We start from the raw sequence: 288,358 nt of genomic DNA on the forward strand, positions 1-288,358 counted from the left end.
ATGGTAGAGGAATGCAAAATTTTAAAATAAGATTTTAGTTTTGTTTTGTCTGTCATTTCCAGAAATTAAAAGCATAGCCACGATGTCTCAAATCAGTTCCCTAACTTTCTACCTTAAGAAACTATAAAAAGAAAGCAAACTAAATGAAAGTGAGCACAGTAATAAATATTAAACTAGGAATTAGTGGAAAACAGAGAAAAATTAACGATGCAGTTCATTGAACAAAAACGACAAAATGGAAAAACTTTTAGCTAACCTAAGGGGAAAAAAAAGATTTGAATTTCTAAAAATAGCGATGGCAGAGGGGGCATTACTGCCAATCTTAAAGAATCAAAAGGAAATACCACAAAAACCTTATGTCAACAAATTACTTTGATGAAGTGAACAATTACTAAAACTGATTCAAGAACAAATAGAAAACCTGCATAGACCAAGAATAAGTAGAGAGAGAATTAGAAAACAAAAAACTTCCCCCAAAAGAATAAGCCCAAGCCCAGATTGCTTAAGCATCTGTGAATTCTATCATTTGTTCAAAGAGTGAACATCAATTCTTCACAAATTCTTTCAAAAAATAGAGGAGGGGATACTTCCCAACTAATTCCACAGATGAAACACTTCTGCCTTAGGGCAATCATTGCCTATCTCTAAGCTGCAGAAATGGATGTTAATAGTTCAGACTGTTTGTCCATGAAAAATAGATTCAGACTGGTCAGGCACCCTAGGGCATTGGGTGCTACTTTAACTCCCCCCCCCCCATCTTTGGTTACTTTAAGGCCTACCTACCTGAGGAGCTTTTAAAAATCCAAGTATCCATACTGTATCTGGATTTATTATATCAGCAGACATAGTAGTACATGCCTATAATTCCAGCAACACAGGAGGCTGAGGCAGGAGCAAGGTAGAGGCCAACCTAGGCGACTCAATGAAACCCTGTCTTGAACAAAAAAAAATAATGAGGACTGGAGAGGAAAACTAAAAAATATGGGTGATAGAAGTAGAAGTGCCACACTTTCACATATCATTCCAGTGTACTGCCCCACTTCTACTAAACTCAGGGCTGACAAATTAAAACCCGAGACTATCTGCACTCAATTCTGCTCTCTAATGATTAACAGGTAACAGCCAGGTGCAGTGATGCCTACTTGCAATTCCAGCATCTGAGGAGGCTGAAGCAGGAGGATTGCAAGTAGAATAGCCTCAGCAGCTTAGCAAGACCTGCTCTTAAAATAAAAATTTTTTAAAAGGGCTGGGAGTGGGGCTCAGTTGAAGAGACCCTCTGGGTTCAATCCCTAGTACCAAAGGGTGGCAGGTACCAAAAGCCAATAAAATGAAGATTTCTAGGTAGAATGATTGCTCCCTTTAAGACTAATGTAGTATAGCTGGAAAATCAAATATCAACCAATATATGGGTACTATGATTTGAATGTCTTCCCTTGAAATTCAGGTAGAAATCTAGTTTGTCATTTTAACAGTACTAAGGGTGGGACCTTTAAAGGTTTATTAAGCCACCAGAGCTTTGCCTTCATGAATGAATTAAATCTGTTATGATGGGAGTGGTTTGGTAGTTTGCCCTTCTGTTTACTCTCTCTCTCATGCTCTTGCCATGTAATGCTTTCCTCCATGTTATGATGCAGCAAGAAGGCCCTCACCAGATCCACTCCCTGGATCTTGGAATTCCTAGCCTCTGGAACTGTGAATCAAACTTCTATTGTTTATAATTTTATCCAGTCTGTGGTATCTTGTTACAGCAGAAAACAGATTAAGACAATGGGACTTGGCTAATATAAGCATGACAAGGAATAAAGGAGGAATGTTTTCTAAGAGTGAACCCTAAGACAATGAGCTTAATTTGGCTGTTATAGTGTGGGGGATTTAAATGAACAAGCCCAGAATTGAAAATAAGAAATCAAGGTTAGTTAGTGACAGTTATAGTTGAAATCTAGGTGAGAATTCTCAAAGAGTATTTAAGATTGATATTCTTTTCTGTCAAAGTTAAACCTAAAGTCTGAGTTTCCTAATATGTAACAAAAATGTGTTGGCAGTAATCTAAAACGTGATTGAAATGTAGCCATTTTGAGCCCTGCCATCAAATTTCCCTTTGTCCTTTGTCTTCAGATTACAATGCCTATAGTATAGTAGGTGATCCAATCATAACTATAGCCTTTCCCCTTCCCCTCCCCAATTAAAAATTAGTCAATCATGTAGATTATAACCCCAACCTCCTATCAGATCAAGAGGCAGTGCTGCATTAGGGATAATAACCTAGGCAGACTTCTTGCCTACTGTGCTTGCTTGTCAGAAATTTTGGTAGCACACCTTCTGCAGAAGTAAAATTTACCTTGCTAACTAATTTTTGGGTACATGTCTGATTTCTTTGGCACCCCGACATTCTTAACAAGTATAGATTGGAATTATAATGGAAGAAATATTTAAGGGGCTGAGAAAGAGAAGTCCATTGAAGAGAATAAGTGTCCAGAGGAGAACTCAGAGAAGCCAAGAAAGATCTCAAGAAAGTAATAATGAATATTGTAATGTTTGCTCCCAGTGGAGACTTCTTAAGAGTGTGAGATCAGTGGGAGTAGGAGAGTTACATAAAAGTTTTGTCCCTACCTATATCTAACAGTGAACTTTTGAAGAGAGGTACTGACTGGTTTTAGTATTACTTGAGCTGGCATAGAGATTTCTATAGAACTAGTGTTCAATAAATGTTTATTAGTTTGATCTACAGACATGTAAAAGATTGGTACACATAGCACTGTGTACCCAGTCATACTAGAGGGGAAATGCTGTTGGTGAGAGGTTGAGTGAGGAAGGATTGTTAAAGACCTAAAATCAGGCAGGATTTGGACTTGCCATAGCACTCCAGGCACCCTGTAAGAAAAGAATGAAGCCCCCACTTTTTTTTAATTATTAATAATCCCTCATATGAGAATATAGCACACTGCAGTTAACAGAGTAGTTATGACCATTATCTCAATTAAGCACAATTTTACTAATAAGGAAATAGAAATTTACAGAAGTCAAGTATAGCAGATAGTATACCCACGGCCATTGCTCTTATCTCTGTACCACAATGCTATTGATTAAATTTGGTTTCTGTAGTGGAGCCCTTAGGCTGAAGTGATATTGAAATTATATCCGTTTGAAAAATATTTATTGAGTATAAATAAATGTCCTATACATTAAATATCAAGAAATATTCATTATTGATTACAAGTCAGGCTGTAATACTGAGGGAACGACAAAGTAAAAATATCCACTTGTGATACTGTAGCGACAATTCCATTCCAACACTGGACACATGATTTGCTCACAAGACACAAAAAAACCTATCAAAAGAGCCATTACTTTGAGCCACCTATATGCCACAATAGAAATGGTTTTGAATCATAATATGAACAGTCTCAATAATCTCATCTTCACTTCATCAATTTATCAGGTCATATTGAGACTGTAGAGTTACACTGTCACAAAATTTAAGATTTCATATCGTTGGTTTTATTTCAAATTGTTATTAATGAGTGAAAATGAGTCATACAAAAGCCAAAGATACTTTTAAGTTAATCTTTCATAAGAGAAAAAGAATCAAATTTTAGTATAAGAAAGCTTCCCCAAGCAATGAATTTCTTAACGGAAAAAAAATAAAAGCAGTGTAATTAACCTTTCCTTCAAAGAAGGGAAAGGAACTTAAATCTGTTATGGAAAATCTGGATATATTTCCTAGTCCCACAATATGTGTTTATTTTACATGTGTACTTGAATGATGAAAGTCTATGAAGCAGGTATCTGTGGCAATCCAAATTCATCCACCAGGACTCCATCCTGTGAAAAAGAATCAAGGTTTAGTGCCACTATTTTTCACTTGATAAAAATGATTATAAACACTAAGTAGTCAAAACTCATTTCTAAGCATTTAATCAATCAAAACCAAAATCCCACTTAGAAGCCAATAATGAAGCTTTTTATGAGGTTTTAAGGCAGGGATCGGGAGGGCATGATGAACTAGGTAAAGTTTTTTGTTTTTGTTTTTGTTTTTCAGGGGATTGAACCCAGGGACACTTAACCATTGAGCCACATCCCAGCCCTTTTTTATATTTTTATTTAGAGACAGGGTCTCGCTGAGTTGCTGAGGCTAGTTTTGAACTCACAATCCTCCTGCCTCCGCCTCCTAAGCTGCTGAGATTGCAGGCGTGCGCCACTGGATGGGCTCCAGGAAAAGAATTAGAAAGGATCTAAAGGGATAATCCTTTATAAGGTATAAGAATCATGAAAGAGGAAGAAAGGTAAACATAAGAATAAATCTAAAAATAGAAAAAGGGGCTAGGTCCAGTGGTTTGCACTTGTAGTTGCAGTTACTCCAAAGGCTTAGGCAAGACAATTTGAGCTCACAAGTTCTAGACTAGCTTGGGCAACAAAGCAAGACCCCATTCAAAAAACAAAACAAAACAAAAAATATCAAAACAGGAGAAAGTGGGGTTGGAAATGTCAGGAGGAAAGGCTGAGGAGTCAGTCCTTGTCTCTAGATTTGAATTTTCACTCTGATCTCTAAAGTGGATCAATACTTTTGGCCTCCCATATTCTTGAATGGGCAATGCCCTTACACAGACAAGCAGTCACTTCCATACCATACTTTATTACAAAATCACAGGCAGAGATACCCTATCATCTAAGAAACCCTACCCCACAGCACATTTAACTTCAGAATCTGACCTTCTAAAAGTGGAAATAACATAGATGACTTGTAACTACTGAATTAAAAAGGTGGGCTATGGTAGCATTCACAAAGATTATTTCAGGCAGGGGTACAGCTCAGTGGTAGGAGTGCCTGCCTAGCACGTATGAGGTCCTGGGTTTGATGCCTATACAACAACAACAAACTATTTTAGGAATGCTAAAAAAAAGCAACCTATGCACCTGGAACCTTAGAGTGGCCAAAGAGGTTGGTGTGGGTTAGGGCTGAATGGAGAAAGGAGGAGTACAACTGGGAAAGATGGACAGTCACAGAAACCATCTATAAGGGACATAGGAAATTACCTGCTCCCCACCCTTTGCTCCCCACTATTACAAGTGGAAAACATGATGAGGTTCCTAGAGAAGACATGAATTTCTAATTTGCTTAAAATCACACAGAGAATAAAGGCAGACCTAGGACTGGCTGCTATTCAAATATTTTATCAATTACTTGTGTATTCAATGTGTGTATTGGGGGATCAAATACGAGAGTTATAAATGTCCAGTGGCAACAAAAATTATAACACATAATATTAGAAACTAAGATGGAATATATAAGATTTCATAAGCAGTAAAATAATATGATAATGCCAACCATGTAGATTTAGACAGGGCTTTAAGTTTGCAAAATCCTTTATATACAATATTTAAATTTTTCTGCACAATAATTTTGTGAAATGTTTGCAATTATCTTCATCTTACACATGCAAGAAACAGATAAGCTCAAGACAGCTAAAAGATCTGTCATTCTTCCAGATAGCCTGATTTTTTCCACCTTGTTGAATTAGAATCTTTCAGCATTATTCTTTTGAATTATTCCTGCTATGCTGCTCAGACTGGCCCTTGAACTCACAATCCTGCCTCAGCTTCCTGAATAGTTAGCTGGGTTATAGGTATGCACTGCCACATTCAGCTTACACTAAGTTTTATACTTAAAATTATTACCTCTTGTTTAAAAATTCCACTCAATAACTAACCAGTGTTTCTGGAGAGAGGGACTTTCTTTTACACTGCTGCCTAGCAAGGCTCATGCAAGTGCTGCTGCTAAGTTATCAGGAAAAGTCTAGAATCTGGGTTGGAGATGGGAGTGTAGCTCAGTGACAGGGCACTTGCTTAGCGCATCAACAAGGCCCTGGGTTTGATCTCCAGAACCACAAAACTAAAAAACAACCTGAGTTGGGCATGTAGCTCAGTAGTAGAGAGAGCATTTACCTAGCATGGGCAAGGCTCTGGGTTCAGTCCCCAGCACCACACACAAACAAAAAAGTCTAGAATCTATAAATGGTACCCAGTGCTAGCTCACAACAAGAGTGATTATGTGCATTATAGAAATTGTCTCTGGGGCTGGGGTTGTGGTTCAGTGGTAGCGTGCTTGCCTAGCACATGTGAGGCACTGGGTTCGATCCTCAGCACCACATAAAAAATATCTACAGCTAAAAAATAAATATTAAAAAAAAGAAAAAGAAATTGTCTCTGTATAGAGACACTTCTGGTCTCACTGGCACTATTTTGCAGCCTGTATGTTGTCTTAAGTAGGAAAATTGAGCTTTCAAGGGTTCCCAAAATAATGACCAGGACTTTCTTTTCTTGTTCTAACTTAAGACTACCTTTCGTATTCCCAGACTGGTGGGCATAAAACCTTTTCTATGTTGTATAGAAATATAAGCAGAAAAGGGTTTCACCTTGTTTTTTGTGTCAGTGGGAACACCCTCTGGAATTGCAGGTGCAGATGCTGCTTCATCCAAGTAAGAACTATCTTCATCAGCCAGAAGCTCATCACCCAGTGCATCCAACTCTGAAATTAAAATAGTCAACATTTCAAAAAAAAAAAAAAGAAAAAAGTAAGAAAATTGACAGCTGTTTAAAATTTAGTGAAATGATTTGCAATAACATGAAAATTTAAATACAAAGAGAAAAGGATTACTCCTCGCCCCCGAAAATCCTAAAATTCAAGAATATAAAATAAAAGATGAAGATTACAAGAAACTTTCAGGGAAACTAATATGGTAAAATCTATGAAAAGCAAAAAGGAAAAAATAAAACAACCATTTCTCCACAAACTTGTAGGGTTTCCCTTTTTTAGGGGAGGGGGTACTGGAGATTGAACCCAGACGCACTTTACCATTGAGCTACATACCCAGTACCCACCTCACCCCACTTTTTGCGGGTGTACCAGGGATTGAACTCAGGGGCATTCAACTACTGAGCCAGATCCCCAGCCCTATATTGTATTTTATTTAGAGATAGGGTCTCACCGAGTTGTTCAGTGCCTCACTTTTGCTGAAACTGACTTTGAACTTGTGATCCTCTTGCCTCATCCTCCCGAGCCACTGGGATTACAGGTGTGCACCACTGTGCCTGGCCCCCAGCCTTTTTATTTACTTTTTAAAAATTTCTCTCTCATTAATTGTTGGACTTGAAAGTAGTGAAAGGAGGCATAAGATTGTTGTATATTGTGTGACCATTATATGAAATCAGGATCTAGAACTGTCTATGGTGAAAGAATTGGAAATAGTCAGGAGATTTTTTTTGGGAAACTAGGGACTGAACCTGGGGGTGCTTAACCACTGAGCCCATCCCCAGACCTTTATATTTTTTAAAATTTAAGACAGGGTCTCACTAATTGCTTTAATGCCTCACTAAGCTGCTTAGAATGGCTTTAAACTTGAGATCCTCATGAGTTGCAGGGATTACAGGTATGCACCTCCATGCCTGGCTAGCCAGAAAGAATGACAATAGTAGGCAGAGACTCATCAGCGGAAAAACAAGAGGTGGGGGCGGGGGGGGGCAGGGATGAATGCAAGAAAGAAAAAGGATCTAGGCAAAAATAGAATATGGAGAGAGAGAGAGAAAAAAAAAAAACAGTAACATGACAGGGAAATCATGCCATAGAAAATCTAGTATATAGTGGTTCTTTAATCTACCTAGTTTCATCTTTCACACAATTATAAGGATAGCTTCTAAACTTTTCCCCCTAAAGGCACTCAACATTCTTCTCATTTTTTAAGTCCCATGCCTGTCCCTAACTAGTAAGCATGCTACATGCTCCCACAGTATCTCCTTCTTCCTAATAGTGTGTACCCTTATAACTAATTGATTACTTGAAACAGGCAGTTTATATTTCTCCCAGTGTTAGTGGAGAAGCTTCATGAATGGAGAGATCATATTTGTTTTCTTTAATACTGAATCCCTAGCACCTAGCCCAGTGCCTGACACATGGTAGATGCTCACTAAGTATTTGCCAACTATTAGTTCTTAATTTACTTTGCTATTCCGAGAGAGTCGATTCCAAGTAGGAAAATAGGGAGAACAAAATTAAAATGAAAATAGCAAGGAAAGGTTAAGTTGAGGACACTGATAGTTGTACCATGTCGGCTTTTGCTGAACTTTCCTTCAGTCTCACCAGTGTTGCTGGTGGAGTATGCAAGTCTAATGTAGGTGCCTCATAAGTTCTTTGCCCAGAGACTAACTCTTAGAGAATCCAGATAGAAATTTTTACTAGTATTTGGAGAGAGATTCCAGGATGTTGTTCCTTTCAGATTCTAAAGCTATATATACATTGCTTGTCTTATAACTTACCTGCTTCCAGGTCATCTTCATCTAATTCTGGGGTGCCGTAGCTACGACTTAGTGCTTCTTGAATTTCATTTGCATCTTCCATCATATCCTCTAGCTGGTCTTGTAAATCCTACAGAAATATATATGATGGGGTTTTTATTCACTTTTCATTATGTTCCTCTAAGTATTCTCTTTTCTTGCATTCTTCTTTGAATCTTAGAATTAAGTAATTTTTGAAAAGACAATGTACATAAAAATGCCAAGTAACATAAATAGTTCTTAACAATTGTTAGTTCACCTCCCTAAACCCACCCTTGACTAGTAACTGCTTTTTTTTAGATAATAACCAAGTAGAGACTCTAAAGGACAGGTTTGACTAAATTCTGAATGCCTCCTCTTACTTTTTTTTAGTGCTGATGTATTGAACCTAATGCCTAGTACATACTAAACATACCCACTACCACAGAGCTATAGCCAAGGCTCCTGAATGTCCCTTCTAATTAAAAGTATGAGAAAGAATGCATAAAGAGAATTATTTAAAAATCAGAAGCCCAGCCAGGTGTGGTGGTGCACGCCTGTAATCCCAGCAGCTTGGGAGGCTGTGATAGGAGGATCATGAGTTCAAAGCCAGCTTCAGCAACAGTGAGGCACTAAACAACTCAGTGAGACCCTGTCTCTAAATAAAACACAAAAGGGCTCAGGATGTGGCTCAGTGGCTGAGTGCTCCTGAGTTCAGTCCCTGTTACCACATCCCTTGCAAAAAAATCAGAAGCCCAAAGATTTCCCCTAATAATGTCTGCAACCATCACTAACCTTATAATCCTCTTTCTATTTTTGGTGGTAAAATATGATCTTAGAAATAAAGAATTAAATTTGTGGGGGGCTGGAGTTGTACCTCAGTAGTAGAGCACTTGCTTAGTTTACAGGAGGCACTAGGTTTGGTTCGCAGCAGTGAATATAAATAAATAAAATAAAGGCCCATCAACAACTAAAAAAATATTGAAAAAAAAAAAGAATCAAATTTGTGATCTTGCATTAATTTTTTCAGGGGGCTCATAGAAAATTTGTGATCTTGCATTAGCTTTTACAGGGGGCTCAAAAAAAGCAGTTACTAGTCAAGGGCAGGTTTAGGGAGGTGAACTAACAATTGTTAAGAACTATTTATGTTACTTGGCATTTTTATGTACATTGTCTTTTCAAAAATTACTTAATTCTAAGATTCAAAGAAGAATGCAAGAAAAGAGAATATTTAGAGGAAAATAAAACATGAAAACATGTTCATCAGCTCCTTTCTATTATATAAAGTTTTACTTGAAACATTAAATCAAGAAACATCTAATGTACCAACACTTTTTTTTGAGTCAGCCAAAACCAGACTGCACTGGTAGGGAAAGGAGGCAATAACAAAAACGAATGGTGCAAAAAGTTGTACTGGGCCACCTTGCATAGGAAAACAGAGGTGGAATCGGATAGGCTTGATATCTGACATTAGGCTGGTGAAGAAAATTGACTAAGGGCATAAATCATCTGTGAATGATCTACTAATACTTAACTAGGAGACTACTATAACGCCAGAAATAGTGTGAAATCAATCTGAGAAGTAGCATGGCATATGAAAGTCAGTTTAGATAAAATGGCTAGAAGCATAGACCCTAGAGTCAGAAATACCCAAATTCAAATTCATTATTACTTAATGAAAAGCAATGTCTTTAAAATTTTATTTCCTCTTTCATAATGGGATTATTTTTTTAAAACATATTTATTTTTTTAGGTGTAGATGGACACAACACAATACCTTTATTTTTATGTGGTGCTGAGGATTGAACCCAGGCCCTGCCTGTGCTAGGCGAGCACTCTATTGCTGAGCCACAATCCCAGCCCCCAAAAAGGGATTATTAAGAGTCATATCTCACAGGGCTACTGTAGGGATTCATTGCAATAATACTTGGGAAACATCTAATATATTTTTTCTTTTATGTTCAGGATGTGCAGAATAACAATATGTTCTTCTTTTCTTTTTGGGGCGGGTGGAGGGCAGGGTATACCTGGGGTTGAACTCAGGGGCACTCAACCACCAAACCACATCCCCAGCCCTATTTTGTATTTTATGTACAGACAGGGTCTCACTGAGTTGTTTAGAGCCTCACTTTTGCTAAGGCTGGCTTTGAACTCATGATTCTCCTGTCTCAGCCTCCCAAGGTGCTGGGATTATAGGTGTGTGCCACTGCAGTATGCTCTTCTTAAACTGCATTCCACAGAGAGGGGAACAGACTAGTGTTGATAATGCCAAAGGTCCAAATCAACACCATTTATTCTTCAGAATTTCTAGAGCAATGCAACACACTTGAAAATTTCTTCTTGGCTTTCTGGTTTGTTTTTCCATATAAAAATGAAAGTAAAAATAGAGAAAAAAATTTTTAAAGAAAAAGCTTTGCTTTTCTCCATTTCCAAGCTCCAAATACAACACTGTGCTATACTTAGTAAAACATTCTTCTACATAGAGAAGCAGTGACTGAAACAATAATTAAAAGAAAGCAAAGCCAGGTATGATAGTGCATGCCTGTCATCTCAGCAATTTAGTGAAACCCTGTCTCAAATAAAAAGTAAATAAATAAAAAGGACTGAGGATGTAGTTCAATGGCAAAGTTCCCCTGTGTTAAATTCCCAGTACCAAAAAATAAATAGGAATGAAAATACTATCAGAATAAACTAATCAAATCATGTTTTAACATTATACATGTCAAGACAAGTCCCCCCAAAGAATTTATGAGATGATTTTTAGCAATAGACTCTAGGATAGACATGGGGAAAAAACACATCACACAGCCAGATATGGTGGTGCACTCCCAGTGGCTTGGGAGGCTGAGGCAGGAAGATCACAGAAGTTCAAAGCCAGCCTCAGCAACTTAGCATGGCCCTCAGTACCTTAAAAAGAACTTGTCTCAAAATAAAAAAAATTAAAAAGGGGTGGAGATGTGACTCAGTGGTTAAATGCTTCTGGGTTCAATCCCTGGTACAAATTTAAAAAAAAAAAAATGATAGCACTAAACTATAAAGAACTTTGATGCACTGATGTACAGAAACTAAAATGTGAAAGGGATTAAAAAAAACAACTCCTTCCTCCACAAGGCAAAATAAAAAATGAGAGCAACTGAACAATGAAAATGTTTTACAAGTAAAATATTTGGAAAAATAAATCAAAGAAATTCAAAATATATAGCCTTGTCAAAAGACACATATACATATACTCCCAAGCTAAGTTCATTACTAGTCATGCTGGCAACCTATAAGGGGACAGAAAAAGGATAATTAGGTGAGGGAGACAGATAGACAACCACAGATGAAAGATGGAGAGATACAGAAAAAACTTAGACTGACCAAAGTTTCTCTTTTGTTCCTATTAAATAGTTATTTATTTATTTTAACCCAGGGGTGCACTTTACCACTGAGTTACATCTTTTATTTTTTATTTCTTTAATTTTGAGACAGAGTCTTGCTAAGTTGCTTAGGCTCTCACTAAGTTACTGGGGCTGGCCTTGAATTGCAATCCTCCTGCCTTAGCCTCCCAAGTTGCTGGAATTACAGGTGTGCACCACCATGCATCATCATGCCTGGCCATATTAAATAGTTCTAATTAAAACAAGAAGCCCTAAAAGTAGAAAATAAAATAGCATTTTATATTCTGTTACCAAATGGTATTATACAAATAAGACAAGTATTTACAGAATATTTTCTCAGTGAATTTCTAGAAAAATATCATGAAGCCGAACTTCATGTAAGTAGAAACTTGTCGACCATTTGAAATGGTTAAGGGCAGTCTAAAGGGTACTGGAAAGAAGTAAGACAGAGGAGAAATGCTTTCACTCTGAAAGACTGGAACTGCCAGAGAATACCTATGTGGAGGCAGGAAAATGCCTAGGACGTAGTAACTGCTCACTCAAACACGTTAGAATGGGGCAGTAATGCTGCTTCTCCTTTAACAGACTCCTATTCCTCCACTCATCTACCATCAAATACTTTCTGGGCTCCAACTATGGCCAAACATTGTTCTAGACACTGTAGATACAATATTGAACAAAATCAAGTCCCTGCCAGAAGGGGAAAAGACATTCTGGTCAAAAGGTAAAGGTAAAGAACACTATTACACATGCAGAAAAAAAGCCTCTTTCTTCCCTTAAGTCACCACTCCCTCCCTCTGCTATCTATCTTGCCATCTGGGCTGTTCACTTGACAGTTGAGTGCAGCCAGGCTTGAGGGCACAAAACCTAATCCCCAAAAGAAATGTTCACATTAAGGAACTAATGACTTATTAAAATGTGAAGAGACTTACTGCAAAGGAAACCAAATCTATTCCAGAAATTGTATTCAGCACTTTATACACATATATTCATTTAACCTTTATGACAATACTGGGACATAGGCAGTAATGTTGCAACTTCACAACTGAAGAAACAAACTAAAACTATTTTGAGTTGTAAGTAACTACTGGATGCTTATTATGTACCAGGCATTGTGTGAGTAGATAGACTTTCTCAATTATTTCACCTGCATAGTAACTGTATGTAGTATTAGAATATTTATAATAATAAGGAAACTAAAAACTTGGTATCTTTTCCTTAAGTTATTCTATTAGGAAATGGCAGACCTAAGATTACAATCCATTTCAATCCCTTTTCTGTCCTATGCCCATCACATAAGCATTCAATTGGATCCTTTCAAAAACTAATACACATTCTTGCAGAAACTAGTATATATCTCACCTCAATCTGGTCAATTTTCACTTCCTTGTATGCCTTCTTCATTTCCTTTACTCCCAGTTTCATAGCGTCAACCTAAAAAAAAAAAAAGTAGAAGATAGTTAAGTGTCTTAACTATCTTTAAAAAACTATGAGAAATGAAACAAAACAAAACATAAACAGGGAAAAGAGCTTAAGAGTAAAACAATAAAATCACACAAAAAAAGGTGATTTGGGATTACCGTAGTTTTGGTATCCTTCAGTGACTGGATGGTGTAATTGGCTTGTTCCATGTTAAAGGACTGTTGGGCAAGGTTGTCCCGCTGTTGCTCATACCTTTTTTTAGAGTCAATTGAGAAACATAAAAAATGAGTCAGATAGAAATTCTCAGGAAGAAAGTATTCCTAACCCTATGATCTTAAAAGAAAAGATTTGGTGGGATCAAAATGATTAAAAATTGATCTCTAAGATATACGGGGCACAAATGGTTATTCATAATGCCCTATTTCTAAGCTGTTTGATGTATGTGCACATGTTTATTTAATTTTCTATGTAATAGATATTTTGTATATGCCAGAGATATGCCCTTAACATTTTAAGAGAGAGAATTTATATTATTATTGTAAATTAATGGTTTGATGTGCTGGTAATGTTTTTACCTAATTTATAATACATATTGAAAAAAAATAGGACTATTAAAAAAATGGATCCCTCCAGTCATTTCTTTTTGCATGCATTTTAATTATAACACTATTTTCTATTTAACATGATAGCATTTGCTTTATCCAGTGATACTATATATCTTAAAATGTGTGTTCATAATTATTTCCTATGAGTTGGGTGTGGTCATTCCAATGACTTGGGAAGGGTGAGGCAGGAAGATTGCAAGTTCAAAGCCAGCTTCAGCAACTTAGTAAGGTTCTAGGCAACTGAACAAGACCTTGTCTTAAAACAATAAAAGGATTGGGGATGTGACTCAGTGGTCTAGCCTGGATTCAACCCCTGGCACCAAAAAATTTTTTCCTATGATAAATTCTCAGTAGATCTCTTAGAGCAAAGGGCAAGCCTATTTTTGAGGTTCTTCATACATGTAGCTAAATGTTTTTCCAATAGACTAAATTCCTTGAGGATATTTTATTAATCTTGTACCCATAATTAGGTTGTCCAACTAACTTAATATCTGATGTTTAAGATATTTCATTAAAATAAAGTTTTATATCAAACTGATACCACCTCAAAGACTTATGTCACTATGGTCTTTATACAGTATTTGTAACTATCCAATCAGAAGGAAATTTGTTAATTCATGGGGCAGGCAAAAGGAAGAAGAGTATGACTCTATTATTAAGTTTCATCCCCTGAGCATGGTGGTGCACACCCATAATTCAAGCAACTGAGGAGCTAAGGCAGGAGGATTAAGTTTGAGGCCAGCCTCAGCAACTTAGTAAGACCCTTTAAAAAAAGGACAAGGGAAGAAATGGTCAAAATGTCCCTGAATTCAATTTCCAGGATGGGGAAAAAAAAATACATAGACACACACACGCGCGTATATAAAGTTTAAAAGGACAGGGAAATGCCTGAAATATAATATTAAGTAGAAAAGGATGACTTATATAATCCCATGTAGTTTCAGTTTTACTCTAAAAAATTATATGCACACATGCCACGTATACACAAAGAGAGACTAAAGACATTATCAGCATTCTATTATTTTCATTAATAGAAATCTAAGTAAATATTCTTTCTTCTGCTCATGTTATGTATTTTCCAAGTTTCTAAATGAACACATATTCCTTTTATAATAAAAAACAAAACTTGCATTATAGTTTTCCTTTCAAATGTAATCTAAAAGGAAGAAGATGGCATCTAACATGTGATATGTCACTTTAAAATTGCAGGCATGGTGGCTCATGCCTGGAATCCCAGTGATTTCGGAGGCTGAAGCAAGAGGATCCCAAGTTGGAGGCCAACCTTAGCAATTTAGTGAGACCCTGTCTTAAAATGCCCCTGAGTTCAAGTCCCAGTACCAAACAAACAAAAATTGGAATAAAAGATATCAAAAAAATTTTCTGGTTCCCTGTTAGCTGATTATGTCTGATATCTACAACTCTGCAAACAATTTCATCAGATGAACAGTCCACAGTAAAAAACCAAAGATACTACTTGGGTTCTGCTCAAATTCTGTGATACAGTCACTTAAAACAAAAAAATAAAGACTTTTCAATCTATTTTGGTGAGAGGAAACAAATAGTCAGCATTCCTATCTTTATAAACAAACAAAACCAAAAAAAGGCATCCTAACTAAATAATGGTAGAACTTAAAAACTACAGGTCTGGTCAGTCCAAATTAATAGTCATTAGCCACATACAGCTACTTAAAGTATTAAAATTAAATAAAATTAAAACTTCAGTTCCTGAGTCATACTAGCCTAGTCATATTTCAAGTGCCCACAGCCACACAAGACTAATAATTACTGAACTGGACACAGAGATATGGAACTTCTCTATCATAACAAAAAGTTTTATTTAGACCACGTTACAACAGATGTTGCTGAATAAGTAAAGGGGAAACCCAAGCTAACCATATTTAATTATATGTCAATAAAGCTTATAATTAAATTAAGAATGCCTTGAAAAATGGTATGAAACCTGAAGGAATAGAAAACCACTTTGATTAAACCTGCTAAAGAGTAGGAGATTATGTACATAACTTACATCCGCTTTTGCTTTAAAACCCGCAAGGCTTTCTGCTTGACCATATTCTAAGGAGAAAAACAGATTTAATAAAAACAAAGTGGAAAACATACACATGGCAAAAAAAAAAAAAAAATCTCCAAGAATTGGAGGTGTATCTCAGTGATGGACTGCTTGCCTAGCTTGCTTGAGGTCCTGGGTTGATCTCTAGCACCAAAACATACCGGCTCCTAAATTTTGTACTTCTCCCAAGCACTGATATTGTTCATTCTCCAAGTCTTTGCATTCCACATCTCTATATCCCGAACTACTTTCTCTTTCCCTAATTTATATTAACTCAACCTCCAATTTGAACAGCATCCTTTTTTATTGGGTTGCGGGGGGCAGTACTAGGGATTGAACCCAGGGCCTGGTGCATGCTAGGCAAAAGCTCTACCACTGAGCTACATTATCAGCCCCATTCTGTATATCCAGTTGCCTTAGGGAGATTCCCCACTTGAATATCCTGCTATCAAATTAAATGGAACATGCCCAAACTCCTCAATCTTATGTTGGAAATAACTAACAGCAGTACATGCCTGTGATCCTAGGCACAGTGGTACATGCCTGTGATCCCAGCAACTTGGGAGGCTAAGGCAGGAGGATGGCAAGTTTGAGGCCAACCTCAGCAATTTAGCAAGGCCATAAGCAACTCTGCCAGAGCCTATCTCAAAATAAAAAATAAAAAGGGTTAGGGATGTAGCTCAGAGGTAAAGCTCCTGGGTTCAGTCTACAGTACCAAAAAAAAAAAAAAAAAGAAAGAAAAAGAGAGCCACCAACCTCTCTCTTCTCGAGATTGAGAAACTTTAATCAACCTTATCTTTCCTCTCTCTGTTGTCTCCTCAGAGAGTCATCAGTGTTACTGATTTTCAGACTCACTCTCAAACTGACTCATTTTACATTATTCTCATGACTACCTAACCTGGTTTGGGCTTTCACCTCCTGAAGTGTAGAAGAGCTTTCCTACTTCTATTTTTCAGTCTACACCATTATCTAAGGTGACTGGGAAAAGCCTTCCCTTTCTGTGCTGTTCCATGTTATCAATTTATTTGTCTCCTCCAATGAGGAAGGAAAAACAGATATTACCTCATGGAAGATAATAACTAACATTTATTAAGTGCTACTAAGTTCTAGATATAGTGCTGTACAGGTCTTATGAATCATCTCATTTAATTCTCATACAATAAAGTATCATTATCCCCATTTACAATAGCAAAACTGAGGTTCAGTGATACCCTGGTTTACCTAATTAATAAGTTATAGAACTAGAAAACCCAGATAGTTCTTTATCCATAGTGTATTCTTTCAAACACAATATTCTATGTTCCTACTAACACAAGAAAACAAGTGACTTTATCAAGGTCACAGTAGGTAGTAATAGTGATAGTATTAGAACATTGGTCCCACATGCCAAGTTCTGTCTTCTTTTTCCCAGCATGCCACTCCTTAACCAGATTATTATTCCTACTTACCCTGACCAACCTGGCAACTCACTGATCCTCAGCATAGATCAGTGGAATATGTGAATTCCTACTTACATGTTTCTGGACATATAATCAACAACTCTCCTCTAGATCAAATGCTAGCTTCCCTCTCGTACCTATCCACAAAATCTCCCTGAAGAACATACTTTCACATGTGTTTTCTATTTACCAGACTCTGAGCATCTCTTTGTATCCTTCACCAGCCCCTACAACCAGATGCTATTTCTACAGGTGCTCAAATTAGGCTGTCACAGTATCTTATGTGGCAGTTGCCAACTACCTTACCTTTGCAGGACCCTCTCTCATCTTTTTTATTTGATCCTTATACTTCACTAGCTCAGCATCCAATCGGGAAATCTTCTTGTCAATGGATTCTGCTCTGCTGTCCACCTTGGAGGAATAGATAAAATGAAGTGGTAGTTATTGCAGTATACTTACACAGGAAGGGGCAGGAGGAGGAAAGTGGAGGAAGAAAAACAAAGGGAAGCATATGGTGAGGGGTGGAAAACAGTAGTACACTGGGCAGGGTATGATTCCCAGTTGGAAACCCTGTGGGGGCACTTTTATAAGATACTCCAATCCCCTCTATTCTGATATACCAGGTCCCCCCCCTGAAGTGTGTTGGGGTAGAAAAACAATTTGAGAATCACTGGGATGAATTGGGATTTCCCTGGAATCATAGACTATCAGGCTGGGGGTTCAACAAGGAGGTGCATGAAATAAGCCAATGCCCATCAGATACCAGCTAAGACTAATCTAATGCCACCCACTAGGTCAGAAATGATGGCCTAATCTGAGGAATCAGGGTTCTGAGTTTTTGTATTACTGAGGTCCAGCTATCCTAATTTATCAACAGAGAAAAGACCCCTGTCATGAGAAGGGATGGAAAAGGGGTAAAATATCGGTCTGGACGAGGTGAAAAGGGTGTATGGGCCGAAGGCAGATTGGGGTGAAGGAACCAAGGGGAGATAAAGTGGACCGGGCAATGGCATCAGGATGGGTTGAGAGCAGGAAGAGCGAGACAGTGATGGGATTACAGAGTTCCTGGTTTGTGGAGTGAGAGGAAAGACTTGGGAAAAAAGGATGAAAGGACGATGAAGGTATGGAGAGGGCCAGCTTCGGTAATGGGGTGGAGTAGGAGCCAGGAGCAGAGATGGGAGGGGTAGGGAATGTCAAAGGTCCTAAGACTACTTTTACATGATCAGATGCCCACCGTGCCAATGCAGTCGGTCAGGCTGGGCGGCGGAGCCTTGGGTTTCGCTTTCCCGAAGAATCGATTCATCTTGGGCGGCCGCGAAGAACCCAAACACTAGAAGAAAATCAAAAACGGAAGCGAAGTCAGCCCCGCTTCGACTTCCGGTTCTTCCATGCGCAAGCGCAGTGTTCCTGACCCTTTTTCCGAGTTTTCAGCTCCGCCTTCCCCGAGAGGAATTCAGAGCTTTGGAAGGGGTGGGGAGGAAACTTCAGGAGGAGGGGCCTCAGTGGAGGAAGTGGGCGGGACTTCAGATGACTGAGGCGGGGCCTTGGCTGAGTGGGTGGGGCCTAGAGGAGGCTTTAATACATAGGGTGGGGCAGGAGCGGGGCGTGGCCAGGAAGTAACCGGGTAAGGTTGCAAGACGCGGCGTTTAGCTCCCGCCGCTGGGCGGTCAACTAGCGCGGGCCTGGCGGAACGGGGCGGCGCACGGAGACCGCGAGGCGACCGGGAGCGGCTGGGCCCCCGGCGGCGCGCCCCTCGGCCGGGCGGGGAGCCGCGCCAGTCGGAGTCCCAGGCCGCGCGCGGCCTGCCTCGCTCTCAGCGTCCATCTGTCCGGAGTGCAGCCAGCGGACATGACCGATCCACCAGGGGCGCCGCCGCCGCCGGCGCTCGCAGGCCGCGGGTGAAGAAGGTTCGTCCCCGCTCGACGCGGAGCGAGAAGGTGACCCAGGCCGAGGAAGCGCCCCGGGCCAAGGAGGAGACCCGGGCGGAAGAGGTGGCACCGACTGGAGAGGTGACCCAAGCCCAGGAAATGGCGGTAGCCGAGCTCTGCGTGACCATCACCCACAGTAAGTGACTGGCGGCTGGATGGGCTCAGTGCAGGACTCGGAAGGCCCCACGGGGTCTGTGGATTTGGCCATGTGTCTCCGGAAGTGTATGTCCTTAGGTTTGTCCGGCGTCCGGAAGTGTGGGTTCTTCGCTGTGTCCATGGGCTGGCTTTTGTGTGGGTCTTGTGTCATCACACCTTCCTTGTGACAGGTGTATTTTTTCTCTAACTATTTGTTGAATCGTGGATGTTGGAACGTGTTCGCACATCTTGGGCTTAGTTGTTTGCTTGCGCAGTTATTGTGGGTTTTTTTGTAAGACTTGTGTTGAGCCACATTATGTCTGACTGTTGTGCGTCTGGACACCTACGTGTGTGATGACTATGAACTTCGTGCGTGGTGAGCTGTTCATTATTTATTGAGTGCCTTCTCTGTGTTGGATGCTGCGTGCCCGCTGTTTAAGTGGGCCATGGGTCCAGGCATTAACTTTGGGCACTCGTTGAAGTTGACTAAACAATGTCTGTGCACTGGAGAGCTGAGTAGATGAGGTTTTTTTCAGAACCAGCTAGGGGAGATCCTAGTCTTCAGACCTGGAAGCCAGGATTCTAGATCCTGCAATTTTGAGTGACACTGAAATAGATGTCTCTTTTTAAGGCATCTGTTTTTTTCTCTGTAGCATTGGTAATCCCTGCCCCTGGTCACTAATCTCATTTTATGGAGCTGTTGGGAGAGTTCAAGTCTTGGCATAAGATGAATGTGAGGAATCAGATGGATCTGAGGCCAGTTCAAGGCACTGGACACAGGCTACCTGCTGTCTCTCCACTTACCTAGAGAAGAATTGGCATCCATATTTTGTTTTGTTTTAGGTACCAGGGATTGATCTCGGGGCACTTAATCACTGAGCCACATCCCCAGCCCTATTTTGTATTTAGAGACAGGGTCTCACTGAGTTGCTTAGTGCTTCGCTTTTGCTGAGGCTGGCTTTGAACTCAAGATCCTCCTGCTTGCCCCACCAGGCCCGGCTTGTTTTTGTTTTATTTTTTTAAATCTCTTCTGTTTGACTATATTCATTCATTCGTCTTTACTGAGCACCAATTATGGTGTACCTAAGTGTGCCCATTGAGAGAGACTTGGAGAAAAACAGTCCCTAGCCCATTATAGCAAGAGAGACAAGACTACAGAGTTCAGGGCAGTCAGATGATGGGAGGCAGATAGCTTCTGAAGAGAAGTGTGAACTTCGGAATCAGATAGATCTGAGGCCAAATTCTGACACCCCTTCCCCTATTCGGTCTCCATAAGAAAGTTTCCTGTGTGTGTGTATGTGTGTGTGTGTGTGTGTGTGTGTGTGTGTGTTGAGGCTATTGATTGAACCCAAGGCCTCAGGGCCTTGCACATGCTAGACAAGAGCTCTCCTACTAGCTAAATTCCTTCATAGAGAAGTCTTTTTTTTTGGTACTGGGGATTGAACTGAGGGGTGCTTTACTGCTTAATGACATCCCCAGTCTCTTTTAATTTTTTATTTTCAGACAAAGTCTCACTAAGTTGCTTAGGGTCTCACTAAATTGCTGAGACTGGCCTTGAATTTATGATCCTCCTGCCTCAGTCTCCCAAGTCTCTAGGATCACAGGCGTGTTCCACCATGCCAACTCATAGGATTCTTAATTAATTAGGACTGAGGTCAATTTGTTTATCTATTAAATAGGGAATGATAGTACCTACTTCATGGGATCGTTCTGAGGGTTAAATAAGATAATAAATGAAATAAGTCTAGTACAGTTCTACTCTTTGTGTGTGTGTGTGTGTGTGTGTGTGTATGTATTTAGTTGTAGATGGACACATACTTTTATTTATTTTTATGTGGTGCCTGAGGCTCAAACCCATATGCTCTACCGCTGAGCCACAACCCCCGCCCCCAGCCTCTACTCTTTTTTTTTAAATATTTATCTTTGTAGTTATAGTTGGACACAATACCTTTATTCCATTCATTTATTTTTATGTGGTGCTGAGGATCGAACCCAGGGCCCCATGCATACTAGGCAAGTGCTCTATCTCTGAGCCACAATCCCAGCCCAGCTTCTACTATTAAGTGCTTAAAATGTTAGGTCTCAGGCTGGGGTCATGCCTCCATTGGTAGAGTGCTTGCCTAGCATGTGTGAGGCACTGGTTTGATTCTCAGCACCCATATATAAGTAAATAAATAAAGGTCAATCAACAACTAAAAAAATTTATAAAAAAAATGTTAGGTCTCATTACAATTATTCATTCTTATGGTGGAGGAAACAAAAATCCTTGAGCAGGTCACTAGAGGAAAGCTGGGCAGATGTCAGCAGGCACTTTGAAGTGGATAGAATTTGAGAATAGCCCTTGAATGCTGGGTAAAAATAAATGTAAAAGTCTCATCCTTTATTGTTTTCTGTGAAACAGTTATTTTCATCAAATGCTTTTTTTTCTCTCTAGACAATGAGAAGTATGACCTTCATGTTACCCCACAGCAAGGCAGCAATGAACCAATTGTCCAAGACCTGGCCCAGGTTGTGGAAGAAGCCACAGGGGTTCCACTGGCTTTTCAGAAACTCATATTTAAGGGTAGGTGTTTCTCTTCTTGCTTTGAGCCTTTATGGCTAAAGGACAGACTTAAAACAGGTTAACCTTACCTAACAGTAACTTTCAGTTTTCAAACTGGGGCAATTTTTGTTTATTTGTTTGTTTACTCATTCCTTTAAAAATATTGAGGACCTGCTATATATACTGGAACTTTTCAAACATCTGAATAGGTATCAGGTTTGAAGTAACATTACAGAAATCTTACCTTTTTTTTTTTTTTGGCATTAGAGTTCGAACCCAAGGGCACTTAACCACTGAGCCATATCCCCAGACCTTTTTATATTTTATTTAGAGACAAGGTCTCACTGAATTGCTTAGGGCTTCGCTAAGTTACTGAGGCTGGCTTTGAACTCACAATCTTCCTGTCTTAGCCTCCGGAGCCACTGGGATTACAGGCATGCACCACTACACCTGGCAAAAATCTTACCAATTTTGATAAAGCATGAGCAGTCTTTTCTGGCTAGGCTAGATCCTTTTTCTAAGTGTGTTCACCTGTTATCCCCTACCACTTCAATAATTTATATTGAAATTACTATTAAATGATTTTTTTTTCTTAATTGTTTAAAATCTGATTTCTTTTGTTAAGATTACAAACTCCATGAGGTCAGAGATACTGCTACATTTTAGTGCTTGGCATTGTTCAGACTATGTAGGTTTTGAACTTGGATGTGACAGGTCATTGGATGGTGCTGATTTCCACTAGGACTCACCCCATCCCCACTCCTGTCCCTGCCTTCCTGCTCCCATAAGAACCCATTATTCTGGTATTTAATAGGGATAGGTAGATCTCATTGGGTGTCCATATGAATTTAATAATAGGAATAATTTATTTATTTGCTTATTTATTTGCAGTACCAGGGATTTAATGCAGGAGTATTCTACCAGTTTGCCACAAACCCAGCCCTTTTCATTTTTTTTAAATTTGAGATAGGGTCTCCCTAAGTAGACGAGGCTGGCCCCAAACTTTCAATCCTGCCTTAGCCTCCCAAGTAGCTGGGATTAAGGCATGTGCCACCAATGTCCAATTTCTATGTATATTTCATAGTGCAACTCCTTGTCTTTTTAAAAGCATTTTATCTCTGAATTATAAAGACAACAGAAATTTGTATTTTAAAACAGAAGAAAGCACAAAAAAGAAAATGCTCCTCTGGACAAGGACTGTTTTCTTCTTCTTTTTCACGCTGGGGATCAGATTCAGCACTCTACCACTGACTTACATCTCTAGCCCCCTACATTTTATAATTTTTTTTCTTATAACATTAGATCATCAACATTCATTGTGGCAGTAAGTTTCCTGAAAAATGGACTTTAATGACTACTACTTTTCTTCTTCACTTCTTTCTTTTTCTCTCTTTCTTTTTTTTTTTTTTTTTTGGTGTGGTAAGTACTAAAGAACCCAGCCAGGGGCACTGAGTATAATCTCCAGTTGTTTTTATTTTATTTTGATATAGGGTCTTGCTGAGTTGCTGAAGCTGGCCTCACACTTGGTGATCCTCTTGCTTCAGCCTCCAGAGTTGCTAGGATTACAGGCATGTGCCACTACACACAGCTCAAAGTCTTCTATTGTACAGATATATAGTTAATTATTTTCCTATTCCTGAATATTTGGCTCTTTGTAGTTTCTGACTATTGTAAGATTGTTCTGAATATTATTGTTTAAGAGTTATTGTGTAGTATTATGTGTGTTCAGTTATATCTAGAAGTGAAATTACTGGATTGACACTTTCAAAAAAGGTTATATCAGTTTCACTCTTCTTATTAGTGAACACACTTGTTTTTTTTTTTATTTTTTTTTAGAGAGAGTGAGAGAGGAGAGAGAGAGAGAGAGAGAGAGAGAATTTTTTAATATTTATTTTTAAGTTATCGGCGGACACAACATCTTTGTTTGTACGTGGTGCTGAGAATCGAACCCGGGCCGGATGCATGCCAGGCGAGCGCGCTACCACTTGAGCCACATCCCCAGCCCCATAGTGAACACACTTGTATATTTTCTATACCTTTGCTGAAATCTATTTCAGTGTTGTACATTTGTTACAACCTGGCATACCTTTCTTCTCTTTTCAGGAAAATCTTTGAAGGAAATGGAGACACCATTGTCAGCACTTGGAATACAAAATGGCTGCCGGGTCATGTTAATTGGAGAAAAGGTAAATTTTTTTTCCACCAGAAGTCCTCAGAATCAAAAGTCTTTATACGTGTCTGTCTGGATGGCCAAATTTGGGATCCAGATTCTGCATTGGCGCCTCTTTAACAAATTCTTTGATGGGATTACCAGTTTCCCCCAGTTTGTATCTTCCTGCTTGTTGATGAGGGTTTTTGCTTTAGGAATTAGGAACTGTTATGTTGCCTCAAATAACATGGCCTTTGTTTTGGTGGTGGAATCTCACTTTGATTAAAATGGTGCCTAGACAGGCCTTATTAGAATTGGAATTTGCAAGAGAGCTTCATGTTGAGTCTGCAGATGTTAAAGTACTGCACACCAGCTTTAAGAGCCTATTTCTCTTTAACCATCCATTGTACTAAAAAGTCTCCTACAAGAGGAAAACCTTCTTTGACCAAAAGAAAGTTTCAGATTAAAGAACTAAAGGGGAAAAGAGTCAGTTTGTGACAGGTGAAGGCAGTGGTCCCTGAGGTGATGAGAGAACACTGTGGCCATCCCTGCATTGTGACACAGTGGAATTGTTGGGCATATGAAGTTTCCTTACTTTGAGTGGCGTGGCTAAGTAGAGGAGGGCCAGAGATTAACAAAGTGGAGTCAAAAATCTAATCCAGACTTGGAACTATCAATAGACACAGACTCAGGATTTGGCCACAAAGAGAAATGGATAATTTAAGATAGTATAACAAAGCAGGAAGCTGCTTGTCCTGGGTACCAAGTGTTTAGGTGAAAGAATGGAAAAGACTCTAAATTTTTTGCTGAAGCATCAAGGAGAATGGCGATGAGCACCAGGCAAAATCCATGGGTTCTGTTTGAAGAAGTGATGGGCCCTCTAGGTACTGTCACAGAGTGTGTAAAGCCAAAGCTGAATTCCATTCTGCTCCATCTTATCTGAGCTGTATGACCTTAGGTTACTAAGTTAGCCTCGGTTTCATCATCTATAAAATAGTACCTCCCGTCTAAGGTTGTGGTAAGGCTTAAAAAACAATACAAGTAACATGCTTAGGATAGTGCCTACTATGTAGGGAGTGTTCAGTATAAGTATTCAGCATTGTCATCATCTTATTGAATATGAAAACTCAACTCAAGGGTGACATTTAGGAATTCCATTTAAAAGGAGTTTTCAAATTCCACCTGTCTTGCCATTTGTACTCCTTAGAGGTATTTGCATTAATTTGTTTGCCCTCCATCTGTTGATCAGCCCAAGGTTGAGGCTGAATCTGTCGTTTGGATTGGCTCCATTCTCTTAGCTCTAGGTGCCAGGACACTCACCAAAATGTTGACTTAACATCTTCCTTTTCTTTGAACGGGAGTCTTTGTAGATAGAAAACCTTGACATATAACACTTTTATTTGCTTTTAAAGAAGCAGCAGAGTTACGGCCTTTCAAGGTGAGCATTTTAGCCCAGTTGTGGCCAGATTTTCTTATGATAGAGGCTACTAATCCTGGTGATTATTATTGTTTTTGTTTTGTTTTGTTTTTGTATTTTGCAGTGCCAGGGATCAAACCCAGTACTGCCTATGCTATGCATGTAGCACTAAGCTATACTCCAGCCCTGATCTTGGTGATTAGTGACTTCGTTTTATTCATCATTTTAGAACAGTCCAGAGGAAGAGGCTGAATTAAAGAAGTTGAAAGATTTGGAGAAGTCAGTGGAGAAGATAGCTGACCACCTGGAAGATCTGAATAAAGAACTTACTGGAATCCAGCAGGTAACTTCCCTTGTAAACTTTTCCACCTTTTGTAAGAACTTTGTGGATATCATGTGTGGTAACAAGGGTAGGCTCTGCATTCAGACACCCTGTGATCAGATTCTTGCCTTGCCCCGCCCTGCCCTTCCCTGCCTCTCCCCCTCTCTCTCCTCTTCCCCTCTTCTCCCTGTCCAACAAACATTCTACTTCACAACATCCCTAGCCCTGTATCTTTTCTCTTAGTTCAGACAAGCTTTTCTCAACTTCCTCATCTCTAAAAAGGAATAATGGTGGTATTTTCCTCTTAGGGTTATTGTATTAAATACTATAGGCTGAGACTGACACATACTGAATGCTTTCTAAGTATTTAATTGTTATGTCAAACCCCAGTTAACATCCATTTGTGCCTACAAGAGAGGACATGTGTGCTTACAATCACAGTGACTTGGGAGGCTGAGGCAGGAGGATTGCAAGTTCAAGACTGGCTTCAGCAACTTAACCAAACCTTCAGCAACTTAATAAGACCATGTCTCAAAATTTAAAAAAAAAAAAAAAAAAAAAAAAAAAGTTTTTTAGGGGCTGGGGATGTGGCTCAAGCGGTAGCACGCTCGCCTGGCATGCGTGCGGCCCGGGTTCGATCCTCAGCACCACATACAAACAAAGATGTTGTGTCCGCCGAAAACTAGAAAATAAATGTTGAAATTTTCTCTCTCTCTCTCTCTCTCTCTCTCTCTGTCACTCACTCACTCTGTCTTAAAAAAAAAAAAATGTTTTTTAAAAAGGGATTGGGGATATAGCTAAGTGGTAAAGTGCCTCTGGGTTCAATCCCCAGTAACAAGAGAAAGGGCTGGGGATGTGGCTCAAGCGGTAGCGCGCTCGCCTGGCATGCATGCGGCCCAGGTTCGATTCTCAGCACCTCGTTCAAACAAAGATGTAGTGTCCTCCAAATACTAAAAAATAAATATTAAAATTCTCTCTCTTTCTCCCTCTCTCTCTCTCTCACTGTCTTAAAAAAAAAAAAAAAAGAAAAAAAAAAAACAAGAGAAAGAAAGGGAGAGCACTTGCCACAGGAGGATCATATTATTGTCTGAAATTGCTCCTCACTGTCCAGGGTGTTTCTATGTATTTAGCAAGGCAAGGAATATTTGGTTAAGTCACAGAAGCTCCAAATTCAGCTTGATCTTAGTGGAGTAGTGATGGGGTGGGGCATCCTATTCAAAACCTCATGTTAGAAATGGGATACAGACACCCAATAAAGATTAGGAGTAACCCAAGTCCACCTACTTCTTTTTCCCCTCATTTTATAACATAATTGGTGTGTGTTTGTGTATTAATTATATAAGTGATATGATAGCTGTATAATAAAAGTTTTACATACACACATAATTCCTACACACGTAGGTAGTAATATAGGAAATAAAAATTAGCTGTAAGGCACAAACTAGTAAATGGCAGTCAGGATTTGAGCCCAGGCCTGTCAGATCCTAAACCTGTGCTCTTAGAATCTGCCTCTTGTGTGCACGTATGTACCTGTGATTTAGAGATAACCAATCAAAGCCTGAAATGTGTTTTCTTTAAAATTTTGATATAATATCATATATACTTTGTAAAAAAAATTCTCTTATTAAACTGAACATTTTCTTACATCATTAAAAATGGTCATACTAGGGCTGGGGTTTTTGTTCAGTGACAGAGCACTTACTTGCCAGCATGTGTGAGAACTTGTGTTTGATCCCCAGCAGTAGGAAAAAAGGGTCTAAAAATGGTAATGTTTTTTCAAAGATTACATATCTCATCATGTTTGAATGTATCATAGTTTACCTAACCTAGTCTCTTTGTGTTCACCACCTAACATTATTTTTACCATTATATATAATGCTTCTTTGAATGTCCTTGGACATGAATCTTTTTTTTGGTTATTTCTAGGTTTTGTTTGTAGAATGCATTATTTGAGTTGGAATTGCTGGTTAATATTTTAAGTTCTTGCTCATGTTGTCAAATAGGCATCTAGTTCTTGGCTTTGGTAAACATTCTCAGAGACTTCTGCTTTTTAGCTCATATGACTGACTAATTGGTCATGAGGCCAGGCAATATGAATAAACAGCAAGACAATCTAATGAAAATAATGGCTACTGCCATTTGTTAGCGTAAGTCTTTCCCATGAGTTATGTTAAGCAACTACATATATATACCCTCTTTTCCTCATAGTAACCTTCTGGAATATGGGTACCATAATCTGTTTTTAAAATGAGGACACTAAGGAGTTAAGTAACTTGCTCAAGATGATGAGAATCCTGGGCAGTCAGGATCTGAGCCCAGGTCTATCAGACCCTAAAGCTGATACGTTCTCTTTGTCTCTTTGCTGGGGATTGAACCCAGGACCTGGTATTTGCTAAGCAAGCTCTGCACCACTGAGTACATCCCATCACCCAAACATATGCCCTTAAAGTCTGCCTCTTTATATGAAGGTATATGCTTATGACTGGGGACTTCACTAGAGCCAGGCCTAATGGCATTTGAAGCCCCAGTGACCTATGTGAGATAGAGCAGCCTGTAGCCTGATAAAACTCTTGGATAGGCCAAGGCCAGCCTTTCTGTTTTCTTCCAGGAGATGAAGTTGTGGGCCTGGCTGGTGACAGTGAACACAGGGCATGGTCACTTCATTGGTATTGTGGCACAGTTTTTCATCAGCCTTATGGAACCCTTGCAATAATACATTATTCCTCCACAGGGTTTTCTGGCTAAGGATTTGCAAGCTGAAGCTCTCGGCAAACTTGATAGGCGAGTAAAAGCCACAATTGAGCAGTTTATGAAGATCTTAGAGGAGATTGACACAATGGTATGTAAATATTAAGCTCAAAATAACTAGTTTTCTTTGACAATATATCATTTAGTTTCACTTTTTTAATAATGAACTCCTAATGTCTGAGCAAACTCATCACTTGAGGATTATTGAGCATCTGCTACTATGTGCCAGACACCACGCTAGTTCCTGGGTGAATACACAGACCCATATGACAGTTGCTGATTTCTAAATACCCAGCTCACCAACAAAGGTCTTTGTTTTTTTGTATTTGTTTTTGTTTTAGATGTTGATGGACCTTTATTTTATTCATTTATTTATATGTGATGCTGAGAATCGAATCCAGTGCCTCACACATGCTAGGCAAGTGCTCTTCCACTGAGCCACAACCCCAGCCCCTGTATAATAAAGTATCTCAACTTTTTTTTGGTGGTGCTGGGGATTGAACCCAGGGCTTTGTGCATGTGAGGCAAGCACTCTACCAACTGAGTTATATCCCCAGCCCAGGGCTTTTGTCATATACATATATGTAAATAAAATTAGCATCCATAACTCATGAAACTTGGACCCAAGTAGTCTGTAATCTCATGACCGAAGAAACAGGGCTTTGTATCTCTAGCTTGATGCTTCATTCTTTTTCTTTTCTTTTTTTTTAAGTTGTAGATGGACACAATACCTTTGTTTATTTTTATGTGGTGCCGGGATCGAACCCAGTGCCTCACGTATGCTAGGCAAGCACTCTATCACTGAGCCACAATCCCAGCCTTATGATGCTTCATTCTTGAGTGTGAACTGCTCTGGGCTTGGGACACTTATGTTGTAAAAGAAAATATTATCAGAAGGTACTTTTCCTGGCATACTGAGATCATGGTCTGACAAGGACATAGTATCTATGCATAGGAAACAGTGAAAGAACAAAGTCTATGTTACAGATCAGTTTTTATGGTTCAGACATTGAGACCAAAGATGCTTTTAGGAATGAGAGCCGTGGAAAGGACTTTGTAAAGTACAGACCTGGAGAAATGATCCCTTAAAATTCACATCTCATTTGCATTAGTGACCTATGATCTGTTTGGTGTGTTGTTTTCTTTTTTATGTATCTCATGTAATTGTCACTGAAGATTGTGTCAACTTTTCTTCCATAGATCCTACCAGAAAATTTCAAAGACAGTAGGCTAAAAAGGAAGGGTTTGGTGAAAAAAGTTCAGGTGAGTTGTGTGATAGTACATGACAAACTGTTATGTGTTGGGGTTTGTTTATCCGCTTGAAATTTTCCAGTAGTGCAGAAATGTAGTGTTTGGCATGAGTTTTTATTTTTTGTTGTTGTTGTTGTCGTTGTTTTGTTTTTTCAGCATGAAGCCAGAGCATCAGAGAAGAGCCCCCTTGTGTCTCTTTAGTTTTATTTGAATTTAAACTATTTAGGGAGAAAGTTCACAGAAGAGCAGATAGGCTGACCCCTTACACAATCCCAGGAGGCACCATTTGTGTGTACAGTACCTCCTTCAGTTGTGTTGATGCAATGTCCGTGGCCCCAAGGAAAGACTCTCTGTCCATTACTGCCTCTGGGGGAGTTGTTGAGCTAGAGTGTGGTCAGAAACCCTGACCCTATATTTTCCTCTCCCTCCCTCCTTTACCCTGGAGCCCAGGATGGTACCCATCTCCATCCTTGCACAGTCTGTTTAGAGTCTCACTCACAGGTTCCCCAGAGTGGCTGAGTAAAGAGCTTTGTGTGGGCGGTAGTTGGCCAGCTCTGGAAGAGCCCTCACTGCCATGTATCTATCTTTTAGGCATTCCTAGCTGAGTGTGACACAGTGGAGCAGAACATCTGCCAGGAGACTGAGCGACTGCAGTCTACAAACTTGGCCCTTGTTGAGTGAGGTGCAGTGGAGAACCGTGCTGACTGAAGAACAGCTCTGTCCTCTCTGGAACAGAAATTGCCTGTTTCTCCATAGCTGTTAAAGGCAACTGGCCAATTATCAATTTTCCTACTCCTACACCACTTCTCAATGAAAAAGTACTATCTTTGCAACCTTAAGTAGAGCTCCTGTCTGTTTTCTTATTCTATTTCTATGTGGCTATACAATCCAGCAGGTGCCTTTTCCCAGCTCTTTTGACCAACTTTCCTCAAGCTAAAGAATATTTTGGTTTGGTTTGGTTTGATGAGCCTTAAGAAGGTAAAGCCTTTTGTAGCTATAGTCAGAATTTATTTTTAAAAAGTTGAGAATGGCTCTGCGTGTTCACTTTTTTGAGATTACAAAAGGAACAAGGTAAGGACTTTGGTCTTTATCCTAAGAGATGTGGGCCTTGCCTTTTAAAACTGGTCAACAGGGGCTGGGGCTGGGCTGGGACTCGGTGATGGAATGCTTGCCTAGCACATGCGAGGCGCTGGATTCAATCCTCAGCACCACATAAAAATAAATACATTAAAACAAAACAAAATGGTGATTCCTCATAAAATTAAAAAATAAATAAATAAATAAAACTGGTCAACAGCCAAAAAAGCTTGCTGGTGCACACCTGTAATCCCAGTGGCTCAGGAGGCTGAGGCAGGAGGATCATGTGTTCAAAGCCACCCTTAGCAGTTTAGTGAGGCTTTAAGCAACTTGGTGAGACCCTGTCTAAAAATAAAATATAAAAAAGGCCGAGGATGTAGGTCGTTGTTAAGTGCCCCTGAGTTCAAACCCCTGTACTCACAGGGAGAAAAAACATTATGAGCTGCTGTCATCTCATTCTTTATCATAGTGCTCAGGAGATAGGCTCCCTATAGGCTACCCAAGGCCCACTTCATTTGACAGAGAGGGATTCACTGAAGTCCCAGCAGTTTAGGACTGGGTGGGTAAGACCTCAGACCAGGTGGTGGTAGAGATAGTCAAGTGAACAAGGCTCAGGGGCAGCCCAGCCTACCATATTCCCAACTTTAACCTAGTAGTTCACTATCTGTTTTCATAGGGTAGCTGTGTGGCCTTGGGCTACAATATTTAGTAAGAAATTACTATGTGGGGAAAAACATATCTGAAAAAAAAGAAATAAAGGAAAAAGAAATTGTCATGTGACAGACACTATTATAAGTTCTTATAAATCATTTAATCTTTACACAATAAAAGAGGTAGAAGAGTCAAGAGCTATGTAATGTTTTGAACAACTAATAATAAAAAAAAAGAAAGGTAAAGAAAATCTTCAGAGGAATATCTGTAATAAAAAGGATATTAAAAGATTAAAAAAAAAAAGAGGTAGAAGAAAATGAGAAAACTTGGGTAGTTTATTCAAGGTAATAAATAAAGTGGTAAGTGGTAAAGCCACAACACAGAGCTAAGCAGTTTGATGTCAGAGCCTGTGCTTTCCTTTTGTTTGTTTGTTTGTTTGTTTATCAATGCTGGGGATGGAACCCAGGGCCTTGCCTTGCATGTGCTAGGCAGGTCCTCTATCACTGAGCTATACCCCCAGCCCTGAGCCCGTGCTTTTAATATCTATTGTTCTGCCTCCCCAGTGACTTGGGGTTATATACATTCATTCACTTCTTATGTCTTTTCCTCTATTTAGCTACCATTTCGGTCTCTCTTGCTCTCTCCAGTTCATTTTCCACAGAGCAGCCTCAGTTCATAAGTCATGTACATAAATACATAAGTTCCTTGTTTGGAAACCTCCAGTGGCTCCCCACATCTCTTAAGTTAAAGACCAAAGTCCTTACCTTGTTCCTTCTGTAATCTCAAAATAGTGAACATGGTTGCAGTCTTCACATATCTTACTACCTTAGTTTCCTTGTTTTCAATTTGAAAATTCCCAGGCAAGAATCTTTTAGCCAGTCAACAATGGCCAGGGTAACAGAGTCACATATCCTTTTAGGGCTCACTCTTGACTTTTGGAGTGGTCCACATCTATAAATAGGGGTTAGGAATTTCTTCTAGTAGGGTGTCTGCCACAATGTTCAGGTTTAATCTTTGATTTCTTAGCATATGAGTGGAATCCTAGAAAGAAAGCATCACTGAGATGTTTGATCTGTGCCACTTAAGTTTAAAGAGCCTTCCCGCTTTGGAGGGAGACTTTCAGATGTCACTAATAATCCACTTTCTCCTCCTACAATAAGTGAACTTCCCTCATTTCTTAGATTAACACAGGTAAAGATGATATTTCTCAGTCTTCCTGCTTCCAAATGGCCAAGGGCCATTTTAGCCAATTGAACTGAATTTATACATCTTATGGGAAGTGTCTTCAATAGTAGGTGGTGCCCTTTCCTCCTTTCTGTAACTTGGAATGCAGTCATGCTGGATGGGATTGGAAGAGCTCTCTTGAACTTTAAGATGGAAACTGTTGAGGATGACAGAGAAACAATATAGGAGCAAGGAATTGTCAAATTAATTTCTATCTGCTTAAGCTTCTATTATTTTTGATTTTCTGTCTGTGCCAAACTGAATCTTACATCATTTGTTTGCAGATGGGAAACAAGTTTATCAATAGTAGTAGAAGGGCCTATAGAAGATCATCTTCCAGATCCTACCACTTGGAATCTATCAGCAACAATTTCTGCCTTTCCTGCTCTGCTTTCTTCTCAATGACATATGGTTTCTTGGAGCATTTCCTGCTCTTTCTAGCCACCTAGAACAGAAATCTGAATCCATGTGAAACAACTGCTCCTGCCTGGTCAGGCCTTTCTCCACACTCCTTTCCCCTGACACCATTATCAAGAGGCAAAAAGGCCAAAAGGGACGGGGAGTATTTGGCATGTACCACAAGTTGGGGTCTCTGGTGGGATTTCTAGTGCTTTGTGTCTCTGTGGTCCATGGTGTGGATATACATGTGCTGTGTGTGCCTGGAGTTGTGTCTAATGTCATCTAGTCAGCAGATGTTGACCTAAAGAGCAGAAAAGGATCTGGAAGTCATCCTGTTTTTCCAGGTGTTAATTGGACACTGGGATATCCAAGAGGTTTTCAGGTGACAGTCTAGGTGGCCAAGGTTTAGGGAAGCATTCAGAGGGTTTGGAACAGAAGACCTAGTTCACTGTTCTGTGTAAACTTCCTGAATATAAGCTGTGTTTGTATCAAATTTGTGTATGTGTCTACATGCCTCAGAGTGCTGAACAACCCAAGAGAAAGTCACGCAGGGTGTGGTTCCGTGAAGGGGGTGAATAAAACTGAACCACACATCTCAATAGTGGCAAAGGATATTGATCTCAGCCAGGTTCCAGGCACTGTCCTGGGGTCAGAGGCTACCTCTCAAGTGGGCAGAAGACAACTGAAACCTCAAAGGAGACATGAGATAGGGTTGAACACCAGAGGGACAGAAAGGAGTTGGACATCGGATTTATAACAGAAAGAATAGTGCAAGATCCACCCTCCCAGCCCTCACCATAATCACGTCCCCCAGAGTCCCCAAAGACACTGGTTCACTTCGCTGGGTAGGGCTGGAGCTTTTATTTTATGTCACATCTCCCTGCCCATCACTGTTCTCCAACTTGAAGCTTCCTGGCTTGAGGCGCTCCTTCAGGGTCAGCATTTGCCATCCTTTATGATCTGGATATCCTTTTTGGTTTCTCTGGGATTACAGGAGACAAGAATGAGGATACTTCTGGGAACTATAACATACCCTTCAAGGACCAGGCCCTAACTGTGCAGATACCCTACTGAACCCACTCCCATATCCTACAGTGTAGGAATATAGGGCAGATCCCAGGGATCTGTGAGTATTTCTATAACCTTTCCTTCTTACATCTTGCCCCTGGGAGATTTCAGCTTCCTGGGATTTCCACCACCTGTGCATGCTGATGACTGCCAAGTCTGTCTCCTACCCAGACCTCTGTCCTTCCTGACTATGCAGTTGTCCATTGCACATCTCTGGTATATACCAGAGGTTCAATTGTTCACAAACATTGTATCCTACAACTACTACCTGCACCCTCATAGTTCACATCTTGGCAATTAACACCACCAGCCACCCAAGCCCACGGGTTAGAAGAGCAGCGTGTTGTTCTTGCCTTCTGTGTCCCCTCACCTTTCATGTCCATTTACACACCAAGCCTGCAATTCTACCATCAATATATCTTTTTGGGGGGTGTACTGGGGATTGAACTCAGGGGCACTCAACCACTGAGCCACATCCCCATTCCTATAGTATTTTATTTAGAGACAAGGTCTCACTGAGTTGCTTAGCACCTTGCCATTGCTGAGGCTGGCTTTGAACTCACAATCCTCCTGCCTCAGCCTCCTGAGCCCCTGGGATTATAGGCATGTGCTACTGCACCCAGCTCAATGTATCTCTTAACTATGAGTCTAATTTTGTTCTTTTTCTAAACTGGACAGTGTTCTGCTGCTTCTTACAGTTCCTCCAATACAAATTTTCACTTCTGTCTAGAGCTTTGTGGTTTCCAGCCACAAAGAAACTTTCTTTTCTTTCATGAACTCATTTAGCTCTCAAGCTGACTCAGGATTTTATTGGTGAAGAAATGAGACCAAGTAGGTGATCGGTTTTACCAAAGTCATGTTCTAGCCACTTCCTCACCTCTCTGAATTAATTTTTTGCCCCTCCCCCATTCTCCCTTCACACTCCAATTTGTCCACTTTATTCAAATACACTCTTTCCCTTCCAGGCCTTCCCCAACTCCCTCTCTTCTATCTGGAATTATCTTCCCTACCTCTTCCTTTCTAGCTTATTTCCACTTATCCCACAGGGCTGAGCTCAAGTATTACCTTCTCCAGGCAGTCTTCCCTGCCTCTGCCCATTCCTTGTTACCATGGTGCCCTGTCCATATGAGCCTTGGGCATTCTGTGGTGCAGTTAGCTGACCATCAACCTGGCTTCCCCCTTAGATTGACTGGATGCTCTAGGAGGCCAGCAGTGCTGTCTAACTTACTGTGCTCTGTTCTGTCCTGTGCCTACCACATAGTAAGTATTCAATATAATTATTGACTATAGAATGAAAGAACATTCTATAGAATGAGGTGACCTAGCAGTCAAGGGCAGAATAAGAAAAAACCCAGGGTTTCTGGCCCCTCTCCTCCACCCCCACCAGCTTCTAGATTTCTGCTTGGAATCATGCCCCCTCTCTCAATTATATTTTGGCTCATTCTGTTAAGAGTAAATGTCACTACTCCTCAGGCCAAGCATATGTGAAGGAAGAAGGAGGCCAATTCTTTTCTCTTTTCAGATTTGTGTGCAGCCAAGATGGGGCCTACCCAAGCAAGCTGAGTTGGGAAGTCTTACATTCGGGTCAAGCAGAGATGACATTCACTGTTGTATGTGACCCCATCAGTACCACAGACGAGGTTAGGTGTCTGGGAACAATTTGGAGGCTCTGTCATGTGCTCACAGATGGGCTGTGGAGGAGACAGAGGAGACTCAGAATCAGAGACAATAGGGAGGGATATAGGAGCTCTGCTTGGAGCCTGAGAGGCCCCAGGATGGAGCCAAATTCAAGACAGACTGTGTGTAGGTCTAGTGAACATAAAACCAGCCCCTCAGGATCCTGTGGTATATTTGTGTGTGTGTACATGACCAGGTGCCTGTGGTTGGATGCATACTGAGTATGTTGCTATGTCTATTGAGGTGTGGGTATCCCAAGTGTACTGTGTATTTGTGTGGAGTGAGTTTGTGCCCTCAAGTTCTTGGGGACTGGTTCCATTACTCTTCAGAGGATCCAACTAGAACCTCTCTGTTGGTCTGATTGAGGACCCCAGGAGACCGAACCCATCATCCTAGGGGGCCCTCTTCCCAGGAGCCCCTGAGCTCACTGTAGCCTATCAAGTCCTTGGAAGGAAGGTACACAGTGTGGGAAGATTGGAGAAATGAGGCAGGACTTGGAGCTTAATTGAGGCTCAATTTGAAAGAGATTCAGACTATACCTGACAGAACCGGGTCAAGATTGGGCCCTGGCACAGGGAGAAGGGAGAATGAGGCAGTGTGGTACAGCAGTGAAAGCTCGGGCTAAAGCCCTGTTTTCTGCTGGACTAGCTGTGTAAACTTGGATGAGCTATTTCCATTGTTGGAGTATTAGTTTCCTCATGTGTAAAAATCAGGAATGTTCCTTGCATAGGACTAATTGAAATTATGTTAAATATTTGGCTTTTTATCTGGCACCAAGTATGTGGAGCTGGGTTCGTTCTGATGGACTGACAGGAAGATGCTAAGACTGTTGGATGGGAAGGTGGCTTTGAACTTACTCATTCATGTATTTGAAAGGATTGATTGATGTTCCCAAGGATGCCCTCACCACTGCCTTAGGATCACAGGGGATGTCAGACCCAGAAGCAAGGTGGAATAGGCTTCAGGGGCAACTTGATGTTTGTCTACTCAGAGTGAAGGGATGAATGATGACACCCAGTGGGGAATACTGGCACTCCATGGGGCCATTCAGTGTGCTAGGGTCACCTCTTTGGCCTGAATCATATGGTCTGTCTGTATTACACAAAGCAGAGAAGATGCTCTGTGCTGCTAAACCTTGGTGGGAGAATCTCACTGAGGGAAGGGGCCTTGGAGACCAGGTTGAGACAGATCCCAAGGGCTTTGATGAAGGGGATAGACTTGCTTAGCCTAGAGGGAATAATCTGGGGATCGTGCAGGCTCAGGAGTCCACCCTGACCTCCTTGGGAGTCATTGAAGGTATCTAAGCAAGAGTGGAGAATAATTCTGGTGTTCCAGCATGGATGAAAGGACTTCTCTCTGCAGAGGGAAGGCCACAATATCAAGCATCTGCCTTACCATTCTTGAGAAAATGTGCTTTCCTGCTGACACTGGCACCTCTGAAAAACAAATCAGTAAGAATAAGGTAACGTAGGTCCCAGATCCTGGGATCTGAGGACTGTTTCTCCTTCTCTGGGAGTCCTGACCCCAACACTACCAATCTGGAATTTCTCAAACAAACCCAGAGGATAGGGTTTCCAGAAAGCTGATGTGATCTTGTGTTACATACATAGTGACAGAAAGTCTTGAATCAGGAAGGTAGTCACCAGCATGTTCCTCATTCAGAGTCCACTGAAATTATGGTATCCCACGTAATAATATCAACAACTCAGTAGTTACTCTGTGCCAGGCATTGAGAATACATGATTTTAACCACTGTTCAGACCTCTCTTGCTGCTCTGAAGAAAGGAGGGAAGAAAGGAGGCAGTGGTAGATGCTGTGGCCTGCTTCCCTGAGCCCACCCATAGGACTGAGGCTCCTGACCTTGGGCTCACTATCTAATATGACCTTGCATGTCCCTAAGTCCAGCTTTTCTTCTGCTCACTGTTCCTGTAACAGGCTCTGTTTTGGTTCACACAAAGCCCCTCTCCCTGAAATGTTGCCTACCTGCTTTCTCCTATTGAATCATACCATCCTTTCAAGGCTCAGAAGACTTCCCTGTTGTCCCCCATTGTTTCCTGAGCATACCTGGACTTGGACTTTGCCACAAAATCACATGCTACCCCACTCACTGGGTCACCCTGCCTCCCTGTGAACCTGAGCTTCTTGGGTTCTTTGACTCTGTGGCACCCTGGTCAATTCCCACACATTCAGTATTCAGAAATTGACCATTAAAGTGTGCCGGGGGAAGGGAGAGTCCAGAGTTTCTTCCTGGGAAATGTGGGGAAACTTTGCATTCACACCCCAGCCTCCTTTGACCTTGATCCAAAGTGCCCCCTTCTCACTCAGTCCATGCGGGATCTGAAATGTGTACAAGGATCCTCTTCAAACACTTTACTGAAACCCTCAGAAAACTGGTGCCAGGCTAGGAGTAAGCATTCTGTGTGTGACCAGAGCCCCTGGACCCATTTCTCATTGCCACAGTGTGTCCTCATTTGGAGAAGTGGATGAGGAAGTGGCCATGAGTCAATGGCCCTGAGGACCTGCCAGGGCCTGCTTTAAAACATTATGACTTCTGTCCAGATGGATCCCAACTAGTCTCTCCACCCACCCCCATTTACTTTATTCTCAGTATAACAACTAGAGCAATTCTTTAAAAATACAACTCTGCCTCAAAACCCTTCAGTGCCTCCCAGTTCACTTAGAGGAAAAGCCAAGTTTTCACATTGGCCCAGGAGGCCTTACCCAGTTTAGTTCCTAGTTTGCCTCTTGTCTCTGTGTACCCTGCACTTCACTGCCCTCCAGCCACACTGGCATCCTCACAGTACCTTAAACTCTCCAGGCATGCTTCTACCTCAGGGCCTTTGCATTGGCTATTCCCTCTGTCTGGAACCCCCCAAATAGCCACATGGCTCACTCATCTCCTTTTTTTCTCGGAGAGATCTCCCCTGATTTAAAATTGCAGTCACCTCCTAATCCCTATTACTCAGCTTGATATTTTTTCCTTTAGCTTTACCACATTTTATCCTACTGTTTAACACACATTTTACCTATGTTGTTTATTGTCTGTTTCCCTTCTCTACCCCATTGGTCTTAAGGTCCATTAGGAGTGCTTTGTCTGTTTTTGGTAACTGATGTGTTAAAGGGGTCACAGTGCCTTAGCTGTGAAAGTGCTGATGTATTCCAGCCCCAAGGAAGCTCCACTCCAGATATATGTGTCTAGCCCCGCACAAGGTTTCCCAGGGAAAGGCTCCCAAATGCTCACATGGCTGTTCATAGACTCAAAGCACAGCATGTCATGGCAGAACAGGAGTCAGAATGTCTCTCAGCATCCACCAGCCCTCAGTGAGCATAGTTGCCTATTGGCCCTGAGGGCTAACACCCACCTACTCCTACTGCCTCCTCAACCTCTAGACCAGTAATTGCCCAGTGCAACTATGAACTGGACAACCTCCTACTGTATAGCTGGAGAAATTGAGGCCCCAAATGGAAGGGGACTTTGGCAATTCTAGGCCAAATTTAGAATCTGAACTCAAGTTTGTTTTCTCCTACTCAGGGGTTTGCCCACCACAGTAGAGGGTGTATATGTAGAAGGAAGGCATATGCAGAGAGCCGAGTCCTCACGGTGTGTTCCAGGCCTTTCCTCTACCCACACTCCCAAGCTCTCTACCAGTACCACCTTGCCCAAAGTCCAGGTTCTACCCACTCACCTGTGTCCACAGCGAGGAGGGCAACCAAGGCCAGGGTGACCACCCATAGACGGACGGCCATGCTGATCCTGAGCTGGTGTGGCCCAAGCTAACTGGGGCCTGGGTGGCAAGGAAGGATGGAAACCTGTTTATAGTGCTGATCCCCACCCTTATCTTATCTGGGGCCATTTGGAAACAAGAGCGTCACCTCAAGTTAATCCCTGCATCCTGGAACCAGGAAAGGGCTTGTTCAAGACAAATATTCTGAGTTTCTGGTGACATGGAGCTGTGGCTATGAGACTGGCAGATTTCTGGAGGGAGCAAATGTTTGGATAACTTGCAAAGTAGACTGGAGCAAGGAAAGGGTAGTTGAAGTAAAAAGAAAAGGGAAGAGAAAGAACAGGAAAAACGGCAAGTAGGAGGAGGCAGAGAAAGGGGGCTGGAGTCATGGCTACCTTTGTCAGTACCTCCCCCACCAACTCTGTGAGTCAGGAAAGCCATTTTCCTTAACTGGGCCTCAGTTTATCTGTGTACAAAACAGAGATGATAATTCTAACTCAGCCTCTCTCCCAGAACAGCTGTGAAACTGGATTGGTGAGAGCAGATGGGAAACATTTGTTAAGTATGCAGTGAGAGAAATATAAACAAAACTGATTCTTTTTACTTATTTCTTGGTGCCATGAAGTGGGCATAGCCAGCAGATAAAATAAAGGCAAAATAAGACTTTTTAAATAGCATGTTTCTCATGCTGCATGTCCTAGCCCCCTGCTCCTGACCCAGAATAAAACATTAGAAGAAAGATATTTTCATGTTTTTTAGGTACTATATGCTCATTTCCATTTTAATAGGTTAAACACAGGATTCTTTTCAAGAAAAAGCAGTATCTAAAACTCCCCCATATCTCTGTAATACATATGAATGAGTAATTTGATTGTCTGCCTTCAAAGAATTTCTGACTTATAAAATGAATACAATGAAGCTGGACATGGTGGTGCTGCGTGCCTGTAATCCCAGTGGCTCGGGAGGCTGAGGCAGGAGGATCATGAGTTCACAGCCAGCTCAGCAAAAGCAAGGCACTTAGCAACTCAGTGAGACCCTATCTCTAAATAATTACAAAATAGGGCTGGGGATGTGGCTCAGTGGTCAAGTGATTGAACTCAGGGTCACTTGACCACTGAGCCACATCCCCACTACCCTCCCCCAATACCCAAAAAAAGAATAAAATATCTGATTTTCTCTAATTCATTTAGGTCAAGGATTTTGAACTCTATCTGAAGATTTTTATTTACCTTTGGAGAATTTAAAAATACAGTTTTACTATGAAATATTTAAATCAGTATTTCAGTATTGGACTAGGGATAGCTTGGTGATAGAACACTTGCCTAGAATAGGTGTTTTTTGTTTGTTTATTTGTGAGGTTTTTGGGGTTTTGTTTTGTTTTGTTTTGTTTTGGTGCTACATTGAACCCAGGTCTCTGCACATGCTAGGCAAGTGCTCTGTAATTGAGCTACATCCCTAGTCCAAACATCAGTGATTTTTTTCCCCCAGAGAGATTTATTTTGAAAGGTTCCAAGCCTACAGAGAAGTTCTAAGACTAGAACAATGAGTTAGTGGGGGGTGGGATTCTTATTTAAGAACAACCCCTTTGGGGGCTCCAGGCAGCCCAAGTTTCATAGCCTCTACAGATTCATAGAGGCTCCAGATCTATGCCCAGTCTACGATGAAGTCCCCAGTAGTCCTTGATTCAGCTTCAGAATCCTCCTACCCTTTCTTAAGAACCTATACAGGTACATGGGTGTCTCTGAGGCAGGTGGCAGCTACACTTCATTGCTTAACCAGGCAGAGCAAATATTTAATGATGATTTCCTGTCCTAAAACAATATCATAAAGGGAGAAGAAGTTTAAAGGTTATCTAAATTCTGCTGCTGTGAGACTCCTTGAGGGTGGGGGGGTCCCAGGAGCTTTATGTCTGGCCTCCTGCACCTGCATGAACGCCAGATGAGGACCTTTAGGGCAAACAAATCCAGCCCTTTGTCTTGACTCTATCATCTCCTAATTCATTTTAGTTCTCCCCTGCCTTTGGTACTGGGGATTCAACCCAAAAGGTTTTCCAATTAGCTACATCCCCAGCCATTTTTATATTTTGAGACAGGGCCTCAGTAAGTTGCTAGGGCTTTGCTAACTTGCTGAGGCTGATCTCCTCCAGCCTCAGCCTCCCAGGTTGCTAGGATTATAGGCCTGCACCACTTCACCTAACCCCTAGTTCATTTTCTTGATTCTCTACCAACCACTCCCAACTACTCTGCACACAGCAACCATGGAAAACTTCTTAAAGAGCAAACTTGACCAAATCCTCCTGCCCCAAATGCTGTATTGGTGTCCACAGCCAACTGGACTCAGCCCACTCTCCTAAGCCTGGTGATCAAGGCCCTTACAGTCTCTTTAGTTTTACTTCTGCCCCATCCCACTCTAGACCTGCACTTCTTCCATTCAACTGAACCCTCTGATTCACTTTCTCATCTGGTAATGCCCTTCTCTATGTCTGTACCCTGGTCCTCTAAGAACCAGCTCAAACATCCCCTCTTCTGGAACCTTCCCTAACTACCCTTTACCAACCTAGGCACAGCCATCATTGACTACCACAAGTGCTGCACTCCCACACTGCTCCTCTGCTCCTCTGTTAGAATCTCTCCCCTGTGCTCTGGTGTGTTTGCTTATCTGCCTTGCTGACTAAGCTGTGAGCTCTTTGGCAGTGAGGACAATGATTCATTTATCTCTATCTTCCTTGTGCCCAGTCCTGAGCCTGACACACAGTAGGCGTATAAATGTTGAGTGACAGATCCAAAAGGAGGCAGATGACAATGGTCCCAAGGATAGAGGTGATGCAGTTCCGGGGAAAAGGCTCTGAAGGGGAAGCATTTGCTGTCCCCAGTGATCCCCTCTTGCTCTGGGGAAGCCATGAGAACTCAAGAGAGCCCTCTGACACACCTAGACCTCACGGTGCATGGCCTGGGTCAGTGTTTGGTATGTTTCTAGCTAAGGAACAAGAGTGTTTTCTTCCAGTCTGAGCCAACCCCCCAGCCCTTTCTATGCTCTCCCCATCCTCTAACTTCTCTGGGATGCAGAGAAGTACAGGGTAAAAGTTCTGGACCAGGAGTGAGGCATTCTGGGTTTAATCATTTGTTCAACAAATATTTATTATCTATATCATGTTCTACACACTGTTTTAGTTATTGGAGATTCAGCTATAAATAAGACACATTCTAGAAGGCTGGCAGACAACAATGAACTACCAAAACACACAATGTGTTATGTAGAAGTCAAGTGCCATTAAGGGGGAGAGTGACAAAGGAAGGAGTCTGTTCTTTTAGATAGTAATGTGTAAGCAGAGACAGAAAGAGTCCTGCAGAGATCTGGAAGAAGAACCTGCCAAGCAGAGAAACTGCAAGTGCAAAGTCCCTGAGATGGAACAGGTTTGGCTTGCTCAAGAAGGAAATACTAAGGAGACCATTATGGCTAGAGTGAAATAAACAAGGAAGTGAGTGGCAAGAGGTGAGAAGAAGCCAGGCATGATGGTGCACACCTGTAATCCCAGTGGTTGGGGAGGCTGAGGCAGAAGAATCACAAGTTCAAACCCCACCTTAACAACTTAGCGAGGGCCTAAGCAACATAGCAAGTCCCTGTCTCAAAAAATAAAAAGGGCTGCAGATGTGGCTCAGTGGTTAAGTGGACTCAATACCTGATACAAAAAAAAAAAAAAAAAAAAGTGAGTGGTAGGTCATACTTAGTTTCCAGCCCCACCTCCAACTTCTTGGATGAACTTGCGTGCTTTCCATCCCTGATTTTGGCCTATGCATGTTCTCCCATCTGAGAAATAGGCTTGCCAACACATCCCACCACCAGCCTAACTTCCAGGGAAGATGTGAAGGCCTTGGAGAGATGAATGTGAGATGAATTATGTGCAGCCACTATGATACCAAGGAGGGGGCTTGTGTGGCAATTCCTGGAAGCAGAACAGAGGCCAAGGCTTATGGAGATGCCAGAATCAACACACAATTAAGACAGATGCCCTGAAAGAGGGCTCCAGCAGAGAGTCTGAGTTATTCTCTCTCTACCTCTGATCAGAGTAAAGACCAGGCACAGGTACTTTAGCTAGGCCAACATTCCCAGCTTCACCCAGAAGCTTTCATGCCATCTGCTCAGATTTGGACTGGGCCCACCTCCTCCAGGAGTACTGCCACTCCTTGATGACGGCAAAACTGGATCCATTAGCTGAGTCACAAATCCTGGGGATAGGTGGAGGGTACAACAACTGTGTTTGGCGTAAGGTAGATGAACTAAACTCAAGCACAAGTCAGGCCTGCCAGATGTCATGATCAACATGGCCAGCTTGCCCCTGAACCACCTTCCCTGGTCCCCAGCCCACTTCCTACTCCACCCTTCCTCCAGCCTGAAGTGTCCTCACCTGCCCATCTCCCTGCTTTGAGCAGTCGAGGTGTGGGAATTCACTTTAAGAAGGCCTGATCTAGGGGCTGGAGATGTGGCTCAAGCGGTAGCGCGCTCGCCTGGCATGTGTGTGGCCTGGTTTGATCCTCAGCACCACATACAAACAAAGATGTTGTGTCCGCCAAAAAATAAAAAAATAAATATTAAAAAATATTCTCTCTCTCTCAAAAAAAAAAAAAAAAAAAAAAAAAAGGCCTGTTCTAGACCCGGCCAGCTCCACAGCCTATCCTGTCCTGGATTCCTCAGGTACCCAACTTCAAGTCCCAGGTCTGGAACCCACACTACCCATTCTGCTTTATATAGAGTTTCAGGCCCTCTCTCCTTAGGGGCAGCAGGAGGAAAGGGTACTCCTCCAGCCCTTGTAAACAGAGATTTCATCTAATTGTTTGAGCTCTGACTTTAAGGAGGACTTGATGATAGTGACTGAAGTCATCCCTCTGTGGACACACCTACCCTGCCATACAACAGACATTTATTGAGCATCTGTTGTGGAGTACCAATCACTATGCCGGCTCCAAAGACATATTTTTTCACCCTGGTATTCTATGGATACCTTGCTCAATATGTCCAATAGTCAATTTACTATCTCCTTTCTACCCAGAGCTGCTCTACCTCCCAGTTCTCCCATCTCATCCTAGTTCTCCCATCTCAATAGACAGATAGTTATTTCCTCTTCTCTACACTAAAGGAATCAGGTCTTACTGATTTTACCTCCTCATTTTCTCTCATATTCATCACCTTCTCTATATTTTTTCTAGTTTGGCCTTGGTGACCTGTCACCTCCATTACTCATACTGTCTCCTTACCTCCAGTCTTACATCTTCCAGTTCATCCTTTAATCTGCTTCCAGAGTGATCTTTATGAAATGTAAAAAGACTGTGTCATCCCTCTTCTTAATATTGTTTCATTATGATTAATTAATTCAATTAAAATAGTCAATCACTATCAACTCAAAGATGAAAACCAAACTCCTTGGAATGACATACATGTTCCTCCATGAATGAGCCTTTGTTAGCCTAACTTCAACTCTGGACCCTTAATCCTTCACTCCATCAAACATACCACCTGTAGGTGGTCTTTTCTCGTGCTTATTTCTCTGCCTGCTGTTCCCTGGATTTCAACTCTCTTGGGTTCTCTTCCCAGGCTTTTAGCCCACTCCAGTCTGGGCCCCATATCTGCACAAACATCTAACCCTGCAGCACTTGTCATGTTCTATGATCCTGTCTAGCTTATGTGCATATCTCCCACACTTCTTAGGAGGGGCAGGGGGACACCTGATTCACTCATATCCTCAATGCTCCACACAGACCTGGAATGTCCATGTTGACTATATGAATACATCTGGCATTGAATGAAACCTCAGATAAGCAAAGAACTAAGCCCCAGATTCTTGATATACTGATCCAGGGCTTCAGATTACTCTGGGGCTGGCTAGGCTCCAGTAATCATCCTATGTTGTATACCTATAAGTGGGAGGACAGGTGGTACTTTATTCCAAGGACTATATTTTCTGTTATTTCTTGGTCAACCTGGTTGAGAACCCAAGGAACCAGACTTCAAAGACATAGGTATGGTGCTTTCTCTCCAAAAACTTCTTCTAGATTATCTGCCAGGTGCATGGTGGGAGCTTTAGTATCTATATTCTTTCCTAGTACATGAAGTCCTGCCTTGATAACCACCAAGTGGGAGGAACTATCATACCAGTCTTCACCCCAGGAGTGGAACTGCATAAGAGACCTGGTAGTGTGGGCCATATACCATCTGAACAGTTCCATTCAAAGGCATAGGTAGTGGCCCAAATCCTCTGAGCATATATACAGAAGAACTTGGAACAAAGACTTATCAGATCCTCTTTCTTCCCTTCCAGAATTTTGATGATCTTTTGAAAGATAAGAGGTTTAACACAGCAGCCAGCTGCAACGTAACCCAATTCCAGACTAATATTAATTTTGGTAGACTTTTTGAGTTATAAGCAACAGAAGCAGATTTTTTCAAACTTAAGCAGAATAAGAATTCTCCAGAAGGGTTTGGGGTTGTCACCCCAGGAATAGAACCTAAAAAAAAAATATTAGATTTCAAGTCATTTTGGGCAGAAGGTAATTCCAGAAAGCACTGTTAGGAGAGTGAAGATAAGCAAAGCAGGAAAAAGAAGGAAATCAATAAAGTGTGCATTATTAAGATCCCCATTGGAGTAAAGTAGACTTTGATCCCAATAGGTACATTGGGAGACTAAATGGAACACATCTCATGTTATCCACTGAGGGGTGAGAGACTTGGGGTATACATCCACCAACTTCTCTCCAAATGTATCAAAAAAAAAAAACCTGATACATTTCACTTTTCACTAATTTTCTTATGGTATAGGTGAGCAGAGAAACTCAGATTCTCACTGAGTCACTGATCAAAGACTCCTAGAAAAGAGACCCCTTAACTTCCTGGCACTATTGGCCTGTCCCTTTCATGTCTCTGAGCATCCAGAGTCAACTTCTAGGCAAAGGACTGAAGGGGCTGTGGATGGAAGCTATAGTTATGCTCAGAAATAGTGGTAAGTGTTTATGGATAGGACACTACAGTCCCTGCTACACACACACACACACACACACACACACACACACACCTACACAAATTAGATGAAAATGTGATGAACCAGCCCCCCAAAAGAATAAGATACAAAAACCTTAGAATCATATGTCTGCTTTCTGACTAGGGAATGTGAGACTTTTTAATGGACAGTCTCATAAAGATTGTATCCATTGAGGGAGAGTAGGTCTCCAAAGCTAACTTGGGATTCTATTGCCAGAAGGAGAATGTTGCTTGTCTGACAAAAGCCACAGATGTCACTAAACCTTCCTTTTTCATTACTGATCCCTCATTTATAGGATGAATTTACTCACAGGAATCCAGAGTTTCATGACTAGACCAACAAGGGCCCCCAATGTGTCCAGGACACAGAGGTGCTACCCAGAGTATAATGGCTCCCAGACTCATGGAGGTCAGGTGAAGTGATGAGTGCCACCTCCTTTCTGGCCTATGCAATGCCTTAGGAGTGAGCCACAAGATGGTGGTGTATCAGAACCTGGGCTCTGAAGTCTTTAGACCTTGTCTATATAACTTTGGACAGGTCATTTTACCTCTGAGTCTTAGTTTCTCATCTGTAATCAGGGCTCCCACATGTGGTCATGTGGAATGTGTTCTGTCCATCTCCAGGGGATGCCATTGACGTCATATTCCAAGGGCACCACAGTTTGCATTAAACTGGGTTGATGGCAGGTTGGGTATCCAGTGGGAACCTCCGCAGACCATGCAACATGCCGAAGGATCCTGAGATGTGCTGGAGAGCACCAGAACTTTGTTTCCAATCTTCTACTCACAGTCTTCTCTTTAGGGGCTGTAATTAGGATCGCTTGCTTTATAGACAGGCTTACTCCTCACTGTTAAGGAAGAAGAAATATGACTTCAGTATTTAAATGCCAAATTTGTGAACTAAAAAATCATATGGGCTGGAGGTCTAGCTCATTGGTAGAACACTTCCCTAGAATGTGCAAAGTTTCAGGTTCAATCCCCAGCACCACAAAAACAAAACAATACATATACACACACAAATTTTGTGACTAGGTATGGTGTACACATCTGTAATCCCAGCTACCTGTGAGATTGAGACTAAAGGACTGTAAATTCAAGGCCATTCAGGTAATTTAACAAGATCCTGTTTTAAAAGTAAATAAATAAAATAGGGCTAGGGAGATAGCTCAGTGATAGAGCACTCCTGGGTTCAATCCCCAGTAGTGCAAACAAAACAACCAACCCAGACAGGACTTCTCAGTCTCCTTTAGTGTGTAAACACCTAAGAGAAGACTGATTAGACTGGGTAAGTCATGTGCTCTTCTCTTAGACTAATCCACATGACCAAGGAATTGAGCTTTTCTGATTGACCAGGCTGAGGTCACACACATCCTATTGTTGCTAAAGAAGCAGGATAAATGATTAGCAATTTTGTGTCCTAGAAAAAGACACAATTCAAAACCCCCAAAAGTTGAAGTCCTCAGTCAGTCCTGGGTGTCCTGGAATTTTTTCCTACTTGTGACCCTTCCTTTTTATTTTCAGTGTGCTCCCTGGCTGGTACACAACCTCTCAAGGCAGCATATTTACTTCTATTTACAACTGCACGTGATCTTAGCAGTTGGTGGGCGTAGATCCAGAGACAGGTGAGGGAAGGGCCAGTTCCCATGTTCCAAGGCGCTCAATAAATATTTACAATGTGTTGACAGGTGAGGCATTAGGGCTTATTGGCCTCTCCCTAGTGATTATCCAGCCCAGCCTGAAAGTCACCCAGAGACCCCTGCTGCCCTCTATCTGTGGCAGATTGTGACCCAGGTATTATTTCCTGCCCATCCCTTCTTTCCTTGCCTGCAGGAAAGATCCTGTATCCTTAGCAGATGCTCCTCTTAACCTGTCCAGCAGCTGCTATTTTCTTCCTCTGGAGTTCCAAGACCCAGGGACTGAGGAGGAAAATGGCAAGATGAAAAGAGCCAGGACCAACCCTTGTCTCAGATGGCTTTGATACTGACCTGCTGTGTGACCCTGAGTAAATTCCTCAGTCTCTTGAGTGCCGGTTTTCTGGTTTTCTTGTTTATAATAGAGAATATCAACAGCAACTGACCAGGATTAAGAGAATAATTTTTAAGTGCTGTAACCAAGCTTCTGGCCCACTAAGAGTACTTCTTCATGGTGGCCATGGCATTAACCATGCTTGTGAACCTGGTTGAGGGAAGGGAGAATATCTTTTTTTTTTTTTTGGGTACCAGATTGAACCCAGGGCACTTAACCACTGAGCCACATTTCCAGCCCTGAAAAACATTTTTCTTAAATTTTTTTGAGACACGGTCTTGCTAAAATGCTTAGGTCCTAGCTAAGTTGCTGAGACTGCCTTGAATTTGGCAATTCTCCTGCCTCAGCCTCCCAAACTGCTGGCATTATAGACATATGCCACTGAGCCTGTCAAAGGAGAGTATCTTTTCTTTTTGGGGGGAGGGGTTACTGGAACTCAGGGGCACTTGACCACTGAACAACATCCCCAGCCCTATTTTGTCTTTATTTATTTAGAGATAGGGTCTCACTGAGTTGCTTAGCACCTTGTATTGGCTGAGGCTGGCTTTGAACTCACAATCCTCTTGTCTCAGCCTTCTGAGCCGCTGGGATTATAGGCGTGTGCCACTGCATCCGGCAGGAGAGTATCTTCTTTTTTGTATCAGAGATTGAACTCAGGGCCACGCAACCATGATCACATCCCCAGTCCTTTTGTATTTTATTTAGAGACAGGGTCTCATCGAGTTGCTTAGTGCCTCACTTTTGCTGAAGCTGATTTTGAACTCGCAATCCTCCAACTTTAGCCTCCCCAGCCACTGGGTTTACAGGCCTGCACCACCGCACCCAGCCTGGCAAAACAGTATCTTTAAGGCAACAGATTTCTCCTTTGAGCCCCTCAAATCAGCCACAAATCTACTCTAATTCCTTGCAGCACCACTTCTAGCCAAACCAGAGAAATATCCTCAAGTCAAAGGAAGCCTCAAGATTTCTACCATCCCAAGAGGCCAAACCCAAGGACAACCAGATACATATGTAGGTCCTTGGGATCTCTGGGTTCATTCAACTCTGTTCCCTGATTGTCCTTCCTTGCCGACTTGCTAACAAGTCTCTTAGATCTAGGACTAACACATCTATCCATTGCATCTGGCCTCCTTGACCAAGCCTGTCATTATGCAGCAGATACTTCTCACCTCCCAAAGGGCCTTACTATGTCTGGAGAGCTGGGACAGATGAGTCTGAAGCCTTGTCATTCTGTGTCTTTGGAATTATACAGGAAGGCCATGCAATTTGATTACTTAGGTAGATTAGAAGAAATGATCATTATATATTGGGAGTTAATTAAAATATGCTCTAAGCCCTGTGCCAAAAGCTTTACATGTATTGCACAATGCTTGCAAAAATCCTCTGAGTTAGGTCCTGTAATTATATTCATTTTACAGATGAGAAAATGAAGGTTTAGAAGTATTAAATGGCAGGTCCAAAGTCTCCAGGACTGTAAGCAGCAGAGTTGGCATTCAAACCAATTCCTGTCTGACTTTAAATATCAGACCCTTACCAGATTCCTCCACCTACCAGAGATTCTGGTCTCATATGTACACACCCAGCAGCCCATCTTTGGCCTAGTAATTAAAATGGTAGAGGCAGAAGGTGCTACACAATTTGAAGCAAATGTTCTGGAAAATTTCTGTGGTAGGAAATATGCTTGGTAGGAAGTTGCCAAAATAGTCAAGTGTGGAAAGAAACCTCCTAGCAGTTGGGCCCAGCTGAGGTCTAGTAGTCCCTGAAAATAGGGCCTCTGTAGAAGACAGTCAATCCAGGGGCCCAGGTGAAAGGTGGGAAGAATTTTCAAACATGCTCTGCAACAATGGTAGGTCAAGCATGCATGGTTCATGCAGCCCCAACTTGACATTATCCCAGACACAACCACCTGCAGCACCTCGAGACAGGCTAAGTTTAGACACTGAGGTCCCAAAAGACTGCCCCCATTCAGCCACCTGCACCCTCCCCACCAATATCTATATAGCACTTATGTTGTCCCAGATATTGTTCTAAGCCTTTCCCACAAGTGAACGTTTAATTCTTATGAAAAACCTATGAAATAGGTACAATTATCCCCACTTTACAGATGAGGCAATTAAGGCACTGGGTGAGGAATCTTTTTTTTTCCTGAAGAGATTAATTATAATTGAAGAGGAGAAATATTTAATGCATCAGAACAAAATCAAACATATAGAAAGGATCAAAAACTACAAATAACTCATGAGAAAACATGTTTTTGCTCAGTTGCTACATAAACTTCTCACATGATAAAATCCTTTGATTGAAAACATTCCAGGAAAGCATATCTTTCACTCAGAGTATTTGGAATATTTTTCTTTTCATAACTCTATTTCATGACAGAGAGCTTGGCCATAATATTCAAAATGAGTACTCTGCATTATTTCTTCCTGATTTCTCAGATAATTAAGATAAATTAAAAAGTCATAACACATTAAGAATGAATTTTGCATTAGTCTAAGAAATCTAGTATCATCCAGGGAGGAATCTTGATTGTAGCCCCACAGCTGAGGTTGGAGGCAGGTATCCTGTCTCCACAGGGCAAGGAGCTTTAGCAGCTCTTTGATGTTTGCCCAAGCAGAGGTAGAGAGAAGAGTGAGCTGTGTCTTGGTGTGTGAGATCTCAAAATTGTCTTATCCCTTCCCTCCCACTCCCCAGTGATTTCTCCTCTGGGCCCTGAAGTGACCTCTCTCACTGCTGCCTTCCCTCTCTGGAGAATGTGGTATGACGGTGGAGTCTCCTGCCCTCCTCTTCCTTCCCAGGCTGGGAGAGGATCCTTGCACATGCGTCAAGAGCTGCTCCCTGTGTATTCAGCTTTAGGGTCTTTCATATCTGTTTCTCTCTGGGAATCTGAGGACCCAGAGCTGCTCCAAGGAGAGGTAGAATTGAAGGAAGGGGCAGGGTAATTTAGAGAGGGATCACAGATTTATGAATATGTCAGCACTGGATTTGAAGCTTTGCTTGGCCACTCACTGTCATAGATGGAGTAGTGCTAACTTCTCCCAAAGATTTTTTTTTTTTTTTTGTGTGTGTGTGTGTGTGTGTGTGGTGCTAGGGATTGAACCCAGGCCCTGTGCATGTGAGGCAACCACTCTGCCAACTGAGCTATATCCCCAGCCATCCCCCAAAGATATTTACATCCTTGTCCTTAAAACCTGTGATTATGTTACCTCACATGGTCAAATGGCCTTTGCAGCTGTTATTAAGTTTAGGATCCCGAAATGGAAAAATTATCTCAGATTATCCAAGTGGGCTTCAGCCACAGAGGTCCTCACATAAAGAAGGCAGGAGAGTCAAAGGACAGGTGACACTAGATGCAAAAGTCAGAATGACATGGACCCAGGAGCCAACGGATGTAAACAGACCCTAGATGTGGAAAAAAGTAAGGAACAGATCTCTGCTACAGGCTCTAGAAGGAACACAGTCCTACTGACCCATTTTAGACTTCTGGGCTCCAGAATATAAGATAATACATTTGTATCAATTGAAACCCTCAGGGTGTAGTACTTTGTTATAGCAACAGTAAGAAACTAGTTTACTAGCCATATGACTTTGAACAAATTCCTTAACATTAAATTCCCTCATGTGTGAAATAATAACACCTTGAAGTGTTGTATTAGAGAAAATATTATATCAAAAATCTGGTTTATGACAAAACTTTATAAATAATGTGTTTATGAGAAAGAGGAAGAAAAGCCAGGCATGGTGGTACACCCCTGTAGTCTCAGCTACTCAGGAGGCTGAGGCAGGAGGATCACAAGTTCAAGGCCAGTATTGGCAACTTAGTGAGACCCTGTCTCAAAATAAAAAGGGCTAGGGGTGTAGCTCATGGGTATCACACTAACCCAGCATGCATGAGGCCCTGGGTTCAATCCCTAACACACACACACACACAGAAAGAGAGAGAGAGAGAGAGAGAGAGAGAGAGAGAGAGAGAGAGAATGTATAGAAAAGAATGGAGAAGCAGGAAGAGAAAAAGAGAAGTCATGTAGTAAAACTACAGTTGACTCCACATTATGGCCAGTCCCTGGTGGACATGGGTTTTATGAAAACGAAGTCTACCATAGACCCATCATCTGGCATTAATTCGTTTTTTACTTCAGGACACTTTTTTTTTTTTTTTTTAATACTGGGGATCGAACCCAGGGCTGCTTTACCGTTGAGCTACAACCCCAGTGCTTTTTATTTTTTTAAGTTTTGAGGTCTCAAAAGCTAAGTTGCTTAGGATCTTGCTAAATTGCCAAAGCTGACCTTAAATCTGTAATCCTCCTGCCTCAGACTCCCAAATTGCTGGGATTACCACCATCCCTGGAAGACTTGAGGACTCTCTTATCTCCCTTAGGCGGGTCAGGGGCAACCTCTGAAAGCGTTGCCTCATGAATGAAAAACGGGTAAAGAACAAGTATAAGGACCTCCCCAACATATGACTCTGGCACCCACAATTGATGGAATAGATCAGATTTGACTTCTGACCTTCCAATATTCCTGATTTGACTAACATCCCCTCTGAGGGGATGTTCAAATTGCAAATCCCACATGAATCCTTCTTTGTATAGAAATTGAGCAATTGGTCTGAGTCAACTCTTGTCATTCAGAGAGCCATCTGCCTCTGGTTTCTCCACATCTTCAGCATTTTTCATTCTTTCTCCTCCCCCTCTTTTTTTTTAATTTTCTTCCTTTTATCTTGTGTGTGTATGTGGTGCTGAGGATTGAATTAAGGGCTTTGCATATGCTAGGCATGTGGTCTACCACTGAATGACACCCTCAGCCCCCTTTTAACAGTCTAGGTAGTATAAAATGATACACAAAATGCAAGTGGATTTAACTTGCATTTTCCTAAAGAATAATAATTTTTTTTGGAATTTTTTCATGTTGTACTTTTTGGCTATTTGCACATCTTCCTTTGCTCACTTATATAAATAAAGTTAGTCATCTTATTATTGAGTAAATTTATTGCTGGTTGATATATAAAAGGTTACAACTAATCTGGAAAACTCTTCTGGCAGTTTCTTTAAAAAATGACATATATATCTGTCCTATGACCCAGCATGGAATCATTCATGATAAATTAAAAAATATTGTCCACACAAAGGCTCATATTTAAACATTGATAGTAGTTTTATCTGTAATAGTCAAAAAGTGGAAACAGTCAAAAAGTGGTGCATGGATAAACTGTGGTACACCACTTCAGTGGAATACTATTCAGCAATATCATAAATTAATTATTGATATGAATTACAACATGATTGAGTGTCAAAAATGTGATTTCCAGGGACTGGGGTTGTAGCTCAGTGGTAGATCATTTGCCTTGCATGAATGAGGCACTGGGTTCGAAACTCAGCACAACATAAAAAATAAATAAAGATATTGTATCCATCTACAACTAAAATTTTTTAAAATGTAATTCCCAGAAGAAAAAAAACACAAGAGTATACACTGTATAATTCCATGCTTATGAAGTTCTACAAAATACAGTGTCAGAAACAGATATGTTGTTGCTTTCAGGGTAGAGCATGGGAGGATTTAGTAGAAATGACAGGATGGAACTTTCTGGGGGGAAGGAAATGCTTTATGTATTCTTAGCATGGTGATTACATAAGTGTATATACTTGTAAATACATCAAATTAAGCCAGGCATCATGGCACACACCTGTAATCCCAGCAGCTCACAGCTCAGGAGGCTGAGGCAGAAGGAGAAGAGAGTTCAAAGCCAGCCTTAGCAATTTAGTGAGGTCCTAAGCAGCTTAGCAGGATCCTATCTCAAAATAAAAAGAAAACGGGCTGGGGTTGTGGCTCAGTGGCTAAGCACCCCTGGGCTAATCCCTGGTACAAAAAAATAAAATAAAATAAAATAGAATCAATCAAATTAAATATGGTTGTTTTCTGTATAATATTTCATTCAACAACAGGCAGCACATTCAATGATGGTTCCATAGATTATAATGGAGCTGAAAAATTTCTTTCACCTAGTGATGTTCTAGCGTTGTATCATCATGGTGCATTACTCAAGTGTTTATAGGAATACTGGTGTTAACAAACCTACTGCACTGTTAGTTACATACAAGTATAGCAATTATGTGTTGTACAAGATATTTTAAAATGACAATAAACAACAATGTTACTAGCTTGTGTATTTACCATACTATGATTTTTGTTATTTTAGTGTGTACTCCTACTTGAGAAAAAAAAAAGCTTACTGTAAAACAATATGCTGTGTGATACCTCCACCAACCACATACATCTCGTGTTTACTGCACCACTTGATTTCATCAAAAGGCAACGTGCCATGATTGACCTATACCATCTAGATCAGCGTAAGTATATCCTATGATGTTCACACAACAAAATTGCCTAATGACACATTTCTCAGAACACATCCTGGTCATTAAGTGACGCATGACTGAATTTTAAATATGTTTATTTCATTGTATGTAAATTATATCTTGTTTTATTAAAAACTGCTATGTTGTACACATACAAATATGTAACAATGAATCCACTATTAAGTATATTATGCACCAATAAAAACTATATGGGAAAACAAAACAAAACAAATAAGAAAAAATCTTGAATGATACCTCAATTTGAACTGCTACCACCAGGTGGCAATGATGTCTAAATCCCAAGATTTCAACTGTTCAATTTGTGCAATGGCTAAGATCATTCTACTTGTGAGTATTCTTGAAAGCATTTGGTATCATCTTGTGGGCATGCATTTTACATTTCAATCAATAGTATTGTGTTGGAGTTCTCTTTCTGTTCCTTACTTCTTTTTCTCCCAATTCAGCATCATGTTTTGAAGATGTCTTTATGTTGCTGCATGTATATCTAGTTCATTGCTCCTTACTGTGGTAGATTATAAAATGTACATACATCACATTTTTACTTATATTAATGATAATTTCAATTAACAATCATTTACCCATTGTCTTTAATCACCACAAATATTTTACCGTCAAAAATACCTTCTTACATGTCTCATAATAGACCTGTGTGAGAATTTCTCTAATTATGTTACCAGGATTGGGATTCCCCTTCTCTATTCATGTTTATCTGTTGGTACCCTTATCACCTTCTTTGTGGCAAGTTAGCCCACAAATGCCTTCAGTTTTGTGGTTGTTGTTTTGGTGCTAAACCCAGTTAAATTTAAACAATGTCCTAAACTTTTGAATTAAAGGAAATATTTGCTGATTCTGTCTATTTCTATATCTCCTTGTAAAACATGTAGTATTGTTTGGGTCATGGCTTAAATTGAAAAAATAATATCATTGACTAGGATTTGGATCTTCATATTGATAATCATGAATTTCTTCTGCTGAATAAATTTCTCCCATTTTTTGGTGGAAAAATAGCTGAATTTAAGCAACATTCTAAATTTAAATTAATGATAATTTCAATTAACAATCACTTATTAATGATGATGGTTTAGAACAACTTTGAGGCAAGGTTTCTCTTTCATGCTAGGTAAGTACTCTACCACCGATTTCCATCTCCAACCTAAGGCAAGATTTCTCAACAGTGGCACTATTGGCATTTGGAGCCTGATAATTCTTTGTTATATGTGGGTGGGTATCCTGTGCATCATAGGGTGTTCCACATCCCTGTTACCCACTAGATGCCAGTAGCACACCCTTCCTCAGAGAGATAAACAAAAATGTCTTCAAATATTGTTAAATATCCAATGGGAGGGGTGGGGTGTTGGCCAAATCATCTCCAGTTGAGAACAACTGTTTTAAGGTAAATGATATCTTGGATTCATTTGGGGGCATTTTCTAGACTTTTTCTTTCCTTTAGTTTATTTCAAGCTTAATCTCAGCTATAGAGTTGTATAATATGGTCTCCTGCTTTCTAGCTGGAATAAAGCTCTTCCTGGAGGTACTGGCAGGAGTCTTTAGTCTTGTAGTGCCCTAAGCATCAAGTGGTCCTCCAGGTTTTCTTCTCTAAGTTTTCCAGCCTCCTTTTCCTGGCTACTTCAGGGAGTTAGAGGGAAAAGAAGGAATCAGAAGTGTCCTATTGCTCTCCCTGAGGAATTCAGAAGAGTAGGGAGAGTCCCACTGTGTCCTGTCCATAAGGGGTACACCTCACTCTCTTTATTTCTCATAGTTAGCTATTTTCTCTCTAGACCTCCTTTGGAACCCTTAATTTGAATCTACAATATTTCAGTGAACACTAGAGTGATGATTTTCCCCTTCTTCCCCAGCACACTAGCCCATGAAAGCCTCTCAAGGGATATTCTCTGTGGTGAAGGAAGCGAGGGCAGTGCATAGTGGATCTCTCTTGGACACTGGCAACAACCATTTTATTCAAGTCTTTAAGAAACCCTTCAGATGCCTCTTTTTCATCCAGCATTTCCTAGGTTATGTGATTACAGAACTTTTCCAATCCTCTGTCCTGCATTTAACGAGGATCTATTAATAACTCTCAGAATTGTTGTCCTAAGGAGCAGTTTAGGAAATGTTGCCTAACAATCTATGCCTTTTATAAATGGTCTTCACTTGGATATCCACAATGCGAGGAATTAGGTTCTTTTCTGTATGTGTGTGGTACTGGGGATTGAACCCAGGGACACTTAAGCAGTCTGCCACAACCCAGCCCTTTTTTATATTTTATTAGAAACAGGGTCTCACCAAGTTGCTTAGGGCTTCACTAAGTTGCTGAGGCTGGCTTTGAATTTATGACCCTCCTGCCTCAGCCTCCTGAGCTGCTTGGATTACAGGTGTGCGCTACTGTGCCCAGCTATGCTAGAGATTAGGGTTAAAGAGATTACTTATCTGGAAGGCAGAAGCGGGAGGGTCACAAGTTTGAGGTTAACCTGGGCAACTTAGTGAGATTCTGTCTCAAAATAAAATAAAATAAAATATAAAGGGCTGGGGATATAACTCAGAGGTAGATGCCCCTGGGTTTAATCCCTAATACTGCACGTGCATGTGTATGCGTGCCTGCGTGCTTGCGCGTGTGCGCTTTCACAGAACAGGCCATACCTCTACCTCCTCAGAGTTTTGAATACAAATCACTGAAGTATCAGGAACTTATTAGAAATGCAGACTCTCAGGCTCTACCCTAGAACCACCAAATTAGAACCTGGAACTTTAACAAGATCCCCACATCACCCTGCACATTCATTTTTGAGAGGTACTGCCCTGCGCGGTGGTGTGGTGATGCTTGCCTGTAATCTCAGGTACTTGGGAAGCTGAGGCAGGAGGATCCTAAATTCAAGACCAGCCTGGCACCCTAGAAGACCCTCAAAAAAGATAAAAATGGTAAAAAGGGATGAGGATGTAGCTCAGTGGTAGAGCACCCCTGGGTTTAATCTCTAGTACCACCAGAGAGAGAGAGAGAGAGAGAGAGGTACTACCTTAAATTATTCCACTTTCTGACAGGAATGTAAATAGAACCATAATGTATCCTGTGTGGCTTCTTAGTCAAAGATTAACCTAGTGGCCTCCATGCCAGGCTAGGCAGGCAGAACAGGAAGGAAAAGACAAGAGAAGACTGGTAGTCGCAGCAAATGTCTTCTCCTCCTTTCTAGCCCCCACTTAGAAATTACTGTGATTCAACAGGTTAAGCTACAGGTGTGCAGGGATGCAGGCAGCAGGGTCAGGTCATGCAGCTATTGCTCCTTTCTGCTTAGATACCTGCCATGATTGGGAGGAAGAGAATGAGCAGAGTTCATAAGGGAAAGGGATACTTTCCATTACCCTCCTCTAGAGACACTATTTCTGGTTTGGACCAGGTAAGTGACCAGACACAGAACTTGGGCTCCATATAAAAAATCTTTTAGTTCTTGATCTACAACACTGGACATTGGAGGAAGTGCAGAAGGGTTCAGGGCAGCCTAACCCATGAGAATCAGAGATGTTCAGGGTGGGTTCACCTAGAGGCTAAGCAGCAGTGGGGGTTGTGAATTCTCTTCCCTTCCCAACAGGCCACACCCCTGTCCCTCCTGGACCTTAACACTGCTGGGTTGAGCTCTTGGCTATACTGAGACCACAGGCTGGATGGGTCTCAGATTGGGGCCTGGAAAAACCCAGGAGAATGTTCTTTTCACGTATTTGGGCTTGTATAGGTAGAGGGTGACCAGCCCAGACAGGGTAGCTAAAGAGAAAGGAAATGAAAGCCACAATATCAATAACCACAACAAAATGAAACAAGATATATAGAAACACCAGCACCCTCCTTCCAGCATTTTCCCTGCCCCTGCCTTGTGTGTGAGGTTTCTTCCAGCAGGGGCACCTCCAGAGAGCCAGAGCAGATAAGGTGACAGACTCCCAGTGCTCATAACCCACCAGGATATAGACTTCTTGTTATTCTACCTAACTACTCAGAAGGAAAGTTAAGCAGGAATCTAACAGATAGAGATAAGATGGGGAGATGACATTTCAGGTAGAGGGAAGGGCTCAAGTAAAAGCCCAAAGGTAGGACTATATTCACCCAGAGAGGAAGAGGAACATCAACTTCCATGTCTCTATCCAGTCTTTCAGAAAGCTGGCCCTACTGTGTTTTCTACTCTGAGGACACCAGTCATACCCTGTGCATATCACTGGTGACAGAATGCCCTATTTGCTCCTTGAGGACTGGGTAGTTATGGCTCATCTTGTCTCCCAGCACAACCCCTCCCTTCCAGGGTGGTTGCACCTGACATGGACTGGCCGAGTAAGCCCTCCCTGGCTTCTATAGTAGATTCTTGGGACAGTTAAATTGGATCTACAATCTTGCAGGAAGATCCCAATTGATGATCCTACAAGCAGCTTTCATCAGAAGGGTCCCTGCCTACTCCTTTCCAGAGAAAGAATTAACCCTGAAGAGTTTGCTAAATATCCTGCCACTAATCAGGCCAAGAATCTGGAGGCAGATTCTTTGTTTTGGACTTACCAAGGCCAGTCCAATTTGTTCCTTATAATGTAAGCAAAGCATAATGTGTGTTCCCTTAAAAAACAAAAACCTCTGGCTACAAAAATAATTCATGCTTATTATAGAAAACTTATTCATGCTTATAAAAAAACTTGCTTCCACACTCACCACTTAAAAGCAACATCTGTACATTTTGGTGAATTTCTTGCAAGTTTTTTCCTGTGCACATTTGTTCATATTTAACATAGTTGAGATCATAATGACCATACATTTCATTTCCTACTTCTTCACTTAGCAGTATATTATAAACTCTCACTTGTTAAAATTTGCGGTAATCATAATTAACATTCTATCTCTTGATTCTCTCAGTTAATTAGCCACATCCCTATAGAGGTTACAATTTATATCATACTTTGGGAATATGCAGAGAAACTATGATTGCTAAATTCTTTCATTGATGCAGGGTCCTTCACAATGTCCTACCTTCTGGTTAGTAGAAAAAATTAACAAAGACCCTAACTACAGAGTAATCTGAAGCAATAATTCAAAGAGCCTGCTTTTAAAGGCTTTTGTCTTTCTACATGATCCTGTTTTGCCTTAGAAACTTCAGCCTTGGGGCTGGGGTTATGGCTCAGAGGTAGAGCGCTCTGCCTAGCATGTGTGAGGCACTGAGTTCGATCCACATAAAAATAAAATAGAGATATTGTGTCCACCTATAACTAAAAAATAAATATTTTTTTTTAAAAAAGAAACCTCATCCTTTCTCTGTGTTTCTTCTGTAATGGATTCTAATCCCTGCCTCCTCTCCTCCTTTTAGATGTTTTATCAACTGGGGTATCAGCAGAAAACAGAAGGCTTTCTCAACATGATCACCAAAGAGTTTAATGAAGGACTGCTATTTCTGTAGGTGTGGCAAGGTTAAGGTAACAAATGAGAAATGGCAAAGGACTCAAGGACCAGCATCCTGGGAGTGTATCACTACCCTGAGGCTGAAGGAGCAACAGTAAAACTGAGGTTGTGGGAAAGAGGCTTCCTGGCAGGAATATCTGTGGAGGAACACACACCCAGTGGTCTGGCAGGGAGGGAGCTGGGGCAATAAACACCCTGACACCTCTCTCCTCCTGATCTCCCGTCTCTCTCCAGTTCTTCTATTAGCATAACTGATCTGGAGGAAGAGAGCTAACTATTCTTCTCTGGTCAACCCTCCAGTGTACAAAGCAGGGTATAAAACAGTAGATGGTGGATCTGAAGCACAAATGGAAAAAAAGAACCATTCCAAAAGATCTGCACTGCCAAGAGACAAATCTACAATATTTTTAGTTATAGATTAAATTGCCTCATTATTTGTGATTCATGAGTTGGAATAGCCTCCATTCCACAAAACAGAATGAGAGCTCTCACTGGGCAATAGAAGAATACTGGGTTTTACAAAGTGGAGACAAGGAAACAGAACAAACTGGTTGGTTAACATCAGGTTACATCTTTGGAAGGGTTAAAGCAAAAGGGACTTCTTTACTATGCTGACTCACATAGAGTGGGATCTCTGGTTTTTAAGAAAAACTTATCTGTTTGAGATCTGTCTGCTTCTTTAAAGTTTGTTTGATTATATGACATTTAGCATGAGTGACTTCATTTTGGTTTGGTCTGGTCTGTTGAGGCCTAGTGCAGGATATCGGTCCAAAACAATGAACTTCTATAATTTTTAAGAGTGCTAAAGATGACAGGGAAAAGATGAATGAAACACATTAATAACTTAATGTGTTAATTAAGCACATTAAAAACTTCCAAAATGCTATACTATTCTCATTACTTATCTATTATTGGACTTTTTAATTGTTTCTCATTTTCACTTTAATAAATAATATTGTCTTGAAATGCTCAAACTCTAAATGCTCTAATTAAATGAATAAATGAGAAGGAGGTACAGTGTTTCTCAGAGTCAGATTGTATTAGTTCAGGTTTTTTTTTTTTTTTTTTTTTGGTTGTAAATTATAGGAACACACTAGAGTTAACTTAACCTGGGGTAAAAGGGTAGGAAGACATTTGATATTTTGATTATTAACATATTGGGGGTTTCACAGGGCCCAGTGGCTTTCAAGAACACACTGGTGTCGTGGGCTCAAATGTCATCAGGTTTCTGTCTTCATCACTTGTTTCTGCACCCTGTGCACTTAGTCTCTTTTGCTTCATAGAGCAGTATTTTCTACAGTTTCAGTCCATATAGCAGAAAAGGTGGCCAAGTGGTATTCCCAAATTTACCATTGTATAATTTAGTCACCCAGAGAAAGAGAATAAATCTTACATCCTAGTTCCTCATCAATCAGGGTCCAATTAGGAGAGAGAAACACGACAGTAATTTGAATAGGGAAAGTTTAACATAAAGAATTATTAACTGTAATAAGGTGATATCAGTGTAAGAAGGAATTGGTAGATAAGAGGTGAAGATAACTCTAATGAACATGGGAATAGCAGCTTAATGGAGCAGCTACTACTCCTAGTTGAAAATAGGGATAGTAGTAGAACTGAAATAGAGCATCCAAGGCAGAACCCCCATGGCTGAGATCCAGACCTTATTGGAGAAGGTGTGGCTCTATCCACCACCACCACATAGTAGAGAAGTTACCATGGGGATGTATTGTCAGAACTTGCTGGAAATCCATCTTCTAGGATGCTTGAGAGGTGTCTTCCTGAGTCTATAAAACCAGGCAGGGAGGCTACCAAGGGAATCTGCTCACTTTTGTATGATGCTGGCCACCGTGTAGTCTAGGAATTAATGCTGGAGAAGCCATCTGTCCTGCAGGAACCTGATATTGAAGAAGTTGCTTTATTGCAGGAGCTGGAAGCTGAAGAAATTGTCTATGGTATAGGAGTTGAGTGCTGTAGGCTGCAGGGGAATGTGGAGCAGAGCACATGAGGAGAAAGAAGGAAGAAAGGAAAGAAAGAAGAAAAGAAGGAGGGTCTCTCCCTTCCACAATGTCTTTCCAGAACAGACAGTGAAGGTTGACTTTGGAGCTGAAAGGCAATAGTTTGATAACTAACATAACCCTGAATCTATATGCCAAAGAAAGGGACTATGATTTATCTAGCTGATGCCACCCACCCCTGGATGGCTCAGTCGCCTGTGCTGAGAATGGAACTGCATTAACAAAAAGAAAATCCGTGAGCATGGAAAAGCAGGTACAGAAAAGCAAACTGGTCACCAAGTTTTTTCTCAAGGAGGGAAAAGCACAGGGTCAAGAGAAAGAAGATTATAAACCAGACACAGTGGTGCACACCTATAATCCCAGCTACTCAGGAGGGTAAGGCAGTAGGATCACAGTTTGAAGCATTTGTAGAGCATCCTAAGTTCAATCTCCAGTACCCAGAAAAGATGGGGAGGGGAAGCTTGTCAGTCATCAGAGAACTTGTTATCACATAATAGATCAAGGGCATATAATGGTTTGAAAAACTATCCCTCAAAACCATTCATTTCCTTTTATTCAGACATGCTGCTCAGCAAGCAACCTTCTGATTTTTATTCCTATCAACCCCAATACCAGCTGGAGGACAGGCCTTGGACAGTAGATATATGTATTCTGTTGTTTGGAAAGGAATGTCATTCATCATGAATTCACAAATTTGCCTTCACTGCCTATTTCAGTGAAATAAGTCAGTCCCCCAGCTAGAAACTGTTTTTTCTTGTGCTCTAGGAAAAAAATACAGTTTGTAGCCAGATGCCATGACACAGGCCTATAACCCCAGCTATTCTGGAAGCCAAAGCAGGAGGGTCATAAGTTCAAGGCCAATGGGCAAGTTAGTGAGAATCTGCCTCAAAATTTTAAAAAAATAATAAAATAAAAGAGCTGCAGATGTAGCTCAGTGGTAGAGCACCCTTGGGTTCAGTCTCCAATACCAAAAAATAAATAAACCCAAACAAAAAGCCAATTTCTGATCCCGAGAAGCTGAGAACCAGGATTTGGACTCAAGGGACTCAATCAAGGTGTTCTCCTGAAGGATCTGGAAGCTGTACCCTGGACAACATCAATGCTAGCAAATTCCCCAAGGAAGAGCCCCACAGAACACCTAATTGGGCTTATATAAAAAGTATTCTATAAATATCTAACCAGCAGCCATCATCTACAATCAGGTGATGGTTGCTGGTCTTTTGGGTTGTTTCTAGTTGTTCACTATTACCTACCACACAGGGATCACTATTTTTGTGGTTATTCTCTGCTGTTGTTTTGTTTTTGTATTTCCAGGGATTTCCTTAGGGTAGGTTATTAGAATTAGGAACAAATTGGTGTCAAATCCCAGTCTCTTCTTTTCTTGGGGAAAAGTATGAACATTTCATAGATCCATGAGACCTACTGCCCAATAATTTCAGAAGAGTTGTACCAATTCAGACTTACTAGAGACCATCTCAGGACATCTTATCTCACACAGAGAATTAGAGTTTCAAGTGTGTGTATGTGTGTGTGTGTATGTGTGTGTGTGTACATACATGAAGACATAGGCAATCTTTATGCATTTCATTATTTTCTATTGGGGTTAGATAATTATGCCCACATTTGTTAATTTCTTGCCCTATTTTGAAATTGTCTGTTCACAATTAAGAAGCATTTTATTTCAATCTCTGGGGAATTTCATATCCCAGATTCTTTATTTTGCTTCATTTGGATAGAGAAGGGCTCTATGCTCACTTCCATATTCTTTGGAAATTTCCTTCTGAATTCAAGTTCCTTTGGAGGACTGGGCTTATGTGGCTAAGAGCTTGAGTAAGGCTGGAAATAAGTGCATGGGAGGGCTGGGGATGTGGCTCAAGCGGTAGCGTGCTCGCCTGGCATGTGTGCGGCCCAGGTTCGATCCTCAGAACCACATACAAAGATGTTGTGTCCGCCGAAAACTAAAAAATAAATTTAAAAAATTCTTTCTCTCTCACTCTCTCTTTAAAAAGAAAAATAAGTGCATGGGAGTCTGAAGCATGTGAAGCCAATTGAGCTTTCATCCTCGGGTAGATTCTTTCAAGGGAGGGTGAGGCAGAAGCATACGGTTAAACTTTAAGTTGGTGGCACATAAGGAAAAGAACTGCATGCTCTCTATCCTTAAGATAAATAACAGGAAATCCTCCCCAACTACGTTTATTGTTTAAGACAAACAAGATCTGACCACAACTGCTTGCTAAATTTTATGTTAAAAAATACATTGGCAGGCGGGGTGGGTAACAATTCTAGGCACATTTTGAAGGTGTGTAAATTGGCCCGGGTGCAATGTAGTTTATGGATATGTTAATATTTGATTCTAAATGTGTATATGTACTATTCAACTCTTGATTTCCTTGCTGCTCTGCCTACGGGATAGCCACTTTGCCATGTGACTCAATACAATAAATAATTATTTCTAACTCTTTCTTTGTTAGCTGTGTTTGATTTCTGTCCTGCATGGGCTAAAGACCCACAGAGCTAGTGGCACACAGTTGGTTAGTAGACGGCAAGCATTTGAAACAGTTAATGTGTTGAAATAATTGTCTTGTGGCATCCATAGTAGTATAGAGGTGACAGAAATTCATGTGTTCAGTGGGTAATCAAGTTTAGCAATGGCAATCAAGGGGGCTTTGGGAAGGTGAGGCTATTGGTAGTCACCTTACATAATGGACAGAATTTGGAAATATAGTACAGGAGCCATCTAAGTTTCTATTAGTTTCCACTTTTGTTTCACTGTTACCACTAGGAACCTTGTGTTGCTTCTGGAGAAAGTAAAGTATTCCTTCTATCTGTCTATCCATCCATCCATCCATCCATCCATCTACTCACCCATGCATTCATCTGATAATTCATTTATCCATATGTTCATTTATTCCTCCATGATCGCTCCTCTTTTCCATCCATTCTTTTGCTATATACCAAGGCCCTACCCTGTAGCATGCTGAAGACACAAGTATTAATAAGACAAGATTTTAGCGTTCAAGGAGCACACAGCCTAATGGTTATTAGACAACTTAAAAATAAACATAAAATGGTACAGTGCTTATTTAGCACACATGAGACCCTAAATTCAACCCCCAACACCATGAAAAATAAAATTAAGCTAATCAGCTTAGTTGGTAGAGTGCTTGCTTTGGACAAGGCCCTGGGTTCAATCCCCAGCACTACAAAATAAATAGATAGATAGACAGATAGATAAAATTTAAAAGTATTAATACAGTGCAATAAGTGCCCACTATAGCAGTTTTTTTCAAGAATGCCTCTGGAAGCTGGGCGTGATATATTTGCCCATAGTCCCAGCTACTTAGGAGGCTGAGGCAGGAGGATCACTTGTGCTCATGAGCTCAAGGCCAGCCTGGACAGCATAATGAGATACTTTCTGAAGGGAAAAAATTACATATATATGTATATACATATATGTAATGTCTAGGTATATATATGTGTGTGTATATTATATATATAATATATAACTGTTCCTTTCCCCAGGACCCAGAAAGCCTTACTTGACCAACAAATCTGAAATATATTTTGTTATTCTTTCTTACAATAATCTTTTTTTAAATAAATTTTTTTAGCTGTAGTGGACACAGTACTTTTGATTAATTTATTTATTTATAATTTATAAAGGATTGAACCCAGGGCCTCACAAGTGCTAGGCGAACGCTCTACCACTGAGCCACAATCCCAGACCCTCTTATAATAATCTTTTCATTTCATTTTAGTGCATTTATCACAATTTGCTAATGGTGTGTTTTACTTGCTTAATATGTCTTCTCCAGTTTGGAGAAGATTGGCAGCTCCACGGGGGTAAATTCTAAGTCTGCTTTGCTCATTATTGAATACTCAACACCTGGTCCATGTTTAGCACATGATAAGCCCTCAGTAGATGCTCATTGAATTAATTGAACACAAACACTGACCATACACAGACAGGAATGATAATTTGTTGAACCTAATCAGTGGTTCTCAAAGTGTGATGCTTGGATCAGCATGATTCACAACAACTGGGAACTTTTTAGAAATGAAAATTTTTGGTCCCACTCCAGACTAGAATCAGAATCAGAACTCTGGAGATGGGTGCCAGCAACCTGTGTTTTAACCCAGAAGGTGATACTGATGCACACTAAAGTTTGAGAACACTGTAGTAAATTAATGGCCATTTTATTCTACATTAGACACCTATAGATTTTAACACAAAGCTAAGAATAATTTTGTTTGGGTGTTGTGGTGCATGCCTGAAATCCCAGTGACTCAAAAGGCTGAAGCAGGGGTATTGCAAGTTTGAGGCCAACATGTCTCAGTATAAATAATAATAATATCATCATCTAAAAGGTACAGCACTCCAGTACCACACACACACACATTTTAACAGAGAAAATTAAAAGTACTGGGGGTGTAGTTTACTGGTAGGGTGTCCCTGGGTTCAAAACTAGGGAAAAAAGAAAAGCAAAAAAAAAAAAAAAAAACCAAAAAAAAAAAAACACAAAACACCATAATTTAGACAGAATTGGGAACTACTTCACAAAGAAGTAATGTTTTCCAGGAAACCTCCAGTTTGGATAAACCATGGAAAATCAAACCAGGCAGAGACCTATATAGCCAAAGGCACACAGACATGAATTAGCTTGGCCTTAGAAGGCATCTCTAGCTGTGTGCGGTGGCACCACCTGTAATTCCAGTGGCTCAGGAGGCTAAGACAGGAGGATCACAGGTTCAAAGCCAGCCACAGCAAAGACAAAATGCTGAGCAACTCAGTGAGTCCCTGACTCTAAATAAAATACAAAATTGGGTTGGGGATATGGCTCAGTGCTTGAGTGCCCCTGAGTTCAATCCCTAAGTTCAATCCCCCCAAAAGAAGGCATCTCTGTATAAGTAGTTCTGTGGAATCTCAAGCATAGCAGAGAATGGCCTGAGACGAGATGGAAATGGCGATGTAGACAGGGGCCTTGAATGCCAGGAGTGAAGCAGGAAGGGTACAAGCATCCCACTCCTCCTCCCTGAGTCAGGCTTCCTGGGCTTGCTCCATGACCTTTGCTTTCCCTCTCTCCCTCCTTACCCTCTTTCTGCTCTCTTCTCTCTTTCTCTGAGAATGAGGCAGTCTGCTTCTTGGGTCAGCCCTACTCCTCCCCTACTGATGTCAGCTCTGCCCGGGCATGTCTGGATTGTAGTTTTCGAGCCTAGCTTGGCCACCCAGACTTTAGGGAAAAGACCTGGAAGCTGGGTCTCAGAGGAGCCTTGCAGGTACACCTATAGAGAGCTCATCTGGGGCTTCCAGAAAGACAGTTCTTTTCCATGGAGAGTTTCAGCCCTGAGAGAGGGGGCCAGAGGTGTCAGATCCCAGGTTTCTAGGGACCCCTCACACAGTGCTCCCTACCCCCAGTCAGGGGAACTGGCTCTAGGCTGTGCCTTCTCCACTTGGGTTGCTCATAGCTGAACAGGCCTTCAGGGTCTTCAACCTATTTTTTTTTTTTAATACTGAGATGTAACCCAAGCCATGTTACCACTGAACTACATACTCAGCCCTTTTAAAATTTATTTTGAGAAAGTGTCTTGCTAAGTTGTGGACTCTGGCCTCAAACTTGAACTTAATTCTTCTTTTTTTTTTTTTTTTGGTACCAAGGATTGAACCCAGGAATACTTAACCACTGAACACTTCCCCAAGTCTATTTATTTTATTATTTATTTATTTATTTAGAGACAGGGTCTCACTAAGTTGCTTAGGGCCCCGCTCAGTTTCTGAGGCTGGCTTTGAACTTGTGATCTCCTGCCTCAGCCTGCTGAGTTGCTAGGATTATAGGTGTGTACCACCATGCCCAGCAAACTTGAACTTGAGATGTCTCAGGTTCACACATGCTCCACTGCACAATGTTCTTAACTAACTGAAGGGTGCCTGGAAATGAGGAAGAGTGATAATAGCCTAAATAACAATAGGTACTATTTATTGAGCACTTAGAGTGCTGGCACTATGAATCACCTACACCTGCAGTTCTTAACGTTATGCAACCCAGTGTCCCTTTCTTATAATAAATATCTCATAATGCCGCCTTAAAATTAATAGATAACATAACTAACCTACATCTTGGCTTCATAAAATTAAATCATAAAGTGTCACAATTAACATAAATGGGAAATAAAATTAATTTATAACACAAGGATATATATTTCAATGTGTAAATAATAGAAGATATAATGAATAGTCTTAGACTTGCACCTTAGAATCCCTGTGAGTGTGCAACATTTATAAATGCAGACAGATACAGGTGTGGCATATAATTGGCTCAAATGCTGTCACGGGAGGTGGCCTGAGATGGTTCTGGAGCCGGGTACCATAACTCAGGATGATGGGGTCCTTAACCACTGTAGAAAAGAATTTCTAGATATGTCAGACATTAAGGCACAGAGATTTATTTAGGAAAACAAGGAGAGAGAGACTTTCAGGGTTCTCTGCCTGTTCTTTTAGAAGAAACTTGATGAGGGATGGGCATGGAAAGGTATGTAGGGAGGACATCAGTCTGGAGATCACAAGATAGCTTATGATGATCTGGAATTTCTCAGGATTCTTAGGTTGACATCTTCTCAATTATCTGAGAACAAAATGTTGGAAAATAGAAAATAGATAATGTTGGTAAAGAACCATATGCTATATGTTTCATAACTATCTTTGCTAAATATATTCTAAAAATGTGTTAATTAGTGAGCTAACAGTGCACAGGGCAATTTTCATAAGTAGGTGAATTTTCAGTGACTTTAAGATTGTGAGTGAAGATTTGTGGATTTTCCAGAAATTTAGGAGTGACAGGCTTGGGAGACAGAACTTGCTTGGTATGGAAAGGTATGAGGAACTGCAGCACAAGACTTTTAGGTTAAAGTTATAGACTCTTTGTCCTTCCTTTTGTCTTTTTTCTACCTTTTTTCCCTACTTCAGTACCACCAATACTATTGCCACATGATTATCATTTCTACTGTCCTGCTAAAATTCCAAGTAAAATACTACAATCTTTCCTTGATTTGCATGGTGTGCTGCTATCTTTTGTTTGTCCCTCCAGATGCATGCTCCTGCACTTCTCCATTCTGCTGTTAGCCTTGGGGGCCTGATCTGCCAATCATGCACATGCCCTCAGGTTGCCTTTTGGGTTTGACCAATGGGAGCCCCAACAGTATGGAAGGAAAGACAGGTTGGGGCACTTATTTCTCTGGCTATCTACTTGGCTATATTCTTCAACCTAAGGTTAATGCTGCCCTCAAGGTGGCTGTGGTACATTGAATGGGGGCCCCCAAAATATATATCCACATCTAATTCTGGAACTTGTGAACATGATCTTACTGTGAATGTTACTTTTGCAGATATAATTAAGGATCTCAAAAATGAGATGTAATGACAAGAGTTTTTATCAGAGATAGAAAACACAGAAAAGAGATGGAGGCAGAGATTAGGTGTACATAGCCACAAACCAAGGAACCCTGATCAGAAGCTAGAAGAGATGAGGAAGCCCTGGTGCCTTTGGAAGGACTGTGAAAATTTACAATATTTTGGATTGTGGCCAGATGTAGCAAGCATCTCTTCTTCCATTGACTGAACTCAGTCATATGCCATACCTAGATGAAAAAGAGGCTGGGAAACAGACTGCTTGGTGAACATAGCATATTCTCTGCAGAAGAAGTTTTAAGCTCATCTACTCCCAATATTACACGAAAGTGGGGAGCTGAAACTCCAAATCTGGGTTCTTGTGTTTCAACGAAAGAAAATTTAAAGTCAGACACAAAAAGCCATGCTTATAATAAAGTTCTCTTTATTATAAGTGAAAGTAAAGTAAAAGCAAAATGAGGCTTAGCTTAAGCAGAGAGCACTCTCTGGAGAGAGTGGGCCATCTTCAAGCAGAGAACAACAAAAGAGACAGTGCTCTCTCCAAATTTATTACTGTTTGATGTTTACCAGGAGAACTGGGGTAATCAGTCAGGAATCTTCACCAATCAGCCCCCTCCTCCTTCACATGAGCAGTAGAGTTTTTGATCTTAGTTGGTCCTCTCTGGAACTGTCATGGTGGCCATCTCATTTAGGGAGGCTTTATTTACAAGTCAATCCCATGTTAGCATGGGCACTGGGGTCAGTAGCTGGTCAGAAGTTACCTGAGCTACTAAAGGAATCTTCCTTCCTAGACAAATGGAGACACTTATAATTTCTAACTTTACATCCATCTCAATAGATCCTGTCAAGAGTTACTCCCATTAATCCTTTTCTTTTGATGTATTTTCCAATTAACTCCTTTGTTTCTGTTTATTTTCTACAGATTAATTGCCAGCCTTTGTTTTCTCATCCAATTTTTTTTTAATTTTTAATATGTATCTTTCAGTTTTCAGTGGACACAACATCTTTGTTTGTATGTGGTGCTGAGGATCGAACCTGGGCTGCACGCATGCCAGGCGAGCACGCTACTGCTTGAGCCACATCCCCAGCCCTTTTTCTCATCCACTTTGAAAGTAGTTTAAGAACCTAAAGCAATTTAAGGGATGCTTGTGACTATGCCATGCATTTCACTGTTCATTTCTAGCTACTACCTAACACCTATAGCTGGAGCATAAAGAAAGAAGACCTAAGTACAAGTGTTTTCTTTGCTATTGATCTATTGGGTGACCATTTTCATGTCTGTCTACTTTTAGTCTCCTCATTTTTTCAGATGATATGGAAGTCCTCATAGCTGTATGATGGCCAGATGTAAAAGGAACAGAGTACTGGTGGGGGAAAATAATGGAGAGAGCTGCCTTTACCTGAGGCCTATCCTTGTCCAGCAGCTCCTCTGACTCTTCTGTCACTTTCTGCAGCCAGAAAAACCTAGCAGGATCTCCTGATTGTTGAGGAGGCCAGGTTGTAAAGTCTAAGCACACATGCTATCTCTTAACATTGACATTGTTGGTGAAAAGGGTCAGGGAAATGAATAAAGAATTGGGAGTCAGCTACTGGGGGACTCTGGCAAGGGCTCTGCAGAAACCCAGTGGAGACTCCAGGGATCCAGGAGTCAATCCAAAGAAATGCCAGAGCTATGTTCAAAGAACCAGAGCTGGGACTAGGGAGTGGGGATTGATGCTCATGCCAAAAAGACACCCATTGTTTAATCTTTCCAAAACCTTTTTTCAAGGAATCAACTCTCCCACACCAAAACCACAAGGTTGTAGTGGGATCATATTTCTACAATATGATCCTGACTCCCTGATCACTTGATTAGGCCAGGGTCAGGTTCCTAACTCATGCTAGATGGAGCAATAGTTTTTCTCCTTGGAAATTGTTATGGTTTAAATATGAGATGTCCCCCCAAAAGCTCATGGATAAGACAATGCAAGAAAATTTAGACATGAGCCGGGCACGATGGCACATGCTTGTAATCCCAGCAACTCGGAAGGCGGAGGCAGGAGGATTCCAAGTTCAAAGCCAGCCTCAGCAAAATTGAGGCACTAAGCAATTCAGTGAGACCCTGTCTCTAAATAAAATACAAAATGGGCTGAGGATGTGGCTCAGTGGTTGAGTGCCCCTGAGTTCAATCCCTGCTACCCACCCCCCCCCAAAAAAAAGGAAAGAAAATTTAGAGGTGAAATGATTAGGGCATGAGAATCTTAACCTAATCAGTGCATTGATCTACTTGATTGGATTAACTGATAAGTACAGGCAGAGAGGGTGTGGCTGGAGGAGGTAGATCATTGGGGGCATGCCTTTGGAGTATATATTTTGTCCCTGGTGATCAGAGCGTATTTTCTGCATCCTGGTGATTATAGCCTGAATTACTTTCTTTCTTCCTTTCTTTTTTTTTAATATTTATTTTCAGCTGTAGTTGGACACAATACCTCCACCCCATTTATTTTTTCTATGTGGTGCTGAGGATCAAACCCAGGGCCTCCACGTGCTAGGCAAGCACCCCAATCTGAGTCACAATCCCAGCCCTGAATTACTTTCCTCTTCCTTCTTGATGTTCAGCCTCACCTTGGGCCCAGAACAATGGAATTGGGCAGTTCTGAGGCCTCAGAATTCATGCACCCCAGTAAACTTTTTCTCCTCTATGGTGTCTTTGTCAGGTCTTTTGGTCACAGCTGTGAAAAAGCTGACTTAAACAGGAATATTGAAGAGAGAAAGAACAGAGCTAGATTGAGGTCGATTGATCCAATGACACATAACACTTACGTGCTCTTTGGCAGCCATATTTTTCTCACTATGTAGAAGTAATAAGAAAAAGAAGCTGGTCTGATGAGAGAGAATAAAAAATGAAGAGACTTACAGTAACATTTGAGTTTCTAGTTTTACTCCATTCCTGAAGCCAGGCTGTAGCCAGTCTTTTGTCTTTATGAAATGTCCCAGAATCATTATAATTCTATTTCTTGCTTAAGCTAGTTTAGATAAATTCTTATGTGAATTTCCTTATCAGATGTATTTATTATGTGAATTTCCTTATCAGATGTATTTATTCATTCAATAAATATTTGTGGAGCAGCTGCTATGTCCTGGGTACAGTAAAGAGCTGAAAAAGATAGATCCAGTATCCACCCTTATGGGCCTTGGAGGTGGGATAAAAGACCAGGGCAGGAACAGACCTAAAACAACTGCTCTCAGGTAAACAGATAAAGTCCAGGTTTATAAGAACATATACAAAGTGATGAGAACATATAGGTTGTAAGTTGAAGGACCAAACAGGAGTTGAGTAGAGAGAATTAAGATGTAGAAGTGGGAGAGCATCCTGGGGAGGACGAAGAGCATGAACAAGAACTCATTATGATGCCAGCACCCTTCAAGAGAGAGCAACATGTCAGCTAAAATGGGCCAGCAAAGGGTCCTTGTTTCTTACCTCATTCGACTTCAGGCCCTCAACAAATAACATTGGTAAAAAAAATTCTTCCCTTTTCCACTGAAACAGTTCAGCAGGAGCCACTCTGTCCTGTTCAGAACTCTTCTATTCCTTGTGGAGAATAGAGAAATGTAAAACAATTCCAAGAAGGCCTTGGCACACTGAATATTATTTGTATATCATTCCTTCCCTTTCATGAATACCTTTTCTAGCAGAGTACTAGCTTTCTTCCTAATAACCACTTCTTCACACATTTACCTTTCTTACTCCTATACTGGGGGCAGCATTGTGCCTAGCTAATAAGCTTGCATTTTCTGGCCTTCCTTGTGGACAGGGATGGCTAATGATGTCGATGGAAGTTACTGGGTAAAGTTTTGAGAAAGCTATTTAAAAGGGGCTAACCTACCCAACAGCTCAGGAGGCTAGGCAGGAGGATTGCAAGTTCAAAGCCAGTCTCAGAAACTTAGTGAGGCCTTAAGCAACTTAGCGAGACTTTGTCTCTAAATAAAATACAAAAAGGCCCTGGGATATGGCTCAGTGATTAAATGCCCCTGGGTTCAATCCCCAGTACAATAAAAAGGGAGGTGTAACCTAACTAGCAAGCACCCCCTTCCCTTTCCCTCTATTCTTTCTTCAACCATGGACTTGATAGGTGGAGCCCCAGCAGTCATCTTTCATCCACGAAGTGACATTTAAAGGGTAAAAGTCAATGGCAGAGAACTGATATCACCAGAATGGGGCGGAGGAGATAACTTCATTGAAACCAGCGGCGACAGGTGTGTAACACCCTAGCCTTCCCTCTCCACACAGCGGGGAAACCTTAAGGGCCCCTCCCAGCTCTCCCGTGAGCGCGATAGCCAGACCCAGGGAATCAGGAGTGGAATCAGGAGTGGCATGGAACCCGCGGCGCGGAACTCCCGGCTACCGCTCCCACCAATGCTGACAACTGAGGTCTCTTGCACCAGCTACCGGGGGCGTGGCTACCGGAGGGCAAGCAAATTTCGCTGAGCGTTCTCAGCCCCAAGCTCTACAAACTTAGGGTCTAAGGGAATGGCAAACAGGGAGAGTGTGCCCAGTCGTTCATGAAAACAGGGCTTCCGGAAATAGAAGACCTGGCGTGTAGCCAGTATTGTGGTGAGCGTCACCGGTGAGCCGGGCCTGGCTTGAGGAAAAGTGGGGAAGTGACTAGACACAAGAGAAGGCCCTAGGCACTCAGGATTGGAGACCCACCCAGTCTGGGAGGAGGAGCTGCTGCACAATGATTGGTTCCCGCGGATCCAGAGGAGAAGCTTGGCCCAGTGGGCACAGCTCCACCTCCTGGAAGAGAAGTTAATCAAACTCTAAGAATGCATTTATTAATTTTTTTTTAATTTGGGTTTTTTTCATTTTCATTTTCATTTTTTTGTTGTTTTTAGGTTCCCGCGGATCCAGAGGAGAAGCTTGGCCCAGTGGGCACAGCTCCACCTCCTGGAAGAGAAGTTAATCAAACTCTAAGAATGCATTTATTAATTTTTTTTTAATTTGGGTTTTTTTCATTTTCATTTTCATTTTTTTGTTGTTTTTAAATTTTCTTTTTTAAATTTTTTTAATTTAAATTTTTATTTTTATTATTTTTTAAAATTTTTTTTTCTTTTTTCTTTTCTATTTTTTTCTTTTGTCTTTTCATTTCTTTTCAATTTTCTTATTCCCCCTTCCTTGAATTCTTCCTGCTTACTCTCATTCTCTCTAGTGACTTCTTCCCGTTCCTTCTAATACCTTTCCTCCCAAGCATCAAATAAATTTACAGGAGTAAACAGTAACTCAGCACTCAAACAGAACAAGAAGTAACATGAGAAGCATGAAAAACCAAGGAACAAAAGGAGTACAAACAATGCAGGACAGCCTAAATATTCAGGAGGAACTAGAGTCATCAGAAAAATGGTCATATAAAGAACTCAAGGAATACCTTAGACAGATGGAATGGAACCTTAAAGAGGATATGAGACAGAAAATTCAAACAGTGAAAGAACACATTGAAATTGAATTACATAAACAGATAAAAGAAGAAGTTAAGCATCTTTATCAGGAGATAGAGATTATAAAAAAAATCAAACAATAATTCTAGAAATGAAGAAAACTATAAACCAAATTAAAAACTCAAATGAGAGTATCACTAACAGAGTGGAGCAAGTAGAAGCCAGAACGTCAGATAATGAAGACAAAATATATCATCTTGAAAAGAGTCTAGCCAACTCAGAAAGGCTGGTAAAAAATCACAAGAAAAACATTCAAGAGATATGGGATAACATAAAAAAACCAAACTTAAGAGTCATCGGGATAGAGGAAGGTATAGAGATTCAAACCAAGGAAATGAGTAACCTGCTGAATGAAATAATTACAGAAAACTTTCCAGAAATAAAAAAGGAAACAGATATACAAATTGTAGATGCATACAGGACACCGAGCATACAAAATCACCGAGCATACAACGCCAAGACACATTGCTATGAAGATATCCAATATACAGAACAAAGAGAAAATATTAAAAGCTACAAGAGAAAGGAGGCAGATTACATTCAGGGGTAAACCAATACAGTTAACAACGGATTTTTCATCACAGACGCTGAAAGCGAGAAGATCCTGGAACAACATATTTCAAACACTGAAAGACAATGGATGCCAACCAAGAATTCTGTATCCAGCAAAATTAAGCTTCAGGTATGACAACGAAATAAAAATCTTTCATGATAAACAAAAGTTAAAAGAATTTGCAGCCAGAAAACCAGCATTGCAAAGCATCTTGAGCAAAACACTACATGAGGAAGAAATGAAAAACAATAACCAAAACCATCAGTGGGAAGTGCCTCAGTAAAGGCAGAGGGCGGGGGGAAAGCTAATCATGGAGAAACAAACTAAATTAAAAAAAAAAAGATAAATAATAAAACATGGCTGGAAGTACAAACCATATATCAATAGTAACTCTAAACGTTAATGGCTTAAACTCTCCAATAAAGCGACATAGGCTGGTAACATGGATTAAAAAAACAAATCCAACAATATGCTGCCTCCAGGAGACACATCTGATTGGAAAAGACATACACAGGCTGAAGGTGAAAGGTTGGGAAAAAATATACCACGCACACGGTCCTCATAAGCAAGCAGGGGTGGCCATCCTCATATTGAATAAAATCGACTTCAAGACTAAGTTAATCAAAAGGGATAAGGAAGGACATTATATACTGTTAAAAGGAACCATTCACCAACAAGACACAACAATTATCAATATTTATGCACCAAATAATGGTGCTGTGATGTTCATAAAACAAATTCTCCTCAAGTTCAAGAATGAAATAGACCACAACACAATAATTATGGGTGACTTCAACACACCTCTCTCACCATTGGTCAGATCCTCCAAACAAAAGTTGAATAAAGAAATTATAGAACTCAATATCACAATCAATAACCTAGACTTAACTGACATATATAAAATATATCAACCATCATCAAGTAGATATACTTTTTTCTCAGCAGCACATGGATCCTTCTCAAAAACAGACCATATATTATGCCATAGGGCAACCCTCAGTAAATATAAAGGGGTGGAGATGATACCATGCATTTTATCTGATCATAATGGAATGAAACTGGAAATCAATGATAAAAGAAGGAAGGAAAAATCCTACATCACATGGAAAATGAACAATATGTTACTGAATGATCAATGGGTTACAGAAGACATAAAGGAGGAAATCAAAAAATTCTCAGAGATAAATGAAAATACAGACACAACATATCGGAATCTATGGGACACAATGAAAGCAGTTTTAAGAGGGAAATTCATCGCCTGGAGGTCATTCCTCAAAAAAAGAAAAAACCAACAAATAAATGAGCTCACACTTCATCTCAAAGCCCTAGAAAAGGAAGAGCAAAACAACAGCAAATGTAGCAGAAGGCAAGAAATAATTAAAATCAGAGCGGAAATCAATGAAATTGAAACAAAAGAAACTATTGAAAAAATTAACAAAACTAAAAGTTGGTTCTTCGAAAAAATAAATAAGATCGACAGACCCTTAGCCATGTTAACGAAGAGAAGAAGAGAGAGAACTCAAATTACTAACATACGGGATGAAAAAGGCAATATCACAACAGATGCTACAGAAATACAGAAGACAATTAGAAATTATTTTGAAAAACTATATTCCAATAAAATAGAAGATAGTGAAGATGTCGATAAATTTCTTAAGTCATATGATTTGCCCAGACTGAGTCAGGAGGATACACACAATTTGAACAGACCAATAACAAAGGAGGAAATAGAGGAAGCAATCAAAAGACTACCAACCAAGAAAAGCCCAGGACCTGATGGGTATACAGCGCAGTTTTACAAAACCTTTAAAGAACAATTAATACCAATACTTTTCAAGTTATTTCAGGAAATAGAAAAAGGGGGAGCTCTTCCAAATTCATTCTATGAGGCCAACATCACCCTGATTCTGAAACCAGACAAAGACACCTCAAAGAAAGAAAACTATAGACCAATATCTCTAATCAACCTAGATGCAAAAATCCTCAATAAAATTCTGGCTAATCGGATACAAAAACACATCAAAAAAATTGTGCACCATGATCAAGTAGGATTCATCCCTGGGATGCAAGGATGGTTCAATATACGGAAATCAATAAATGTTATTCATCACATCAATAGACTTAAAGATAAGAACCATATTATCATCTCGATAGACGCAGAAAAAGCATTTGACAAAGTACAGCATCCCTTTATGTTCAAAACATTAGAAAAACTAGGGATAACAGGAACTTAACATTGTAAAAGCTATCTATGCTAAGCCTCAGGCTAGCATCATTCTGAATGGAGAAAAATTGAAGGCATTCCCTCTAAAATCTGGAACAAGACAGGGATGCCCTCTCTCACCACTTCTATTCAATATAGTTCTCGAAACACTGGCCAGAGCAATTAGACAGATGAAAACAATTAAAGGCATAAAAATAGAAAAAGAAGAACTTAAATTATCATTATTTGCAAAGACACGATTCTATACCTAGAAGACCCAAAAGGGTCTACAAAAAAACTACTAGAACTAATAAATGAATTCAGCAAAGTGGCAGGATATAAAATCAACACGCGTAAATCAAAGGCATTTCTGTATATCAGCAACAAAACTTCTGAAACGGAAATGAGGAAAAACACTCCATTCACAATATCCTCAAAAAAAATAAAATACTTGGGAATCAACCTAACAAAAGAGGTGAAAGATTTATACAATGAAAACTACAGAACCCTAAAGAGAGAAGTAGAAGAAGATCTTAGAAGATGGAAAAATATACCCTGTTCATGGATAGGCAGAACTAACATCATCAAAATGGTGATATTACCAAAAGTTCTCTATAGGTTTAATGCAATGCCAATCAAAATCCCAACGGCATTTCTTGTAGAAATAGATAAAGCAATCATGAAATTCTTATGGAAAAATAAAAGACCCAGAATAGCAAAAGCAATTCTAAGCAGGAAGTGTGAATCAGGCGGTATAGCGATACCAGATTTCAAACTATATTACAGAGCAATAGTAACAAAAACAGCATGGTACTGGCACCAAAATAGGCGGGTGGACCAATGGTACAGAATAGAGGACACAGAGACTAATCCACAAAGTTACAACTGTTGGGGAAAGTATAAACAGCAGCCATACCCCAGAGAAAAAAACCCCAACATGGCGCCTAAGGACCTCTTCTTTCTACCTTCTTCTTCTCTGCAGTGGCGCGAAAAGTTCCCACCCGTGTGAACTCTCCCGCCGGCGCCAATTTCAAACCTCACTGGCGGGGAACCTTAGCTCCAATGAGAACTAATTCCTGAGCTTCAGAGCTGATATCTGGAAGAACTTGCCAATAAACGGGTTGCCTGCCACTTATCTAAGCCCTATCATCTCCCCCTTAGTTCTATATAAGCACACAGCTTTTTGCAATAAAATTGGAATTCTCCCAGCAAAGTGTATTTGTGTGGGGAATTCTTTCAACAACTATCTTATATTTGATAAAGGGGCTAAAAGCATGCATTGGAGGAAGGATAGCATCTTCAACAAATGGTGTTGGGAAAACTGGAAATCCATATGCAACAAAATGAAACTGAATTCCCTCGTCTCGCCTTGCACAAAAGTTAACTCAAAATGGATCAAGGAGCTTGATATCAAATCAGAGACTCTGTGTCTGATAGAAAAAAAAGTTGGCTCCGATCTACATATTGTGGGGTCGGGCTCCAAATTCCTTAATAGGACACCCATAGCACAAGAGTTAATAACAAGAATCAACAAATGGGACTTACTTAAACTAAAAAGTTTTTTCTCAGCAAGAGAAACAATAAGAGAGGTAAATAGGGAGCCTACATCATGGGAACAAATTTTTACTCCTCACACTTCAGATAGAGCCCTAAAATCCAGAGTACACAAAGAACTCAAAAAATTAGACAACAAGTTAACAAATAAGCCAATCAACAAATGGGCCAAGGACCTGAACAGACATTTCTCAGAGGAGGACATACAATCAATCAACAAGTACATGAAAAAATGCTCACCATCTCTAGCAGTCAGAGAAATGCAAATCAAAACCACCCTAAGATACCATCTCACTCCAGTAAGATTGGCAGCCATTATGAAGTCAAACAACAACAAGTGCTGGCGAGGATGTGGGGAAAAGGGTACTCTTGTACATTGTTGGTGGGACTGCAAATTGGTGCGGCCAATTTGGAAAGCAGTATGGAGATTCCTGGGAAAGCTGGGAATGGAACCACCATTTGACCCAGCTATTGCCCTTCTTGGACTATTCCCTGAAGACCTTAAAAGAGCGTACTACAGAGATACTGCCACATCGATGTTCAGAGCAGCACAATTCACAATTGCTAGACTGTGGAACCAACCCAGATGCCCTTCAATAGATGAATGGATAAAAAAAATGTGGCATTTATATACCATGGAGTATTACGCAGCACTAAAAAATGACAAAACCATGGAATTTGCAGGGAAATGGATGGCATTAGAGCAGATTATGCTAAGTGAAGCTAGCCAATCCCTAAAAAACAAATGCCAAATGTCTTCTTTGGTATAATGAGAGCAACTAAGAATAGAGCAGGGAGGAAGCGTAGTAGGATAAGATTAACATTAAACAGAGACATGAGGTGGGAGGGAAAGGGAGAGAAAAGGGAAATTGCATGGAAATGGAAGAAGACCCTCATTGTTATACAAAATTACATATAAGAGGTTGTGAGGGGAATGGGAAAATAAACAAGGAGAGAAATGAATTATAGTAGATGGGGTAGAGAGAGAAGATGGGAGGGGAGGGGAGGGGGGATAGTTGAGGATAGGAAAGGTAGCAGAATACAACAGTTACTAATATGGCATTATGTAAAAATGTGGATGTGTAACCGATGTGATTCTGCAATCTGTATTTGGGGTAAAAATGGGAGTTCATAACCCACTTGAATCTAATGTATGAAATATGATATGTCAAGAGCTCTCTAATGTTTTGAACAACCAATAATTAAAAAAAAATAAAGGGTAAAAGTCATGTGTGAAGACAGAAGGATTCCAATCTAGAGACCTTGTGGATAGTCTCCATACCAGCCTGGACTCTCCTGAGAGGAAACTACATCCCTATTTTATTTCTTATTTAGGCCACAGATGCTTTGAATCTTTCTTACTAGCAGCTGAATAAAATCTTTTATTGATGTAACCCCAAAACCCTCTCATAATTCAGTTTTTTTCCAACCAAAGAGCCCCCCAAAAAATAATTCATTCATTTATTCACTCAAAAACTCTGAAGATTTTATATTCTAGAATCAGGTGAGATTATGTGACTATAAAAGGGTGTTATTAATACCAAAGCAATAAAAACATATTAGTGTCATAATTTTTATGAATTTTGCTATTTTTAGTTACTTAGGAAAGGTATCACAGTCACGGAGATTTTAATGTGTAGCATGTAATTTTTGGTAGGAGAAAACTCCAGTTAGTGATGTGAATTATCAAAACCTAGTGCTGCTGGGCGAGTGGCACATGCAGCTCAGGTGGCTGAGGCTGGAGGATCACAGGTTTGAAGCCAGCCTCAGCAACTTAGTGGGGATCTAAGAAACTTAGGGAGACCCTATCTCAAAAAGGGCTGGGGATGTGGCTCAATAGTTAAGCGCCCTTAGGTTCAATCCCTGGTACAAAACAAGACAAAAACAGTATTATTTGATGTTGTAAATAAAGGAAGCAAAGACTGATCTAGTGTATGCATTTCTCCAACTTTAATAGACTTAGAGAAATACTTGAGGATCTTATTAAAATGTGGATTCAGATTTGAAGGATCTGAGTAGGGAAGGAGGGCAGAGGGGAGCCTCTCACCAGAGGATGCCCAGGGGCTGCCTGGCATAGAGTATTTGGAGAGGAAGAACCCAAGAGCCTCCCTGTGGCTGAACCTGGGTCACCCTCCAGCTGCCATTCCTTCAGAGAGGATTCCTATCCCAGGGCTCCCCCTCTCCTTGTTTTTGAGCATGGGGCATTTCCAGGGCATGAAGAAGGCCAACATCACCAAATGGACAGCAACAACGAATGGTGTTGGATATCCCAAACCATGCTCAATTTGGCTGCTCTGGTCCTAGAAGCAAAGAAAAGCCAAGAAAATCCTCCCTGGAGCCCACATCCTTCACTGTCTCCTGACCACCACTATCTTCTTTGGTGTTGCTATTATTTAAATCTATGCCCCCATAGTATGTGCTAGAAACTTAATTCCCCAGTGCAACTGTGTTGGGGGATGGAGTCGAACAGGTATTTAGGTCATGGGGGCTACACCCTTATGAATGGGTTAACGCCAATTATAAAAGGGTCTGAGGCTGCAAGTTGAATCACTTGGTTTCTTTTGCTCTTCTTTCTTATGCCTCCAGATGGTGCAACAAGAAGTCCTGTATCAGGCTGGGTGTGGTGGCACACTCCTGTAATCCTAGCAAGTTAGGAGGTTGAGGCAAAAAGATTAAGAGTTTGAGGTCAGCCTGGGCAATGTAGTGAGACCCTATCTCAAAATTAAAAAAATAATGAAAAAGGGCTGTGAATATAGCTTAGTGGTATAGCACCTCTGGGTTCTGTACCACACACACACACACACACACACACACACAAGCCTTTACCAGATGTGGTCTCTTGACCTGGGACTTCCCATACTCTAGAACCACAAGAAATCCATGTTTCCTGAGCTGGGTGCAGTGGCACAAGCCTGTAATTCCAGTGACTTGGGAGTCTGGGGCAGGAGGACTGCAAGTTCAAAGCCAGCCTCAGCCATTTAGCAAGGCCCCAAGCAACTTAGCGAGACCACGTCTAAATAAAATATAAAAAGGGCTGGGGATGTGGCTCAGTGGTTTTATAAAACAAACAACAACAACAAAAATCCTGTGTTGTTTATATAGAACCCAGTCTCAGGTACAGATGGCAAAGTGTTTCTAGAATTGTCCATGTGCTAATATGCATTACAAGCTTCCAAGAGCGGGTATGCAATACCCAGCATTTCCTAAACTTATTTGACATCTGCAATGAACACATTCTATATGTTCTCTCAGATTCTCTCAATTCTGCTTGAGTCCTGAGCCCTGGCCTTTTGCTTTTTCCTTGACTATTGCAGTTAGATCCCACTGTGGAGTTCTGAGGCCAACCACTTGCTGCCAACAGCCTGTGGTTGCTCCAGGCATTTTTCATTATTTCCCATGTTCTGGGTTTACACCTCTTTTAAAAACATCAGCATATAATCCTTGCTTCAGGCTTTGTCTTTTCAGGAACCTGGGCTAGAACAACCTTCAACAGATTCTGCTCCCCTCTTTTTTCCTAGAATATTCATTTCTCTGGGAACTAAGATTCCTGGAATGTACTTTGGAAACACTGTGTTTATCATCTTTCCCTGTATGTCCACAGGCAACTCAGATTCAGTATGTCCAATACTGAGTCAACTCTGTTTTCCTTCACATTTTTTCCTCTTTTGGGCTTCCCTGTCTTAGTGATTGGCACCACATTTACCCATCACCCAAGCTATTTGATGTCACTCTTTCCCCCTCACCCTTTTTCATCCAACCTGTCACCCTTCCTCCTTCCTCCTTCTCATCTAATTAACAATCATTCATTGTTGAAAAGGCAGTGTTGATACCATCTTCTTACTCTGTCTCCTTGGCAGCCTGGGAGTAACTACTCTGTTAGTTCTCTTAGGTCCTTGGATTTGTTTTCAAATAGCCCTTATGACATTTTATAGCAATTGAGTTTTTAAAAGTGAATTTGGGCTTGGCAGTATGTACCTATAATCCCAACTACTCAGGAAACGGAGGCAGGAGGACTATAAATTTGAGGCCAGCCTAGGCAATTTACCTAGACTTTATCTCAAAATAAAAAATAAAAAGGGGTAAGGATATAGCTCAGTGATAAAAGTGCTTGCCTAGCATGCAACAGGCTCTGTGTTTAAGCCCCAGTATCACAAAAATAAATAATAAAAATAAATATAAATTTAAAGAATAATAATAATGATTAAGTCTTCCCCACCACTTTTGGTGTCTTATTCAACTCTAAATCCCTAGCACCTAGAATGGGAATTAACTCATTAATTGATAGAGTCGAACAAGGCAGTGTAGGGGTGGTGGAGAAAACTCAAGTTTATAAACCTCTACCTTAAGGAAAGAGGACGAATTTTGAGATGGTGAGAAATACCTGTTTGTTGTGAGAAATAACCTTGTTTGCCTTGGGTTCAGGTGGTTGGCAACTACATTTTATAATCAGCTCCAAAATATCATCTAAAGATGATTTTAAAGGAAGCACTCAAGTAGGACTTCTTGTTTTTCAGTATTGGGAATTCAACCCAGGGAGCTTTACCACTGAGCTTCATCCACAGCCCTTTTAAGGGGTACCGGGGATTGAACTCAGGGGCACTTGGCCACTGAGTCATATTCACAGCTCTATTTTGTATCTTATTTAGAGACAAGGTCTCACTGAGTTGCTTAGCACCTCACTTTTTGCTGAGGCTGGCTTTGAATATGCAATCCTCCTGTCTCAGCCTCCCGAGCTGCTGGGATTACAGGCAGGCACCATTGAGCCAGTTTATTTTTAAATTTTGAGATAAGGTCTCCCTAAGTTCCGGGGATGGCTGCCAACTTGCCATCCTCCTTCAAGCAGGACTTCTGTAAACACTCCAACACAACTGCAGAGGCCCTATTCTTATGGGGGCACTCATACTTGGCACTTGCAGGAAACAAGAGTGACCACTTCCTTAAATCTGGCACTCACGCTGAGACAAAAAGATAGACCACTCATAGGTATTCAGGAAAAGGGTCTCAGAGAAGAAAAGGAGAAAGTAAGAAGTGGGAAATCATTCTGACCCCAGCTATTCCTAGCCACAAGGACAGTTCCGTAATAGCCTCTAGACACCACTGACCCCAAACAGACTCTCACCCCCATTCTTGTGCTGATTAAAGCTTAGAAATTACTGTTCTTCAGATTTGCTGAAGAAGGCAATATAGAGTTGATTGGTCCCCTTTCTAAATTCTATATCCCACCAATCCTCTGCAGGGACAGATCAAGCCCATAAAAACCCATAGACAACAGATACCCATTGGCATCCCTCTCTTGGTATCCCTTCCTCTTTGGAAGCTCTGCTTTCTTTCTATTACTCTAATAAATCCTGTTACTTTGCTCTCATCCTTGGGTTGGTGGATTTTTTCCTTCAAATTTTCAAGACAATGAACCTACCTGGCATCCATATTCCATGTTATAATGCTGAATATTAGAAATTGAAACCTGTGTAAACTAAAGTTCCCAGCAGGGGAGTGTGTGAGTTTCTAAGGCTGCCTTAACAAAGTACAGTCATATGTCAGTTAATGACAGTTCTGAGAAATGTGTCATTAGGCAATGTCCTTGTTGTACAAATATTAGAGTGTACTTACATAAGCCTAGATGGTATAGGCCAACCACTCAACATGTCTTCTGTGTTAGCTTTCCATTACTGTAAAAAGTACCTGAGACAATCAGTTCAAAAATGGGGAAAGGAGTAGGACATGGTAGTGCACAGGTTGCTGTAATCCTAACTTCTCTAGAGGCTAAATTCAAGGCTAGCCTGGGCAACATACTGCCTCAAAATAATATAAAAAATGGTGGGGGTGTAGCTCTGGGAAGAGTGTTTGCCTAGTGCATGCAAGGTACTAGGTTCAATCTCCAGTACTATAATATCTATACATATATATGTGTATATATAAATATATATGTATATATGTATACATATATTAGTATATATACATATATGTATACGTGTGTGTGTGTATATATATATTGTTTTGTTTTGTTTTGTTTTTTAAAGAAGGAAAAGTTTACTTTGGCTCAGAGATTTACAGGTTTCACTCCTTAGCCAGTTGGACTGTTGCTTTTAAGCCTCTGGTAAGGCAGTACATCATGATGGAAATGTGTGGAGGAGGAAGTTGCTTATTTCATGGCTGCTGGAAATCATGAGAGGAAGAGGAAGAGATCAGAGTCCCACAATCTCCTTTGAGGGCATACACCCAATGACTTACTTCCATCCATTAGGTCTCCCACCTCCTAAAAGTTTTACCACCTCCCCCAACAGGGCCACAGGATGGTGACCAAGTTTTTAATACATGGGCCTTTGGAAGACACTTATTCAAACCATAGAAGTCACTTTTTAAATTAATTTTTAGTGGTTTTGAGGATAGAACACAGGGCCTTGCACATGCTAGGCAAATGCTCTGCCAATGAACTCCAGCCCCTCTAGCAGCCTTTTCATGCAATCAAGAGCCAATACAGGCGTACACCTGTAATCTCAGTGACTTGGGGTGGGTCTGATGTAGGAGAATTGCAAGTTTGAGGCCAGCTCTAGCAACTTAGCAGGAGCTTTAGCAACTTAGTGAAATCCTGTCTCAAAGTTAAAAAGGCTAAGGGTGTAGTTCAGTCAATCTCCAGTACCATATATACACAAAGAAAAAAGACGGATCTGGTAAACACAGGATATGTTAGGTTGCTGCTAGTGTAACTGTAACATAGCATGTTTATTTTTACAATAAATTCTTTTTTATAAGAAGATGTAACTTCTAAAATAAGAGTATAGTCTTTACAAAACAATACCAGTCACTTTTATCATTATCAAATATCATGTATGATACCCAATTGTATGTGCTACACTTTTATAGTAAGTTTGCTTATCCCAGCATCACTACAAAGGTGGGAGTAATGCCTTCCACTATGGTTTTATACAGCTATCGTATCACAAGGTGATGAAATTTTTAAAAGGAAATTTTTAGCTCCTTATAATCCTAACAGAACCATTGTTTTTTATTTTTATTTATTTATTGGTACTGGGGATTAAACCTAGGGATGCTTAGCCACTGAGCCACATACCCAGCTCTTTTTAAATATTTTATTTAGAGACAGGGTCTCACTAAGTTGCTTATGGTCTCACTAAACTACTGAGGCTGGCCTTGAACTTGTGATCCTCCTGCTTCAGCCTCCTGAGTCACTGGAATTACAGGTGTGTCATCGGCGGACACAACATCTTTGTTTGTATGTGGTGCTGAGGTTCGAACCCGGGCCGCACACATGCCAGGGGAGTACACTACCACTTGAGCCAAATCCCCAGCCCTCTAAATTTCTAAAATCTCTACCTGATTCTTTTTAAAAAAGATTTTTTTTTGTAGTTGTAGATGGACAAGATGCCTTTATTTTATTTATTTATTTTTATGTGTGTGGAGAATCAAACCCAGTGCCTCATCTGTGCTAGGCAAGTGCTCTACCACTGAGCTCCAACTCCAGCCCCTGATTCTTTTTTTTTATTTTTAATATTTTAGTTGTAGATGGACACAATACCTTTCAATATCTTTATTTTATTTATTTATTTTATGTGGTCCTGAGGGTCAAACCCAGTGCCTCACACATGCTAGGCAAGCACTCTACCACTGAGCCACTACCCCAACCCCTGATTCTTTTTAATATATGAAATATATTACCTTTCACCTATCTTGTGAAGACCTTAATTACACTTAATCTATACCTTGTTTTTAGTATTATTAATTCTGGGATTTCTTTTGGCATTCATTTTCCTGTTAATGGATAGAGTAGGGAAGAAAGATAATTGTTTTCTTTGCCCTCCCTCCCCCAAATTTTTAGATAGAAATAACTCCTGAAACAAAAGACAGATCAACAAGAGAACAACAAATAATTTATTAACATGAATATTTCATGTATACATAGTAGATACCTAGGAAATAATTCTCAAAGATATGACTTTGAATTCCAGTTTATGTAGTATCTTCAACAAAGAACAGTAAATGTATAGAGAAGTGACAAGACAAAGGGAAAAGACTTTGAGCCTCTAGAGATAGAAAATTGTGGCAGAAAAATGCTAGTTAGTAAACTTGTTATAAAGATTCCCTCATGCCATCTCCAGGCTGGTAAGCTCTAAAGTTGCCTTCAGTGGTTAACCTTTGTTCTTCTGGGTAGACAAGGGGGAGGCCATCTTTGTCTTTGTAAATCTATGTCTTGCTTTTTGGTAAATGGGTCAGGGGCAGAGAGATTCTTTATATGTATGTTTCCTTCTTCTCAATTGCCTTCAGCTCAAAGTAATCCTTATGCCAAAGTGCCATATTTTGTTGTGGCATATTCTGGTCTCCCTGAATGGTTTTTCAGGGTCTTATTTCACAGTGTTGATTTTACTGAAATGTTTTAATAGTTCTAGATATTTAATCTTTTTCTTTTATTTTTCTTGGTACCAGAGATCAAACCCAGGGTCTAGTGTATTCTAGGCATGTGCCCTACCACTGAATTATACCCCTATTCCTTTTTATTTTTTTATTTGGAGACAGGGGGTCTTATTAAGTTGCTGAGGCTAGCCTTGATCTTATGATCCTCCTGCCTCAGCCTCCTAAGTAGCTGGAATTACAGGTTTGCAGGGCTCCTGTTTATCTTTTAATTGTATGCTCTTGATCTCATATGTACTGTTTACTGACTGTGCATACAGTACATATGCAGGAAGAGTAGAATGTGGTGATTGGGCTTACACACACACACACACAAATACATACATACTAATATACATGTATATGTTGCCTGGTGCACTCACTGGTTTGGTCTGGAGTAAATTCACACCACAGCTGGCTGATGACTATTGTCAAAGGAAAGAAGTGGATGATTGTCATAGCTACTCCAAATGTAGTTGCCCAATCTACTACTCCAAAAAATGTCCCAGGGCCCTCTTTTTCTCTTAATCCATTAATTCACTTCACAATTCTTTTCTTCCGTCCTTCCTTCTTTTCTCTCTCTCTCTCTCTTTTACTTTGAAGATAACATGGGTTTCATTATAGAAAATAAACAACAATCCATCTTAATGTTATAATGTTTTTAGGGTAATTTTAAAACGATCAGTAATTTTCCAATTCATAAGTATGAATATATTAAATAAATTTATGTTTAAAATTGTTATGATCATCTTTAGAAAACAAAATATCTTAAAATAATTATGTCATGAGGCATTAAATATCAGATACAAGAATTGCAATATGAAGTGTGAAATTAATGAGGACAAGCAATTTTTCAAATTATCTCTTCAATTAGAAGTCTTCAAAACGATTAATTTTCATCTATCACCATTCTTTTATTGGGGGAGGGGTACCAGAGATTGAACTCAGGGGGACTCAACCACTGATCCACATTCCCAACCCTATTTTGTATTTTAGTTAGAGACAGGGTCTCACTAAGTTGCTTAGTGACTCGCCAAGGCTGAGGCTGGCTTTGAATTTGTGATCCTCCCGTCTCTGCCTCCTGTGCTGCTGGGATTACAGGCGTGCGCCACCGTGCCCTGGCTTCACCATCTTTCTTATACAGTCCTTGTAATTAATTGAATTTTATTCTGGATTAATTTCAGTAGACAGTATTTCTTCCATTTCCTCTTGGGAAAAAGACTCAACTTTTCCATTTTTATACCTGAACAACTCTTCCTTAGTAAGAAATCCACATGTAGCTGGATCTAAAACCTCAAAAACTCAAATAAGGACATTTTCTGAAATGGTCTGTATTCATTTTCCAGAAGTTCTTTGGTCATCACTGAAAGAAAATTTTCAAAGCAAACGTATTCCATGAGTTTTTTTCCTTTTACTTCTGCAAGTAGATCATGTAGCTCTTCTTTACCAGGGTAGTATCCTAATGACCGGATAATTGCCCCAATCTCTCTTCCCTTTTTTTATTTTCCACCATTTCATGTGGAACCCATCGTCTCCCAGGTTTTTTCTTAACCCTTCTACTTTTGCAACAGTCTTCTGATGCATGAATTTTTTAAATAGTGTTAATTTTTTCTTTATTATTTGCCTTTGGTACAAGCTTAGAACAATATTTTGTACTCCCCCTTCCTTCCAAAATTATAAATATCCACCTATTTTCTTCTTTTACTGTTTTTACAATTTCGTTTTACATGCAAATCTTTAAGCCATCTGGAATTTATTCTAATGTCAGCTGTGACTTAGGGCTCTAACTTAATTTTTCCCTAATGGTGAGTTTTCCATGTGTGGGCTTTTAAAATGCAGCTTAACCCTCAGAGCTCCATAAAAGCTTAGGAGTTAAGAATAGAAGAGCTAGGACTATAACTCATTCAGCTCCTAATTTCTGTTCCATTACTGCTCACTCTAGGACTCTGGCAAATCTCAGTGCTCCTCAGGGGAAAAACTCTGAACAATGATTTAAGGGTGGGAGGGCTGAGGCAGAGAGAGGGGGATTTGCAGAGAACCCTCTAGAAGGTTAATACTTGCTGTGTCCCTGCCACTGGGCATAGCCTCATCCAGAAGCAGTCACTCAACCTTACAAGAAGCAGCAGGGAGCCTGAGCTCTAATCTTAACTGTATTTTTTTCCTTTAACCCTCATGTCCTTTCTCTACTGGTCTCACAAAGTCCATCTCCAAACCAGTGAGGCTTAGATTCTTCTTCTCTTGGATTTCACTTCATTTTGCACACATTTCTAGAGCAATTTTGTAAATATGTCATGCATATCCATCATGGATGGATACATTAGTAGATGAAGTTATCAGGAATTAAAAGGATACTATCTGCAAGTTTCAGGGGAAAAAAATCCACCAAAGAATATGGAGTTGCTGCTGACTCCGTAGACCTGAGAAGCCTCTGTGTGGCCCCTGGTGTTAATGGCATAGTGGTTGGCACCATATACCCTGGCCATGAATTTGACTAAAGCCACCTGAAGCTAAGTCATTCTTAATCGTTTTTATTAACTACTAGTTCCTGGAGGCACCAGGAAGAGTTAACTTTGTCTCCTCAGGGAGCTGATAACCTGGTATCTAAAGTGTGTAGAGGGAATCTTGGAAGACACTTTAGGGAGGGGATAATCAGGCACATCAAAATCTTCAGAGTCTTGCTCTGAAGCTCTGGCACATGTCTATAATTCCAGCTACTTGGGAGGCTAAAGCAGGAGGATTTGGGGTTTGAGGCCAGCCTGGGCAACATAGCAAGACACTGTCTCCAAAAAAACAAAAACAACCAAAAAAAGATAGAAAAAGAAAAACTTCAAGGAGAACAAGAAATACAGTTAAGTTGGAGAAGGCCCTTCATCTATAAAACAAGTACAGCCGCACTGAACCAGTGTTTCCTGTGTCTGAATGTCTGAGAGTTTAAACTCTTATCATACCTTCTCTGACTTGATCCCCTCAAAAACCAGGTGGCATTATCGGTTCCATTTTGTAAATGGCAAAACTGAGTCTTACGGGAAATCATTTACCTAAGGTCACAAAGAGGAAGCTACAATCAAAGTCCAGGTAAAGAAAGGGGTTATTTGGAAAGAGTAACCTAAATCTTTGAGCAGTTTGTACTCTCTTCTCCTTTCCCTGTTATTTATTTGGTTGTGTATGTTTTGTGTTTTTATTTGTTTATTGTTGTTTTTGGTACTAGGGATTGAACCCAGGGGCACTTTACCCCTGAGCCACATCTCCAGCCCTTTTTATTTATTTTTTTGAGACAGGTACTAAATTGCTTAGGACCTCACTAAGTTGCTGAGGCTGGCCTCAAACTTACAATCCTCCTGCCTCAGCCTCCTGAGTTGCTGGGATTACAAGGGAGTGCCACCATGTCTGCCTCTACTTTTCTTGGACTAGTTAGTGGAGTTGAACAGAATGTGCAGTTTTGATTCTCTGGGCCTTTGCTCTTGTAGTTTCATCTGCCTGTAATGTTCTTCATAGACCTCTGTTCTAGTGAAATCGTACTTCTGTTAAAAGCCAGCTCTAATGTCTTGTCCCTGGTACAACCTCCACCCTTTCTTCCTCCCACTCCCAGGGCTCCTGTAGACCCTCGAACGAGGGTCTAGCTTAGCCCCTGGGTTCACATTCATATCACCTCTAGGGCCCTGCCTTACCCCAGGCTGTTGCTCCCGAAGTGAGAGATGACCAGGTGCTGGCATACATGCTTGTGGTTCTAGTTCATTTTGTGTTGCTGTTATAAAATATCAAAGGGTGAGTAATTGCAAATAAAAAGGTTTATTTAGCTCACAGTTCTTGAGGTTGAAGAGCATGGTTCCAGCATCTGATTGGCTCTGGTGAGGGCCTCACGGCAAATGGAAATGCAATGGTAGGAGCTCTTGCAAGAGTGGAAAGGGAGACTTGAGGAAAAGATGAGCAGCCCAGGTGACCTCCTCAGGGGAGGTCCCAGCCTCCCTTATAACTACCCATTCTCTCTCTCTCTTTTTTTTTTTTTTTTAAGAGGGGGGAAGAGAGAGAGAGAGAGAGAATTTTTAATATTTATTTTTTAGTTTTCGGCGGACACAACATCTTTGTGTTTTTTTTGTATGTGGTGCTGAGGATCGAACCCGGGCCACACGCATGCCAGGCGAGCGTGTTACCGCTTGAGCCACATCCCCAGCCCATAACTACCCATTCTCAAGGGAACTAATCCAGTCCCACTAGACCTGTGTTAATCTCTTCTGGAAGATGTCTCCCCTGATCCTCCCCTGACCTAATTAGATCCTACTAGGCCCCACCTGTTAAAGGATCCACCTCAGCATCACCACCCCGAGAACCAAGTCTCCAGCACACATAAATCTCTGGAGGACATCCATATTCAAACCACTGCACTTGTTAAATAATTGTAGGAAGAAAACCAACATTTTTTTTTTTTTTTTTTTTTACTGCAGTCAAAATATCAGTCTTGGAGCTTGCACTATTCAGAATTTCTCTCTTAATCCTGATGTGAAGATTATGTGAGAGGTAGCCACATTCCTTTGAATGCCCATTCCTTTGACTTATCTTTTGGATTATTTCCTTGGGAACCATCATTTTTTTCAAGTCATTTTGCACTTTGAGAATTAATTAAGAAATAATTTCTTAATTTCTTGATAGAGGTTTTTTAACAATCGTGGTAAATATACATAACACAAAATTTACCAACTCAGTAATTTCCATGTGTACAGTTCAGTAGTGTTAGTTTATTCATACTGTTGTGCAAGCAATCTTCAGAGATTTTTCAGCTTGCAAAACTAAAACAGTACATGCATCGAACAATAGCTTCCCATTTCCTCCTACCTGCAGCCCCTGTAAATTCCATTCTACTTTCTTTCTCTATGAATTGAACTACTTTAAGTATCTAATAAAGCTGGGCATAGTGGCACATGTCTGTAATCTTAGTGACTTAGAAGGCTAAAACTAGAGGATTGCAAATTAATTTATATATAAATGCCAGGATTTGAGCTCGGGGTGCTTTACCACTGAGCTATATCCCCAGTTCTTATTTTTTAATTTTGAGACAGGGTCTTGCTAAGTTGCTGAGGCTGGCCTCAAACTTGCAATCTTCATGCTTCAGACACCTGAATTGCTGGGATTACAGGCAGATTGCAATGTGCCCAGCCTCATTTTACTATTTAAAATGCATTAAAGTGGAGCTGAGGGCTGGGGATGTGGCTCAAGTGGTAGTGCGCTCGCCTGGCATGCGTGCGGCCCGGGTTCGATCCTCAGCACCACATATAGACAAAGATGTTGTGTCCGCCAAATACTAAAAAGTAAATATTAAAATTCTCTCTCCCAAAAAATAAAATAAAATAAATAAATAAAGTGGAGCTGAGGCTGGGGCTCAGTGGTAGTGCACTTGCCTGGCATATGTGAGGCACTGGGTTCAATTCTCAGCACTGCATATAAATAAATGGAGTAAACGTCTATCAACGACTAAAAAATATTTTAAAAAATGCATTAAAGTTTTTGGGTTTTGTTTGTTTTGATTTTTGAGGCCTGACCTGTAGTCACTTGCAAATGACCACAGGCATTTACCAATGGAGTATATTCTAGATTTTCAAGTATGGATTTTTATATCTTTTAATTCAATCTAGTTTACTGATTAATAAATCAAATTCTCTAAACCCTTTTTAATTATACAGTTTATTTATTAATAATGAGCTAAGAGAGGTGAATTCAAGTTTCCTACTATTATTGTATTTTTGACTATTTCTTTACATATTTCCTATCATTCTGTTGCTTTATGAATTCTAACATTATGTTATTTTATGCATAAGTATGACACATCTTCATTATAATTCTGTCTTTATTGTTCATGTATTCTTCTGTGTCTTTTTTCTGATTTTTTTTGTGTGTGTGTGCGTGTGTGTATGTGTGTGTGAATTTAACCATCTCTATATTAATATCAAAACCCCTGTTTTCTTGTTTTTCGGTTTGCATCATGGCATTTGTTTTCTATTTTTTCTTTCCCTTTTATGAGGAACACTGTTTTTTGATGTACCTCTTGCACATGGCATAGTTGGGTTTTGTTTTGTGACTCTGAGCTGTTTCAAAAGACTGAAATTACTAGGTCAAAGGTTTAAAAAAAACACACTTTAGTAGCTTTTGACCCCCATGACCAAATAAATTGCTTTTCACAGGTTGGACCACTTTATCCTGTCACCAACCATTTGGAAGCAAACCATTTCCCCACCACTGCCAGCACAGCTATTATACTTCTGATTGCTTAAATTTTTAATAGGTGAAAATGGGACCTCATTGTTCTTTCACTTGTTTTTCCTGGCTTCCTGAAGTTCTACTTTAAATAAGTTAAGATAGAAGTATGATTAAGTCAAAATGAAATATCCCTTTTTTAGTATCTCTAATAAGATTGATGGGTAGTGGAGTTTCTTATTGATGATTGCCATGGCAACACTGGATCAATCATTTCCCACAGGCTCCTCAGCCCAGCCTTAGGATTTTCCTGGGAGAAATTATCTATGTTCCTGCTTCCCACCCCTATACTTTGCTTTGTTTCCTTCTGTAGTAAATAGGCAACATAACATAAAGGGAAGACACAGAGTTGAGATTGAATGAATTCAAATTCTAGTTATTAATTATTAAATTTGATAATAATAATACATTTAATTTATTAAATTCTTACCATTTATTAGCTGATGATTTATGGCAGTTTGTTACTCCTCTCTGTGCCTTGGTTTCCTGAAATTATATCTCCAAGGATAGCCAAGATTACAGTCAGGTCTGGGGTGTAGCTTGTTGGTAGAGAGATTGGCTAGCATATGTGAGGTCCTCGGTTCAATGCCCAGTACCAAGAGGAAGAAAAAAAAAATTACAATAGTAAACTGGGTGCCACAAAGCATGCCTATAATCCTGGTTTCTCAGGAGGGTAAGGCAGGAGAATAGCAAATTCAAGGGCAGCCTGGGAAATTAGCTGGACCCTGCCTCAACAAACAAATCAACCAACCAAAAAAGAAAATAAGAAAATGAATGTCATTTAGTGGTAAAGCACCCTGTGTTCTATCTCCAGGACTGAAAATGAAAGGGAATGGTGCAAAATAATTAACTTATGCAAAGGACTCAGAGGTCTTATCGCTGGCTCTGCCTCTGGAAAATGCTCCTTTTCCTATTACGACTATGAGGCTTTTGGTGGAACTGATTTCTTCCTTATATAGCCCTGCTTCCTTAGCCACTACTAAGGTTTGGTCTTAGGCCAGGGGCAAGATCCTAGCAAAAACAGAGCCTATCAAAATCCTTTCCTGGGAACTCTGACATTGAGACATGAGATAGGAAGTCTTTGATGCCTCTCTGTGGAAAAAGCTCTCAGATAGGAGACCCAGGCTGCCAAGTTTCCAGCCTGTTGGAGGAAGCTGGGCTTGTAAGAATGAGGCTGGTGAGTGGAGAGAGAAGCAGACATTAGAGAGGGAAGGAGAACTTCGCATTGTTAGCACTGTGATAATCACTGGTTCTGGCTGTTCCCAAATGTATCTTACGAGCCAATAAACATCTCGTTTTCTCTATGCTCACTTGCATTGAGTTTCCACCATTTGCAACCAAAAAAGACTTTTAATATACTTCTTAAAGTGCCTTAGGACAGTAGATTGTGAGTTCTCCTGCCTGGCCATCCACCTTTCTGAGAAAAGCAAGAAGTTCTTGCAAGACCCTCCCCAAGACAGACCGACCGACAGACAGACACACACGCACGCACACATACAGAAGTTGACAGCAACTCGCACTCCAACTGGAGTGGACTGTAGTTTCTTCCCTGCCATCTGCCTGCACATGCCTTTACTTCTCCACACACACCAAAAGACAGCTGCTCCAATGCCCAGGCCTTAGGAACTGCACTTGCTAAACAGGATGTTATTCCGGAAATCTGTGCCCTTCTCTGTACACCCCTTGTCCTTTTTTTCACTGCCCTATTCAGTAACTTCACAAATATATAATGAACACCTGCCAAGAACCATGTCAGGCTGGGGGGCCCCAGAGAGGCAGCAAACAGTCCCTGCTGTTAAGGAAGCCACAGGCTTGTGGCCGTCAGGCTGTCAAAAGACAGCTCCAAGAGAGGCAGTGGGATGAGTGTTGAACAGATGTTTTTGCCAAGTGCCGCAGGAGCTCAGAGGAGGTTTCGTCACTTGTTGCCTGAGATGATTGTCTGGCTGGTCTACCAGCTTCTCCCAGCCCAGCCCACCCTGCCTGCTGCTGCCAGAATGTCTTCCTGAAAACAGTTGTGCCAGTCCTTCTCTCTCTCAGGCCTAAGCCTAAATTCCCTAGCCTGCAAAAACCTGAATCCAGATATTTCTGCAACCTAGTTTCTCAGCCCTGCCATCCAGGTTCCCCAGTCACAAACTGTCCCCACAAGTCTAAGCAGCCCGCTCACCATCAGTGTTTGTATTCAGCATTTTCCCACCACTGCGTCTCCAGTCTCTGAATGTTTCAATTGTACACACCTCCCAAGGTGTAGGAAGGCAAGTGGATTTTATTCTCCTGTGATGCTCCTGGTTGTCAGGCTGGAGAGTTATGTTGAAAAGAATTCTGTGGATATAACTGGACTCAGTGAAAGAATAAAGGGATCAGTTTGCAGAATCTGCCACGGATATCAAATTTCATGTGTGTACACTAGGGGTATAACTCAGCAGAAGAACACTTGCCTAGCAGGTGTAAGGCCCCGCATGCCAGCACTAGCACTACACACACACACACACACACACACACACATACACACACATACACATTCAAAACCTAATAAACAAAAATTGTGTGTGTCTGTGTGTGTGGTGATGGTGGTCGGGGGTGGGGGAAAACAACACCCTTGGGGTGCATTTGCAGACCTTGTCCTAGGGCTGTTTTAATGTCACCCCATCCCCATGAAACCTTTCTGACTCCTCCTAGTGAAATTAATCTCTTCTTTTTCTGAACTTTCATGATCCCCCTTATATGCCTCTGCCAGAGCACAGATGGTTCCTCCTTTTGATGGTGCACATATTTTTTCTGTTAGAAGAGACAGATGGTGTCCTATGGGGTGTGGAACAAGGTAGGGATCCCAAAGCTGTTTACTGAATCTTAGGACCATGTGAAACAACATTTGACCTTCAGCAGGATGGGTGCACAGCTGCTTAGGTGCCTCAAGTTTCCTGTCACGAAGAGCTGGCTTTATACACAGGCCTTTGCCCAGCATAGACTCTGAAGATGGTGTTATAGTGGCCATGTTTTCACTCCTGAATCAATTTCCTTCATGGTTGCTGCTGTCTGACCTGTCATTTCCTATCTCCTTATAGGCCTATGACCACTGAGTGCTGGGAGCTCACTGAAGGCTGGCCATTCATTCCTTTATCCATGAAACCACTCAGTGGCCAGTTCTGTGCTTGCTATTAGGGATATAAGGAAGGTGCCCTACCTTTGAGCTGATCTCTGACTTGAAGAGAGTGGGAAAGATGTTGAAGAAAGAAAGCCAGGATATAAGGGGGGGTGATGCGGGGCCTAAGAAAAGAGCTTTGAGAGTGCCAAGGGGGCACAGCAATAGGCTTGGGGTGGGGGATGTGGTCATTGGAGGTTGTTGGCATACCCCCCCCACACACATACACACTCACTAAGTTCTTTTTTCCTCTGCTCCTCAGTACCTTATAACTGTACCCTTTACTTACCACAGCTGCAAGCTCTGTCCTCCTCAATTCTGGGACCTGCGCTGACAGAGGCAGGAAATATTTAAATAGCCTCAGTACATTCCCCCTAACCATGTCCCATCTCACACAAACCTCAAGAGCTCAGCATCAATTACCCTACCAGATCTGGGATCTGGATGCTGGACTCTCTTGAGTCTCCTCTGCTGTTCTTCATACCTGGGACTCTGGGCCCAGGTAACCACCCAGACTCCTGAACTGCATGGGACACTGGTTTCCCTATCCTCAGGTTATGGTTGTTGCTGTGGGCATCTGTGATGATCTTAAATTATTACAAGCACTTCTAGAACTATTGGCCAATTCACTGCACTGTCCCTTCACTCCCCTGGGTTCCCAGCCCTGCCCTAGGGACTTCCCCTACCCTTCCACCCACCCTCACTGGCCCCCTACAATCATGTTTAGCTGCCAAACTCAGCTGTAGAACTGAATACCTCTGCTGGCAGGAGACAGGCTGGCTCCAGAAAGCTGGCTGGAGAGAAATGCTGAGGATCACGTTTCTTCAGCTTGTGCCAAATATTATTCAGATGTAGCTTTTCAGAGAGACACAAATTGCTCATCCAATAAACACAGAAGGGCTAATCCCAGGACATTTATCAAAGTGGGGAAAGATGAGAGAAAGACAGTTACAAGAGGCCTTTGAGAGCTGGCCTGGTGTGGCTGGCCCACAGGGAGGTGGTGAGACCTCCACGTACTCCTGGGGTTTTCTCCTCAGAGGGTCTGAAACCCAGCACCTGGGCTTTGGGATTTGCTGTCATCATGTCACACAAAGCCTGCATTGGTGTATACACTTCCCAGTGGTGAACAACAATGAATAAATCTACGTGGGCCAGGCTGCCTTTGTCACCAAACAGACCTCACCTCCTGGTGGCTGTAAGGACTGTATAAGCTGCCCCTACCCAGCATACACAAAACATGCTCGTGCCTCTTCTGTCTTTGAGTTCTCAGTCCCTCCTAACTTCTGGCTGAGGGCCTAACCTCTGAAGCCCAGAGAGAGCAAGAATTAGGTGAGGCCTCTAGAGAAAGCCTGGGCCTTCCGTCTGCCCTGTACAGGGTCCATACCTTGCTACTGGCACTCTAAAGTATACCCAGTAGAGAGCCCCTCTCTTCCCCAGGAGGAGGAGGTAGTGACTAGATCAGTAGGAGGGCATGAAAATAACCACTGACTTTTATTTGTTCAAAAATTTTAAAAATTAGAGCCTAGTGGCATACCTGTAATCCCAGCTACTTGGGAGGCTGAGGGGGCCTCACAATTCAAGGCTAGCCTTGGGCAACTTAGCCAGACCCTTTCTCAAAATATGACAAAAATAAAAAGGGATAGGGATAGGTTCAATACCCAGTACTTTGTGGGGGGAAAAAAATGCTGAGAGAATGAAATTCTCTTTAGAAACAAATTATAACCTTCAGTGGCAATAAAGAAGAGACACTGTGGCCCTCAGGACTGCATGGGAACAAGGTGTCTTCTGACATATCTGGTTCCAACACAATCAGGAAGGCTGAAAGGAGTTCCCAGATAGTATTCCCACAAAATCATGGTAAATATGCCATTCGTGTTATTACTTTTCAGATAAGGTACTGAGAAGTTAGACAATTTGTCCAAGGCCACCCAATTATTTAATAGAAACTTTTTTGAAACTGTTTAATTAGTCCAATATTGTCTATAGACTTACAGAAAGATATGGTAGTTTCAGAAGTCAGTTTCAGTGGGAATTCTTTTTTTTAAATTATTTAATTTATTAAGGTTTTAGGTGGACACAATATCTTTATTTTACATGTATGTGGTGCTGAGGATCGAACCCAGTGCCTCATGCTAGGCGAGCCTCTACCACTGAGCCACAACCCCAGCCCTCAGTGGGAATTCTTAAGAGGGTGGGGTTTAGAGTTTTGGTGTCCTTAGGCTTGGAATGATATCTTAAGGGTACAATGCTCAGGCAGGATTTCATTGAGGACCTGGGGTCTATGTAATTAGGGTGACTAGCCTCCCAGTTCTCCAGGGTCTGAGAGGGCTCCTGGAATGTAGGACTTTCCACTTTAAAACTGGGATAGTAATGGGCTGGGACTGGGTATGTAGCTCTTGCCTAGAATGTGCAAGGCCTACATTCCATTGCTACTACTGCCCACATAACAAAAATAAAAATAATAAAATAAAAGTAGTCCTGGGCAAACCAGGACAAGTTGGTCACATATCTGTCACCTAGGGGACTGGGCATGGGTAATTGCCATTGACTTCAGGAACTACCTGAAGCTCAGTCAAACCTCACACCTCCCAACATGGGGACTCAGGGGGTGGCATGCTGATTAAGAAGGTGGGCAGAACAACCACCAGTTGGAAACAGCTTTTCCTAGACACGTGGGCGAGTCAGACTATGACCAATCTCATGTTGTAGTAAAGCAGGCCTATTATGGCCCTCAGCACTTGATGGGAACAAAGTGCCTTCTGGCAATGACTGGTTCCAACACAACCAGAAAGACTGAAGGGAATTGCCAGATGGGGATATCCAAGCAGCTAGTCAGCATGAACCTGGTAGCTTCAAAGGAGGCCAGAAGCACAACATGGTCCTCTCTGCCTGCAGGAAGGGTTTCTTTTCTGGCTTCTGAAACTTCATTCCTTTCAGGAATGGTCTACCTACTCCTATGTTGGGGAACCCCACACTGACCTACATCACTAGGCCCTTCTCTTCTCCTCTTTGTTCCCACTTGCATAACTATTTCTATTTGCCTGTCTCTGATTTTGAAAATCTGAAATTCACTTGCACAAAACCTGGAAGATTTTCAGAAGACTCTGGGTTTTGAGGAGAATAATCCAAGGGCAGAAATTTATGTGAGAATAGGCCTCAGGAAGGACGGGAATGGGGGCAAGGAAACCTCAAGAATGTGGGCCGTGCCATCTCTTCCTTTTTTATGGCGATTCCTCTTTGTGGTCCATTTCATTCTCAGCTTTCTTTGTTTCTCTGTGCTTTGGCAGAGGAAAAACATTTACATCATCTAAATTCCACCACACCACACCTAAGGACTGACTGGCAATTTTGTATTTCAAATCCTAACTCAGAAGAGGCCATCTCATTGCCTCACTTGGTAGGTGAGGAAAGGCAGCACTAAAATAATGGCTACCAAGTCCCTTTCCTTAAAGGGGTAAAGTTTTAGAGAAAAGAGTCATCTTGTTCTGGCTAGACATGTTCCTTTTTTTTTTTTTTTTGGTATGAGATTCAACCAGGGTACTTTACCACTGAGCTACATCTCCAGTCCTTATTTATTTATCTAAATTTTGAGATAGGTTCTTATTAAGCTACTGAGAGTCTTGTTAAGTTGCTGAAGCTGGCCTTGAACTTATGATCCTCCTGCCTCAGCCTCCCAAATCATAGGATGTTCACTTTTTTTTTTAAATATTTAGTTGTAGATGGACACACTACCTTTGAGGATCGAACCCAATGCCTCACATGTGCTAGGCAAGCGCTCTACTACTGAGAGGTTCTAATCTCAGCCCCTGGATGTTCACTCTTTATCATATTTAATACAACTGACATGTGGTTGTGCCTCCCATAATTTCTTCTTTCCCATTTTTTTTCTTTTCTTTTTCTTGGTTCTGATAATTCAACCCAGAGCCTCTCACATACCAATCAGGTGTTTTACCACTAAATTCCTGCTAGCTTCCTCTTCCCAGAAGTCATAAAAATTATTTTTGGTCTCCCTCAGTGATTGGTTTGATGTTAATCTCACCTTAGAATATTTAAAAACTTAATTTGGGTAACTGTGATAAGCTATTCATTCACCAAGCCAGTTCTTAAATTCTATGTCCAATCACCTCTTCATCATAGAGAGAGAGCCCTATCATTTTCCCTTTGCATTATGATATAGGGTCTTGCCAGTCAAAGTGTGACTCATAGACCAGAAGCATTAGTATCATCTAAGACCTGGTTTCCTGCCTTACCTTCTCAAGAAATACCTGCCTTTTAACAGTTCCCCAGGCAACTCACATTAAAGTTCCCTAAATGCTTGGAGGTGATTCTTATCTTACCTCTCAGAAGAAGAGACTGAAAATTCTGAGGGCAGGGACTCTATTCAGCAAACCTCTATATTCTCTTTTCCTTCCTTTCCTTTCTCCCTCCCCTTCTTTTTCTTTCTTTGCAGTACTGGGGATTGAACCCAAGGCCCCAATAATGCCAGCCTTTTTTATTTTTAATTTTGAGACAAGGGCTTGCTAAATTACCCAGGTTGGATTTGAATTTATGATCCTCCAGCCTCGTACTCTCAAGTAGTTGGAATTACAGATATATTCTGTCACAGTCAGGCTAAAGTATACTTTCTATGTGTGAATTACCTTGCTTTGTCTTTCTTGCAGGGGACAGAACTCGTCAAACACATTTAAAAGGGTAAACTAATTATATAGCATCTGAGCTTTGCTATAAAATAATCCTGCAGGAGGTGAAAGAAGTTTGGGTTACTTGTTGGTATTGTAAAAAGTGTGGTGGTAAATAGGGAATTATACTATTCTATTTTATATAAATATATCTATTTATATTTTATTTTCCATAATAAAAGTTAGAAGAAAGGAAAAATGGTTGAAAACATTGTAAGAGATCATTTAACTTCTCAAATAAATTTGTTTCCTAGCCCCTTGAAGTAAATCCAAGGTCTTAAGAGAAATTCCAAATGAAATTGCTCAGTCCTTGTCAAACAATTTTGGAGGATGTATGCAGTAGGGAGAAATTTGGAACATTGGTCATGCGCAAATTATTTTCTAAATTTACAAAAGGAGAAAATGATATAATTAGTTTCTTCTTGTTACTTTAAATCAACTTAAGGGGAGAGAAAAAGGAGGAGGAATTTACCAGTGCATATAATTTGTTAAGGTCAGTGGGAGTCAAATACGGCATACCAGGGCACATTCCTCTTGCCTCCTCGTTGGCTTAATTCTCAGGCAGGTTCTCTCACATGAAGGCTGTAGTGGTTGAATACTGTACCCCCCAAATTCATGTCTATTAAAAACCTCAGAACTGACCTTATTTGGAAATAGGGTTTGTATATATAATTAGTTAAGTCAAAATGAGGTTATACCAGATTAGAATAGATCCTCAATACAATGATTGGTATATTTTTAGAAAAGGAGAGGACACATTAACAGAAGAGAATCATACATAGAGAGGAGATCATGTGAAGACTGAGTTAGAAATTAGTTTGGGACAGTTACAAACCAAGAAATGCCAAGTATTGCTGTCATAACAAGCTAGAAGATACAAGGAAATATTCTTCCATAGAGCTTTCAGAAGAAGTGTGGCCCTGCTAATACCTTGATTTCAAAATTTTTGACTTCTTAAGAAGTTCTAGGGGAAGAATTGGACATTGCTCATAAGCCCTCCTTAGGCCACGTGTTTATCTCTGAATCAATCACTGTGTCTAGAAGGAATTTGGTGCTTTGAGTGTCTATATACAAGTTACATGGTCTGTTGAAAAGCCCATGGTTAGCCTATCCCAACCACATGGAGAAAAGTAGGAGTCTCCTACCAGGAGTAAGGAATACAAGGCAGACATAATCAACACCTGACCCTTACAGGGAGCATGTTAGCCAACCTTTGGCTACTATAATAAGAACCCTAGATAATTAATTTATAAATAGAAAGGGTTCATTTTCACTCACAGTTTTGGAGGTTTCAGTCCACGACCAGTTGGCCCCCTTTCTTTGGGCTTGTGGCAAGGCAGCAAATCATGGTGGAAGCACATGGCAGAGCAGTTTAAAACACTTAACTTCTTGGCTAGGAGCTAGTGAAAGAAAGAAGAGGAGGTCAGGATCCTATAATCCCCTTCAAGGGCTTGCTTTTTCCAATCACCTGAAGACCTCCCAGTAGGCTCTATCTCCTAAAGGTTCCCACTAGCACCAAGCTAGGGGCCAAGCCTTTATCTCATGGGCTTTTGAGGGGACATTCTAGATCCAAACAACAGCAGGAAGAAAAAGTTGATTCTGCAAACTATATACCTTTATTCAAGAATAGGGTTTTTAAAATTTTGTTTTATTTCATTTTTATTTTTTGGTAGTGTGGACTGAACGCTGAGTTTTACCACTGAGCTATATTTTTAGAGACTGCTGGTCTCTATACCTCCCATTTCCTTTTTTACTTTTAAAATTTTAAATTTTGAGACAGGTTCTCTCACTATGTTGTTGAGGCTGGTCTCGAATTTGCAATCCTCCTGCCTCAATTGCTGGGATTATGGGTGTGCACCACTGTGCCTGGCTGCAGATAGGTTTTGAAAAGATACAAAGGAAATGGAGATTTCTCAGAACAAGCCAAGGCATGCATAATCAGATTTCCTTTCTTGACAGGTCCCTGAACTGACAGATTGCAGATCTTCACTTAATAGTCTGTTTGTTGGCAAACTGGGTCTTTAGCAAGGCCTTTAATAATCACTCTTTTTTTTTTTTTTTTTTTTTTTGTGAGTGGGGGGGAGAGGTACCAGAGATTAAACTCAAGGGCACTACTCAACCACTGAGCCACATCCTCAGGCCTATTTTGCATTTTATTTAGAGACAGGGTCTCACCGAGTTGCTCAGGGCCTTGCTAAATTGCTGAGGCTGACTTTGAACTTGCAATCCTCCTGCCTCTGCCTCCCAAGCTGCTGGGATTATAGGCCAGCAGCGTGTGCTAATACCTTGATTTCAGAATTTTTGACTTCTTAGGAAGTTCTAGGGGAAGAATTGGACATAATAATCACTGTTGTGGATAAAATGGAAAATATGTATTGGATAATACTACAGTTAAGAAGAAAAGCAACTTGCTAAATGAATAGAGTAAATCTTGGTAATCATATTTGTCTACCCCGCATGTAACACCTGTCTTATTTTGGAAGAATTTTCCAGTGTATATCGTATTAGGAGGCTGAAGTGCCCTTGCTCCTACCATGGATGCAGAACAGGAAATATTCTTTTTTTTCCCCCTTCCTGCTAGCTAGAGCTCAAGCATGTGAATTTGGCTCAGCCACACCCATTGAGGACTTTGAATTCTTACAGAATTCTGCTAAGTGGCAGAGGAGGTGTAGAAGTTATTCATGGCAGCAATAGCAGTACATGAATAGTATTTAAGTGGTAGTGTTGATTAATTGTTGGCAATGGTAGTCATAACAGACTAATGTTGTAACTGGCCATGTTTTGCAGTCAAAAACCCTGATTAGGCTAGCTGTGGTGGTAGAGGCCTTTAATCCCTTCTACTTGGGAGGCTAAGGTAGGAGGTTCATAACTTCAAGGCCAGCCTGAGCAATTTAGGGAGATCCTGTCTCAAATAAATTAATAAATAAAAGTGCTAGAGATGTAGCTCAGTGATATAATGCCCCTGGGTTCAATCCACAGTACATACACACACATGCGCACATACACACCACCACAAAATGCTAATTTGTACAATGTCTTTATTTAAAGGATTAAAGTCCATTTATAACAGTGTTTTCACTGTTCTAGAACTTGTCTTCAGTCCTCTAGTTTATCATGAACATCAAGAAGTGAATGTTGCTGGGCATGATAGTGCACACATAATCACAGTGACTTGGGAGACTGAGGCAGGAAGATTGCAAGTTCAAAGCTGCCTCAGTAACTTAGGCCTTAAGCAAATTAGTGAGACCCTCTCTTAAAATTAAAAAGAAAAAAGGGGGCTGGGGATGTGGCTCAGTGGTCAAACACTCCTGGGTTAAATCCCCAGTACTGAAAAAAAAAAGAAGTAAATGTAGGACTGGGGATGTAATTCATGGTTAAAGCACTTGCTCAGTAAGAACTTAGGTTTGATACTCAGCACTTAAAAGAAAAAAAAGTGAATGTTGTTTTGAAAGGCACTGAAGAAAGTACAATATTTGGAGCAATGGAGATGATGGTCCTATTCCATTCTGTTGCTCACACCTCAGCTGGAATGATGCATTTGGTCCTAGGTACTACTTAATGCCCAGGTAGTCAAAGCTTGATCAAAGAATGACCAGCACAGAGAAGAAACTCAACCATGAAGCATGAAGAGTAAAGAATAGTGGCAATAATAGGTATTACCACCTTACACAGAAATTGTTTTCAAGTGGGGAGAAGGCACATAGCCAATCTCTTTAAATAACTCAGAGATCATCTAGAAGATAATTCAGTTCATTTTCTGTCTCCAAGGAATAGACCTTGTATCATTAGTAAATGCTATAAGGATGGGTTTCAACTTAATATAAGAATGTTTGATAGCTAGATTAGTGATATCAACAATGGAGCTAAGTTATGATATAGTGAGCTTCCTGTCAATGGAGGTATGCACACAAAGCTGGATGAACTCTCAAAGTGTATGTTATACATGGAAATTCATTATTGGATAAAAGTGGAATTGATGTCCTTTATATTCTCTGTAATCCTGAAATCTGAACAAGTCCTGAGGGTAGCATGGGAAGAGCAGGAAATGGAAGGTGTAGAGACCAGCAGTTTTGCAAATTGTGAGAATTCTCAGTACTATATCCAGGAAATTTAAAAAAAATTTTTTTAGGTGTAGATGGACACAATACCTTTATTTATTTATCTTTATGTGATGCTGAGGATTGAACCTGGTACCTCAAACGTGCTAGGTACTCTACCTTGGAGCCATAACCCTAGCTCCAGGAATTTTTTTTTTTTATGAAGAATTGTACTATCCCCAATTCTTGACTGCTCCCTATATCCAATCCTTTGCCATGTAACTTTGAAGTTCCTCTCACTAGAGGCAGAATATAGTTACCTGACCCACTAAGAGTGGTCATGCAACTTGTTTTGACTGACAGAATGTTGGTTGAGGTGATCATTTCAACCAGAGACCTTATTATGAAGCATTATATGTTTTTGTTCTCTCATTTGTGCTTCTGTCAATAACATGTGAAAAACATGCCCTTGGCTGACATTATAGATGGAGTAGACTCATCTATGTACCTAACAGATCTAGAGCCTTAAGCAGAACAGTTCCAGCCACCCATGGGCACACAAGAAATGAATGCTTAACTGTTGTATGGTACTTAGATTTGATGGTTATTTGCTAAGTAATATTCATTATGGCAATAATTAAGATGGATACTACATTTTTTTATCAATATGTGGAATCTATTTCCTCTCTTCTTAAATCTGGGCTGGTTCTGTGACTTATGCTGCCCAACAGAATGTGGCAGATGTATCACTATATAATTTCTAAGACTTGGCCTAAAGAGATATTTCCCTTCTCTCTGTGCATTTAGAATGCTCCTTCTTAGAATTTAGCTACCAATCTGTGAGGAAGCCCAAGCTGCCACGTGGAGGCCCACAATGGGGGAGAACTGAGACACCTAGCTTACACTTCCAATTTCGCTTCCCACTGGTAACCAGCACCAATTTTCAATCATGTGAATGAGGCCATTTGTACCTTCCAGACTTTCTATCATCTTAGTTAACACTATGTGAAACAGAAAATAACCTGGTTAATGCATGGAATCAAAAGAAACAACAAAATGCTATTGTTTTAAGAAACTCACTTTTGAGTAGCCATTTTGTTTGTTTGTTTGTTTTCTTTTTTATAGAAACAAACCAGGGGTTGGAAAACTTTTTCTCAAAGAGATCAGATAGGGCTGGGGATGGAGCTCAGTGGTATAGTATTTGTCTGGAATGTGCAAGGCAAGGAAGGCTCTGGGTTTAGTTCTAAGTAATGCAAAAAAAAAAAAAAATCAGTAAATATTTTAGACTTTGTGGGTTTATTACCTCTGTTACAACTACTTAACTCTGCCATTGTATCATGAAAGCAACCATTTACAATATACCAACAAAAGAACACAGCTGAGTTCTAAATTTTCACTAATAAAAATAGGTGGTGGGCCCGATTTTGACAATGGGACCTAGTTTGCCAACTCCTTCAATAGATAATTGATATAGAAACTGTACCTGAAAGTGGGGTACTTCCATAACAAAAACCTAAAACATACAGTATTGACTTGGGACCCTGTATCAGAATAAAAAATAAAATGGGCTTGGGATGTGGCTCAGTGGTTAAGTGCCCCTGGGTTCAATCCCTGATACTGAAGAAAAAAAAGGAGAAGCTTTCAAAGTCCTGGAGGGCAGTGAGGAAGATGCATGCCCAGTGAGAAAGTTGTTATTGGAGGTTATTGGAGATCTAGATTACATATTGCTAACAGGCACTAACATAGATGATGCATTTCTAATGTAGCAATTTGTGGCCTTGGGGTGGAGATTCTCAGGCAAAATATACAAAGTTGTAACTGACTCCTTTTAGCTGTCTATGAAAAAGTACAGGAAGAAAGAATACTGTATGAAGAAAAATTGGGGGAACTACAGAGGGATCAGGACAGTTTCTATAACCAGCAAAAAGTGCTCAAAGTAAATTAAAATCTAGAGGAAAAATGAATTCCAGGGCACTCCCAGTAAGACTGGCTCCTGTGTCCAGGATGTGGCTGTAAAACCCTTTGTTAAGATCTCAGAAAGATTTTAAACAGTGACTCCTAAAGTTCTTATCTAGACAAAATACTGCTAAAAATATTAAGGGTTTGTCCCACAAAACCCTGACTCACAGCCTAAAGAAGGGAAGGGCCTCTCCTGAGATTTTGGGGTATGTCTTTTATGTAGTGGAGTGAAATTTAAAAAAAAAAATCATGGAAAATCACAGCTTTTCTCCCAAGAAATAAACAAAGACAGTTTTAAATAAAAAGGGGACATTGAGCACCCAGTGAATCATCTTGAACAAGTTACTGGCTGCAAACAAGGGCTGTTTCTTAGGGAAAGGGAGAATAACTCTAAGATGGAGCCGAGAGCTCAGAAGCAAGAGATAAGAGCCATTCAGAATCACATTCCTTGACCTCAAAACTGGAGCCCAGGGAATTGCCCACAAGTACATGATCAGCTTTCACATTTACTAATGCCTATTATGTGCCTCTTATTAACCATCTTTCTAAATGGAAGTATCTATTGTGGTATCTCTTGTAGTTACCCCTCTTTTCCCATTATATGTTGGATACGTGGGAGAAAGATAACTCATAGAAAAGTTGTAAGTTTAGCACAAATAATCTTCAAACTATTCAAGAGCAAGTTTGACATGATTATTATCCCCAAATCTTTTAGTGCATATTTCCAATATAACCACAATATAATCATCAAAATTAGGGAGTTAACATTGATAGCTTACCATCATCCTATCTGTAGTCCCTGCTCAAATTTAATTGGTTTTCCCAATAATATTCTGTACAGCAAAGGATTCACTTAGAATCACATTTAATTATCATTTCTCTTTATTTTTCTTCAGTTGTAATGGGAGCGGTTATTGACATTTTGGAAGATTTCATGATGGTTATTTAATAAAATGGCTAACGATTTGGATTTCTCTAATGTTTCCCATCATTATTTCATGGAGTGGTACTTTGAAATTATATAAATGTTCCTTTACTTATCAAGCGTTCACTTATGTTACTATAGATTCATAATTTCCTATTTTGTTCAATTGGTCATAATCTGTTCCTATTCACATTATTTTTGTGCTCAAATTGTTCTACACTTGGCCAATGGGAGTCCCCTCCAACTGAATTTTGTTTTCTTTTGCATATTCTCATCATCCTTTGATCTCTTTACTTCCTGGCACAAGATTTTCCAGGCTCACTTTATAATACCCCTGGTTTGTCCCTGGATTCAGCCTTTTCTCCAAGGATAACCAGGTCTTTTTATTGGAGAATGGTATTTAGAAACAAAGATTTGGATGCTAAATATTTTCATTACGTTGGGTATTTTCTATTTACATACACACACACACACACACACACACACACACACACAACGGGTTGGGGAGAAAGAGAAAGATGGAGATATTCTTTTACATCTGTATTACTTTCATTATCTATCTTTAAATTGAAAACCACAAACTCACAACAATTTCTCTGTCAGAGACTTGGATGATTGTCCTTATCCACATATATACATAGCTTCCTTTTAATCAGTCTCCCTGTAGTTAACAATCTCCTTGCCCCAACTCATCCTGGACTGCTCTATCTCCCAGAAGTCCTCCTACCAATGCTCAGGTCCTTGGATGGCCTTTTTTACTCTACTTGGGCATTAACACTTGTGCTGAACTGCTTTCCCACCGGTTCTTACTCTTGGTTGGCTTTGAAACACTGTATATGCCATTTTGATTCCTACCTTGTTCAACCCTACCTAGTGACTTTTGCACAGGTTTGCTCAGGAAGAGGAAGAACATCAACAACAAGAAGATAATTTATTTTTATGATTCTTAGGTCCCTAGGAACCATACCTGGAGCTGATTTAGATAATGAAATTCTGCACCCGAAATCTTAATGGGACGCACCCTTGGGGGATCTTTGGAGAAGAGCAATGTATTTATATGTGGGGAGATTCTAAATATTTATGGCTACTGGTCAAATGATGGTAGATTAAAGATGTCTGCTAATTCTTTGCCCCTCCTCCCATCAAAAGATATAGTCTATTTTTACTTCCCTCGAATCTAGACTGCCTAAAACTTATATTTATGTACATATTCATTAATTCATTTTTTGAGGTGCTGGGGATTGAACCCAGGGCCCTGTGCATGGTAAGTATTGTAACTTGTTTTAACAAAAAGAATGCTCACAGAAGTGATGCTTAAGGCTAGGCCTTAAAAGATCTGCATCTTCTTGTCTTATTCTTGAAATGCTCCTACTTGGAATATATTCCATAGTATTTGAGGAAACCCAAGCAGATACATTGGAAGAGTGTTTATGGGAAGAGGTCACTGGGGAGAATGAAGGTCCCATGACCCTCAACCCATTCTGAGCTCCCAGTCAGCACTGATTACCAGCCATGTGAGTGAGGCCACTTTGAAACTTTCAATTGTACCCATGTTCCAGCTAATACTATTGTAGGCAGAACTGCTCAATTAACTGCTTCACTGTGAGACATTGTTTTAAGACACTTAGTTTTGGGGTCATGTGTTATGTTGTAATAGATTTTGAGATAAAAGTCTCTCATGTGCCAGCTACTGTCCTATGTCCTTCTGACATATGAGGCTGAAACAGAAATGTAAATGACAGGTGTAGATGAGGGCACTGTCAAAGGGCAGAGGAAAGGCTATTAAGAGGTTGAAAGCAAGCTGCAATGGAAGTAAGTAACTGATGATTCTAGGCTGATGGCACTGGATGAGCCAATTACCAAACCCAGACTCCAGTTTTTGGCAAGGCAATTCTGCAACTTCTCCAGGTGTCTCACTTACTTGATGGGGTTAATTTTTTACTTAACACAAGTTGAGAGTGGAAAGAGCTGGGGACAGTTGGGAAAAAAGTTGTCTGAGCCTATATCTTTCTTTTTTTAATATTACTTCCTATTTAGAAGCTGAACAATTTTTTTTTTTTTTTTTGGCACTGGGGATTGAACTCAGGGGCACTGGACCATGAAGCCACATCCCCAGCACTATTTTGTATTTTATTTAGAGACAGGGTTTCACTGAGTTGCTTAGCACCTTGCTTTTGTGAGGCTGGCTTTGAACTCACTATTCTCCTGTCTCAGCCTCCCTAGCCTTTGGGATTACAGGTGTGCACCACCACACCCAGCAACAATGTTGTCTTGCAGGTTTCTGGACTTTTTGGAAGTAAGAAATTTACTGATTCCAAGTACCTTTGAATCAAAGACTATTGCTCAGGCCTCAGTGGATTCTGCACTTTTTTGAGGGATGGACAATTAGCAAGTGTTCCTTTTCCTTGATTCCTAGTCTTAGAAGGTCCTGGAACAGGTCTATGACCCTAATTTTCCTTTAATAATGTCTCCTGGCATTGTCTATACCTATAGAAGATACATGTCCATTTTCCCCTTTCCTTATGTTTCAGTCAGGGGATGAATCTGCCTCATTCTCACTCATTGGCCAGGCAGAATTTTCCCTAGGCATAGGCTGCTGTGGTTAGTTTCACCCTTATTAACTCCTTAGAAAACAACTCTTGAATTTGTGTCCTAAAATAACTTATCTATAATTTCTCCCTTTTCTCCATCCTACATCAAAATGATCATAAGGCTGGGGGTACAGTTTAGTGTTGGTAGAATATACTTATTTCACAAGCATGTGCACATGAGGCCCTGGGCTCTATTTCCAGCACCACCAAAACAAAAACAAAATACAACCTCCCAAACAAAAACACCCCACTACCCATCACAAAAAGCTCAAAAACAACAAAACTCACAAGTATTCATTTGCCAAATGTCTTAACAAATATTTATTAACTACCAACTATGTGCAGGCTCATTTCTTCTTTCTAACAGTGAGCAAGAGAGAGACAAGAGTTCCTGCCCATATGAAGTTGGTCTTCTAATGAAAGTGACCATAGAAAATAAACACATATATTGGATGTTGATACCTGTTTTGAAAAAAAATTAAGCTGATTAAGCAGATTTTGGCAGGAGGCTGTTCTACATAGGAGGGTTCAAGAAGGTCATTCTTATAAGGTGGAATCTGAGGAACTCAAATATGACAGAGTGTTTCAGGTTAAGTGAATAAAAAGTACAAAAGCCTGAAACAGGAAGAAAGGAAGACTGAGGAGAGGTATGGAAGAGGTGTTAAGAGGAGTTACCAATTAACCAGGAACTAGAGAACTCAGGCTGAGATCATGGTAGCTTGAACCATAATGATTGCAGCAGAGTTAACAAATTCTTACTGCCCGCTGCTGGGATGAACCCACCCAGGGGCACTTAAAAACTCAGCCATATCCCAGCCCTTTTTAATTTGAGATAGGGTCTTGCTAAGTTGCTGAGGCTGGCTTTGAACTTGCAATCCTCCTGCCTCAGCCTCCCAGGTCATTGGGATTACAGGGTGGGCCACTGTGCCTAGCTGATCTCTGATATTTTGAAGGTACACTGATAAGACTTACCCAGGAACTAGAAATGACATTTGGGAATAAGAGGCATATCCAGGACATCTTTCAGTTTTTGTTCTTGGGAAACTGAACAATGGTGCCACTCCTGAGAGTGGAATATAGTGATTAGGTTGTTAGAGCAGGACGTATTGAATCTGAAATACTGGTATGTGACTGGAGGTCAGGGAAGAGATTTGAGAGACATTTTGCAGTCATCTGTATAAAGATATTCTAAATCACCCCTAGAAAGTGAGAGTAAGACAGAAAAGAGAATCATGGATTATGGCCTGGGGCGTTCCTCAACAACTGGGAAAGAAATGCAAAAGACAGAGGAGTGGTCAGTGAAAATAAAGAGAATCTGGAGGGCTTGGTGTTCAGGAAGTCAAGAGAAGAAATAGATTTTGTATGATCCCAACGAGGTATCAACACCTCAGCCTCAGTTTTCTCGTCTACTTAATGAAAACAGTAACAACACCTATTTCATGGCATACGTAAATTCTTCAAAATGTAATAATGGCCATTGCTAACATTTCCTACCCCTGAGTTAGCTGCGAGAACCCCTCAGCTTTCCTATCCACATAAATGACAGCACCTACATGAGTCTTTCTCTGGGAGGAGGTCACTCTAGCACCAGATAGGTCAAATCTAGGTTCAGCGGCTTCAGTGTTAAAGTCACCCACACAGCCTCCAGCCTTTGTGTGCAAATCAACAAGGGGGTAAACATAGGTGTAAGGGTTTTGAAGCCGAGTTCTGCTGCTCATCAGCTGTAGGATCTTAACCTCCCTGGGCCCTGAACTCTGTAAACTGGGAACAATTTCTACTGCATAGAATTATGTTCCAGCCCAGTGTAGATTGTAAAAAACGGCTGTTCTTCAGCCCGCCACTGTGGGAATCATTGAAGCCACTCTCCCACTCCAAGTTTGTGTCCAGACATGGTATGCACTTGAGGAGGTATCTCCGGCACCCAGAACTGAGTTGGGATAGCCTCTGAGATTCTCTACACACACGTGACAGTAAGCGAGAGTAATGCCAACTTGTCCACTATCTTCACTTCAGGGCTCTGTAAATCGCCTTTTACTGGTCCCCCACAAAGGCATCCGGGACCCAGTTACGCTAAGACAGGGGGGTTTCGAACGTCACGGAAAATCCCTCCGCCGCCGTCCCACTCCTCGCGGGGCGTAGAAGCCAGTTCCCCAGGCAACCTTTCTTGCCCCGTTCTTCACCCCTCAGGCTTACCCAGGACCGCCGGCTGGAAAGCCGCCGGGGCCCCCAATCCCTGCAAACTACGTCTCGCTAGCTTTCCTCTCTACCCTCTTTGCTGCCGCGCTGCAGTCCTAAGCCCGCACCCCAGTCCTTGGGTACCCCAGGAAGTGGCGGGGCCTCTCCAGGGCAGCTTGACTTGGGGGGGCGGGTAGAGGAGGTGCGGCTTGATAGCGACCTAAGCCTCACGGCCAAAGCTCGGGAAGAGAGAGGTGTGCAGCTGGACGTAGAAGCCGAAGTCCGACCCTCGGGCTTCAGGGCCGGCGGGCGGAAAGCTGAGCGCCGCGCCCCTTCGGAGCAGCCCCGCCCCCAAAGCTCGGCTCCTCCTTGACGGCCCCGCCTCCGCTCCAGCCACCCAGAGACCCCGCCCTCTCCCTGTCGGCCAGAAAACCCCGCTCGCAGCCCCGCCCCCACCGGCGGCCCCGCCCCGCCTCCGCCCGCGCCTCCGGCGCCCTTCGGGTGGCTCCCGGGTCCGACCGCCCCAAGAGTCAGCGTCCGCAGCCGCCCGCGCTCCCTCCCCCCGCCCCCTCTGGACCCTCCCCCAGTCGCCGCTGTCTGGCAGCGCCTGGCCGGCGGCCCGCAGGCGGGCCGCCCTCTCCGCCCGTAGCCCACCCCCCTCTTAAAGCAGCGGCGGGAAGATGAGGTTTCGGGAGCCACTTCTAGGCGGCAGCGCCGCGATGCCCGGCGCGTCCCTGCAGCGGGCCTGCCGCCTGCTCGTGGCCGTCTGCGCGCTGCACCTCGGCGTCACCCTCGTCTACTACCTGGCCGGTCGCGACCTGAGCCGCTTACCCCAGCTGGTCGGAGTCTCCACATCGCTGCAGGGTGGCTCGAACGGCGCCACCTCCAACGGGCAGACCTCCGGGGAGCTCCGGCCCGGCGGGGCCCGACCGCCGCCTCCTTTAGGCGTCTCCTCTGAGCCTCGCCCGGGGCTCGACTCCAGCCCTGGTGCAAATTCTGGCCCTGGTCTCGCGAGTAACTTGACTTCGGCCCCAGTGTCTTCCACCTCAGCACTGTCGCTGCTTGCTTGCCCCGAGGAGTCCCCGCTGCTCGGTAAGAACTCGGGTGCACCAGTTCGAAGAGAGGGACTCCCCCGGAATTTCGGGACCGGGATCCTTAGTACATTCCCCCTTCCACGACTGCTAGCCTCCCTGTTCCGGATAAGAATGCTTAATCCCAAAGAGAGGCTCGGGCCGGATGGGTGGTGTCCCATGGGGGGATTCTTGCAGGGTGGGGAAGTACCCTATAGAGAAGCCCTCAGGCCCCTCTGGCCTCTGAACCAAAGAAGGCCTTGAAGACGTCCCCGTTCTGGCCCAAGGTTCAGGGTTTTGTAGTTTGGGCTTAGGGCTGGGAGCAGTCTTGCCATGCTCACTCTGGTAGGAACTTCCAGGCAGCTCAGAGAAACCCACTCCAGTTTGGAGGACTGACAGTGAGGCTCCGAGTAGGGAAGAGAGTCTACCTACTCGTTCACATCTGTCGTTTCATAGAGCCACTCCTGAGTGTAGATTAAGTTTTCTCCCGAACTTTTGGGCAAGTTACTTTTCTCTAAACATCCGGTTTCTCTTCTGGTGTATGGAGATAATAAATGGTACCTATTTGGGAGGTTGTTTTGGAAGAGTAAACAAAACAGTGTAAATAAAGATTTAATTAATGAGGGTACGTTCTCAGTAAGTTGTCACTATTGTGTTCATTTCCTCCTCTGTTAGATCCCTGGCCTGAGGCCCTTCTGGGGGAATAGGGGCTCCCCAGCTTCCTCCTCCTGTAGTTTCTCTGAAACCTCAGTGAGCAGGACCTCTTTGGGGGCAGAGAGCTTGTGTATCTTGGGGGCTGGAGGGCTAAAATGTAACCAGTCAGCCTGGGGTTGCCCCTTCCTGGGACTACTTGCCCAGATGATCTGAGTCTTGGCCTCTAGCCTGTTTCAGTGTGGGCAGGGACCTTGAGTAGGTGGGTTTACATTCCTTAAGTTAAAAGGACAATTAACTTAGCCTGAGCCTCTCTTTGACCTGTAACCCACAGGCCTACAGGCCTGAAGCAGCCACAGGTTGCTTCCAGGGTTACCAGACAGGTGGTTGCTTATTTCTAACGCCAGGTTTTAGAGAATGTTGTTCTGAGCTAGGGGCCCTGGCAGGCAGGCATCCTGCCAAAAGCTCTGTCACGTTCCCAGAGCGCCCTGGCAAAGCAGGCCTTCCTACTTGCTCTTGCTCAATTTCTCCAATAATTACTTCAATATTTTAATACCAAGTTGGGAGGAACTGCTTGGAATTAGTCAAATATGAACTGTGGTAATGAGAGGACTTTCTTAATGCAGAAAACTGAATTCCTTCAGACTTGGTGGTTAATCTGGGAAACAGAGTAGTTCATAAAATTAAGTAGACTCTGCCCTACTGCTAAATGTTTAACTTCAGGCATGTTATAGATTTTTTTATCCTCACGTGTAAAATGGGGTTGTCGATGCTTACCTTAACCCCTTTAGGACTAAGAGGTTGTGTACATTAAATTCATGACACATAGTACAAACTCAGTATGTGGCTGCTAGTAATAATATAGTAATATGATTTTAGACCTGGTAGTTCTATTTTCTCCGACTCACATGGAGATGGTTCTGAGCAGCAGAGAAAAGGAGGAAGAGTGAGAGAGTCCCTAGACCACAGAGAACCCAGTTTTTGTTTGTTTTGCTTTTATTTTTGATTGCTGCTTGGGCATTGTGCAGAAAGAAAGAGAAATTAATTAGCAAATCAAAGAAAAGTACCCCAAGTTTATTAGATTGGGTTTTCTCATTAAGGTATGGGAGACATGGTGATAACCGTAGCTCTGCTTTATTTTATTTTATAATATGGTGTCACTAGTGATCTGCTTTTTACCAGTTACTGGTGTTGCTAAATTGATTCTGAAATCGGTTGCTTGAAAGGACTTCCTGTGAGATAATGTTTTAGAGGGTGTAGAGAGAGGCCCTAGGCTGGCTGACTTCATGTGACTTGCATGGGACTGTGACATTTAGGCTGCTGCTAAGCAGTAACCCCAGAAATGACTATAGAGGTCCTTTCTTCATTTTAATTGAACCCTTAGATTTAAATGGTTGGGTGCAGCTCTTGGAATGGAGGTTCCTGTCCAGGAAGGGCCTTCAAAAAGCTGAAAGTGTGCCTGATTCTGTGTGGGTTAGGGGAGTTGAGCCCATCTGTTCAATTGGGCAGGTGTCAGTCAAAGTCCTTGCGGGGTGGTTTTGAGGTTGGTGGGAGAAAGCATCCGTGGGGTTTAGAGTTGTGGCCTTTTCACTACTTGCAGTTCCTTTCTCCAACTTGGCTCTACTTTAGTGTCCAGAGATCTGGGCCAGGTACTTCAGTCCCTCCCAGCTGAAATCTGGTGGGTTTGAGGCAGAAAGGCACTAGACTGGGCTTATGGGTCACTGATGTGACGCTGGGATGTCAGCAATGCAATCTTTAGATAGGCTTGGGTTAGAATCCTGCCTCCACGTATGCCATCTGTTTTGACTTGGGGCAGGTTGTAATGTTTGGAGCCATAGTACTGACTAATGTGAGGCCCCCCTGGAAGTGAGTGCTACAGAGGGGAGGTGGGCCTTTCCTGGGGAGTCCTACAGCTTTCCTAAGGGAAATCTCCCTAGTAGTTTGGGCTTCTTTCCCTAGTCCTGTCTCAGGCCCTTAGGGGGCCTTGCAGGATCTACTCTACTGACCCTGGCACTGAGGCTCTCTTCTGGCCACCTGGGTGTTTGCCTGAAATGGGAGGAGCAGCAGTTTTGCGTTTCTTTTCCCGGAATGTTTATCTCTGCTCAGATTTGGCGGCTGCTCAACATGACTTGACTGGCTGTGGCACAGGCAGCCCCAGAGAGGGTTGGGATGGGGGAAGGTGGGCAGCACATAAGGCTGAACTGGTTGGGGGAGGCAGGGCTGGCCTGGGGGCTCAGCTGGGGTTTAGAGTATTTGGCATAGTTCCCTCAAGAGGGCAGGGAGTGAGTTCTGGATTGCTTGAATCCCAGAGGCCCCTCTTGCCCAGCTGTGCTTTGAGGAGATCCTCTTGATTTGTTTAAAAGGGAAGGGTCTGATCTAGACCTGGGAATCAGGACTAGAAAATGGCAGGTAGCCAGGGACCCAGGAGAGTGCTTGTTCATGAACCAATTTCCCTGGTGTTTATGAAGACATAGCTTCTGCCACAGTTTGTGCCCCCTGAAGGTGAAGCACTTGCTAGGTCTCTGCTCTCAGGTGTTTTTCTACCTGTATGCTCCTCCCTGCCCCCTGCCTCAATGTGCATGTATATACATATGGCCCTGGGTAGCCTCCTCAGATCACAGTGTACTTTGAAACTTGGGAAGGGCTGTCTTTTCCTATTTGAAGAATGAATCTTGGAGTTTCGTTTCCTTCTGCGTTGGGGTGGTATCTCATCCAGGAAGTGAGAGTTCCTAACCTATGTTCATATCTTGCAGCTTTGGGCTTTGGTAACCAGTCCTTCAAGCCAGTTTTATTCTGTTACTTTTTTTCCTGAGGAAAGTAATTTACTGACATATATTCAGATACTCATTATCTAATAGACTGAGATTCAGAAATACCTTCCCTGACCATCTGACTCACTTTTGAGGTCAAACCTGGTTGCTTTTTCCTATATAGCCTAATGGCAGTCATCTCTGTTTGTAATTTATCCCAGACTCAAAAACAAGCATGGTAGCCTTCCCTGGCCCCACTTCTCCTTCTCTCTCTCTCTCTCTCTCTCTCTCTCTTCTTTCCTGTGGTGCTTGGGATCAAACCTAGGACCTCACATGTGCTAAGCAAACACCCTACCCCCAAGCTACACCCCAGCCCCAGCCTCTTTCCTTTTGCAGTAGGGCCTCAGATAAATCAGGTGCTCTTTGGGGCATGGGGAAACAAGAGTCAGATGTGGGATTGGATTCAGACTATGGCTTCTTGGACCACAACATCCCAGGAATGGACTCTCGAATGCTCTTCCCTAAGGTATTGCCCAATACACACCTAGTGCAGAGGCTCAGAGGCAGCCTGATCCTTGCAAGGTGTATCTGTGTCTGTCTGTGGCCCAGCAGGTCCTTCAGTTTGTTGCAGGCTAGAAATCAAACATGGCCAGCAAAGAGAAGGTTAAAATTATTTATTGCATTGATTAAAGTAACAATTGCCGGACAGCAAAGTGGCCACTCCATAGATAGAGTGACAAGGAAGTCAAAGGGTAAACAAAGGGTGGATCATGAATTTGCACATTTATAGTTACATAGCAATATTCATGATTATGTTGCAAATCACTTAATGGACTTGTGCACACTGTCAAAAATGTGACCCCTTCCTGTATCTTTTAACATGGAAATGTATTTATTTATTTATTTGGTACTAGAGATTGAACCTAGGAGTGCTTAATCACTGAGTTGAATCCCTAGCCCCTTTTAATATTTTATTTAGAGTCCTGGTCTCACTAAGTTGCTTAGTGCCTTACTGAATTGCTGAGGCTGACTTTAAATTTATGATCCTTTTGCCTCATCCTCCCAAGCTGTTGGGATTATAGGCATGTGCCACCAGTGTGCCCGGATAATGAAAATGCTTTTAATTGAGGGTCCCAGTTATTTTTGGTCAAGGTATTGCATCAGTCTGATATTTTTCTTGTTGTTGTTGTTTTTTTTTATCTTGAACAATGGAAATGTAATTGGGGAGGCTCTTTTACCATTCATCTTTTTTCTTTTGAAAAAAAATTTTTTTTTTTTAGTTGTTGGTAGACCTTTATTTTATTAATTTGTATGTGGTTCTGAGAATTGAACCCAGTGCCTCACATATGCCAGGCAAGGGCCCTACCGCTGAGCCCTAGCCCCTTACCATTTATCTTTTTTTTTTTTTTTTTTCAAATATATAGTTTTTTATTTATTTTATTTAGTTATCAGCAGGCACAATATCTTTGTTTGTATGTGGTGCTGAGGATCGAACCCGGGCCGCACGCATGCCAGGTGAGCGCGCTACCGCTTGAGCTACATCCCCAGCCCCACCATTTATCTTTATCATACATTATTCAGTCCCTTTCCATCAGCAGTTTAAACTTTATCCCTACAGTCCTACCTCAGGTCCACCTGGAAGGTCTTACATGGAGTTCTTTATGGCAAAGATACCTGGTAACTTCATTCAGTTACAACATGTATCTTTACTGTGACTATGTTGAACACTAGAGCTACAAAGAAAACAAAATGTCTCCCCTGTAGTTACTCCTAGTTTAGGCAAGGAGGATATAATTAGAGTGTTGATGTCATTTAGGGAAACCAAAGTGATGTGTGTGTGTGTGTGTGTGTGTGTGTGTGTGTGTGTGTGTGTTTTACCCCTTTTCCTCTCCCTAACCCACACCCTTTATTCCTTGAGAAACTCAAGGGTAACTATCAAAGTTCTCCCCTTCTGGTTTTGATTGTATGAAAAATTTCCTCTAATTTCTGAAGCTATGGATTAGTTCTTGCTGGGTAATCTTAACTTGCTGCTTTATAATGATTATAATGAGACATCAACATCCATATACCTGGGTATTATGGTCTTTGGGTAGTAGCAGGATAGAGGTTTCCAGGCTGGAACCAGGCTAATTTATGGGCTGGGAATGATGGGGCAATTAATGCCAAGGCAGTTCAAGCATTGGTCCCTGGATTCCACCCTGGGGACCATTCCGTCTTTGGGAGCAAAGTTAGCAGGCTCATCCCCTTGGGCTACTTCTGTGAGTGAAAGGCCCAGTTATTCTATGGTCAAACCTGGTAATTTCCCCACTGCCCCTTTACCTAGTACCTTCTGTGCCTTATTTCTTGACTATTCCTGCCTAGAGATAGAGATGAGAATTTTATACAAATCCATGTCCACCTGGAAAGTATGTTGTTTTTTTTTTCTTTTCCAGTGGAGTGGCAATCCAGTTGCTTAAGACAAATAAACTCCCTTTGGACATAAATCCTTTGGAATCTGGAACTATGACATGTTTACACTTGGTCTGGTAGATCCTGGTGTGGTCTCTGGTTAGCTACCTAGACCTTGATTCCTATGGGAGTTAGCAAGATATGAGATTGGATTCAGTGACCTCCATGGGGCCTCTTCTGTCCCTAAACTTGGTGAGGGTTTCTAAGAGCCAGACTGTGGCTGTGACTGTAAAGACCTTAGCTGCTTAACTGGGACTGTGCAGTGCAAGGTGAGGCCTGAGCAGAGATATTAAGATCCTGTTGTGGAAGTCACAGACCTCCAGCTTGGAGGGTTGTGGTGGATTGCGGGTGAGGGACACTTTTGGCTGGGTCAATGTGGCCTTAAGGGATTTGTCCATAGAAAACTGAGAAGGTGAGTCACCTATTGTTTCAGGTTCTACTGTTCAGCTTGGCCTCAGCCTACCCCTCCCTCCACAAATGGAGACCAAGGGCTATGTAAGTGACTATTGTTAAATTCTTTGGCAACAGTTTAATGTCTGGTCTGGGTGTGCTTTGTGGCTCTTTCCCTAGCCACCGTTCCTAAGCCCCTCACAAAACCTAGAGAGGAGAATGATTTGCCTGACAGAAATGTTGAGACTGGGATGCTGGGTCTTGCTTTGCTTTACCTTTTATTTTGGAGTGTGGGTGGGGATAATTTCTTCCTTTTTTTTTGTAAAAAGCACTGCAGGGGTTGGAGATGTAGGACAGTGGTAGAAGGCCCTGGGTTTGATCCCCAGCTGATGGGGAGGCAGGTGGTAAAACAGACTCATCAAAAATGATTTGCAAAGTTGAAAGAAACAAAAGCACACCCATATTCCTATCACCTAAGAGAAACACGTTATCCTGTCTCCTGCTCCCCCCTTCCCCATCATCTTCCTTCTCCTGTGTGGAATTGAACCCAGGTGTGCTGTACCACTGAGCTACATCCCCAGCCCTTTATGAAAATTTTATTTTGAGGCAGGGTCTTGCTAAATTGCCAGACTAGCTTCCAACTTGGGATCCTTCTGCCTCAGCTTTCCAAGTAGCTGGGATTATAAGTGTGAACCATAATCCCAGCCCTATTAGTCTTTTTCTTGCACATGTTTTTGTGAATATGGTTGATTTCTCTATAGGTGAACAGATAGACTGGTCCAAATTCACATGGTTAGCATGGTATTCAGCATTTTTCACTTGAGATTCAGTCACAATCTTGGTCCTATGTCTTTAAAAAAATCAAAAAACAGTATTATTTTATTTCAGCTGAGAATTATTTCACTCAAATTTTTTTGAACCCACACACATATGTAGTTTTTATTTTTTCTTAGTGGTATGGTAAAGACTGTGCAAACATTTTAGTATTTTTTTGTTGTTGGTTTCTTTGAAGAATTTTCTAAAAAGGAAAAAGGGGTAAATGCTTTTTGTGAAGGGCTAGGTTTTTAAACAGTCTTACAGAGGGATAGACCCATCAGAAATTAGATTTGGTTAGTGCTGGCAGATGAATATTGCCTATTGCTGAATAGTGTGTGTAGAATTCTGATTAAAAAGGAAACTAGGTCCAGGAAGTGCCTGGGGCAGGGGCAGGGGCAGAGGGCCAGAGTGCCAGACCAGATTTTAGGATCAGGGGGAGCAGAGGTCTGCTGTGAACAGAATCAGTAGGAGTGATGCTTTCTTAGTAACTTCCCCATTTGTTTTCTTAGCAGCCAAATCCTGGGCTAGGCCTATGTGGTTTGCTGCAGCTTGGGGCTGGGTGCTGGGTTCATAACAGTGAGCTAACCCAGTGCTATTGACATCACTGAGATGTGACACACAGGAGGGTTGGGGAAAAGCTACCAAATCAGATTCTGACACATACAGCACAGCTTTCCAATTTCCACGTGTTCTTGAGTTCCGGGTAGGGGCCATGGAGTGGGAACCTTTAGGTTTCCAGGAATTCTCTTAGGGAGAAATTTCAGAGACCAGAAGAGCCTATTTCTCGGTGGGGACTTAGTGGGTTAGATCAATAAAGCCATAGGCTGGTGGACCTGGCTTTTCCCAGGGAGTATATTTTGAAATGATTCCATTTTGAATGTCCTCAGTGGAGCAAATTCTCTTCTGAGGTATGATTTATTATTGAGAATTTGACAGGGGTCATTTGGCACAAGGCCTAGGGAGTTAGGGTGAGGCTGCACTGAGGGAAGGGGCAGGATTCTTTTCAGACCAGCATGACCCATAGAGTCTGAGATCAGGCTTTCATGCCTCACCAAATGGGCCTTGTCATGGGGAGGGGCCCTGGCAGGGGTGTAATAATTGCTTGGCCCCATGACAGGGTGCATTCTAAAAATGTTGTTAGCATTTTCTGTAAAAGTTTCTTCCTGTTTTGCATAATGTCCTTTTGCCTTTGACATCCTGAACCACAGAGCTGCTGTTGGTGTGGTAGAACACCAGCAGCTTGAGAAAAAAACAGGAAAGGACTCTGAGTTAAGGGGGGCTCTGAAAATTTGACAGATGTTTGTGTTACAGGAGCATTGAGACTTAGTGTTCAGGTGTTGGGTAGCTGCTGGCTTCAGAGGAGTACTTTAGACAGCCTGAAGAGAGTCTCTGCCTGGCCAAGAATGGTTAGAATTAGGGGACCCAAGAAGACAATGAATAGACTGATTTGCTTATTCTGCAAAGTTTTATTGATAACTATGCTATATGAAGCATGGGAGAAAGATATAAACGAGGACTGACCCCTGTTCTTGGAAACCCCTTTCGATGGACAGACTCTGGCAATGCAGTGTAGTCAGAGAGAGGAAGACTTGGGTGCTCTGAAGGTACTTAGGAAGTTCAGGGAGTCAAATATGTGGTCTGGGCCATGGCCAGAGTCAAAATGAAGAGCCTCCCTTCCAAACACTGAGTTTTGGCATCCCTGCCTGTCAATATATTTGAATTGTCTCACTTGTTGGAAAGGGCAGGGGGTCTATTGCTGAAGGTCACTTGAGATTGCTTTTAGTTGCAGTCACACAGCTGAAGTTCCAGCTGTTTCACAGTTATCCATAGGGCTGAAGAGGGAGAGAAATGAAGGCAGAGGAAGCAGATGATAAAAGAGAAAGAAGTTGGTGTGGCAAGTACAGGATGAGAGCCATAGAGAAAGGGGATTTCTTTCCTTCTTTCTTTTTTAAATTTTATTTGTTTTATTCATTTTAGTTATTGACGGACCTTTATTTTTTATTTATATGTAGTGCTGAGAATCGAACCCAGTGCCTCACATTTGAGGCAAGCACTCTACCACTGAGCCACAACCCCAGCCGGAGAAGGGAGATTTCATAGTATCCAGAGGGTAGGGGCAAGCCTCAAAGGCCACTGGGTGAGGATTCCAAGTCTTGGTCCTTATGTTTCTCTTAATTCATCATATCATTTTAGGCAAGTGTAGAATTCTTTAGTTCATTTGCCTTTCTGAAACTTGGGTGATCTGAGCCTATTATACAAAAAGTCTCTGAAATTCCTCCTGAAGCTCACTACGTACCTACCCACCTACCCACCTACCCATACTCCCTTTTTCAGAGCTCTTATGGTGAAGCTTCTACTGGATTTTTTTTTTTTTTTTTTTTTAACCAAGAATTGAACCTGGGGTAGGGGTGTGGGGTGGGAGCTTAACTACTGAGCCATAGCCCCAGCCCATTTTATTTCTTTATTTTGAGACAAGGTCTCACTAAGTTGCTTAGGGCCTTGTTAAGTTGCTGAGGCTGGTTTTTAACTTGGAATCCTCCTGCTTCAGTTTCCCAAGCCACTGGGATTACAGGTGTGCACCTGGCTGTACTGAGAATTTTATTATCTCTAAGTAGGTATAAAGATTTTAGCAAGTGAATGACCATAAAGATTTCAGCAAGTTAATGACCCATAGTAATAGTACCGGGAATGTTTCTATCACACTAGCTACTATATAGTTTGAGAAGGTTTTTATCCTTTCCATGCCTCAGTGTTCTTGCCTATAAAATGGAGCTAATAATAGTATCTATTTCATAGTTGTGAAGTTTAGGTAGTAGCTATGAAAGGACTTAAAATAACAAAGTCCCAACAAGTAGCTCTGAATATATGGGATTTGTTTGTTTGTTTTGGGCACTAAGGATTGGCATTCTGTAACTGAGCTATAGCCCCAATACTTTTTATTTTTTATTTTGAGACAGGGTCTTGCTAAGTTGTCCAGGCTAGCCTTGAACTTGGGATCCTTCTGCCTCAGCCTCTTGAATAGCTGGGATTACAGGTGTGGGCCACTATGCTATTGGCTGTTGTTTATTATTGATAATAATGATGCCATAATATATAATCCAAGATATTCTGAGAATGCTTAATTTCTAAATTCATAGTAAGAGATTAATAATATCTACAAGTAAAAATAGAACAACTCTAACAATATGCTACAATAAAAAGTTATTTAAAACTTGTGGGGCTGGGGATGTAGCTCAAGCGGTAGCGCGCTCGCCTGGCATGCGTGCAGTCCGGGTTCGATCCTCAGCACCACATACAAACAAAGATGTTGTGTCCGCCAAAAACTAAAATAAATATTTTTAAAAAATTGTGAATATTTTGTTTCTTGAATTTTCCATTTAATATTTTCAGATCTCAGTTGACAGTGGGTAACTGAAACCAAGAGAAACTAAATAAGGGGAGGGAGGTAACTACTATAATTCTTTTTTGGGGGGGCGGTAGTTGTTGATGGACAGAATGCCTTTATTTTGTTTATTTTTATGTGGTGCTGAGGATTGAACCCAGTGCCTCACTCATACTAGGCAAGCACTCTGCTGCTTAGCTATATAGCCCCAGCCTCTACTATAATTCTTATAGTGATGATTTTGGCTTTTGCTTCATAGGATTTCCTCCTATTTTTAGTGGAAAACAGAATGTTACTACATTAAATGTTAAAAGTTTTTTATCTACAACTCTAACAAAATTCGCTGTTATTTTCCAAATGCATGTTTTTATTGTGTTGTAGTCCTTGCATGAAACCATTTCTATTTAGCTATTTTTATCCAACATCTTCTAAACTATTATGTTGTTTATAATTATTCTAATTATCTTCTGTTGCAGTTGTCTGGTCTCTTTATATATATTCCTTATCATTTTCCTTTACCATACATTCCAAGTTTCACTACCATAAAAAATAATGATGCAGATTTTTCTAGGGTATAACGCTTTGCTTCAATTGAATTACTTCTTGGGGTAAATTTCTGGAGAGGAATTTCTAATGGTCATTCTTGACAGCATCAGTTCATACTGCTACTGAGGTTTGGAATCATTCACACTCTTGAAGTTGGAAATTCCTGACTTTTAAAGAATGTGGATTCTGAGGGAGAGTTGAAACTATCTGGAGCCTCACATGGACACTTCCAGCCTGGGGGTGGGGGGTGGAGGTGGGGGAAAGGAAATTGTTTCCTAAGCTGGATGCTGTGACTTTTGTAGACATAAATCTGGGTAGTTCCATTGGAGGTCACTCTATATCCATGAAAGGAGCCTTAACTCTTGATTCTTTCAACACCCCACGTAACTTTACAAGTTTTGACTTACACAAAAGAACTTTCCTTTTTCCTTTGTGGAGCCAAACTTGTAGAATGGGCTTTTAAAATCTGACTTAAAAATGATATTGATCTAAACTTTCATGGCTTGGTTGCTGGAAAAACTGCATGTAACTGTTCATAGAAGCCATGTTAGGTACTAATGGGCTAACTCAGGTGCCTCATCATTTAACCCCTGTGGATGAACTCCACAGGGTCCAAATGACAGACTTTTACATTATACTGGATAAAAATAAATTGATCCAATCGCCCAAAGTCTGCAAATATGAAATCAGTTCTGCCCTTGTAGACAATCCCTCACATTCATGGGCTTCTTTTGCATACTAACAGGAACCTGCTGAATTGCAAATGTGACAGAATGATTGTAGAGTCAGTGTTTCAATTACCACAGAATTACAGACCCAACAGCCACTCCTTTCATCTTATATTCATTTCTTATATCCTCTCTTCTACTGAATTCACAGTTCAATTATAATTTAACAAGCCACTCTGGATCCATTGAATCATGTCAGAGCTGCTGTTCAGCATATTGTTCCTGGGGGTTTAGGGTGAGATTTTTGCCCTGCTTAAAACTGGGGAGATAATATCTTACCTTGAAGGATAAGAGAGTTGAATAGGTGAGGCATAGGATCACATTATCACTCTGCATATCTCTTGATCGATGCCTAACTCATTCCCTTGGGCACAGAAAGCACACCTTTAGTCCCTTAGGCTACACAGTATAATGTGGAGAGGTGTGAAGCTGTGACCACAGCTTAGGGACAGAGAGTAGCTCAGAGCCAGCTACTAGTAGAGATTGTGGCCTGGCCCATATAGACAGACCTACTCTAGGCCACAGGAGAAGGGCTCTATCTTATTGGATATACAATGCTGGGAACTTGGAGTTATGTACTGCCATGTGTCAAGTGTGCCAGGATTTTGTGGCTGCCCACAGTCTTCCCTTCTCCAGTTAAAATTTGTCAGTATTCTAGGGAGAGGACACCATATGTCAATATTCAGACCACAGACAGCCAAGTAGTTAGGAAGCAAAGCTGGAAGGACACATTGGATGTTTGGTGGAATCTCAAGAGGCAAGAAGGTGTATGGTTTAAAATAAAACATAGAAGTGGATGTAGGTGAGCTCAGTCTGATTGTATACCATGTATTAATAGAAAACCCAAGGCCTTGGCCTGTTGGTAGCCTTCTGTTTTCTACCAAAGGGCTAGTGTTAGAATCTAGGATGCCAAGCCCTAAGGTTCAGCTTTGTGGCCAAACCTTCTGAGTAATCTGGGAGAAATCGTGTCCTTTCTCTGGACCTCAGTTTACCTATCAATGAAATGAGATAAAGGATTGAGCTCAGTGCTCCTTGGATCATAATCCTGTGTGGGAGTGCTGATGTAGCCGAACAGTCCTGCTCAATATGGTTAAATGGTCTAATTCAGTGGGACACTGAAGTGCTTGCTGCCTCCACTAGGGCCACCATGTGGCACTGGGATAGTTATCAGTGGGTCCCCTGAGAACCAGGATTGCTCTTACGGGGAAATTTAAACCCACATAGTCTTTAGAGCCTACTGGCAATTCCAGTGCCTAAGCAGAAAAATCAGAAGCCAGGAGATGAGGAGATACGTTGAAAACCCGGTCTTTGGGAGCCACTGTGAGTACAAAGCCCTAAACTCCAGCAATAAGCATATCAACCACCTACCTCAGATTATACTTGTCCAGTACTTACTACACGCCAAGTATGAGAAAAGTTATTTGTGTTATTTTCATTGACTCTCACAGCAGCTCTTTTTCTTGCCTGATAGCCCTGGTTAGAACCTTTAGTACAACGTTGAATAGATGTGATAATAGAGGCCATTTTAGTTGGGAATGATGGTGCATGCTCGTGATCCCAGCAGCTCAGGAGGCTGAGACAGGAGGATCACGAGTTCAAAGCCAGCTTCAGCAACATCAGGCACTAAAGCAACTCAGTGAGACCCTGTCTCTAAATAAAATACAAAATAGGGCTGGGAATGTGGCTCAGTGGTCAAGTGACCCTGAGTTCAATCCCCAGTACCCCACCTCCTGCCCCATCCCACCCCCCCAAAAAAAAAGGAGAGAGAGGCCATCTTCAGGTTCTTCTTTAGGGGGAAAAATTTGGTTTTTCATTATTGAGATTATGTTAGCAGTGGGCTTGTTGTTATTGTTTGAGACTGTCTCTAAGTTGTTGAGGCTGGCCTCAAACTTGTGATCCTCCATCTCGGCCTCCGAAGTAGCTGGGATTACAGAAGTAGGCCCCTGCATTCATCCTTGTAGTGGACTTTTTGTAGATGACCTTTATCAGATTGAGGAATTTCCTTTCTGTTTCTAGTTTGTTGAGTGTTTTTATCTTGTCCTTGTCAAATCCTTTTGTCCTTGTCAAATCCTTGTCTCTCTTGAGATGATATGTGGTTTTGTCTTTTATTCTATTCATATGATGTATTACACATTGATTTCCAGACATTAAATCAGTCTTGCAATCTGGGATAAATATCACTTGGTCATGATTTATAATTTCTTTTTTGAGTTTACTATGATTTTATTGGTTTACCTTCTTTTTTATTTATAAGAGATTGGTTTATAGTTTTTTGCCCTTGTAATATCTGGTTTTAGTATCAGTGTAATACTGCCTCAAAGAATGAGCAGGGAAGTATTCTTTCCTAGTTTTTGGAAGACTATGGATTTGTACTAAATTTTTGGCTATTTATATCTGTCTTTTCCTTTGTGATTTCAGGTTGTTTTCACACTTCAGAAGGTCTTTATTACCATCCCAAAATTATATGATTTTTTTTCCTCCTGTATTTTCTTCTAAATTGTTTTTTAACACATGAATTTCTTTTCCTCACAAAGGTGAACAGAATAGTTGTCAAGTCCTCATGTGTTTGTTCCAAGAAACTTTCTCATACTCATGGGGCTCTTTGAAGTACCAGATTCTTCTTCCAAATCTATCATTGACGCTAGTAGATCAGAGTTTAAATGTGAAATTTTAGCCAAAAATGTTAAATTTTGTACTCATAGAGCTACAATAATATATAAGCTTCAAAGTTCTAAAGAGGTAAGGGAGAAGGCAAAGTAATATTGAACATCTATTAGAGCCAAACACCATGTAAGTATGTATATGTATTATCTCACCTCTTGAAAGGAAGGCATAATTATCCCCACCCCTTAGAGGATGAAATTGGAGATGGTTGCATTTAAAATGGATCTGATACCAGAGAGGTATTGCCAGGAGTGCATGGCTGGCTGACTGCCCAGATGGCCCATAGGGGCGTGAGGCTCTCTACATTCTAAGATCTGGTTCTAGATGGAGAGAAAAGGAAGTAATTAACATTGCAGGTCCAGAAACTGCATCAGGGCTCCAGACCTAGCTGACTTAGTAACACAGCTCAGAATCAAAATCAGTAATATAGTAATCAGAATCCAAGGGCTAGCTGACTTAGTAATACAGCTCCCCAAGAGACTTCTATGCTGGGATGCTAAGTTACTGCTTTCCTGGGAAGCAGACTGTTGTCAAGTGGCTTGTAATTCTCTGGCGGCTGCAGCTCTATAGGCCACAGTATAATCAGGCAGCTGATGAGTTAGAAGGCAGAATAGGGAAGTGAGTTCACTCTGTCACATCTTGTCAGGCTGTCACGGTGGACAAATCTGGCACCACATTATTGCAGGCCTGCCTCAGGGACCTTGGTCTAGGGTGTCAAGGCTCCCTTCTCCCTGTACAGCCCCCAAGGACACATCTGCCTCTATCTCCCCTCCCTTCCCCCTTCCTCCTCCTTCCCTCCCCTCCCCTCCCCTCCCTCTCTCCCTCCCTCCCTGCCTTCCTTCCTTCCTTACTTTTATCCTTCCAGTTCACCCACCAAACTTCATTTCATGGCCCATTGTCATCACTGGTCTACTCATGGACTCTCTTACCTTATTTATGTAATTTATTTTCATTTCCATTTTTCATTTACCAGCCCCACTGAAGGTAATCATTATAATGTGTTTGAAGTGTTTTGACTCTTGCCCTATGGAAGCCACTGCTATATATATGTGTATTTTAAACTTTAAAAATATTTTTTAGGTTAATCAGTAAAATTGGATTTTTTGGTGTATAGTTTTATGAATTTACACGTTTATATTTGTATAAATATTATCACAATAATACAGAATAGTTTCATCAACCCCCACCAAATTCCCCTTGTTAGTCATTCTTTCTCACCCTTACCCCAGGTAACTACTGATTATTCTTGACTGTAGTTTTTATCTTTTTTTTTTTTTTTTTGGTACCAGTGATTGAATGCAGGGGTGCTTAACCACAGAGCCACATCCCCAATGCTTTTTTATTTGTATTTTGAGACAGAGTCTCACTAAGTTGCTTAGAGCCCGCCAAGTTGCTGTGGCTGGTCTCAAACTTGAAATCCTCCTGCCTCAGCCTCCCAAGTTGCAGGGATTACAAGCATGTGCTATCTTGTATGGCTTGTTTTATTTTTTTGAAGATGTCATATAAATAGAATCAGAGTGTGCATACATGTATTTTTACCACATGTAAATAGTATTTTATACCTCATTTTGATCCTGATTTTTCATCTGTGTTTTTAAAATTTTTAAACATCTTATGTTACATCTATGACAAAATACCTTAAATCAACTTAAAGAAGGAAAGAATTATTTTCACTTATAGTTTCAGAGGTTTCAGTCCATGGTTACTTGGTTCCATTATTCCTGGGCCTATGGTGGAAGAAGGGCCTGTTCACTTCATGATGGCCAGAAACAGAGAGAAGTAGTGAGAGGAGGTGTCCCCCATGACCTACTTTCTCCAGCTGGGACCCACCTCCTAAAGATTCCATCCAATAGCCCACAGAGCTATGAATCCATCCGAGGATGATTCTGTTGATGAGGTCAGAGCCCTCCTAATCTAATCACCTCCTAAAACTTCTCCTCTGAACACTCTGCTGCATTGGAGTCTAAGCCCTCAATACATGAGCATTTTGGGGACATTTAAGATCTAAACCATAACACTGATACAACATAAACCTCATTAAAAGTTGATAGACTAACAAAGAATTTCTGGATATCTTATGTATTCTCAAAATGTTGATATTTTACTATCTCTCTCTCTCTCTCTCTCTCTATATATATATATATATATATATATACTAAACCATATCCTTAGACCCCCCAAATATTCAGAATGTGTTTTCTAAAATTAAGACTTAAAAAATATAAGCATAGGGCTGAGACTGTAGCTCAGTGGTAGAGCACTTGCCTAGCATGCGTGAGGCACTGGGTTCAATCCTCAGCACCACATAAAAATAAAAAACAAAATAAAGACATTCTGTTCACCTACAACTGCAAAAAAAAAAAAAAATAGAAAAAAATATAAGCAGGGCTGGGGTTGTGACTCAGTGGTAGAGCACTTGCCTCCCAAGTGTGAGGTATTGGGTTCAATTCTCAGCACTAGATATAAATAAACTAAACTAAAACAACAACAACAACAACAACAACAACTAAAAAAAAGTAAAAAAAAAAAAAAATAAGCATAGTAGAATTACCAGTGAGGAAATCAACATTGACACATTTCTATTATCTACAGACTTTTTGAGGATTTTATCACTTCTCCCAATAATGTTCTGTGTAGTAAAAGAAAATCAAAGATCATGAGTTATAATTCAGTTATCATGTTTTTGATTCTCTTAATCTGAAACAATTCCTTAGTCTTTCTTTGTATTTCATGTCAGTGACATTTTTAAAAAGTATAGGCCAGTTAATTTTTGGAAGGTCCCTCAATTTAGGTCCAGTGTTTCCTCATGATTGGGTTTGGGTTATACACACACCCTTGATGGGCATACCCTGAAATGATGAGTTCTTCTCAGTCCTATCCCCTGTCAGTTTGTCCTCTAATGGCAATGTGAACTCTGATCATTTCATCATACTGGTGTCTGTCCTTACTCCATTATCTTACGGGATCCTCTTTGAGATTACATAAATATCCTGTTTTTCCTCAAGTTTTTATCACCTGTTTTTTAGCATTTATTTTTGATTTATGCCTAAATCAATTATTATGGTAGCTGGTGATTTTCTAATTCCATTATTTCTTCTGCTCTTATTGGTTGGCATCCTTGTGTAAGAAGAGCCTTCCTGGGGCTGGGGTTGTGGCTCAGTGGTAGAATGTGAGGCACTAGGTTCAATCCTCAGCACCACATAAAAATAAATAAACTAATAAAATAAAGGCATTGTGTCCATCTACAACTTACAAAAAAATTTTTTTAAAAGAGAAGAGCCTTTCCTCTCCCTTGTTAATTGACATATCAACACAGACCTACAAATTCTTACTCTATTCAGTAGGTTATAATTCTTTACTGTCACATTTATTCTCATGCGCAGGCTACCCAGTATTTGGCCAATGGGATCCCCTTCTAAAATTAGTTCCTATGTCCTTTTGACATATCCTGTTGTTCCTGGAGCAGTTTCTTTTAGGCACAGGAAGATGTTCTAGGAGGCTGTTCTTTCCTGGCAGTAGCCACTCCTCCAACGAACCCTATTTCTTTTCAGTAGAAAATAGTATTTAGAAACCAAGAACTGGGTGCCAGGTGTCCACTTTTGTTTTTAGGTCCATCTGTGTTACTATGTGTACATCTTGCATGCTGATTCTAACTGCCAAGTCATTCTTCACAGTGTTCACCCATCCCAATTTTTCTCTCTTTCCTGTAATGATGAACTCCAGGATGGCCTCCAACACTACTTTTCCAAGTATTACCACGAGGAACATACTTATACATGTCCTCTGTGGACGTGTGTGTATACTTGTGTGTGATTTGTAAGTGCCAAATACGGCTCCAGAATGGTTGCCCCAGTTTACATTTTCATCGCAGAACATGGCAGTCTATCTCCACAAAGACTTGGCATTAACTAGTTTCCTATTTTTGGCACTCTGATAAACTAATAGACATGTAGGGATAACTCTCTTTTGTTTAACTCTCTTTTCTATGATTACTAATTAACTTGAGTATCTCACTGTATGCTTGGTGGCGTTTGGGATTCTTTTTGGTAAATGGCTTATTCATAATAATTCTTTGCTTGTTTTTTCACTGATGTTCTTATGTGTTTGTTTTTTTTTTGGGGGGGGGGCGTAAATAACACAGGAATTCCTGGCTCTGGGGTTGTGGCTCAGCGGTAGAGCGCTCACCTAGCGCGTGCAAGGCCCTGGGTTCGATCTTCAGCACCACATAAAAATAAATAAATAAAAACAAAGGTACAACTAAAAGAAATAAATGTTAAAAAAAAAACACAGGAATTCCTTATACATTCTGGAGGATACTAAAACCTTGCTGGTCTCAGACATTGCAGCTATCTTTTGAATCTATTATTTATCTATTCACTTTGTCCATTCTCTGTTTTGTTTGAACATGAGAATTCCTTTTTCCCTTTGTTTCATGCATTCTGTTACCTTTATTCTTCTTTTTCTGTAACTATATGAATAACCTTTCTTCCTCCACATTTTATGGGTGCTGATGCAGCTAAAGTTGATGAATACCTTAGCAAACAGTCTATCTTTATGACAGCTTAGCTTCTGTTGAATTCTTTCTATGGAGAATGATAAATGGCTGGGTGCAGTGTTTCATGACTGTAATCCCAGTGGCTTGGGAGGCTGAGACAAGAAGATAGCAAGTTCAAGGCCAGCCTTAGCAATTTAGAGAGGCCCTAAGCAACTTTGAGAGACCCTGTCTCAAAATGAAAAATAAAAAGAACTAGGGATGCAGTTCTATTGTTAAGCACCTCTGGATTCAGTTCTCAGTGCCCCTAACAAATTAAATTAAATTAAAATAGTGACAAATGTCTACATTTCTTCCAACAAATGGCTCAGGGCAGCTCAGAGCATAGCATTTGCTCCAGTATCCTTACTTGGTCATGAGGTGTGGAACTCTGGAGGATGTCGAGGTTCATATAACTCTTTGAGCCCTCACTGCTTGCTAGTAGCCGACTTCAGACTGAGAAGAGGGCCCAGGGGAGGCAGGGAGACTGCTCCAACCTGGACATGAAGGTCTTAAAATCAAACACCAGATGCCTTATGTTTTCTGAGAAGCTCAAACCCTCCCTTCTGGATATCCTGTGCTTCTCAGAGAAGAGAGATGCAGTTAAATCTTCATGGGGCTAACAGGGTTTTTAAGAACCTTTTCCTGGGAGTGATAGCTGTGGGCACATGTGCAGTTTCCACAAATTCTAGCTAAGAGAATGAAAAGGAGGAATCTGCCTTTGGGCCAGGACTGAACAAAGCCAAAATTTCTCTTTAAGAAGTGTTAAGATCACTGATGTCAAATAAGATGCACTTTTATGCCACCCCCGTCAGTTGGCTCCCTGGGACCTGAGATTGAGAAGGATCCTGAGGAAGAATCCTCACTGGCGAACTGTAGGAACAGGGGAGCATGTGTGCTATGATTTGCATTCTACCATGTGGCTGTATCTGCCAACATCAGAACCCTATAGGATTATTAAAGGAAAGATTAGGACAGCTTCTTTACCAATCAGAGTGTTCTTGAAGAATTCAACCTCTTGGCTTTCACTTTCCTTCAAATGTTGTAACCCTGGGGCTTCTCTAATTTTGGTCTGTCAGCATTCTTTAGGTCCTGGATTGAGGTAGATCCTGATCCTTCAAGGTGATGGAATCTGATCATGGCTTCACATGCTTATTGGATTTAGGCGTTGGTACCTTTGGTGAGGGCATACCGGACTGAGTGACTAACCAAAGCTTTTCTGATGATTTTAAGACCCACATCAGATTTTGAGTTGTTTTTTGTTTATTCTCTCAAGGAACGAATGGCATTGGGTGAAGGGCCGTTTGGCGTGGCAGTGTGAGGCTTAGAAATGCAGTTTACATTAGGAGGTTAGACCAACCATTGCCACAAACTCCCAAATTACAGGCCTAGAGCCTGGAGGAAACTTTAAAAACTGAAGGTGGGGATGTGCATGAGCTGATGAATCAGTTGCTACACCTGGAAACAGAAGGAATCATCAGAGCCCAGAAATGAGTATTTTTGTTCCTGCCTTGGCCCCAGATGTGTAATTAGGACAAAAACCTCAGATTCTAAGACATCAAAGGCAAGATAGCTCCCTGCTTTTGTTAACTGAGCTTTATAACTCTGAGTTGAGCAAGTGCTGTGCTTGCTGATCCTGCTCTGTCAGGAACCATCCCAATCATAGAAAGAAATGAAACACAACCCCAGCCCTCAAGGAGATGAGTAACAGAGGAGGCAAGCAGGTGCACTGGTGTCCCACCCCAGCAGGACTCTAATGCAGGCTTGCACGGGTCCTTGGTAATCCTGTGGAGCAGGGACTGACTAGCCCCTAAGGGATTGGGGAAAGTTTTGAAGAAGAGATGACATTTGACTTGAACTTTGAAAGATTATTACTTTACCTCTTTTACAAAAGTATTTTTTTTCTGGTGGCTTATAAGAACAAATACCATGAAAAGGACTGATATAAATAAATTGACATTAAAATAAAGGAGCTGAAACTTAGATAAAACTGAGGAAAAGTAAAAAGTGTGGTTATCACATCTGACCCTTTACAAAAGCACAAAGTGAAACTTGTTCTATATTACATGATATATATTGTCAGAAGGAAAGTACATAGTAGTTCTGAAGTGTAAGTTTTCTTCCTTCTCCTCTTCCTTCTCCTTCCAGGAGTACTCAACCACTGAGCCAGACCCCTGCCCCAAGTTGTTTTTCTTGATATCTTATTTAAAGAGCCTCACAGGGTTGGAAGGGAGATGATGGTTAATGAATAAACCTGTAAACCAATATTTCTCAAAATAGAGTCCAGGGACTTTCATTAAAATTACCTACAGTCCTAGAGCTGGGGATGTAGTGCAATGGTAGAGTATGTGCTTAGCATGCACAAGGCTCTAAGTTCAATCTCCAACACCAAAAAATTAACAAATAAATGACCTAGACTAATTTTAAATTACTTGTTCAAATGCTTATTTAAATGCAGCTTCCTGGGCTCCAAGCTAATCAGACTCTGTTTTATATACTTCCCCAGATGGTTCTTACATTCCACAGTTTGAGGACCACTGCAATAGATCGAAATTCTTTCAAAAGAATTTTGAAAGCAAACTGGAGTGCTTGGCCTTTGGTGTTGGGGATTGAACTCAGGGGCGCTTAACCATGGAGCTACATTATTTATTTATTTTTTAAATTTTGATAGAGGGTCTCACTAAGTTGTTTCATTGCTGAGGCTGGCCTTAGACTTTCAGTACTCCTGCCTCAGCCTCCTGAGTTGCTGGGATTACTAGTGTGTGCTACCACACCTGGCTAGTGTTTAGCCTTTGAAAATTGGGTAGAATGTTAATGAGTGAAATAGCAAGTTGCACTGAGGTTGGTAGTTCATAGCTGATGAGGCCACTTTCAGGTCAATATTTTGGAACACTAAAAAGTTGGGTGGTTTCAGACAAGTGGCAGAGCTGCTCCTGAGCATGGAGATGGACAGAGGAGCAACCAGCCCACTGTGGTATGACTTTTCTCATGACCATATGGTCCAGCTCTGTTTCTCTGGCAGGCTCCTTTACTTTTTGAGCAAATGCTTTGTTTTTCTCTATATCTTCAAATGTAGGATTCTCAGAACACAGATGTGCTCTGTTTCCTGTTGAAAAAGTATTTCTTTCCCCAGGGTCTACAAGTGGCTTTGGTAGTGAGTTGGCAGAAAGAACAGTGGGTGTTGAACTTCTGTTCTGTGTGTGCCAGGATATGTCATGTCAGCAGTAGGAATAGATAATTCCTGTTTTCAAATAATCAAGTTCTGTGTTTTGAATTTTTACTTTGTAAGATATTTTCTTTTTTATTTTTATGTGGTGCTGAGGATCGAACCCAGCACCCCGTGCATGCCAGGCAAGCGTGCTACCGCTTGAGCCACATCCCCAGCCTGTAAGATATTTTCTAACTGGGAATGAGACTAAAGAGGGGTTACCTTTTCCATTCTTGTGTTACAGTTTAATTTTAAAGATATACACAAAATTATAAAGAACTATCATGAATATTCAATTTCACAAGTAAATCATTTTCAGTATCTTTGAAGCCATTGTGAGTTAAACTTTAAAACCCAGTGAGAAATGGTTAACATGGAAATTGAGAGTCCCTTTTGGTGGTTCTCCGTTCTATATTCTTCCATTAAGTTTTCTTATAGGTTGTTGAAACCTTGCTTGCACCAGTGGCAGAGAAGCAAGAAGAGTAGATGTGCATATCTACTCAGCTAAATATTTTGGTGTATTCTGTGCCCATGACACAAAGGAGCTCACCAAGAAGTGAACCCAAGTCTGTATGATGAATCCTCCACACGAGGAGATGAGGGTCCCAGTGGAGGCAGCTACTTCTCTGCAAAGTCTTGACTCTCTTCCTTGGCCCTGGAGTTAATTTCCCTTCTTTTGTGACAGCTGAGCTTATTTTTATCACTGTCACACTCTTATTCTTTGCTTGCTTGTCTCCCTGGCCCACTAAGGGCAAAGACCACTTAACTCAGCCTATCCCACTGCATGCCTAGTATCACCTGACATGTGGCACATGGTAAATTCTAACTGGGTGCATGTTTGAATGAATATGATACTGTAAATATCTAAGGGTGTGTGAATGAAGAGTTAGAGCCAACCTCCAGTGGTCTGGGAAAGCTTTCTAGGGGAGGTAATGTTTTAAGCTGAAGCCGGGCAGCTGTTGGATTCGGTGATATCAAAATCCTTGGACTCCTCTAGACAGTTGCCTGCCTCTTCAAAGAACTGAAGAGAAGGCTTGGGATGAGCCTCATGTGTGGATGGTACTTCTAATTTCTAGTCCGAGAATCTACAAAGAACAGCGTGAGTTCACACAACTACTACAAGTGAATCTTTCCCAAGCCAGGATTTCAGTGTTAGTGTCCAGAAGTCAGCTTCCTGAGCACACCTGCCTTTTGGAATTGGTACAGAGAGAAATGGTCCACCCACATGAGCCTATGGAATAACATTGTTGTTGGGGGAGATGGTTTGAAGAACTACACAATGTACTGTCAGATCTCAGACCTGGCCTAGGAAGACATCCCAGCTTTCAGAATTATAACATTATAACAGCACTGTATATTTCCATATATTCCCCAGTGTTTCTCAAATTTTTTTAAAATTTATTTTTAATTTTTTTAATTTATTTTTATTTGTTCTTTTTATATATACATGACAGTAGAACATATTTTGACATATTATTCTTACATGGAATATAACATTCTAATTAGGATCTCAGTCTTGTGGTTGTAGCTGATGTAGAGTTTCACTGTGGTGTATTTATGTATGTACATGGGAAAGTTATGTCTGATTCATTCTACTGTCTTTTTTCTTCCTATCCCTTCTCCCTGTTTTAATTTCTTGCCAAGGAAAATTTCTAAAGAAACTTAGGGGCTTGACCTATGGCTGCCAAGGAAGAATTTAAAAAAAAAAAATTTTTTTTAAATCAATCTAGTGTGGCATGGTGTTGCACACCTATTATCCCAGATACTCAGGAGGCTGAGGCAGGAGGATCACAAGTTCAAGGCCAACCTGAGCAACTTATTGAGACCCTATCTCAAAAGGAAAATAAAAAGGACTGGGGATATAGCTCAGTGGGTTCAGTGCTCAGTGCTACAATCAATCAATCAATCAATCAAATCAGTCCAGCATCAAAATATAACATGGTAATTTCATAAGAAAAAGGACATTTTAACATTTAAAAAGTAAGAAGCATTTAGTCTTGAAAGGGCATTTTACGTTGATTATGTTAGCTTGATGAAAACCTGCATGGTCTTTACTTTCACCATTTCTTCTCCAGCTAATGAAACATTGTCACAACCCAGCTTCAAGCCAAGGATTGTCTCAAGAACTACTCATGGCCCATCAGCTGGAAAGCAGGAACTGTATGTTCTAGCCTGTTATGCTGAGGCTAGAGGATTGAACTAGTGGCTTAGCCAGTATGAAAGCAATGCAGGAGTCTGTGCTGAGCTTGGCTTAGATTAGCACAGCTTTTGATAGAGGGGCATGTGTGTGTTTGGGTTTGCTGTGCCGGGCAAGGGAATAGTGGAATTTGTCTGAGTTGAGCTCACACATTGAAGTTATTGAGTGACTTACACACAAGGCCGTGACCTGGACTCCCAGCCGGGAGGCCCACGTGGCAGAGCTTGAGCCGGGAAAACCAAGGACAGCTCACATCTGCTCATCTGCTTACGTAACCCTGCTTCCCAGCTCCCAGAGCCAAGAAAACACACAAGCCAGCCCAGCAGGGCCGAGGGCCTGTGGTAGCACACGCCATGCGCCTCACAGCAAGGGCACCTTGGCCCTGCCTGAGGACTGTCTTGAAGCCCTCAGCTCTCTGCCTCTTCCTGTAGTTTCCCCTTGCAGCCCTAGGCAGTGGCTCTGAGACCTAGTAGCAGGTTTGCATGATTCTGAACTGTGACGATCGTCTCTTCCTGGAGTCTGAGCTCTCTAGGTGTTCTCATTGGGACTGAGCCAGGTGCATGACAGAGATCAACCTCTGAAGAATGGCAGGAAGTATGTGGGGTACTCAGGGAGGCCTCCTGTCTGGCACTGGACCTAAGAAGACCTTCAGCTTCAGGTATGGTACATCTGTGAGCTCTTCAGTCTTAGCAATGTGAGCTGCAGAGGTGTCTTGAGGTGTCCAAGACTTTGATATCACCGAATCCAATAACTGCCTGGCTTCAGTTTAGAACATCACCTCCCCTAGAAAGCTTTCCCAGACCAGCTGCAGAATTCCCAGAGCTGTAGAGACTGTAGAGAGAGGAGTGGAGAAAGAATTACCAATTGGGCAAGGAAGGCAGGATTGGGGGTCAGGTGCTCTCAGTTTGTGCAAGACTTGATGGGGGTTGTGAGAGGGATGCAGAGGGGAGCGGGAGAGACTATTCAGTGATAAAGCTCTGGGTGGAGCCATTGGAGGAGCAAGTTCCTCAGTCAGCTGTGCGGGTAATTTTCATATAGGTTTTGTGACATGCTCAGCAGGGAGCCCCTAGAAGGCAGAAATTATCTTTGTCCATTATCCCTCCCTCAACCCACTGCTCTTGGGCTAGTACACTAGGTACTCAATTGGTACACTGAAAATATTGATTGAAACAAATCAAAAGTGGTTTTAACACATCACAGGAAGAGTTTGTGTTAAAACAAACATTTCAGGGGTTGGGGTTGTGGTGTGGTTCAGAGGAGGAGCTCTTGCCTAGCCTGCATGAGGCACTGGGTTCGATCCTCAGCACCACATAAAAATAAAGGTTTTGTGTTCACCTACAACTAAAAAATAAATGTTTTAAAAAAAAGAAAAACATTTCAGAATAAAGATTCTGGTTTCATACTTTGCCGCAGTCTGGCTGGGCACAATTCAGGAGCCACTTGTCAAAAGAAAGAAACTTTATTTTTAGAACCACACTCCAAACAAAACAGCTCCTCAGGAAAAACCCTCAGAGCCCAACTGCCACCACTGGCTTCCCACAAGCCTCTCCACCTCCCACAATCCTCCTACTCTTGAGGCCGATTGGCTGGGTCGCATGGGTGGAGACAAAAAAGTCCCCCAATGAGCAGCTCCGTGGTCTGAAAGGGTGGGGAAACAGCCCAATGAGCATCACCGCAGAGGAGCCAATCAGTTGGCAGCTAGAAGTTGCTGGGGCCGCTGTGAGCCAATCATCAGCTGGCAACTGGAAGTTTGCTGGGGCCCCTTCGGCTGTGGCTCTCAACAATACTTGATAGGCTCCCATGAATTGTCAGCATGCTGTGTATACCTGTTTTGGGGTTTTTTGTTTGTTTTCTAAGAGGAGGAAAAATTTTGTTTTCAGAGGTTCAGTTCATGGTTGACTGATTCCATTGCTCTAGGCTCAAGGTGAGGCAGAACACTGGTGGAAGGGAAAGGTGGAAGAAAGTTGCTGAGTTCATGGCAGCCACGGTGCAGAGAGAGAGGAGAGCCCTCTACATTTCTGCGTGTGGGGGTGGAGATAGGTGAGAAAATGTGTATACACAGGTGCAAGTCTAGGCTTAGAGAAAGAGGAAGAGGACTGGAAAATGGACCGTCCAGGTGTCAAGTATCAGCTCCTTTGCTGGGTGAACAACAGTGTCAGTTGCTGAAGGAACCCTGAAGGAGAATCCAGCCATTCAGGCCTTAGATGCTGATGGTGGTCTTTATTTTTTTTTATTTTATTTTTTTAATGTGGTGCTGAGTATCGAACCCAGCACCTCATGCATGCTAGGCAAGTGTGCTAGCACTTGAGCCACATCCCCAGCCCCACTGATGGTGGTCTTAAATAAGAGTTCATTTGGGGCAAATTGAGTTTAAGGTGTCCATGGCACATAGCTAGTCATGTCCTATTGGCTGTGGGGTTAGGAGAAAATGTGGGATGGAGACAGATTTGGGAACTGTCACATGCTTAAAGCAGAGATCTGGATGAGTGAGAAGGGACAATATTTAAGGAGAATAAAGGAAGGTGGCAAAGATGGACATCAAAGAAAGACTTGAGAAAGCATGGATGGTAAGGTAGGAAGGAACATGAGGGAATGTGATGCTTGGGCTTCTTTCTATCATCATTTCATCCTGTCATTCTTGGGGACAGAGAAGGTGAGAACAAAGATTTTCAGAAGATCTTGGTTTGAGACCCTTTCTTCTAGTTTATCAAGTATCTGGGCATGTCAGGGCTTCATGAGACCTTAGAGTTCATCTAGTCAAAATCCTGCAGTTTACAAATGGGAAAACCAGTATTCTGAGAGTAGATGGTACTTGTCCAAGGATCATCCAGAAAGACACTGGTGGAGCTGGACAGGGTCCAGGCATCTCTTCCCCATTTCTGGGGCTCTTTACCTCAGGACCACCTTTCTGCACTACTTACAGGGAGCAACACTAAGACACTTTCTGGTCTGCAGGTGTTGGCTCTGGGGAGGTTGGGCAGGCCACATGTGAATTCCTGTCTTCTTGGTTGGTTTCAGAAGCTGTGAACAAGTTGGTAGGGTAACAGTCCAGATGCTTCTTGAGTTCCCGGCAAACGGGGTTGTTTAGTAGTACATCTTCAGAACCAAAGGTTGGGTGAGTTGCAGATGTTGTGAGGAAAACAACTCCTCTGAAGTGAGAAAAACCCAATGATGTTCTTTTCATGTTTTTCATGAGTTCATTGTGTCACAGTTCCTCTCAAGGTCTTTGCTTAGGTTTGGGAAGTTAAGCAGCCCAGGCCTGGCAGATCTTATGGGAAGGGTGAAGTGGTGGAAATCCATGTGGATTCTCTTGCCTGAAAGTCCCAAGACTTATGAAGATGAGCCATCCAGCTTCTTATTGCCCAGTTTTCCCAGTAAGAATCATATGGGCTCCTTGTTAATTATCCACTTAGGTCCTTCTCAAGATCTGTTGAGTTGGATTCTTTAGGGAGGGGCTTAATATTTTTATATTTGTACCAATTGCCTCAGGAGATTCTGATGATAGGTTTGGGAAAAATTGGTCCAGGGTGACCACTGACTTACATCCAGAGCATAGTGACTGCTCACCTGAGGGCATCCTGGCAGTCAGCAGCAGTCTTGTGAGAGAGACCGATCTATGAGGCCCCTGGTGTCCAGGAGAGAGATCATGGCCAGGGAGATAGCAGGGCATTGGGAGTTTGGGGAGCATACCTACCTCAGGGGTTCTACTGCCTCAGCTTTGTGGCAATGAAGAGAGTAAAAGATGAAGCCTGATTGAGACCTGTCTCTGAATGCAAAAGTGGACCCATTCAAGGATAGAGGGAAGGGCATTTCTGGCAAAGGGAAAGATATGGACCTCAACTTGTTTGTAGGAGATGGAGACAGACAGAGCTGGGGGCTTGGTGCCTAGCTAAGGAGGGGTTTGACATTATCTCGTACAAAGCCATACAGCTTCTGAGCCATTGGAGGTTTTTTAACCGGGAAGGTGAAGTGATCAGAGCTGTGTCTCAAAGAAAATGAACCAATAGCAACAGGTTCTGTGATGATGGAACTGGGTCAGTGATGAGGGAGGGAAGATGTGGGGAGTGTGCTAAGGAAAGGAGGAGGCGGCTGCTTGTGAGTTATACCTGCTGTTGGGCAAGAGGAGATGGCTCGCAGCTTCCTTCTGTCAGGAGGATGAGTGCTTCCCAGGGCACAAGGGCTGCACGGGCAGCAGCCCTAGGTTATTGAAACAGGGCAGACTGAGAACACCCAGCCTGGCTGTGGGTGATTGGTTCTCACCAATGCTTTTCAGGTGAACTTTGATGTTAGTTTTGTGGTTAGCATTCCCACCTCATTCTGTAGTTCTGTAGCTTCCTGGCTGTGTTTAGTGTTTCAAAGGTGAGGCCAGTTACACTGCAGTTAACAGTGCCCAAAATGTATTTCCTGACAAAATGGTCCTGTGACTAAGTTTGGGAAATGATGGGTTAATAAAGTGAAAGGAATTTCTTGACTGCACAGTTCCTCAGAGCCCTTGGTGTGTGTCATGCTTTTCCGGAAGCAGGGTTCCCAACCTGATTTGACCAGGGACATGTCTTCCCACTAAGCATATTTCCTGGAACCCATTTGAGGAAGTCGGATGTACAGTGAGTACTGTGAGCCTGGGTCTACATCTTGGCTCTGTCCCTGATTCCTGTGTGTTCCTGGACCACACCGTGTGTGCCAAATGCCCTGTATCTGGACCTCAACTTTTTACTTTGCCTCTATATTCACTACGTCAGAATCTACCATCCACAGCTCATCATTGTTTTTTTCTGAGCCGAGAGATCTCTTAGTGATCTGATCTGGATCCATGTTCTTCCAGGCCAGAAATTTTGGAGGCATCTCTGATTTTTCTAACTTTCTTCATCCTCTTGGTGACAGTTCCCACTACTACTTCTAAGCTTTTGTTCTTTCCAGCTGTTTCTTTTCTTTCCCCTCAGTCTCTTTTGTGGTCTAATTGTGTCTCCCTATGGAGTTTGGTTAACCTCTATATCAGGTCCCTTTACTCCCCACTACCTTCTGATCCGCAGCTGGGGTCCTTCACAGTGACCTACACACACACCCCTCTCCTCAAAACAAGTTTAGAGAGCCACATCAGTCCTTTGTATAAGACTTCCCAGCTGGCTAGTGACAGAGTTAGGTCTCAAATATAGGATTTTTGAGAAAAGAGTTTCTTTTTTGGTACTGGGGATTGAACCCAGGGATGCTCTACTACAGAATTATATCCCAAGTCCTTTTTACTTTTTATTTTGAAACAGGGTCTAATTTCCCAGGTTGTACATGAACTAGTTATTTTCCTGCCTCAGCCTCCTGAGTAGCTGGGATTATAGGCAGGTGCCACTGCAACCAGCAGAGAAAGTGCTTTCTCATCTATGATTACTCATGCTTACAATGGCCTGTCAGGAAGTCTGAGCAAAATTATTTCCATTTTCCAGTGGAGTCTGAAGTGCGCCATAGGATAACCTGAGGTTTTCCCAGCTCTGGAGTGGGCATGGGGTACTGCTAGAACATAGGGCTTTCAGCACTTAGGGATTTCCTGAGATGATTGTTCACCCTAGTGTTGACTGTGTTACCTATTGCTGGGCACCCTTTCCATGACCACACTGCTGCCCAGAAGGAGATGTCTCCTCTGTAGGTGGGGCTTGGTCATCTGATGTAGTTTGCAGAATAGAGTGAGCTACTAACTTCCCCTTCCTTCCATCTCTCTAGTTGGCCCCATGCTGATTGAATTTAACATTCCTGTGGATCTGGAACTTTTGGCAAAGAAGAACCCAGAGGTAAAGGTGGGTGGCCGTTACACCCCCAAGGACTGCATCTCTCCTCACAAGGTGGCCATCATTATTCCATTCCGCAACCGGCAGGAACACCTCAAGTATTGGCTGTATTACTTGCACCCAATCCTGCAGCGCCAGCAGCTGGATTATGGCATTTATGTTATCAACCAGGTGAGGTCTGGAAAAATGTAAAGAGGGAGGGAAAGTATATGTGCCCATATGTGTATAATGAGTGGTGGGAGAAGGGGAGTGATGTCCTAGACACCTGCATTTTATCGTGCAGAGCCAATGGTACCACCACTACTTTATTTAAGCAGTATAGATGAGCTGAATGCCAAACAATGTCCTTGCTTGTTGCTATAAGCTCTGTTAATTAAGGGGAATTGCTGGAGTGTTTTTTTGCATATTTATTTGTTTGGGGTTTTTGTTTTTTTTTTTAAAGTTAGCCCTCCAGCAAAATTGAGAGACAAAAATGCAAACCCTAATTATCCCAAAGTAAAGTACTGATTATTTCCTGTCTTTGGGTAGCTGTATACTTCCGTGTTATTTTTAAAAAAACAAAAACTTCCCATTTAGATATCAGACTTCTAGGCAGCTTTAGAATTTATCCAGTCAGACAATGTCTTCTGGGGTACCCACAGGAGACAGTGAGCTGAGCTGAGGCCACATGCCTGCATGCCAGCCCCTGGTGAATTTCTGGGAAAGTCTGACTCAAGGCCATTTGAGAGGCCTGTGGACTGGGCTGAGTCTGAGAAAGAGTTCTCAGTGTATATCTGATCTGTGCGTGTGCTGGGCTTTAGTCTTGCTTAGGAAACTGATGCTGACAGCATCATCAGCCCCCATAACCACAACCTGGAGAATCAGACTGATCTAAGAGCATTTTTATTGAAATAACTTTGTTTATTCCAGTCTGCTTGAGGAGTATTATTATATTTCCAAGAGTATAACTTTGGTATTTTCAGTTTATCCCAAATATTTAAATTCATGTCCTTAGGCTGTAATCTCTTAGGTACAATGATACATCTGAGTTACCAAATTTCATTGAAATTCACTTGAAGAGTATGCTCATTTCTACAATGCCCATGTACAACTTTCATTTCAAGATGCACTCTGGGTCATCTTGAAGTAGTAAGATTGTTGGCAGTTTACTGCTTCCATTAAAATAGAGGAACTTTGTGTGCCTTCCCTTGGACCATAAGAGAAGCTTGAAACAACAGTCTGTCCATTCAGCACTTCTGAGGATTGCTGTGGTATGGAGCTGCATCAGTTATTACAGAGAGAGTCTCAAGAAGTCTAAATTCTTGGTCTTACCTGTCCTGAAGTTTCCAACCTACTTTTGGCAAGTGGGACCTTGCTAGGCGATAATTTGTTATCAATCCCAAATAGCATGTGATTGGGTGGTAACTGCCAAATGCTTTAAAACTCAGAGGAAGGAAAGAGTGGTGACCTGGAAGAACTGGGATGTAAATTAGGTTCTAAAGGCTGGGGGAGAGATGAGCATTTCAGCTATAGCCTGTGAAATGGGGACCTCAAGGAAGAAAGGAACCTTTACATTCCTGGAGATGGAAATAATCAGTGGAATGGGAAATCTCCAGAGTCTCTAGGGCCAGATGTTAGAGCTGAGCCCATCAGCCAGAGAAGGGCAGAACAAGTCCTATTACGAGGAAATTGAAGATAGAAGAGCAGGGTGGCAAAGCCCTTGAGGCTGCTGACTAAGTAAGGTATAGATCAGGGTCCTATGAATACCTGTAAACAAGACAGCCACAAAGTTGTGATTCATCTTGGAAGAATTCTAGAGAATGTAAGAGTAAACAGATAAATATTCTGCAAAATGCAGGTCACTTCAATCCAACAAGTGTTTGTTTCAGAAAGTCCTGTCAAGAAGCATTTGTCTGGTGGAGTACATGATGTGGAGAGTCATGTTAGATTCATTCCACTGTCTTTCCTATCTCCCTTCCCTTCGTTCTTTTTTGTCTAATCCACTTAACTTCTCTTCTCTCCCCCCCCGCCCCCTCTCCCCTCCTACATCCACAAGACTGGGATCCCAATTAGAATAAGACTTACTCCATGTTTGTATAAATATATCAAAATAAATTCTACTGTCCTGTGTAACCAAAAAGAACAAATAAAATTAATTAATTATTCTCCCACGTTAATCTCAAATATTAAATACAATATAAAACAAACAGTAAAATTTAGCCATCAGTTTAAGTACCTACAACCACAATTTATATAGATAATATAGCAGGCTTGGAATGCCATTTAACACATTGATCATAGCAAGATTCAGGATCCTGTTCATTATTAAAACAATGGCAATGAGCACCTAGAAGAAGTCATCATTACCAAGCACCAGCAAGGATATGCCAACTGCATCTTTTTTTTTCTCTCTGATAGTTGTTATACCAGTAGCTGAGTGATACACTGTAGACACAGTTTGGTCAGATCTTATTCAGCAAGGCATCTGATGGCCTCCCACACATCTGCTTTGAGCAGATGATAGACCATTGTGCTCTGGGTAGTAAGAGTTAGATTAAAACACATATTTGGTAAAGAAGGTAATAAAAGTGAGTTAATGATGCTGCTGAGTTTTAAAATTCAGCTGCCCGTGGTCAAGGAAGACAAGAGGAGAACATGCTAATGTATAGCTATGTTGAATTTTAGGTAAATGTGAGCATGCCCTGTTTAACTGAAGTCAGAACAAATATTGGATCAGTAAAATTAAGCCATTAGCTTAAGTACCTGTAACAAAATTTATATAGATATACAGCAAGATTGAAATAATAGTTTTCTGAATGTTTTACACTAGCTACATGCCTATCCAAATCCAAGTTGGCATAACTAATCAACCTAGCACGGACCAGCAGAACCACTGTGTTAGCTAATACTGGACACTGGTTAAGATGCCCCTGCCCCTTTAAGATTAGAGAGAAATAATTCTTAAAATCAAAGTAGCCTCTGAGATACCCAGGCCAGGGTTCCTATATACATTTGAGGAACTCAGATCTCATTCTTGCAGATTGTTCAGTGTGCACTGGCATACTGTTATCCCCAGAAGAATTTCCCAAGCTTGTCTAACCAGAGAACTGTTTTTGAAAAATCATCTCAAGTGACAAATGCTTTGTGAATCACTCTTGGGGGATAGCAGGCCTAAATTAACACCTCTTCCCTACTACCTCTGTACTTTCCTTGAATACCAGGAATCCCCCATTCCTCTTCCCACTTACAACTTACCATAAAAAAGCATTTTATTTTTTGAAGCTGGAGATGTAGCTCAGTGCTAGAGCACTTGCTTAGCATGTATGGGCCCTGGGTTTGATCCCCTCCCCCAGTGCCCTGGCCCCCATATTTAGTCTTTCAAATATATTCATCCCCTTTTTCCTTTCTTATTAGTATCAACTCCCCCTTTCTATCCTTATACATGTTTTTTCACTTTTCATATTTTCCTTTTCTTCCAAGGGTTGACTTTCCACCAGGAGAATCCTGCCCTCTTTTCCCTCTCCTGCAGCTGATCTTACATCTTCCATTCCAACTCCACCCTGATTATCCTTTTGGGAAAATGTGATCAGAGTCCATATAACCAAGCCAAGAAGCAGCTTGAAGTCTGCCCTCCTTTCCAGGAAGGAAAGTTATCTAATACATAATAAAATGGTGATAGGAACCCAAACCTTGAAAAAGAAAAGTGCCCCATTTAGACCACACCTTATGTACAAATTAGAAATTTCCTGTGTTCTCTGCTTTATGCTCATATTCTAGAAGAGGATAAAAGAGATTTGTAGTGCCAGGCTTTGACTCTTGCCGATTATTTGTTGAGCAAATAAACCGGACGGGCTCTTTGGCTTCATTAGAGCCTTTTACTTATCCCCATTCTAGACATCTGGTATCATTTTAACTCTTCAGTGTCAACACCCTACTTGAGATTAGAAACAAAAATCACTTAAAATGGAAGTGGCCTCTGAGATATCTAGTCTAGGGGTTCTCAAACAGATTTTTTCAGTACCCAACTTTTTTCTGCCCCATTGAAAATTACACAATCCCCCATTTACAGCAGGTCACAATAGTGCTGTTCTACTTGAAGCGGGAGCGCTGCTTTATCTCTATCTCCTTAGTTTCTCCTTCAGTGTTTGCTAGAACTTGCCCAGACTGAAAATTTCTGCTCTGCGTCACAGGTGAGGAAACCAGCACTCAGATATAGCGAGTGACCAGTAGAAAGTTACATAAATAACAGTAGGGCTACATGGCTCAAACCCTACCCAGCCTTTGATTCCAACCAAGTTCAGTGTCCTCTCACTGTATCACAATAACTCTCCTTGTGGTCATTTAGTCTCTTCCCTCTGGGTGTTTCTCAAAGCCCCGTGTCCAGGCCTGGGAGTAAGCTCCATGCTCAGACCACCAGGGTTCAGCTCTGGCTCTGCCACTTCACAGTCAGCGACCTTAGGTAGCTATGTAAGCTCTTCAGACCTGAGTTTCCTCCTTGGTAGGCACATGTGAAGCACCTGGCACATGATAAACTCTCAGTAAATATTAGCTGTTACTGCTATGATTTGCGTCTTACTGCTATGATTTGCGTCTTTCCTCTCCACCCTCCACTCTTCCTTCCTGTTGTCTTTACCTAGTAGTATGGTGATACATTCTTAACTGCTCACCCTGTTCCCTGCTTCACTTGATAGTGCCAGCATCAGGACCTTGCTTCCATTTTTTGTGGGTTCCATGGGATCAGAGGGTAGTGGGTAATGGGTAATGGTGTGGGTCAGGTGTCAGAATCTCAGAGGACTCAGGGACCAACTATGTAAGCTCCTTCAGAGGAGGATTGTATCTCAAGGCCACAGACAGGGTGAACTTTCACAAGTTTTGTGGCTCGTACTCCTGTCCATAGGAAGCCATTAACACCCTTGTTTGCTGTGGGCCCCTCTAACCACCATAACAACTTACATCTCAAAATAACGGTGTTGGAGGGATGAGTAGGAAGGATGTTACCAGTTGAGATGGAGGAGAGCAAGCCTGATTCTTTGTCCTCAGGGTCTCCACTCCTCCTCCTGCCTTAGCCACCAGTGTGTGGGAATCCCATTAGGGTCTCTTACAGTTTGGATCTGGAATGTCCCCCAGAGTCTTAGGTGTTAAAAGCTTTGGGGAAGTGATTTCGATCACAGGGCACTAACTTCTTCCATGGATTAATATACTGATGGATTAAAAATTTGGTGGTATTATTGGGGAGGTGGTGAAAACTGTAGGAAGAGGAGCTCAGTTAAAGGAAGTAGGTCAGTGAGGGCATGTCCTGGAAAGGTATATCTTGTCTCCAGTCCCTCTCTCTCTCTTTGCTTCTTGGCTACCATGAGCTGAGAAGCTTCCTTCCACAGAGCCCTTCAGCCATGATGTTCTGCTTCACTTCAGACCCAAAAGCAATGGAACCAGCTAACCATGAACTGAATCCTCTTAAACTGCGAGCCAAAAGAAATCCTCTTATTAAGTTGTTTTTCTGAGGTATTTTTCCCCAGCGACAAAAACCTGACTAACACGGGGTCCCAGAACATACCTTTCTTGGAGCCAAGAGTGCTGCTCTGAGTCATGAACTCCTGCCTTAAGTCCGGCACCAGGACCTTGATGTAGAGATGGAAGTCAGAGTGTGAACTGGGATGTACATTGTGCTTCCTCATACTTCAGCCAGGAAAGGAAGCTATAAAACCACCCAAGGTGAATGAAAGGCAGGTTGCCACCTGTCAGTACTAGTCCTGAAAAATAAAATACAACACGCTTATGGGATTGCCCCTTATAAAAATTACAAAATGGGTGAGGAATGCAGGCATATCTGGCCATGTACGTGCGTCATAACTGTGACAGCCCTTTGCCCCTGAATCACTAACCAGGAGTGGTATCTCTGGTTCCATTACATACTTCCTGGTGCCTCTGGTCTCCTCACTCAGCTGCCCCAAGTCTTTCTAGTTTTGACCACGTTATTCCCTCTCTTAAAACCTTATGCATGACCCCACTGACCACAGGCAAGGCTTGAAATGGTCTAAAGCCCTGAGCTTGGCATCTGAGACCATCTGCTGTCTGATGCTGATCTACCTCCAGCCCCTTCCTCCTCATCCCGCTTCACACACTGTGTGCCACAGCCACTCTGGACTCTATCCTCATCCTGACTTCTGTTCTCCTGTTTTTGCCTTTTCTTATGTTGTCCTCTCTGCCTGCTTTCCTCCCCCAGGGGCGTCTTTCTAAACATTCCCACCCACCCACACACATACACACATCTCATTAGCTCTAAAGACTAGAACTGTCTTCTCCCTCCCTGTTGTTCCCAGGCTACTTGGAAGTTTCTAAAAAGGAATGATTATCTGTGTTTGTACTCATGCCAGTCCCTGGTCTCCCAGTCCCTTAGGCCTGTCTCCTTCCCGCCTCCCTGACCATGCAGCTCTTATAGAGTCCACTGTAGATTTGATTCAAAGCTTGGAACATGGACCTTCTCTCTGTGACTCCTGCCCATTTATTTCTACCCACTCTCAGGACCCCTTTGTCTGGGTCCTCTGGCTGGGTCTGTACCTCTTAGAGGTGAAGCCTCCTCTCCTGTCCTGGCCAGATAGTGACCCTTGGGAACCTGCACAGGCCCTCCCTGGGGCCTCTCCCTTAAGCTTCCTGCTCAGTGTTGACTAGGGTACAAGCTGCCTGTAACACAGTCCTCAGGGTGACCACCCTTTTAGGAAAACTATAGACAACCTCATTTAGACCTATGGTTGTTCATGGTCATAAACTCCTTTATGGTCCTTTAAATTTTGACCACCATAGCCCTCCAGTGAGCCAAATGAGTCTCATTGTTCCTGCTTAAGGAAGATTGCAAAATGCAGAGACAGGATTTGGACAAAGGTTACCTGAGGCCTAAGGAATGCCTCACCTTACCTGTTTACTACCAGAACACCCCACATATACATGCCAATGCAGTTTTACTAGGTCACAAGAGTCGGGTGGAGTGAGGCAGTAACAGACAGAGCCCCTGAGAGCCTTACCTACTTATTATACTGCCGGATGGACCCTGGCCTAAAGGGCTATGGGAATGTATAGGGAGTACCCAGCCTGCTGCCCTGAGGAATCTTTGGCTTTGAAATTTCTTCACTCTCCTTTTCATCTGTGCCCTGTTTTAGGGTGGTAGGAACTATTACAAGGCTGCTCATGTGTGGATCTGGAGAAGCCCTTTGTATCCTCAGTGCATGAGAGTATCTGTCCAGACAGCTGTTCCTACACATGGTCAAGATCAAGTGAGGATGAAGCAGACCCATGGGTCCATCCTAGTAGTGAGGACTGCTGCCTGAACTGTGACCCCGACTGTATTGGTTTCTGTCTTGATCATCTATCTCTGTGTGCCAGCCCTCACCCCTGCCTTCCATTTCCTCCTTGAGATGTTTGTGCCCAGATGGATACATGTAGGGATGGGGCTCTTACCTGCAGCCTCCACTTCATTTGGGCTCTTGGGCCTCTCTAGGTGGAAGTGGCATGGGAGAGCTGATAGTGTCTGTACCTCTACTATTTGAGTGCTGTCCCTTTGCTCTGTTCTCCCTTCACTGGCTATGTCTCTTCATTCTCCTGGGGAATGTGTTGAAGCACTTACTGATACTCACGTTGCTGGTGAATTGCCTCCCTGGACATTGTTCTGGGAAATGCCATTTTCTCTCCACTCCCCTTGACTCTGTGACAAGGCAACAACTAGGATGCTGCCTCTTCCCTCAAACAGGGGTGGTCAGAATGGGATCCTTTTCTTTTATAGCCTTGACACATGCCTCTCTCTCCCTTTTACCTCTCTCCCTTGCATCCATCCTTCTCTCTTTTTTTCCCTTCTAGCGGGGGCCTTTTGCGTTTACTTGTTAATCCTGCTTATAGCAAAGCAAGCTGAAGGAGGACTCCCTCTCTGTGGTCTGCTTCTTACTCTCCACCTACCTTCTCTTCTGTATTCTCCGTCTCCTATAAAGAAAGAGAGAGGAAGGCCGACTTAACTACTGCTGCCACCCTAACTGCCGCTGCCATCGCTGCCGCCACCACCGCTGCTACCACCCTGGTAATGTCCTCAAATCAAACTCAGCACCAAGGCCCTGCTGGTTAGAATATGTGAATAATTCTGTGAGTGTGCTGCCTCTCGCCCTGTGGTCTCCCAGGCAAGGGAAGGGCTTGTGTGGGCTCATTTGGAAACACTGAGATTGCTGGAAGCCTGCTCATTGTACAGAAGTCTGAGAGATTTTGCCTTCTTTTAATTAAACCAGAGTTGAGCTCATTCCATATGTATATAAATATTTGTCTTGCTTTTTTAAAAAATTCCATATTATCAGCATCTTCCCATGTTATTTCATGGTATTCATATTCATTATGTTCCATCCCTTCATAGTAGCTGATCACAGAGTTCTTAGAATGAACTTAGCCTTTCTTCTATCAGAAGACTGTAAGTAATACCATACTGGACATCTTTGAGTCTGATGTTTACTCTGTGTTGGCTTCTTCCACATTTAGGATTATCTCCTAGGCTAGATTTTCAGATGTAGGATTATGGGTTCAGAAACAGTTTATATGTTTTTGTAGGTTTTTTTGTTTGTTTGTTTGTTTGTTTTTATGATAGTGGGGATCGAACCCAGAGACTTGTGCATGCAAGGCAGGCACTCCCAATTGAGCTATATCCCCAGCCCTTGTTTTTGTAGTCTTAGTACAGATGGCAAATAAATTTCTGAAAGATAAGCCTTTATCTGAAAAGTATTTTTCTCCAACTTTTTTTTTTTAAAGAGAGAGAGAGAAGAGAGAGAATTTTAATATTTATTTTTTAGTTTTCGGCGGACACAACATCTTTGTTTTTATGTGGTGCTGAGGATCGAACCCGGGACGCACACATGCCAGGCGAGCGCGCTACCGCTTGAGCCACATCCCCAGCCCTTTCTCCAACTTTTATCTTAAACATTCTGGAAGTATTAATGCCACCCTCTTATATATTCTGCAGAAAGGAAGAATGGTCTCAGTGCCTCTTTGATAAGAAGCAGGCATCCCACTCTGGCTTCTGTGGAGCTGGGTCAAAACTCTCCTCAGTGTGCCTCATCCAGAATCCCTGCTGAGTTGTTGGTTCTGTGAGCTCTGTCCCTTTGGCCTATGTCCTATGCGGCAGGAGTCAAGGATGTGGTGTTCATTCTACTCTTGTGAGTGATTACTTTGGCTGACAGAGAGCTGACTCCTTAGCCTGGTTCCTGATCCTGAAGGATCCAATTCTTACACTCATTGGATGAAGAGCTATGTCTCAAATCCAAGTTCTGTTGAAGTTTGTGTCTTAAGTCCAGGATGACCATATTATTATGGTTAAATACCAGAACCCAACTGCTATGAACTCATGAATGAGTGGATTTTAGCCCTCCACAAGTTCAGCATTTGTATAATCCCTGGCTCTTCCCAGTAATTCTCTAGGCATCACCTTCTTGCTGGTCTGTTCTCCCAAGATCCACATGTGGGCCTGCAGGAATGCCCAAGCCAGAGCTGCCTCAACCCCTGATCTATCACCACCTTCTCACAGCCCACTCAGCCAAGTTCCTTTCTCTCTGAATCTGAGTAGGCACAGAAAAGCACTAGGATGTGTCACTGCCTAGGATGCTGCCTTTTCTAGATCTGTGGTATTAAGAGCCTGGGGTAACTGTGGGCCCCAGGGGCAGAGGTGGCTTTATGATAGGCCACCCCTCATGCATGTGTATGGGCGCAACATCATCTCTCTTATCCTATGGAAATTCTGATTCACTGCAAGTCTTGGCAGCAACCTCATTGCTGCTGTGTCTTTTGATGGAGGAGAGGCCAGGTCTTTCCCTAAGCCATCATGGTTTGGGGATATGCCTGTTAGTGACACACATGGGCCTGTCATCCAGGGAAGGCAGGGTGGTTGGTCAAAAAAGATCTTCTAGAGACAGTTAGGACTTGGACATGGTGTGGAGGCATGGCTTTCTGTAGTTGGTCATCTGTCAGGGTTACCTTACCTACAGCAAAGATTTTCCTAGGGATTAGACCAAACTCTGGTACCTGTCCTAAAACATTCCCAGCACCCTCCTGTCCAAAGGCTGCTTGCAGGTACAGTACACATCCCCTGATGAGCCTCTGTATAGAGCCCCCAGGGAGGTATTTTCATCTTACCATGCTCCACGTCTCTCACATGAATCATACTACAGTTCCTAACTGGTCTCCCTCCCTTTATTTGGATTGAAGCACAAATCCCTCCTTGACATGGAATTATTCTTTAAGGCTCTCTATGACCTAAATAAAGATAAAGACTAAGTACCTTAGCAAGCGCCCAGCTTGCCTCCAACCTTATGATTTGGTCCACCTCTACCTTCAGGTATCATTCTGGCTTCACCCATTCTGATTTTCTTGTAGTTCCTTGAATGCTCTCTTTTCTTCAGAGCCTTTACAGATTTTCTCACCATGCAGTGGACTTCTCTGCTCCTAGAACTGTCTTCTCCCTCTCACACCCACCCTCTGAGTTTGGTCTCATTCTGCAATGGCCTGTGCTCAGTTATTTGGGGATTTTAGATTACCCCCTGCCTTTTTTTCCTTGTCTTCTCCCTCTAAGAGCAACTAGTTGCCCTGGAAAGACAAGGATAACTATAAATCTTGTCTACCAATATAAGGTGAAAGCCCACCTTTAAAATCTGGGGCTTTGCCAGGGGCAGTGGTGCACACCTGTAATCCCAGCAGCTCAGGAGGCTGAGGCAGGAGGATTGTGAGTTCAAAACCAACCTCAGCAACTTAGCGAGACCCTATCTCAAAATAAAATATAAAAAGGGCCTGGATTGGGGCTAGGATTGGGGCTCAGTGGTAGAGTGCTTGCCTGGCGTGTGTGAGGCACTGGGTGGGTTGGATTCTCAGCACTGCATATGAGTAAACAAAATAAATTCCATTGACAATTTTAAAAAAATTTTAAAAACAGGTGCGCTAGGGGCTGGGGATGTGGCTCAAGCGGTAGCCTGCTCGCCTGGCATGCATGCGGCCTGGGTTCGATCCTCAGCACCACATACAAACAAAGATGTTGTATCTGCCGAAAACTAAAAAATTTTTTCTCTCTCTCTCTTAAAAAAAACAAAAAACAGGGATGCTGGGGATGTTGCTTAGTAATTAGGGTTCAATCCCTGGTACCCCCCATCCCACCCCACCCCCCCAAAAAAAATCTGGGCTTTAAAATGACATCTGCTCCCAGTGCTGGCTCCTTTTCACCAAGTATGAATTTCCATGGATTTTACAGATCTCTAAAGGTTCCTGACTTTCTTCTGCTGTTGAAGATTAATCATGTGAGCCACAGACTTATTAATCCTTATTAATCCTTTTTTGAAACTCTCCATCAGAAAAACAAGATTTTGGGGGAGGAATCTTGAAGCTGGTTAGGAAGGACATGAATGAACACCAGAAAAGGTGGAGTCTCCACATTGGATCCTTGAGAGGCATTTTGAAAGGACTGATGGTTCAAGGTGGATGGTGTTGTGATAGTAGCTAACTTGTCACCATGTGTTGTCTCATTTAATACAATCCCCATGACATAAAATAAGAAACTAAGTCTTAGAGGTGTAATATGCCCAAAGTTACTTAGCTAATGTGAAGAAGCTGGTGTTCCTGGGATAAAAATGTGTGCATTTGTCACACTTTAATATTTGATGTGGCCTGACAATAGGTGCCTGATAAATGTGCACTTAAGTGAATGAAATAGCGGATGTAGAGAATGAATCTGCCTGGTAAGGACAGGAGGGAATGAGGCTCGGGATCTTCCCACCCCTGGGGAAGATGAGGTGGGGCTTGCCAGGCTTGTCTTTCTTGTCATGAACAGTGAGTACTCAATGTTTCATTTTTCTGGAATTCCACGGAAGAGGAAAACACTCTTTCCTCATCTACTCTTCTATAGTTCTGGTGTTCCTAGGGGCCCAGGTAGATAATAGCACCCACTAATGCACTGTGTACTTCTTCTCTTCCTGGTTTATACAGATGAGGCCATACTGAGAGGATGGGAGAAACAATGTGTAATTCCAGTTATTTTGGAAAATTGCCTGACCAGTTCTAAGTGTGGGCCAGATGCTGGGGTGCTCTTCTGAGTTGAAGGAGCAGTTAGGGCACCGATAGGGAAAAGGAGCAGAGGAAGATCTTCTTGGGCTTCTCCTCCAGGTTGCCATTGTTCATGGGACTTGGCCCCAGGGTGCTCTTTCATGATTCCAAATTTTTAGTTCTGAAGAAGGAAAGTTTGCTTAGTTCAATCTCTATTAGGTATCTGATAAAAAAAAAAAAAAAGAAAAGCAGTCTTGGCCAGCAGGCCCCGTGGTACAGAGATGGCCATCAAGACCATCAAGAGGCCCCTTGCACCAGTTTTGGGGGAGTGTACCAAGAGAAGCAGGCATGGCATGAGCTGAGCAGCCAGCTTTGGAGTCTTTTCCACAGGTATAAAAAACTTTGTGGGAATACCTCCTTTTCACTTGTAAAAAAGTGGTCAGGGGAGCTTCATATTCAAAAAAAGTAAGCCTGGTTGAGGGGGGCAAGGGTGTTTATAGAACTGTCAAGATAATTGATATGCCATGAATTTAGGAACACTTACCTGATATGATATTCTTCTAGTGTTATTGGCAGTATGTTTTATAACAATAATTTCAATAACTCCATAGTTTTCATATGCAATTTCTAAATTGCCCCATAACCTACATGGAATTAGCTGGGCCCTAAATTCCAAATTGACTCTTACCTGGTCAGGCAGTGTGCCTTAGGCGCAGCCTTCTCCTTTCACCACGCATGGTTGGAAAGCTTTGTCAGGAGCTGAAGAAAGGCGTTCTTATGTGTAACATGTTTTCTTAGTTCATTTACTATTCTCTTGGCTGCTTTTTCTGACTTCCTGGTATCCGTCTTTCTCTATGTTTGCTTCTGAGTTACCAGCCTGATGCTGAACAGCAGTGGGGCATGAGTGCACTCTGTACACACACAGGCAGCCTGTGGAGTACCCGTTTCCAAGTACTCTTTCCCATGTGTGGAGAGATTTTACACGTCGTACTTTTGAGATTACGTAATGACTTCAAGTCCTTGTGGGATGTTTTCTTCCCAAAGGAGAGGACCCTTATTTGTTGATCCCAAAAGATATGGGGAAAAGTAGTAAGTGAGGATTCCAAAGTGTTAGGCCTTTGTTTCCTCATGGTGGTATTGTGAGGTCAGAATGACAGCACATGTATTGGAGGGCTTTGTGAACTGCTAAGTATGAGGGATGATGGCTGCAGTGTTGAGACTGTCCCTACTAATCTGAGGCCATAGGAATTGGTACAAGGAGGACCGCCCCCTCTTTGGTTGGATCTTCCCTGAAAGGGTTGCCATTTGCCATTGTATGTTGAAATCCATTCATCCATCCATCCATCTATCATTCATTCATTCATGTAGCCAACCAACAACTATTGATTGAGCTCTTATTATATGACAGTGGGACACATGTGAATAAAGAACATAAGATCCTACCCTTCTTTGAACTTACATTCCAGTGGGGGATACTGAAAATAAAGAAGTCAGTAAAATATGAATTACTTGTGTACCATTTGGTGCTCTGGACCCCAGTGACGACCTCTCTCATACCTTATGATTCTGTCATGGTATATATCAGACTGCTTCCTATCCTACACTATGAGCACTGTGAGGGCAGAGGTTGAGTTAGGTTCACCATGTTTCTCAGGTATTTACTTTAGTGACCGGTGGACACATGAAAGGCACATGATTGGAAATCAAACCATAATCAAAGAGGGTAGAAATGAAAAATTCCAACTGTCACCAGTTTCTTGTTTATCTTTCTTGGAGTTAACCTATTTGTGGTATGTATGTATGTATGCAAAAAATATATAAATGATACATCTGTTTAAATGCCTTTTTTACCTTTTGTTTTAGACCTTCCTTATTTTTTTTAACAGCTCTATTCCATCATATGTTTGCACCATAACTTACTTAACCCGTTCCCTAGGGATGTTTGCAGTCTTCTGCGTTGCACACTGTGTATTTTTCAGCTATTTGCATACATGCAAGTCTTTCTGCATGGCAAACTCTACAAGTGGGATTGCTGAATGACAGGGTTGGCATTCAGGGTGGATTTCTGAAGTAAAGGCAGAAAAAAATGAGGTCCAAGAGTTGACTAATGACTATGTGTAGCAGACAAGTCACCGGTCCCTGTGAATGTTTTGCTCACAGGTCTTATGGCCTCTGATATCAGTTTCTTTGTTTCTGCACCAGGCTGGAGATACCATGTTCAATCGTGCGAAGCTCCTCAATATTGGTTTTCAAGAAGCCCTGAAGGACTATGACTACAACTGCTTTGTGTTTAGTGATGTAGACCTCATTCCGATGGATGACCACAATGCCTACAGGTGTTTCCCACAGCCACGGCACATTTCAGTTGCAATGGACAAGTTTGGATTTAGGTAAGAGATGTTCGCCAGAGTGTGCAGTAAACTCTTATATGTTGACTAAGAAATACAGTTTCTCTAGGCTCTGAAGGAGTACGCTGTCTCTGAGAAATGACAGCTTTTTAGGCATAGAGTCAGTTATCATTTGAGAAGGAAAAAGCAATCCAGAAATGCCTATAATCTCTGTGTATGCAGATGAGAACAGTTTATTTATTTATTTATTTTCTTTTTTAATTTTTTAAATTGTAGATGGACAAATACCTTTATTTCATTGATTTATTTTTATGTGGTTCTGAGGATCAAACCCAGTGCTTCACACATGTGAGATAAGCACTCTACCACTGAGCCACAATCCCAGCCCCAAGAACAGTTTTTTCAAAAAATATTTTTAATTTAGTTTCTTAAATATTTTAGTAGATGTTCACAATACCTTTATTTTGTTTATTTAGGTTTTTTATGTGGTGCTGGGGATGGAACCGAGTGCCTTATGCGTGCTAGGCAAGCGCCCTACCACTGAGCCACAACCCCAGCCAACCCATAGTTTTCATATGCAGTTTCTAAACATGAACTTCTTTTTGCCCCATAACCTACAACCACCCACCCACCCCCACCCCCACCACCTTCACACCCCTCAGAAGAGTTTTTAATGTTTGGGATAACTCTTACCTTTAGGCCTTGCTAGGTTTTCTTGATTTTTGCTCTTCCCTGCCCCCACACAGTTTGGAAAGCAAATTGAAATAATCTCCTCATCACCACCACTGAATTTTTGAGGTTGGATGCCTCAGCAGAATTTCTTGGCACTTTAAGAAGGAACATGATTCTGTTTCCCAACAGAGCACATGCTTCTACTTAAGCATGGAGCCCAAACTTTTCCACCAAAATGCCTCTACTGATGAGGCCAGTGATACCTGTCCCCAGGGGCAAGGGTATAATCCAAAGCATTTTGACATGCGAAATGTGACCTTATAGTCCATTGTTCTATTTTAAAAGTAAATAAATATGGCTTTTATCACTCAATTTATTCATATTTGTATTAATATAAAATTCTTTTAAATCACCCATAAGTTGACTAACATAACCTGTCCCTTCTTTGCTTTAAGTAGACTTGACGCCCCAGGAAGGTTTTCTGCAGGGTACCCTGAATGTTAGGTACCCCTATTTTAGGCCAAATAACCAGTGGAAACTCGGCTGTGCAGGCAGCAGGTCCTTTGTGTAGATACAACTACTTTCTGTCAGATTCATTTTGATATCATCCTTTTTCCTACCCTCCCTGGCTTGGGGCCAATGGCTGGGGGTATATATAGGTCTGCCCCAGATCAAAGCTATTCAGGTGCTAAATATGCTGAAGGAAAGTAAAGGGAATATCATTTTCTGATTCTGCTATAATCACTTCGGGTCCTCCCTCTGTCCCTCCCTTTCTGTGTATTTTCCTCTCTTTGAAATACACAGATTCATCCCCTGACCCATCTTTTTCTTCCAGAATGGGGCCCAAGTGATCACCCAGTTCTTTTCCATAGGACCATGTTGGTTTACAGAGAACCAGTCAGGTTTGGGGGATGGAGCAGGTAGGTAAGAGAAATCAGCAGAGGCAGCAAAACCAAAGCTTATCAACTCAATGTATACTTCCAGTGAAGTAACTAAGAATCCATTTTTGTAAAAACAGTGATTATCAAAACACCCTATTGGTCTGGACACCTCTGCTGTTGGACAGTAGTGTAAGGTATGCCAAAAGGTAGATGGATGACTTGGCCTCTTAAGTCATGATACCTAATTACAAATAAATTACCTTCAACTTATTAAGAATCTTTGCTTGTGGATACTTGTGGTCAGAATTCCTGAATGTATTTGACAAACATAGTTATATCTTGAATTCACAGTATTCTATATGGTTTGGGTGACTTCCCTTCAAAGTCTGAGCTGGAGTTTTTCTTAATTTGGAGTCTAGTAAGAGTCTAAGATTGGGAGCACAGACTGAACCATTTGGTAGACCCACAGGAAGGCCTTTGTATGACCTTTGAGTCATGTCCTGATTCTTGATCTTTCTCATCAGTGCTTATTCTGTGTCCTTTGGGAGTCCACTGTTCATAACCATTGAAATATTGAAATACAAAAAGGTAAGGAAGGATAAGAGCCCCGATGCCCTACTACTTGGAAATATAAAAAGTAGATTTATTGTTATGCATTTTGCTAAGTTGGGATAAAGTAGAAATTTCAAAGAAAATTTTATTTGTGCAAATTTCCAGAAAAGGCGCCTCAGCTGTTAGGATTAGTGTTTAACAGTATGCCTTTAAAAGAGTGAACACCAGATTGGTAGATAGGAGCCGGTGAGAAGGGGCGCGTGATAGAGTAGGCATTGGGAGACTTCAAAACAATCTCAGATTCAGGACCTTCTGAATAAGGACTTCTTGTAAGAGCAGGACACATAGAAAGCAGATTCCTGAGCCACAGTGGAAGAATTAGGCTTATGCCCACTCTTGTCACTGATTGGTTTCTAGATAACCACAGAAACAGCACTGTTATTAGAAAAAGGAAGATTTTGTGTTTTGATACCTGTATCTTAGAATAATGTGAGCCCTGACATAAAATCAAAACAGGGCAGAGGGGTTGGGGTTGTAGCTCAGTGGTAGAGCACTTGCCTAGCATGTGTGAGACCCTGGGTTCAATCCCCAGAACTGCAAAAAAAAAAAAAGAAGAAGAAGAAGAAGAAGAAAACCTTCCCAAATCTCCTGTCAAAAAATAAAAAGTAACTTTTAAAGTATTAATTCAGCAAGCTTTCTTTCAGGAATGTCAAGGCTTACTAACCACATGGGTCCTCTGTTTTTTTTTTCCTCCCAGCTTACCTTATGTTCAGTATTTTGGAGGTGTCTCTGCTCTAAGTAAACAACAGTTTTTGACCATCAATGGATTTCCTAATAATTACTGGGGCTGGGGAGGAGAAGATGATGACATCTTTAACAGGTAATAGTCACACCTTAGATCTCTTTTTCTCCTATGAATCTTCACTTCTGGTTTTTGAACCAATGCTTGGTTATTCTTCAAGTATTGACCCTCAGGTGGACTATAGTCCCCAGTCAGCCTAGATGCTTAGATTTATGTTACTATAGATCCTATAGGTACTTATCAGGATCTTTAGGAAAAAATGAGCCAAGATTTTTGGATTAGCCTTGAAAAACGTAAAATGAAAAACAGCATGTCATTGTGGTCTGCTTTCAATGGGAAACAATTTTCCTTGGGAAGAATCCTGACTTTCCTCACAGAATCTTTGCTGCTGCATCTTTATTTGGAATACTATTACCATAGAAGATAAAAGTAATCCAATGAACTTTTGTAGACCCACCTGTCACATAGCTGTCATGCCATGGCCAGTCCTGCCCCATGTACATTCCAGGGCTCTTTTAAACTAATAGACCTTTATCCTGTGGTTATTATTGCAAGTAAAAAAACCATCTACCAGAGGCATTTAAAATTACACTCTGCTCAATCCTCCCTGATAAAGAGCCTTCAGTCTTGCCTATCAGCTCCTTCTGGGAGCCAGTGTGAACTTGTCACTGAGTTTGATATTAGAATATACCAGGAGGCTAGGGTTGTGGTTCAGCGGTAGAGCGCTCACCTCACATGTGCAAGACCCTGGGTTCGATCCTCAGCACCACATAAAAAAATAAACAAGTGAAATAAAGGTGTTGTGTCCAACTACAACTAAAAAAAAAAAAAAAAAAAGAATATACCGAGGTACAGCTAGCTTTCTTGAATTGGAATACATTTATTTGATTTCACAGATGTTGTCTGTCAAAGCAACACCCAAATCATTCAAGGTTTCCATTGTGTGAAAACTTGACATAGACCCAAGTTTTCACACAATAGCCTTGACGAGAACTCCAGTTTTAGAGTTTGAAGACTGGCTCCTAAGCATGCACATATTGAGCATCTATTGCACAGCACTGTGCCAGGCAGGCCTAGGGAAACAGACACCAAAGACCTGCACACAGGGTCCAGACAAAAACAAACCTGCTTTCACAGAGCCACACCTGGGCAGTCACTCTGGACTGCTATGGTAGTATACTGGGCTGACAGGACACCACAGCTGAAAGGTCAGGATGGTTGGGGGCAGAGAGAACATCAAATAATGCTACTCTAAGCTGGTGGGACTAGAAGGATCTCAGTGTGTGAAGCAACTAAATTACAGACCTTCTTGCTATGTCCCTAGGATCCACACTTAGAAGAAAGCAGGGCTAGAATGCTGTTGGTCATCCAGGATCAGCCAGTCCTGATTCTAACTTTGGTACTGTACTGTTAAGGCTTCGATTTTTGGTCCTCATTCTTTTCCCCTGGACCAACTCAAGATTCTTCCACCCTGTTCTGGTGGCCTCTAGTCATGTTCTCTGCTCTCCTATTCTTTTAAAATATGCACCAGAGAGGTTTCACCAGTCAAAACCATTTGGGGAATGCTACACATTGTAACGTTTAGGCAGTGGTACTGTTCCTTGGAATGCTCTGAGGCCTCCATGATTTAGCCTTTGCCCTTTTTTTTTTTTCAGTCTCACCACCTGTCACTTCCTAGCCCTTACTCTTTCCAGTAGACTCTGGAAGCTTTTCTTGTTCACTGACGGCAAATCTTAGGTCTATACTTGCTCTCAGCTCTGTGCCTTGCCAGTGCTGTCCTGGCTCCCCAAACCGCTCTGGCCGACACACACCTCTTCATCCTCACAATTTGGCTCTGCTGCCTCACTTAGTTATTTCTTCCTTTGTACCCCTTGACCCTACATTCCCTTTCTCACTTCTGGCCTGTCACCAAAGGCCTCAGATTCTGAGTATCCACACTGAAATTCTGTGAGGGCAGACACCCTCAATGTTGATATATGCTAGGCAGCCCCACACACTGTAGAACCAGTTGTGAAAGAACAAGGAGTAGGATTGAATTTAAACTAGTGTCTTGCTGGACTGGGTCTTGTCGTGATGCTTGGGTTTGGGCTGAGTGAGAATAGCAAGCAGAGCTGACAGATGGGGCAACAGTCTCACAGCTGGGACTATCAGACCCAAGCCTTATGGCTCCTCTGTCTTAATGACTTGTCCCTTTGCTCTTTGCAGATTAGTTTTTAGAGGCATGTCTATATCTCGCCCAAATGCTGTGATCGGGAGGTGTCGCATGATCCGCCACTCGAGAGACAAGAAAAATGAACCCAACCCTCAGAGGTGTGTTCTGTATTCATTTCAATTCTGTCTTCTCCCCACTTTAGGATGGGATAGGCTGCAGGACTTATGCTCTGGAGAGGGTTGTATGCCTGCAGGGAAATAGAGGCATTCAGTCTGGGCAGGGTCAAGTGGGAGAGAGGGTATGGAGGAAAAGTACAGATGAAAATAGTTTTTTCTTAAGATTTCTGTTTTGATACCTTCTCCTTTTTTTCCTTGTAGGTTTGACCGAATTGCACACACAAGGGATACAATGCGCTTTGATGGTTTGAACTCACTTACCTACCATGTGTTGGACGTACAGAGATACCCATTGTATACCAAAATCACAGTGGACATCGGTACACCAAGCTAGCATCTTGGTACAAATTAAGGACATGAAAATGGCCAGAGACCTCTGCTGTTTCTCGGCCAGTCTGCTGGGCTGGTCCCTCTCATTTGTACAATCTGAGTGATAGGTCCCCTCACTCATCATTCAGATGCCTTTCCAGATGACCAGGACAAGTGTAATATTTTGCCCCCAACTTGGCTCGGCATATGACTTCTTAGCTGTACAAGGTGTTTGTCAGTGTAGACTGTCAGCATTTGGGTGCTTCTTGACATTTTCACAGTGACACCCCAAAGAGTCAGAACTGTGCACAGTTCAGAATTTGTAGACTATGGGGCTTGTTCCCACTGATAAAATGGCTGAATTGTGAAATGGGTAAGAATTTTTGCTTTAAATTGTGGTGAATTTCATGAATTACTTCATGAAAAATTAGAAACTGCTGCTGAAATTGGATTGGTATATTTTTGAACAATGTTTTAACAGCAAACACAAAATTTCAACCAGTTTCATGTTATCCATCCCATTTCTTTTCAGTGGTATGCAACTATTACAATCACTGTGTGTGTGTGTGTGTGTGTGTGTGTGTGTGTGTGTGTGTCTTAGCAAAAGAATTTTTAAACTTGAGCCTTGAACCTTTTGTCCTGCTAATGTGTGGATTCCAAGGTAACTTTAGCCATCAGAGCGAAACCTTGGGTGTTCTCACTTACAGTGGCCTATCTCCAGATTGTCTGGTTTCTGAATGTAAAGATTTTTTTTTTTTAAGCAGCTTGTATTTTAAAGAAAGAAAAAAAAATTGAGTTCTAATTATGATCTAGCATGATTTTGTGTTGATCCAAATTTGCATAGCTGTTTAGTGTTAAGTCATGACAATTTATTTTTCTGGGCATGCTATGTAAACTTGAATTTCCTATGTATTTTTATTGTGGTATTTTAAATATAGGGAGGAAATTGAGCATTTTGGGGGTGGGATTGGGCGGGGATTATATATGCTGTTATGGCCTCAAATGGGCCTCTGATTTAGCTGGCAGGCCAGGTTTTATGAAGAGCAAAAATCACCTTCAGTCTCTTGCTGAAGGCTACACCTCCCAGTCAGCATTATCCTGCCAGACCTCTAGTGCAAAGACCTGGGAGACAGCCTCTGCCTACCTGACAGAACTCCTTACCCCCCCACCCTCCCCAGGTGGGCTGGGCGGAGGGAACCTCAGCCTCCTCCGACAGACCCCTCAGGGCCCTAGGCTGTGGGACTGTAAAAAACTGCAATCAGGTTGTTTACCATCCCTTAGCTCCACCCCAGCTGGAGGGACCTTCTGTTCTGGCAGGGCCACCTCTGAGAGCCTCTGCCACCACACTCCCTGTCCCACCCTGCATTACCGGTTCTCCTCCTCCTTCCCCTGCCTCTCTTACACTGCCCTTCTTTTCTTCCTCTCCCATTTCATTCCTTGCCTCTTGCCTGCTCCCCAAAACTTGCCTGTGGCACTCAGGGTCAAACAGACTATTCATTCTCCAGAATGACTGTGCCTTTTAATTAGAAATTTAGAAAGTTCATCTGAACCCACACCTTGTCTCCTCCTGAGAACTCGGGTGCCTAAAGCCTCCTGTCCCCCCTCAGGGTTTTAGCAGGTGCTCCCACCCCCATGAGGTTAATCCACAGGGGAGTCTTTCAGGAATGCAGGCCTCTGCTGGGGGATGTGTAGTCACCTGGGTAAGACAGCAAGAGGCACTTCCTACCATAGAGGCCTTTGCCAGGTCCAGCTTGGGCTGGGTCCTAAGGTTTAGCTGCCAGGGTTGAGCCCTTTGTTAGTGGCAACCAGGACCTCAAGCACTGCCCTCCTGGATTCCTGCCCTGAGTTTGGAGGCTGAGCTATACTTGGCCCTATCCTACCTGTGCCTTTATCGCTTTTAGCATCTCAGATGCTAACTTTTTTTTTCCAGACACCTTTGTATGTGTTAGAACTTACCTTCCTCTGCAGAAGCACCTGGGCTATGCAAAAAAGTATTCCTTGTCATTCCCCATGCCTTAATAAGGAAATTATTAAAACTGAGACTGATTGTACTGAGAGTTTTTTGGGAAATGCAGAGAGGTCTTTTCTGTTTCCAGAACCTGACTCTTCCAAAGTGCCTTAAGAAAAAGGAGACAAATGCTCTGAGTGGCTGCTTCTTTGTTACTTCCTTCACTCTTGAACAAAATTCCACCTCCCCCACCCTTCTTTTCTTCCTGTTACATTTTCATCCATATCAAGTATGTGTTTCATTCTCAGAAACAATGGAAAATTTGCTTCTCTTGTCTCCCCCACCACACACACACACATGCTGACCTTCCAGTGCTCTGAGCCTCATCCCTTCTCCCTCCAGGCTAAAGGCATAACCAGAGGCATAGTTAGGCCTCGATGTTTGCCTTGCATGGTGTCCTTTGTCCTCCCTTGAGACTCCAGGGCTGAGGGTTCTGGAGAATTTCCACCTAGGATTCCACCATGAGTTGTCATGCTGTGCCTTTCTTTAAGTCTGTAAATCCTGTGGCTAGTGATCCTGTGTCAAATGGCCTTTAGGGATGATCAGAGGGCAGAAGTGTCACAGGAGGGTAAAGGAAATGCTGTGCTTGCCTTCAGCCTGGGCAGGGTCTCTGTTACCCCTGGGGCTGGGTATGGGCTGTCCTACACAGCCAGGATGACAGTTTTCATGTTCTAAAGACCTGTTGTGCTGTGTACTTTGATTTTTCCATGTATGCAAATGCTTCTATTTACCACTGGGAGAGGCTGTATCTGATTTTGGTGTTCAGAACAAACAACTGTATTTTTGCCTTTGAAATCCAATAATATAACATGAATAAATGACCCTATCTTTGTAATTATGGTAGTTTCTCTTCTGATTTAAGGGGTTTGGGTTCTCCCTGAGCTGGGGCTGCCTACTGGGAGAATCTGAAGAAAGCAGACATCTGCCTTGCCCACGTCTGCCTTGCGCACTGGTATCATGGTTGTAGGGCAGAGTTGGGGTATACACACCTCCCTGAAATCAGAAGTTTTCCCATTTGAGCTTCATTTTCTTATCTGGAAATGGGATTAATAACATTGAGACTTTTTTTAAAACTTAGAAGGTGATATATCTAAACCATTGACTGACACTTTATAGTATCTAGTAGTATCCATTTCAAAACTAGTAGTATCCATTTCAGAATTTCCCCTAGCAGTTCTCTGGTCACATTCTCCTTTTTTTCAACAAAGGCCAGGAAAGTTCAGATGTAGATCTCAGAGCCGTTTGCCAAAGTGTTTGTAGGGTAACTTAAATGGTATTAGCCAAAATAAGGTTTCTTGTCAGCCCCAGGAAATTTAACCAGAGGCTCTAAAGTCTTAATTATCACCCTAGCAGTTGAGATAGTAAGTGTCCCAGATGCCTCCTTCTTGATGGCCCTGGGCCAGAAGACACAAGTGTGTAGGACAGGTGGCCCCTGTTGTCAGGCTGAAGGAGCTGCAGGCTCTGCTGGATGAAACTGTGACTCTGAGTGTCAGGTAAGAAACAGGAGTTAGGAGGGTAGATTCCTGTGGCCATCCCAGGGCCATCTGGCTGTCTCTATTCATCTATGTAATTACTGGAGGGATCCCTGCTTGCCTCAACCCTGAGAAGAAATGGTCAAGGTTCAGATCTGACTGTCAAACAGATGCCTCTGGTCTTTTGGTTGTAGTATTGTCTTATAAAATTTTGTCTTATAAAAATTTTCTTTAGTATTGACTTATAATTTTTTTTCCTTTTCGTCTCATACTCCACTGCTCTCTACATTTCATTTTTGACACCAGATGTGTGGGAATTTCTCCCTTTCAGCAAGCAATTAATTCAGTGGACACCAGCTGGGTATCCTACAGGATAACTTACTGTGACACAATGTACCTACGTTAGATTCCATAGTGAATCTGATAGGCAGCCCCATACTACTATTTTAGATGCCAATAGCCAGTAATAGGTTGTGGCCTGTGCTTCTGACTATCCACCTACAGATTGGGGTTCCCATAGTCATAGGAGTCCTTCCTTGAATTCAATTAATTTGCTAGGATGGCCCCCAGAACCCAGTGAAACATTTATGTTTATTGGTTTATTATAAAGTTTATTACAAAGGATACCAACCAACTGCCAGATGAAGAAATGTATTTGGCAGGCCCTGTGGGAAGGAAAGGGCCTTCTGTGCCTTCTCCAGGTGCACCATCCTCAGGCGTTTCCCTATGTGGGCTGTCTAGAAGCTTCTCCAAATCCTGTCCTTTTGTGGTTTTGTGGAGGCTTCATCATGTAGGTATAGTTGATTACATTTGGCCATTGGTAATCTACCCAAATTTCAGCTCCTCTCTCCTTCCTGGAGAATATGGGAGGAGGGGGCTGAATATTTCAAGCTCTAATCATGGTTTGATCTTTCTGGTGACTAGCCCCCATCCAGGAGCCCACCAAGGGTCACCTAACTAGAACAAAAGACACTCCTATCACTCAGGAAATTGCAAGGGATTGGGAGCTCTGCATCAGGAACCAGGGTCAAAGACCAAATATTAGAACAGAAGATTCTTCTAGCACCCCTGTAGCTCAGGAAATTATAAGGATTTTAGAAACTCTATGCCAGAAAATTAAGTCAAAGTCAAAGAATAAGTATATGTTTCTTATTAAATTGCAGTGTCACACAGGGTTTACAACTATAAGATCTGGGTTAAAAGACCAAAGGGAAAAGCAATTTCACCCTTCCCTCCTCAAAAACACACACATCCACACAGATGCATGTGCACTAACATGTATGACATGCCTGGCATGTGCTTATGAAAAACCAAAAGACTTGGGTTCAAATCCTACTACTGTCTCTTATTAGTTGTGACTTTTGAGTAAATGACTTTGTCTCTCTATCTCTGTTTGTTTATTTTTTTTTTCATTTTATTTTGGTACCAGGGATTGAACCCAGGGGTGCTTAACCATGGAGCCACATTCCCAGCCCTTTTTTTTATATTTTATTTAGAGACAGGTTCTTGCTAAGTTTGCTGAGGCTGGCTTTGAACTCATGATCCTCCTGCCTCAGCCTCCTGAGCCGCTGGGATTACAGGTGTGCACCACCATGCCCAGCTTCAGTTTCTTGATCTGTATAATAGGTGTAATAGCTACTTCCTTATGATTGTTATGAAGATTAAGTTAATTAATGCTTATAAATTACTTAGAATATGCCTGGCTCATAATAAGCATTATAAGTCTTAATAAATCCCTGTTCAAGTTTTTTAAAGGCATGTGGGCACACGTGTTGACATGTACATGAATTGCTATGTACATATTACACTGATACATATTCACATGCTCAAATGCTGGAGAGCTTCCTTTTTCCTCTTCTAGGGTGCATGTCTGCAACTTGGCTACTTGGTGGTTGGGTGGGTGAACATCAGAGTAAGTGACTGCTCCTCTTCAGGAGACACCCAGGATCTCACCATTGGTAGGTTTTCTTTACACCTTCCCTACTCCACCTTAGTGAAGATATTTGGAATGACCACCTCAGGGAGAGAAGGGGCTTGAGCATCCCTGGTGGACTCCAAGGGGCCAGGAAGGGAAATAAGAGGAAGGGCACCAAGGATAGGCTCCTTGTCCTGGCCATGTCTTCAAGAAATGCTGTCTCTAGTCTCCCTCTTCACACTGGGCCCAGAACCAAGTCTGAATCGGGCAGAACCCATTAACTAAGAAGGTTGATTTGGTGGACCCCAGATCCCCTATATACTACCTCTTCCATGTAAGAATGTGACCAGGGTGCCAGTTATTGACCTAAAGGTATCTTCTGGAGGCAGGACTGTGGTGCCCAGGAAGGGGGGTGTCTGAGGTGTAAGAATGGAGCCTCTGCAAGGAGAGTTTGCTGTTCTTCACCAAGGCAAGCTGTGCGTGGGGAGGGCAGGGAGAAGGCTAGGAAATGAGAAAATGATTGTATTCTTGTTTTCTATTTCTACCACATATCCAGGCTCCCCTCTTCTACGTTCTTCCAGAAGGCGGGAGCTCAGACATTTCCAGAGGCTAGTTTCTTTTTAGAACTGGAACTTCTTATCCTGTCAGAAAGGAAATGAGGTTTGTCTGACTGAGCTGGTCATGCCAGACAAGCCTCATTTCCTTCATTGGCAGAGTCCCGGGACAGGGGGTGTGGCTGCTGCCTCCATCTGAACTTCAGATGGACCCAGGATGTGAGGCAGAGGAAGCTGTGGGGCACAGTTGTTACGAGATGATAGGGTAAATAGACTGAAAATCAGAGGGAGGTGACACTACAAGAATATCCGCACTTTGTAAAGATGCATGCCAGGGTCACCACAGTGGGGACAGGGCATTAGAATGTCAGAGTGTATTTGTAGAGAGTGAATGCCACAGGCCACCAGGCAGGGAGCCAGGAAGAAACCATATGAACAATGGTCCTCTGGCTCTCTCTGCTGTCTTGCTTTCTGAGCAAGTCCGTTTCCCTTTCTGGGTCTCTGCTCTTTCATTTTATGACTTGCTCTGATCTTGGGTTTTTCTCTTGTCCCTTGAGGCTAACCTTTTCTGGGATCCTAAAGGAAATATCTCTGAGTCTTCATTTGTAAAAACAGTTGGACCATCCCTGCTGGCTCCTTCCCTCCCTCCCAGGGTCTCCTTGGGCATCAAGGATGAACTATTAAAGTTCCACCTGGTGAGGGAGGGAAGGCTGGAATGTTATTGCTGATGCCATTGCCCTCTTCTACTCAATGCCCCTCTGTCCCCTCAGTAGACTCTTCCTGCCCATGCTGACTGCTGCCCATCAGGAGCATCTCTCTCTTTCTTTGGTAGTACTGGGATTGAACCCAGATATGCTCTATCACTGAGCACCCCCAGTTTTTTTATGATTCACTTTGAGCCACGGTCTCATTAAGTTGCCCAGGCTGGGCTTGAACTTGTGATCCTCCTGCCTCTGCCTCCTCAGTAACTGAGATTACAGTGTCTGGCTTCTTCCTTAAGTTTTCAAAACTCAACCTTGGGCCCGGGAGGTGGCTCAATGATAGAGTGCTTGCCTAGCATGTGCAAAACCTTGGGTTTTGCAACAACTGCAACACAACAACAGCAAAAACCCTTCAGGCTTGCTGATCATCCCCCTACAAGCTCAGCAGGCAGCAGAATACCCAGAGCACCTGAGGGAAATGTACAGGAATAAGGGGGTATCTGAGCCTTTGCTCAGCTCCTGGGAAGAGGTAGGATTAAAAGTGAAACTACCTCCATACCCAGATTCCTTTCAGCTGGCCCCTCTGCCTGTGACAAAAGGGTCTCAGACTTTTTGACCTTCAGAAGTTTCCCAGTGGAAATGCAAAACAAAACAAAACAAACACAAGAATTTGCACCCATTAGGATGGCTATTATTAACAAATCAAAATAAAATTTAGCGAGGATATGCAGACATTGGATTCCTTGTGTATTACTGGTGGGAATGTAAAATGGCGCGCCCCTGTGGAAAATGGAAGGCAATTCCTCAAAAAATTAAACAGAATTACCATATGATCCAGCAATTCTTTTATGAGCATATACCCAAAAGAAACAAAAGCAGGGACTTGGACAGATATTTGTTCACAGCATTATTGACAAGAGCCAAAAGAAAATAACCCAAGTGTTCCTAGATGAATGAGTGGATACAATGTGCTATGTACATAAAATGGGATATTATTTAACCTTAAAAGTAGAAGGAAATTCTAACACTACAATGTGGATGAACTCTGAAGACATTATTCTAAGTGAAATTAAGCACAAAAGGACAAATATTGTGTGATTCTGCTTACATGTGTTATCTAGAATAGTAGATTTCATGGAGACAGAAAGTAGAATGGTGGTTGCCATAGGGAGAGGAGAAGGGGGAGTTAGTGTTAGATGAATACACAACTTTAGTTGAGGAAGATGAAAAAAAAAAGGGTTCTGGAAGTGAATGGTGGTGATGATTGCACAAGAATATGAATGCCACAGAATGATAGGTCTTAAAATGGTTATGGAGATAAATTTTGTTACTTATATTTTATCACAATTTTAAAAATAAAAAAAGCAGGCTCCCTGAGGTCAAGGCCTCACCTCAATTCTTTTAATGTGAAAGTGACAGGATGTGGTGGTTAATCCCAGAATTCACGGGGAGTTTTGAGAGAGGGGTGGGCTAGCCACATGGGACATGCCACCTGAGGACTGGCAAATCATAGGGTCTCAACTTGGTTGCTGAATCCAGCGTGTCACTCTGCCCCAAAGGATTAGCTTTTCAATTGGTACTTTTTCCCAAGACAAACATTGTTCTTCTCTAGGGAAGCTAAGCAATGGCAAAGCTATGACATAGGTAGAATGATTCCTTAGCATGTGAGGCTTGGGTGCAAAAGGTGAAGCCTGGGCTCAGGAAGTACCTTAGGATCAGAGAGCAATATGGAATTTATTCCTAGAATGCCCACTAGGCTTTCATTTATTGTTGGAAGAAACTAGAAATTGGGCTGCATTCTTTTTTTAATATTTATTTTTTTAGTTATAGTTGGATACAATACCTATTTTATTTATTTATTTTTATGTGGTGCTGAGGATCAAACCCAGAGCCTCACGCGTGCTAGGTGAAAGAGCTACCACTGAGCCACAACCCTACCTGGGCTGCATTCTATTGAAAGGAAGAAATGACAAGCTGGGGCTAGATTATACCGGAGGATAAAAATGGAGAGAGTCAGCTATGCAGGTTCTGTCTAGATTAAGACTGGGTCCCCTGGTGTTAGGAGTGGAACCCTGAGTTCTGTGTCAGATCCTAGAATCTGGAGGTTGAGTGGGACACTCAGGAGAGATGGACTCATGATTTGGTGTTGGCAAGAGTGCTGCCAGCCTTTCTGGGAGTGGAATGTAGAGAACTAAATCTTAAAAGTGGATTTACCCACTAACCCCACAATTCAGCTTTTAGGAATCCAGTTCAAGAAAACAACCTACTCCCTGTTTGAATATGCATGGGCAGCCACATTTACCCTAGTAACCCCTATAGCCATGGAAAATGAGAATCACCAGCAATAGGGGGCTGTGCTAAGTAAAATGATGTACATCCAAACAAGTACTATGCAACCATTGAGAAAGAAGTGGATCTATATTTATTGATTGGAAAGAGGTCCAAGGAGAAAAATCAAACTACAGAATGGTATTTCCATACATGGAAGGGAAATGGATGAATAATTTAGTGCAGAAATTACTCCATAATTGTGGGAACAGATGCATGAGAAAAGTTGGGGATTATTTTCCCTTCTCTGCACAGCCTGAGGCCAGGCTCTTGCTCTGGGTACCCCTATAAAGGGGTAACAACTTTTAACATTTCTGGAACTGCCTGAGAACTAAGATTTTTTGTTCAGAGTGTTGGCCCCATTGAGACAACAAGCTGAGGCTCGGGTTGTAGCTCAGTGGTAGAGCATTAACATGTTCAAGGACCTGGGTTCTATCTCCAGCACTGAAAAAAAAAAAAATAAAGAAGAAGAAGAAAGAAAGAAAGAAAAAGTACTTGGAGAGAGAAAACAAGCTGCATTGAACCCCTGGAGGGCTTATTTCCTGTAGGTTTCCCCAGACTTGGAAGGGAGATGGGGACTTCCTCCCCTGGGGACTAGTGGTAGACTGAGCCCTCTTCACCTGTGGCAGGATGAGGCCTGGCTGTGGGGATATCCAAGAAAGGTGAACACAGACTGGGGGGCTTTTAGTAGTTCTCTCAGATTTAGGAAAAGTTCTGAAATTTCTTGCCACTCTTTCCTGAAGGCAACAGACTTCTCATGCCTATTACATTTGTATTTTAAAAAAAAAAAATTAAAGAAGAAGACCACCACCACTACCAACAAAAAGGAAGTGAGTGCTGTGACCTGGCTCTGGCCTGAAGTGCCTGATGAGGGCTCAGGAGTCCTCAGGAGCAGAAGTGAGGGGATTCTCTACCAGCGGAACTTTGGTCCTAGGATCTAGGAACCTCAAATTCTGCCTAGGGAGGCCCTGACATCTGGATTTTGACACAGACTTGAGCCTGACTTTGTCCAAGACTCATTTCCGGGCCAGATGGGAATGCTGGACAGTTGGCCTGTGCTTCTGGACCGGGTCCTTGCCTGGGAGGTGTGTGCCAGGCTGTGACCAGAAAGAGCGTAAGCCTCTATACTTGAGTTCTATCTTGTGGAATGCCAAGGGCTCTGTGCCCAGCCCTGCCCCACCCTGCTCAGTTCCATGGAGCCAGGCCAGCTGGAGCTTTCTGTACTAAAAGCCTTAGATAGAGTGAGTCACCAGAGATTATCCAGCCAGGACCAATGAGCCATTAGAGGGGCCCTTAGAATGCTCCCTGACCATGAAAGTGTACTATTGCTGTGGTTGCAGTGTCTTTGGTCTCCCCTGATGACAAAACGGACAGGGAACAGGCTAGCTTTAAGGCTCCAGCCCTGCAGGTCCCAGCTTCACCAAAGGCAAACAGAACGGAGGGAGCAGGGAAGAGTGGGAATGGGTAGACTTTGAACTGCTGTGCAATATTAGTCCTTCTCCTGGTTCACCCCTTATGAGCACACTCAGAACACACTGCTCTGTGTTACAATAATTTCCATCACTGGAAACTTAGGCTCAGGGAGGTCACATGACTTGCCAGAGTGTCTGACCCCAACCTTCTGAGTCCCAGCCCAGGACTCTGGCCACTGGACCAGCTTCTCATCCAGCCTCACTAGTTCTTTCCACGACACAGTACGGGAGCTGGAGGCTGGAGGCTGGTGGGTACATTGCCCCTGGTCTCAATCAGAGTGGCCTTTGCAGTGTTGCTGAGATAAGTGTTAGATCCAGGACTAGACCCAAGAGCTTCTCTCCAGTGAGACTTTGTATGTTTTGTTTTTCTTTGCCTTTACAGTTTTAGAGGACTTAGGAAACTGGAAGACTTGGCAGTCACAGCTTCCTATGCTGGGGCACCAGTGTTGCTTTTGCTTGTGAGACATATAGGAATGGTTAACGCTGAAATTATCTGTAAAGGTGCAAGAAGGACTGAGGCATGGGGGGGAGGGTGGAAGGGAATCCTCTGGGGGCAAAGAATTCACATGAACCTGAAGAAGTAGGGCTTTCTGCTTCTGGAAGCCTCAATGTGGGCAGCAACACCAGTCCCTAGTTCTTCATCCTCCCGGACCTGTCCCTGCCCTGGGCCAGCACCTAGTGTACAGGATCTCACTATAGTATCTGTCCCAAGGCTGCAGGAACCCAGAGGGACAGTAGAAGCATCTCTGCTGAAGTCTGGATCCCTGCTCAACTTTCCTTTTGGGTACCTCTCCTCCTCTACCCGGTGAGGTCAATTGCCACACTGTTACTCTACCCCCAACCCCTGCATATTCTCAATCAAAGGCAATTTCCTAAGTGAAGCCAGGGGCTGTGGTTTGTTTTGATGATTCATGATTTTTAGACAGGCTGAACCAAGAGCTCTAAAAAGTAGGTTTGGGAATAACTTCGTCAACTCCAGACCCCAATGATTTGTGTTTTCTGTGGCTTGCTCTGGATAAACACTTACCAAGCCACAATGAGACTGTGGAATGGGGAGAAGAGAACTACAGGCTGGGGACAGGAGGAATTGCCCCCCCAAAGCCAGTTTAACTGTTGGGCACTTATCTCAGACGTCAATGTGGCCATTCCTGGTAGCTCTGAACGTCTGTGTCTGACTCTGATGCTGTGTGTCTCTCCCCCTGCCCTGGCTTGTCCATTTGTGTTTGGCTGATGGAACTTGGCCCTGCTGGCTCCAAGCATCTGTCGACACTCTTCCTGGCTTGTGCCTACTCTATCTTTCAGGTTCACCATCCATAACTTCCATGAGATTGTTCCGGGGCTTTTCTTCATGGGCCCGACAAACCCTTCCCTGGCTCCTCTCCACTTCTGAGGCAAGGACACATGCTAGCACACTGCAGGGGATGCCTCACTTTTGGAGAGTGTGGGCAGCACAGGGAACTGAGGAAGCCCTGGCCTGGGAGACCACAGTTGACTCTTGAGGAAATAAGGTCAGATCATGCCTCTCTGATCCTTATCTAGAAACTCGGTGGGATGACTGTGAAGGCCCTTTAGAGCTGCCAGCTTATTCTAAGAAAATTCTCTGGGGTGATTTTGGACTTTATTTCTCCAGCCCTCCAGCCAATTTCAAGGTTGCTGGAAGCCTAAGGGCTCTCATTCTCCCCTAAGGCCTCAGGGCTAGAAACAAAGGTTCACTTTGTCAACCCAGGAAACCTGGGTAGGGAAGTAGAAAGAAGGGGCAACCCCTGGCAGTTCTAGGAACCCCAAGGGAATGGCAGAGTCCAAAGGGAAATAGGCCTTTGCTGTAAGTTTTCCTGGAAGGGCCTGTTGCTTTTCCTTCTTCAGTTTGCCTCACCCCTTGGACTGAAGCTGCAAAAACATGAAAATTCCACTTATAAAGTGAGACACCAAACTTGTCCAGAGTGTCTCTGATGGCTCAGTTCCTGCTTCCTCCCAAACGCTGCCTGAGGCAGACCCAAAGGGAACCTCAAAACATCACTCACTCACTGCTCCGTGGGATTTCTCCAGCCATGAGCACCTGGGCTGAAAGATTGGTCTCCTGCCAGTCCCCCTGTGGGAAGCCAGCCAAAGGGCCACTCTCTTTCTAGGTGACCTGGTGCTCAGGTGACAGCTGCACTTGACAATTGGAGGGGACCCACCAGGGACTTTAGGGCTGTGGGCCAGGGCCAAGCCTGCTTACCTGAAAGGCAGTAATTAATTTCCTCAGTGCCATAGACTCCCCAACAGGAGTTCCTAGCATTGCTGGGTGACAAAGCACTTCCACACTTGGAGGGCCTGTTGCTCACAACAATTTTGCGAAGTGACAAGTGATTGGAAATGTGTAATATAGATTAAGAGCTAGACACATTTGGATTCAAGTACCTGGCTTCACCACATCATCATTGTAGGATTTTGGGCAAATGACTTAAAAAAATTTTTTTTTTAAGTTGTAGATGGACACAATATCCTTGTTTTATCTATCTATCTATCTATTATGTGGTGCTCAGGATCAAACCTAGTGCCTCATGCAAGCGAGGCAAGTGCTCAACCATTGAGCTACAACCCAAATCCTGGGCAAATGCCTTTTTCCATACTGATATTCAATTTTCCCAGTCCCATATATTGACAAGGCTGTCATCCCTTCCCCATAGTCCTACAGTGCCACCTTCATTATAAAGAAAGTGTTCAGACCTGTGAGGAGTTGTTCTAGACATTCTAGTTCATTCTCTATCAGTGCCACTACCATATTGTCTTAATTAGTGTAACTTTTTTTTTTTATTTTGGTATTTGAGATTGAACCCCAAGGGGTGCTTTATTACTAAGCCACATTTCCAGTCATTTTTATTTTTTTATTTTGAGACCGGTCTTGACAAGTTGCTGAGGGTCTTGTTAAATTGCGGAGGGTCTTGTTAAATTGCCGAGGCATCCTCCTCCCTCAGCCTCCTAAATCACTGGGATTATAGGCATGCAGCCCAGTTTAGTGAAGCTTCTTAATAGATTTTGTTCTTTTTCTTTATGAGTGTCTTGGCCCTTGCATTTCCATATAAACATTGTAATTAGCTTGTCAAAGGATTAGGGATGCAGCTTTGTGGTAGAGCATTTGCCTATTATACATGAGGCCCTGGGTTCAATCCCCAGCACCACACACACACAGATATAGTCATATAGATATATATACACCCACATATATAAAATCAGCTTATCAACATCCACTGAAAACAATCCTACCAGTTGTGAAATTTTGATTGAAATGACTGTGAATCTAGGGCTTATTTTTTTTTTCTTTGACACATGCACTCTACCACTGAGCTACACCCCCAGCCTGAGATTTTACACCTTTACAACCTTGAAACTAGGTATAAGGCCCTGGGTCTAATCCCCAGCCCCAGAACAAACAAATAAATAAGACATTAAGATTTCAACCTAAAAAACAATGACTTTATGACATTTTCAAGTAAATGGATGGATCTGGAATCTATTATGCTAAGTGCATTAAGCCAGTCCCCCCAAACCAAAGGTCAAATGTTTTTGCTGATACATGAAATTAACCAATGATGGGGTGGGGGGAATAGATATTCAGTAGATTAGACAAAGGGGAATGAAAGAAAGGAAGGGGGATAGGAAAAGGAAAGACAGTGGAATGAATACAAAATAATTTTCCTATGTACTTATATGAATACACTGTAGTGAATCCTACCATCATGTACACCCATAAGAAGAGGGGTCCTAACTACAGGGGTCCTAACTAGAATAGGATATATTTCATGCCTGTACAATTATATCAAAACAAATTTCTACTGTCATGTACAACTAAAAATAACCAATTAAAAAATCCAGAATTTCCAATTTACCATTGAATTTAAAAAAGAAAAAAAGCAATTTGCCTCTGGGCCATCCATTCTAGCTAGTGTGGATACATATCCCTCAGGGGAAAAAGTAGTCACAAACACCCATTTATTATCTCTTCTGTGCCCTCAAGCATATTTGTCTTATATTTTTCAGATGTCTTCAGCAAGAGGACTGGAACAGTAAGCAAGAAGTGAAATTCTACTTGACTTTCTGAGCCTCAGTTTTCTCTAGATGAGATCCTTGGTGTGCCTATTAGATATATGGCAAATGGAAATCATCAGTGATCTTGACAAGAGAAGGTTCTGTGGAATAGTAGAAGAAAGTCATATTGGAATAGGGTAGAGTGAATAGGGTAAGGGAGTAGAAATACCATTTGGGAGAAACTTCCTAGAAGTTTGTCTTTGAAGGAAAGCAGAGAAATGGAGTGGATATGAAGTGGAATGATCTGGGTCAAGGAAGAATTTTACCAATGAAAGACATTAGAGCAAGTTTATATGCTGATGGAAAAATTTACACTGGTGAATATATTTTCTATCTCTATGACTGATATCTTTCTCATAGTAAATTACCAGTTAACTTTCTATGTCTGCCTCATAGTGGTGTTTTAGTTAGTATGAGCAAAGAGGCCATGCTCCCAGTTCAGGCCAGCTTTAGCCAGCCTTTCTTATCAAATCCCCAGCCCCTTCCATTTCTTTCTATTTTTGCCTCATGTTATCCTTGGCCATAGACCAACCCCCCATTACCTGATCAAATGCTCCTGACTGAACCAGGGCTACCAGTTTCCAACTCCTCCTACCTGGAGCTACCAGAGTCATTCACATTAATTATATTCTAGGCACACACTCTTAATTATATTTATTTACACTTTGTATTACACATCCATATTTATTATGTGCTAGGAGTTGGGAGCTCTACAATTGAAATTTAAACATGTCAGTCTCCCATTTAGTAACACCTCAAGACTCCCTTATTTTCTTCAGGCTGAAGCATTAGTTTCTAACCTGCCTCTCCGGCTTCACTTTTCTCATCCTTGATCCTCCTCCCTAGCAGGCTGCTGAGTATGGGTAAGGCTGGTTTATCAGGGAAAGAGATGCTTGGGTTGGGGATGGTGAAGTCTCTGGGTGTCAGACTGTCTGCTCAGCCCTGCCATCTGTCCCAGTGGCACCCTGCACTGGGGGAAGGCTCTGTTCCCCCTAAGAGCCCCTAGAGCAGCATTTGAGCCAGAATGCCAGTTCCAGGGAGACAAAGGTAGGAACAAACATCCTGGACTAGTGAGCCAGGGCTGGGTTGTGCCAGGGCCTTTGTTTCTAACTTGGGAGAGGCTTCAGGTTTCTGTCCTTTTACTAAGAACTGTGGATGTGCCACGTGGACACCACAATGGCCAGAGTCAACAAGAAAAACAATACCCGGAGGAAAATCAAACTCCCTTAAGTCACAGAACTGTGGTGTGTGCGTCAAAGTTTCCAAGTCTGTCACATGATTATGCATGTCTTTATATATGTGTCACATCTGTGCATGTGTCCTGTTGTGTGTACCCCTCTCTGTTGTATACTGGAAGGGAGAAGTGTTGTGTCCTGTATCCATGAATTTGTAGATGCCTGCCTATACTGTGTGTCTGTATGTATCTGCATGTCTGTCTGCATTGTGTCTGGGTATATCTGATATGTTTGTGTATATACATATTTATATGTATTTGCCCCCAAATTTCATTGTTTCCTCCACTCTCATATTTCCCCTTCACTCCATTTCAGCCTCTCCCTCTTTTGGTCATGTCCTGAATCCTGTCATTAGTAAGAAAGGCTCCACCTCAGAAGTCTCAAAATCCAATCTCTCCATTCTCACACACATCTCTTTCTCTTTAGTTCTTGCACACTGTCTTACCAAACCTGCCTTCACCTCCTAGAGGGCTCCAGACTTTCACAGCCCAGTCGTTCTCTTCTCAGCACCTTTAATGTTCTAACCCTGCCTTCTATGGCCCCATCCACTTAATCTTCAATAATACAGTTAAGCCTTGAAGAAAAGCTCACAGCTGGGTAAATGGACCCACCTGGAACTGAACACCTCTAGCCACATCTGGGGATTCCTCAACCTGATAAACTGCCTTTCCTCTCCTATTCCCTCAGCAATTCCTTTTCCCAGCTGCACCATCTTTCCCCACCCCAAGTGCTGTGATCTCAACACAAAACCTTGCCTTATACCACATCACAGAAAAAACCGGAGGTGAGAGTTATGAACTTTCTCCATTTCCTGCCCCCTCCCACTTCTAAATATACCTGTAGCTGCCCATCCCCCTTCTCATCGCCTTTCCTGTGTCTTGGTGTCCTCACTCATATCCAAGGCTAGGTCCATCCTAGACTGGGATATGCAGAGCTCAGGGGTACAGCACTTGCCTAGCATACAAGACTCTGGGCTCAGTCCCCAGTCTGTCAAAAAAGAAAGCAAAATAGGCCCTGAAAAAAAAAATCCATCTCAGCTTGTCTTTCATCAGTATTCTTTTAACCAAAAATGACAGAATCCCAAGTCAAACCAGTTTAGGGAAAATAAGGGATCTTTTCCCGAGTCACACAACCAAGATACCCAAGTTGTATCCATTTTAGAAAAAGCTAGATCATCTGTTGCCACTTGAACATGGATCAATTCTGTGCCTCAGTTTCCTCATTTGTAAAATGAGATATAAATAGTCTCTAGTAATCTCTGGAGTGCTTACCCACTGAGCCACAACCCAGCCAGTTTTGTTTTGTATTGAGGTAGGGTCTCACAAAGTTGCTTAGGTATCACTAAGTTGCCAAGGCCAATTTTGAACTTGCAATCCTCCTGCCTTAACCTCCCCAGTCACTGGGATTAGAGGTGTGTGCCATTGCACCTGGCCCACATAGAGTTTTAGTGGGGAAGAAAAACAACCAGAAACCCAGACAGTACTCTTGGTGGCTCTCAAGCCTCTTTTGCACTACACAGCTTGTTTCAATCTTTTCTATGCAGCCTGGCGTTCTCTGCTTCCTAGTCATATAAAAGAAAGTGACTGTTCAAATCTTCATCACTTCAGGCCAGTTGAAATGAGACTATTTTGGTCCCAAGTCTTAATGTCCAGAAAAGAAAATCCAATCAACTTATCTTGGGTCAGGGTCTACCACTGGGTATTAAATACGGTGGGAAGAGAAATACCTGACAGAATGTGGCTTATGTTGGCTTATCCCTGGGGGTGGTTGGAGCACCACAGGGAGAAAGGGGAATTGTGAGCTTTCCAGACACCGCAAAAACTATCCACTGCAATGATAGAAATGGAGAATCCCTTGATATTCTGTGGGCAGGGATAATATGGGGAATAAGGGTGAAATCTTCCCCTTGATCTAGTTAAAGGAATGCCAGACATATCAGGTATACACGTTTAGTACTTATTCTGTGCCTTAAAGTGCCTGGAAGTTGTAGGAAAGCAGTATGGGAAGGAGGTCATAGATGCCATTTAAAAGGACAATTACACTGGGAAATCCCATGGGAAAAGTACAAGAAGCTAGGGCTGGTTGTGACTGGCCCTGTGGATTCTGTTTGCACAGATCCAAGATCAAAGGTGCCCTAAGGGAAACCTCTGCAAACTGCAAGTGCTAACAAGTCATGGTGTGGGGAGCTGACCTCTCACCTGAACTCAGCCTTGTGGCAAAATGCTTTCTGTATAAACAGAGGAGGTGCTGGTTTCATGCTTCATTGTGGATTTGTGTCACAGAGGCTTAACTGACCAGCGGAATGAACACAGGGATTCCTGTGGTCAGAACAAAGTGGAGAACCAGCCAGCCACCATTTGGTGGCACAGGAGCAGGGTATAAGCCCAACTGGTTTTTTTTTTTTTTTAATTTTATTTTTTAGTTTTAGGTGGACACAATATCTTTATTTTATTTTTATATGGTGCTGAGAATTGAACCCAGTGCCTCATGCATGCTAGGCGAGCACGCTACCACTTGAGCCACATCCCCACCCCCTAAGCCCATTTGTTTGAGTGGCATCTCACTGATGAGACCAGTAGACCTTCATTCCCACACTGACCAGTTTTAGACTTAATTTTGACTTACAGTATTCACTTTCTCATTGTTTTAAGGAAAACAAATAACAAAAGGGCTTTGACTTTTTAATAGATAATAATGATAGCACTCTTATTCAGTGCTTACTATATGCCCATTTACTGTTCTAAGAGTTTTATATGCATAAACTTATTTAATCCTTATACATTTTGAGACAGATATTATCATTATTCTTATTTTAACTTCTCTGACCAGGGCACAGAGAAGTTGAGCAATTTACCTAAAGTCACACAGCTGGTATATTGTATAGCTGGGATTCTGACCCAGGCAATATGTGATCTTAACTGCTCTCTGTACTGCTGCTCTCATTCCGACAATGTGTATTTGTATTAGGCTCTTTTGGAAGCAAGCAGAACTTCCTAGAAGGTACTAGAGGATAGAAGGGACAGGAGTAGGCTAAAATAAAAGAGATGGAAGCTGTGGAAATCTAAGAATAGGTAACACAGGGCTGCCAAGCATTTAGAAGCCTGGAAATGGAAGTTCTCTCGGGCTCAAAGTTCACTCTAGCATTCTCAGTAGTAAGGTGAAGTTCAAGGCTCCCCACTCCCCTGTGCCTCTATCAACCTCACTCCCCATGTTTCCCGTGTCCTCTATGCTCTCTTTATATATGTACTCACCAGCTTTCCTTTCCTCATCTCAATATCTTTTCTTTCTCTTCTGAAAAAATGCCACATTCCTTTTTTACTCATCTCACAGTCTCTAGACCTTTCCCTCAGGACCTTTTTGCACTTGCTCCTAAATGTCTTGGTCTCTCCACATTTTCCAGGTCTTTCTAAGGCAGAGAGAAAAATTAAGTGGCTCAACTCATTTTCTTGAGCCAGTGCAGGTTGTAAGATACTGATCAGCCTATGGTTCAGCTGCTCTTGGAGCTGATATCTACCGGTAGTGCAGTCAGTTGGGACTAGTGGTGGGCACCGACATCACATGGCATAAACACAGTCACCTACAATTGTCCTTTTAGATAGTGGTATGGATGAGGTGTTTTTTTTTTTTTTTTTTTTTTTTTAGAAGGTGCCTCTATGACAGGCAAGTGTAATGCAAGTTCTGTCCAAGCATCACACCTTCAGGCTAATACTAATCTTTGTTCCCCAATTCAGTCACATTTTCTTCACTTCCTAGGAAGAATTCTTCCCCCTCTGCTTCCCTCCAATCCCATGGGCCTGGACACCTTCTACTTACTTGGCTAGTCCATCAAGGACAGCATCTGAAGTCATTAATTCAGGCATTGGACAAATAAGGCCGGAAAGGTACAGGAGTCAGCAGAAATAGGTTTTTATAAGCTTGAGACTCCCTCTTTGTGAGATTTGGGTGGCACCTTTCATTACCTCCTCTCTACTTTCTTGTCTTTGTGATGGGGCTCGTTAGTGCCCTGTAGCAGTCCTGTAGAGCAGAACGCCAGATGACCTGAGACTGGTGTGGATGCTTTGGAAAATGGTCCTTCCACAGTTCCAGGGTACATGTATGTGGTCAGGTAATTCCATTATCCTTGCCAGTGTTGGCTTTCTCTTGGTAAAGTACATGTGCTGCTGCCTTGGCCAGTGTATCTGCAGAAATAGGATGGGTGTTTGGGAAAGGTTTTTTTTCCCTGATAAAAATTGACCCATGAGGAGAATTTCATTTTCTGGTGCAGAGGTCAGGTACACAATGCAATTTCTGAAAGGAACAAGCTTACTTTTTGGAACAAGCTTACATATTTTGTGCCAGGTTGGACCATATGGCTTTCGTTCATGTAGGTATACAAAAAAGATGAGGGTCCTTTGTCAGGGATGATGTAGGAATTTGTACCCTGGGGTGGAAGAAGGCATTAAAAAGGAGGAGGTTGGTTGGGCATGGTGGCACTGTAATCCCAACTACTCAGGAGGCCAAGGCAGGAGGATGCCAAGTTTGGGGGCAGCCTGGGCTATTTAGTTAGACACTGTTTCAAATAAAAGAATAAGAAGGGCTAGGGATGAAGTTCAGTGGTAGAGCACTTGCCCCTCATGTGTGAGGCCTTGGGTTCAATCCCCAGTGTTGGGAAAAAAAAAAAAAGAAGGAGTTTGTAGTTTGTGTTAGAAGATTCTCTAAGCCATGTCCGGCCACAAGCAGGTAGAATCATGTGGTAATTTTTCTCTAGACTTTGCCTTATCATGTGAGGTGAAATTGGTCTTGTTTAGAAGGAAGTAAAGTCAAACTTTCACCCAGTTTGGCTCTCAAATATTGACTTTGCCTTCTACTTCTTTAATCCAGGAGACCAAGGGATCTCTCTCCTCTCTCTCTCTTCTTAATAACTAGTTAAAACATCTAGAACCAGGGTTTCCAATGGTAGCTTTTCTGTGGCTGTCCTGCCCTCTGCTGGCTTAAGAAGGTGAACTGCCGATAATGGACTTCTGGGAAGGGTCAGCTTTCTGGAAAAGTGGGGACATGAGTAGGATTTCCCTCAGTGTTACTATGGGCAGTTTGTTCTAGAAATCATGTCCAGAAATCTCTGACTTAGTCTCTGAGAATGGGATGGGAAGATTCCTGGGGAATACAACTGTCTGGTTTAGAGGTTAGAATTGTCTCTCTGTGTGTGCCTGTTTGAGATTTTTTTGTCCATATATGGATGAGGGAAGTATAAGAGACCTCACTTGTCTAGTGTTAAAAATAAAGTTCCCTAGACAAAGGGTTCTTTAGAAATTGGCAAAGTTTATCAACTTGCTAACAAAAGATCAACAAAGTAACAAAAGCTATGCTTCTAGGTCTGGAAAGAGATGGAAATTGATTACCTAGTTTGGATACTTATATAAAAAACGAGTTTAGGGGTAACAACCCTTCCCTAACTAGGAAAATTGCAGTTTCAGGGATGGATATGTGGCTGAATTTCAGCGTGCTGCTTTAGTGTATGGTAGGCCTGTGATTCAATCCCCAGTATCACACGCAAAAAAGCAAAGAGTGCAGTTTCATTATATATGATAACAAAAACATCATAATCCAATCCAACTTCTCAGAGGAAAAATAGATGAAGAAAGCAGGGGCACAGGGGCACTAACTGTCAATCAGAGATTAAAAATTCAATACATCAACAATGCTTTGTGTTGCATGCCTATTTATTACACCAGCTACTCCAAAGGCAGAAGCAGAAGGATTGCAAGTTCGAAGCCAACCTGGGCAACTTAGTAGACCCTGTCTCAAAATAAAAAATAAAAAGGGTTGGGATATAGTTCAGTGGATACAGTAACTGTAGGTTCAATCCTTACTACCTTACAAAAAATTAAATTAAATTTAAAAAAATTCAAAACATTTAAGAAGCAAAGCAGTAACATTTCATGTCTTAAGGTTGATGTCCATGATCTGACACGGATGCATAAACCACAGGCACAGCAGTAAATAACAAGTTCTGACATGAAATAAAGTACTAGGCACTAGAGATTGTCTCAAGCAGCAAGCAAGGTAAACAGAATACAGTTCCAGCCCCAAATCCCTGCAGTTTATATCCTTTCATCTTTCTTCTTCTCTTCCTCCTTCCCTTTTCTACCCTCTTTTTGTTTGGAGGTCCTGGGAGACCAAGGGATGTCTCTCCTCTCTCTCTCTTCTTAATAACTAGTTAAGACATCTAGAACCTAGGTTTCCAATGGTTCTAGATGTCTTAACTAGTAATCCAGTGAATGGGGAAGCTAAGGCAGGAGGATCACAAGTTTGAGATGATTCTCAGCAAGTCAGCAAGACCCTGACTCAAAATAATAATAATAATAAAATAAAAATAAAAATTAAAAGAGTTGGAAATGTAGTTCAGTGGTAAAGCACCCCTGGTTTAAATCCCCAGTACTGAGAAAAATAAGGTGAGGTTGATGGTAAATAAAGGACAATGTGAAAAGTGTACAGTGAAAACCCTCTGGGTTTGATAACCAGAACCATAGAGAGGAAGAGGGAGAGGGGGAGGGGGAGAGGGAGAGAGAGAGAGAGACACATACACACAGACAGACAGATAGACATAGAGACAGAGATACTACAAAGAAAAAAGTTGTGTGGCAGATACAACTTCAGATAAGAGTGAAATTGTATAGGAACTCCCCAAATAAGTTCTTTCTTTCTTTTTTAACTTTTTAGTTGTAGGTGAACACAATACCTTTATTTTATTTTTATGTGGTGCTGAGGATCCAACCTAGTGCCTCATGTGTGCTAGACAAGCACTCCACCACTGAGCCACACCCAGCCCCAAGTTATTTATTTAAATACGTAATTGCACAACATAGATTCATCATTGTTTTAAGCAGTTTTTAAAATATGCATCAATATTTAAAAATAGTCTTTATTTATGAAATTCATTGATATCTCTACATTTTGTTACTACGGATTTAATAATGTATTATTTAAAGTTTATTAAAAGGAGTCTCAAATCTCTTTACATATTTGCTTAGTTTTCTAATAACTGTTCCACTGCGGTGCAACCCTTTTAAAGTAAGTACCTAGTTGGAAATAAAATACGATAAGACGTGGGTATGTAAACCTCAAACATCTCTTAGGTTAATTAAATTGTTTTGGTTTGTCCTTTTTTTTTTTTTTTTTAAACTCAAATCCTTCTAGGAATGCTCTATAGTGTTCTATTGGTTTAAAATGTACTAATTTCCTAATCAGGTATTTTGAATTCAGTCCCATCTTTAATTCTAATCAATTAATTGCATCAAATGAAAGCAAAATTTCCCACCCAAAGCTTCTAAGGGAAGTCTTTGTCGACCAGAGGCCCCGCCCCCCCGCAACCACGCCCCGCCTTCCGCTCATACCACTTCCCCCAGGGCGGGCGTCCGACACCCAGCGGAAGTGACGTAAGCCAGCCGCCGGAGGTGTCGGTGTGTTGCGCGACTGGGCCTTGGAGTGGAGTGGGGCCTGCTCCTGGGAATTTACCACTATGTCGATCGAAATCGAGTCTTCGGAGTGAGTCCTGCTGTGGCTGATGTTCGCGGCGTGGCAGGGACCGGGGAGTTAATGGTGGGAGTGGGGTGGAGGTTACTCATGGGGAGGCGTGCGAGGGACTAAGGAATGAAGGGCTGTTTCCTTAACCACAGAGAAGCTTCTTGGATACAGCTGTCTCAGAGGTGGGCCCACAGGAAGGAAGCAACTAGACACACGAAGCCCAAAGCCCCACGGGAGGCGGCGCGGGGCTGAGAAAAGGCACACTTTGCAGACTTGGTTTTAATCTTTGCTTTTCTTTGCTTAACACTTACCTCCCAGTATTGGTGTTTGCTGCCTCCTTGCAACCCTTGGACTGTAAGGTGTCTATGGGCTTCTTTTCCTTGTAGTCCTAGTGCTTAGCACTCTCAGTTACTGCTTTACGAATGAATGAACAACTAGCCCTTTTTATCAGATTCAGTCTGGCGCTGAATTTTGGTTTGTCTGCGAGTTCTGCATAGTCAAAAAGAAGAGACAGAATCTGGAGATTGGCCTGAACAATGATAGTTGGTGGGGGAGCGAGGCGGGGAAATGGTGAGTGACTGAAATTGTGGACATTTCCAGGACTTCACCTTCCACCTGTCCTTGCGAAAACTTACAAATTAAATTAGCAGACATAACATTTGTGTTCCGAGTGTAAGGGAGAGGACGTATCCTGAAAGCCTGCATAGGCAGAAGGGAGTTTTACATTCAATAAACATTAAAATTTATTATGTTCAGTTCAAGATGCTGTAAGTACAGTAGTGAACAAAATAGACAAAAATCCCTGCCTTTATAGAATGCACATTTTGAATGGGGAAGTCAAACAATAAATGCAATAAGGTAACATAGTAGTAAATATTGTGGAGAAAAATAAAGCAAAGAAGAATGATAAGGCATGCTGGAGATTAAAACTAAGTCAGGGTAAGAGCTGGAAAGGACTGCATGCTTTTGGGCTTGAAAGATAGCTGTAACAGCCACTCTTCCAGCCTGGAGGACCCTGCTATAGCAGCACTGGCTGCTGCTTGTTCTTTTTTTTTTTTTTTAATTTTACTCTAAGCTTTCTTTAAATGTGTTTTTTTTTTTTTTTAAGAGAGAGAGAGAATTTTAATATTTATTTATTTATTTATTTATTTTTCCGCTGACACAACATCTTTGTTTGTATGTGGTGCCGAGGATCCAACCGGGCCACACGCATGCCAGGCGAGTGCGCTACCACTTGAGCCACATCCCCAGCCCTGCTGCTTGTTCTTATCAATAATACATACTATTTAGTAAATACTTTCTGTGCTGAGCATGCTATAACTAGTTTAGTCAATTCTTCTATCAACACTCCAAGACAGGCCTTTTTCTTAACAGATGAGGAAACAGGTCACAGTAAATGACAGAATTCTGATTAAAATCCCAGGCTATCTCCAAAACTTAACTCTCTATTACATTGTGTTTGAAGGTAGTGAATTTGATTTCTGCAGGGGGAAGTATGAGGTCTTTGTGGGGAGGGGAAGAATGCAAAGTAGAAGTCAGTGGAATTGTGCTAAGGAAGATAGTCCCATATTATAATATATATTTTTTCATATTAGAATATTGGAGGTGTAGCCCTGTGTACTTTGTGAAAGAGCCATGAGGGGGAAAAAAAAAAGACTTTTGCAGGTAACAGTACTTGGCTCATTTCTGCATGAGTTTTTTTTTTTTTTTTTTTTAAAGCCCTTTTTAAAAAAAATATATATTTTTAGTTGTAGTTGGACACAATATCTTTATTTTATTTATTTATTTTTTTATGTGACGCTGAGGATCCAACCGAGCACCTTGCATGTGCTAGGTAAGCGCTTTACCTCTGAGTCACACCCCAGCCCCTCTGCCTGAGTTTTTAAAAAGAGAGTGTTTGCTTTTCCAAGAGGGATATATGCTCAAGAGCTATACTGCCAATTTGGATCCTCATTTTTCCAGTTATTATCTCTGTTATTCAGTCAAATCCTCCAATGTAAATTGGGGATAATAGTGATATCTGTGTCAGAGGGTTGGGATATATATTTTTTTATATTGGTATATATTAAATATTTAGACTAGTGGGTTTCATTGTGGCATGCATATAGACAATACATGCATCTAACATAATTTTGGGGTGCTGGGATTATGCCTCAGTGCTAGAGTGCTTGCCTGGCATGTGTCAGGCACTGGGTTCGATCCTCAGCACCACATAAAAATGAATAAATAAAATAAAGATATTGTGTCTGTCTACAACTAAAAAATATTTTTAAAACAAAAATGTAACTTGACCAATTTCATTCCCCAGTACCTCTCTTTGTCATAGGGTTTTTTGAGGAGTAAATGAATATATCTAAAATGGTTTAGAGCAGTACCTGTTAGAGAGTAAATACAGACTATTGGTTATTGTATTATTATTATTTATTTTCTGGGAAAGGGAATTGATTAAATTCCAATCTGAAGTCTTTACAGCCAGGACATTCTGGCCCTTTATACTAGTGCTGTCCAATACAGATACAGTGGGAGCCACATGCTTACTTTAAAGAAAGAGAAGGAAAACAATGTATCAACACTATTCAGTGATTCCCTCTACCCCTTGCTGGGGACCAAGCTATATTCCCTGCCCTTTAAAAATTTTTGTACTATAAGTAACTGTATTTAATTAAAAACAAATATAAAATACTTATAAGTTATTTCTGTCATATATTGGCAGTGATTACTTATTCTTTTTTTGGAGGTGGGGAGGGTTACCAGGATTGAGCCCAGGGGCTCTTAACCATGAGCCACATCCCCAGCCCCCCAACCCCCTTTTTGTATTTGTAGATGGACAGAATGCCTTTTATTTGTTTATTTAAAAATATATTTTTTTTGTAGTTGTGTATGGAAAGCATACATTTATTTTATTTGCTTATCTTTATGTGGTGCTAAGGATGGAACCCAGTCCTTCACACATGCTAGGCAAGCACTCTGCCACTGAGCTATAGCCCCAGCCCCCTAACCCTTTATATTTTGTTACAGAGTCTCGCCAAGTTGTTTAGGGCCTCACTGAGTTGCTGAGTTGGTTTTGAACTTGCGATCCTCCTACCTCAGCCTCCCAAGGTTCTGGGATTATGGGTGTGTGCTATGGCGCCCACCTTCTTATTCTTTTAATATGCAGAAATTGTCTTGGTCCTCTTTTTCTTGGGAAATTGGTTCCATGATGTTTTTATTTCACTTGTCTTGAAGATTTGGTAATAAAAGCTGTGTTATTTTTGCAAATGTGTAGCTTTATTTATACATACAGTATGACTGTACTTATTTAGATGTACTTAAGAAATAATTTCAGATTATTTAGATGATAATCATTTAGATGAGTTTCTATCTATGATTAACATAGGTTTAAAATATATCATGACGGGCTGGGGTTGTGGCTCAGCGGTAGAGAGCTTACTTAGCATGCACGAGGACCTGGGGTCGATCCTGAGCACCGCATAAAAATAAATAAAATAAAGATATTAAAAAATATATATCATGAGGCCTAGCATGGTGGTACATGCTTGTAGACCCAGTGACTTGAGGCAGGAGGATTCTAGGTTTGAGGCTGGGCACCTTAGCAATACTTTGTCTCAAAATAAAAATGAAAAAGCTCTGGGAATGTAGCTCAGTGATTTGGTGCCTCTGGATTCAATTCCCAATACTAGAAAAAGAATTTTTTTTTTCACAAAAAGTGTGCAATAATTATAATGATAAGAATTAATAAGACAGTGGGTTCTGACCTAGGAAATAAGAGTCACATTGATACCAACTCCCTTTTTGACTGTGAGACATTTGGCAAATGATTTCTCCTCTTTGAATTCCAGTTCTCCTTACTCTAGGATGTGGGGCAGGGTTGGGGAGGGGTCCTTTGGAACTAAGATTCTGTGATTTTGTTTTTTTTTTTGGTTTTGAGGATGAAACTCAGGTGTGCTCTACCACTGAGCTACATCTCTGGCCCTTTTAAATTTTTTTTCTTTTTGTATTATTTTGAGATAGGGTCTCGCTAAGGCCAAGGCTGACTTTGATCTTGAGGTCCTCCTGCCTTAGCCTCTCGAGTTGCTGCAACACAGGCATGTGCCACCACACTTAGCTGATTCTACAATTTTTTGGAAATTTTATTCACATGATAAAGAGATCGAAAGTAGATAAAGGAGGACCGTTAAGTAGAGAAATAAGTTGGGGTAGGCTTTACTTTTTTGCTTCTGGTGAGTGAGGATTCCTGAACTGAATGACTTGCTTTCTTTCAGTGTGATCCGTCTAATCATGCAGTACCTGAAGGAGAACAGTTTACATCGGGCATTGGCCACCTTACAGGAGGAGACTACTGTGTCTCTGAATACTGTGGACAGCATTGAGAGTTTTGTGGCTGACATTAACAGTGGTCATTGGGATACTGTTCTACAGGCTATACAGTCCTTGAAGTTGCCAGACAAAACCCTTATTGACCTTTATGAACAGGTAAGAGTGATGATGCTGCTGATCCCCATGTATTGGTTTGTTGTGGGATGGCCCCCTGTCTTTCAAGTATAAGCATTCATTCCTTTAAACACTATAGGGCTATAACTGCCTGTAAAACTTACACTTCAAGGCTTGACAGTGTCTTTCTTTCTTGAAAAACCCAAGATTTTCCAAAATTGAAATTCTTCCCTTTTTTTGGTTTTGTTTGTGATACTTGTAATTGAATCTAGGGTCTCACATGTGCTAGGCAAACACTCTCACTGACCTATATACCGGTCCCTTTAACTTTTTTTTTTTTTTTTTTTTAATTTTGAGATAGAGACTCACTACTTGCCTATTTGGCCTTGAATTTGCCATCTTCCTCCTTTAGCATCCCAGGTGGCTGAGATTATAGATGTGTGCCACTGTGCAATCTGAAATTATTTCTTAAGTTATCATTAAATGAATTATTAAATGAACTATTCTGATACCAACTGCTGTACTGTGGCTTAATTCTGTCCTAACACCTGTAATTAACACAGACTCCATAAGTTAAATGCTGATTCTACAATTTTTTGGAAGTTTTTCTCACATGATAAAGAGATGGAAAGTTGATAAAGGAGGACCATTAAGTAGAGAAATAAGCTGGGGTAGGCTTTACTTTTAGGCTTCTGGAGAGTGAGAATTCCTGAACTGAATGACTTGCTTTCTTTCTTCACAGGGTTGTCCTCACTTCAGATACTAGCTACACTTTGGGAGTCTTCAGGCCACCCATGCTTTTGATGAAATGGCTGTAAATTTGAGGGTTCTTTTGACACGGTCAGGCTTGATAATTCACTAGAACTAAGAAAAACTCTATACTTAATGATTATAGTTTTATCATTAAGGATACAGATAAGAAGCAGCTGAATGAAGAGACCTTTAGTGCAAAGTCTGAGGGGGTTCTGATTGTATAGCTTTTGTGCTATCCCTGTGGAATTGGGGCATACCACCAACCTGGCATGTCAGTGTGTTCACCAAGCAGGAGATTCCATTGAATTATTTATTGGGGCTTCACTATGTGGAAATGATTGATAATTAAGTCTCCAGCCCCAGTTTTCAGTACTCCTTGTCTCCAGAGGTTGGGTAGGCTCAAAGTCTTAAACCTTCTAGTTACATGGTTGGTCTTTCTGGTAACTGGTCCCTATCCTGAACCACTGCCTTAGCACAAACTCCAATGTGATTCAAGAAGCCATGAGCTGGTGTGGTGGCGCACACCTGTGATCCCAGTGGCTTGGGAGGCTGAGGCAGGAGGATCTTGAGTTCAAAGCCAGCATGGTTCTGAGCAACTCAATGAGACCCTGTCTCTAAATAAAATACAAAATAGGGCTGGGGGTGTGGCTCAGTGGTGGTTGAGTGCTCCTGAATTCAGTCCCTGGTACTGTCTCTCCCTGTGCCCCCCCAAAGGACCCTATGAGTAACAAAGATACTCCAGTCACTGGCAAAATGCCAAGGATTTTAAGCTAGGATCCTAGGACAAAAATCAAATTATTACATATTAAGAACACACAAGGGTTAGGGTTGCAGCTCAGTAGTGGAGCGCTTGCCTAGCATGTGTGAAGTTTGATCCTCAGCACCATGTAAAATAAAGGTATTATGTCCATCTGCCACCAAAAAGAATAGAAAAGAAAAAGAAAATACACAAGCAGCTGGATGTAGTGGTGCATGCCTTTAATCCCAAAGACTTGGGGGAGGCTGAGGCAAGAGGTTTACGAGTTTGATGCCAGCCACATTAATTTAGTGAGACGCTGTCTCAAAATAAAATAGGACTGGGGATATAACTCGGTGATAAAGTACCCCTGGGTTCAATCCCTAGTACCAACAAACAAATCCCAAAACAAAAATGCACCAAAAAAAAAAAAAAAAAAAAAAAATCTTACAAAATAAGAATTGACAAGAAGGAAATAACCATTAGTTTTTTGTTGTGTAGGAAAACAGAAAAACAGAACAGAATGGATTTTCTGGAAATAAGATTATAGTATTGTTTGAAATAAAAATAGAATAATTGATTTGTTTCTTTATAATTCACATAAGTTCAGTAATTCCCCAAAGAAAGTTTTAGTAACTGGAGAAAGTTTCTCTGGAGCCCATGGAGGTATTCCTACCTTTAGTTTGCTTTCTTTTCTTTTTTATGGTACTTTTCTTTTTTCTGCCTCTGAGTTATATCCCCAGACCTTTTTATTTTGAGATGGTCTTGCTGAGTTGCCCAAGCTGGCCTTGACCTTGAAATGGTCATGCCTCAGCCTCCTGAATCACTGGGATTACAGGTATGCACCACCATAAACTTGCCCACCTTAATTTTTTTTTTTTTTTTAGTATATATACTATGAGCAAGAAGGCTGAGAAGAGATTAGCAGATAAAAATGAAAGGTGAAGTTTGAAGAATTGAAGTTGTTATTTATAGTTATTTTAATTGTCCACTAAAAACTACTAATGAAAAGGAAAAGGGGCATTTCCCAGTATTGGATATCATTTGGGCAGGCTGGGTATGTGGGAGAAATTTAATTGGGGAATTGAAATATTTATAACAATGTGTTGAAACATCCATTTTCTTTCCATTATCCAGGTTGTTCTGGAATTGATAGAGCTCCGTGAATTGGGTGCTGCTAGGTCACTTTTGAGACAGACTGACCCCATGATCATGTTAAAACAAACACAGCCAGAGCGGTATATTCATCTGGAGAACCTCTTGGCAAGGTCTTATTTTGATCCTCGTGAGGTATGACTGTGGTAATGAAAATAAATTTGTTAACTGAAAATATAAAATATGCAATAATGTGGTCTTTTATTTTTAATAATTTATTAGACACTTTGTGGTTTTGATTTAATTTTTGAGAATGATGCTTTTCAGTTTATATGTTGACTGAAAAATGTGCATATGTTAAGTTCAGTTTTCTGAGTACTTGAGGGTCTTTTCTGTGTACACATCATCATTTTTGAGGATTGTGTGTTGGTTAGTAAAGAAACAACACAATTAGCCAGGTAAGGTGGTAAATACCTGTAATCCCAGCTGCATGGGAGGCTGAGGCTTGAGGATTGCAAGTTCAAGTTGTCAACCACATCAACGTAGTGAGTTCCTGTCTCAAAATAAAAGTAAAAAGGCCCTGTCTCAAAATAAAAAACAAAAAGGTAGAGCACCTCTGGGTTCTATCCCCCATACATAAATAAATAAATTTTAAAAATGAATTTCATAAAAACACAAAAAAGGAGCAAAAAATTTTGTTCTGATGTCATTTCCACATTAGCCCAAGTACTTATCTGGCCCTGAAATGCTGCCAGACTGATGGATGTTTACTGAACATTTGTGTCCCTTGCCCCTGACAGTTGCAGTTTACGTCTAGCCTCTTCCATTCTCAGAAAGCTTGTGCTTTTGCCTTTGAGCTGATTATGTCTTTTTTTTTTTTTTTTTTTTGGTAGTGGTGATTGAATCTGGAAGTGCTTTACACTGAATGACATCCTCAGCCCCTTTATTTTTTATTTTGAGGTAGGGTCTTGCTGAGTTGCTTAGGTGCTCACTAAATTGCTGAGACTGGCCTTGAACTTGTGATCGTCCTGCCTCAGCCACTCAGTTGCTGTGATTAAGGCATGCACCATCACACCCAGCATAAATATCTTATTCTTCTAAAACATTTTTTACTTATGTAGGGATGTGTGTGACAAATACCCCTAACCTTCCATAGAGGATTGTCAAAAGGAAGAATTTAATAGGTACTGGATAATAGAAAATTAAAGTAAGCTTACAGAAACTATGAAAATGAAAGAAAGGAGTTTTTTGACTACCAGGACAGAATTTATGTTAGGGAAGTGGTGAAATGCTTCTGAGCTAGGTGTTGTTAGATTAAAGTAAATTTCTAAAGAATATAAAAAAGGGCTGAGGGTATAGCTCGGTGGTAGAGTGCTTGCTTGACATATGCAAGGCCCTGGGTTCAATCCTATGTACTGAAAAAAAAAAATTCTTGACCCTGAAAAGTTTTAAAAATTGTTAAAACATCTCTTGCTCTGACATGGTTTATCTGGACTCTTTTTTCAGAAATAACAGTGTGGATTATTTGACATCTTCAGTTCTCTTAGCTCAAACTTTTGAAATGCAAATGGGCAGAATTAGGAAGCCATTAAAAAAAAAAAACAAACTAAATTGGTTTAATTAATTCTCTGTTTACCTGGGTAGTTTCTTTTCATGTTTCCCTTTTTGAATGTTTTTGCTTGTTTCTTTGTTTTAAATAAGCACATTCGTGTCTTCTTGTTTCTTGGTAATAATGCCACCTCTTCTCCTTTTTTTAGGCATATCCAGATGGAAGTAGCAAAGAGAAGAGAAGAGCAGCAATTGCCCAGGCCTTAGCTGGGGAAGTTAGTGTGGTGCCTCCATCTCGTCTCATGGCATTGCTGGGACAGGTAATTAAATACCCATAGAAATGAAATTACTGTGAACTTCTCATACTGTTTCCTGTATGTAAGATATATGTCTGAGCTAAAGAAATCAGACACCATAAGAATTGGGCACTACTTGGCATTTGCAGGTAAATGGATGGAGTTGGAGAATATCATGCTAAGTGAAGTAAGCAATCCCAAAAAACCAAAGGCTGAATGTTCTCCCTGATTAGTGGATGCTGATCCATAATGGGGGTGTGGGGGGTGGCATGGGAAGAATGGAAGAACTCTGATTGGGCAAAGGGGAGGGAGAGGAGGGAAGGGGACATGGGGATAGGAAAGATGGTGAAATGAGAATCATTACCTTAGGTAGGTACATGTATGACTGCACATATGGTGCAACTCTATATTGTATACTACCAGAGAAATGAGAAGCTGTGCTCCATTTGTGTGTCAGCAGCTGTGTTAGGCCACCTTTCCCCTTCCTGGGAGAGGCAATGTCATTTAGTGGTTAAGAACATAAACTCTGGGCTGGGATAAAAAAATAAAAAGCTCTAGTGTCAGAATTCATGTGACCATAGGTTGAACATATTATCCTGTCTGGGATATCTTTGATGATTCTGTTGATCAATATGCCAAGGTATCAGGTGCAAGTGAGAACTGTACTGGGGAAATTGGAATAAATGGTCACTCTGGGTAGAATCCAAGCTCACTCACCAGCTATGTGGTCTTGGCGAGTCACAGCTATTCTGATCTCATTCTTTGTGGTGGTGTAGTAAAAATTAAATGAGATAATGCTCTTGAAGTACTTCATATGTTGCCTGGCACCTAATAAATAGTAAATGTTAGCTGCTGGTGATGATTTTTTTTAATAGTAGTAGTGGTATTTTTAACATTAAATATTAATGCATATTAAGGTAGGATCTTTAGATCAGCCAGATGGTAATCATTGTTGAGGACTTATGGCTTATTAGCATTGTTGTTATTATAAAACGACCTAGAATAATAGATGTTTTACAGATAGCAAAGATCACCAGTGAATAGGGATAAAAATAGCTTCTTTGTGCTAAATCTGCATTTTGAAAGGACCAAAAATCTTATCACTTATATGGAGTGATTTTTTTCTTTTTCGGATATGAGTATATGGTGCTGGGAATTGAATTACAGACCTTGCCCATGCTAGGCAAGTACTTTGCCACTGAGCTACACCCCTACCCTAGGCTTGTGTTGATTTTGAGGTTCAGAGTTAGGCTTGTTTTTCCTCTTTAATTAATTGACACAAAAAATTATGCATACTTATGGGGTAACTTGTGATATTTAGATACATGTATACGTTGTATGATGTTCAAATCAGGGTAAACATATCTATCTCTTCAAGTACTTGCTGTTTCTTTATGGTGAAAACATTTAAACTCCTAGCTTTTCTTTTCCTTTTTAAAATTTCTTCTTTTGTGATGCTGGGGATAGAATCCTGGGGCATGTGATCCCTGGAGCTATATCTATAGCTCCCCAGCTCTATTTGTTTTGTTTTGTTTTGTTTGTTTGAGATAGGGTTTTCCTAAGTGGCCAAGGCTAGTCTGGCTTCAAACTTTGGATTCCTCTGCTTCAGTCTCCAAGACACTGGAATTATGGGTGTGTGCCACCACATCTGACTTTTTTTTTAAAAAAAAATATTTATTTTTTAGTTATAGTGGGACACAATACCTTTGTTTTATTTATTCATTTTTATGTGGTGCTGAGGATCAAACCCAGGGCCTTGCACGTGCTAGGCGAGTGCTCTACCACTGAGCCACAACCGCCCCCCCAGCCCCACACTTCTTGTAGCATTTTTTAAATATAGAGCAAATTACGATTATCTGTATTCACCCACAGTTAATAGAACATGGGAACTTCTTGTGTCTAGGTTTTTTGGTGCTGGGGATCAAACCTGTGACTTTGAGCATGCTAAACAAACATTCTACCACTGAGCTGCATCCCTAGCCCTACATCAAGAATCTTAACCATTCGTGTTCTGTTTTTTGGATTCAGAAATTTTTCTTCTAGAAATATACTCAGTTGGGAAATATACTCTGTCTTATATCCAGAGATGTTCAGTGCAGCATTATTTAGATGAGAAAAAAGTTGGAAGCAGGGCTGGGGTTGTGGCTCAGTGGTAGAGTGCTTGCCTCACATGTGTGAGGCACTGGGTTTGATCCTCAACACCACATAAAAAAACAAAGTTTTTTGGAAAGAAAACAAAGTTGGAAGCAGTGTAAATGTCCACTAATATATTGATTAAGTAAACCCTGAAACATCCACTAGACAGGGTATCACACAGGTATAACAATCCAGTGACAGTTATGTCATAGTGTGATCTGATGATAGCTGAAAACAAGAGAATATAAAATTAACTGTTGCTGTTATTAAATATTTGGAACTTTGGGAAGTTTCTGTTTTCCCAATTTTGTTTATAATAAAAGAGTTGCTCATGTAAGGAAAGTAGGTATTGAATTGATGGACTTGTTGGTTCTTAGAGTGCCCTCCCAGCCTGTGTTCTTAGACACACTGAAAAGCACAGTTTATGTTGTGTTTGGATGGCCAAAGACTGCTGGGGTCTGGAAGACTCAGTTTCCTCTGGACCTCATCACTACAGGCTTGGTTTTTATCTGAGCTTTCATGCCCAGACTTTAAAAGCACCTAAGTGGATTGCTGAACTTTCTTTTTTCATAGGCACTAAAGTGGCAGCAGCACCAGGGGTTGCTTCCTCCTGGTATGACCATAGATTTGTTTCGTGGCAAAGCAGCTGTCAAAGATGTGGAAGAGGAAAAGTTTCCTACACAGCTGAGCAGGCATATTAAGGTAAGATCTTTAGATCAGCCAGGTGGTAATCATTTGTAGAGTACTTATGGCTCAGCTAAACCCTATGTCAGGAGCTTGGTACTGGGGAGGTGAACTCAATCTTCTACTCTGACAGCACTCAAGTTTACTTTTCATGTTCATTGAGGTACTGCTTTATCTTAGTAGCGGCATAGTTCAGAAGTGTAACCAAGTGGACATATTGGTATAATATTTGACATCTGGCCCATCATCTGCCTTTGCATTTCTTCTCATGAAACCTGCATTTGGAAGAATGGTTTATTCCTTGTTTAAGCCTGGGACAAACTGAACTTTCTGTATACTTGTCTTATTAAATATTTGTGTTTTTGCCTGGTGCCTGTCAGGCAAAGTGCCAGTTGTGGAGTTATAAAGTGGACTTATGTCTAATTCTGATTCTTTTTTGTGTGTGTGTGTGTGGTGCTGGGGATTGAACTCCAGGCCTCATACATGATAGGCAAGTGCTCTACCACTGAACTTCATCTGAGTCCTTATTTTAAAATTTTAATCTGGTACTTTTCTAGGAAAAAGCATAATCAAGTAATTGCTGCAGTTCCCAGAATTATAAATATATGTTACCTTAGCATTTCCTTTATATTACATTTTCTCTCTGGGTTTTTGCTCAAAAACTTATTATTTCTTTTATTATGAATCAACATGGTTTTACATTGAAATTGATTTAAAAATATTTTATATTCTTCAAATCTTTCACTTTGGTTTAGCATTTTGAATTTGTCTTTTCTGGATTATATGTTCTAATTTATATGTAGCATATTTTTGAGGAGCACCTGTATCTAACTTGACTGAAACCTTCAGACAAATATAAATCCATTATAATTATGCCTCTAGATCAAGGTTTTCTGGTTTAAATACTTTATTTTTGGCATTGAAAATGAAGTCTACAGTAGAGCTTTTCTCTGTTCTTCCCATCTGTCTAATGTTCTGTAATTAGTCCTCAATTTGATGAGAAACACATTATCACATGATTAAATGAAGGTTATGAAACAGTGATGGGAAGTTTGTTTGCAAAGTAGTATAGGAAAATATGTTTTTTTATTTTGGAAATAAGAGGTTTTTCTCCAGATGCACAGGAACATATTAGGTCATAGTAAGTTGAATGTGAGAGATATACTAAAGAAGCTGATCTAGCAAAAACTATGGTCTGAATTAACAAGATTATTTGTTCTAAATACCCTGTTAAAATAGTTTTTTCCTTTTTCTTTCAAAATAGCAATCTCATAATTAGAAACCTGTCTATCAGCTCCCTCTGTTCAGGTATAGATACTTCCCTCTAGTATTCCTTAATATGGACCAGCTATGATTATATGCAAGGTTAAAATGGGAATTATTTTTTAAGTTCACTAGATAAAAATGCGTGTTTTATGTTTCATTTGAAACAGTTTGGTCAGAAATCACATGTGGAGTGTGCTCGATTTTCTCCAGATGGTCAGTATCTGGTCACTGGGTCTGTTGATGGATTCATTGAAGTATGGAACTTTACTACTGGAAAAATCAGAAAGGTAAAGTATTTTAAATATGTAAACTAATTTTTCTAGTTGAAGAGTTACTGATTTTGAATTATCTATGCCTTATTTCTAATTATCTATGTGTTTTTCCTCAGGCTGATTATTTTCTTTTTCTTTCTTTTTTTAAAAAATATTTATTTACTTGTAAATGAAAACACAGTATCTTTATTTATTTTTGTGTGGTGCTGAGGATTGAACCCAGTGTCTTACACATGTGAGGCAAGTACTTTACCACTGAGCTACAGCCCAGACTGATTATTTCTAAGACATAGATTATTTGAAGAAGGTTCTGTATGTAATGCATGTGTAGTACTTTAGTGATTTAAAATCCTTTTGAAGTTTTTTTGCTTTTATTTTTGTAGTGCTTGGGGATTAAACCTAGGACCTCAAACCTCCTAGACAATTACTGTACCACTGAGCTATATCCCCAGCCCTTATTCTTTTGATACAAGTTCTTGCTAAATTGCTAGGCTGGCCTGGAACTTGTAGTTGTCCTCCCTTAGCCTCCCTAGTAGCTGGGATTACAAGCCACACAATAATTTTAATTAAACTGTAAATTTATTATTAACAAAAGGGAGGACCTGTGTTAGCTATAGTTGCTTACCTATTATTTTTATAATTTTTATATATACATTTAAATAAATTGACTTGTTACATATATAATGTGTATGTGTGTGAGTATATATATACACACACACACATATATGTAAAATTATTATTTTTGCTATGCTAAGAATTTAACCTAGGGCTTCATACATGGTAGGCAAGCACTCTACCACTAAATGACATCCCCAGCCCAAAACTTATATTTTAAATGGGTAATATGTTCATCTGATAACACATTCAAAAAAACAGAATAAGTTTATTTAAGAGTTTTATTCCCATCCATGCCCCTTAACCAGTCAGTTTTCTTTGGACCAGGCAGGGTTTCCAGTTCCTGGTGTAACCTTCCCAGAATATTCTATATTTGTGCAAGCAGTTACTTAATATATTTCCTTTTCCATTTTTAAAAAATACAGATGGTAGTATATATATATATACATACATACTGTGTTATGCCGCTTACTTTTCCCTTTATAGTATATCTTGCAGATAATTGCTGGTATTATATTTCATTGCATGGATTGAACCATATTTAAGATTGTTTTCAGTTTGACATAATATTTTTTAAAATATTTTTTGATGTGATTTTTAAAAAATATACCTTTATTTATTTATTTATGTGGTGCTGAGGATCGAACCCAGTGCCCCGCGTATGCTAGGCAGTGCTCTACCGCTGAGTCGCAATCCAGCCCCAATTTAATGTAATTCTGTTTCTCTTATTATGAATCAACATGGTTTTACATGTGAAAAGCTACCAGTGTTTCTTATTCTGTGAAGTCTGTTAATATCCTTTGCTCATTTTTCTGTTGGACATTTTTAAAATTGATTTGTAGGAGTCCTGTGTATTGAGGAACTCAGAATATGCATTGCAAATATTTTGGCTTTATATTTTAATTTTGCTTATGGTTTTGTTTTACAGATTAAATTTTTCCATCTTTTCTCCTACAAGTTCTTCTAGTATTTTTATGATTTATATTTAGTGTTTGACTTATTGGAGGAATTTGTTAAGGATAAAATTGGTATAAATCCAACTTAATGTTTTTCTCAAATAGCTATTTATTGACTTTTATCCTTTGATTTATTTTATTTTACTTTATTAATAGTTATTTTTTAGAAGTAGTTGGACACAATACCTTCATTTTGTTTATTTATTTTTATGTGGCACTGGGGATCAAACCCAAGACCTCACACATACTAGCTGAGCACTCTACCGCTGAGCCACAATCCCAACCCCTATTCATTGATTTAAAATGTCTTTAACATAGAGTTCTAAGTTCTACTCCATAGGTAGTGGATTTGTGAGTGATTTTCACTTTGTACTTTACATAGAAGTTTGCCTTTTTTTTTTTTTCTTTTCCATGAAGCAGTCTTACTTTATAGTTAGAAAAAACAGCAATTAAAAAAAGGATATTTCTGTTGAACAATAAAATATGATAAAAGAAGCATCCCAAATAACACTTTGGAGGAAAATATTAGTTTTCTTTTTCATGTCATTATTCAAAGTAGTAAATTCAGGTTTATTAAAGATATAAAATATGAAACTATAGAGTAATTTTGCCTTGAAAAGATTAGTAAACAGACTAGGGTATTTTGTTGGCTTTTTTTTTTTTTAATAGTGGAGGGTATTGGGCTGGGGATGTAGCTCAAGCGGTAGCGCGCTCGCCTGGCATGTGTGTGGCCCAGGTTCGATCCTCAGCACCACATACAAACAAAGATGTTGTATCCGCCAAAAACTGAAAAATAAATATTAAAAATTTGAAAAAAAAAAAAAAAGAGTGGAGGGTCTTGCTATGTTTCAGGCTGATGTAGAACTCCTGGGCTCAAGCAGTCCTCCTGCCTCAGCTTCCTGAGTAGCTGGGACTACAGGTGTGTATCACCAAACCTGGCTTATGTTGGCATTTTTTACAGTATTAGTTTGTATTGTGTAAAACTATTTATTCCCGGCAGTATCAGTTGTTCATTAGAAATGCACACACAGCACTGTTATCTGCTTTGGAGGATTAGAGTGGATGCGTTTCATTTTCCTGTTTCTAGTGAGTTTCTAGAGACCCAGGTCTACTGGGATCTTGGCTTCTATGTTATTTTGATAACTACTATCTATCATTTCCCTTAGGATCTTAAGTACCAGGCCCAAGATAACTTCATGATGATGGATGATGCTGTTCTCTGCATGTGTTTCAGTAGAGATACAGAAATGTTAGCAACTGGAGCCCAAGATGGAAAAATCAAGGTATGGATTAGTGACACAAGCTCTTATATATATGTAGACATTTTGAGACTTTTGTAATGGGGTAATGCCCTACACATTATATTCAGCAACTTATACAGCATTAACTTTATGCTAATCACTTTATTTTTTGTTTAATCCTAATAATAACTCTTCTTGGGGTGGTTCAGTGCTTAAGGTCACACAGTAGATGAGTGATAGCTTTAGGACTTTAGTCCTAACCTGTTCATGCCTTTTGGTCATACCACTCTATTTTACTGTGTATGATATATTGTATTTGATTTTTTTCTAGTGGATGGTGGATGGCCAGCTGTGGTTTGTATTTAATTGCTAGTAATACACCCTGTCCTAGATAAAAATACAGAAATGATCTCTACTAAGTGGATTTAGAGTCTAAATTTTTGTTTAAATAATTTATAAGGAGAGAGTTTCAAGTTACAAAGGATTCAGTTATCATTGTATTACAAGAGCCAAACATATCATATTCAGCTATTAGCATGCATTTTTAATGTTGTTTTAGTACATTAGTGAACATTGCATCTTGCTTGGCTCTGTGGGCTATGATGGGGTATTATTTACAACTTTTTTTATTCTTTTTTAAAATAAAGGTCTGGAAGATTCAGAGTGGACAGTGTCTAAGGAGATTTGAAAGGGCACACAGTAAAGGTGTTACTTGTCTGAGTTTTTCTAAGGATAGCAGTCAAATCCTTAGTGCCTCTTTTGACCAGACAATTAGGTAAGTAAGAATCCCAAAACTACCTTTGCTTTGGTTTGATGTGATGAGGTTCCAGAGGAGACTTCATTAGTATGGGATGATAGGGAAAGTTAGGGCATGAGAGCCTTCTTTTGCCCAAAATACAGGTAACATAATAGTATTCATAGTAGTATTCTTCTGTCAATTTGAGTTCTTCCCTTCAATCCCCAGAAGAGAGTTTTGAAAGGGTGTCTAAGTGTTTGACTTTTTTTTAATAACACAGAAGTCAAGACCCTAGTGGTCCTCGGTCTCTAGAAACAGGAAAATGAAACGCATCCACTCTAATCCTCCAAAGCAGATAACAGTGCTGTGTGTACATTTCTAGTGTACACAGTTGATACTGCCGGGAATAAATAATTTTACACAATACAAACTAATATTGTAAAAGTTGCCAACATAAGCCAGGTTTGGTGGTACAAATCTGTAGTCCCAGGAAGCTGAGGCAGGAGGACTGCTTGAGCCTAGGAGTTCTACATCAGCCTGGAACATAGCAAGACCCTCTACTCTTTGTGGGGGAAGGAAAAAAAAAGCTAACACTCTAAGGGTGTTTCATGTTTCTCAAAGTGTGGTCTGTGGACCCACCTGCATCATCACTTTAGTGAGCCAAGGCCTATTACAAATAGATTCCTGGGACCCGAGTTTTTAGAGGTCTAACCCTGAACAGAAGCTTGTGGTATCATTACATTTTCCCCTAGTCTCTGTGTAATTTGTTTTGGTTTTGTTTCATGATTTGAGTTCATGAAAATTATACCATATACATAGTTGCATAGCTCTCTTTCTTCACTTAATATTATAAGTTTCTATAGTTCATCTGAAATGCATTCAACACTTACTTGGCCCCAACCATAAAATATAGAATATTAATTTTTCTTTACATTTTCTTTTATTGGTGATAGAATTCATGGTTTAAAGTCTGGGAAAACCCTGAAGGAATTTCGTGGCCATTCCTCCTTTGTTAATGAAGCAACATTTACACAAGATGGACATTATATTATTAGTGCATCCTCTGATGGCACTGTAAAGGTTAAGTATTTGCTACTGGTTCATTTTGTCATGTTATAATTTATTTATTTTTAAAAATCTTTGTCCTTTGAGAAGATTGCAGTGGTGATAATGTTGATGATGGTGGAGTAAATCTCTTTACTAGCTGTTTTAGTCAGAACCACAGTTGAGTCTGAGCCAGGAGTAATATTCTGTGGGTAATCCTTATTGGCATGAGGAGCCTAAATCTCATATCTATAGTCCAAACAGATTTTATCATATGTAGAGAAAGAGGAAATATGTGGACTTGCGTGATTTTGCATTCACAGGTACAGCTGTTGAATCTGTCATGCTGTAATATGGCCCATCCCTACCATTCAAATGCACAAGACTCAATAGCCAAATGTATAGATCGCTTTTTGTTACACAGCTTTATCCTACACCAGGCCACCACATTTAGTGTCTACCTTACAGCATTTTTAGAGGACTAGGGGAGGTATAGAGTAGAGCTAAACTCCTTCTTACATACTTATCCACTGCTGTTAGCTCTCAGCTGAAAGTAATCGAGCTCTAGTATCTTAAAAGATTTAAAGAGATGGCCTTTTTTACAGGAAAAGATGAAAAACTGAAGTAGAAAATTCTAGAGATTTGAGATACTCCTTTATATTCTGGACTTACTGCTCTTAAATTGCCTTATATAAGTGAGTGCTTTGTTGGTAGAAGATTTTTAACAAAAGCACTTATATGTCAGACTACCTTCTGAAATAGTTTGTTCTTGTTTGAGAATTGAACAAGAGACTTGAAGATAGGTCTACTCTCCCTTGGGATGGATGGGGAAACATACAACTCTCAGTGCTTTAGTTATGGGATTTGCCCCCTTTGTGCTCTGCTTATGGTCCTCACAAAAAATTTGTAAATGCCATTGTGAGGTGGCTTGTCTATGCCTCTTTGTTTTGTGGTCTTTCCCCTTAGGTCAGTAGTGATTGGGGTAAAGCATTTCATTGACTTTTTGAACAGAAAAGCCTTAGAACTCTTGCTCCCTTAATTGTTCATTTTTGCTTTAGGCATCTGAGCTTCAGAGAGAAGACTGGGACAAGTGATGGTACACTGAAGCAACTAGGGGGACTATGTCCCTTCTGTTTTGGATATTATTAAACAGATGTGTTGTGCCACACTCTGTGTTAGTCACAGAGGAAACGTGACACAAATGTGCTTTAGAGGCTTTTATACCTCATTAAGTGAATGATGTTGGGACAGTGCCATGCATTCTTGGTACTCCTGTAAGCACATTACAGATTTCTGGGTTGTCCGATTTAACTCCTTCAGTTCTTAAGAGCCTGGAAGGACGAGGTAAAACCTTGTTGGCTGAGTGGCTCCCTCTTCATGGATCTGTGTGTTTTCTAACATTGTGACTTCTGTTTGGTCATTCTCAATACAATTCTATGTGTTAGAATCATTTTTTGAAAGTTGAAACTTTATAAAAAGGCCCATACCTGTGCCTCATCCCAGACCTACTGTGAATTTTGGGATAGGATCCCAAGCTCACGATCCCCTTTGTTTTATTTATTTATATATAATATACATATATATAATTTAAAAAAAATTGTAGTTGGACACAATATGCTTTATTTATTTATTTAGTTTTATGTGGTGCTGAGGTTCGAATCTTGTGCCTCACATGTGCTAGGCAAGTGCTCTACCGCTGAGCCACAATCCCAGTCCATCCCCTTTGGGTTTTGATATCCGAAGGTAGCTTCTGGTTGTTTATGACATAGCAATGTTGATACATAGCATAAATTCAAAAATACGTGGCTCTGTTAGCTAAGAAAAATTTGTAAGGAAAGATCATCAGTCGGGGTTTTTTTATAACTTAATTTGTAACTTTCATTTTGTTTATGCCAGTTGATTAACAAAGATGAGTGCTTACTGTATGTATACGTGGCATTGCTGGATATTTGTATAAAAATCATAAAAAACCATTTTCTTAGTGAATTTTACTCACTTTTAGAACATAATTCTTGATTTTGTAAGCCATAAAACTTTAGAAATTCTTACACTAAAAAAAGTTTATGCTTTAATTTAAATTTTTGTGTGGTAGATCTGGAATATGAAGACTACAGAATGTTCAAATACCTTTAAATCCCTGGGAAGCACTGCAGGGACAGACATTACTGTCAACAGTGTGATCCTGCTTCCTAAAAATCCAGAGCATTTTGTGGTATGCAACAGATCAAACACAGTGGTCATCATGAACATGCAAGGGCAGGTGAGTACTCAGAAAGTACCTGTGCACAGAACTCAGTTCTGGCCCTCCCCGTAACCAAATAAGGGCTCACCACTTGATAAACCGCATAAGGGGTATTTATTTTTCAGACACTTAAACTATAGCTCTACAAAATTTCTCTGGTGTTTCAAAAATTATTTCCTTCCCTCAGGATATTTGCATATTATGCTGTTTCTTTTTCTTCCTTTGGATAAATGAGTCTTTGATCTTTCTTTAAGCCTCATTTAGAATGTCAAGGAAGACTAAGATAACAATCTTTGTCTCCATTAGGGAGATGCAGTGTGGTGTGGATTACCAACTCAGGACATTTCCTAGCTACCACATGAGCTAAAGTAGAACACCAATACTGAGAGAAAGACAACAATGTTCTCCTATTGTTTATTTCCAACCAGGACATCTATGAGGTTCTAAAGGAATCTCACTTTTTGTGGACTATGAGGTAGCATTAGGGGCATTAGATACATCAAGGTTACTTTTTCAGGTATTTTTTGTGGAGAGTGTAATATCTGTGTCTAGATTCATGTTTTTGCGTGTATTTAGTTGTTCCCGTACCACTTGTTGAAAAGGCTATCTTTGTCACGCATGGTGACACATGCCTACATAATCTCAGTGATGTGGGAAGCTGAGACAGGAGGATCATAAGCTTAAGATCAGCTTTAGCAATTTAGCAAGACCCTCAGAAACTTAAAATTAAAAGGGATGTAGCTCAGTGGTAAAAGCATCCCTGGATTCGGTCCCTAAAACCAAAAAAAGATCTTTTTTCCTTTTTCATAAAGGAGCTTTTGTGCCTTTCTGAAAAATCATTAAACTGTATTTATGTGACCCTACTTCTGGACTCCGATCTGTTCCATTGATCTATTTTTCTATTCTGTTGTCAGTGCCATACTGTTTTGATAACTGAAGCTTTATAATAAGTCTTGAGGTTGGGTAGTGCCAGTCAACTTTGTTCTCCTCCTTCAATACTGAATTGGGCTATTCTGGATCTTTTGACTATTCCATTTAAACTTTAGAATCGGTTTCTCATTATCTACAATAATTTGTTGGGATTTTGATTGGGATTGTATTGAATTTATATATTAAGTTGGGAAGATATCTTGACCATATTATGTTCCTATTCATGGAATATTTCTGTTTAGTTCTTTGATATCTTTCATCAGTCTTATAGTTTTCCTCATATAATCATGTTTTTTTTTTTTTTTTTTTAAGTATTTTTTGGTTGTCAGTGGATCTTTTATTTATTTATGTGCAGTGCTAAGGGTCGAACCCACGGCCTCACACATGCCAGGCAAGCACTCTACCACTGAGCCACGACTCCAGCTCACTGCATTTTGTTTTATATATATCTAAGTATTTCCTATTTTTTATATCTAAGTATATCTAAGTATTTCCTATTTTTGTTTTCGTGCTAATATAAATGGTATTGCATAAGTTCAAACCCTAACTAACCTCCTGGCAACCACTAATCTGTTTTTATTATAATGTATTTTGCATATGGTACATAAATAAAATCACAGCATATACTTAGCCTTTTGAGGTTGGTTTCTCTTTTGAAATTGATTTATGATGATTTTAATGTTGCAGAACATAGACTAAGTAAAGTGTTGGACAGTTCCATCCTGCATGAGGAAAGCAACACATTTTGTTAGAGGATGTTGGAGAACATAAGTCTAAAGCATTGAGAACTAGTGTTATACTGATTTTTAAAATTGTTCTGTGGTAATGAATTTGCTTCAGGGTAATATGGTCAGTAGACCAAAGATCAGGATCTGTGACATGGCTGTATAAATTTGAAGTTTATGTTTGTCACTTACTTTATAGGTAGCTTATCCAATGAATATTTCCCAGGTAAGAAGATTTAGCACATGATGAATAGAATTGGAGCTCTAATTATAAATGATGGTTTACCAAGGGGCAAACTAATAATGTAAAAATATTAGTTTAGTTTTGTCATATTTAGTGCTATTGTGATGGCACATGCCTATAATCCCAACTACTCAGGAGGCTAAGGCAGGAGGATTAAAAGTTTGAGGGCAGCCTCTGCAATTTGGTAGGACTTGTTGTCTCAAACAAGTAAAAGACTGAAGATATAGCTCATTGATATAGCTAGAGTGTCCCTGGATTCAATCCCGAGAACTGTAAGTTATTTCAAAATGTCATTTAAAAAATGTTTAGAATGCTATCCATGGGTGAGCTGCTGCTGATTTAATGTTTTTCTTTTTCTCTTCATTGTTGTCTTTTTGGGATATGGGTGTGCTCTAGATTGTCAGAAGCTTCAGCTCTGGTAAAAGAGAAGGTGGTGACTTTGTTTGCTGTGCCCTCTCTCCCCGTGGTGAATGGATCTACTGTGTGGGGGAGGACTTTGTGCTGTACTGTTTTAGCACAGTGACTGGCAAACTGGAGAGAACCTTGACAGTGAGTATTACTTGATCAGAAGAAATTATGATAATCTTGTCTTTCTAAACTTAGAAGTACACACCATTTCCACACTCTGCTATCATTGTGAACCTCAGTATAAAAAATGTAATGGGGGCATTTTTACACTAAATAAAATTAAACGTCTATAAATGTGTGGCATTGCCCCTTTTATCAAGTCAAGTCATTCCTTTAGTGACAACCCTGCCTCGCCCCCCAAATTTCAGGTGGAGAGAATGAGAGCATACAAAGAGAAGGAAAGGTATACATAGTTTTTTCTTGTGGAACCCTTTTGAAGGCACATTATTTGTGTATTATATTAATTAAATTGATTAGGAAGTTTTTGAAATTTCTAACTCTCATGATATTAAAGTCAGTACAAAAAGTAATGCCAGCTACTGTAACAGTCTTCAAATCTCAGGGGTTTAACATAATAAAAGTTTATTATAACACAATGTAATGTGAGTTGGATAGCTCTTCTCTGTCTTCCAGTTGTGCCATTTGCAATATGTGACTTCTCAGGATCACTCTTCCATCCCACCCACCCCAGCTCTAGAAGCCTGTAAAGAGTGATTTGTTAAGAGATCTGCATACCCTAATCTGTGCTTTAACTTGTTCCAGGTTCACGAGAAGGATGTGATTGGTATTGCACATCACCCTCATCAGAACCTGATTGCTACCTATAGTGAAGATGGACTCCTAAAGCTCTGGAAACCCTAATTCAGCTTTTCAGAAACTAGCTTGAAAGCATGTGTTTAAGTGAGGATGTATTCATGTGTTGCTCTTTTGCTTCTTTAGGCCAGCTTTTCTAAGCAAAGAAAATGTCTGAGTTAGCCATGGAAATAATTTTGTGAAAATTCTTGCTGAAGTAGCAGTTACCCTTTCTAAAAAATATTTTTAAGGTATTAGTTTATCTGCTTCTAACTGGGGCATTTACTTAATGTTTTCATTTATCTTCTTTCTGGAGAGTGAAAATGATATTTCTAGGAAAAAAATGTACCCCTTTGATTATTTGAAATGCTGATTAAAATGTGCCCCTCCCATCTTAAAACTTGTAAATAAGTATCCCCATATTCAATAGCTTTTTTTTTTTTAAAGATGTTAATAAACTTTACACCTTTCTGGAGATCTTGTAAATAAGTGCTCATGTACTTAACATATTTACTTAGGATCAAAAGATGGGGGTGGGTGTCAGGGTGGGAGGAATTAATTGTTATCCTCGAATCTCAAGTCCAGCATGTTCTTGGGATAGGAGGATAGACTGGTCTGAGTGAGAAAGGTCAGTTGATGGCATAAGGTCTCAGTTTAGTTATGTTCTCATCTGCCCATTTTTGGCTGGCCTTCTTACACATTCAGACCAACTCTAGGGAATATTGTCTCCATCTTCTGGATGGAGCTAGCTGTAGGATCAGTTTTGAGAATTCAAAGTCTTGTCATCTCTTTTTTGTGGAGGAAGGTCTAGCATTGAAAATGTGCTGTTTTTAAGAAAACCTAAGATCTAAGACTTACAGAAATCTCTTGCAGTGTGCCTCTTTACCAGTTAGCTAAAGTAATGCATTTACTCTTGAAAAAACAATTTTACATATGGATACCTTTTTTGTTTCAAATATAGGAAACTTCATACATCAGAAGTGCCATATATCTGTGCTAGGCACTTTCAAGAATGTGAAATCTTGTTTCTGTAGGCCTTCTATGCTCTCTTAATGTTAGCATTTTTTCCTTTCTTTTTTTGGGGGGGGTACTAGAGACTGAACCCAGGTTTACATTTCCAGCCTTTAAAAATTTTTTTTTTTTCCTGGCACTCTAACCACTGAGCCACATCCCCAGCCCTATTTTGTATTTTATTTAGAGACAGGGTCCGAGTTGCCTCACCATTGCTTAGGCTGGCTATGAACCTGCAATCTGTCTCAGCCTCTTAAGCCGCTGAGATAACAGGCTTATGCCACTTCACTTAGCTGTCTTCAGTACTGGGGATTGAATCCAGGAGTACTCTTCCTGAGTTATATTACCAGCCCCTGGACTTGAACTTGTGATCCTCTTGCCCTGATCAGCCTCCCCAGTAGCTGGGATTAAATATGTGCCACTGCACCTGACTTCTTATTTAAATACTATTGGGACTGAACCCGGGGCAAATGCTAGATAAATGCTCTACCATTGAGCTACATCTTCAGCACTTTAGTTTACCTTTGTTACTTGAAATGCAGCTTGATCCTGTGCCTGGCATGTAATGCTCAATATTGGCTGAATTCGGCACAGCATTAAGAAATCTCTCACATTCTATAATCTATTTCCCTTTTGCCAAAAAAACCTGCAGCTTTTGTCCAAGATGTCATTTTGACATTTAAAAATGCTAGTTGAAAACCAGGTATAGGGACACAGTTCCAGTGAGTCTGGAAACTGAAGTGGGATCCTAAGTTTGGGGTTAGCCTGGGCAAATTAGCCAGACTGTCTCAAAAAGAAAAGAGGTAGGGAAAGGGTTGGGAATGTAACTCCTCCCTGGTTCAGTCCCCCAGTACTGGGGGAAAAAAAATGCTGGTGGGAATTGAATGTAGCCATTAGTTTAGAATTCTCATGAATGTCATTCCAGTTAAGCCTTTCACTTAAAAAAGTTTAAACTGGGACATGAAAACAGCTTATGCTCAAATTCTTTACAAAAACTTTCCTTTGAAAAGTTAGGTTTTTGATTTAGTCCTTGACTTCATGAGCTGGCAATTGGATATTGCTTAGTTTGTGCTAGTTTACAATCAAGAATCTAGTCAGTCAGCACACATTCATTTCTTCCAGGAATTTTTATGGAGCACTTCTATTCCTAGCATCAAGTGCTGGGGATGGTGCAAAAAAGGCTAGTTTCTGCCTTATGGTAAAGAAGAGCTAGACAAAAAGAGTGATATGCTGATGGGTTAGGAAAACATTTCTGGAGGTGACCATAAAAGAAGGACCAGGAGTAAGAGTTGAAAGTAAAGTTGTTTGGCATCTAAGGAGAGAACCTTTCCAGGAATGGCAAATTGGCAAGGAAGCAAGGTAAGTGCTAGACAAATTGGTAGTCTTGGGAGACAAGGCCAAAGCCTGGATTAGAAGCCATTACATTTTTAAATTAATGTAATGCATGTTGAGCAAACAAAATTGAAAATATTTTTGCCTTTTATTCCACACAAAACTCAAGATAGGGTTAAAAAATGGTAGTGCACTCATTGTCTCGTGACTAACTTTAGTTCTTTCCAACACTTCCTCTTTTGCGTGTCCCTAGTTCCAGAGAAAGAGGGATCAGCACCTGAGTCTGGGCCACTTTGGCAGGAGAGCCCACCCCAGAAACATGGGGTTAGGGGCTGAAGATAGGTGGTGCTACTCCTTTACTTTCTAAAAACTACAGCCTTGGACTAAGGTTGGGCTTAGAGGTAAAATGCTCATCTAGCATGCAGGAGGCCCTGGATTTGTTCTGAAGGGCAACAACCTCCAGCCTGGGATCATGTTACCAGTATGATGGCAGAGGCTAAAGGGAGTTGGGTGCCAAGAATCTATGTACACTTATTCTGAAATTAAACTCAAAAATGTGGCATTAAAGTTCATTAGATTAAGGACCTATGTCCTATGCTCCACTTAATATCTGAGATACCACCCTAAGGTATTCCAAAGCAACATGTTTTTAAATGACATGAAATTTTAGGTATATATCCTTTACTATTTCCACTAATATAGCCTTTATTAAGCTCTTTGTTACTATGTAATCAGCCTTATTTAAGTCTCAGAACCACTTCAGTAGGGAGATTCTATTAAGACCCCACATATAAGGGGCTGGGCATGTAGCTCAGTGGTAGAATGCTTGTCTCACATGTATGAGATACACCACATAAAAAAATAATAAAAGACTGGGGACAGTAAAGATGGTAGAATGAGATAGACATTATTACCCTAGGTATAAATATGACTGGACATATGGTGCAAAGCTATATCATGTACAACCAGAGAAACAAAGTTGTGCTGCCGTTTTGTAAAATGAATCGAAATGCATTCTGCTGTAATATACACCTACTTAAATAAATTCAAAAAAAGATAAAAGACCCCACAAATACGTAAGAAAAAATGATTTCCAGACATGATATACTTTAATAACACAACTTGCATGGAGCTCACATTGAAAACCAGATAATTCCAGAGCTCCATTTCTTCCTTCTCCTGCTGTTTTCCTCAATTTTTAAGAGTTTAGGCTAAGGCAAAGAAACCATGGATTGTTTCTCCACATTCTGTTAAATATTTACCCAAGCAAACCACAGGTAGTGAGGTAAGTGGAAATAAATGAATTGCAAGAATCTGGACCTGTCTTTGTAGTCACTAGCTTTTATTCAGACTAGAACACTGGTCTTAATGTTACCTGGCAACTTGTTTCAAAGACAAATTCTTAGGTCCTACCCCAGACTTACAGCATCAAATTGGTAGTGAGGTCTGGCAAACATGTTCAAATTTGAGAAGCCAGTAGACTAGAGAGGGTGGTTTTCCCATTAAAAAAAAAGGTGTTTAAATTCCTGCTATCAATCTCCAAAGGTGGATGAGATGACACATTTTGAAAGATCAAAGGTACAAGAATGGCATTTTTTGTATTGTGCATTCTCTTTTCTGTGCTTTTAGAGCTTCCTTTCCCACTATCTGAGAAGTTGCTATGAAGTACAGTATGCATCATGTTGGGAAGTCCTCCTGACAGTGATAGCCAAGATTGAGAACCAGTGTCAAACCAACATTGAAGATTTGGATATTATTTTTTACCCCAAGTTTAGTTTCTCCTCTTTAGTGCATGAGGGAAACTTTCAGGCTACTTCCAGATTGGAAATGTTTAAGGCAGAAAGTTATTATTATCCTCAACCCCAGTGGTTAACAAGTTTTTAAAGCCCCTTTCCTCTTGATTCATACCAAGTCAACCCTCTACTTTCACTCCCCACCCATGTTTAATATTAAGCATTTAATTATCTTAATATTAATTTTGTTGCTAATTTTAAGTAAAATGAAGCTATGTATCTTAATTAAAATCTAATGCTTTCATGATCTGAGGGGGGGAAAAAAAAAGCCTGTATTGACACACTGGAAATGCTTTGTAATCAGTATATTAAGGAGACATTCATACATTTCAAGAATTGCTTAAATTCTGATATCCAGATTTAAGCATGTGAACATATGATGACTTTTAAACATACAGTTAAAGCTATTCATCATATTTGCTAGACTACCAACATCAAATTACAGTTACTTTGGAGCATAAGTCAAATGTTTAAGCCTGTAACATACCTAAGGAACACCTTCCTATATTATACATGCAAACTACTTTTCCATGTATAGGTCTGGATTTCACTACCAGGGCTTACCATGGTCCAAAGAGAAGGGAAAAATGTAACCAGGACTGGTCAACACAGTTTTGTATATATGTGTATGTATATATATGTATATAAGATGGCACAATAGAAGGGAATGCAATTCTACAAGTGCAAGCCCTTAAGAAGCAGCATATAATGATAAACCCCATCTTTTGAAAGGTATCATTTCTTTCACTGATACCAGAAGCAAAATTATACATTATGTCACCTTCAAGTAAGTTGAGGCAATAGAATGCAGAGTCATCATAAGAATCCCACTTAATACAAATAACTAGACAGACCAACACTCCTCTACAAATTAAGTTTTCTTTTTCTGATTGCAAGTTAAATACAGAGTTTTAATTTTATAGCTTAACAATGAAGGGTCATACACTGAAATCAACACATATACCTAGTATTTCAGTCTAAGTTTGTCCACATACACAGCTGAAATCAATTACAAGGTATGGCCTAACAGATGCTAGGGGAACTTTAAAAGTAGTTTTTACAGGTATTAAACAACTTCTTGCACACTGAAGTCATCATACATACAGGGCAAAGTCAGAGCTTTTATATTTGCGTTTATTCTTCATTTAACTTTTAAAACACTACTATAATTGAATATTAAAACAAAAACAATAGCAAGTAGTGAGCATATTATGATTATAGTCCTTCACTCATTCACTACTGCATATAAAATGCCTGCAGTGAGTGTTATTCACTGGCCCCATTAAGAGGTTTGACACTGAACACCACCTCTGGGATGATGTTCATCATCCTCATATGCTTCTCCATTATAATGGCGCCGTCTTTCCTGATTTGGATCAAAGTCCACCAGTTCTACCTGATCCATTTCATCAGTCTCTTCCACTTCCTTCCTCTCGGGTAGGAGTTTTTCCAGCAAAGAGAGTTTGTCAGGAGACAGAAAGCCATTTTCAGGAAAGTTTACCTACAAAAAGAAATTTGTTAATTCCATTTCATTATTAGCTTCTTCAAGTATCATGGACTCAATTTTCCCCAGAAAAACAATTTTTGAACGAATATGCCAAAGGTCAATACTGTGAACCCCAGTTTAAGAATTTTGACAAAAGTCAGGTCTTTTTTTGTTCTTGCTGTACTGGGATCAAACCGAGGACCCTGTGTTAACCTATATACCAAACTACTAAAGAAAAATCTGAGACAGAAGATCTAAGTTGCCCAGGCTGGGCTTGCATTTGTGATCTCCTGCCATAGTCTCATGAATAATTGGTGAGCATGTGCTAATACAACAAGCAAAAGCCAGGTCTTCAAAACAAAAAACACTGGTTATAGCACTGCTTCACTCAGCAAACAGATATTTAAAACATAAGAATCCACCCTCAGAAACATTTAATCCTTCTTAAGCGATTAACAAAGCTCTTTTGACTTTAAAAAGGTCATCCATTTCTTAATGATGCAAATAAACCCATCCCCAACTTGTTATTAAGTAACAATAAGATCAATATATATCTTTTTATGCAAGGGGGAATATAAATGAGATTATCTGGCACTCAGAAAATGTTAATTCTAACCAATGATTAAGCTAACCATTCTCAAATACCCTAGAGTATTATAGCTTACCTTAAACTCGATGATTAGGCGACCCTTTTCATATGGTCTACGATAAATTGGCATACCTTCATTTAGCACACACTTTATATCTCCATGCTTGACAATCTGACCTAAAAACAAAGTCAAGTTCAAAGTAGGGCTATAGTTTTACATGGCAAGGAAAACAATAAAGGAAATGTCCTAACTGATAGGAGTTAGTTTATGAGGCAGAATAATCCTAGTCTCTTCTGTTTATGACCTTATCAACCCAGGGAAGGATATACAATGGAGGAAGAAAAAATACCAGTTATCTCCAAGTGCCTCTACTTCTTAGTTATTAGGAGATTAGGAAAACTAGAATAGGGAAAAACTCATCTAGTTACCATACCTGGATGAGAGGTGATGACTATGGTTCGATTATCAAGAGTAGATATTGGCTTCTGGAAGCCACATAATGCTTCCACCAGCTGTATGTCCATACACATGAAAAGGTCTTCTCCTCGTCTATATCAATGCAAACATGGCACATATTTACATCTTTCAAACTACCAATGATTATAAATACCGGAGTGGGCAACTGCTTTCTTCTTTTTTACAATTTTTTTGGGTACCAGGGATTGAACTCAGGGGCACTCAACCATTGAGCTACATCCCCAGCCCTATTTTGTATTTTATTTAAGAGACAGGGTCTCACCGAGTTGCTTAGTGCCTCGCTGTTGCTGAGGCTGGCTTTGAACTCGTGATCCTCCTGCCTCAGGCTCCCGAGCCACTGGGATTATAGGCATGCACCTCGCTGCTTTCTTCTTGAACAGAAACGATGCAGTTCACATACAGTAAAACCCCTCCCAATCCCCCTAAAAATGGAACAGAGCTAAGAACTGGGAACAGCAGTTCCTGGACAAGGTTTTAAAATCCTTCTACACATTCTGGTAACCTGTACCACTTAACATTTAAAATAAAGTTTCTTGGAAAAGAAAAAACTCTCATAAGAATGAGGTTTAAAGAAAGCAAATACAGGGCTGGGGCTGTGGCTCAATGACAGAGCATTGCCTGGCACTGGATCTGATCCCTAGCACCACATAAAAATCAGTAAAATAAAGGCATTCTATCCATCTACAACTAATTAAAAAACATTTTTAAAAGAAGTAAAAAAGTAAAAAAAAGTAAAAAAAAAAAAAAAAAAACTAAAAAAGTAAATAAAAAGAAAGCAAATATACATCAGGAACAGAGAACATTACACAGTGCATAAATTTAAACAGACCTGGGCTGGGTCCTAGATTATTTAGGCTCTGTGAAATTAAATAATGGAGACAACAGATTTCAAGGAATAGTAAGAATTTCCTTATTGATGTATGTCATCCTGAACTCGTCAGCATTTCTCATTATTTTTGAGACATTTGTGAAACACCACCCCACATAATTCATTCTAAACCAGTTCTTTGAAAATGTTGTCCGCAATCCTATTATCAGTCTCTCATGTTTCAGAGATGGATATATTTAATACGTTCACTGTTAACAATCAACTTTTTTGTGTTTCAACATAAGTTCATCATAAACTCAATGTTAAATATTTTATAGCAGTAGACCTGAATTTACATAACCTGAGCCCAAACTTCTCTTTTGAGATAGTTTTAGATAGTTACACTTAAAAGCAACTCAATTTATCACTAACTCAGGATTGAAAACTGGTGAAAGCGCTATGACCTTATGACTGAGGGTAAAATTTTGTCTAGGGATGTTTCCTTTCAAGCACCCACTCATACTCACAGAAAACATCTCCTAATTGAAATACACCTTTTAAGTTTCAGGTTAGGATTTCCAGAGATAATGTTCTAAGTTCTAAGGGTAAATAACGTTCTAAGGGAAGCTCATTTAAATCAAAACAAATAAAAACAACCAAATATACAATATGTCATTTAAGTATTTACCGAGTAAAAACAGCATGGTCCTTCTGATCTAACACAATGATAATATCTCCTGGTTCCAGTCCTGGCTCTTGGTCTCCTTCACCATGGAATGTTATCTTCTGTCCATCTTTCATGCCTAAAAACAAGAGAACATGTACTTTTGCTGAATATCCATCCATCACTGAGGTGAGAACTGCAAAATCTACTAAAACACACAGATTTGTTTGTGTATACATGAAAAACGAATGCTAAAATCTTGTGGATGGTAAATTATCAGAGAAATGTCTAATGACTTCTTAATCAGTTCAGTTTACTACTAAAGAAAGCTATCAAATAGAAAACAAACTCTAGAAGCATACAGACAAGACTTCAAAGCTCAGAGCTGCTATTTACTGGCTGGACTACTCTGGGGAACTAAGTTGCATAACCTTTCTAAGTTTCAACTTTCCCAAAGAGACACCTAACTCATTAGAGCTTTTGAGAGGATTTAAGTAAAAAAACGCCTATGCTATCACATTAAGGAAAAAAAAAAGGGGGGGGGGGGACAGGGCCATCAAGTTATACACAAAAGTACAAAGCAACAAACTGTGCAAACTGCTCCACACCCCAAAATACCTAGGTCAGTACCAAACTGGCAGATGGTAAACATTATAGCCAATAAATGTTAATTACTTCCACTATCACATTTAAGAATCTTTTCCAAGAGGCTTGCATCACAGCCCAGTGGTAGAGCACTTGCCTAGCATGTGAGGCACTGGGTTTGATTCTCAGCATCGCATACAAATAAATGAATAAAATAAAGGTACATCTAAAAAAAAAAAAAATTAGAACAAAACTTTTTCAAGTTATTTATATTAAGTCTAACAGTAATAAATCAACTTTCTTTTCACTATTGTACCATTTATAATAGAGTATCTAGATATAAACTAAAAATATTTAAAAGGTGCAATATTGGATCTAAGGGTATAGCTTGATGGTAGAACACTTGTTCGGCACATGCATGCAAGGCTCTGGTTTTGATCCTTCAATACTACAGCAATAAAAAACTACTGGGAAGCGGGGAAGAGGTTTAGTGGCCATGTCAAAAACACAGATGGGGGCCTGGGGATATAGGTCAGTTGGTAGAGTGCTTGCCTCACATGTATAAGGCTCTGGGTTCAATCCCCAGCACCCCCCCGCCCCCCCCCCCCGGCAAAAGAAAACACAGGGAAGACGATTTTCCAGCAGGATATTTTTAAAAAGATCAGTATTTTTACTGAGATTCTCCTCAACTTCTATTTCTCTCTGTCCCGTATACTTTAGTTCAGTAAAGGCTATAACATCTCTAACAACTAATGATTACCAAGGTCACTGAACATAAACAATTGTGATTCCACATTTTAGAAATAAGCATACATATGCATATATAAACATCCACTCCATACAAATGCAGTCAACAGTAAATGGATTTCCATAAATTAATCGAGATTCCATGGTTAACCTATGATTAATATTTTATGTATTGTACTTCCACATGTTCTCCCCACGTTATTCTGAAGCAAAATTAATCCATAAATACTCCAGTATGGACTTAAAACCAATACCGAGCAGTACTGACAAAATTTAATCTGTCTTTAAACTATATACTAGCAAAGTAATTATCTTGTTACATCAGTAAAGCAGTTAAATTCAGCTAATTTTTCTTGGTTGTTCTCAATGTAAAGAGCACACCATTAATAGCATCATTTGCAATCAATGCTCTAAGTATATACTGCTGTGTTTAAGAGAAGACATCAAACTAAAGAGAAAAACTCAAAGCACAAACCCTATTCATCATGGGCCAGTTAAATTCATTTGTAAATCAAATTTGTAAAAGTTACCTGGTTAATTAAAAATTTTTGTGAGAGGGCAGTTACCATAATTTACATGATATATATGTCATGTAAATTATATTATATATATATATATATAAAATCTACTTCTTCCTGATAATATATATAACTATAGTTATACCTTGATTGGCCAGGGAAGCCGATATTAAAACACCACAGAAATACCAATTTCTACTTCTTCCTGATAATATATATATATAAAACTATAGTTATACCTTGATACCAACAGGAAACTGGTCCTTGATCTGCCTCAAACACCAAAATCTGAGGATGCTGAAGTCCCTTATACAATAAAATGATGTAGCATTTGCATATAACCTGTGCACATCTTCCTGCACACTTAATCATGTCTAAATTACTTGTAACATAGTACAATTAAGTTGCAAATAGTTTTTGTATAACATTGTTTTAAGAAGCGATGACAAGGGGGGGGAAAATCTGTACATACTCAGTACAATAAATATTGTACTGAATATATATTGTATATTGTATTGAATATACACAGTCCCCAAATATTTTTCAACCCAAAGTTGGCTGAATCTGCAGATGCACAAAGGATAACTTTAATATAACTACTTAATTAATGTGAGTTGTATATTACTATGGAAAGATGCTTATATTATCAATTCCAGTTTTGACAGGTACAATATTAGTTTCATTTTATAAAAGCACTCTGAAAGAGATTATTACCATAATGTTGACTGTTTCACAGAATTACACATAACCAATTTTTCTCTGGGGTTGGTTATACATATTTCTAAAATGAACTTGCATTGCTGTAATACATCTAAAATTTTAAAATAAACTGACAAAATTAAGAGAATGACAAAAATAGTTTAATCTTAAAATGCATAAATATAAAAAAGTTACATAGTTATAACCTAGAGTCCAATAGGTAGAAACTGAGAGGGATATCATAAAACTTAAAAAGCCAAAAAACCAGAATGAGTCATCTAAATCTTACAAATCAATTAAGAAACGGAACATTATGACAGGCATGGCAGCATATACCTACAGTGCCAGTTACTCACAAGACTGAGGCAGGGGGATGGCTTAAGCCCAGGGGTTTGATGGCACCTGGGCAACACACTGAGATGTTTTTCAAAGAAAAGGGGGCAAAGAAAAAAAGGGAACAAGAAATTCAGCATTTTAATACAATAATGGGGAAGAGTCAATTAAGAAGTGGACAAATAAGAACATTTAAACATGTTCTTAAGATGAATTTCAACGAGGCCATTCTTCATTTAAACCTCTCCCCCCCCAAATCCTTAAAAGTATGCATATCTTTTAATCTAATAATTCTTGAAGATATTAATAATGGGTACACAGCTTAACTGTAATTTAATTTTAAAAGGTCAAAGAATTCTGGTGCAACAGGAATTAAGTTTGCATGGAACATTATTCGATCACTTATGCCAGAAAAATGACCCTCTTACATTGAAAGGTTTCTGAATCTTCCTAATTAATAACAGTGCTTTTTTTTTTTTTAGATGTTGATGGACCTTTAGTTTATTCATTTATTTTCATGTGGTGCTGAGAATTGAACCAAGTGCCTCACACATGCTAGACAAGCACTCTACTATTGTGCCACAACCCCACCTATAAAAACAGTATATATTTTAAAATAGTATTATTAAACTTGCCATGGAATTTCCTCTAGGGATCAGAACTCACCTTTGTCAATATGAACTTCCAGAATCTTCTTCTCTCGAACTATCTTCCTTCCATTGCAGCTTTTACATCTATCTTTAGGACTGATCCGTTCCCCATGGCCCTGGCACTCCATGCACACAGACTGAATTTGCTGAACCATTCCAGGTCCTATCTGATGAATTCTTATTTGCATTCCAGTACCTCGGCAGTTGGGACAGCACTCTACTGCTCCTTTCTTACCACCTCGGCCTTAAAGTGTTTAAAAGAAATTTATGTGTAAGTTTAGCAACAGATACAGTAATGCACATCTGTCAAGTTTTACTTATTCAGTCTTTAGCTCCATTTTCCGTTATGTAAAGGAATGTTAAAAGACCATACCTTCACATTTGTCACAAATCACATTCTTCTGCAGAGCCAGTTTTCTTGTTGCACCATTATATAAGTCTTCTAATGTTACTGAGAGCTGGTGCACAACGTTTTTACCTAGAACAAAACACTACTCATTAAAAATCCATCTAAAATGCTATTATCTTATGTTGAAGGCACTATAAAAATTGGTAAAGAATAATGAAAAATGAGCCTCACAAGGATCCATCATCAGTTGAGCACCTATTCACAGAATGTTTACCACATTATCACATGTGATCGTGGAACTGTGATAAAATTACAGATGAGGAAAATTGGGTCAGAGACTAACATGCCCAAGGACACAGACATACCATCTTAGAAATATGGCAATCAAAGATATTACCTCCAAATTCAAGGTTAGCTTATAAGTAAGCTCATTTCACAAATAATTCAAATACGTATTTCTGTGCCAATGTTTTCTTTGAAGCTTTCACTCAGTATGACATTGAGCAACAGAGTCAATTACTTCATCCAAAATTCTTTAGCACAGTAAATTCCTACCAGTCAAGATTGGACAGGGAAGCCAATTAAGACACCACTGAAATATCAATTTCTACTTCTTCCCAATTCAGTAGGAACAGCACATTTACCACTGGGCAAGCACTGGTTGTTTTAAAGGATAAATTTATCATACCCTTCATAACTGCATTGCTCAACAGAACTTTCTGCAGTAATGGAAATGTTTTAGTTGTACTGGCCAGTATAGCAGCCACTAGCCACACGTGTTTAGTGGGCACATAAAAGTGTGATGACTACTTCAACTGAAGAATTGCATTTTCTCTTTTATCCCAAATTAATACAAATCCCCAGGTGGCCTGAGGCTTCAAAGGAGTGTCACACATTACTTTCATATTAGAACAGGGAGTAGAGTTTTGAGATCATATAAGGACAGTATGACAACAGAAATGAAACCGTTTCCCAATGGTTAGTTAATAAGTTTCTAGCTAATGATTCCACAAGGACTTTATCCACTGCAACACTATTGCCTTATGCATGACTGAAAAAAGTTCTCAAACTCTTTTCTAGACAATATGCCTACTGAACATTTTAACTTCCTAAATAGAATGTGAAGCATTAACAACTATATCCTTCTGCTCCTAGCTGTATCTTTGGGTTCCATTATCACAAACAGTCCATGTAGTTGGTTATGGCATGCTGAAAGCCACCCTTTTCATCATTTTTATAATACTGGGGACTGAATTCAGGAACCTTCTTCTTCTTCTGTGCTACACACCCAAGCCCTTTTTCAATTTGAATCAGGATCTTGCTAAGTAGCTCATGCAGGCCTGGGGCTTGTGATGCTCCTGCCTCAGTCCCCAAGTATCTAGAACTACAGGAATATATCACCATTCTCAGCTCACTGTAACTTTTATGTGGAAAGTACAGGCAAGGAAAAAGTAAAGTTTCTAGAGTTTGGTCAAGTGATAAATTTTAGGCCAATTCTTTATTTTAAAAAAGATAAAAACTACAAATACTTTCCTGTACGACAAACCATCTAATGGTTTATTAAACAAGTGATTCTGGGTTTCTGATTTTGTTTCTAGTAAACTACTAACAATCCTCTCCTGAAGACCCGTATGTAAAAACATCTGCCCTCGCTTGTATAAACTACACAGGAACAAAGTGAGATTGTCTTCTCTTGACTGGAACACTTATTCCATGTACAGCCTACAGACCACTTTTCTGCTAAATAGTCAATGTATATATTTTGAGAAAAAAAAAGATGAATCAAGATTAAAAAGATAATGGGCTATATAGTCAATGAGCCTATGTTTTCAATGCTACCTCTACTGTTCCCTTTGCTATGAGCTTGGATAATTTATTTCTGAACTTTAATAACTCACCTGACTGAAAAAGGCACATACCATGGGTTCCAGGGCACAGGAACCAAGTAAGATTTGCAAAGGGTTTTAAAACTATGTTGCTATGCTTTGTTCCTTAATTAATGTTTGGTAACCTGAGGGAGTTGGATGTATCCAACCAAGGGCTTTAAAAGCACTCATTTGTTACCACTTGATTGGCTTAGCTATTTTTAGTTACACAAAATCTCATTTATAAAATACACCAGAAATCAAACAGAAGCAGTTTATGGGTCAATCTACATCATTATACCAACAAGTCAACAAGCATTTTAAAAGGAGTGATTTCTCAAAAATTTGTTTTGATCAACAGCTACTGAAACTTGCTGCATGAAGTAGATCTTTCTTACCTCTCCTTTCTCTCTGCATCCTTCCTCCTCCTCCAAAAAACATATCAAAGATGTCCATGGGGGAGCCAAAACCACCACCTGCTCCACCCTCCTTAATTGCCTGTTCTCCTCCTTTGTCATATAATTCCCTTTTCTTGGCATCAGAGAGAACTTCATAAGCTTGAGAAATCTGTTTAAACTATTTGAGAAAAGGAGAGTCAATTTTCTTAAAAACAACAACAACAAGCTCAATTTCAGACAGTAATAGAAACACTTTACATATCGGCAAAGAACTACTCAGATGTTCACAAGTATATTACTTGCCTTTTCTCCTTCATTTGGATTCTTATCAGGGTGGTACTTCAAGGCCAGTTTTCTGTAAGCCTTTTTTAATTCTTCCTGGGTGGCATTGGGTTTGACCCCCAAAACATCATAGTAAGTGGTTTCTTTCACCATTTTCTACAGCCTGAAATAAAAATGCAATTTTAATCAGCTTTCAACTGGTAGTTTTTGATTAGTAAAGTCAGGACTAGGGCACAGCAAACTGTTACTTTGTTAAATCTGATTTTAAAAACACCACCTCCGCTAAACTTTACAGAAATGTAACAATTCCTGTGATAATTCAGCTACAAGTTCTAGTTAACTAAATGTAAGCAAAAAATCAAGGAATTCAAAAGCGTTCTAGCAGCTGGTTCCTTCTCTCCCACACTACAGCTTCCGTAACACGACTGTAATCTGGATTCTTCTGTTCTCCCTTCCCCCTGAGGTGGTGACAACAGTAATCAAAAGGGGCACTAATAGAGTCATTCCATTGATTACATTTTCACTGTCTTTGTACACTGATAAATGCCATACACCATTCCCAAGACATTGAGGTACATGCGGTGAGGGAGGGGTTTATGGAACTGGTTCCAGAAAGCAAGCCCCCCCTCCACCGCCCAGTCACAATTATTGGGGAAGGAGCGCTTAACTGTATTTTTGTCACATTGCTTAAAACCTCCCTACTTTCACAGACGAACCCCTCTCGCCCCTCAGAGGTTAGCGTAGTTAATCGTCCTTAGGTTCCCCCCTGCACTTGGCGCCGACCGTGAAGGTTTCCTTCCTTTCTCCCTCCCACCCAGGATAGAAGGGGCGGAGGGGGAAGCCCAGCCCTCAACAAAGAGAGGGAGAGGAGACAGGAGAAGCGAAAGCAGCAGCCTCGCTCGGCTCCTCCCGCAGCCCCTCGCCCCTGCCTCACTCCTGCGCGTGCGCGCAGAGTTGCCCACCCGGAGGGAGCGCGGGCGGAGGGGCGCGGGGGCGCGCACGAAGGGGAAACCCAAGGCTGCTCCTCGGAGACCTTAGGCTGGGTGGGGGAGGCTCAAAAAAGGTCTTGGACTCTCTCCCTACGACCTGGGGATGGGTTGCCGGGGCACCACACCGGCCCTCCAAAAAATGGAATTATGGATCTAGGAACCGACAACCCTCCCGCCCACGCGGAGCCAACCGCCTCCCAACTGCGGCTCCATCCGGCTTCCTGGTGCGCCAACAGCGTTAGCTAGGAGACTGAGAAGCGCGAGGGCTGAAACTCACCGGTGAGCGGGCTGGGGCCGTTGTGAAGGAGTGGGAAGGAGCGCGTAACTGTGTGCAGCCCGGGCAGCCGCCGCTCCTCCGCCTCTCACCGAGCGTTCTGGAAAGTTCCGCCCGGCGCGCCGCAGCCGTCGTCTTTTGTAGCCGAGCTGGGGCGCGTCACTCGCCGGAAGTCCCGCCCCTTCAGCCCCTGCCGCCGCCCCGCGGTTACCCGGCAACGGCGCGGGGGCGCTCCGGCCCGGAAGGGCTGTGCCGAACGGCCTTGTGGGGAAGGGTGCAAGCCCGGGTTCCCGAGGTTCGTGGAATCTTCTGGAGCCCTTAGCTCCGCTGTGTGGGCTAGGAAGTACTGATGTACCCTGCTGGAGCCGGTATGGCCTAGGAGCGTGTGCGATTCTGAGGCAATTTGGGGTTCCAAATCAGTGGGGTCATCGTTCAGGAGGACCAGGAAGGGATCGGGTACAGGGTCCTGGAAAGGAGCTGTTTCAGAAGGGGAGCCTTTTGGAACAAAGCGCGGCACCCCGCCCCCGGCGCCTCCCTCGCCCTTTTCGGCGTCTTTAATCGCTTTAGTTCTGAGCCCGGACCGTGAAGGTTTCCTTCCTTTCTCCCTCCTTCTAGAAACTCGCCGAGCAAGGCGGGCCTAGTCCCAGACCAAGCTCACACAGGCTTGCCTCTTGCTCTTTTCCACGCGCAGCTCAGAGCTTCGTAGTTCACCAGACTGCGGGTTCCTAGACACTCGTTGTATCAGCATCCGACCTTGCTGGCTCCTGGATCTTGCTGGTTGCTTTGTGTCGAGGGCAGGTATCCTGGGGCTGAACAGGGAGACATTGGAAAACCTTGATGCAAAGAGAACTATGGATTGTGGTCAAATTTCCACCCAGTTTGAGTAATAACAGTAAAGGCTGTTAACAAATTAATTATTCGACATCATTAAGTCGCACCAGTCAGTTAACCAGGATTTGCAGTCTGTAAAGTGAGTCTTTAGACTTTCAAATATTATGACAGGAACATAGTGAGAAATGGAGTCTGTCTACCTTATTCAACAACACAACAAATACAGTATCTACCACCGAAGAAACTGGAGAGACAAAGTTAAAAACACCCGATTCACTTTAGACTTTAGGCTTAGACTTTAGTGTGGAGCCAAATGAGTCAAAGAACTGAAAGAGAAACTACAATAGAGGTCAGCACAGGGGAGGTTCCTGTTTTCTGATAGATCAGGTAGAGTTTTGCTATGAAGTTGGCAATTGAGGTGAGTTTTGAAGAAGGGAGAAAGTATATGAGTAAAGGACAAGGCACAAGGGAAGACTAAAGTGGTGGAATATGTTTTTAGAAAATTGCAAGCAATTGTAGCCATAGCTAAGGGAACTGAATTGGTTCAAAGCTAGTTGGGAACACCTTCATCTCTTGGAATATCTTGACCAAGCTAAAGATTTTGAACCTCACCTTGGAAGTATCCCATGCTACCTCTTCCACCTTATCTCTTAATTTGAACTGTTATTTCATTCACACAGAACTATGTTCAGTTTTGCAAACTACTTTTTTTTTTTTTTTTTTTTACCTCTCTGCTTTTGTTTTGCCTGACAAACACTTTAGGTGTTACCTTCTCAAGTATCCCCTTTGGTATAATTTTTTTTTTCCTTTAACACTTTTAAGTGAAAGTCTAATACTGCCAGGCATCATACTAGGGCTTGGTAATATAGAAATTCTGTTTAAGTTGCTGGGCGGGGTTGCTCAGTGACTCGGGAAGCTGAGGGCAGGAAGAAGGCAAGTTCTAGGCGGGCCTCAGCACCTTAGGGAAGAACCTCTCTCAAAACAAAAAGGGCTGAGGATGTAGTTCAGTGGTAAAATACCCCTGGGTCCAATCCCCAGTACCCAGAAAAAAAAAGTCATGGTCCCTGCCTTGAAGAAACTCAGCACATAGGGAACCAGAAACATGAAGGAGTATAGTGATAATAAAAGTAAACTGACATGTTTAGTAGAAAAGGGGAGTCTTGCACCAACAAGTACTCAGATGAACATCTGAGGCAGAGACCAGCAAGTGTGAAAAAATGAAAAATTAGTAGAGAACAATAGTTAAGTATTGTCAATGGTGTTATAGTCCTAAAGTTCCTACTTTTTACTATAACAGGAGCTATGCATCTGTGAATCTAATGTTGGTTAAGCATATGAACCAGGAGTTTTTACAGTAAGATCACCATGTTTGGTGTTTTGTAAATGTTGCCATCATTTAGATGACCATTGTTTAGTGTTTGTTTCTCCCGCAGGAACCCAATGAAATTCCTACTACTTGAGAAAGGTGCAAGTATGATTCCAGCATAAAAATACCTCCTTCAGACTGCCAACATAAGACTATGATATCTGATATTGAAAATACATTTCATGTTCACAAACTCATTTATTGAGAATTCCTCATTTGAACAATACAATAAAGGTCATAAAAGTTTTTTTTTTTTTTTAAAACGTACTTTTTACTTGAACTGTATGTGTGGAGACTGTTTTTGAAAGATACATTAAAATATGTAATATGGTTACACGTGGGGTGCTGACTGGGTAGAAGTGGATGGGAGGAAGAGATTTCACAATTTACCATTGTGTAACTTCTGAATTTTTAATTTATTTAAATGTAGTGCTTGTTCAAAAAATTAAAAAAGAATAACATCCTCTCTTTATTATATAAGCTTTGAATTAGTAACTTGTCAACCTCACACAAAGTTAGATAATTCTCAGTTGCTTTAAAAACCATCATTAAGGCTTGGGAGGCTGAGGCAGGAGGATTGCAAGTTCAAATCCAGCCTCGGCAACTTAATGAGGCCATAAACAACTTAGTGGGATTCGGTCTCAAAAACAAACAAAATCCAAGCAAGGGATGTGGCTCAGCGGTTAAGTGCCCCTGGGTTCATTCCCTGGTGCCACCCCCGACCCCCAAAGCTATCATTAGTGCTGGGAATGTAGCTCACTGATAAACATGTAAGCTAAGCATTCACTAAAAAGCACAAAACCCCCCAAATACCTATCATACATATTTTTGACTTTTTAAATAGATTTCAATGATGTTGAAAATGTACTTATGAATATTCTTTTTCAGTAATAGAAGTTAACATTTTTAGGAAGCAAACTCAGTGGTAGAGTGCTTGCCTAACATGTGAGAGTCCCAGGTTTAATCCCCAGCACTGCTGTAAAGAAAAGAAAAAAGAAAAACATTCTTATTTACATAAAGTATAAAAACATTAGCAATAACTTTATATATGATATTTTTTGTATAGAAGTGGGATCATATTGCCAGCCTGTAATCCCAAGGATTTGGGAGGCTGAGGCAAGTTTAAGGCCAACATAGGAACTTAGGGAGACTCCCAAAAGAAAAAAATAAAAAGGGCTGGCTGGGAATGCACCTCCATGGGAAAGCACCCCTGAGTTCAATCCCCAGTACCACCAAGGAAAAAGAGAAAAAAAAGGGATCATACTACACATGATGTTTACAATTTGCCTTTTACACTTTATTGTCTTTTTATTGTTAGGATAAATAAATCTACCTTGTCTTTTTTTTGAAAACTTCATAAAATATAGTATGACTATTCCCATTGATGAACATTTCAGCAATTTCCAGTGTTCTACAAATACTTTGTTGTTGCAGTGCTGGGGAGTGAACCAAGGCATGCTCTACCGCTGAATTACATCCTTAGCCTTTTAAATTTTTTATTTTGAGACAAGGTCTTTCTGTGTTGCCCAGGCTGGCCTTGAACATAACTCTCCTCCTGCCTTGGCTTCCTGAGTCACTAGGAAGACAGGCATATGCCCAGCTATATTGGCACTTTTATGTTAGGGATAGTTGATATTAGTCTGTCACACATTACAGTTATTCCCTTTAGTGTATTAGGTTTTCATTTAATGTCTAAATATATATTTTTGGCCATTTAAAGTTTATAAGGCTAAGTAACAGCCACATTTCATTGGGATACTTTGCAACTTTCAATAAATTGTATGCTAGATCATAAGTGTCCATGGAGTGTAATTGGAGATGACTATAGCCATGGCAGGAGCCAAGTCATAAGGGCTTGGGAACTATACTAAGAAGTTTGAATTTTATTTTAAAACTTCTGAAAGTTTTTTTTTTTTCCTGTGGTGCTGGGGATAGAATCTTGGGCTTCTTGTATGCAAAACAAGCACTCTTCCATCGAGCCCCCAGCCCCCAAGTTTTTTTTTTTTTTTAATTGCTTTAAAGGTGAAAGATAGGTCTGAGAATATAGCTCAGTAGTATAGCATGGGCTTAGCACGTGGAAGGCCTTGAGTTTAATCTGCAGCACTAAAAAGGAAGAGAAAAGGGTGAGGGATATAAAGAGTAATGCATTCTGTTTTAGCCTAATTTAAGAATGTACAATGCAGACAGAGTAGTAGTATTTAAAAAGAAAAAAATTTTTTGGTAGTGTAGACAGACAGAATGCCTTTATTTTATTTGTTTATTTTTATGTATGGCTAAGGATTGAACCCAGTGCCTCACACATGCCAGGAAGACATTCTGCCACTGAGCTACAGCCCCAACCCCAGAGTAGTATTCTTTTTAAGGTCTAGCCTGATAGCTGAAAGATTCAATAGTAAATATAGGTACACTTGGTGTACTTTTTCCTTTCATTTAAAGAAAAATTATGTGATCCCCCATGGTGGCATATGTCTCTAATCTTAGCTACTTGGGAAGATGAGGCAGGTAGACCACAAATTTGAGACTAGCCTCAGCAACTTGGTGAGATCCTATCTAAAAATAGAAAGGACTGCTCAGTGGCAGAATGCTTGCCTAGTATATTCGAGACCCTGGGCTCAATTCTTAGTATTGCCAAAAAATTATTTATTAAACTAATTATTATTATGTTTTTATCTGGCTGCAGTGGCCCAAGCTTGTAATCCCAGTGACTTGGGAGTCTAAGGCAGTAGGATCTCAAATTCTAAGCTAGCCTCAGCAATTTAACGAGGCCCTAAGCAATTTAGGAAGAACCTGTTTTTAAGAAGGTGATCCTCAGCTGAGGGCCGTGGCACATACCTGAATATCAGTGGCTCTGGAGGCTGAGACAGGAGGATCATGAGTTTAAGGCCAGCCTCAGCAAAAAGTGAGGTGCTAAGCAACTCAGTGAAACCCTGTCTCTAAATAAAATGTAAAATAGAGCTGGTGATGTAGCTCAGTGGTCAAGTGCCCCTGCATTCAATCCTTGGTACGTCCCCCCCCCCCAAAAAAAAAGAAGATGATGCTTCTGCCTCAACCTCCTGAGTGTCTGGGATTACAGGTGTGTTCCATTGTGCCCAGCAACAAAATGACTTTTAATATCACTGAAAAATCTTAGGCACTTAGTCTGCATAAATGAAACTCCTTAATCCTATTTGACATCATTTATTTCAATAATTCAGTTAGTGGTAATTTGTGTATATACATCTTCCAGATAATTATTTTGATTCTGCTCACTTTGCTATCAAATATCTTCTAGGTAAAGTTGGATATTCCATCTGAATTTCCTTCTCTGCACATAAATTCTGACACAGATGTTAATGGTTTTGTCCCATAATCTTTTTGTGAGAAAAAAATTGATGAAAGGGAACTCGTGGCAATAGTTTTAATTTACTGTAAATAATTTCTGTGTTCCCTAAATCCATGCTATGACACTAATTTCTACAAGATTTTAAAAAAGTATCTTGCATTTGGCAACCACCTAACTTTGAAGATTGATGTATTATTAATAAACTCTACAACATCCTCAATGAAGCAAAGAACAGCAAACAACAACAACAACAACAAAAACACCTCAAGCAGTGACCCCAGGGCAGTCATTTCTAATGCTTTATTTTAAGATTATTATTATTATTTTGTGGAACTGGCGAATGAACCCAGGACTTTGTGCATGCTAGGTAAGCACTACCAGTGAGTTACAGCCTTAGTTTTTTTTTTTTTTTTTTTTTTTGGAGAGAGGAGAGAGAGAATTTTTTAAATATTTATTCTTTAGTTTTTCGGTGGACACAACATCTTTACTTGTATGTGGTGCTGAGGATCAAACCCAGCGCCCCGCGCATGCTAGGCCAGTTACCGCTGGAGCCACATCCCTAGCCCCAGGCCTTAGTTCTTTTAACTTTTTGTTAAGAGAGGGTTTTGCGGGACTAGGGGTGTGGCTCAAGCGGTACCGTGCTCGCCTGGCATGAGTGCGGCCCAGGTTTGATCCTCAGCACCACATACAAAAAATGATGTTGTGTCTGCGGAAAACTAAAAAATAAATATTCTCTCTCTCTTAAAAAAAAAAAAGAGAGGGTTTTGCTATGTTGCTCAGACTGGCCTTGAATTTGTCCTCCTCTTGCCTTAGCCTCCAGAGTAACTGAGATTACAGGTGAATGCCCCTATGCCCAACTTCTCTAATGCTTTTGACTAATTTATAAGCTCTGTCATGGTCTTACATCACCCTATGGACACACCTTTATCTTTGCATTTATATATATACTGTATTATAAACATTGAAGATAATGAAAATGCCTTCTTCCAAAAGAATTAAGAGCCACTTCCAAACACATCTGCAAAAAACCAAAACAAACGAGACAACCACACACCCCAAGATGCTGTAAATTGAAAGTGTGAAGAATGAAGAAATTTAATAGACATGGTCAGAGACAACATAGAACCAGAGGCAAAACTAAATATGCATATATAAATGATCTTCATATTTACTACAGCTGAGCCATGAATTTGTCTCTAAACAGACAACATCATTGGTCCTACAATTCATGACGTATGAAAACAAAAAAACAGGATTGGGGATATAGCTCAGTTGAGAGAGTGCTTGCCTCACATGCACAAGGCCCTGGGTTCAATCCCCAGCACCACAAAAATAAAACAAAAAACAAACCCTATTACTCTGGAGAAGTAAAACTAATCCTGGAAGTAAGATCAGATTGGAATGTCTCCCAAAAATGCCTGTGAAGAGCACATTGTGTTATATGAGGAGCAGTGTTCTTGACAGTGTTCCTGACTAGATGACCAGTTCAGAGGGATGCTTCTTACAGCCTGATGGCAGCACCACAAAAGGCAATTCACTAGGATAAAGCAATGCTTTTGAAGTGGAGGGCTGTCTTGATGATCATGGCTTAATATTTTATCTTGAGCACCTAGCACAGTGATTGGCAGTAGGTATCAAAAAAGTGTTAATGTCTAAAGGAGAAGATCCAGTTCAAAGACTTCTTCTAGAAGACTTCTATGATTATCAAGACCTGAAGTCCTGCTTCTGCAATCTGCATCTCTTTTGTAGCTATTAAGGGAATATTTCTTTATTGTTGGATTAGCTACCATTTTAATGCTAAATTTCTCATATTTTCTCCAAATATGGGAGGGAGACCAGCATTGTTTTTATATGTGTGCCTACACACTTGCTGGTGGTGATAGCATTGAAAAGTACTGTTCTTATCCAACTAAGAGGTCAGCCTTCAGGTAACTGTGAATTATATTTAGACTCCTGAATCCAGGATGTTCCTCAGAGCAAAAGCAGGTCTAGTAATGGTACCAAAGTTGGCCTTTGCTATCAGTCTCGATGTGAGCATCAGGAAGACCCAACTACGAGTCATAGTAACATTAAAAGGGATTTAGCACTGAGCTAGCAGCTACTGACTCAGAGCTATTTATAGTCCTGTTGGGAGACTGGGGTTGGGCTAAGCTCACAGGATGGAGTTCAGTCATTTTAGCCACTAGAGTTAGAGGCCTAGGATGGGGCCTAGTGTAAAAGTCTTTTCCAGATGGTTGTTACCAGTTCTCATCCCTGACTTTAATCTTCCTCTTGTCACTGACATCATAAAGGCTTTCTGGAGCAGGAGGTTGACTCCTATGTATAGCTTTCAACCTGCCTAGTCATGATAATGCCTTCATGGTGATAAGTGGTGAAGAAGATGCTGTTCTGCTACTCCTCTTCTGCTGCATAATCTTACAATCTTACAGTGCAAGGGCACTGCCAGACCTAGGACAGGAAACAGGGAAAGATAGTGTAGGAGTTAAGAGTATGATTCTGAGGATTGAGAATGTAGCTCAGTGGTAGAATGCATGCTTAGCTTGTATGAGGTCCTGGGATTGATCCCCAATATTAAAAAAGAATGGATTCTGGAAACAGTCTATCTGGATTTTAATCCTGGTCCTACCATAAGCATGTCTAGTTCTCCTCATCTGTAAAAAGGAATAATAAGTGCTCTATATAATAAGGATTGCATTGCATTACACTGCTGTCGTGTATTTAAAAAATAAAATCAATAAAAGATTTTTAAAAAGGGAATAATAATAGTAACTAGCTCATTGGGTTATTGTGAAGATTAAATTAATATAATGGTTTTGGTTTAATGATAAACTGCATATACAGTGGTGGACTCATAAGATTATATTACTTAGTAACTTCTTGGCTATCATATTTTATCCAAGTATACCCTACAATGTTTATACAATGACAGAATTGCCTAATGATGCAATTCTCAGAACATATCTCCATTGTTAAACAATGTATGAGTCTGTATACAAAGTGCTTAGAAGAGTATCTACATGTAATAAGCATTATATAAGTGTTTGCTAATAACAATAATGGTCATAGAAATTACTATACTAATTCAAGCAGAGGAAATAATATAGCTAGTTAGTATAATATAATGTTGATTTATTTTTTTCCACTGAAGTGTTCTCTACCAGTGAACTACACTCCCAACTGATTAACTAAAATATTGATTGAATGCCTGCTATACCAGGGTCTTTTCTAGGTCAGTGAAACAATGTTGATCATGATGGACATAATCCTTTCCCTCTGAGCTTACAGAAAGAGTTGGGGTACAGACATTAAACTGACATTTATACAGTATATAAGGCAGTTCTCCTATAAGGAAAATTGAATCTTGACTCAAATATTAGTTTTAGGAATTTCAGCACACAGTCAGGTGTGATGTGGCAGCTCATGCCTGCAATTCCAGTGATTTGGGAGGTGGAGGCAGGAGGATTGCAAGTTTAAGGCCAGCCTGGGTAATTTAGTGAGAACCTCAGGAACTTAGCAAGAACTACAGATGTATCTCAGTGGTAAAGTGCTCTTGGGTTAAATCTCCAGTACTGCACCCCACAAAAAGCCAGCATACAGTAGGTATAGTGCCTTTTTTTCTTTTTAAAGGGAATATTCTAGTTATTTCATGCTGCTTAATGTACTACCTCCAGATTTTTTTAAAGAGAGAGAGAGAGAGAGAGAGAGAGAATTTTTAAATATTTATTTTTCAGTTTTTGGTGGACACAACATCTTTATTTTATTTTTATGTGGTGCTGAGAATCGAACCCAGCGCCCCGCGCATGCCAGGCGGGTGCGTTACCGCTTGAGCCACATCCCCAGCCCTACTATCTCCAAATTTGGTGATGTAATAGCTCAGAATTCTGCAATTGGGACAGGGTTTAGCAGGGACAGCTTATCTCTGTTTCATGTAGCATCTGCTGAGTTGGCTTAACTGGAGTTGGAGAATCTAACTTCCATGCTAGATCTCTTGTATGCTGGCTTTTGGTTGGGAGCTCAGCTGGGTGCTTGGTTCTCTTTCATGTGTTGAGTTTGGGTTCCTTACCACATGGCAGCTGGGTTCTGAACAGGAGCACCTCAAGAACTTAACTATGTAGGCTGTAGTGTGTAAACACTATCAATGTTCTGCTTGCATTGAGCTTGTTAATGTCCCATTAGCCAAAGCCAGTCACTTGGCCTTGTCCTGAGTCAAATGTTGAGCGAAACTATACAAAGGTGAAAATTCTGATTCACTGGATCTACTGAAGTAATAGACTACCATAGAGAAAAAGACTAAATAAATGTTTTCAAAAAAGTGTTCTTTTTTCCCCCTCAATCATATTTGCTATTCCCCTTCTCTCTAAAATATCTCATGAGGTCCTGGGAATGTTGCTCAGTGATAGAGTACTTGTCTAACATGCAGGAGGCCTTGGGTTTGATTCACAGCAGCACTCATGTACACATGCACACAAGTTATTTGGGGAGAAGTCACATAGGTGGTGATTTCTATAAGATTTCTTATAGAGGTAAATAGGTCTGTCCTATATCAAAGCTCTTAGGAAATTATTGAATTTTTTGTTATAGGCCATATAATTTAGTAATATTCTGTGTAAGTAGAAATTTTACTCTGTATCTTTTTTAAATTTGTTTTAATTAGATACACACGACAGTACAATGATCTTGACATATCATACATTTGAATCAGAAGTGTATAATTTCTCATTTTTCTGAGTGTACAGGTTGTAGAATCACATTGGTCATGCAGTCACGTATATACACACAGCAATAATAATGTCTATTTTATTCTTCTGTCCTTCCTTTCCCCCCTTCCCCTCCCCTCCCCTCCCATAACTTCTCTCTACCTAATCGAAATTTTACTGTGATTGAAACTATGGTGAAGAAAGAGTATATTTGATGAAATTGAATATTTTGATATGGAGAGCTGGAGCTTTGCTAGTGAAAACGGTAACAAGGAAGGAGGGTCCTAGGGTTGGCTGAATACTATAAAAGTGTAGAGCTACAAATTTAGTGTCAAGAGGAGCCAAACCATGCTTAGGAAAATGCCACTAAGCATCCAATCTAAAATGTAATGAGAAAGACAAATGAGAGAAAGAACCGGTAAGTCATTATCTAGCAGTAAGGATACTAGTAAGTTCAGAGAAGTAGACTGGGAGAAGGGAATGTGTGCTAGAGCTGTCCTTATTAGACTGAAAGCTCCTTAAGGGGAAGGCCTATGTCTGGCTTCATGGCCTCTCTGTCCTAAAAACCTAGCTTACTGCCTGGCAGAGGAGATACTCTTATGTGTTTGTTGAATGGATATAGGCATCTAAATTTGAAGAAACTGCAGAGTTCAAAACTATCCCTTCTCTTAAGATCCTAGTACCATAAAATAAGGTGATCCTTTAAAAAATATGTCACAGTCAAAGCCAAGTGTGCAGGTACATGCCTATTGTCCCAGCTATTCAAGAAGGTGAGGTAGGAGGATCATTTCAGCCTAGGAGTTTGAGCCAGGTCAATGTCAAGATCCCACCTTAAAAAAAAAGTCAATCTTCTAACTAAAATCCTTTGATGATTTCTCATTTTACCCAGATATCCACAAGATTTCCTTCTTTGAGTTCTGCTCAAGAGAAACCTTTCCACAGTATGCAGAATATTTTCAACCCTATTTTTTTCTTTATAGAATTTGCCCTCATATAATCTACACATTTTTTTGTTTATGATCTGCTTTCCCCCTCTATATTGTAAGCTCTTGAAAGCAGTAATTTTGTTCACTGTGTTAGTCCCAGTTCTGAGAATGATGCCTTATAATAGAAGGTGCTGAAGGGTTGAATGAATGAATAAATAAATAGACGTGTAATGGAGTACTGGAATTGCTTTCATCTGGCTGCAAGCCAAACACCCTAGATACTGGGATGCAAGTGTCCATGTGGGCTCACACAGCAATGTCCCTCCATTGGACCTTCAGGAGGAACTGATATAACTGATATAAAAGTGTCAAGAATCACAGGTCCTCCTGTCAGGGGACCCGCTATTGCCTATCTGTGATTGTGAAGGTCTGGATAGGATAGGATTCATATGGTTTGGAGGTGGTACAGAGGGTAGACCCATCAATCTGTAAAGTAGCTTGAGAAGTTTTCTAGGTTTCAAATCAGGAAACTTACTGAGTGGGTTCAAGAAATGGAAAGAAAGCTCTTGTTTTAAAGATGTTAATAGGTTAAAAGGGAGTGATAGATGGAATTGGAGAGTTGGACAAGAGCTTCTCTAGAAGTAAGACTAGTCTAACAAGGATTTTACAATAGTCTTATTTTTTTGTTGTTGTTGTACAGTGGAAGTCCTTGAGAGGATTTGAACAGTGGGATGACATAATGAGATTTGTCATGTTTTGAAGTATTTTATCCAAGTGAGCTGTGAATGGATTGGAAGGACCAAGAGTGGATTAGATAGAAAAGAAAGAACATTCCAGAGTGAATAGTATGAAATAAAAGAATTAAAAAGACTGATATATTGGGATGTGGGAAAGGACAGGAAGTTCAATGTTGTAAAAAGTCTGGGAATGAAGAGATAGGGGACAGCAAGGTGGGATGAGCTAGAAGAAAGTTCTGTTTTTCTTCTTAATATTTATAAGAAATTTCAGGATGTCTACCATAACATCTGTGATTTACACAGAGAAGCATTGCTGAATTGAAATATACATTCTGACATGACCCATCCATGGTATGAGTATCAGTATTTGGGACTACAGTGACTATTCCTTAACCTTTGGAAATTAGATCCTTGAGATAGTTATGCTATGTTATGTTTGGTTATGAGGTATCCCCTGAGCTCATGTGTGAGATAATGCAGGAATGTTCAGAGGTGAAATGATCAGGTTATGAGAACTATAACCTAATCAGTGGATTAATCCATTTGTTGGATTTGTAGTTTGAAAGGATCAGTGGGTGATGATTATAGGCAGGTAGGGCATGGTCAGAGGAAGTAGGTCACTGGGAACTCTGCCTATGGGTATGGCATTATCCCTGGCTCCTTGCACTCATTCTCCCTCTGCTTCCTGGCTGTCACGAACTGAGCAGTTTTCCTCTGCTAGGCCTTTTTGCCATGATGTTCTGTCTCATCTTGGGTCTAGAGCTTAGACTGACAATGGTCTGAACCTCTGAAACTGTGAGCCAAAGTAACCTTTTTCTCTTTTTAAGTTGTTCTTGTCAGGTCTTTTGGTTACAGTGACAAAAAGCTAACTAACACAGCACATTGTGGGAGAAATTCACCAGTCTTAAAAGCAGGAGTTGAAAACAAAGTATAAATTATACGTGGAAGATTTTAAAGTAAATTGTAGGGTATAGTTTATGGATATATCATCATGTTTATAAGATAGAGCTGCTTTACAGTTACAGGCATGACTACTAAGGATTTGTGAATGTTATCATTAAAACATCTTAATTAAATTGTATAACTATTTCATCATGAAAAGCAATGTCATAAAGGTATGTTCTTAGAAACATGCTTGAGTTTCTCAAGAAAACTTAAAAATATTGACTAAAATCAATATTATTTCCTCATATGCTATTTAAATTAATTCTTACTAATTAATTGATTTTGTGGTACCAGGGAGCAAATCTAGGGTCTTGTATGTGCTAAGCAAGTGTTCTACCACTAAACTATACCTCTAGTTCTTAAATACTCTGGTTAAAAATCTTTCTTATTGTATATAATAATAAAGAAAATATGAGATTTTTTTTTTACCAACTTCCTCATAGGACTTCTCTAGTCACCTCAAGTTTACTCCAGTGTGTTCTGCAAATACTATAATTTTATTTTTTATTTAATTTTATTTTTTGGCTACAACATAACAAAGTTTGGAAACAGCAGGAGACATGGACATAAGGATCTGAGCATTTGTACTTTGTTAAGAGATGATTTCAAGAAATAGTAGTAGGAGAATGAAGAATTGGGACAGGAAAGGGAAGGAAACCAGTATGGGGTGCAGGTTACCTCACTGAGCAGCTGGCTAGGAAGCCCTAGGAGGTATTACATTGCTGCTTCAAATCTGTTGCATGAGGGGGTGGGGAACTGTTTACCCATCCTCCTCCTCCTCCTCCTCTTCTTCTTCTTCTTCTTAGTCTTCATCTTAACTTTTTTAGGTGTCAATGGCCCTTTGTTTTTATCTATCTATCTATCTATCCATCCATCCATCCATCTATTTATTTATATGCACTGCTGAGAATTGAACCCAGTGCCTCACACATGCTAGGCAGGCACTCTGCCACTGAGCCACTACCCCAGCCCTACCCCATCACTTTTTTTAGATTTTTTTTAGTTGTTGATAGACCTTTATTTTATTTATTTATTTTTATGTGGTGCTGAGAATTGAACCAAGTGCCTCACACATGCCAGGCAAGTGCACTACCTCTGAGCCACAGCCCCAGCCCTACCCTACCACTTCTTTACATCATTTTCATTACTGCTCTTGGGGGGTATCAGTTCCCTCACTTTATCCTTTGTGTGGTCAGAGAAGGTTCCTGGAGCCAGAGGAAACATGCAGGCAACATCACAGTTTTTGTAGTGAGAAGTTTCTGGGTTTATGAAACATGCATCTAAATTTCTGTTTCAATTGGTTTTGGTCCTATTACAACTAAGTAATTTTATTATTTGGCATCTGACCAAGGTCTGCCAACAGAGAATATGTCTTGTCTTGTTCTGTTACTATTTCCAAAATATCTCTTGAGTCAGTTTCACTGCTCTCCCTTTGTTCATGCTGCCAGCGTCCTTTGCACTACATCAGTAAACTCCTGACTGTTCTCAGCCTTTCTAATCTTGCCCTCCCCTCCAATGCATTCTTCCTCACAGCAGCCACAGTGATCTTCATAAAATGAAAGGCAAGTTATGTCACTCTCCAACTGACTTTTCACTGAATGATGAACCCACATATAGTTCCTAAACGGTTTACTATCTGGCGCTTGCTCAGATTTCACCGTTTTCCTTTCACTACCAAGTCCATTAGATTTTCAGCTACACTGGATTTCTATGATGCCTGAAAGCATATGCTAAATTCCTTGTTGTAGGGCCTTTGTGTATTATTTTTCCTCAACTTGGATCATAAACCTAGAATATTTTTCCATCCAAGTCTTCACTTGTTTATGGTCTTTCCCCTCAAATAGACCTTTCCTGACTCCCCTCCCAACCCTCTCCTACCCTTACTATTTCTCTGGAGAACTCTGCTATAACCTTCCCAAATGCTGAAACAAAATGTGGTTTCCTAGCTATATATACATCATTGATTAAGAACAAGTCTCTGAACCAGACCAGGCACAGCCTCTGGCTCCAACTGCCTTTTCCTTAGATGAAGTAGGTCCTCTGGGTCTGGATGCTTTTCTCTAGATCAGGAATCTTGAAGTCTCAAAGAAAGAAGGGCCTTTATGAGTTCAGACAGTTATATAATCAAATAGGTGCAGAGAGTGGCAAGCTGGAGAACAGATGTCAGTTATTCAGTTCTAATTATTTGTTGCCAGAATGTGCTTGATTTATTGATTTTTTTTCAAGAGACCAGGAATTCTGATTTTCATATGAGATCCAATTTCTAACTGTTGGGATTTTTAAAATCCTAGAGCAGACTAGCCAAAACGGTTGGAAAAAGAACAAATTTGGAGATCTCACACTTCCTTATTTAAAAATTATTATAAAGCTATAGTAATCAAAACGGTGTGGTACTGGCATAAAGACATAGACATAGAACAATGGGATAGAACAGTAATCCTAGAAGTAAACCCTTGCATAAATGGTTAAATAATTCCCTGCCCCCTCCTTCCTTCCATACTGGGATTGAATCCAGAGAGGCTTGCCACGGGGCACATCTCCAGCCTTTTAATTTTTTTTTTTTAATTTTGAGACAGGTTCTCACTAAGTTGCTGAAGGCCTTGCTAAATTGTTGAGGTTGGTCTCAAACTTATGACATTCCTGCCTCAGCTTCCTGAATACACTAGTATGCTTGGCTCAAATGATTTTTGGCAGGGATGACAAGACCATTTATTGAGGAAAGAACAATCTTTTTAACAAATGGTGTTGGAAAAACTGGATATCCACATGCAAAACAATGAAGTTGAGTCAGATGTGGTGATGTCCACCTGTAATCCCAACTACTTGGGAAGGCTGAGGCTGAAAGATCAAAAGTTTGAATCTAGCCTAGGCAATATAGTGAGACATTGTTTCAAAAAGCTAAACAAAAACAATGAAGTTGGACCCTCACTTTACACAGTATAAGACATGAACTACAAATGATTCAAAGACCTAAGTGTAAGATCTAAAACTATAAAGTCTTAGAAAATCAGAGGAAAAGATTTGTCAATGATTTCTTGGCCAACACCAAAAGCAGAGGCCACAAAATTAGAGAGAAAATTAAACCATATCAATCTAAATTTCTGCTTGGTGTGGTGGCACATGCCTCTAATCCCAGAAACTCAGAAGGCTGAGGCAGGAGGATCACATTTTTGAGGCCAGCCTCAGTAACTTAGCATGATCCTGTCTTAAAAAAATATGTGATGTAGCCCTTGGATTTGATCCCCCAGTATGAGAAAACACATTTTTCTGTGCATCCTAGGACACAACACAGTGAATAGGCAACCTGAAAAATGGGAGAAAATCTTTTGCAAATATTAAGTCTGATCAGAGGTTAATATACAGAATATGTGAAGAACTCAATAGCAACAACAAAACAAATAAACTAAGTGAAAAATGGGCAAAAAGAATATTTTCCAGAATATATACAAATGGAACTAGCCATTACAGAAATATAAATCAAAACCACAGTGAGATAATACCTCACTGTGGGTGAGAATGGCTGATATATATATATATATATATATATATATATATATATATATATATATATATATATATATATATATAAAGGAACAAGTATTGGTAAGAATATAGAAAAATTGGAACTCTTTGTACACTATTGATGGGAATGTAAAATGGTGTAACTGCTATGAGAAACATTATGGCAGTTTCTAACAGTACTAAAAATAAAATTGCCATTTGACCCAATAATCCTATTTGTGTGTAGATCCAACATAATTGAAAGCAAGCTCTTATGTGTGTGGGTGGGGGTGTACTGGGGATTAAACCTCAGCATCTTGCATATGCTGGGCAAGCAGTCCACATTGAGCTACATCAGTAGCCCTGAAAGCAAGATCTTGAAGTGATGTTTGTATATTCATGTTCATAACAGCATTACAATAACCAAATAACCAATAACCAATAACCAAAAGGTAGCAACAATCCAATGTCCATTGATGGGTAAATGTATAAAATGTAGTGTATACACAATGGACTAGTATTCACCCTGCAAATGGAAATTCTGCTACATGCTACAATGTGGATGAAATTCAGGACATTATGCTAAGTGAAATAAGCCAGTCCCAAAAAGACAAATACTGTATGATTTTATTTAGATGAAGCTTTTAGAGTGGTTAAACTCATGGAAACTGAAAGTAGGACAATGGGTTATAGGGGTTAGGGAGGGGAAAATGAGTTGTTTAATTGACAAAAGCTTTAATTTTGCAAAATGGAAAAGTTCTGGAGATTATTTGCACAATAATGTGAAGTCACTGAAAGAGTTTTTTTTTTTTTTTTTTTTTTTTAAGTACTGGGGATTGAACCTAGAGGTGCTTTACCACAGAGCTACATGCCCAGCCCTTGTTTGAGACAGGCTCTCGCTAAGTTGCTTAGGGCCTCCCTAAATTGATGAGGCTGGTCTCCCGACTTGCATTCCTCCTGCCTCAGTCTCCTGATTTGCCAGGATTACAGGTGTGTGCCATGGTATCTGGAGACTGAAAGTCTTAAGAGTCTGCCATGCCCTTAGCCACACATTATGCCATGCGACCTTGCTTTTGGGGTCATTAATATACCATACACAATGGGCTAGACCTAAGAAGCTGGGCATGGAAATGCTGCCAATTTTTGCACATTATACAATGAATAATGCAATTAGAATGATCCAATTAAATTGTTAGACGCAAGAAACACCAGGGCAGGCCAGGTATAACAGAGGCGAAGGGAAGCTTAATTCTGAGTGAACAACAAAACTGGTCAGGTCACCAGAACTACTTCTTTTAATCTTGAGCAGTTGTGAACCACATTCCTCAGCCTTGAGGCTTGTGTGGCTGCTGAGGTAGTTCCTGTGTTCCCCACTTCCTTGTGTGATCCTAATACAGACTTGCATCTTTGCTAATAAAAGCAACTCTCTCCCTTGTTTCCCCGCAAGCACCTCCCACCCTTTTGTTTTGGTAGCTCTAGCATACAATGGATCTCTGCTTTTCCAAGGAAGGAAACAGTATTTATTCCACATTGATCAAGAAATGGGACTCCTTAAGTTTAATTTTCATTTGAGAAAAATTCTTTACTGCTTTCATTCAGGAGATAGGAATTAAAAATGCTCTACGAGAGATATGTCCCTACCCTTTTTAAAAATTTGAGACAGTCTTGCTGAGTTGTCCCAGCTGGCCAGATCTTTCATCTACGAGATGCCTTTGAATAACTGAATATGTGACTTTAAGGGAATATCTTGGAATTTCTATAAAAATCACGACACAAATCTCATCCTGCCCTCTTATTTTCTCCTCCCTGATTGTCCTTCAGTTCAGGTATCCCTCTGCCTCTTTGCTCTCCAGTCTTTTCTTTCCCACCACCCGCTTCTCAAAGGGAGAGAGCAGACTGTAGTTTAGAAAGGGGGCGGCAATGCTATAGCGGGTCCTGCCTTCGGCTTGAATGATGGCTGTAAAGGTAGTGAGCTGCTTCTTACAATGACAGTGTCAAGACGCTGCGGAGAAAAGTCACAGAGGAGACTTTCCTAATTCAGAGACAGAGGCAGTGACAGGCGAGTGGCCCTCAGGTAGAGCGGTGCTGAGAGAGCTCTCCCCACCGGGATAACTGGCAGGACCGACACTAGGAATTGTGAGCGACCATTTGGGACAGGCGCTTTTCCATCCGGGAACAGGGCGAGACCCTTTCAGTCAATTCTCGAGAGAGGAACTATCGGCGCCCGGCGCCCGGGGAGCTTGCCAGCCGGCTCGTGACGTCATCCCGTGGCGCCGGAAGCGGAGGAGCCCGGAAGGAGTAACGTGAACGTTTTGGTCTCGTCAACTCGAGGTAAGGCCGTAGGCGACCTATCTCGTCTTCTGGCCGTGTGGGTTGAAGGAGGGTGTCTGCATTAGGCCGGGGCTTCTGCTATCCTTGAGCAATGTGGCCTGAACGACGCTCTCACGGCTTCTTTCTTAGTAGATGTCGCTTCATCCTTCCCTCCTGCTCTCGTGGGCGTGTCTCAGCGTGCGTTCACGTTGGTCTCCGCCCCTCTTCGCGACACCTATACCCACCTCGGTCGCCTACAAGCCGAAAAAAAAACTTAGCTCACGGACCCGCCCCAACCAGTTGGGAAAGGTACTTTCCGCCAGAAACGCCTCCCTTCGTGGCGTCCTCAACAGGCCTTGTAGGAAAAAGACTTCTAGAAGCAACCCTTTCCTCGTACACACCAGTGAGCGGATCTGCAAAGCAGGGATATTTGAGGTCCCATCCCATTTGGAATTAATACGACCCATGTTTGTACTCTAGGGAATTTGACTTACGTTGGGAATTTAGTAGAACACTTGAGTCAGGATTGTTCACTTGGGGAACCAGTAGAGATTTGTGTTTTTTGACCTTAGTTGCACAGTCTTCGCTTTTGGATGATCTTTTATCATATCTGAAGCTCCTCCTTTAATCCTATTTTCACTGTTAACAGGAATGGTAAGTGTTGAGTTTAAATAACTTGCCTAGGTTACACAGTGAGTAGGTGGTCAAGATTTGAACTCAAGCAGTCTTAACTTTGAAGTCTTGGTTGGTCATCACTATCCCATATTGATTTCCTTCAACTATTCAATAAATTCCCAAACACCTCACTCTGTTGTTACCTGTTATTTTATGGTGTCAATTACAGTCATCAGATACGTTTTCCCTCAAATTAATTAAATTTCTTTCTTCTTTTTTTCTTTCTACTGGAGATTGAATCTCCTGTATGCTAGGCACGTACTATACCAGTGAGCTATATTTCTACCACCTCTTGATACAGGTTCTTGCTGAGTTGCCAAGGCTGTCCTTGAACTCGGAATCCTTCTTCCTCACCTCCCAAATAACTAGGATTACAGGTGTGGACCACCACCTCCAGCTTTCCTCTCAAATGTCTTCCTTTGTTTCCTTCTTAACAATATCGTCTATATTTACACTCATCTTTCCTTTTCCTTTAGCTTCAGGATGAGTGTGTCTCTGGCCAAAGAAATCCCTTGATCTTTGATTCTGATCTTTTTTTTTTTTTTAATGCCTTTGTTTATAAGACCTTGTTTTCATTTGTCATTTCTGCCCCTTTCTGTTTGTGTTCCAGTAAGAATAAATAGGTTCCTGACACTCCCAACTAAAGAAAGAAAACATTTCTGATGATTGTCTTCATTTTGTTGTCCACTAGTAACTCTCTTCCCTTTGTTATCCATACTGTTTTAGAGTATTATAAATTCTGTCCCCATTTTCTCACCACCCATTCTCTTTTGCAGTCTAGCTTTCAGACTCATTATTCTCTTGACATTTCATCCTAAGGTCGCCAGTGATTGGTTACCAGACCAATAGGCATTTTTCTTTTCTTCCTTCCTTTTTTTTTTTTTTGGCACCAGGGATTGAATCCAGGGACTGCTCAACTACTGAACCACATCTTTAGCTCTTTTTTAAAAAAACATTTTGAGGCAGGGTCTCGCTTAATTGCTAGGGCCTCGCTGAGTTGCTGAGGCTGGCTTTAAACATGTGATCCTCCTGCCTCAGCCTCCTGAACTGCTGATGTTACAGGCAGGTACCATCACACCTGGTAAGATAGATATTTTTTGGGTTTGGGGTTGTGGTTCAGTAGTAGAGCACTTGCCTAGCACATGTGAGGCACTGGGTTCAATTCTCAGCACCACATATAAATAAATGAACAAATTAAAGGTCAGCACCTAAAAAATGTATTTTTAAAAAAGATAAGCATTTTTCAGTCATTACTGAATTCCTTTACTGCTTTTGGAACTTGATCATTCCTTTTATACCTTACTCCTCTGCTTTCCAGGACAATATGCTCAGCTGGTTTATTCAGCAAGTATTTATTATGATACAGAAATGAGCAAGACGGATATTTTTTTTTCTTTAAAAAGTTTACATCCTAGTTGTTTCTCCTTGTGTTTTGCTTACCAGTTATTTCTCCTGTGTATGGTTTTTCCCCTTTCCCTAAAATATTTGATGTTTCCAGTGCCTGTGATTTTAGCTCCTTTGCTCTTTTCATTCTATATACGCTTTCTGAGTGAGTACATTAAACAGCTTGGTTTAAAGTACCTACTCCATGCTCCCAAATCAAAGTTGTCAGGATAGACTTCTTTTTTTTTTTCTTCTTTTTTTAAAAACCTCTTTTCTTGAGATTCGCTATTGAGCTACTTCCCTGGTCCTTTTTATTTTTTATTTCAGAACAGGGTCTTGCTAAGTTGCTGAAGCTGGCCTCAAACCTGCTGCAGTCTTCCTATTTCAGCCTTCTGAGTTACTGAAATTGTAGGCATGTGTTACCTATGCCTGGCTCCCTGGATAGCTGTACTTGCAAGTCCCACAGACTTCAGAGGCCTGAGACTGAACTCAACATCTTTCCCAAACTTACTCTTATTATATTCATCACTAAATCTTGATTTTACTACCTAAATGTTTCTCAAATCTTTGTTCACTTTTTTGTTCCTAATACAGTAGCTCACCCTACCTCCTTTTTTTGGCAGGGGACACATATGAGTGGGTGGCCGAAGCTGTAAATAGTCTCTGTCCCTACTCTCAAACTATACTCTTTTATGGTTTCTTTTGTCAACATCAGTTTTCATTCACCACATTACTTATTTCCCAGTGCATAACAAAGACTTGCTTTTCAGTCCATTACCTGCTCATTTGTCAGATTCTAGAAAGAGCAAACAGATGTCCCTCAGAACACACAGCATTTTAAAGTTGGACCTGCCTATAGCACTGTCATCATTTGGGGCTTCAGGTTTAGGATTTTAGATTTACAGCTGAATTTTTGTGGTTCTTGCATCAGTTTCCTCCCGGAGAACTGCTGAACTGCCTTTTGAGTCTCTGTGGTCTACATATATATTAACAGCCTCTTGACTAGTCTCTGACTCTAGCTTTCTCCACTCTATCCTGCCTGTACACAGCTGTTGGCAAAATGTTGTTTCATTTTACTGTGAAGCTCCAAACCTGGCGGTTGACTAATATTGATTATGTTAAATTTAAACTTCTCAGTTTAGTGTTCTTTCAACATTTCTGCCATTTTTTTTCCTTTCTTTCTTTCTTTCTTTCTTTTTTTTTTTTTGAGAGAGAGACTCTCTGGGACAGCTCCTCTGGTTTAGCAACTAAGTCTGCTTTCTCTCCCTGGTCCATGGCTTGCCATTGCTGAAATCTGTGCTGTCACTTATGCTTTTAAAAATGAAATAATGAATTACCCTTTCCTACTCTTTTCTTTCTTTATCAGTCCCCTTGGTTTCTGGCCTTCTCTAACTGGGTGGTTTCTGGAAGCTTTTCCTGACTAATACAGGACCTCCTTAGCCTGCATATTCTCATATTAATCTAGTTCCTGTGAATTTGCACCTCTTCAGCTTTCATTTTCTCATTCTGCTTTGTATTGGCTTGTCTTTGAAGATAGTAATGAAACTCTGATTTTTAAAAATCTGTGTTCTTTATGAACACTAAGTTTTTGCAGACAGCATAACTGCTGCTTTGACTGCAGGCCTCATTTCTCTGCGAAGGGGGATGTCAGAGACATGAGCATTGATTTGGAATCTAGGGGAGGTATCCAAAAGGTCTAGTCCTGTACTTACCTGTGATTCCCCTTTCTACCTCCTAGGTAATCTCATTCTCTCTTTTTGCCTTAGCTTCATGTTGATGCCTATCAAATATATATGTTCTGTTCATCCCTTTTTCTTTCTTTTTAAAAAAATATTTATTTTTAGTTATAGTTGGACACAATATATTTTATTTATTTATTTTACTGGTGCTGAGAATCACATGTGATTCTCAGGGCCTCACACGTACTGGGTGAGTGCTCTACCGCTGAGCCACAACCCCAGGCGACCCAGTTCATCCCTCTTTCTCTAGCTTCATCTTTGCATATCCCCACTTGACCCTTGGATCTTCCACAGACAGCTTAAACTAATTGTGTTTTTTTTTCTCTCTTTTTTTTATTGGTTGTTCAAAACATTACAAAGCTCTTGACATATCATATTTCATACATTTGATTCAAGTGGGTTATGAACTCCCATTTTTACCCCGTATACAGATTGCAGAATCACATCGGTTACATATCCACGTTTTTACATATTGCCATACTAGTGACTGTTGTATTCTGCTATCTTTCCTATCCTCTACTATCCCCCCTCCCCTCCCCTCCCATCTTCTCTCTCTACCCCTGTTTTAATATCAGATTGGTCCTTCTTCACCTTCACCTCTGTCCTTAAATTATGTCTTCCTGTATATTTTTTATTTTGGTTAATGGACACCTTCTAAATTAGAAATTTTGATTTGGTGTCTCTCTTTACTCCTTTGTCATCCCCCAAATGTCATTAAGTTTACTTTCCAGTTCTCTCAGGCTTTTCTGCTTTTACTTGGTCCATCTCTCCTGTGAATTTCTTTATTTTTTTCTGATACTCTAAAATAACCTTTATTTTTCAAAAGAACTTCAGCACCTCCATTGTACAGGTTGTATGTTATGACAGATGGGAATAACATGTATTGTTTTAATAGCAGTATATTATTTCAATTAAGAAAGGAAACCTTCTAATACATATAAAGACATCTAAGAACTAAGGAACATCTTTGTTCTTATGTTCATAGTTCTCTGATAGGCAAACTCCTTCACGTATTTTAAAACCCTGATAAGTATTCCTTCCTCACGAAACCTTTTTAAATACCCTCCTCAAGAGTCAGTCAGTTCTCTCTCTGGGCTAATGCCACATTTGGTTATTTTCTTCTTATAGTGCTTATGTAGCCTTAATGTCCAGCACATAAAGTATATGAATAAATTTGTAACAAATGTTTGATTGCTTCATATGATTCAGGCAAGGAGGTGAATACCTGTATTATTTCGTTGAATCCTCACAGGAGCCTGATTGAGTCTGGTCATTATCACAAATTTATAGGTAAGGAAATTGAGGCTAGAGAGGTGAAGTCACCTGCCTCAAGATGAACAGCTGATAAATCACATGTTTGGTGGTGCTAGATTATAGCCCTGGAGGACTTGTACTTGTGCATCTGTTTTTCCAGTGATTCTCTTGTTTTATCTCTCAGTGATAATGCGGGTGTGCTGGTTGGTGAGACAAGACAACTTGCACCAGCGAATCAAACTTCCACATTTGGAAGCAGTTATGATTGGGCGTGGCCCAGAGACCAAGATCACTGATAAGAAATGTTCTCGACAGCAAGGTAATTGGTCATAGAAATGTGATTTCCATGTTTGGTTCTAGAAAATAGTGATCACCAAAGATGTATATTTCCTGAGTGCTCTTGCTGGAAGACCTATTGTCTAGCAAAAACTCAAGAACTAATCTCATTTAGATAACACCAGGGCCCCATTTTTTTTGATTCCATACTCCCAATGTGGTAACATTCTAGGCAGGGGGAGGAGAGGGTTGGGAACAGGCAGGTTTATCATTTTACTGTGGGATAATGGAATTGAGTCCTGTATACTGCTTTGTCCAGGGAGATTCCATACTGGATAATGAGACAGATTAATTTTGGAGTCTCCAGACTGAAATCATGTCTAAGAAGCAATGGAGTGGTGTCATCCCTTACATATAGCCTCACACAGAGGACAATGTCTTTATAAGACTATATGGTATGCAGTTCTTTCATAGGGTTTATTTATTTTCCATATTTTTTATTGGTGTATTATAATTACATATAATGGTGGGATTCATTGTTACATATTTGTATATGCCCATGATATAACAGTATAATTGGGCCAATATCATTCCCTAGTATTTCTTCTTTTCATAAGAAGAATGAAATGGAAGTCCTTGCTCTCAGGAAAAAGCCTTACTGTGTACCTCACTGTTTCCTGTAAACTTTGGAAAGGCCCAAGATACAGAAGCAGCCGCTGCCTCTTCCTATCCTGCTCCTCACAGCAGCAACTCTAGGGCATATGTGTGTGTATATCAGCCGGTATATCTACCTATCTTTTCCTGATGAGCAGCTATGGTGTTTCTTGCTCCCTGTCTCAATCTCAGATACTTAGTTCACTTACCTGCACATGAGTGTTTAATGTGACCTTTTCTTATACATGCTCAGACTGTTTCATTTCTGCAGTTCTTTTTCTAAAATATTTTTTCTTTTAAAAATATTTTTAGTTTTAGATGGACACAATACCTTTATTTTACTTATTTATACTTATGCAGTACTGAGAATTAAATCTAGTGCCTCGAACATGCTAGGCAAGCACTCTACCACTGATCTATAACTGCAGCTCCTCTAAAATATTATTTCTTTTCCTTCCAACCAAGGCCAACTGGGCTTTCTGTTTTACCTCTTTTCTCTGTTGAAGGTATCTGATAACATATATATATATATATTTTTTTTTTGGTACCAAGAATTGAGCCCAGGGTTACTTAACCACTGAGTCATAGCCTCAAATTTTTTTTTTTTTCCTTAATGTTTCATTTTGAGACCAGGTCTCACTAAGTCCTTAGGGCATTGCTAAGTTGCTGAGGTTGGTCTCAAACTTGCAATCCTCCTGCTCAGCCTTTTGAGTCACTGGGATCACAGGTGTGTGCCACCATGTCTGACTATCTGATATATGTTAAATTTTTTTGTTTTGTTGTTGTTGTGCTGGGAATTGAACCCAGAGCTTCAAGCATGCTGGGCCAGTGCTCTACTACAGAGCTATGCCCTCAGCCCCTCTTTTCTTTCTTTCTTTTTATTTTGGTACTGGGAATTGAACCCAGGGGCAGTTTGGCACTGAGTTATACCCCCAGCCCCCACCTTTTTTTTCTCTCTAATTTTTATGTTTTATTTTTGAGACAGGGTTTTGCTAAGTTGTTCAGGGTCTCACTAAGTTGCTGAGGCCACCTTTGAACTTGGGATCTTCCTACCTCAGCCTCCTGAATCACTGAGATTAGTCACAGGCATGTACCACTGTGCCTAGCGATAGTTGTTTTTTTAATAATAGTGGAAGCCTGACTTAATCCTGAGCCAAGAACTTGGGTTTCTTGTTGGCAAAGTCTATGATCCTGAGCTGGCCAGGGGTTCTAGCTTAGGGAATCTTGTAGGGATTCACTGAAGCTTTCTCATAGGATATTATCAGTAGCTAAGGGAATATGTATACTGATGGACATTCTATGGAAGGATTTGGAGCTCTTAGAAATTGTAGGATTTGGAACCCTAGCCACCTGCATATCAGGCAATTGTTCATCTGTTAGGCTGCCTTGTGCATTAAGGCTTCATTATCCTTTAGGTAGAATAGAAGCAAGTGCCTGATTTGTGTTGTATTTGTATTTAACTTTTTCTAATCTCTTTCAGTACAGTTGAAAGCAGAGTGTAACAAGGGATATGTCAAGGTAAAGCAGGTATGTGTGTGTGTAACTTGGATTTCCATTTTATACTTAATGGTTTGCCTTTAGAGTATCTGTGCCAACTAGCGAAGGCTTCTCTGACATGTGTGGAAGTGATAGGTGAGCATTAAGTATAGTAACTGGCACCATAGTAAGTGGTCAGCATAGCAGCAGCTCTATTACTTGTGATGGTATTGCTATTATTATAATTATTTTCTGATTATTTATTCCCTAGGTTGGAGTCAATCCCACCAGCATTGACTCAGTCATAATTGGAAAGGACCAAGAGATGAAGCTGCAGCCTGGTCAGGTTCTCTACATGGTGAATGAACTTTATCCATATATTGTAGAGTTTGAGGAAGAGGCCAAGAACCCTGGCCCAGAAACACACAGGAAGAGAAAGAGGTCAGGCAATGGTAATTCTGTAGAAAGGGATGCTGTCCAGGAAACTGAGCCTGGGACAGGGGTGGAACCTGGGAGCAGCCCCAGACCATGCTCTATGGCCCCTCAAAAGGAGAAAGATGCATCTAACAAAAAGGTGAGGGAAGTGTGATTGATAGATGATGTGGAGATTAAATGAGATATGACTGCTTCATTGTTTTGTATACTATAAAGCCAAGACACTTGTGAGGGGTAATTAACTATAATGAGGGTTATTAACCATGATGAAAGAGTCACTTGTTTGTCACATGAGAATCATTTGGGTGAATGTCCCTTTATGTGCTCGTCTCTTAAATTCCTGAGGTAAGCCACTTGAAGGAAGGTAGTATGGTAATAATGTACTTAACATTGAACACTAAAATGGGTCATTTGTATATCTGTAGAAAGTTAACATTGGAATACTGTTTATAGATCATGTAGTTCACAGGCTGATATCGAAGTGAAAACTTGTCAGGCTGTAGTTGGAGTGTGAGAGGGCAAAGAAGATGTAATTCATGTTCTGGCATTTCTGGCCTCCATCTTAAAACCTAGTTCTGAATATAGGAAGACAATTATTTTCCTAAAAGGCAAAAAATTGAAGTAAAGGAAGTCTAATTCTCAAAATCTAACCTTCAAAATTTTGTTAGACTTTTCTGTCACATAGATAACTAGTGATGAATTATTTGCATTTGCAATTTACATTGTCCTTTTTTGTTTAGGACTCACTGGGCCATTGGAGTCAAGGCTTGAAAATTTCTATGCAGGACCCCAAAATGCAGGTCAGAATAAAATTTTGAAACTTAAGTACATTTCATGTTATACATGACCACTCTGCAGAGGCCATATTTACAAATGAAATCAAAGGTTATCAGTCCTTCCAAGTGAGATTTGTTTTGCTATCCTATGAGAACAAGTGCTTTTTCCCACTGGCAATAAGGTTCTTTGAAGAGAAGCTAAGTTCTTCAAAAGAATGTGCCTTCTGCCTTGTTTCATTTAAACTTTTATGTATTGTTAAGAAAAGTTATGTTAACTTTATTATGGTCCCTTTTAAGGGAGACTCAGGTAATGTCTTGTGACTGTAGTACTGTGCTGCACTAAGTCAGCCATCATCCCTGAGGAACCTTTGAGGTCTGCTTCCATTACATACTGATTGACAAGGGACCAGGTCTGTTAGGGCTCCTCAGATCCCATGCACATATATCATGCTGTCCCCTGTGTTATAGTAAATGCATTTGAATTGATGCCTGCAGAGATTTTAATATCAGGTCCTTGGAAACTATTTTGTGCCATGCATCTTTTGTGTATTCTGTATAGTTTGGTGGTTGAAAACATGGACTCTGGAGTCCACTTCATTTGTGTTGAAATCCTAGATTTCCCACTTAGTGGCTATGTGACTTGTAAGACACTTTTAGCTTCACTCTCAGTGCTCTTACTGCTTTTTTTTTTCCCCCCTCACCTCCCTTTGCACAATATAGTTTTGGGAATTAAGTGACTTACTGAATATGACAGTACCTTGCATACAGAAGAATCTCAGATGTCTATTTCCTGCTCTTTTGCCCCTCTGCTAGGTTTACAAAGATGAGCAGGTAGTGGTGATTAAGGATAAATATCCTAAGGCTCGTCATCACTGGCTGGTCTTACCATGGGCCTCCATTTCCAGTCTGAAGGATGTGACTAGGGAACACTTTGAACTCCTCAAGCACATGCACACTGTTGGGGAAAAGGTGATTGCAGATTTTGCTGGATCTAGCAAACTCCGCTTCAGAATGGGCTACCATGCCATTCCCAGCATGAGGTATGCTTTTTTATTTTTTTCTTTTGGTACCAGGGTATTGAAGCCAGGGACACTTAACCACTGAGCCACATCCCCAGGCCTTTTCTGTATTTTATTTAGAGTCTCCCTGAGTTGCTTAGGGCCTCACTAAGTTGCTGATGCTGGCTTTGAACTCACAATCCTCCTGCTTCAGCTTCCCAAGGGGCTGGGATTATAGGCATGTGCCACTGTGCCTGGCAAGCAATTGTTTTTAATGAGTTTAATGATAAATTTTTTTTTTCTTCCAACTAGCCATGTACACCTACATGTGATCAGCCAAGATTTTGATTCTCCTTGCCTTAAAAACAAAAAGCATTGGAATTCTTTCAATACAGAATACTTCCTAGAATCAGAAGGTAAATAGTATTCTTTGGTTTTTGCATTTTTCCCCCCTCAAACATAATACACTTGAATCAGTTGTTTTACTAAATAACAACCTGCCCTCAAAAACCTGTGTACAACTTTATGTTCTCTACAAAGAGGGCACTATTAAAAAAAAAAACAACAAAAAACTGGAATAGTTAGATTGTAATATAATTGTCACTTTGCTCTGAGCAGCCTTCTTGAGAAAATTAATAAGATGTAAGGGTCAAAAAGTGTTTTGTTGTGACAACAGAATTATTGGAGTCCATGGATGAGAAGGCTCTGAACAGTTGTGTCTTTTACTATCAGGAGGATGGGCAGGAGCTTGGGGGTTACCTCATGTCAGAGTAGTTAATGAATATGGGAAGCTGTGTTTATTTGGAGTAAGCATTGTTTGGTATATATTCTGTGGAACTTCTATATCACTGAGGTGTTTATGGTGGTAGCTACCATTAATCAAGGGTCAACCAGGTGTAAAGCTCTGTGATAAGTCTTGACATAGGAACATGAAGCATGTTCTGAAGGAGTGTATTGTCTCAAAGATTGCTCAGATTGACTATGCGTCTGATAGATGAAAAGGTTGGCTCCGATCTACATATTGTGGGGTTGGGCTCCAAATTCCTTAATAGGACACCCATAGCACAAGAGTTAATAACAAGAATCAACAAATGGGACTTACTTAAACTAAAAAGTTTTTTCTCAGCAAGAGAAACAATAAGAGAGGTAAATAGGGAGCCTACATCATGGGAACAAATTTTTACTCTTCACACTTCAGATAGAGCCCTAATATCCAGAGTATACAAAGAACTCAAAAAATTAAACAATAAGAAAACAAATAACCCAATCAACAAATGGGCCAAAGACCTGAACAGACACTTCTCAGAGGAGGACATACAATCAATCAACAAGTACATGAAAAAATGCTCACCATCTCTAGCAGTCAGAGAAATGCAAATCAAAACCACCCTAAGATACCATCTCACTCCAGTAAGATTGGCAGCCATTATGAAGTCGAACAATAACAAGTGCTGGCGAGGATGTGGGGAAAAGGGTACTCTTGTACATTGCTGGTGGGACTGCAAAATGGTGAGGCCAATATGGAAAGCAGTATGGAGATTCCTGGGAAAGCTGGGAATGGAACCACCATTTGACCCAGCTATTGCCCTTCTCGGACTATTCCCTGAAGACCTCAAAAGAGCGTACTACAGGGATACTGACACATCGATGTTCATAGCAGCACAATTCACAATAGCTAGACTGTGGAACCAACCCCGATGGCCCTCAATAGATGAATGGATAACAAAAATGTGGCATTTATACACAATGGAGTACTACGCAGCACTAAGAAATGACAAAATCATGGAATTTGCAGGGGAATGGATGGCATTAGAGCAGATTATGCTAAGTGAAGCTAGCCAATCCTTAAAAAACAAATGCCAAATGTCTTCTTTGATATAATGAGAGCAACCAAGAACAGAGCAGGGAGGAAGAGCAGGAGGAAAAGATTAACATTAAGCAGAGTCATGAAGTGGGAGGGAAAGGGAGAGAAAAGGGAAATTGCATGGAAATGGAAGGAGACCCTCATTGTTATACAAAATTACATATAAGAGTTTGTGAGGGGAATGGGAAAAAAAGGAGAGAAATAATTTACAGTAGATGGGGTAGAGAGAGAAGATGGGAGGGGAGGGGAGGGGGGATAGTAGAGGATAGGAAAGGTAGAAGAATACAACAGTTACTATTATGGTATTATGTAAAAATGTGGATGTGTAACTGATGTGATTCTGCAATCTTTGTAATGTTTTGAATAACCAATTAAAAAAAAAAAGATTGCTCAGATTTAGAATCTGATTATCAGGCCCGTTTTCCAAATGTGAAGTCTACCTCAAGTTTACTAGCTTTAGAATATCTGACATAATTGACTGGAATTATGGTTTTTTTCTTTTCTTTTGGTTATTTACGTACCATTACATTGGCTTTCCAGAGAGGCTAAGATCTGAACTTTTCTTCCCTGCTTGCAGCTGTGATCAAGATGGTACAAGAGTCTGGCAGAGTGACTGTTCGAGATGGGATGTCTGAGCTCTTGAAACTGCCCCTTCGTTGTCATGAGTGCCAGCAGCTACTGCCTACCATTCCTCAGTTGAAAGAGCATCTCAGGAGGCACTGGACAAAGTGATTCTGCAGATCCTGAACTTCTGCCACAAGTGTGACTGATGGGAATGAACTTGCTAGCACCTGTTCTGGGTTGCTTGTGAACATTTTCTCATTTCCCAAATTAAAACATGCAGTTTTTTACAAAGCTTATTTTATTCTTGAGTAGCCACAATGTAGGGTCGCTCAAAATAGTTCAGGAATTATTAGGTAGAAATGGTTCAGGAATTAGGAATGTGTTCTCTGATGAGGTTGCTGGGACATGCCCGATTGCCATCTCCAGGACCAGCAGAGGGGCTGGTCATATATTTTGGTTCCTTACATTTATCTTCTCCCTCTGGAGGCATGTGGGACCTTTTTGGCACCTTTTTGTCAAAGTAGCTTGTTTTTCCTGAAGGCTCTGTGGGTCAAGTTCTCTGACCTTTATCTATACTATACTAGTTTTCTTGCCTTCTTCATCAAGAGTACTTAATTTGTTATGTACCTTCCACTCCTTCCTACCCAAGGTCACCTAAATGCTCCTTCTCAGGAAGACTGTGTCATCAGTTCTTTACTGAACAGTGAGGCTAATTGAGAGGGCAGAAGGTGGAGTCTTTTTCTAGTACAGGGGTGCTGCCTGCTGAGGAAACACTCAACCAGCCGTGTTCATTGCACTTTTGCACTCAGTTCTTTTTGCTGGCCTTCTTGGATCTGTCCATTTGCTTGAGGCAACTCTCCCAAGTGGTTGAAAATTATTGAAAGTCCTACTGACAATCAATCAGTGAGTTCTAATGTATATAGATGGTTCACAGAACCACAGCTTTATTTTTCCTCAACAGCAAATTGGGATGGAACAGTTGTATCAAGTTGGTTTTTGGGCAATATCAGGACTAAAAGGAAAGGGAAAGCTAAAAGTTGATTTCGATCAAATTGTTGATATATTTGTGGATAACTTTTTATTTTTGAGTAGTGATAAAAAGAACACCATTAACAAAATCTTCTATGAAGAAAAAACTTCAGTGTATAGAGACCATATTTGACCTCAGTTTTTGTCACAAATAAACAGGATGCCACAGAAGTTGCTTATTGAGCATGGTTTCAGTAGTAATTAGTGATTATAAAGTTACCATTTTCCAATTTCTATGTGTTCATATTATACTAAACATTTTATTCAAATTATTTCATTTAGTTCTCATGTACATAACTTTGTGAAGTAGATACTATTGTTATGCCCCTTTATGGTTGAGTATCTAATATTCTGTAAAGAGTTCTGGGCTCCAAAGTTGGTCTTGGTTTTGATACCTCAAACTCATTATTTCTTCTGTCAGTTTAACAGTATAAATGCAGGACTATCCATAAGGGGCCATAGGACCCAGGGCCCTTGGGCTTATATTGATCAAAAGCTTCCCATGGCATTTCACTGATTTCTCTGCAGCTAGCCAGTTCTTTTAAAGCCCTTTTAGTCCATTTTTCATATATCATCTCTGTCCTCTGTTCCTTCTGCACTCCAGGAATGTAATCCTTACTGTTATGGTTTGCATGTGAGGTGTCCCCCAAAAGCTCTTGTGTGAGACAGTGCAAGAAGCTCAGATGAGAAATGATTGGATCACAAGAGTCTTAATCCAATCAGTGGTCTAATCCCCTGTGGGATTAATTGGGTGGTAACCCTAAAGTGGGAGGGTGTGGCTGGAGGAGGTGGGAATTGAGGCGTGGCTTTGGGTATATATTTCTGTCTGGGGAGTGGAGTCTCTCTGCTTCCTCTTCACCATGTGAGCGGCTTCCGTCCACCACACTCTTCTTCCATGATGTTCACCCTCATCTTGAGCCCCAAGGAATGGAGTCAGCCTTCTGTAGACTGAGATCTGCAAAACTGGCAGCCCTTAAATAAACTTTTCCTCCTCTACAGTTGTTCTGGTTGGATCTAGATCTGGCTCCTAAGAGCCTGGGACCAGGGTAACCCTAGTTACAGCAGTGAAAAAGCTGACTAAAACACTTACCTTGTCAGCCCATTTGCCCATCGTTCTTTCTGTCTGTCTTGATAGCCTGCTTGATAGCCTGCTTGATTGTCTGCTTTCTTGCAGTGGTTGTCCACTTACTCTGTGTCCCATCAAGTTCTTCTCCAGCCCACCTGCAGAAGGGATGTGGTTTCATATCTTCCCCTTTTGCTGTCATCAGGCACCAGGCACTGAACCTCTTCAGAATTCTGGGTAGATTAGTTAAGAACAGATATGGATTCAGACTTGAGTGTCATTTCTGACTCTGCTATTCAGAACTGAAGGATCTTGGTCAATTTACCTATTTTCTTAGCTTCATTACTCACATGTGTAAATGGGCACATCAGGGCACAACAGGATTAAATAAAATAGTCCATGTAGGGCTTAGTAGAGTATGTTGTAGGTAGATGACCCTATAAATGGTAATTGAAAGCCTCTGGTATTATCTTGGTGGAGGTTTGAAAGGGGTATGCCTGATCTGTTTCTCTGAATCTGGCACCTTAGGGCTCTTAGAAATTTTCTAAAGATTTTGAACTCTTGTGGTCAGAATTACTGGTTTCACTTTAAAAAGTATAAATACCTTGGTTCTACCCTAGAACTACTGAATCACAATCCCAGTGGTCTGGGAATATGCATTTTAAAAATTGAAGGTAATCTTTATTCTATTGAGGTTTGAGACCCACAGTACAAATCATTTTGGCTTCAAAGTACCTTGCATTTCTAAAACTTCCAGATTTGGTTGTGCCCTTCAGGACATAAACCATCAAATTCTGGTTGCCTGCCTGAGTCAGTTATATGGCTTCCTTCTTTCAGCATGGTAAGGGTTATTTCAGATTCAGGGAGACATTAGATATTAGGAGAGGGAGAATGTCTGTCTATAGGGATCGGATTTTCTGCAGAGGCTAGGGTGAGCCCCTGGTCCCAGGCTCTTAGGAGCTGGGTCTGAAGCTGATGACTGTTCCCCTCAATGGCTCTTCCCTTTTCATGCTCAGAGGTCAGTCCAGTGGCTTGGTCTGGGACATGTAACAAATTCTGCCAACTGTAGGCACAGAGTATAAGAATTTTTCTTTCTCTGGTTCTGTCTCTGATAGCCAAGTACAAATGATTCTTTCAGGGATCAGATTAGACTTGAGATGGTTATAAAGAATCTTGCAGTTTCAGAGACATTTTCTAGAACTTGGCATCTGGTAGTCACACGCACTGAACATGGCTGGATATCAGTGACTTAGGGCTTATCTGTTAGTTAGAGTAACTGTTAGCCTCTGCTCCCAACAATTCCAACTAGAAGACTTTCAGAGAAAACTGAAGATTCTACTGAAGACTAAATTTAAAAAAATGTGAAAACCATGAAACCATGTGTGTGTGTGTGTGTGTGTGTGTGTGTATGTGTGTGTGTATATATATACCCATTTCATATGTGTTATCAAGGAGTTAATTAAGTCACAGAAGAGTCTGTAGATTCTAGGGGTCTATGGACCTCTATGTAAGAATTTCCATTCTAGAGAAAAAAGATTATCACTATCCCTCTAGGATGTTTAGGAGGGGTCTAGGGTAACTACAGGGGATTAGGGAAAGCCCTCACCTCCAAGACATTTTTTGGGATGCTCTTTGATCTCAGTGTTCCCTCTTCAGCTCTTTGGCTGTGGACAGAAGGCCCTCTGGGGGCCTCCAGTTGGAGATGGAATTCAAGACCAGGGACTGCAGGTTCCAATTTAGCCTCCATATTCAGACAAGAATCTTGGGATATGGGGTTCAGGAACCCTGGCTAGCAGACTCTTGTAAACTATGTAAGGGCATTCAGTCCACTAGGATGAATGTCTAGGGGAAAAGAGTACCAGTCATCTGCACAGATAATATCAGTCATCAGCTGCGTTGTGACTATCCAAGGACAGTGGGAGTTGTAATATTGGGTACAGTGTGTTAACAGTACAAGCTGTATTGAAGACACAGCTTGTAGCAGTGTGTACTGTTAGCTTAAAGCAGAGATTTTATGAAGGCCCTAGCCAATGCTCTTGAGAATTATAGAACATTTAACCAGACTTCAGATAAAGTTTCTTTGGTGTGCCTTTTAGAAAAAAGATACTGCAAGAGTTATTTATTTCCACCAAATTAACAATTCTATATAGTTTAGCATACCAATATTAAGATCAAAATGGATATTTGATTAGCAATTCTATCTCAGGAGAGACTATCAGACATGAAATGTGATGAAATCAAGAAAAATTTGGAAGAGTGGGGTGACCACCTTCAAATCCTTTGTTCAGCCAGTGACCTTAAAAAATCAATCCTTTAAGAAGAAGAAAATGTGAATAATGACTGGGAGAGACTAGAAAAAGGACATGAGATATTGAGTCATATATGTCCTATGACCCTTCTCTCTCAGTTGGGCTATTTTTTTAATCACTAGAAGAAAAAAAAAAAAAGACGACCTTTTCTACACCTGTTTAATCCAAATTTATCATAACATTACAGTTTGATGGAATCTTCTGAGGGTGTAGGCAGTACTCATGTGAAAATGTAAGTCAAAAGCAAATAACTTAGATTTGTGGTTCGAAATTCTACTATTTCCTCCATAAGGGGTTATCCTTTTGTCTTGGTCCCATCATAGCCAGGCCAGGCAGCAATTTTATTAAAATAAAGCAGTTGAATATGGATGGATACCTCAATCTAGCCAAAAAAACAAATGTATAGTCTAGCTCCTCTGATACTGTGAAAGAAGGTAGATGGATTGACAGAACTAAGCTGGAACTCAGAAACTGAGAAAGTGAGTTTCTTATAAGAGAGCATGAAAGAGCTGGAACTGAGAGTATAGAAAAGGCCTCTCCATTAGACTCTAAAATGGAGAAATCCAATATCTAAATACTATGTTCATTTTTTAGCAAACAAATTACCACCAAGGGATGGTTTGGGGTTTTAGATTGTAATGATTAGGATTCTGATGCAAATCAGGATGGGGTTTGTAGATGAGCATTAGGTAGGCAATTTTCAATGACTTATTAAATTAATCACATACCCAAATGCATGAGAGCTTAACTTCAGGGAAAGGAATAGCCAGGGTGTGGGGGAATGGGAATGGAAATGGAGTTTAGATATTCAGCCTTCTACTGAACTCCTTGGACCTATTCCAATTTTGTTTGTGATGCTGTGAATCCAGTGCCTTGTGTGTGCTAGGCAAGTGCTGTATCACTGAGTTATAACCCTAGCTCTATTTTTATATTATTTTTAAAATTCTGAGTCAGGGTCTCACTAAGTTGCTCAGACTAGGCTTGAACTTAGAATTCTGCCTCAACCTCCTAAATAGCTGGGATGACAGGTGATGTTGCACACGTCATTGAAGAGCAGGTGATGTCTTATTCTATTTTGTAGATTTATTTTGATACTGTTACAACTTCCTCAAAATTAATCCTCTTTTTTTTTTTTTTGTGGTGCTGGGGATTGAACTCAGTGCCCTGCATGTGCTACCTACTGAGCTCCACCCCAGACCAACTTCCTCAATTTTTAGAAAACAGCTGGTACTTGAAGGTTTAAGGGACATTTTTAGCATTTTAAACCAGATCTTGGCCTTTTTCAAGTTTTCTCCTTGAGTCTTCCCAGATGCTATCAAGGTACTGATGCCTTTATTGAAGAATAAGAGTTGACTCACTGCTAAGTACCACTCACTTTTAGCGTCATAATGTTTTCATCTAAAGGTACAGTAAAAAAAAAAAGAATCAGACTTATATTTGAGGCTGAGCTCTGTTACATGTTAGCTGTGTGACAATGGGGAAGTCATGTTTCTCTGTCTTGAATTTTCTCATCTCTGAAATGGAGCCAAAATCTGTACCTCCAGGCTGGCTCTGAAGATTAAGTGAGCATGGGCATGAATCTCATAGGCTGAGACCCCATCCAGACACAATACATATTCCTTTAACAAGCCCTCTTTCCTTCCAGCCCTAGGTTCTTATATTTAAAACCAAGGCCTTGGACTAGATTATATTTGCGGCCCCTTCTAGTTTTAAGATTTGAGTCTTCATTTTTCATTCTTGGTTACCACCTATTGCTCTCTCCTAAAAGTATTCTTTTTTTTTCTAAGACCAGAATTGATAGATGAGCTTTCTAAAGCTCAAGAGATTATTTGCATCCACACCTCAAACTCTAGGTAAATTTTAAAAGAAAGCTCTACCTGTCCCACTTGATGCTGATTGGACCCATGGTGAAGAATGAAGGACATAACTGAATCTGGGAGTTTAGATTACAACATTGTGCCGCAGTCTGGCTGGGCACAAATCATGAGCCACTCACAGCTTTGTAGATTCAAACAGCAATTCTTTATTCCCGATCTCACACCAGCCTTCTACAAACATGTTCTGGGGAAATCCACGTTCTCTGCCCAAATCCACACACTCCACTGGGCTTCTGTCTCCCAAAAATACTGTCTGAATCCTTAAGAACTCAAGAGGAACTCAGGCAGCAGGATAAGCCCTATTCCCAGCAGGAATAATCTTCCTAAACCTGGAACTCCCTAAATTCGGATTATCCTAAACCGGGAACACCCTAAACACGGATCCGCCCTGGTCCTTGAGGAAGGTCACCTTCCAGGAGTCCTTCCACTAAGAAACATGGGGGTACGCTGGCAAGGAAATTGTCATACCTACTTGGCTAATGGCTCCCAGCATCTCCCCCCTTCTGATTAATTAAACAACAAGTAATGTGGCTTAAGGACCGTGCCTGGTAGGTTGTCCAATTCAACATATGGTTCTTACCCGTCATCGGAAAACTGACCTTTAGGCGTCAGCCTCCTGTCTTAGGTTGATACCACTGCAACTGGATCATACCCGTCACTGACTACCGGTCCAGCATACAGCCATACTTGTGGATAGGTCTATGCACCAGTGGTGGGGTGAGGTTCTTTGCCTCACCTCTGTTGGCCCCCAAATTTGGCCTTGGTGCCATTGGGGGAGTGAGGTTAATGTGGCTTAAGGACTGTGCCTGGTAGGTTGTCCAATTCAACATATGGTTCTTACCCGTCATCAGAAAACTGACCTTTAGGCGTCAGCCTCCTGTCTTAGGTTGATACCACTGCAATTGGATCATACCTGTCACTGACTACTGGTCCAACATATAGCCATTGGCCCCCAAATTTTAGACCATCACTAGCAGAAGGGAGGAGGATACAGAAATGCCATGACACCAAGCCAATTGACAGCTCCTTTGGAAAAATTGCATCACTGGTGACACCATCAGCAAAGATATGCCAGCACTACCACAATTAATATGGGGTGCACTGGCAAGGAAATAAAAATTGCATCACTGGTGACACCATCAGCAAAGATATGCCAGCATTACCACAATTCGCTGCACCAAACGATAGTTACATAGTCCAGGCAAGTTCTGCAAGCAGTTCAAAGCGGAGGAATCTATCAATATGTCCGTCTCCTCCCAAAGTCCGTTTCCTCCCAAAGTAAGTTGACTCCTTGTTTGAGCATTACTTGTTGAGTTATATTCATTGATGCATCAGTTTATACAGTTTATTGTGATAGCTATCATAGAAGCTGTAGTTTGGTTTTATCTTTGTCTTCACCGGCACTGGGATGAAGATAGGAATTCTGGCAATGATGCTAAAGAGACATTATCCTGAAAAGAATTATTAAATATAATGAAAAGGTGAAAGTAAACAAACAGATCTGTTAACTTCCTTTAAAAACAATCCTTAACAGCTGTTTACCTGATTTGAATTAGTACACAAACAGATCTGTTAACCACCTTTAAAAACAATCCTTAACAGCTGTTTACCTAATTTAAATTAAGCCATTTAAATCACGTGAATAGAAACAAAATAATTCGGATCCATTTTTTCATGAGCGCTCCTCATATATGATATATGGACATACGCACACACAGACATACAACACAAAACACAAGAGTACAACACATAAGACAATAATAAGGCCTTGTAGCTTTACCTAGGTGAAATCTCCATTGCAATGTTTAAAAACTCCACAGTCAAAAAATAAAACTGATCAAAAAAACATTAACCTAGGTGTGTATGAGCTCAAAAAATAAAATAGAACTTTATGATGTAGGAAAAATGCAATAATAAAATAGATATTGAAAAAAGCATCCTGGTTAATCACTGTCACAGATGTAAGAATGGCCAACCTGGAGTTCTGGATATCAGCTGTTATGGATTTGAGTCAAATCATCTTCTTTTTGATCTGTAGAAATTGCTTTAGTTAGTCTTTCTGGAATCCAAATCGGTTGCTATTCTCCCTGTGGAAAAACACAGAGCCCTGACTCCAGACAATCACTGGGTCAGGACCTTTCCATTGTCCTGTTAGAATATCTTTCCAAAGTACTTTAGGCTTATGTACATTTTTTGGATACATATGCCTTTCCGCAGCACTAAGTCCTGATGAATCCAAATTTAAAAAGTTTAGAGTATAAAGCGTTATTTTAAGTTTATCTTTGGGGGATATATACCCCTTTCCAATTCCCTCTTTTTGCTTTAATAGGTACGTTTTAATAGTTTTATGAGCTCTTTCAACTATGCCTTGTCCCTGTGGATTGTATGGGATTCCTGTTATATGAGTAATACCAAATGATGAGCAAAATTGTTTAAAAGAGGTAGAGGTATAGCCAGGACCATTATCGGTTTTTAACTGTTTAGGAATGCCCACAGTGGCAAAATTTTGTAAGCAATGAGCTATAACATCTTTAGTTTTTTCTCCAGCATGAAGGGAGCCCATCAAAAATCCGGAAGAAGTATCAACTGTAACATGTAAATATTTTAATTTTCCAAATTCTGGCAAGTGTGTGACGTCCATCTGCCAAATATGGTTAGGTATCAGTCCTCTAGGATTGACTCCAAGATTAACTTGTGGTAAAAAGGTCACACAATTTTGACATTGTTTTATTATATATCTGGCTTGTTCCTTAGTTATTTTAAAATGCTTTTGTAAAGTATTAGCATTAACATGGAATTTTTTATGAAAATTCATAGCTTCTTCTAGTGTAGAGAAAATATGTATGTCATGTGTAGTTTTATCTGCTAAATCATTGCCCAAACTAAGGGCTCCAGGCAATCCTGTATGTGCCCTAATATGTCCTATAAAGAATGGATCTTTTCTGTCCCAGATTAGACTTTGTATAGTGGAAAACAAAGAGAAAACAGTAGAAGAAGGGGAAATCCTACCAGCATCTTCAAGAGATACTATAGCATTAACTACATACTGATTATCAAAAAATAAATTAAATACAGAATCTTTAAACATCAAAAAGGCTTGTAAAACTGCATTAAGCTCTACCTTTTGAGCTGATTGTTTGGGTACTAAAAATGTAAAAGTTTGATCAGGGGTAACTACTGCTGCTGTACCATTATTTGACCCATCAGTGAATATATTTGGAGCATTCATGATAGGGGTTTTTCTTGTCATTTTTGGAAAAACTACAGGATGCTTAGACCAAAAAGACAACAAAGGATTAGATGGTAAGTGATTATCAAATGAAACATTAGATTTACACATGATTATTGCCCAAGTATTTAACTCATTAGCTAACTCATCAATTTGATCCATAGTATATGGAGTAATAATTTTATTGGGAGAAATTCCAAACACTCCCTTCGCTGCCTTTATTCCTTTGAGTATTAATTGTCCTACAGCCTCAGGATACCTAGTAAGAATAGTGTTAGGAGAATAAGATAAATGTATCCACAATAATGGACCTTCTTGCCAAAATACTCCTGTAGGAATAATTTTTGTTGGTAGTACAATAAATAATAAAGGCAAACTTATATCAATTTTATCCAAATGTATATTTTCCATATATGTTTCAATAATTTTCAATGCCTTTCTTGCTTTAGGAATTAACATGCGAGGTGAGTTTGGATCTGATGGACCTTTTAGAATATCAAATAAAGGTCCCAACTCTCCTGTAGGTATGCCTAGATAAGGCCTTATCCAATTTATGTCTCCCAATAACTTTTGAAAGTCATTAAGTGATTTGAGTTGATCTACTCGTATTTGAATTTTTGGTGGACAGACCATGGTTGAGGATAATAGAACTCCTAAATAATTAATTGGAAAATTTAATTTTACTTTATCTATTGCTATCTCTAGATTATAATTTTTTAATAAGTTTGTAAGTGTGGCATAACATTCCAGCAATCTGTGTTTATCTTTATGTGCCAATAATACATCATCCATATAGTGAAATATTTGTAGTTCAGAATTTTGATTTCTAAGTGGCTGGATTGCTTTGTTAACATATATTTGACACATAGTTGGACTGTTAGCCATCCCTTGAGGGAGTACTTTCCATTCATATCTCTGATCAGGACCTTCATGGTTTAATGCAGGGATAGTAAATGCAAAACGTGGACTATCCTCGGGATGAATTGGAATTGAAAAACAACAATCTTTAATATCTATAGCTAAAACATGCCAGGTTTTTGGCAAAGCAGACAATTGAGGAATCCCTGATTGAGCAGGTCCCATAATAACCATCTCATTATTAATGGCTCTTAAATCTTGCAATAATCTCCATTTACCAGATTTCTTTTTAATGACAAAAATGGGAGTATTATGGGGAGATACGGAAGGTTGTATATGTCCTTCCGCTAATTGTTGTTTGACCAGATCATGGGCTACTTGTATCTTTTCTTTAGTCAGGGGCCACTGAGGAACCCACACTGGTCTTTCTGTATTCCAAGTAATTTTGATTGTCTCAGTGGCCCTTTCTGAAAATCCAACCCATGTCTGTCTGTTCCTTGATCTATTTGAGTTGGTGCTGCTATATCTTGTTCTTGTTTTCCTAATCTTTTTTCTTTCCTAAAACCTTGTCTAGCCCTAGTAGTGGGCGCATTAGGATTGATGTTATTTGTTAACATCAAACCTAATTGATCTAGGACATCTCGTCCCCATAAATTTATAGGAAGATGATCCAATACATAGGGCTGTATAGTTCCTTCACATCCTTCAGGATCCTTCCAATCTAATACCATTGCACTTCTATGGGGATTAGTCGCCACTCCTAGGCCTCGAAGCGTTTGAATGGCTTGTTGTAATGGCCAATGTTTTGGCCATTCCTGACTAGATATGATGCTAAGGTCTGCACCTGTGTCCAGTAGCCCATTAAACTCGTGTCCTTGAATATTTAGTTTTAACATTGGGCGAGAATCTAAATTTAAAGACAGCATAGCCCAATCTACACCTGTGGAGCCTAATCCCCTGGAACCTCTTTCTACACTATGACTAGGAAATTTATTATGTAGGCTAGGTATTATTAACAACTGTGCTATTCTATCTCCAGGTGAAATTACTGATATACCTCTTGGAGAACTAGCTATAATTTTTATTTCACCTACATAATCGGGATCAATTACCCCAGGACTTATCATAAGTCCTTTTAATGTAGATGAACTACGTCCCAATAATAAGCCTACTGACCCTTAAGGAAGAGGTCCTTTTATTCATGTGGGAATGATTTGAACTCCCATCTCTGGAATTAGTACTGCTCTGGCAGAGGCGCAGATGTCCAACCCTGCGCTCCCTCGGGTTTGTCTGATGAGGGATTTAATGGACAATGTGTCCTGGGCACTACCCTGATGGTGTTGCTGGGTTCCTCCACTGCCCCGTATATTTGTGGTTGTGGGCCCCGGAGCATTGGGCCCCCTTGTCCGTTTTTTGGCAATGGAGCCTGATGCCTTTCTCCACAATATCGTGGGTAAATACCTGGTCCTTGTCCGTTTTTTAATAAGGGAGTACCCTCTATGGTGGGTTGAGAACAGCATTCATTTGCCCAATGTCTCCCTCTATGGCATCGTGGGCAAATACCTGGTATTCTATTTCTTTGATAGCTAGTTTTGTTAAACCCTCCTCCTATGGGGCAACTCCTTTTAAAATGTCCTGTTTGTTCACAATCATAGCATGTTTTTGGCCTGGCATCTAAAGCCTGTTGTACTGCAGCTGCCAAGACTTGCCCTTGTTCATTAATATCTCTACATAATTTAATATATGTGTTTAAATCTTCATGTCTCCATGGTCTAATAACCTCTCTGCAGCAACGATTTGCTTGGTCATAAGCCAGTTGTTTTATTAATGGCATTGCTTGTTCCGTATCCCCAAAAATTTTGGCAGCCGTTTGAATTAGCCTATCTACAAAGTCAGCGTAAGGTTCATTAGCTCTCTGTATTACCTTAGATAGCTGACCTTGTAAATCTCCATGTCCTTGTAAAGTCTTCCATGCCCTAACTGCGTCTGCAGCAATTTGTGCATATATAGCAGGATCATATTCAATTTGTTGCCGCTGACCCTCATAAGGTCCTTTCCCTAACAACATTTCTAGATTTCTTTGAGGGTAACCGGCTGCTGCATTTCGCCTAGCTGTCTCTGCGCAAAATTCCTCATTGGCAACCTTCCATAACAAATATTGTCCTCCATTTAGCACAGATTTACACATGCTAGCCCAATCTGCTGGCGTCATGTCCAAGTTAGTAATGGACTCGACCATGCTTACCATGAAGGGAGCTTGGGGACCATAGGTTGTTACAGCCTCCTTTAACTGCTTCACTGTTTTAAAATCTAAAGCACAGTGAATTCGCTGCCCTCCTACCTGTTCAAGTACAGGGCATGCTATCTTTCAGGTCCTGTCTCAGGATCCCATTTATCAACAACGGGTTTTGAGGGCCACTCAGCTGTCTCTATCGGTGGGGCTGTTGGTTGAATTACGCCCTCTTGTGATACAACGGAGTTAGTAACAGCCTCCTGTTGTTGCCTTTTTCCTAACAACCCCTTTTCCTTTAAATTTTCTTCCTCTATCTGACTAGCTCGAGAGACCTTCTCTTTTGCTTGATCTAAAATGTCTTTCTCCATGTTCTGAACCTCTAACAATTTACTTAACATCTTTCCAGTTTGTTTTAATCTACTATAAAGATAACGCAACCCAATAAGATAACACAAAACAAAACTGAAACTGAATGAAACAAAAACGGAATAAAAAATCATTGTATCAATTTTCTCTTCCTCAGGTTGCCTTTAGTCAACCATTTTTTCCAGTTTGCCTGAGAAATTTCTAGGGATAGGCGGCTTGAAAGAAAAACAAAATAAATCAAAAGAAGAACACATTGTTTTTTGAAATGGTCACACATTCTCTCGCCTTCCCTCAGGGGCGAGCAATTTCACTTACCCCCAAGCTTCAGGCGTTCCCTGTACGGGCCACCAGATGCTGCAGTCTGGCTGGGCACAAATCACGAGCCACTCACAGCTTTGTAGATTCAAACAGCAATTCTTTATTCCCGATCTCATACCGGCCTTCTACAAACACGTTCTGGGGGAAATCCACGTTCTCTGCTCAAATCCACACACTCCACTGGGCTTCTGTCTCCCAAAAATACTGTCTGAATCCTTAAGAACTCAAGAGGAACTCAGGCAGCAGGATAAGCCCTATTCCCAGCAGGAATAATCTTCCTAAACCGGGAACACCCTAAACTCAGATTATCCTAAACCGGGAACACCCTAAACACGGATCCGCCCTGGTCCTTGAGGAAGGTCACCTTCCAGGAGTCCTTCCACTAAGAAACATGGGGGTACGCTGGCAAGGAAATTGTCATATCTACTTGGCTAATGGCTCCCAGCAACATTGAAGTGCTACCTTTCCATATTATAGTTCTTTTCTCTGTTGGCTCTGTCCTGACTCATCCTAGTGTAGCAAAAATATTCATGGACCTCAAAGAGAGAGTGAAACCTGTTCTCCCTACCCTTCTTACCAAAGCATAAAAATGACCCAATTCTTCTGTTTAGGTAACAGTAATTCATCTTTGGACTAATTACTAATTACTGTGTCTCTTTGGAGGATGGTATACTCTGGTCATCTGGAGTAACAGGACTATCTTGAAGTGTGAGGAAAGGACCATGTGATTGATGACCCTACTAGAATTATAAAGAGCAGGGAGGAGCAATTTGCAGAACAATAACTGTTTATAACTTTCTTGGATTGCACATATCATCTGAACATTCTGATAGCTCTCTTAGTCCCATGCTGGTGTCATAGGAGACAAATAGTTCTGTTCTTCAAGTTGAAAGTTGACACAATCCATTGCTTTCAATCTCAATTGTAACTGTTTGATATTGATTAGAAGATAAAACAGTATCATTTATTTCAAATTAAATAACTAGTTACTACCCAAAGACTTTTTGTAGAAATTTCTTCAGAAACTGTAGGAGGTACCTTTAGAATGCTGTTTGGAGTTGCCAGGAGCATGAGCCACCTCCATGTCCCAGTCAGCCACAGACTGCCAGCCTTTTCTGCTCTTTTCTCAGTTGCATTCTGGAAATAGAAGGTTAGGCCCATGGCAGAGGAGAGGGCTACCAGGGATGTCTGAAGAGGAGGTTGAACAACTGGATTCTTCCTTTTACTGACAGCATTTCCACTATCATAAGCACACTCTAGCTTACAAATACATTGGTCAGTGACTAGGGACTGGGAATTTACTGTTGCTTTCATCAACCTACGAAGGGGACATTATTCATAACAGAGAAGAAGGAGGAAAGAGGTCAAATTTACCTGGCTAGGCAATTAGGGAAGAGACCCAAGATTTTGTTAAGAGGTCCTAGTAGGTACACCTATCTGAGTTTTCCCCTGGGAAGCTGATAGCCCATATGTCCCCTTTATGCAAATGAGGAAAAGGTGCTTCCTGCAGGCAGAAGCCCAAGCTCACCTGAGACCAAGGCTCATAAGGTACAACTGCAGGACCATGCAGGCTGGGACCATGTTTCTCATGAGTTTCTCTAGGAGAGAAACTTTCTGGTTCTCCATCATGTATCCAATGAAATTCAAAAGTATCTGGAACATAACTGGACCCAAATACAATTTTATTTAGTGAATAGATCCTGTGTCGTATGCTTTGAATATATAGAGAACAACTCTGTCATACCAACATTTAACTGTCAAATGTGTTTTCTGGTGAGTTTGCCTTTTTGTCTTTGGAAACATTCTAATAGACATTTCTGCCATGTTCATGGGCAAAGAAAGTATCTACTATAGGTCAGAATGAGTGGTTCATAAGCAGGTTAATATTTTTACACAGTATGTTCCAGATTATCAGTCTTTGCTAACAAATCAAGAAGTTAGTGTGATTGTTTTCCTGTCTTTTCTGTGAATGGTCTAGTTTTGCTGTTTGTAACATTTGGCCACCAGATGGCAGCATTTGAACAATAAATTCTTAATTTTCTGTAATCCAAAAAAAATTATTTTGGAAGATGTTATATAATTTATGTTTCAAAACCAGTGATTCAAAATGAAATATGTAAGGGAGCTTTAAAATTAGGTTTATGTGGTTTTTCTGATCTCCTAATTAAGGTAGAAATTTGAGGTGCTTGTGGTGGCGGTGCCTGCTTATAATCCCAGTTACTCTGGAGTCTAAGGCAGGAGAATGGCAAGTTCAATGCCAGCGTGGACAATTTAGTGAGACTCTGTCTCAAAATAAGGTTAAAAAAGATCTGCTATCAATGGGAGGGTATCTAATCATGCTAGTACTGTGAGACAGACAAATGTTTAATCTCTTGCCTGGAGAATCTGTCAAACCTCTAATCTAGTAATTACTGATGTTTCATTGAGGGATTTGGCACTGTTACAATATCATCAGCACACTTATGTCTTATTAAACATTGGACATGTTTACATTACCAAATTCATGCTGGAAGAAAATAAATACCCTAATATGTTAATTAGTGGAATTCTCTAGCTGGGAGAATGCAATTTAAATTTTGTTAGGTTTTCTAGGGTTTCTTTTTCTTCCTTTTTCTTGTTATACTGGGGATTGAACCAAGGGACACTGTAACACTACATCCCCAGCCCTTTTTATTTTTCGAGATAGGGTCTCACTAAATTGCCCAGGCTGGCCTTGAACTTGCAATCCTCCCACCTTAGCCACCCAAGTACACAAGATTTCAAGCATGTACCATTATACCCAGTTTATGTTGTGCATATTTCTAGGTGAGCTACAGTGAATATGTATTTGGAAATTTGGAAAAAAACCCCAATTTTATTTAAAATAATGATAGGTCACAAAGGATCTATCTATCTATCTATCTATCTTTTATCTTTTTTAAAATATTTATTTTTTAGGTGTAGATGGACACAACACAATGCCTTTATTTTATTTATGTGGTGCTGAGGATCAAACCCGGGTCCCGCCCGTGCTAGGCAAGCGCTGTACCGCTGAGCCACAATCCCAGCTCCTATATTTTATCTTTATTTATTTTTATATGGTACTGAGGATTAAACCCAGTGCCTCACACATGCAAGGCGGGTGTTCTACCACTGAGCTACAGCCCCAGCCCACAAAGGATATATTTAACTTTCAGTTATTTATAGTAATAAATTTTATTGGTATTATCTGAATACTGCTGAAGTAATAAATTTTATTAGTATTATCGCAAGATATTTGCAAGCAAGATATTTATTTAATAAATAGTTGCTTATTGAAACAAAGAATGGCTAATAATTTTTACAAGTCATATTCATTCCAGTCAGATGTTCCTCAGCCCTACAGAGTCAGACAGGCATCCCGCAAGGCCAAATTTCAAGTCCAAATTTTTAAAAAATTTTTTTTCAAGTCCAAATTTAACTGAGCCTAAGGATGAAACACATGAGGATACTTCATATTTTGGATCTGATTTCTAGATTTAGAAAAGTAGTAGATTTTGTCTGTTTGCCCTAACCTCAATCTCTGTCTCTTAGAGATACCAACTATATTTTAGTTATTCAAAATTGTCATCCATAGCAACTTCATATGTGTAGTTACAAATCACTTTGAGTACCCTTTGAGACTCCATGATTTCCCATGTGCGTTACATTGATGTGACATGTTACATTAGGTTTCCATATACTGAATTGCCAATTAATTCTGGGGATGAACATTTGGGGTTCTCTAGGTTTATTCTTTCAATTTGACTTGGACTCAAACATTTGTGATGGGGTATGGATCAATGATAAGATTTGTAGGTTGGTTTATGCATGAATGCTTTGACCTGGTACCCAGATTTTTCTTTTTACTTTAAAAAATTGAAACATAAAAATTACGCAAATTTATGGGGTTCCATGTGATTTCTGATGCATGAATATACTATGTAATGTTCAAATGTGGGTGAGCTTATCTACCTCCTCAAACATTTGTCATTTTTTTTGTGGTGAAAATATTCAAAATCCTTTCTGTAGCTTTTTTGAAATATACATTATTATTGTCTATAGCCATTCTAGTGTGCAATAGACTTTCAGCACTTGTTCTCCTATCTAACTATATCTTAGTACCCATCGACCAACCTTTCCCAATCTTTCTTCTTGTCTTATCTACTCTCCCCAGTCTCTCTGGTAACCACTATTCTACTCTCAACATCAATGAGATCAACTTTTTTAGATTTCACATGAGTAAGATATTTGTCTTTCTGTGCCTGAATTATTTTTCTTAATATAATGTACTCCAATTCCATCCATGTTGTTGCATATGACAGAATTCCATCTTTTTTTGTGGCTAAACAGCATTTCATTGCATATATGTACTACATTTTATTTGCCATGAGTTGGTGGACAACTTAGGTTGTTCTCATTTCTCAGCGGTTGTGAATGATGCTGCAGTGAACATGGAGAGCAGATTTTTCATTGACATACTGATTTCATTTCCTTTATATATATCCTAGTAGTGGGATTGCTAGATCATATGGGAGTTCTTTTTTAAAATTTTTTGTGGAATTACCATACTGTTTTTCATAATGGCTATGCTAATTTATATTCTTACCAACATTATGCAAGACTTCCTTTTTTCCCACATCTTTGCCAATACTTGTTACTTTTTCATCTAACAGCTGTAGTATGCATGATATCTCATTATGGTTTTGATTTGCATTTCATTGATGATTTATGATTTTGAGCATTTTTTCATATACCTGTTGGCCATTTGTGTATCTTCTTTTGAGCAATGTCTATTTAGGTTCTTTTCCAATTTTAAAATTGGCTTAGGTTTTTTTTTTTTTGGTCACTAAGTTGTTTGAGTTCCTTATATATTTGGGATATCCATTCCTTTTCAGATGAATAGTTGCAAATATTTTCTCACATGCTTAGGTTGCTTTTTTTTTTTTTTCATTCTGTAGATTTTTTTCCCCCCTTGGCTGTGCAGAGCTATTTACTTTGACACAATTTTATTTGTCTATTTTTGCTCTTGGGTCTTATCAAAAAAATCTTTTTCCCATTTCAATATCCTGAAGCATTTCCCCTAGATTTCTTTATACTAGTTTCATAGTTTCAAGCCTTCATTTAAATCTTTAATCCATTTTAGCTGTTTTTTTTTGTATAGTACCCAGGCTTTGACACAAATATGAGAAGATGGGGAAGAATAGATGGAGTTTGAAAATCAGAAGAATGGTTAGAATTTTAGCTTGCTGGATAAGTTTCCAGGATGTTCTTTGTGATAGAGGAATTAAATAATGGGAAAAGTGGAAAGGATTCAAAAAGAAGTTAGAGAAACTCAACCAAGCTACATGATAAAGAGAGAGGGAAAAGAAAGACTAAAAAAGATATAAGAGGTGAATATTTGGGGAAGACTCTGGGGTATCTGGGAAAATGAAGGTGTGGCATGCTCTGTGAGATTTGGAGAAGAGAAGGGGATTTGGAGAAGGGAATGCTATTTTTGATATGACCTGAATCTCCTTAATATTTTTTTTTTAGAAATGCGAGCAAAAATTTTGTACTTTATTGATTGATTGATTGATTGAATGGTACTGGGGATTGAACTCAGGGACACTCAACCCTTGAGCCACATCCCCAGCCCTATTTTGTATTTTATTTAGAGATAGGGTCTCACTGAGTTGCTCAGTGCCTCGCCATTGCTGAGGCTGGCTTTGAACTTGCAATCCTCTTGCCTGAGCCTCCTGAGTTGCTGGGATTACAGGCATGTGCCAACGTGTCTGGCTGTACTTTATTTATTTATTTATTATTTTTTTTAGTTATAGATAGACACAATATCTTTATTTTTATTTATTTATTTTTATGTGGTGCTGAGGACTGAACCCAGGGCCTTACCCATGCAAAGCAAGCGCTCTACCACTGATCTACAACCCCAGCCCTGTACTTTATTTTTGATTTGATTTCTGTTGCTATTATTTTTTCTCCCTCTTTCTTGCTCTCTTCATTTTGCATTTTTTTCTTTATTATACTTGCTAGATAATGGTTTATGTTATTTTTCAGAAAAGTAGTTCTTGGTTTATTAGTAACTTTCATGATTGTCTTTATAATAATTGTTTGTTTTTTACCTTTACTTCTTTTCTCTTTATTAGGTTTATAAGTATTTAAGCCAAATAGTCTGGTAATATACCTGAATATTAAGAGTTCTTCTTTCTTTCTAGTAATAACTAAATTTGAAAGAAATAAAAAAGTATGTAAGTCCATAAATTGAATGCTGGGTTGGAACTGTGACTTATAGAGACTGCCTTAGCTGTTGATAACCAAGAAATATTTACTCTAATTTCAAGACCTGAACCACCAGGTTTCTTTGTGTTCATCAGAGAAGTCACATGTCAAGATGCTAACGTAGAAATGGCATGTTTATTTCTTAGATGAGACTTTATTCCTATACATTTCACAAACACTTTTATTCTTCTTTTCTTATACAGGAGTAATTGTATTGGGATGCTCACCTTGTCTTCCTTTTACCTACCTCCACTATAACAATGGAATAAGACAACCTAGACAAGGGAAGTGGAACACTGGGAGAGGAGGATATATTCCATCAACAAAATTTCCCTATCAGATAATGCTTGCTAGATATGCTATTAGTCTTTTATATTTTAGTATGATTTTGCATCTCAATGTTACTGCTTTCAGGTAGGAATTTGCATTTTAACTCTATTTGCACAAAGTGTTGTCCTCAGATAAAGGATTTTTTATTATTTTGTTCTTTTTTTCTTTTTCTCTTTCTTTTTTTTCTTTCTTTCTTTTTTTTTGATACTGGGGATTGAACCCAGGAGCACTTTACCACTGAGTCCCTTTTTTTTTTAACTTTTTGAGAAGAAAGGGTCTCCCTAAATTTCTGAGGCTCATCTTAAATTCTTGTGATTTTCCTGCTGCAGCCTCCCAAGTCACTGGGATACAGGTGTGAGCTGCAGTACTCAACTAGTTTTAATGAAAATCCACTTATTTTTTCTTTCTTGAATTATGCTTTTGGTGTTATAAAGTCATTGCCAACCTCAAGGTCACCTAGATTTTCTTTTATATTATCTTCTAGGAGTTTTATAGTTTCAGATTTTACATTTAGTTCTGTGGTTAATTTGAAGTAAATTATTTTATCCATCTATACAGAAAGGTATAAGATTTAAGCATTATCTAATAGGGAACTTTTGTTACATGAAATGTTTCCTCCTCCCAATGTTCCAATTTCCTGATCGTGAGAATTTGCTATTAAAGAGCTTCAAGGGAAAAGAACATAATTTCAAAAAGCCATGCATTTTAGGGAGAGTAGAGTGTGAGACCTCCACCCTTCCTCCTGTTTTTCTTCTGACAGCATGCAGCTTCTCTGGGTTGGATTTGTCAAATGGTTTTCAACTCCAAGGTAACTGTTATGATTTGGGAAGTACACCCAAAGGCCCATTTGTTAAAGGCTTGGTCCTTAGCTCATGGCATTATTTGGAGGTGGTAGAACCTTTAAGTGGTAGATCCTAGTGAGAGGAAGTCTGGTCACTGGGGCAATCTCTTGAAGGTGATATTGGGACCCTGGCCCCTTCTTGTCTTTTTGCTTTCTAGCTGCTGTGAAATGAGAATCTTTGCTCCATCACATGTTCCCACCATGATTTACTGCCTTGCCACAGGCCCAAACAACCATGTACTGAAACCTCTAAAACCATGAGCAAAAGAAACCTTTCCTTTTTATAAGTTGATTTATGTGAGATATTTCTTATAGCAGCAGGAAGCTGACCAACACAGTAACCATCAGCAGAGGCCTTTCACCTCCTGCCTGTATCTATCTGCCAGTGCACAGAACTGTCCATTTGCCTTAATATTTTAATACCAAACCCACTTTGGGAAAAAATGAACAAGAATAGCTATCATCAATATTAAGCCTAAAAAGTCAATCCTTCATAGAAGTCATGATTGAATTGTCACAATTTGGAAAGAATTAGTCACAGTGTGTGATTTGCCCAGAGGTACTCTCCAAAACACCAAAAATCCTCTAGCAATTTTTTACATCTTTTTGAAATTCCAGTTTGCATTTCCAGGAGCTAGGCTGACCTGCTGAGCTCAGTGTTCTGTAGGCAGAGTTTGTTTTTTGGTTAAAGGTGTTAGAAGAAATATCAGAACAGTGTCTGCATTTGGAGAAAGGGGTGGGAATCATTCCTGAAAAGGAGATGGTGAAGAGAACAATAGGGTGAACACTGAGGAGGGGTGTAGGAGTTTGGTCTTCCAGGACACAAGTAATTCCCATGCTATGTTTGCCAGGAGAAATAGAAACCAGTTCCTTTGAGATGAGATTTCCCCCTCTCCTGCAGGGTCTAGGAAATATGGTCTGCTGGGTATGGACACACTAAATCAACACTACCAAGGTTCCTTTTGTGGCAGTCACCAACCTCGGCAGCAAGGCCAAAATGACTTACTTTGTTTGAGGAATTTATGGCTCAGTGGTTATGTCAGAGGCCAAGGTAGGAGGTGGAGGATCTGCAATTAGAAGATAGAACATTTTCCACATGCCAGGGCCTGTCCTCTTTATCCCCACAACATTTCCCTGAAGCTGGTGACTGATCCTTGAATTTCTGTTACAGTATCTTAAAAAGCAAATCGAGAATAACCAAGCTGGTCTCAAGTGAAGGAAATAAATAACTGTTGGCTGAGGCTTAGTATTTGAAAAACTACCTTCCCTTAGACCCCTTTATAAAAGCACCTCTGCTACCCAGCTGCACCCTTCTCTTTCTAGAAGGTGGTGGTCCAGTTTTAACCATATTAACAAAAAAAGGAGAAAGTACTACAAAAGCCCGACTTATTCCATCAAATTTTCTGCTGCCACAGAGCAGAAGAGCATAGAAAAGAGCAGGTTTAGTTCTTAGCATCCTCCCTTCCCAGGTTGGCTTTTTTGTACCTTAGTTTCCTTTGGATAAAATCAAGGGTTAAAACTGCAAGAAGTAAATGAAGTACCTAGCACAGAACCTGGCCCAGTGGGTTTTGATTTCCTCTTCTTTCCTGGGTGAGGAAACAGTGATCGGATGGAGTGGAATGGAAGTGCCAGCTGGAAGAAGGTAACGGGCAGGTGTGTATGGTGTCCCAGTCCCTGATAGCAGAGCTGGAAGAAGGTGAGGGATGGCAAAACAACCAGGAGCTTTAGTTCCTCCAGCTGGGAAGCTCTGGCCTGGGGCACAGACTGAGAGCTGAGCCTGGTAGGCTGCACTGGGTGGGGAGAAGCCACAGGAGGCAGCAGCAGAATCATCACTAGTAGAGAGCCCCCAGGGCTCTTTGAATTCCTTGGCTTGATGGTAGGTTCTGGAGGCTGTCCAAAGGTGCTCCAGAGGAAAGGAGGGCCTGGGGGGCGGTAACCCTAGGGTGTCCTGGGTCTTAGATGGCTGGGGATAGAGGCTAAGCCTCAGGCCCTATACCAGGTTGTTAAGATCTATAAACAAGTCAGAATGGCACCTGGTATTTTGCCAGAGAAATGTTAGAGTCTGTAAACAAGTCTGCATGGTGCCTGGCAAAATGCCAGAGGGAGTGGTTTGTGAAGTAACAAAAGCGAGCCATTAAGTGTGGAGATTCCTTATTGGTTGACTGCTGTATCTATTTTATGCTAATTCGATAAGCTGTGTAAAATGTATAAATACCACTCCTGTCCTACAATAAACGGCTCCCATTCCTGCTGTATCAACGTATACAAGTCATTCGTCACCCCCCCCCCCCCCCTTATTTGCCCAGCCAGCTGGGCTGCGGCACCAGGTGCCCTCAAGAGACTTGGAGTTCATCTCCACCACCTTGTACAGGGTTTGCGCTGTGGGTGGAGCTGGGGTGCAAGAGGGGTTGGGGATGGAGGATGCTAGTGTAGAAACCTTCCTGCAGAATGCTTATGGCCAGGACGGACTTGGTACGATCTGGACAATAGCAAAGACTGCTAGGGCTAGACAGGAGCAACAAGCTGACTTGCATGGTTAAGTGTGGTTGTGGGTTGTACCTGCCCTTCCTGGTTCATCCTGCAGCAGTAGACTTGGATGCTCCTGGGCTGGGACCTGAGGAAGGGCTGCAGGTTGGCCAGCCTGACAGTGGGTTCTCTGCAGCCTTTTGGTGAAATGTTTGTGCTTTTTCTTTAGTGACCAATCTTGATTTTTCTTAGCCTCTCAACAACCCACACCTGACATAACACCACACTGAAAGCTTCAGAGTCACTACTATATTTCCAGATTGACCACTTAGCAGTGGTGTGTCACTGGGCAAGTTGTTCAACATTTCTGATTGTGGGATTTCTCACCTGTAATACCTTCTATTGTGTAAGATTACTGTGAACATTAATGAAAAAAAGAGGGTAAAGTACTTGGCAGATGGTTACCAAATAAATATGACTATAATAATGAGTTGTTTTTCAAAGGAAATTTCCTGTGGAGTTGGTGTAATCTACTTATTCATCCTAATTTTTGGTTTCTTTTCCATCATAAGGAAACAGCAGGCTTAAACATTTCATTTTGGCGATGTGAACTATGACTTAGGAGCCAATCAACCTTGACAAAACAAGTCACCAGTAATTCAAAAGAATTTTTGGGAAAGGAAAATTCATCCCCTCTTCAAAGATAAGAGCTGACAGTGGTAGTTTCTATATTAATTAATGAACTTTTTTTTAATACCAGGGTTCAAATCTGGGGCTAATTCATGCCAGGCAAGTGCTCTACCACTGAGCTACCATATTTTAAAGTAGGAAAATAATCTGATAGGTTAAAAGTTTAGGAATTCACTTCATAAATGTTTAGAGCAACAGTTAACTTCAAGATCAATGCTATTATTTGATCAGGTGCAGATTAATTCCCCAGCTCCTTTGTTACATCTGTGTGGAATTAAACATTTTGTATAAGTTTAAGTACCTGTGTTATTGCAGTATTCACATTCTGGGTCCTTTCTTAGGGTTTTCAACCTGTTCCATCCCCACAGAACCCATAGAGCACTAAACCAACACGATTAATAGGTGGATATCAGAGGATCTTGTCTCCTTCGTGACTAATTTCTTTCCATTTGGGGCTACTCTGTAGCCATGATGCAATTGTGTTTTGCATGATACCTACTCCTTTATTTAAAATCCAAAAAGGAGTTTTCAAAGAGAAAAAAAAAGACTTTTTAAAGATGAACAATGCAGGGCTGGGGATGTGGCTCAAGCGGTAGCACGCTCGCCTGGAATGCGTGCTGCCTGGGTTCGATCCTCAGCACCACATACAAACAAAGACGTTGTGCCCGCCGATAACTAAAAAATAAATATTAAAATTCTCTCTCTACCTCTCTCTACCTCTCTCGTTAAAAAAAAAAAAAAAAAAAGATGAACAATGCAGGCAGGTTCTTTGTGCATAATCACATTTGTAGTTAGCCTACCAGGACTTTGTATTTTAATAAAAAGTGTTTCTGAATTGCTTTTTAGTTTCTCTTCACTGTATTAATTATGGCTTTGTTTCTTGAGAGAAAAGTCAATTTAAAAAAATTTACTTAATTGCACAGTCATTTTCAACCACAAAAAGCCAACATTAAAAAAAAAGAGTCAAGGAGCTGGGATTGTGGCTCAGCCGTAGAGTGCTCACCTAGCACACATGAGGCCCCAGGCCCCAGGTAGAGTGCTCACCTAGCACACGAGGCCCTCAGCACCACATAGAAAAAAATAAATAAAATAAAAGTATTGTGTCATACACACACACACACACACACACACACACACATACCCACGTGCGCTGGGAAGAAGTAAATTATATGATATATAGTTCTTGTGTTTGAGGGATTTAATTTGACATCAAGCAAAAAAGTTTTTTTTTTTTTTTCCTGAAGAAAACAATCTTGTAATTTATCCACTTTAGATAGTTCTATTGATAGAATTCCTTTAATGTTTTTCTGATTCATTTGCTTAACGAAGGAATAGCTCTTATACCTCAATTTATTGTTGTATAATTCTTTATAAATTTTACTGACTAGTGAGATAAGCAAAATAATTATGAGAGATTTTAGTAAGTATGTTTCAAATTTGAACATCTCTAGGAGACAAAAGTACATATAACAATACAATAAATAAACTCATTTATGTGTGTGTGTGTGTGTGTGTGTGTGTGTGTGTGTTTGTGTACCCAAACAGTTATGCCTATGGAAAATAAAAAGATCCTTATATCATCTGTTGAATGGAGAAGATACATTTTTGCCCCCATATGTTCATGGAACATTTAAAATAGTTGATTCTATTCTGAGGGTGTAGCTCAGAGGTAGAGCATGTGTTTAGCATGTACAAGGCCCTGGTTTCAATCCCCAGCACCATTTAAAAAAAAGGTGAAACTCTTAATACATAAAAAAGAATTTTGATATGATAGGTGAATTATTTGATCATAATTAATATTATATATTAAGTAAAATGTAGTAAAGCAAAACTTATAATTTAATTACTAAGATTAATAATTAAAATATTGACCACTTGGAAATGAAGAATTATGCTGCCAGATAACTTTTGTTTATTAAATAAATCAATGCTGAAATTGCATTTAGCAATCTAAAGTCTATAACATTGTACAAGAATCTGTAAGATACAGCAAAACCTATTCTCCAAATAAAATGGATTGATTTTAAAAGCTTTCATCATTCAAACAAGGGTCTAAAAATAAACTCATCTTAAGAATTCAGAAAAAGAAAAATATAATAGAGATATAATTAACCTAGAGAAATGGGAAAAGGAAAATTACAAAATTAAAGCTAAAATTTATAAAATAGAATCCCAAAACTACATATCAAAATGTGACATAAATTTGGAAGCTGATTTTTTGAAAAGGGCAGTAAGGTAAATGAACCCATCAGTAACCAGGTAAAAGAAAAAAGGAAGTGTAATTATGTGATATCTTGAACAAGGAAAGAGAGATGACTATGGAAGTATAAGAGATTAAAATGATTTTAAGGGAATATTAAGTACAATTCTATGGTAAATATTTGGGAATCTTGAGGAAATGAAAGATTTCATAGCAATGTATACATAAATAAAGTGACATAAAGGGAAGTAGAAAACTTGAACAGAGTCATCACCATAAGAGAGACTAGAAAAATTACTAAAGCTGTATCATTAAAAAGACCTGGTACCAGGTGACTTCCCAGGTCAGTTCTACTTCCCTTTGTTTGTTTTTGGTGCTAGAGATTGAACCCAGACCCATGGGAAGCAAGCACTCTTCCAACTGAGCTACATCCCCAACCCTCTAATTAACTTTTAAAGAACAGATAGTACAATGCTATTTAAACCAGTGCCTCTCAAACATTAAAAGGAATCACCCAGGATCTTGTTAAAGTATAGATTATGTGTGATTCAATATGTCTGGGGTGGAACGTGATGTTCAGTATTTCTAAGAAACTGCCAGGTGATGATGGTGCTGCTGGTCCATGCCCTTTGCACAGCAAGGCTTTAAACCATTAAAGACCATAGAACAAGATGGATAGATCCTTGATTCACTTAATAAATTTAGCATAACTTTCATATAAAGCCAGATGCAAAGAAAAGGCCACAGACCAATTTCACATACATATGCGTTCAATGTTTATGTTCATTGAGCACCTTCTGTGGGTGTCAGTTATTTTTCTAGGGGTAGTGAATAGATGAGTCCCTGCTTTCTTGAGATTATATATTGTAATATTTAGTCTTCCTTATTTTCTGATACAAAGATCCAAAACTCTTGCACTCTTAGGAGTGATAAGGGTGTATTTTGTATGCTAATTAGATGACTGGTGACTGGGAGCCCCTAAGTTGCTTCAGGATGGGTCTGGTCACCAGATAGACCAAGGCATGATTAGAGGGTTGAGACTTTCCATCCTTTTTCCCTGCAATTCTTGAGAGTGGGGAGGAACTGAAAGTTAAGTTCCTCACCAATGGTCAATGATGTAATCAATTATGCCTGAGCCATGAAGCCCCTATAAAACACAAAAAGACATGGGGTTTGGAAGAGCATCCTGGGAGTGAGATGCCTAGAGAGGGCTTAGATGCTTCTAGCCCCTTTGCACATGCCTTTTCTTTGAATCTTTTCTACATGGCTGTTCCTGTGTGTCCTTTGTAATATCTTTTATAATAAATGGATAAACCTAAGTAAATGTTCCTTCAAGTTCTGTGAGCTGCTGTATCAAATTAACTGAATGCATGGAGGGGTTGTGGGAATCCTGATTTATAGCTGGTGGGTTAGAAGCACAGGCCACAACTTGTGCTTGTGATTAACATTTGAAGTGAGGGTCAGTCTTGTGGGACTGGCTTCCAACAAGTTGGATCTAATGCTATCTCCATGTGGATAGTGTCAAAACTGACAATTAGAGGACATTAGCTGGTATCCACTGGAGAATTATGTCCAGAATTACCTGGTGGAAAACCCCCCCCCATATATCTTGTATCAGACATGTTGTGTGACTGTGTGAGAGTAGGAAAAACTGTTTTAAATATAACCTTCCACTTATGAATGTAGATTTAAGAATTCTAAATTAAATATTAACAAAAATTTAAGTTTTCTAAAAAAGAATAATGCACTGATTAGAATAGGGTATATTTCATGTAGTGGAGGCTGGTTCACTATTAATATATATGTAATTCATTACATTAGTATTTAAAAAAATGATCCTATCAATATAGACTTGAGAAATATTTGGTAAAATTTGACAGTTATTCCTAATAAAAATTCCAAGTAAGAATATAAGGAAACTCAAAGATAAAGGCTATACCCCCAAAGATAATAACTAATATTGTTCTGCAATCATTTTACTGAAATCAGAAGACAGAGAAGCCTATTTGCCATTATTATGTTACCTTGTTATAAATGTCTTGTAATAAGAAAATTGCCATAAACCTTAAAAAAGAATAGCAAAAACTATTTTTGTTGATAACGTGATGATTTGCCTAAGAAACTCAAAGAGATTCTAATAATAAACTGTTTGAATTATAGATGATTTTGGAAAAGTGGACAGATTCAAGATAAATATTCAAAACCACCAACTTTTCTCTCTATTAATAGTATATACATAGAAAGACATGGAAATTAAAAAAAATATTTTATTTACAATCCTTATGAAAGCTTAAAATACTTAGTACAATTTCAAAATACCAAAACATACACAACAGCATACAGAACAGTAACCAGTCAGCTAGCTTTAACAGTTGTCTAAAAATATTATTCTACCATTGTTATGCCTTCCCTATTCTCTGTTGAAGTACTTAAAGACAAATTTCAGAAATCAAATCAGTAAATTCAATAAGATATAAAATTTATTGATGATTGCCTAGTATGCATGAGGCCCTGGGTTTAATCCCCAGCACCACAGAAACAAAACAAAATAATATACCTTACCTTATTGTTGATCTATTTCATATAAACCTTGACTACTATTACTTATTACTAGGGTTCAGCATCAGTTTGACTCCTATTTTTTACTTTTATAGATATGTACTGAAAATGTTGTTCACACAAATAAATTTGATCCTCAGCACCACATACAAAGATGTTGTGTTATAATGTCAACCAATTACCTGAAAAAATTTTTAAGTGATATGACAAAAACCACAGGGTGATCTATTATTTAATGTTTCATATCTATATTTAATTATATATCAAATATATGTACTGTTACTAAAATGTATTAACCTAATTAATGTAATGTTATTATATATTAATAAAACAATACATTAATTTGTAAAAAGTCTATTAAAAATAAAATAAAGCTATAAAAGCTTGATTAAAGTTACAGACATAACCACATTCTTTGAAGACTAGGTATAATGTGTCAATTATTTCCAAATTAGTTTTATAAATTTAATGTAGTTTCAATTATAGATCTCAGAGGATGTGTTTTGGAGCTGAATAATGTAATTCTGAATTTCATATTAAAGAGTAAATGCCTGTGAAAGTAATAAAAGAGTAATGGTGAGGGGGCATGCATTCTCAGCTGCAGAGCATGTTGTAGTACCACTGTAACAAACCAGTACGGTATTAGCATAAGAAAAGCCATGCGGACAGAAGATATATATGAGAAATTAACAGACAGGTGGCATTTAAGTAGGAAAATTGTGTTTTATTTATACACTAGTGCTTGTACAACTGACTAGAAGAGAATTTGAATTCATCTCATCTCCCATAACTAATAAAAATAAGTTTCAGGTAGATAAAATGTTAAAATGTCTACTTGTAAAAAATAAAAACACAAAGTATCCTAGAAGAACATTGAAAGAACTAATATTCATGCCAGAGGTAGGGGAGATCCATCAAAATGGTAATATCATAACTTATTAAAAGAAAAGCTAAATCATTAGTATGTATGCCCAAAGATAACATATAGAAATAATTGCATGATGGATTTTGGGGAAAATGCAACACAAATGTCAGTTACAGGGTTAATCTCTATAATATGTAAAGTTTCCTTAAAAATTGACAAGAAAATGAATCCAATTTTTAAAAATGAGCAATGTAAATTGTCCTGAAACATAGAAAAATGCTTAAATCAGGGGCTGGGGATGTGGCTCAAGCGGTAGCACACTCACCTGGCATGCGTGCGGCCTGGGTTTGATCCTCAGCACCACATACAAACAAAGGTGTTGTGTCCGCCCAAAACTAAAAATAAATAAATATTAAAAAAATTTAAAAAATGCTTAAATCAGTAGTAAGGGAAATGCAAATTAAGCATTAATGAAATATCACTTTATAGCAGATTTAAAATTTTTTCTTATTCCTTTTGCAGTCCTGAGGATTGAACCCAGGGCCTTAGTAGATGATATGCAGGCACTCTACCACTGAGCTACACCCCCAGCCCAGACTTTCAAAATTTAAAAGGAATAATAACATCCACTGTGGAGATGGAAAAACGATTCTGTCATATTGCTGCTGGAAATATCTATAATTGGAGACTTTTTGGAAAGAAACTTGGAAATATCTAATGAAAATTCAATCATTCATTCTTGTTTATCAAGCAATCCTACACTTGAGACTATATATCATAGAAATAAAGGTATAGTAATTCAGAATATGTATTCAAGACAATGCTCATAATGACAAAAACTTGGTAACAGGAATTTTGCATCATTTGGAAATCTTACTTAGTGTTCCATTAGAGTTGTAGAAGCTGACTTGGAAGCAGGTCACTGAGTGAGGACAGAGTGTTGTAGAGATACATGTACCACATAATTCCATTTAATGATTCAGACAGCCCAAAGTTCCAGTATATGAATGCATGATAATGTTTATTTGTGGGTTCCTGATCATGGAGAAAAGT

General features: G+C 40.6%; 7 protein-coding genes and 2 long non-coding RNA genes across 9 annotated transcripts; 5 read left to right on the forward strand and 4 right to left on the reverse strand.

Annotated features, from left to right (window-relative positions):
• Positions 1-2,770: 2,770 nt before the first annotated feature.
• On the reverse strand, positions 2,771-18,603 carry Chmp5 (charged multivesicular body protein 5). Its single transcript, XM_076843353.2, has 8 exons — positions 18,456-18,603; positions 17,528-17,632; positions 15,741-15,787; positions 13,268-13,361; positions 13,050-13,121; positions 8,311-8,419; positions 6,414-6,526; positions 2,771-3,822 (listed from the first exon to the last, which is right to left on the reverse strand). Exons 1-8 carry the CDS (start codon positions 18,522-18,524, stop codon positions 3,772-3,774), a joined length of 660 nt encoding a protein of 219 aa, XP_076699468.1. The 5' UTR covers positions 18,525-18,603; the 3' UTR covers positions 2,771-3,771.
• Positions 18,604-19,155: 552 nt separating this feature from the next.
• On the forward strand, positions 19,156-30,552 carry Bag1 (BAG cochaperone 1). The gene is made up of 7 exons (XM_076845913.2): positions 19,156-19,285; positions 21,719-21,847; positions 23,930-24,012; positions 25,622-25,735; positions 28,446-28,553; positions 29,663-29,725; positions 30,305-30,552. Exons 1-7 carry the CDS (start codon positions 19,249-19,251, stop codon positions 30,392-30,394), a joined length of 624 nt encoding a protein of 207 aa, XP_076702028.2. The 5' UTR covers positions 19,156-19,248; the 3' UTR covers positions 30,395-30,552.
• Positions 30,553-33,950: 3,398 nt separating this feature from the next.
• Positions 33,951-40,122, reverse strand: Spink4 (serine peptidase inhibitor Kazal type 4). The gene is made up of 4 exons (XM_076845915.1): positions 39,496-40,122; positions 37,205-37,245; positions 35,711-35,823; positions 33,951-34,046 (listed from the first exon to the last, which is right to left on the reverse strand). The coding sequence occupies exons 1-4, from the start codon at positions 39,554-39,556 to the stop codon at positions 34,001-34,003; spliced, it is 261 nt and encodes an 86-aa protein (XP_076702030.1). The 5' UTR covers positions 39,557-40,122; the 3' UTR covers positions 33,951-34,000.
• Positions 40,123-46,537: 6,415 nt separating this feature from the next.
• Positions 46,538-114,910, reverse strand: LOC143392444 (uncharacterized). Its single transcript, XR_013090365.2, has 3 exons — positions 114,575-114,910; positions 103,335-103,456; positions 46,538-47,411 (listed from the first exon to the last, which is right to left on the reverse strand). It is a non-coding gene; the product is annotated as an uncharacterized LOC143392444 (long non-coding RNA).
• On the forward strand, positions 114,249-167,657 carry B4galt1 (beta-1,4-galactosyltransferase 1). The gene is made up of 6 exons (XM_076845914.2): positions 114,249-114,835; positions 144,834-145,069; positions 159,125-159,312; positions 162,133-162,255; positions 164,383-164,487; positions 164,707-167,657. The coding sequence occupies exons 1-6, from the start codon at positions 114,424-114,426 to the stop codon at positions 164,837-164,839; spliced, it is 1,197 nt and encodes a 398-aa protein (XP_076702029.1). The 5' UTR covers positions 114,249-114,423; the 3' UTR covers positions 164,840-167,657.
• A 20,326-nt stretch (positions 167,658-187,983) lies between these two features.
• On the forward strand, positions 187,984-211,695 carry Smu1 (SMU1 DNA replication regulator and spliceosomal factor). The gene is made up of 12 exons (XM_076845916.2): positions 187,984-188,091; positions 192,333-192,543; positions 195,128-195,280; positions 196,843-196,953; positions 199,639-199,767; positions 201,183-201,302; positions 204,025-204,141; positions 204,747-204,874; positions 205,789-205,915; positions 207,972-208,139; positions 210,417-210,569; positions 211,191-211,695. The coding sequence occupies exons 1-12, from the start codon at positions 188,066-188,068 to the stop codon at positions 211,287-211,289; spliced, it is 1,542 nt and encodes a 513-aa protein (XP_076702031.1). The 5' UTR covers positions 187,984-188,065; the 3' UTR covers positions 211,290-211,695.
• Positions 211,696-216,219: 4,524 nt separating this feature from the next.
• Dnaja1 (DnaJ heat shock protein family (Hsp40) member A1) lies at positions 216,220-225,671 on the reverse strand. Its single transcript, XM_076845917.1, has 7 exons — positions 225,526-225,671; positions 223,287-223,391; positions 222,930-223,157; positions 219,406-219,520; positions 217,866-217,981; positions 217,508-217,608; positions 216,220-216,857 (listed from the first exon to the last, which is right to left on the reverse strand). The coding sequence occupies exons 1-7, from the start codon at positions 225,581-225,583 to the stop codon at positions 216,639-216,641; spliced, it is 942 nt and encodes a 313-aa protein (XP_076702032.1). The 5' UTR covers positions 225,584-225,671; the 3' UTR covers positions 216,220-216,638.
• Positions 225,672-227,332: 1,661 nt separating this feature from the next.
• On the forward strand, positions 227,333-229,464 carry LOC143390881 (uncharacterized). The gene is made up of 2 exons (XR_013090256.2): positions 227,333-227,438; positions 229,335-229,464. It is a non-coding gene; the product is annotated as an uncharacterized LOC143390881 (long non-coding RNA).
• A 16,211-nt stretch (positions 229,465-245,675) lies between these two features.
• On the forward strand, positions 245,676-258,142 carry Aptx (aprataxin). The gene is made up of 8 exons (XM_076843354.2): positions 245,676-245,726; positions 250,941-251,075; positions 253,167-253,213; positions 253,434-253,736; positions 254,338-254,397; positions 255,187-255,413; positions 255,684-255,787; positions 257,813-258,142. Exons 2-8 carry the CDS (start codon positions 250,946-250,948, stop codon positions 257,965-257,967), a joined length of 1,026 nt encoding a protein of 341 aa, XP_076699469.1. The 5' UTR covers positions 245,676-245,726; positions 250,941-250,945; the 3' UTR covers positions 257,968-258,142.
• The last annotated feature ends 30,216 nt before the right edge of the window (positions 258,143-288,358 follow it).

The sequence above is a fragment of the Callospermophilus lateralis genome, chromosome 2 (assembly GCF_048772815.1).
Source record: "Callospermophilus lateralis isolate mCalLat2 chromosome 2, mCalLat2.hap1, whole genome shotgun sequence".
Classification (NCBI taxonomy): domain Eukaryota; kingdom Metazoa; phylum Chordata; class Mammalia; order Rodentia; family Sciuridae; genus Callospermophilus; species Callospermophilus lateralis.

Coding starts and splice junctions, on each gene's coding strand:
- Aptx (XM_076843354.2), top strand. CDS start 250,946: ATGCGGGTGTGCTGGTTGGTGAGACAAGACAACTTGCACCAGCGAATC. Junction 253,214..253,433: donor GATATGTCAAGGTAAAGCAG/GTATGTGTGTGT, acceptor TTTATTCCCTAG/GTTGGAGTCAATCCCACCAG. Junction 254,398..255,186: donor TGCAGGACCCCAAAATGCAG/GTCAGAATAAAA, acceptor CCCCTCTGCTAG/GTTTACAAAGATGAGCAGGT.
- Bag1 (XM_076845913.2), top strand. CDS start 19,249: ATGGCGGTAGCCGAGCTCTGCGTGACCATCACCCACA. Junction 19,286..21,718: donor CTGCGTGACCATCACCCACA/GTAAGTGACTGG, acceptor TTTTCTCTCTAG/ACAATGAGAAGTATGACCTT. Junction 29,726..30,304: donor GTTTGGTGAAAAAAGTTCAG/GTGAGTTGTGTG, acceptor TCTATCTTTTAG/GCATTCCTAGCTGAGTGTGA.
- Dnaja1 (XM_076845917.1), bottom strand. CDS start 225,583: ATGGACATCTTTGATATGTTTTTTGGAGGAGGAGGAAGGATGCAGAGA. Junction 219,521..222,929: donor GGAAGTTCATATTGACAAAG/GTGAGTTCTGAT, acceptor TCTTGTTTTTAG/GCATGAAAGATGGACAGAAG. Junction 217,609..217,865: donor AGTCATCACCTCTCATCCAG/GTATGGTAACTA, acceptor CTTTGTTTTTAG/GTCAGATTGTCAAGCATGGA.
- B4galt1 (XM_076845914.2), top strand. CDS start 114,424: ATGAGGTTTCGGGAGCCACTTCTAGGCGGCAGCGCCGCGATGCCCGGC. Junction 159,313..162,132: donor ATGGACAAGTTTGGATTTAG/GTAAGAGATGTT, acceptor TTTTCCTCCCAG/CTTACCTTATGTTCAGTATT. Junction 162,256..164,382: donor GATGATGACATCTTTAACAG/GTAATAGTCACA, acceptor TGCTCTTTGCAG/ATTAGTTTTTAGAGGCATGT.
- Smu1 (XM_076845916.2), top strand. CDS start 188,066: ATGTCGATCGAAATCGAGTCTTCGGA. Junction 192,544..195,127: donor TTATTGACCTTTATGAACAG/GTAAGAGTGATG, acceptor TCCATTATCCAG/GTTGTTCTGGAATTGATAGA. Junction 204,142..204,746: donor CCCAAGATGGAAAAATCAAG/GTATGGATTAGT, acceptor TTTAAAATAAAG/GTCTGGAAGATTCAGAGTGG.
- Spink4 (XM_076845915.1), bottom strand. CDS start 39,556: ATGGCCGTCCGTCTATGGGTGGTCACCCTGGCCTTGGTTGCCCTCCTC. Junction 37,246..39,495: donor CCTCCTCGCTGTGGACACAG/GTGAGTGGGTAG, acceptor TTTGTTTTTCAG/AGGTGCCAGTGTCAGCAGGA. Junction 35,824..37,204: donor AGCACATTTTCTCAAGAATG/GTAAGGCAGATG, acceptor TCTCCTCCACAG/CCCATCTGTGAGCACATGAC.
- Chmp5 (XM_076843353.2), bottom strand. CDS start 18,524: ATGAATCGATTCTTCGGGAAAGCGAAACCCAAGGCTCCGCCGCCCAGC. Junction 17,633..18,455: donor TGACCGACTGCATTGGCACG/GTGGGCATCTGA, acceptor TATTCCTCCAAG/GTGGACAGCAGAGCAGAATC. Junction 8,420..13,049: donor TGAAAATTGACCAGATTGAG/GTGAGATATATA, acceptor ATATTTCTGTAG/GATTTACAAGACCAGCTAGA.